This window comes from Malaclemys terrapin, chromosome 5 (genome assembly GCF_027887155.1).
Source record: "Malaclemys terrapin pileata isolate rMalTer1 chromosome 5, rMalTer1.hap1, whole genome shotgun sequence".
Classification (NCBI taxonomy): Eukaryota; Metazoa; Chordata; order Testudines; family Emydidae; genus Malaclemys; species Malaclemys terrapin.
The window spans coordinates 43425855-43714212 of NC_071509.1; the positions used below are offsets into that span (position 1 = coordinate 43425855).

At 42.5% G+C, this 288358-nt stretch overlaps 1 protein-coding gene across 8 annotated transcripts; it reads left to right on the plus strand.

The window, feature by feature from the left end:
* Nucleotides 1-17249: 17249 nt before the first annotated feature.
* TBC1D1 (TBC1 domain family member 1) lies at nucleotides 17250-218576 on the plus strand. Of its 8 annotated transcripts, none has more exons than XM_054029703.1 (22): nucleotides 17250-17597; nucleotides 31934-32436; nucleotides 114300-114833; nucleotides 118017-118106; nucleotides 129109-129213; nucleotides 129758-129890; nucleotides 131763-131854; nucleotides 134660-134770; nucleotides 138821-138949; nucleotides 143161-143241; nucleotides 147286-147560; nucleotides 149224-149382; nucleotides 151561-151680; nucleotides 152900-153039; nucleotides 171186-171371; nucleotides 179565-179726; nucleotides 187871-187945; nucleotides 200647-200891; nucleotides 201461-201620; nucleotides 210593-210762; nucleotides 216154-216324; nucleotides 217685-218576. In XM_054029703.1, exons 2-22 carry the CDS (start codon nucleotides 32020-32022, stop codon nucleotides 217883-217885), a joined length of 3756 nt encoding a protein of 1251 aa, XP_053885678.1. In that variant the 5' UTR covers nucleotides 17250-17597; nucleotides 31934-32019; the 3' UTR covers nucleotides 217886-218576. The 8 variants fall into 8 exon arrangements, with proteins under 8 accessions (XP_053885678.1, XP_053885676.1, XP_053885677.1 ...); XM_054029701.1 differs by having other exon boundaries at nucleotides 17251-17597; nucleotides 187871-188029; XM_054029702.1 differs by having other exon boundaries at nucleotides 17251-17597; nucleotides 147286-147521; nucleotides 187871-188029.
* Nucleotides 218577-288358: the final 69782 nt, after the last annotated feature.

A 288358-nucleotide genomic window follows, 5' to 3' on the forward strand; every position in this document is an offset into this window, starting at 1 on the left:
GGGGATGTCATCAAATTCTTTTGACAACTGCTGTTGAAATGCTTCAGCAATGTATTAATTCTCACCATGCAAGTCAAACCATGCTTGAGCACCTTCATGGTATTTATCCTACCTGACACATTTAAATAGTCGAGTGGACTCCTTGATTTGAGGCTAGATGCATATAATGATACAAATACATTATTAAACTGGAGTTCTTGTGAATCTTAGATGATTGATAAGAGAGTTCTTGGTCATCTTCACCATTCTTGAGCATGGCCACATTGGTTTTGCATGAATACACGTGTTAGCTGGTCAAATCCAAAGCTTGCAAGTTTTATTACTGTCGTCTTTTGTGTGTGCACGTGCCAGGCTCAATACTGGGTTAATTTTTCAACAGTTGCATGCTGGATGCTGAAAAGTGGTGGAGGAGGGGAGCAAAAAAAACCCCACTAAACTAGGTAGCAGACAATAATGCAGGGATGGCCAACCTGTGGCTCCGGAGCCACATGCGGCTTTTCAGAAGTTAACATGTGGCTCCTTGTATAGACACCGACGCCGGGGCTGGAGCTACAGGTGCCAACTTTCCAGTGTGCTGAGGGGTGCTTACTGCTCAACCCCTGGCTCTGCAACAGGTCCTGCCACCACTCCACCCCTTCCCACCCCCTCCCCTAAGCCTGCTCTGCCTTCACTCCTCCCCTGAGCCTGGGGCACACCATGAAAGAGCTGATTGGGAGGGAGGGGGAGGTGCTGATCCGCAGGGTTGCCGGTGGGTGGGAGGCACTGGAAGTGGGGTGGGGGAGCTAATGGGGGGATGCTGACATATTACCGTGGCTCTTTGGCAATGCACATTGGTAAATTCTGGCTCCTTCTCAGGCTCAGGTTGGCCACCCCTGCAACAATGAAATAATTTCCTGGAAATCTACATGGATAACAAAGTTCACTGCTGTGCTTGCAATATCCCATAATATTAACTGTTCTTACTAGAAAAATGTGGTGACGCTAGGTACAAGCACTTTTCACTGTGTTCCTACCCTGTCTATTTTGTTTAAAATTAAATGTATCATCATTTGGGATACCAAAACCTCCTTGTAATATGTAAAGCATTTATATGCTACTCTTCTGCAATGCTGCCACTAAGGAAACTATGATGATTGCAGGAAAACACATGACTATGAACATTTAGGAAGAAATTAATTTAAAATCTCATACATTTATCATGCAGATACTTTGCCTGGAGTTAAAATGGAATACGTTAATAACTATTCTGAACCGTGGATATTGCTGCTAGATAAATTAGAGGTTGGGGTAAAGTTTTGCACCTGTAATTTTACCAAAATAGCATTGTGGCTGATTATTGCACACTATCTGTCTGCATGATCAATGAGGAAAATTTTGGGGTATAATATGCACTAGATGGACTAGACTTCTGTGCTTTATAAGCAATTTCATGCATAATTCAGAGATAAAAATATGAGGTTTTTGAGCATTTTACATATGTTTTCATCTGGTTATCATGTATGAGCTGCATGATGCTTTCACTAATTATTTCAATACATTTTTGAACATATTTCAATCATTTTGTACTATCTTGGACCCAGATCAGGCAATTATTGTGATTCTGCTGATTAAACATTCTTTAATCAGCATAGTGTCAAAATCGGTTGACCGCCAGCTAACTTTGGATGCATGACAGGGTTCTTGGCAGAAAACTTTTTACACAAGATCTCTCAGGTTATTGCCTACATAAAATTGCATAGACTATGTAGTACCCTTTTTCCTGGAACAGAACAACACAATAGTGGGCCTTAGCATATGGCCTGTGAGCCACTCTATGATTGGTTCTCAGTGAACTGTGGGAGAATGTCTGTCCTTTTAGACCCATGGAAGAGGGGAATTATGGGAAGGCATTGGAGGACTGTCAGTATGCAAGTGATTTAGTCTGTCCCCTCATTACAAAGTGGGTGGGTTACCAGCCTGAGTGACAATGGCACCCAAGCCCTAGCTAGCCAGAGTTTAAAGCACTACCAAACTCAGGTGAGAGAGTTGTGTGTGCACATGTGGGGAGTGGCAACACCAGAGTAAGAGCCCAAGTTAACTCTGCAGTGAAGACATACCCTAATCCTGAAGCAACAGCAGACAAGAGGTTGCACAAAAAGAGGAAGGGAACCAAGCATATTTGATGATGTTACTCCTGGGCCCAGTAAAAGAGAGAGACAGAAAAAACACAACCAATCAACCAAAAAACCTACCTTCAAACACTTAACAGGGAAGCAGAAAAACTTACATAATACTTTTTAAAAATATATTTTTACATCAGGATATAAGAAGTGCTGGATCAAAAACGGTCTTTTTTAATTAATCAATTTCTAAAAATGTAATTGGACAGTGGCTTTGTAAGGTTAAATGTTTACCCAAATATTTGAAAGCACTGGAAATTCAGTTAATGTAAGTAACCTGTTTTATAGAGAGGCCTTGAGAAAATCGTGCGGTCTTCTGCATCCATAACAGTTTCATTTTATCAGTGACCACAGACAATGGAACACCTTAATTTTAATTGTATAGTGGTTGTGCCATTTTATGGTTTCCTTTATACTCCTTGCTAGTACATATAAAAAACTTTTTGCTCTTTCATGATTAAACAAATAGCATGCAGAAAAAGTCTTTCCGCACTTGCATTAAAAGACCCATGCTTATGAGATTCTGTGGGGACCTAGTTCAACCTTAACAACTTGAATATTTTCAAGGTTTTGGATATCTTGTAAGTTTTTAACCAAAACTCTCTGAATTTCATGGGTTTTAATTATGTTTTTCAACTCACATTCTTGATAGGTATAGTCAAACCACATCTGTGTGTCCACAATCTTAATTTCACCTTAACAAAAATGTGTGTGTGGCTTAGGTACTTAAGCATGATGATTCTTGCTCACATGCAGAGGTCTGAACTGGTTACCAGAACTAGGGTTGGGAAGGGACTTATGGTTGCTCATTTTTCTTTGGAGTATTGAGCAGGGATCATCTACTAGGATTGGCTGGGCATATTCCACACGACTGATCTTTCTGTAATTACAGTGAGTGGACGTTGCTGAACTGAGGCTCTCATGGTCTTTGGTTTCTGTGTTTCTAAAGGGTAACACATGCAGGAATCTAGAAACTAATGATTTTAGGCCTTGATCCAAAACTCACTGAAGTCATCAGCAGTATCTCTTGACTTCAATGGGCTTTAGATTTGTTTATTTAGATTTAAAATAATAATAAGATGTCCATCCCAGGCTCTTGGCACCCTAACACATAATACAACAAATGAGGTCCTTAGCCCAGTTAGTGTTTTTCCAGATATTTTTCCATGTTTATCCTATTCTGCTATCAACCATTATTATTCCTTCCTTAAATATTTATTTATACATTGGCCTCTCCTCTTTGTTCTATGCCTGCATTAGAAGTTATTTCCAATTTTTAAAACTTAAACCCAAACCTTTACTATTATTTACCCCAGAATTACCAGAAACATTACTTAGGATGCTATCAAAATAACTATCAAAATTCTTAAAAAAAAATAAAATAAAATTCAAGGTGCAGCTATTGGGTTTTGTGCTGCCCCTATGGAAAAGTCCCCAAACCCTTGCTTACTTTCCACTCCTGCTTTTCTCTTTGTGAAGGGCAAAAACGTGTCTTGGCTTCTCTGACTGTCTTGGGATTCCCAAACCATAGGAACCCATATATTTTAAACCACTTAACTTTGCTTTGTTTCTGAAATTGACTTTTGCTAACAGTGTCTGGCTCCATCCTCACCACTTACCCATTTATGCTCCTATATGTTTACTGAAAGTCTTTATTACAATATAAAATAATAGACAGATTCGATTAGGAAAGATGCACTGTATGTTTAGGGATAAATACTAAACTCTGGCCCAGGCACACTGGGTGCAACAGAGTATGTATGTGTGTGTGTGTAAAGGTGCTTCTACTTCTCTGCCAATCCTGAGGGCACTCTGCACTGGGCCAGTTCTGTGGTGCAAGTTAGAGCAACCTGAATGGGATGGTACAGCAGCCAGGGAGTCCTGGCCATACCTCATTTTCCTCAGTCACTGTGGCTGGCAGCTCTACATTACCTGAGGATCCCTGCATAGGGAAAAGTCCTCCAGAGACTAGTTGTAAACTGGTTTCAAGGCAGCTCTGTACTAGCAGAGCAGCATGCTCCTGCTGTAAAGCAGGAGATGATCTTGACTATCTTTCCTTCTGCCACCACTCTAGGTGATCAAGAGTAAGCTATTAGACATAGTATAGTGTATTATTTTTTATGTAAACTAAAATCATGCTTTCAGCAGCTGAGTCATTCTGCAGGAAGTCTCACATGAATTCTCTTTTGTTTTGAAATGCATTATAGTGCTTGAATGATACTAGTGAGAACCCAGAGGAGAGCTACTTATGTCCTCTGAATTAATTTGTTAAAACTGTAAGTAGGCTTGTGAAATGTAAGATGGCTAAATCAGTTTTCTGTCATATGTAAAAGGAACAGATGCATGAGGACAAGAGCCATTCTAGCAAACTACCCACATCCTGTTTCTTGTCAGATGAATAACAGTCAGCATTTGTAGGGCCCACTCAGTGTGAGAATTGCCTAGGAGAGGGGTGGGCAAACTTTGTGGCCCGAGGGCCACATCTGGGTATGGAAATAGTATGGCGGGCCATCAATGCTCGTAAAATTGGGAGTTGGGGTGCGGGAGGGGTGAGGGCTCAGCTGGGGCTGCAGGGTTTGAGAGCAGGTTTTGAGAGATAAGGGGTTGGGGGTGCAGGAGAGTGCTCTGGGCTGGGACTGAGGGGTTTGAGAGCAGGAGGGGTATCAGGGCTGGGACAGGGGGTTAGGGTGTGGGAGGGGATCAGGGGTCCAGGCTCCAGGTGGCACTTACTTCAAGCAGCTCCCAGAAGCAGCGGCATGTCCCCCATCTGGCTTCTACATGTAGGGGCAGCCAGGCAGCTCTGCACGCTGCCCCATCTGCAGGCGCTGCTCCTGCAGCTCCCATTGGCTGCGGTTCCCAACCAATGGGAGCTGCAGGGGCAGTGCTTGGGGCGGGGGTAGTGTGTGGAGCCCCCTGGCTGCCCCTACGCATAGAAGCCAGAGGGGGGACATACCGCTGCTTTCAGGAGCAGTGTGGAGTGGGGCAAGCCCCTGACCCCGCTCCCTGGCTGGAGTGCCAGAGTGGGGCAAGCCCCGGACCCTGCTCCCTGGCGGGAGCTTGAGGACTCAATGAAAATGTCAGGAGGGCCGGATTTGTATATATACACATGTATGATGTATTGCACAACCTAGATTTTGCAAGGGATATATATTAAGAGAATATAGATGTTGACTTATAAAGTTTTACATGCTTTGGCTCCTACCTATATGAGATACCACATCTCTGCCCATGACAGCTGAGGCCAGATCAGGGCTGGCACAACCCATTAGGTGACTTTGGGGGGCGGCGACCACGGCGGTATTTCGGCGGCAGCAGAAAAGCTGGCAGTGCTCCTGGGTCAGATGCTGTGCTTGTCCTAACTTCCCTGTGTGAATGAGGTGGGTAGAGCATTCATATGGGTGGGTAATTATTATTGGTAGAGTGGGTGGAGGAAAAAAAATTGGCATTTCAGTACTGGGGAAGGGAGATGCTTTTTGATGACTTTGACAATTATGATTTGTATAATTATATTTGAAAAGGTGCATGTGCCTAGCAACTTTGTATAGTAAATGCCTTTTGATTAATGCAAGGATTTAAAAGACCCTAAATACAATAAAAGATCTAATTCTGCCTCCTCAGTGATGAAAAATCTGCTGCTTCTTTCCCGAACATCTCTAAAACAGGCCAACATCAGAGGAACAAATCTCTTGTTTAGAGGATTGAGCTAACCGTCACTCAGCCATTGCTTAATTCCAGAGATTTTACTCAACCTTCTCTTACATATTTCGGGGGGAGGAGAAAACAGAACTGAAACTAAAATGAAGAACTGAAGATAAAGAAGAAAAAGAACTCTGAAGGAAAGGTTCAAGACTGATTACTCAGTTCATTTGTCCAATTCTGTGTCCAAGATTTCTGAACAGGTTAGATAAACAAAGGTAAGGGATGGTCTAGGCATACAGGATGGGTGGGATAGACTAGATGACCTTTCCTTCCAGCCCTAGATTTCTATGATCATATATTCCAACAGACATCATTAAACTATAAATCTTCCTCACAGTTGTCTTCATCTCCCATCCCTCAAGTAGTACAGTACAAAATTTGTGTGAGAGATAATAAATCTGAAGTTAGATAACACAGAGATGTTTATTCCCACCATAGACACACAACTGGACAAATGGACTGTCTGAATAACCAGGCTTGAATCTGGAATACATGCGAAGAAAATGAATACTCACCATTGAGATCTATGCTGAAAGTATTGCACTAAATAGGTGCAATATCTAGGAACTGTCTGGCATTTTCTCCAGAAATAATAATTATTAAGACCACCATCAAGAATGTTTGTGATCTGAACTGAGCCCCAGAGCACAAGGAAAATCCTAGTTGGTTTTAGTGAGAGCTGGATCCCAAAATCACTGCAGATGAGCATAATGAGCCTGATCTTTAGAAGTGATGAGCACCTGCAATTCCAGTTAGTCAACAGAAGCTTCAATCGCTCATCGTCTAAGAAAATCAGGCCCCAGGCAAATGAGCTGGTTGACTCACTAATGAGAAAAATGCTGTTGGATTAAGATGAGAAACTGGCAGTGATATATATTTAAAAGCACAATGGGATAGGCTAATGATGGATTGACACCTTTCATTTTGAAATTGGTAGTTTTGTTGATTAGCTGCAACCTAAATATGATTTAAATGTAGATTGAATTACCTTCATTTTAAAAAGAAGAACAGGAGTACTTGTGGCACCTTAGAGACTAACAAATTTATTAGAGCATAAGCTTTCGTGGACTACAGCCCACTTCTTCGGATGCATACCATTTTAAATTTCCTAAAGTAAGTTGGCTAGAAAGAAGTAAATACATTTTATCTTCATTGCAAATTGTGTATCTAGTGTGACAGATACACAATATACTGGTTAAACCTTAGTGAATCAAGCTGAATACCTGTAAGGTCTATTGTATTAAAAATGCAATTGTTCATTATGTGTTATTGTCAGATTGTATGTGTAACTTCTCTAGGAGGAGGTGTTATGCCTATGTAATTCCTCTGGTTACCAACCCCTTGAAGCTTTGCCATGGAGGGGGGACCCATTGTCTGGCTCATTATCTATTAATAATCTCTTCAAATGTTAAGACTGGATTCTCTAGAGACCAGCAGACAAAGAAAGGATGTTGGGATAAATAACATGGTGGTGAACTGATTTTAGGCTTTTGTTCTGATCCAGGGCCCCAGTCCTTAGGGAAGGGTTAGAAGGACTTTGATGGAGTAAGGCCTGATAAGACTGGATGCTATATGAAATCATAGGCAAACTCCTGGGTGGAGTTTTGAAGGTCTGTTCGTGCTAGAACCCATGTTCAAGGGTGTGATCTGTGGTAAGCTTATTAGCATCTGTGCAGGCTTTTTTATTGTTCTTCATGTGCTTTCTCTGTCGTGCTTTTATCATAAGAATAACATAGGCTTGGTTAGGAAGAATTATATGGTAACTTCTAACTGTAGCTACTACAATGTGTATCATTTCTGTGGAGAGAAGCGACGCAGGTCTAGTTAAGCAGTCTGTCTTTTGCTGGGAATAACACAGTGAACTGATGCAGCCTGGAAATACCCTGTGCAGAGCGGGGAGAGAGACACATGTCTCTACCTAAGAGAGGTGACAACTTGAGGTCCAGAAGCTCAAGAGTGGGTATCCTTGCTGCCCCATAGAGGGGCAATATGGCTGCTGCCCTGAACTGTGACTTCTAATACACACTAGCACATATTTAAAATAAATTATTTATTTGAGATATGGAAGGGAACACTTGATGCTGTTGCTGTTCACTGAGCTAACAAGTGCCTATAAAAATGATACTTTTAACATGCACATTAATTGGTCTATAAAACAAAATGACTTGTATTATATATGTATATTGCTTAAACTTGTAATTAATATCCTTTCTAAAGTTACTGTGAATTAAACTTTTCTGCTTGGTAGCTGCTTTTTAAAGTTTTAATATTTCAATCCTTCTGATGTTGATTTCAGTATACAAACAATAACCAGCCCTGAGTGCTGACTGTGGCTCTAGTGCTGCAAAGACTTACAGTGCCTAAATAAAGCACATGTGTGACTAGCCACATTAAAGTCAGTAGGACTATGTACAGTGAGTAAAGTTTACGCATCTGCATAAATCCTTACAGGACAGTGGCCTCTTGAGACTCCATGACCTGAGGCCACCTGCGTCCTATATATAAATAAAACAAATAATTTAATCATATACCAAGAAAAATCACCCAGCAAAAGATCTCCAGCACCAAAACTCTCAACCCACCCTCCAGCCTGCACAGAAGAGTGATGGAAACAGGAGAAGTTAGGCATGAGCATGACTGAACTGACAAAGTTTTCTTTGTTTAGCAAATTTCATTCTTTAAATCGCATTTCCTTGCATTATAAAAGCACACAAATGCAGCCAAAATGCTATATTCTGTAGTTCAGCAGCCCATTGGAAGGAATAATTTTGGTTTCTGGCTATTGGTCTTCAGAAAACGGGGTAAATGAAATCAGGTCACACACTGTCCAGACATTTTGAACAATGGGATGAGCATATTAAGTTATCTGATCACATTCTCAGGCACATCTAAATAAAATATGATCTAGATGATAGCATAACAGTAGCTTCTGAACAAAAGGAAAAGCCTAAAATACAGGTATGTTCACTGGCAAGTCATTTTTAAATGTACTTATGGGGGTGGGTAATAATTTAGAAAACCTAAAATAAGTGCGCAAAAATACAAAAGCAACATGCCTAATATGTGACAACAGCTCAGCTCTTTTATGACTGTTTACTTGTAGTTGTATTATCAGAACTCTCCTTGCCTGTGAAGACAATTATAAACAAATTCTGTTATGTGTTCTTGTTATTTATCACAGTGTATGTTTGCATGATTTATATTTTGCATCATTCAAATTCTGCTTATAGGAGTAGCTGGAACAATATATAAATAGACCCAGAAGAAGAAGAAGATGTCATTAGATAAGAATTTAGTGCAGTGGTTCTCAAACTCTTTTACTGGTGATCACTTTCACATAGCAAGCCTCTGAGTGTGACCCCCCCCTTACAAATTAAAAACACTTTTTAATATATTTAACACCATTATAAATGCTGGAGGCAAAGCAGGGTTTGGGGTGGAGGTTGACAGCTTGCGACTCCCCCATGTAATAAGCTTGTGACTCCCTGAGGGGTCCCAACCCCCACTTTGAGAACCCCTTATTTATCCAAAGCCTACTGATGTCAATCGAAAGTCTCCCATTGACTTCAGTAGGATTAGGATCAGGCCCTTAAACATATATTAAATAAACTTTAATCAAATAAACCAGAAATAGCAATACAAGCTCTTATCTTATAATGAAAATAAGATGATACACCAATAACTGTCTTCTATTCTTTACAGCAAACTGGAAAGGTTCTCAAACTGTGGTTCATGTTCAGGTGGTCCACGGATAGTTCCCTCTAAGATGTGCACCTGGGCAGCTGTGCACGAGAGCATGAAGGGCCACCCACCTAATTAGTGGAGCTGTGCAGGCGCTGCTCCACTAATTAGGTACCTGGACCCTGGAGAAGACCCACATGTAAGGTGAGGTGGTGGCCTTGGGGGGGATAAGGAGTAAGTGGGAGAGGGCAGTGGGGTGAGAAGAGGGGGTGGGGGGATTTGGGACGTGCAGGGCTTCAACAGCCAGAGAAAGAGGCGACTTTCCCCAGCTCCAGGGCTGCGGCTGCCGGGGAGAGATGGCCCTCCTTCCCAGCCTTGGCTCTGTGGCTGCTGTGGCGGGGGAGAGACCCCCCTCCTCCCAGCTCCAGCTCAGGGGCTGCCGCAGTGGGGGAGATTCCCCTCCTTCCCAATCCAAGCTTGGGGCCTGCTGCGGTGGGGGAGAGAGGGCACATCCATCGCATTAGAAAGGCAAGACTACTGATATTAAAATATAAGTTGTGTGCTTTTATTTGTAGAACAAAGACATTTTAATTATTATTAAGGTTTTTTTATATAGCGCTTTTATTCAAAGTGCTTTACAATAGTTAGCGAACGGTACAACAACATTTGGAAAGATCATTAAGTGGTCCGCCGAGACCCTCCGCAATTTTCAAGTCCACAGGGAAAAAAAGTTTGAGAACCACTGCTTTACAGGCATTCTGTGACCAAACGGATACAATGATGTGTTTTTGTAGCATAATGGTGCTATTTAGTATTGTTGTAATGTTTCACTGTACGAGGGTGGATATACTCAAACTTTGTTTGTGAGGTAGATAAATGTGACAGCAATAAGAAAGAGAAAAGAATAGGACGTAAACAGCAAAATCACTTCTGAAGTGTTCTTTTGCTGCAAAGGCAGAATCTGGAAAAATAGTTGCAGCTTCACTGCGCTGCTATTCAGTAGCACTTCCTGTCTCATATGAGTGAGCCATTTGTTCTTCTCTTATCAGCAATAAAACTGATGTTTATAACAATGCTTCTCATTAAAATAATTCAGTCTCACCATTGACTTTTTCTTGTATATAGTTCATAAACACCACATTTTGTTATTGGTTACAGTAGTGTAAGTCCAGTGTAATTCCACTGAAATCAATGGAGTTACTCTAGATTTACACTGTTGCCACTGACAGCAGAATTTGGCCCTGTTTGTTGTGACCTGTGTGTATCTCCGCTATATCTTGCATTCATGTACGTTGTTAAACTGGTGACTACAAGAAAAATAATTACTTTCTAAAGCCACTGCTATTTATTTGTTGATATTGATGAATTTAAATGATTTTAATTAAAAAAATAGAATATTCTGAAATAAAATTGTCATAGCCAGAGTGTAGGGATGTGTTAATTACCTATCACTAATTGTATATTGTTTTCTCATACATACAATTAACTCGGGCTTATTCTGGAAATTTCAATCTGTTTAACCAATCTTGAGTTATTTCTCAATAATAGTACAGTATGCAAATCCCTGTACACTAGTTGTGCAATTTTGTATATCTGTACAGTTATTTCTTAATACAGTGAATTGCAAATTTCTTTACTCTGGGTAATTAGCTGTGTTCTGAGATGATTCAATACTACACTGATACTATACTATGCTGATAAATACAATACAAAAGCCTAGATAGATTGGTTATATTAAATAGATCATCTCTCTCTGCTTATATGGGCTCCTGAATTTAAATGTTCAAGCTGTTTGCCAGTATAAAGATGAATGCTTTTGGTTTTCTCTCACTTTAGCTGTAGCAAAAAACCTTGTATTGAAAGAGAAGGGGGGAAAGTTACCAAAACCAAAGAAAATGGGACTGCTAAAGCACTGCAAATGTAATTGCCATTCAAAGAATTTATTTTGGTCTATAAAACCCTGCATCAGAGCTTGAAAAATTGACAAAACTTCTATTAGCTAGAGGATTAAGCATATGGCCTAGAGGTGATAAGAAAGATAACGGAGGGCCCCCTAAATGAACTCCTGTGCAGACCAAATCTAGCCTCACTGCCATTTCCTGCTGGTGATGAAGAGTGAGCTAGGATTTCTACTTGAGGTGCTGTTCAGTTTATGGCTCCGTCTTTCATATCAGCCTCTGGCTATTAGATATCTGATATATTTGAACTCCTCACCCCCACCTATTGGGAAAAGCAGCTCTCTCTTTCTTTCTAAGTTGAGTGGTTGTCCCTTTTACTCTATCCTTTCTCCAGCCTCCTGGCTGCTTGGGGGGGGGGGGAGGAAAGAGGGAGGGTCCTCAGCTAATTTTGTCTCCTCATCCCCTGTGAGTAGTTCTGGTGTCTGTCAGGGCTGCTGCTCTCTGAAAAGCAGCCATGAAACGGACTAGAATCTTGCTAATTTCACTGTAGGGGCCACAGCACAGGAATTGGAGCTGTCTGACTGCAAAATCTGAGACACACCACTATCATTAAATAATTGTCAGACCCACCCATTGTCTGAGCCCCCTCCAATAATTTTGCACACCTGTGAAAATTTAAATTGATAAACCCCAAAAAAGCTTTACATTTGATATTAATTGAAATTATAAAAAAATTAAATCTCACAAGCCTAAATATGTGTACGAGCCTGTGCATCAAAGTTAGAATTGAGTTCTTAAGTATTGTTACTGTAGTGCTTATGAAAGGTGCCTGATTCATAGTTTACTAGATCACTGAACAGTTACAACAGGTGCAGCAGCAGAAAGTTTCCTATGGCCTTGATCTTGCAAACATGTGCATGCTTAACTTTAAGCAGGTGAGCACTCCCATTGCCTATAAGACTACTCACAGGTTTAAAGTTAAGTACACATGGAAGGGTATGTCTACACTGGCAGAGTTACAGCGCCGCTCAGAGATTGCTGAAGGGAAACCGCTGTTGTGTGTTCACCCTGTCGGCTGCCTGTGCAATAGCATGTTCACGCTTGCTACACTTGCAGTAGTATTCAGAGCGGTGCACTCTGGGCAGCTATCCCGCAGAGCATCTCTTCCTCTTCTGCCGCTAAGATCTGTGGGAAGGTGGAGGGGGATGTGGGGCATCCTGGGTCCTGTCCCAATGCACTGTGATGCATTGCTTTGCATCCCAGCAATCCCTGTGCTTCCATCTGCATTTGGCACCATCTTTCAATGGTTTATGTACTGCGTGCTCTGCCTCTTCGGTCTGCAGGAATAGATCCCGCATTATTGACCAATATGCTGCTTGCTCTCACTAACATGTCACGAGTGGCAGTGGAGTTATTCCTTAAACTACAAAGGCAAGAGGAGCTTGACATTGATCTCACCACGCGTAGCAGCCACGACATGAGATTGCTTGTGGCATTCCTGGAGGTGCTGACCACATTGGAACGCCACTTTTGGGCTCAGGAAACAAGCACCGAGTGGTGGGATCACATCGTCATACATGTCTGGGATGAAAAGCACTGGCTGCAGACCTTTCAGATGAGGAAAGCCACGTTCATGGAACTGTGTGAGCTCACCCCAGCCCTGCAGCGCAAGGACACAAGAATGAGAGCTGCCCTGTCACCGGAGAAGCTTGTGGTGATTGCACTGTGGAAGCTGGCTACTCCAGACTGCTACCAATCAGTCATTAACCAGTTTGGAGTGGGAAAGTCAACCGTTGGACTCATGTTGATGGAAGTGTTCAAGGCCATTAATCACATCCTGCTCCGAAAGACTGTGACTCTGGGCAACATGCGTGACATTGTGGATGGCTTTGCACAAATGGGCTTCTCTAACTGCGGAGGGGTGATAGATGGCGCAAACATTCCAATTCTGGCACCAGACCATCTAACCACCGTGTACATTAATCAGAAGGGATATTTCTCAATGGTTCTCCAGGCGCTTGTGGATCACTGTGGGCGTTTCATGGACATTAACGCAGGCTGGTCTGGAAAGGTGCATGATGCATGCATCTTTCGGAACACTGGCCCGTTCAGGAAGCTGCAAGGAAGGACTTTTTTCCCGGACCAGAAGATCACCATAGGGGAAGTCAAAATGCCCATTGTGATCCTGGGAGACCTTGCCTACTCCTTAATGCTTTAATTCTTTGTGGCTGCTTTCTAATTCTGCGCAGCCATTCAGACAGCGATAACAAAGAGGGAGGCTGGGCTCCCAAGGTCATATCTGTGAAGCTAAAATGCAACATTTTACAGAAGCAGTATTGTTTGCAACACACAAACCACTGATTCAGTGATTTAAAACACAGCCACTGTTCACATACCTGTCACTAACTGGCTAACTCCAGGCAAGTGCACATGAGCCATAAGGCCCCCAAAGTGGTGATTAACTGCAGGGGAAATCAGTGTTCCAGGACCATACTGTACACTGGGCACGTGGCTCTTGGGGATAGCCAGCCCTGTAGGGAGGGACCTTATAATCATTACTGTCCCCACATTTTCCACAGGCTGTGTTCATTATGGAAGATATCTCGCTGCTGAGGGTGAGCAGGTATAGCGAGGTGGTCACCTGCTCCTGCCCTGAAGGGTAAAAGCAGCCCTGGACAGGGCTTCAGCTCTAAAAGCTGGGCTGATTAGGGAAGCAGCCGCAGCTGGGCCTTGCCCCAATCAGGCCTCAGCTGGCACTATATAAGAGGCTGGGAGCTCAACAGTCTCTAGCTGTAGAGGAAGATAGGCCTGGTTGTAGGGAGCTAGAGACAGAGTACCTGAGTGGAGCAGGGCTAGGGAAAGGCTGAGGAGCTCCAGCCTAGAAAGCCCCAGACTGTGGCCTAGCAGAAGGCCAAGGAGTACTGGGGGTTGCAGAGGGCAGCCCAGGGGTAGGCCAAGGCAGCAGGTCCAAACCCAACCTTGCCAGTGATGAGTAGGCTGATGCTGCAGTCTGCCCCAGGGCGTGGGGCTAGATGATGACTGGCTGTAGCCATACACTGAGGCAAGGTGGGGATATTGGGTGGGGGTTCCCTGAGGAGGGGAGACCCTGAGACTGAGGGGTTACTGCTAGGGGGCAGCACCCCAGGTACAAGGGCACTGGGGTCCAGGGAGGGACACAGGGGCCAGAGGACAGGCGGATCACTGGCCTGCAGAAGGTGCTCCAGGATCCTGGAAGAGCAAATTCCCAGAAGAGACCAGCAGGAGGTGCCGCAGGGGTAAGTCTGCTCTTCTACAGCAGGGAATCGAGGGAGGGTCTTTGCCAAGTAGGCAGCTTCTGCCCTGGCCCTTATGTGGCTCATCTGGGTGCAGCAATGGTCTCCTCCCACCCAGTGATGGCAGAGTGGCACAGGAAAGTTACCCTTAATGGGCAAGGAACAAAGCAGCTCTGCCAAAAGATAATAATTACCCATTATCTCCAGGAGAGTTTTGTGGAGATCTCTGAGGCAGATTCCTGTGAAGTGAGGGAGTCCATACCCCATTCCACCATTCAGACTAGGCATGTGGTGGTACATGCATTATACAGACACAAGCCTGCTTTCTGCAATCCTCCTGCCCCCAACAACTCGCTTCAGCGATTCCCAAAATCAAAGCCACTTACCAGAGTCGTCCTCTCCTCTTTGCGCTTCGCCAAGCTCCGACAGCTGTGACTGGCTAGTCTCCTCTGGGGTAGAGAAGAGCTCCTGGCTGCATGCATCTCTGACTTCAGAGTCCTCTGCCTTTGGGTCCCCCTCCAAGATTTCTTCCTCCTGGCTTGGTCCACTCTTGACTGGCCTTTGCAGTGGAGGTGAGGTCGCCACCGAGTATCGCATCCAGCTCTTTGTAGAACCGGCAGCTCATGGGTGCAGCACTGGAGTGGTGGTTTTCCTCCCGCACCTTGTGGTAGGTGTTCTGCAGCTCCTTCACTTTGATCCTGCACTGCAGGGTGTCCCGGTCATGGTCCCTTTCTGTCATGCATTGTGAAATCTGTCCGTAAGTATCATAATTCCTACGGCTGTAGCGCAGCTGGGACTGGACAGCCTCCTCTCCCCAAATGCTGATCAGGTCCAATAGCTCAGCATTGTTCCAAGTGGGGGATTGCCTGGTGCATGGAGCAGGCATCGTCACCTGGAAATCTGTGCTGAGACCACTGGACGCATCACCAAGCAAATAGGAAGGGGACTTTCAAAATTCCCAAGGAATTTAAGGGGTGGGGCTCATGGTTGGTCACCTGAGGGCAGGGTAGAAGAGTTGAAACAGATGACCAGAGAGGTAAGAACAGGCATTGTGGGACACCTCCCGGAGGCCAACTGCAGTGCTGTAATCCATCAAGGTGTCTACACGGCCCAGTGGCGCTGTAGCCCTGGCGCAGAAAGCTGTACACCTCTTCTCAGGGTGTTATTTTTACAGCGCTGCAACTGCACAGTTTCTGCACACTAAGTGGCTTAGCACTGTGTACACCACAGGAGTTACAGTATAGAAACTTGTCAGTGTAGACAAGGCCAAAGTATTTTTCAGAATTGGAGCCTAGGGTGAAAGGAGCACCTTGGCGATTGAAAGGATAGGTTTCAGAGTAGCAGCCGTGTTAGTCTGTATCCGCAAAAAGAACAGGAGTACTTGTGGCACCTTAGAGACTAACAAATTTATTAGAGCATAAGCTTTCGTGGACTACAGCCCACTTCTTCGGATGCATATAGCGTGAAACATATATACACACACACACACAGAGAGCATGAACAGGTGGGAGTTGTCTTACCAACTCTGAGAGGCCAATTAAGTAAGAGAAAAAAACTTTTGAAGTGATAATCAAGATAGTAAGTGTGAGAATACTTACATGGGGAGATAGATTCAATGTTTGTAATGGCTCAGCCAGTCCTTATTCAATCCTGAGTTGATTTCATTCTCCAGGCCCATTCACACCTTAGCCTTTCTGGTAAGGAGGAAATCAAACGGTGCCAACTGTGGCAGTGATTTATGTCACGTGGATAGCTGCACTGGAGAAATGGAATGACAGCAGTAACTTTATTTCAGAGAACAATGTGGTACTTTTAAGGACTTACCTTATAATTAGAGATGGGCCCAAACCAACAAACTGGACCAAAGGAATTGCTAATGTTGGAACTAGAGCTGGTTAACATTTTTGGTTGAAAATATTTTTTTTAATGGCCTTTTATTTAACTTTTTTTTCACAAAAATCTGTAATTCCCCCTCCCCCCAAATTGTTCTGTGTGATACTATTTCTCAATATTCATAGTGCTGCAACTGCTGTAGAAATTTTTTGTTTACCAAAAACCTGGCTGGGGGAAATCAAAAAGTTCTGATAACCATTTAAACACATTTTCTTTGTTTTGTTCATATTTTTTAAAATAAATTTCGGCGGTGGGAGGATTCAAAAATTGGTCTGTTTTGAGCCCTGCAAAATGAAAACGTCAAATTTCAATATTCCCTTCCTCCCTGAAATTGTTTCCTCTTGTTTTCCCCCCCAGCTCTGCCTAAAGTGAATCCAGTGAATGAGCCTCTCCCCTGCTGGGCAACGCTGGGGCTGGTCACCCCTCAGGAGGGCTAGGCGATGCCTAGGCAGCTCCGGCACAGAAGGTCCATGGAGGAAAGGACGAGTTGGGGTTTGTCTGTCGCACACCCCGTCCACCCCAGCACAGACAACCAGGCCGGGAGCCAGGAAGCGGCTTGCACCCAGCAGATCTCCCTGCAGTGCAGCTGTTGCTCGCATGTGACCGGCAGCCCAGGGCTGTCCCTGCTGCACCAGGTTTGCACTTGGTCCCAGTGCCCCGAGGCGGGCTCCTGTTGCTTTCGGATCGTTCGGTACGTGACGGCTTCTCCGAGCGGCGCCTCCCGCCCCCGGCACAGAGTCACACACGCGGGGGGGAAGAGGAGGCGCCCCCCGAGCGCCGGCCCCTCATGCACCGCGCCGACCTGCAGCTGCGCCCCGCAGGCAGGAGGGGGCCCCTCTCTCGGGCCCCAGGAGCAGCGCGTGTCGCAACTCCCCCTCCCCAGCCGGGGCAGCCTCCTCTGGGGAAGAGAGCAGCAGGCGGGCGGCCGCAGTGAGCAGCCACGGCGGGGCCCTCCGGCGCCCCCAGAGACCGGCACGGGGCTCAGGCACCAGCAGGTACATCCAGCGCGCTGCTTGCTGCGCTCGAGGCAACATACAGCAGCCGCCACCTCCTCCCCTACCCTGGGGCTGCATGGCCGCTGTCCCCAGCCCGCTCAGCTCTGGGTTCTTCCCTTCCGCGCCCTAAATACCGTGTGGGGTCGGACTCCTTCTCTAGCGCTCGCAGAGCGGCGCTTCCTTGCGCGCCAGCACATCCTGCTAACTTAGATAAGTCGTTTGAGCGTTTGCAACCCTTCCTGTGGATCGACTTGAGACGGGCCGAGATAGACCCCGAACTTCGGGGCAGTGCTACCGAGAGTGGGATGGGGTGGTTGGGTGGCAGGGTTTAATAGGGAGGTGTGGGTATAAATTGTTCAGTGCACCCTGTCCGTTGTAATACACCTGCCCTCGCCCCCAGCATGGTAAGTACGAAAGTTTTGAATATTTTAAAATCTGGGGCAATTTTATAGTTTGTGTGAAGTAAAATAATTGAAACGACTTTATGGAAATGCCAAAATGAAATGATGTTTAGCCGTTCTGGTGACATCTGCCTGTTCCACTTCCCCCTTGTTTGGGCTGATGGTGGTGTGGATTAAGTCCTCAGATTAGATCCGTGTTCATTGAGGCTCAAAAGCTCTGCCAAAATGACTTTAGTGTCTGGTTTAAATTGAGGCAAGCAGGGAGATAGAGATGCCCTCTCTGCTCTGAACACCCTGAACCTCTATGTTGTTTATGTAAGAGCACCTTCTGTTTTGAAATCGTTTGATAGAGGATCATATTATTTACAGCACTGAAGCACAACAGAATGAGTTCAGGGTAATCTTACATACTGCCTTTGTTCTGGGGTTTTTACACACCAGACAGTTTAGTATCCATTTCCTAGAAAGACTGAAACTGTACAAGAGCTAACAGTGTAAGCAGGCATTTGTACCAATGTGTGATTTTTTTTCATTGCAGAGTGGTCAAAACACCTGAGCCCAATATACTGTCACTGGCAAGATAAAGCTGCACCAGTGCTGGAAAATGGATACTTCATTGCCTGCTGTGGGTGCAACCAGAATATTCTGGTGGTTGTTAGTATAAACTAAACCAACCTTGCCATTTTAAAAAAGTTTGCTTAATTTTTGTGTAGAGTTTATGTTATGGAGTCTGAGCACCTCAAGAGTCCACAATTTCTTTCTCTTTAATCTTCCCTAAAAGGGTCCATATCATTATCTCTACAATCCTTCCTTCAGCTCAGGAGCACAAGACTTAATTCCCTCCAGAACCTGTCAACATTGCTCCATATGTCAGAAAGAACAAGAGTGATCTTTTGAGAGCAACACAGTGCTCTTCTCATAAGGGTGAAGCCAGCCTCTGGTAGTCCAGGGATCTCAGAATGCAAATGTAGATCCCATAAACACAGTTAATAGGACGACAATCCCTTTAATGTTAACATTCATTTAAAAGAAGGGTGTGCAGGAGAGTTATGACGTATGTGTAACTATTTTTAGTGCAGTTCTAAAAGATTGAGACCTTGTGTCTTGCATTTTATTTAGAAAAGAAGCTAATATTGCAGCTCTACAGTAGAAAACCGCTGCAGTACAGATGGAGGGATTTGTGACCCCAGTTAAATCCAGAGATTGAGTGGAACATTACTGTACACAGTGAATAAAATGTACTCTTGCCATGTATTAAAGCACAAATGGCTCTCAGCTGTGGACAATGGTAATAAAGGTATAAGAATGCTCATGAGCTACTTTATAAGTAATATAAAATGGTCAAACTATGAAACTTTCTGTAAGCACTGTACAAAAATACTATTGGCTGAAGTACTATGAGAGGAGGAAAAATGACAAGTCAAAAGGGAAATGGATGCATTCCATGATGTGGCTTCTTCACATGAATTCATAGAATTTAGTCAAATGAAAAATTGGTGCCTCTAGGTGTACATTTTTGTGACATTCATATCTTTGAATAGATAAAGTGAAATGAAGTTGAGGGTATAACATGATTGGCAGCTGCATACTTTTTTCATGCTTCAACATTATAACTTGTCTAGCAAGCTGGCTTGTGTCTATATCCTTTGCAAACAGCAGGTTTTTTCTGACTTTTGGGTGCTGATTGTTAATGCATCTATTAATTTTTTTAGTTTAGATGATATTAAACTGTTTCAGAAGCTTCAATACCCAAAATGTCAGGCAGCAGAGTATTAATTTCTATTGTCAGCAATAGCACATAGCAACAGATGTCAAGAGCAGGAACAGTAAACATTTTTCTTAATTTGCTGATGGTTTCCAGATTTGTTTGTTACACCATTCATTTTGTAATTCATAGCATAATCAAGAGTCTCTTGCCACTTTCCTGAAAATAAGCTTAATTTTTTCTTTACACTCTATTTAACTGTATTTAATTCATCTGAGGCCATAGAACAAAGTGCTAGTTAAAATAGCTCTGACAGTAATTACTTTAGGTATGTTTATTATCAAGGCAAAGGACTTACCCAGGTTTGAAAACAGAGCGAAATGTGTGGCCTGGTCCAAAGCCCACTGAAGTCCATGGAAAGACTCCTTGAAGAGTCAGGATTTTATGAAAGTACATGGTAGCTGAGAAGTTACTTGGGAATTTTATGAGAAGCATTGATTTCTGGAATTGGCCGTGACATTATGCGTATATACTAATTAGGGTTGTAGCAGAAGTGAAGGAATAGATAATAAATTTCTGTGAGTCTGCGGAGTACTGGTTAGTGCAGAGGCAGGATATATTGTGTAAAAGCACCCTTAAGATGTCTGTTGTTGTGGGTTTTTTTTTTTTTTTTTCCTTGTGTAGCTGATCAAATTAAAACTATTTGAAAATTAAAAACACTATCCTATGTCATAGGATGCTTCGTGGGACCGACACAGATACAATAGTAGTGCTTACGTGATATGATCTAAGCAGTTCTGTGTACTTATTTGAATTCTATAACAATGGAACGGATTAAAAACCTAAAATGAAGCTGAAAACAAAAGGATAGCAATTATCAATTTATAACCACCTGCCCCAGAGAACAATCTATTAGTTTTTATGTGACGCAATAGAGGATAGGGGAGAATTGAGTGTGTAATCTTTACCAAAAGGGTGAAAACTTTTACTTAATAAAGTGACACTTCCCGCCACCTGTCATTCACATATCTCAAGCATAGTCTTGTCGTTTATACTTATGTGCTGTAAGGCTGATGTGTTTTAAATGAATCTATCAGGATGGGTGCAGACAACCTGTATCTCGGCAGTCAGATTGAGAGGCAAAGTGGTGCTACTTAACTGTTGTCCACATTCCAGAATTCTGCCCTAGGGTGACCAGATGTCCCGATTTTTATAGGGACAGTCCTGATTTTTGGGTCTTTTTCTCATATAGGCTCTTATTAGCCCCCCACCCCCTGTCCCGATTTTTCACACTTGCTGCCTAGTCACTCTAGTCTGCCCACAGGCAAAAACTCTACCTGGAATCCCAGAGTAGCTTGATGTTTCTGCTAAAATGATCAGCAGTGAAGTATTTTACAATGTTGATGTTTGAATTGTCATTAGGCTTCACAGCCAACGCTTTGTAGAGACAAATGGGGTAAATTTTTGCCTCTTAAGACCAACTGTGCCTCTCTCAGGGTAGCTAAGAGGATACAAGGTAAAAAGGAATCCTTTCTCCAACTCAGTAGTCTGGTGTGGAGTGGTTGCATTGCTGTTCTGCAACTAATCTCCATGGGCTGAGGTGACAGCTGGGGCCTTTGTTCATCCGCTATCTGGGGAGGTAGGCCTCTGGATTTATGTAGTGGTGGAGTCCTGACCACTTCCTTATACTGCCCCGCTACACTGCCAAGTCATGCTAATTCTTCTGTGAGGTCTGTCTTCCTCTGTAGCCAGGAGCTGTGGTGTGTGGCATTTAACTGAGCTATGATCAAGTGTAGTTTCTGTTCTTCTCAGTTTAATTACTTGTCTGCAGGTCCAGCCCTGCATATTCAGAATGTTATTTTTGCAGCCATAAGAGTCAAAGATTTTGGGCCCCAATTCTGGGCTAAACTTGTTGTAGATGCAGCCCAGGGAGAGGGAGTGGGGCACTGCTGTTGCCCCTCCTGGACTCTTGGGCTGCTAGGATCCCGTTTGACCCTGGGCATAAGCTAGTGTATTGACACTGGCTGCTCTGATTTACGCCTTTGCTGCTGTGATTTCCAAGGGACTGTCTGGCAGCCCAGAATGGCTGAAGCACAGAGATTTCCAGCTACATCTTTCATCCCTTCACATTTCCTTCTTTCCCCAGGATGTTCTCCTAGCATGGTCCTGCAGCAGAGACTGTGATGAAGTGTGACATAGGTCCATTACGCTGGCCATCCATTCTCAGGGACTCCCCTTACAATAAGGGTAATCTGTGGTGTGCAGATCTGTCTGGTTAATTGGAGAATGCCGCTACCAGGCTGGTAAGGTTTGCTCTTTCCAGATCTGAGTCTAGACTCAAAGGAGATATTAAAGCCTTAAATGTTGCTGGCCGAGGCAGGAATTGGAGTGAGGCTGAATGAGTTGCTGGGAGCTGCCCAAGGAGTGTGAGTGAGTGCTGACTGGGTGCAAGGAGATCCAGAAAGCACGTGGCAGCAGAACAGTCTGCTTGTCTCAACCCAATGATGTTGGTAACTTGAAGCCTGTAAGGAAAGATTAAGATTTAGGTAAGGGAAAACATGTGTATAGGCCTTTGTTTTATCCCTTTGCTCTGCATAGTGTGTACCTTTTGGGTGAATCAATAAATAGTGCTTTATTTTGAAGTTGTTTTTGGGTCACTTTATTCAGCCACTGTCTCAGACTGCAGAGGAAAAGGTCATACAAATACCATTGGGTCTGTCGAGTTAACAGAGTTGGTAAATAGGGGGCTGCAGCCTAAAGATCCAGTCTAGATTCCAAGGCTGGGCGGGACTATTGTGATCATCTAGTCTGGTCTCCTGTATAACACACACACACACACACACACACACAACTTCCCCAAATAATTCCTAGAGTAGATGTTTTAGAAAAATATTCAATCTTGATTTAAAAATTGTTAATGATGGAGCACTCACCACAACCGTTGAAAGAGGTGTAGATCTGTGTAGTTCCACCTTGAGGGGGTTGAAGAAAGCACATGTTCCCTGAGAGGGCACTCAAGAGGGACTATTAGAGGATGAAAGCATAGCTCACTTTGTAACTGTGACACATATGCTTAACTTTATGCTTGTGACTAGTCCCATTCAAGTTAATAGGACTACCCATAGACCTAAAGTTAAGCATAAAGAACAGATGCATCCGAAGAAGTGGGCTGTAGTCCACGAAAGCTTATGCTCTAATAAATTTGTTAGTCTCTAAGGTGCCACAAGTACTGCTGTTCTTTTTGCGGATACAGACTAACACGGCTGCTACTCTGAAAGTTAAGCATGTACATACGTGTTGGCAGGATCAGTTCCTAAAGCAGAATTTAGCCCTTAGTTTACATTAAATTGACCCCATTGAATTCAGTGGCATTAAACTGCTGTAATATTGTATCCACCAAGCAAAGTATTAACAACTTCAACAGAACTTTATTTACAGTGGAAGTCTCTTTTCCAAGCTGTAGCTGCACACTCTGTAACTCTCTCCCAGCCTCCTGAACTCCTCCCCACCCCTCCTGTTTCCTGTCCTTTCAGACTCCTAACAGCCAGTGCTCCCAGTTCCAATAATCACATGCAGCATCTAAACACCACATGTAATTTAGGGTAGAATCTGTCCTTAAGAACAACAGAAGGAAGTGACACAGAAAGAATTCATATGAGGAAGGGAAGAGGAGGCTGACTACAGGGAGATTGTGAGGCTAGTGAGATTAATGAGATGCATGTTTTAAGGATTGAAATTATGTTCCTTTACTACTTGGGCACTACTAAAATTGAACCCTTAGAATCTGATTTTTCTATTACTGTTCATAATTTTAGTTCCAAAAAGTTAGGTTTTGGTGTGGTTTTTTTTTTGTTTTGTTTTGTTTTTTTTTAAAGAAGGTCCATTTGAAAATAGTATTGGTGTAGACATGGAAAGTGATTCAAGTATTTATTTTTTAAAAAAGCAAGTTGATGTCAAGAATCTCTGAGTTTATATTAAATACACTCCAGCGGTTCAGTACTTATTGAAGTATGACTAAACAGTGAGCTGTTTTATATAGTTAAATCCTTAGATTTAGCATTGAAAATAATATGTTACTCTCTGCTGTAATGTTAGAGATATCTAGTTAGGGATGCAACATTTTCTAATGCTGGAATAAAAGAGAACTGGAGGTTGTGATTGGAGCGGGGCACAATTTTATGAACACAACTTTTTTTTTAAATCAAAAATGACCTTTTTTAAATTGGAAAATTTTCATGAAAATGTTTGATTAAAATTTTTAAAAAATCCTTTTTTCAAGGAAACTGGGAAACGTGGTCTAGATGAACTTACTATAAGGTGGGTGCACAACTAATTGAAAGACCATATTCAGAAGAGTTATCAATGGTTCATTGTCAACTGGGAGGGCATATCTAGTGGGGGCCTACAGGTGTCAGCTGTGGGTCTGGAGCTATTCAATGTTTTCATTAATGACTTGGATAATGGCGTGAAGAGTATGTTTATAAAATTTGCAGATGACACCAAGATGGGAGGAGTTGCAAGCACTTTGAAGGACAGGATTAGAATTCAAAACAACCTTGACAAATTGGCATGAATTCAACGAGATGAAATTCAATAAATACAAATGCATAGTACTTGACATAGGAAGGAAAAATAAAATGCACAACTACAAAATGGTGGTCTAGCCCTGAGCCAGCGCCTTGGCTGGAGCGCTGGAGTGGGGCCGAGCCGTGTGGCCTGGCCCCCAACCCAGCACCCCAGCCGGAGCGCTGGAGCGGGGCCGAGCTGCTGGTGCAGCTCGTGGGCTGGATGCAGCCCACGGGCTTTAGTTTGCCCACCCCTGAGCTAATGCCATAAATAGAGAAGAAGGATAGTCCAGTTGTTAGGGTGCTAACCTGGGAGTGTGGAGACCTTGATTCAAGTTCCTGCTCTGCCACAGCTTTCTTATGACCTTGGCCAAGTCACTCTGGGCTTGTCTTCACTACCGCACTACATCAGTGCTGCTGCATGGATGCAATGGCACTGATATAGCACTTCTGATGATGCGCTATATCGATGGGAGAGCACTTTCCCATCGACACATTTATTCCCCCTCCCTCAATATGGTGGAAGCTATGTTGGTGGGAGATGGAGGCAGAGTTTAGAGTCAATGTAACTTGTTTACAGTAAGTTATATCAACTTAAGCAGTAGCGTAGACAAGCCCTTAGTCTCTCTTTGCTGCAGTTTTCCATCAGTTAAATGGGATAACAACACTTCCCTCCCTCACGGGACTGGTGTGAGGGGGAAAAATACACTAAAGATGTGAGGTTCTCAGATACTGTGGCAGTGGGAGCCATACAAGTACCTAAGATAAAGAGATTAGCTGTTGTTTGATATTTGTGATTAGAAGCAGCAGTGCTATTCATTTATATGTGATTATTCTGTATTTTAGCCTCCGCACAGAGAAGGAGAATATGGATGGAGCGTGGTATCACATACAGAGCCCTGAGTTCATAGTTAGAGTCACAGATTAAATGAGTTTGCTGGTTTTAGTGCATGACACAAAGATAGTCCTCAATTGGTCATAATTTGTGATCAGTTTGTGCTCATGAGACCCACATTTACAGTTGCAGGTCAGGGTAAAAGACTTTTTTGTAAAGAAGTTTGCATAGCACCTGCCTATCACTGTGCCTGGTTCTAGGAAGTGGTGTCTGCCTCTTGCTTTCCTGAGCAGAAAAGGATCACTACGTTTACCCAAAAAAATTGAAAACGGAAAGCAAAGTTTTGATTTATTGTTATGTGAAGATAATGGCTCAAATTCAGTCCTGCTGCACATGTTAACCATATTGATTTCAACTGAGAACAGACTTTACTTAGCCTTGTTATGCTGAGACCATTATACTCGTCCTTAAGTAACAACAAAGTTATAATCAGTGAGCTCGATTTTCATGGTCTTTGCGCTGTGTGCCTGCTGAGCCCTGAACGAATCAAAACCTCCTGGAGAGTTGCTGAATTGTCTTCCATTTTCACTGTTAACAAAAAGTTTCACAATTGCGTCTCAAACAGGGAAGAGAGAACTTCATTTCCCTATTGGGCGTTTGCATCCCTGACAGAAGCCTTTGCAAGAGCACAGCAGTAATAATGTTACAGAGCATTTTGTTGGTTAGACAAATATAGAAGTGCTTTGTTAAACTGAGGTCAACTTCTGTGACTGTGTTTATAAATGAAGAGATTTCTGGACTGTTTCCCTTGCTTTCTGTATATGAAACAAGAGCTGTACATGGAAGATGATTAATATAATTGAAATGAGGCCTACAAATATGTATTTCTTATAGTATTTACATCTGTTAGGGGCCTCCTTAAATGCTTCATGGATCTAGATTGTTTAGGGTTACCATACGTCCGTTTTTTCCCAGACATGTCTGGCTTTTCGGCACTCAAACTCCCGTCCGGGGGGAATTGCCAAAAAGCCGAACATGTCCGGGGAAAATGCTGGCCAGGCACTTCCCCTCCCGCCGCGGCTCTGCTCCTCCCCTGACTCTTCGGCTCTGTTTAAGAGCCGAGCTGCCCAAGCACTATGGGCTTCAGGCAGCCCCCTTGCCTTCAGACCCCAGCCGCCGGCCGGGCACTTCCCCTCCCTGGCTCCGGAGGCATGGGGGCTGCCCGAAGCCGGTAGCGCTCGGGCAGCCCGGCTCTTAAACAGGCCGAAGAGTCGGGGGAGGAGCAGAGCCTCCGGCCACGGCGGTGGGAAATGGTGGGGCCAGGACCCCGTGGAGGGTCCTCCTTTTTTTTAATTTAAGTATGGTAACCCTAAGATTGTTAGCAGATTCAGAGTTCTGGCTCATGGACTGTCTTTGCAGGCCTACACTGTAGGATTCTCTTGCTAAGCTCACCAGCCGTGGAATCATTAATAATAAAGCCAAAAAGGGCATTCATCCACAGTTGGATCCAAAAGTTCCAGAAGAGAAGGCTATAAAAAGGCCCAGCACCTGTATCCATCTTTAAATCTTGTGTTTTTTCTCCCTGCAAACTAGTTACACAACCATGTTTTCCCTTTTGTTGTTTTTGGTAAAGTGGTCGGTTTTTTTTCATTTTGAAAATGTGTTTTACATACAATGTAATATTTCTAATAGTATTATATTCCTGCCCCACTCCCCCAAAATCCCTTGAAAAATGCATCTAATCATTGCAACTACTCACACAGGTGATAGAAACTTTTCAAATTTTTTGATGGGTAAAATGCAAAAATTTTCATGAAAAATTAGTCTAATTCCCCCCCCCCCATTGTTTTGGCCAACTCTATAAATGAAGAAAGACAAATAAATTTACCATAGCTATAATAAAGAAGTACATGATTTAGTATAATAGATTTGCTAAAATAAACTTACAATAAAGATGATTGTTAACAGTATTATAGCTGTCTCTTGAAAAAGAAAATTCATAATAAAGAGTTTTAAAAAAGCTGGTCAAGTTTCTATCTGGATCATTAACATTTCTTTTCAATAAGTCCTGGAACACTGGGGAAGTTCCAGAAGACTGGAACTAAGCTAATGTTGTGTCAATATTTAAAAATGGGATAACCTGGGTGATTATAGGCCTGTCAGCCTGACATTAGCCTTGGCGCAAAAGAAAAAAAAGGGAAATGACTGATAGAGGACTAGATAAGTCTTCACTGTAGAGGATGTGAAGGAGAGTCCCAAACCTGAGCCATTCTTTTTAGCTGACAAATTTGAGTAACTGTCCTAAACTTAGGAGTCAGTAGAGGAGGTTTTGGAACAAATTGCTAACTTAAATAGTAATAAGTCACCATTTATGGATGGTATTCATCTAAGAGTTCTGAAGGAACTCAGATATGCAGAAATACTAATGGTAATCAGTAATCAATTTTTATCACGAATTACTGTGGTATGTAACCTACTGCAGAAATCAGCCTCTGTACCAGATGACTGGAATATCACTAATGTACGGCTGGTTTTTTTTTTTTTTTTTTTTTTAAATAAAAGGATCCAGAGGCAATTCTGGCAATTACAGGCCAGTAAACTTAAGTTCAATACCAGGCAAACTGGTTGAAACTATAGCAAAGGACGGAATTACTAAACATGCAGATAAACACGATGTGTTGGAGAAGAGTCAATATGGCTTTTGTAAAGAGAAATCATGCCTCACCAACCTACTAGAATTATTTGAGGGTATCAACAAGCATGTAGACAAGGGTGATCCAGTCAATATAGTGTACAGGGACTTTCAGAAAGCCTTTGACAAGGGCCCACACCAAAAGCTCTGAAGCAAAGTAAGCAGTCCTGGCATAAGAGAGAAGGTCCTTTCATAGATCAGTAACTGACAAAAAGATAGGAAACAAAGGGTAGGAGTAAGTGGTCAGTTTTCACAGTGGAGAGAGATAATTGGCAGCATCCACTAAGGATCTGTGCTGGTACCGGTACTATTCAACATGTTCATAAATGATCTGGAAAATGGGGTAAATAGTGAGGTAGCAAATTTTGCAAATGATACTAAATTACTCAAGATAGTTAAAGTCCAAAGCTGACACTGAAGAGTTACAAAGGGATTTCACAAAATTGAGTAATCGGGCAACAACATGACAGATGAAATTCAGTGTTAATAAATGTAAAGTAATGCACACTGGAAAAACATAATCCCAACTGTACATTCACAATGATGGGTCTAAATTTCCTGTTATCATTCAAGAAAGAGATCTTGGAGTCAGCATGGCTAGTTCTTTGAAAACATCTGTTCAATATGGCAATCAAAAAAGATAATGTCAGGAAAGATTAGGAAAGGGATAAATATCATAGAGCCACTATATATTCATGGTACACCCACACTTGCTATACTGTGTGCAGTTCTGGTCACCCCATCTCAAAAAAGTGATATTAGAATTGGAAAAGATACACAGAAGGGCTGCAGAATTGAATAGGGGTATGGAACAGCTTTCATATGAGGAGAGATTAAAAAGTCTGGGACTGTTTAGTTTAGAACATAGATGACTAGGGGTGATATGACAGAGGTCTATAAAATGAATGGTATGAAGAAAGTGAATAGGCAGGTGTTATTTACTGTATCACATAACACGAGAACCAGGGGTCACCAATGAAATTCATAGGCAGCAAGTTTAAAATAAACATAAAGTACTTCACACAACACAGTCCATTTGTAGAGCTTGTTGCTGGAGGACGTTGTGAAGGCCAAAAGTATAACTGTTCAAAAAAGAATTAGATAAGTTCATGGAGGATTGGTCCATCAATGGTTATTAGCCAGATAGTCAGGGATGCAACCTCATGCTCTGGGAGTTCCTAGCCACTGACTTCCAGAAACTGGGAGTAGATGACAGAGGGTGGACCACTCAAAAATTGCCTCTTTCTGTTCATTCCCTTTAAAGTGTCTGGCACTGGCCCTTGTTAGAAGACAGGATACTGGGCTAGATGGACCATTGGTTTGACCCAGTATGGCTGTTCTTATGTTCTCTAGATTAAATAATAATTAAAGGAGGATTATATAAATAACATGGTTTTATCGAAAATGGATCTTGTCAAACTAACCTGATATAATTTTTTGATGAGGTTGTAAGTTTGATTGAAAAAGGTAATAGTGTTGTTTGTTACATAGTTAGATTTCTGTGAAGTATTTGAGTTGATACCACATAGCACTTGGATTTAGAAATTAGAAGGATACAAAATTATCACAGCACACATTAAATGGATTAAAAACTGGCTAGCTGATAAGTCTAAAAATCAGAGGGGTAGCCGTGTTAGTCTGGATCTGTAAAAAGCAACAGAGGGTCCTGTGGCACCTTTAAGACTAACAGATGTATTGGAGCATAAGCTTTCGTGGGTGAATGCCCACTTCGTCAGACGCATGTAATGGAAGTTTCCAGAGGCAGGAATAAATATGCAGGCAAGAATCAGTATGGAGATAACAAGGTTAGTTCAATCAGGGAGGGTGAGGTCCTCTGCTAGCAGTTGAGGTGTGAACACCAAGGGAGGAGAAACTGCTTCTGTAGTTGGCTAGCCATTCACAGTCTTTGTTTAATCCTGATCTGATGGTGTCAAATTTGCAAATGAACTGAAGCTCAGCAGTTTCTCTTTGGAGTCTCGTCCTGAAGTTTTTTTGCTGTAAGATGGCTACCTTTACATCTGCTATTGTGTGGCCAGGGAGGTTGAAGTCTTCCCCAACAGGTTTTTGTATATTGCCATTCCTAATATCTGACTTGTGTCCATTTATCCTCTTACGTAGTAACTGTCCAGTTTGGCCAATGTATATAGCAGAGGGGCATTGCTGGCTTATGATGGCATATATAACATTGGTGGATGTGCAGGTGAATGAACCGGTGATGTAGTAGCTGATCTAGTTAGGTCCTATGATGGTGTTGCTGGTATAGATATGTGGGCAGAGTTGGCATTGAGGTTTGTTACATGGATTGGTTCCTGAATTAGAGTTGTTATGGTGTGGTGCATGGTTGCTGGTGAGAATATGCTTAAGGTTGGCGGGTTGTCTGTGGGCGACGACTGGCCTGCCTCCCAAGGTCTGTGAAAGCGAGAGATCATTGTCCAGGATGGGTTGTAGATCACTGACGATGCGTTGGAGAGATTTAAACTGAGGACTGTAGGTGATGGCCAGTGGAGTTCTGTTGGTTTCTTTCTTGGGCTTATCTTGTAATAGGAGGCTTCCGGGTACACTTCTGGCTCTGTTGATTTGTTTCCTTATTTCCTTGTGTGGGTATCGTAGTTTTGAGAATGCTTGGTGAAGATCTTGTAGGTGTTGGTCTCTGTCTGAGGGGTTGGAGATAAAGTGTAAAAATGTCATTTTAAGGGGGAATCATCACTGAGCTGTAGTTTTTCTTGTGAGGTCCTGCTGGGATTGGTTCTTGGCTCTATGCTATTTAGCATTTTTACCAACGATCTGGAAGAAAACATAAAATCATCATTGATAAAGTTTGCAAGTAAAACCAATATTGTGAGAGTGATAAATAATCAAGAGGGCAGGACATTGATAGAGTGCTCTGGGTTACTTGGTAAGATGGGCACAAGCAAATAATATGCATTTCAATATAGACAAATGTAAGGTCATACATTTAGGAACAAAGAATGCACACCAGAATTACAGGATTGGAGAGACTATCCTGGGAAGCAATGACTGAAAAAGACTTTGGGATCATGCTGAATGTGAGCTCCCAGTGCAAAGCTGCGGCCAAAAGGGCTAATGCAATGCTTGGATGTATAAACATGGGAATCTTGAGGAAGTGTAGAGAGGGGTGATATTGCCTCTGTATTTGGCACTGGTGTGACTGCTGCTGGAACACTGTGTCCAGTTCTGGTGCCCACAATTCAAGAAGGATGTTGATAAATTCGAGAGGGCTCAAAGGAAAGTCACAAGAATGACTAAAGGATTGGAAAACATGCCTTATAGTGACAGATCCAAGGAACAATTTACTAGGATTGTGGTAGATTCTCCATCTATGGCAATTTAAAAATCAAGATTGGATGTTTTTCTAATATATATGTTCTAGTTCAACCAGAGCTATTGGATCTGAAGCAGGAATTAATTCAGCGAAGACCTATGGATATACAGAAGTTTAGACTAGATGATTATAAGGGGACTACATGGTCCCTTCTGGTCTTGGAATCTATGTGTATAGTTACACTGCAATGTAAGCCCAGGGTTAGTAGAACTTGAGTTAGCAGACTCTGGGTTTGTTAACACAGGGCTTGAGCATTTCTACCTATTTGTAACTCCAGATTTGGAATTGTTGAACCCTGAGTCCCAACCTGGTGCTCCGGCATCTACACTGCATTATGCGGGCCTGAGTTGAACTATCTAGATCCCAGACTTCCTAGAGCCCTCCCAAAATGCAGCTGCTCTAGCCCTTTGTTTGTGGTGAAATGCGGGAAAATTTGACTGTTCACCAAACTTGACTGTCAAGAGGACAAAGAAAGCCTGTGGAACTGTGGGGGGATACTTTTGTCAGACTCCCAGAGCTCTAGTAGGGTTGTGCCCATACTGCGGAGCAGAAGGGCTTGAACACTGTGTCCCAGCTTGACTCAGGGTCAAATCCTCAAACCATGGGGTCGAAGCTCTGGGTTATCGTGATTTGTATGTAGCTGGAAGGAGGATTAGGCTTGAACCTGAGTTTGAACCCTGGGTTTACACTGCAGTGTAGAAATTCCCTAGGAATATTTCCATTATTGGTGATTATTTTTAAATAGAAAATTCTAAATGACTGTTACTGTAACTGTATAAATATCTTTCCTTTCAGAATTCCACTACTGTGCAATGAAAGGAATCTTCATTCCTGGGAATTGAAACTGGTGGATTATTCCTGGCTTCCTTGATGATTATAAAATGGAGCCCCTATCATTCAAAGTTAAAAAACTTCAAGCACCCACTGATATCTCAGTGGATTTTAGTCTCCAGCTTGTTGGTTCTCTGCCAGTGCATTCTCTAATCACCATGCCAATGCTGCCTTGGATTGTGGCAGAGATTCGGCGGCTCAGTATGCAGTCTTCCATGGAAGAACCTAGCACCAGCCAAATCCGGCTTTATGTTTCACCAGTAAGCCTGCGATGTGAACCAGACACAGGAAAGAGCCAACAGTGGGATCCTTTGATTTGTTCCAGCCTGTTTGAGTATAAGCCACAGCATGTCCTCAAACTGATTCACAATAGCCACGATCCAAGTTACTTTGCTTGTCTGATAAAGGATGGAGCAGTAAATCAGCAAAGTATCTGTTATGTATTCAGAGCTGCTGATCCAACAAAAGTAAGTAAAAAAGCAATTCTCAGAGCTTGATTCGCTCCATGAGATATTAGAAGCTGATTTATAGGGCATGATGTAAATGCACAAGAGAAGTTAATACTGTGTATTTCAAAATGAGGTAGCTTTTCTGATCTTTGGATCTTTTCATTGCAGTCTGAGTTCTTGAAACTCTTTTTACAAAGTAAGACCTCAGTCTTGCAAAGACTTAACACATGGGCTGAACTTTACACACTCTCAGTTTTACTATGTGAAGTTAGGCCCGTGTCAATCTTTGCAGGATCGGGGCTTAGTTTACAATAAGCTAGTGATATGAGCTGAAATCCTGGCCCCGTTGAAGTCCGTGGGAGTTTTTCTATTGATGTCAGCGGGGCTAGGATTTCACCCATAAACTTCCCTGGACCTTCTCTAATCCTACATTATATGAGTAGCTTGTGTTCCCTCTGAGAAGGTTGTAGTGCTAAAAATAGGCATCCAATTCTGCTTTTCTGATCCAAGTGAGTAATCTGCTAAAGCCATATCCTCACACGAATAAGGTGAGTAAAACTGGGCATTAGGTTTCTGCAGCTGACCAGTAATGTTTAGTGGGCAAAGCAGCGGTGCCATTGAGGTATAAGTTGTAGTTATTAATATTGGAGGCAGAGGTCACATTGGTCCAAATTCGTTATGCCTTACTCACGAGAGTAGCCCCACTGAAGCACCTCAGAGGGACTGTTTGCATGTGTACAGCTGATCGGATTGATTTATGTACTTACAGTTACCTGCTCTGGAGCAAGACAGGGTATAACACCAAACTCATGGTGCCTGGCTCAGAGCTGTATACCTGGTTATGGACACAGCTTTAATTAAATTCCCCCAAGATAAAAAGGCAGCTAAGTAAACTAACAGCCAAATAGGACTTAAATCACAAGCACTTAAGTGAGAAAATACTGTCAAATTAAAAATGGCCTACTCAATAAGATATAAGATTTATGCATTTAAGGGTGGGGAGTAGATGTTTTAGGACTTGGCACTGAGTAGAAAGAAGCTGTTAAATATGTACTTATGTACTTCATTGTGTGGGTTGTGGTTTTGTTAGGATCATGGTTAATAAACAACTTTGATCACCTCCAGTACAACTTCTTCTGTAACAGAGTGAAAAGCAAAGTACTATTTCCACTTGCTTGCTCAGACTTCTGGAGCTATTTGAAATAAGAGAGAGGGGGAAGTATAAAGATTTGGGTTTACAGTTTCAACTGTATCCATAGATTTTGGATGTCAGTGTCTGATCATTATTGTTTTAATTTGGAATTGCCTTATCTCTGTTTGTTCTCCTTTACAGCGTCCATTTATTCTGTCTCTGATGCATGTGTGTAACTCCCATTAACATTACTGAAAGTTGTGTATGCTTATCAAAGTGCGTGTGAGAGAGGTATCTATGTATTGAGACAGCAGGGTACCCAGATTGGGAGCACAGCAGTGTCTAGGACGGGGTGGGCAAACTGTTGGGGCTGAGGGCTACATCTGGGTGGGGAAATTGTATGCAGGGCTGGGACAAGGGGTTGGGGTGCAGGAGGGATGCGGAGTGCAAGAAGGGTGCGGGGTGCGGCAGGGGGCTCAGGGCAGGGGGTTGGGGTGCAGCAGGGGTGCGGGATGCGGCAGGGGGCTCAGGGCAGGGAGCTGGCGTGCGAGGTGCAGGCTTCAGGAAGCGCTGCGGCCCCTGGGGGAGGGGAGGGTGGAGGGCTCCGCATGCGCTGCCGTTGCCATGCCTCCAGGTACCTCCCCGAAGCTCCCATTGGCCGGGGTTCCCCATTCCCGGCCAATGGGAGATGCAGGGGCGGTGCCTAGAGGCAATGGCAACGTACAGAGTCCTCTGTCCCCCCGCCTGGGGGCCGCAGGGAAGTGGTGCCGGCCGCTTCTGAGAGGGGGGCAATCCAAAGCCCTGAAGGGCCGGATCCGGCCTGCAGGCCATAGTCTAGGATCATTATTGTTTTAATTTGGAATTGCCTATCTCCATTTTGTTCTCCTATAGAAGAAACAAATATTAGAAGTCTAACTTCTGTGGACTGAGTGATTCAGCAGTCTCTTGCTCCAGTCCATTAGATCTCTTGTCCCAGAGGACTCCTTTCACTGCCTGAAACATTTGCTCTGAGGAATCAAACAGCAGTTTTCCATATTTAGATTGTGTTGGCATGGTCAGCTTCCTCTCTGTTGCTCCTAGGATGGACAAAAAATGTTCTGCATATTTTTTCTATTTGTGCTTGTTATTCAGAAAGAGACACAACAGTCCAAATTCGCTTGTTGACAGAGATGAAGTATTAAAACCTTGTTGTATACGAACACCCCACAGAGCGGGTCTTGAACTTGCACTGGATTCACTATACTTATTTATCAGTCCAGTCTTACTGAATAAAAGTTTAGAAGTTATGATCTCACCTTTGTGAAAAACTCAGGCATAATTTGGCTATGTTGGAGAAATTAAATCTCTCCATTGGGTCAAATATAACTTCTTAATATAGTGGTTGCAGCTATGGTAAACTTAATTACTTATTCTCAGTGTTACTTTTCATTACCCACCCCCCTCAGACTCTCTCCAAAATGTTGTAATAATTAGATAGACATCTGATCTATTTTACAGGACAAGAGGTCTCCACGATTAAAACGTTATAACATACAAGGTTCATAACCACTTGCATCTCTGTGGATGAATCTGGAAAAGGCTATGGCTGATGTAGATGGAATTCACATTAAGACAGGGCTCCTGTGCAAATTAGATTGAAAAACCAGTCTTGAATTGCAACAAAAAATATATGGTTATGAGTTCACAAGCACTACCAAATAGGGTTGCCACCCTTCTGGATTTTACCCAGATAGTCCAGGCTTCTGTGTCCAGGTACTATTTAGGGTTGCCTGGTTTTTGACTGGAAAGTCCGGTTGAAAAGGGGATCTGGCAACCCTAAATGACACCTGAACCAAAAGTCTGGTTACTGCAGGGTGTGGGAGGCACTGGGTCATTGGAAAAAGGCAAATATAGGCCCATCTTTAAAAAAGGAAAGAAGGAGAACCTGGAACTACAGGCTGGTCAGCCTCACCTCAGTCCCTGGAAAAATCATGGAGCAGGTCCTCAAGGTTTTGAAGCCTTTGGAGGAGAGGACGGTGATCAGGAACAATCAACATGGATTCACCAAGGGCAAGTCATGCCTGACCAACCTGATTGCCTTCTATGATGAGATAACTGTGGATATGGGGAAAGCAGTGGGCGTGATATATCTTGACTTTAGCAAAGCTTTTGATACGGTCTCCCACAGTATTCTTGCCAGCCAGTTAAAAAAGTATGAATTGGATGAATGGACTATAACATGGATAGAAAGCTGGCTAGATTGTCAGGCTCAACGGGTAGTGATCAATGGCTCGATGTCTAGCTGGCAGCCGGTATCAAGCGGAGTGTCCCAGGGGTTGGTCCTGGGGCCAGTTTTGTTCAACATCTTTATTAATGATCTGGATGATGGGATAGATTACACCCAAGCAGCAAAAAAAAGCGCCGCTCCCCGAGCCCCCCCGCAGAGCGCTGCGCCCCGCGCTGCCCCCCCGCCGAGCGCCGCGCCGCCGGAGCCCGCCCCCACCGCCGAACCCCCCCCCCCCAGCGCCGCGCCGCCGGAACCCGCCCCCCCCACTGAGCACCGCGCTGCCGGAGCGCGCCCCCCCTCCCCCCCCCCCCCGCCGCCCCTACCAGGTGCCGCCCCAAGCATGTGCTTGGTGCCTGGTGCCTGGAGCCGGCCCTGGGGGAGAGGTAGATACACTGGAGGGGAGGGATGGGGTCCAGAGTGACCTAGACAAATTGGAGGATTGGGCCAAAAGAAATCTGATGAGGTTCAACAAGGACAAGTGCAGAGACCTGCACTTAAGATGGAAGAATCCCATGCACTGCTACAGTCTGGGGACTGACTGGCTGGCTAAGCAGCAGTTCTACAGAAAAGGACCTGGGGATTACAGTGGACAAGAAGCTGGATATGAGTCAGCAGTGTGCCCTTGTTGCCAAGAAGACTAATGGCATATTGGGCTGCCTTAGTAGGAGCATTGCCAGCAAATTGAGGAAAGTGATTATTCCCCTCTATTCGGCACTGGTGAGGCTACATCTGGAGTATTGCATCCAGTTTTGGGATTCCACTACAGAAAGGATGTGGACAAATTCGAGAGAGTCCAGTGTAGGGCAATGAAAATTATCAGGGGATGGGGCACATGACTTGTTTTAGGGTGACCAGATGTCCCGATTTTATCAGGACTGTCCCGATATTTGCTTGTTTGTCCCGCGTCCCGACCAATGTTAGGTCGGGACACTGGACAAACAAGCAAAGGCTCCGGAGCCCAGAAGGGCTCGCACTCCCCCCGTCCTGACTCTGTCCCCTCTTTCCCCCATTGGCGCCCTCCCCAAATCCCCACCTCTTCCCCAAGCACGCCATTCCTCCTCCCTCCACAAGTGCTGGAGGGAGGCCCCGAAGACGCAGGGGGAGCGCGGGGCCGGGGTTAGTGAGAGTCCGGCCTGGTCCCGAGCGCAGGCAGGACTCAGTCAGGCGGTACCTGGAGGGAGAGTAGGGGGGCGGCCTGAGGGGCCAGGCGGCGGCTGTTTTCCCCACCTGGGCAGTGGGACTTGGGAGCAGCTGCTGCTCCAGCTCCTACTGCCGCGGCCGGAGGAAGCGGCCATGGCGCTCAGAAACCCCCCCGAGCCCAGGCCTGTTGCAGGGTCCCAGCAGCATGCACGCTGCGCCCAGCCCCTGGCCAGTCGCGTCTGGGCTGGCTGCCCAGCTGGTGCAATCCCGCAGTGGTCCCGGGGTGGAGGCATCGGCAGCCCAGCCCCGTTCATTCCCTGGCGGGATCCGAGCGGGATGGGGGGGGCTGGGGCCTGCTGCCCCCACTCTGGGACCGCCCGCGGGATTGCATCAGCTGGGCAGCCAGCCCAGACGTGACTGGCCAAGGGCTGGGCGCAGTGTGCGTGCTGCTGGGACCCCGCAGAAGGCCTGGGCTCGGGGTGTTCAGGCCCGGGCGCCAAAGCCGCAGCCGCCGAGCACCATGGCTGCTTCCGGCCGTGGCAGTAGGAGCTGCAGCAGTGGCTGCTCCCGAGCCCTGCTGCCCAGATGGGGAGAACAGCTGCCGCCTGGCCCCGCGAGCCGCCTCCCTACTCTCCCTCCTGGTACCACCCGACTGAGTCCTGCCTGCACTTGGGGCCAGGCCGGACTCTCACTCACCCCGGCCCCGCGCTCCCCCTGCGTCTCCGGGGCCTCCCTCCAGCGCTTGCAGAGGGAGGAGGAAGGGAGGGTTGTTTTTTTGCTCTGCCGCCGTTTTTTTTTTTTTCTCCGTCTTTCCCCCCCATCCCTCCCCCCCCCCCCCCCCCCCCCCCCAAATCCCACCTGTGTCCCGATATTTGACCTGGACGATCTGGTCACCCTACTTGTTTAGTCTGCAGAAGAGAAGAGTGAGGGGGGAATTTGATAGCAGCCTTCAACTACCTGAAGGGGGGTTCCAAAGAGGATGGAGCTCGGCTGTTCTCAGTGGTGGCAGGTGACAGAACAAGGAGCAATGGTCTCAAGTTGCAGTGGGGGAGGTCCAGGTTGGATATTAGGAAACAATATTTCACTAGGAGGGTGGTGAAGCACTGGAATGGGTTACTAGAGAGGTGGTGGAATCTCCATCCTTAGAGGTTTTTAAGGCCCGGCTTGACAAAGCCCTGGCTGGGATGATTTAGCTGGTGTTGGTCCTGCTTTGAGCAGGGGGTTGAACTAGATGACCTCCTGAGGTCTCTTCCAGCCCTAATCTTCTATGATTCTATTAACTTGTGCCAGCCCCTGCTCAGCCAGGGCCACCTTCTACCTACAGGCAGGCTCCTTAAGATGATCGAGTGAGCGATGGGGGCAGGCCCTTGAGGGAAGGGATGGCGCTTTGGGTGCAGAGGTGGGGTGGAGGGGTCTGGGGAAGCGGTGGAGTAGGGGCGGGGTCTTGGGGGTCCAGTTGCTAGCAATTAGAAGGGTGGCAATCCTACTACCAAACCATTCCTGAAACCACGTCACTCTTCTTTATATAGGATAATTTTAAACATTGAATGTAAGGCTGTTGCTGGGCAGTAAATTAAGTATTCTTTAAAAATTCACATAAATGAACAAATACATGTCGACTATATATACCTCACTACCTCTTGCCTTATCCATAATTAATTGGCCAATTGCTTGTGGGCATCAGGGAAGAAGCAAGTCCAAAGGTGGAATTTGAAGGAGGAGAGGGCAATGGACAGAAGAAGGCAGGAAGATGGCTGTGGGAGAAGCAAATAAGAAAGACTAGTATAATTGACAGGGTGAGGAGGGGGCAATGCGGTAAGAGACAGGAGCAGAATTGTGAAGGTCCTTGAAAGTGGTGATAGAAAGCTTGAACTTAGTGCATGGAAATGAGACAGCCAGTGGAGAGTGTTGAAGGGAGAGGGTAGCATAGTCATAACAACAGAGAGTGAGAAAGTATCTCTGCAGAAGTGTTCTGAGTAGACCAGATATCGTTAGCGGAACACTTTTTTTATATGCATACTGAACCAGAATGTAGGCTTGATCACTTGTGAAAGAATATTGTTCCTATTCTGGGGTAAAATATTTTGGTAATGAGATACAGAGCCTTTTGCCTTTGGAGCATTGACTCAAATCCAGACCAGTGGGCATATCCTCCTGTGGGTAAGAAAGGGTGCCCTTGTATTTTGCCTGGATTTAAACCAGAGATTTAGAGGGTAAAAGGTTCTGTATCCTACTATTCCAAGTAATGAACTCTACATAATTCCAAATAATGCCATGATTCTGTGTTTAAGATTTTGTAGCCACACTTCCCTTCTTCTAAAATGCCCTGCCCAAGAAGGAAGCAATGACCCATTGTGATATGGTTTCATCACTCCCTAGGAACTTATAGAATCCCTTCTGTTGAAGCACCATGAGGCTAGGGCTTAGCTGCTCTGGATGGAGTATAGGGGTAAATGGAGGAGAGTATCAGGGAGCATACTATATGTGGCAAACTCCCTTGGGGACCTGGCTCAGAACCATGCAAATGTCTGCACATGCAATCCTTCTGCCCCACACAGTATTATGTTCTGTTCTGCATTTGATCATGCCTTAAGAGGGTTTTTTTGCACAGGTCGGCAGAAGAGTCAAGAGCATCTTTACAGAGGGACAGGGTCAAAGGGCCTAGAACTTCCCATTTCATGCAAATCCCTGAACTCTGTAGGATTTGGAGGCTGAACCACATGATTCATCTATGGTCCCACTCTGAGGAGACCATTAGTTGAAAATTCTGCAAGGTGACACTATTGTAGTTTCCTAAACTCTTTGTCCTCAGACTGAGAGTTAACCACATACATACAATGTGACTCCCAAGCTGCTAGACTAAATGTCACCTCCAGTTGATGACATACATAAAACAAACAAGCTGGTGATTTGAATCTGATTTCTAATGGACAGGGTTCTACAACACACAGTTCATCATCACATGTTGTAACCTTGTTGGCAGTCTCAGCAGAGTGATTGGGTATTGAGTGGGCTTTGTAATTCCTAGAGATATTCCCTCTAGGTCATAGTGTAGACTTGTATGTTGGTACGGTGCCCAGTGGCCCTCATTTTGATGGATCATTCGTTTTGGTCCCAAGGTGGCTTATGTTCCACACAAATGTGATACTTCCTCAGCTTTATTGTTGAAAATTATTTACATCAGAAATGCAGAATTTCTATTTGCCTTTTTTTAAAATACGGTTCCCTCTCTCCCTCCCCCAGTTGGGATTTTATGGATAGAGAAGTATGGTGGACTGAAGTGAAGGTGGGGAAACCTGTACTGCTGTTCTCTAGGGGTAGACGGAGTACTTTAGTGGTTGCTCTTTCTAGTCTGTCACCTTTTTGAGCGTTTAAATCCACTTTGGGGAGAACTGAATGAGAGACAGATAATTACAAGCTGATAGAGCATTGTTACAGGATATTGGTCTCCTACTGCTACATAACTGACAAGATTTTCATAGAAAATAAATGTAGTGGTAAAGCTCTATATTTATTTTCAGTTTAGGAGACATTGATTTTGTACCACATTACAATGATTTTTCTTTGGTATATCAAATCATTGGCTTCATGTAGATGTATTCATTTTACCTGATGGATGTTTTGTATAGCAAATGAAAATTTGATCACTTTACTGTAATTGATCTAATGATGTATGAAGGATGGCTTAGATATAGGATAAATTGGGCATAATTATACTTTTACTTAAACAAGTTTTAGACTTCTGTAAAGCAATTAAGTTCTATGATGATATTCTTGATTTACGTAAGTGTGAGAGAAGAATCAGGCAAAATCTGTGATACAATACATCAAAGACCAACTTATCCAGAAATGTGTTCTTTAGAGCAGAGTTGTGTTTATTTTAAGTGATCAGTGAATCCAACAATCAGATCCAGCAATCTGATTGGCAGTCAGAAATTCCACTTGGCAATGCAGTGATGAAAAATCCTTCTCACCACTCTCTAGGGGTTAGTGAAGTAGCATGTTTGAAGGTTCATTTCTGATAAGATCTGAAGTTTGGCTGTTTATTCAAACCCTCCAAATTTTTTCAGTCTGCAAACCTAGGCTGGACATCTTATGGGAACAGGTATTTCTGTGAGATTTCCAATGTTTCCTGGAGAACCAGGAAAAGCAGAAGCATGCATAAATGAAAGCCGCACAAAAGTTCAGCTTTGGGAAAAGGTTAACTTCAGTTCTTTTATTAGGGGAAAAAATGTTTGCCATTCTTAGAAGGAGCACAAGTTAGGGAAACCCACAAACCACAACAAACTGTAATTCTAACTCCATAGGCAATAGAAAAGCATGCTTGTGTTTATTAGGCATGTTAATCCTTTAATGAAAAACAAGGGATAGAATCATTCACTTTTATTGTGGAGAGAAATGTTACAACTGATTCAAGCAGGCTTCTGATGGGCATCTTTAAAGAAGGCAGATATGTGCACCCCCAAAGTCTTCATTCTGCAGAGAGTGGAAGTGTGCCTGCGAGGTGGTGTCTCAATTGTTCATCTGATGTATCTGTCTGGGATAATGTTAGTTTTCTAGCTACTCTACAGGAGCAGTTCTCAACTAGGGGTCTGAAGCCCCCTGGGGGGGCACAAGCAGGTTTCAGGGGATCTACCAAGCAGGGCTGGCATTAGACTCACTGGGGCCCAGGGTAGAAAGCTGAAGCCCCGCCACCCGGGGCTGAAACGGAAGCCTGAGCAATTTAGCTTTGCAGGGTTGCCCTGCTTGCTAGCCCCTAATGCCTGCCCTGGCTTTTATGTGCAGAAAAACAGTTGTTGTGGCACAGGTAGGCCGTGGAGTTTTTATAGCATGTTGCGGGGTGGCTCAGAAAGAAAGGCTGAGAACCCCTGCTCTACAGCAAGAAGATTTGACTCATTATAGGTGCAGTTTACTCTTTGAGAGGACTCCCACACAATGCCTTCCTCACAGCAGAATCCCTGCAGTACTTCTATGTGGAGAGCCACGGTCAGAGCAACTGTACAGGCTGACCTTTGATTGCCTGAGGGTCTGGTAGGTATGCTCCATGTTGGCTGCAGATATGTTGGCGTGGAAGGGAGAACTGAAGGTGGGTCAGGGAAGAAAAATTATCTTGAATGCTTATGAATCAGTGTCCTAACAGACAAAGCATAAGATGGGGTATTAGTTGGTGTCTGCTACAGACCCACCAATCACATTAGGGAACAGGATGACCGCCTTCTTATGCACCTATCTATAATGCATAGGGAAGAAGCTTCATGATCATGGGTGACTGCAATTGGAGTGACAGAAGCTGGAGATCTCATGCTATGAGTCTTAAAACATTCTCGGAATTTCTAAATATTATAGATGACAATTTCCTAACTCCAAAAGTGTTGTAGCTCACAAGGGGGAATTCCATATTGGACCTTGTCTTGACACATAAAGAGGAACTGATCACAGAACTAAAAACTAATAGTAGCTTAGGTGCAAGTGATCATGACTTGATTACATTTATAATGTGCAAACAAAATAAAATCCAAACCAGTTTTTTACACACACACACACACACACACACACACACACACACACACACACACACACACCTGTAAAATGGCCAGTTTCACAAAGCTTAATACTATTATGAGCCAAATCACCTGGAAGGAAGAACTTAATCAGAAAAATGTGAATGATAATTGGGAATTGTTTAAGACACTTTACTAGGTGCCCAAAAATGTCAGATTTCAGGAAGAAGGCCATGTGAGTTAAAAAAACTGACTCTGTTTAGAGGGAAAGTGGAGGCAGCTATAATTTTTTTTTATATAAAAAGAAATGGAAAAAAGGGGAAGTTGATAGTAATGAATCAAAGAAGCTAGGAATTGTAGAAAATTGATAAGAGAAGCAAAGGGATACAAAAAGAAATCTATGCCCAACAGAGTTAAGGAAAATGATTTTTTAAAGTATATTAGGAACAAAAAGAATCCTAACAATGGTATTAATCCATTACTTGATGACCATGGTGTAATTATCAATAAGAATGCAGAAAATTCAGAAGTGTTCAATAAATATCTGATCTATATTTGCGAAGAAAACAGGTGATGTAGTCATATTGTATGATAACACACTTTCCATTGCATTAATATCTCAGGAGGATGTTAAATAGCAGCTTCTAAAGTTAAATATTTTTAAATCAGTGGGTCCTGATAACTTGCATCCAACAGCATTAAAGGAGCTGACTGAGGATGTTGTCAGACCAAGAATGTTGATTTTCAATATGTCTCGGAACACTGGGGAAGTTCCAGAAGACTGGAAGAAAGCTAATGTGCAATATTTTAAAAGGGTAAACAGGATGACCCTTGTAATTATAGGCCTGTCAGTCTGACATTGATCCCAGGCAAGATAATGGAGCAGCAGATATGGGACTTGATTAATAAAGAATTAAGGGAGGGTAATATAATTAATGCCAATACCCATGGGTTTAATGGAAAATGGATCCTGTCAAACTAACTTGATTTTGTTTTTGATGCAATTACAAGTTTGGTTGATAATGGTAATAGTGTGGACGTAATAGATTTAGACTTCTGTAAGGCATTTGACTTGGTAACACAAGACATTTTGATTAAAAAACTGGAATGATATAAAATAAACATGGCACTCATTAAATGCATTACAAATTGGTTAACTGGCAGGTCTCAAAATGTAATTGTAAAAAGACAATCATCATTGAGTGGATGTGTTTCTGGTAGGGTCCTACAATGATCGATTCTTGGCCCTATGTGTTAGAAACTGAGACAAAGATAATCCGGCCTAGTGCCTGGAGCAGTGGTAGATGGGTCTAGTGGTTGGAGTGGTGACAGTTGGGTGGAGGACAGAGACAGGAGTCAGAGTTGGAATCAGCAGTCAAGAGCAGGGTTGAAACAAGGTAAGAGTAGGGCTGGGAGCGAGGCTGCAGCCAGAACAGGGCTGGAGCAGGTTAAAGGCCTGTGAAGTGTGTCACCACACTGCACTATCATGCAAAGGAGAATTCCAAGCCATGAAGCGACATTGAGCAGGCTGAGCTGCTGTTTCTCCTGTGAGGTTTATATATGTGCCCTGAGAGTCACCAGACAGCTCCTGGCTTGTGGATTGGAGCCTAACACAGGAGTGACTCATCACTGCATGTGGCTTAATCAGGCTCTAGTTCAGGGCTGATTCATCACCTTATAGACCCCCCAATCCCCCTGGGATGCTTTCCAAGCGTCATTGGCTGGCTTATCAGGATGTGATCGATGGAATTCCTGAAGGAGGTCGGGTGCATGTACGTTACTGGCTGGTTCCCATGGTCAGCTGGGATACCCTTCCCAGTCAACGAGGTATATAAATCATCCTTGGAGGAACGTAGAATCCAGGATCTGTCTCACCACATATTCTTCCTGATCCTGAACCATGATGGGGGGATGGATGTGGTTGTGTGCATCCAGGAAAGAAGTTGTCCACATATTTCTTTAACAAGAAAACAGGGAATACTGGATGTATCTTCATAATAAGGGGTAACCGGAGCTTGAAGGTCACTGGGTTAATCTGTTGTTTGGTCTAGAATAGGGTATGCTAATGGTGGTTTAGGTTCCTTGAAGGTTGGGGGGTACCCAAGAGTTGAGTCTGACTGCCATTGGAGGATGGTTTTGTCGGTGGAGGTCAGCATATCATCTGTATTACTTCTTGTCAGAGTTTCAGTGTGATTTTAATTTTTCTTGAATGTGGTGGAGTGTTGAACCAAATCAGAGGCTGCGGCGACATGGGCGGTTGGTGGTACAGATGGGTGGAATCGGGGGTGAAAGCCATAATTGGTATAGAAGGGACTTTGGTGGCTTGATCTGTGATTTAAGTTGTTTGAAGGCAAATCCGGCAAAAGTCAGAACCAGTTGTCTTCATGATGGTTAATAAAACCGCGAAGCTATTGTTCTAGAATTTGCTTTACCCATTCCAACGGTCTGTCTGTCTCTGTCTGGGGTGGGAAGAGGATGAAATGCGAAGGGTGTCTTACAGGAGTTTGAACAGTTCTCTACAAAAATCAGAGACAAATTATGGCCCATGATCGGATGTAATGTTGGTTGGTAATCCATGGAGCTTGAAGATGTGGTCAAAAATGAACCGTCATGTCTGCAGTGGAAATCTTCTGACAAGACATGAAATACGCCCCTTTTGGGGAGAAATGGATGATGGATGGTATAGCTGTGCAGACCTGAGAGTTAGGGAAATTAATGGTGAAGTCCATTGAGATAGATGCCTAGGGTTGGGGTGGGGTTGGAAGCAGGATCAGGGCATCTAGAAGTTGCATGGAGTTCTTTACCTGGCCACATGCCTCACAGTAAGCAGAAGTGGGTCCGTGAGCGACATAAATGTGATCCTTGAACCAGAGTACCTCATTTCTGACCGAGAAGTTTGGGTCAGAATTGGCTGACATTAATGTCACCGCAAGCAGTTCATTGGGCAGTGAAGACTTTGCAAGTGCCAAAAGATCGGTGTTGGCCAGCACATTTACAGAATGGCAGGACTTCAGTATAGGACAGGTTCAGGAAGTTTATCCCCCTTATTTAGGTACTCCCCCCTTGCAGGATAATGCTTCGGATTTGCCATTTTGGGTTCCAGACGGTAGGTCATGAAATCTAGAAAAGAAGAGGGACCAACGTATCTGACGTTGATTAAGAGCTGTGGCAGTTCGGAGATGTAACAAATTTTTATGATCTGTGAACACCTGGCTGGAAAGTATGCACCTTCTAATTGGTGGCACCACTGCTAACATGCAGCCTTGATGGCCAGTAACACTTTATCATAGATTTCATAATTTTGTTCCTTGGGTGTCAATTTCCAGGCGTGGAAGGCACAGCAGTGGAGCTCATTCGAGGGCCCATGTTGCTGTGATAACTCTGTCCCATAACCCTATTGGGTTTCAGTTCATAACGTGCAGGGATATGGTGGTTTATTAAACCTTTTCATCAACATTTTTACAGAAGGCAAAAAAACATGTAGAGTCTGATTCTCCACTCTGTTACACCAACTTTACACAAGTATAACTCTGGGACCTTCGCAGGATCTCAGAGCTTGGGCTGCAGCCCAAATCTGAACATTTACACTGCAATTTTACAGCCCCACAGCTTGAGCCCTGCAAGCCTGAGTTAGCTGACACAGGCCAACTGCAGGTGTTTAATTACTGTGTAGACATACTCTAAGGGGCCACTGAATCTATGCTTGTGCAGAACCAGTGGATAGTTACCCCAGAATAGGGCCTGATCCTACTCATGGCAAAATTTCTGTTGGTTTACTGCTGCTGGATCTGCCTCCTGGTGGACACAGATGGGGGAGCATCTGCATTTATTGTGTGTATTTTAAAAATGGAACACTTATTTCTGAGAGACATGGTAGGTGTAGGGTGACCAGACAGCAAATGTGAAAAATCGGGATGGGGGTGGGGGGGTAATAGGAGCCTATATAAGAAAAAGACCCAAAAATCGGGACTGTCCCTATAAAATCAGGACATCTGGTCACCCTAGGTAGGTGAGGTAATATCTTTTATTGGACCAATTTCTGTTGGTGGAAGGGACAAGCTTTCGAGTAACACAAAGCTCTTCCTCAGGTGACCTGACCTCGAAAGCTTGTCCCTGCCACAACAGAAGTTGATCCAATAGAAGATATTACCTCACCTACTTTGCCTGTCTAAGATCCTGGGGCCAACATGGCTACGATAACATTGCAAACACTTATTCCTGTTATTTTAGTCATCTTTGGTGCACAGAAATTTTTTCCTTTTTTGGCAGGTTTGATTTTTTTTTTAATCTCATAGATTGTCTATGCGGTTACTCTGGCAAATGGCTTTGTAGGAACCCTGTGTTCTAAATGTGCTATGGTACGTGACATTCATACTAACACACGTAACGTTGCATCACATTAAGTACAGCACACTGTGTTGTGAGTTGTAGGTGATCTGACTTGAGTGGGATTATAGGCTGACATACACTGGTTTCAGGTAATCAACACTTAGCTCTCTGCCAGGCTGCACAGAGAGTCTGGGTGAGAGTTGGGCTACATTATTTAGCTATAAAAAGGCCAGCAAAGACCCAATGAACTTCAAAATATTTGTTGTAGGTTTAGCCTCATGATTGAAGATTATTATGTAATTTATTTTTGATATTAGATGCCAAGATAGCAGTGTTCCTAAGCATCTCTTTGTTAGAAGAACTTAAGCAAGGTATTTATATTCATAGAATATCAGGGTTGGAAGGGACCTCCGGAGGTCATCTAGTCCAACCCCTGCTCAAAGCAGGACCAATCCCCAGACAGATTTTTACTCCAGTTCCCTAAATGGCCCCCTCAAGGATTGAACTCATAACCCTGGGTTTAGCAGGCCAATGCTCAAACCACTGAATATTTGTTGGAATAATTTTTAAAGCAATTTGTTTTATATACTATTGTTTCTGATAACTCTATGGGGATTTAACCTGTGAGTCTGACTGCACTCTTGGTTACATCAGTGTAAAACCAGCAAAACTCTGTTGGCTTCAGTGGAGTTACTCCATATTCATTTCAGAGTAACCCGCAGCTGAATCTGGCCCTATTCTTTTTGTTCCTAAATCATCAGCATATACTGGTTTATTCTTGCAGGATTGCTCATAAATTGCAAGCTGCTGCTACTTATTTTTGGTAGCGGAGAGAGAGGGGGAACAAAATTCTGAGGCATTTGTTAAAAAAATGAAAACAAAGCAAAGAAAGAAAAACAAACTAAGAACAATGTGAACTTGTAGGTCAATTTTTTAGGCCTACAATTGTTAACAGAGTGACCCTGGGTTTTAGAGTGTAGAATCCAAACATGGCACTATGTAATGTGACTCCCAGGGTTCAGTAACAAGTTGTCACAGAGTAAACAGGATCCACGCTGGGCCAGCTTTTCCTGAGGCTACTCTGTGCTCGGGAGCTGTACAAAGGAAAGAGTAGGGGATACATGCATGAGTCCCCCCTTTTTCTCAGGGAACTTTCTGCAGCTCTTTCTCTGACTCTTTTTCTGACTGTCCTCAGCTTCCATCACCTTTGTAGGGCTCTTGCAGAAGGAAAAGAGACTAGAACAGGTTCTTGGAGTTCCTGGGTGAAATCCTGCCAAAGTCTGAAAGTATGCATGAGAGGTGGTGCGTTTCATTTGTTTCTCTAGTGCAGGGGTTCTCAGCTTCATTGCACCGTGACCCCCTTCGGACAACAAAAATGACTTCACGACCTCCGGAGTGGGGACCAAAGCCTCAGCCCACCCGTGCCCCACTGCCCCGGATGGGGGGAGCGCCAAAGCCCGAGCTCAAGGGCGTCAGCCCCAGGGAGGGGGCCTGCAACCTGAGCCCCGCCACTCTGGGCTGAAGCCCTCAGGCTTTGGCTTCAGCCCTGGGCAGTGGGGCTCGTGGTTCAGCCTCGGCCCCCAGCAAATCTAATTCAGCCCTGGTGACCCTGTTCAAAGGGGGTCGTGACCCACTTTGGGGTCCCGACCCGCAGTTTGAGAACACCTGCTCTAGTGTATCTGACTGGGGTAATGTTTGTTTTCTAGCTATTCTAGGGCAAGGGGATTTGATGGTGCAGTTCACACATTGAGAAGACCCCTACACAGTGCCCTGCACATAGTAGTATACTTGCAGTACTTCTGTGTGAGGGGAGGTACAGGCAGAGAAGCTGTGCAGGTAGTCAGTGGAAGTTTTGCCATGGGCTTCAGAGGGGCAAGGATTTAATCTCCTATGATTTTTAGGGGGATGGGAGAAGGAGTTGTGTTGTGTAATCTTCCGTCAACAGCCCCGGATTGCCACATGGAGGAAATCTTCAGCCCAATACCATCTTCGTTCCCTGGCTTAGGGCCAAGGAGAATGTTTTAAGCTTTGTGGCTCATTCAGCCTTCCTAGTTGTCAGCTGCAGAGAAACCTGCTCCCATTAGGACACTGGGGAAGCACTGCTCCTCCTGAAGTCTCCCTCCCCCTCGCCCCCAGCTCTGTGGCAGGTATGTGGTATACAAGGAGGTCATTGTGTTGGGTGGCTATATAGGTAGACAGACAGCAAGTGTGAAAAATCGGGACGGGGGTGGTGGGTAATAGGAGCCTATATAAGAAAAAGACCCAAAAATCGGGACTGTCCCTATAAAATCGGGACATCTGGTCACCCTATATATAGGCGTTATGTGACTGAGGTAGAAGGGTCAACAACATTCAGAAGCAATGGATGGCCTGGTGGTGACATGGAGAAGTTCTGGGCCTAAGATTTTGACCCTTAAAAATAAGTACTATCCAGATAGTTAGTATCTGTAATATCACAGTGTGTTTCCATATTGTTACAGTGACCCTCATCTCAGAGCCAAGTTGCTTACATTCATCATAAACTTGGTGTTCTCTCATTCTTATTGTTGAGAATTGAGAAATATATATGAGAAATGCAGAATAGTGGAACTGAGGTTACAAAAAGTGCTTACAAACTTGCTGCTGATTTAACCACTGGCATTTTCCATTGTCGAGTATCAGAGTTTTGGTGCTGCTGGCTTATCAGGACCAGTACATGTCCTGAGACAGGTTAAACAGGTCTATGATTAATATAGTATCTGAGCAACTCACAGTCTATAATGTAGCTATCCTAATAAATGCCCCTGTTTGATAGGGAAGAACTATTATTTCCATTTTACAGATGGGGAACTGAGGTACAGAGAAACTAAGGGCTTGTCTACACTTACATTTTATGGCGCTCTAACTTGCTGGCTCAGGGGTGTGAAAAATCACCCTCCTGAGAGCAGCAAGTCTGAGCACTTTAAAGCGCTAGTGTAGACAGGCTTCGAGCCGTGCTCCCAGCGCTAATCTTCTCGTGGAGGTGGATTACCAGGAGTGCTCTCTCCAAGCGATTGCGCGCGACCACACTCGCACTTCAAAGCGCTGCCGTGGGAGCGTTCCCACAGCAGCGCTTTGAAGTTTCCAGTGTAGACATACCCTAAGCGGTTTGCCTAAAGCCATTCAGGAAGCATCTGTCGGAGTAAGGGATTGAACTTGGATCTTCCGGATCCAAGGGTAATGCCTTAACCACTTGACCATTATTCCTCTCTAGAAGGCAATATTTATCTACCACAATACCAGCCACATTCCCAACAGTCTGTATTTGGTTTCTTTCTCTCACAATATTAGAAGTTGTTTGAGGGCTCAAGAGCTCCTTCAGACAAATTTTTCCTCTCTTAGGTGTTGCAAATCTCTGTGTGCTTTGCTTCTTTCATTCCCCTTACCTCTGGGCATGGAAACCTTGGCATCCTGTGCCAAAAATTTCCCTGAGACTTCCCACGTACAGGTTGTAACAGGTTCAATATACTTGTGCAGTGGTGGTTAGAGCCTACTGACTGTAAAATCACTGTTGGCTTGTGTGACAGGTTGGTTCACAGAACCCCCCCGGGAGCTGCCACCTGATGTGTCAAGACTACCTCTGTTCCTCCTTTCCCTGCCAGATCAGGACTGAGCCAGACACTCCCATCTGCTCCAACAAAGACCTAGGGTCTGAATTACTTGCCCCAAAGCTGCAGGTTACCTGAAAGCAGCTCACAGAAGTGTGCTTGTCTTTAACACTCAGATGCCCGATTCCCAATGGGGTCTAAACCCAAATAAATCCGTTTTACCCTGAATAAAGCTTATGCAGGGCAAACTCATAAATTGTTCGCCCTCTATAACACTGATAGATATGCACAGTTGTTTGCTCCCCCAGGTATTAATACATACTCTGAGTTAATTAATAAGGAAAAAGTGATTTTATTTAATCCAGAAAGTAGGTTTTAAGTGGTTCCAAGTAGTAACAGACAGAACAAAGTAAGTCACCAAGCAAAATAAAATAAAATGGGCAAATCTATGTCTAATCAAACCAAATACAGATAATCTCATCCTCAGAGATGCTTCAGTAAGTTTTTTTTTTTTTCCCCTCAGAGTGGACACCTTTCAGGCCTGGGCACAATTCTTTCCCCTGGTACAGCTCTTTACCACCAGAGCTGGAACGCTAGGGGATTCTTCATGATGGCTCCTCTCTCCTCCTTTGTTCTGTTCCACTCCTTTATATATCTTTTTCATAAGGCGGGAACCCTTTGTCCCTCTGGGTTTCCACCCCCTGCTCACTGGAAAAGCACCAGGTTAAAGATGGATTCCAGTTCAGGTGACCTGATCACATGTCACTGCAAGACTTCATTACCCACTTGCCAGCACACACACATTCAGGAAGACTCACAGGTAAAACACAGCCATCTGCAGACAATTGTTCTGGTTAATGGGAGTCATCAAGATTCCAAACCACCATTAATGGCCCACACTTTGCATAATTACAATAGGCCGTCAGAGTTATATTTCATATTTCTAGTTTCAGATACAAGAGTGGTACATTTATACAAATAGGATGACCACACTCAGTAGATTTAAGCTTTGTAATGATACCTTACAAGAGACCTTTTGCATGAAGCATATTCCAGTTACATTGTATTCACTTATTATCATATTTTTATAAAACCATATAGACTGCATAACGACAGCTTGTTTCAGGAACTTTATTGCATAAGAAGTCATTTATATGTTTTTAATGCTGGAAATGATAATTGCGCCACTGTGCAATGAAATGCAGTTTCCCAATCATATATGGTACTGGGGCAGGGGAGGATGGGTGAAGGAAGCACCCACTACACAGCCTTTTTTACATAGCACTATTGTTCATGGCTGTGTTCTAAGATTCCATATGCTTGAAGTTCAATAAGCAACAGTATGTGATTACAAAAAAAAGAAAAGAAGGTGTCTTGTGTTTCTCTGTTTCTATAAACAGGTGACTGGTAGGCATTTTATGCAAAAGAAGCTGTTGAGTTGATAACAGTCTGACCCAGTGTGGGGCAGTTCCCAAGTGGTGAATACCACATAAACAGCTCGGTGCCACCCACTCACTAGCTCCAGCATTGTGGGGTAGGGGACTGGATACAGAGTGTACGTCCATAGTGCCTCTGTGGGCCAATGATCCCCAGTTGGCAGAATGGCACCTGTGGACAGCTGGGCATAACTTAAAGCAGTTCTATGGTGTAAATCCACCTTTGCCTCTCCGGGCTCCTGTGCTGAGCTCAGCTTGACCAGGCCTGAGAATTGGGATATAGGTGTCTCCAAGACAGGCTTTCACGCTAAGGCAAACTTGAGAAGAAAAAAAGAGAGTATAGAGTAATTTAATTTGGGACATCTGTACATAGAGAGGAGATGAAAATGGGGGTGAAGGGAGAGAATGCTGTTCTAGGGATGCTCCAGTGGGGCTGGGCTCCACAGTTGGGAGCAATTCCTATCTCCCAAAGGGGTTTGATAAATAAATTAACAATGACAGGGACAGTATTAACTTGCACTGCGAAAAGTATCTTCAGATGGAAGAGCACAGGAGGCCCTGCAAAAGTAAATGGCACAGAACTGCATAAATAATGGGAGAGTCACAGGCTTTGGAGTCAGAACCTCCTGCTCTTTGTGTGGGAGGCAAATCTTGTAGACCTAGGCGAATAAATACCAAGGAACCCATGACGTCCAAGTAATGGAGTTTTCTTAACCCTGCCTGGGGAGAATCTGACCCCTAGTCATTTTTCACTCTTGTCCCTACTTCTTTTGGAGATTTGAGGATCTAAATAAATCTCTTACTTAAGTTTCATAATCTGTTTGTAAAAGATGACAATCAGTTTGTACTATGTCTTAGAGATGGTGGTGAACCCACATCTAGACAACTGAATATGTTGCAGTAGAATGGAGTGTGGCAATCTCTTCTTTGCTTTTGTGGTTTTAACCTTATTCCCAAACTTTTTGGTGCTTAATTAAATGCACTACCCTGTTTTTCCTTACTGCATTGTCTCACTGGCACTGGTGTCGGCCGTCTTCTTGCTTTACTGGTAATATTCTGACCAAAAGAAGCAACAGAGGGTCCTGTGGCACCTTTAAGACTAACAGAAGTATTGGAGCATAAGCTTTCGTGGGTGAATGCCCACTTCATCAACTTATGCTCCAATACTTCTGTTAGTCTTAAAGGTGCCACAGGACCCTCTGTTGCTTTTTACAGATTCAGACTAACACAGCTACCCCTCTGATATTTGACCAAAAGAAGTTATCCCTTTGCAACCTATTTTTAAAACTTTAGTCTTTTAGAAGAAAGTTTTGGTGGAGCTGTAGTTTAAGGATAACTTACTTTGGAAAATGAATTTGAACATGCACCTATTCCTTGACTTTAGCAAAGCTTTTGATACGGTCTCCCACAGTATTCTTGCCGCCAAGTTAAAGAAGTATGGGCTGGATGAATGGACTGTAAGGTGGATAGAAAGCTGGCTAGATTGTCGGGCTCAACGGGTAGTGATCAATGGCTCCATGTCTAGTTGGCAGCCGGTTTCAAGCGGAGTGCCCCAAGGGTCGGTCCTGGGGCCGGTTTTGTTTAATATCTTTATTAATGATCTGGAGGATGGTGTGGACTGCACTCTCAGCAAGTTTGCAGATAACACTAAACTAGGAGGCGTGGTAGATACACTAGAGGGTAGGGATCGGATACAGAGGGACCTAGACAAATTAGAGGATTGGGCCGAAAAAAACCTGATGAGGTTCAACAAGGACAAGTGCAGAGTCCTGCACTTAGGACGGAAGAATCCCATGCACTGCTACAGACTAGGGACCGAATGGCTAGGTAGCAGTTCTTCAGAAAAGAACCTAGGGGTCACAGTGGACGAGAAGCTGGATATGAGTCAACAGTGTGCTCTTGTTGCCAAGAAGGCTAACGGCATTTTGGGCTGTATAAGTAGGGGCATTGCCAGCAGATCGAGGAACGTGATCGTTCCCCTTTATTCGACATTGGTGAGGCCTCATCTGGAATACTGTGTCCAGTTTTGGGCCCCACACTACAAGAAGGATGTAGAAAAATTGGAAAGAGTCCAGCGGAGGGCAACAAAAATGATTAGGGGTCTGGAGCACATGACTTATGAGGAGAGGCTGAGGGAACTGGGATTGTTTAGTCTCCAGAAGAGAAGAATGAGGGGGGATTTGATAGCAGCCTTCAACTACCTGAAGGGGGGTTCCAAAGAGGATGGAGCTCGGCTGTTCTCAGTGGTGGCAGACGACAGAACAAGGAGCAATGGTCTCAAGTTGCAGTGGGGGAGGTCCAGGTTGGATATCAGGAAAAACTATTTCACTAGGAGGGTGGTGAAACACTGGAATGCGTTACCTAGGGAGGTGGTGGAGTCTCCTTCCTTGGAGGTTTTTAAGGCCCGGCTTGACAAAGCCCTGGCTGGGATGATTTAGCTGGGAATTGGTCCTGCTTTGAGCAGGGGGTTGGACTAGATGACCTCTTGAGGTCCCTTCCAACTCTGATATTCTATGATTCTATGATAATCAGTTTTAGAACTGTGAAATTTTGAGGGAAGAGACTAAACTGGCCTGATAAAGAGCAGGTTTCCATAAAAATATTCAGTCTTGACTCATACTGTTCAATGTCAGCTTTTATACATCATAAAACACTAATGAAAAATGTAATTTTAGCTAACAGAAAATAGTGTTTAAAAGCAGACATCATAATATTTTTAAAAATAGTTTAAAAGATCAATGTTGGCCAAACACAAATAACAAACTACGTGCCCTATCCCATGGGCAGATCTGCGTAGGCAATCCCTTGTGTCTACACGGACTCAAGGGTCTTCTGGCTTGGATCAGATTGCAGGAGTGGGGCCCGCCGGAACAATTATTTTTTCTAGTGTCTGATACGACCCAATAAAAATAAAATACTTTTCATTTTCTCTTTGATGCTTTACAAGCTTATCTGGAACTTTGTGATTTTAATTCTCTCTGAGACAATTTGATATATGGAGTTAATGTTCATAACTGTGGGATCACAAGGCAGTATGAAGCTATTACAGGTATTTTTATTATTTTTCTGTTTCAAAAATGGATTAGTAGGAAAATCTGTAAGCATGTATTTTTTTAAAAAATGAAAAAAAAAATCCTAATATCAAACGAAATGGACTACCTTCCTGAAACGACTCCAAATCCTCTCTACAATCAGCCCTACTCAAACAAAAGCCTGAGTGAACAGCCAGACCTTAACCTGTGCCCTCAAGGTCAGCAGATTTGGGCTCTGACTGACTAATGAGTTGAACACAAAAGCAAAGCTGAGGAGACATTTTATAAGTGCAGAAACTATTTATTATGAAAATACTTCAGCAGCATGACTTCACTTTGACGTAGAACAGGAGAAGAAGAGTAATAAACCACATAATAAGAATCAATACTTTGCTTTGCCTGGTGAAGGTATGAGAGTCCTATGCTGCTGCTTCTTTGCACTCCATTAATTTCACTCTGCAGATGGGACTTCGGGAAATATTTTCCAAGAGAATGACTTCTGTGGCTGGACAAATATAGGCCACGGGCCAGCAACTGGATCTGCACAGGTGGAGCTCCAGGGTCCAGTCACATGGATCTGAGATTGGGACCATTAGGCCTATTTGGGCTTCATTATCCTAGAACTGGTCATGCCCCTTTGTCCCACCCATGACCTTCACACCCATTGGAGGACCCCACCCCCTGCCATACAGTGGGTTAAGCTGAATCTCTATATGTAGCTGGTTCAATGGCTTTCAGTTTCCAGGGATGTTATGCCATCATTTTTCAAGAGCACTAACGTCACACACAGATAATAAGCAAAACATTATTAAATATTGCAGTTCCTCTTAGTGATGATATCTTGAGTAATCTGTTGAGTTGTGCTGTAGAGCCTGTTATCCAGTACTGTGTACCATGTAATGAAAGACCTTCCTCTATTGTGCTTTCACAAGGAAGCAGAGTTAAAGGTAAAGTTCATAATTCAGTCAGTCCTGGATTTCTGTGTTGAATGTCCCACTCTTTGTGCAGCATGGAGCACAAAAATATGAGTTAAAGTTGGAGGTTAGTATTAGTGGGGCATTCAACACATGAACCTGGGATTAATTAAATTGTGGTGTTTCTTTGCAGTTTACCTTTTAGGCTACTATGTAAATCTTAACCCTAAGATTTTACTGCTGCAAATACTTAACACACATACTTAATGTTATCTGTGTGAATAGTTCCATTAAAGTCAACAGGACTACTTGCATGTATGAATGTCTACAGGATGGAGGTCTCAACCCTCAAACTTAACATTGCAGTCACAATTTTTGTCTTATAATTGGCTTTTTCCATTAACAGTTTAGATGTTTGAGATGCTTTCATATGGATTGGATCAGAGAGAATTATCTTAATTTATGTAATTGATTTTTTTATGTATGTTTCATTACATAATAGAATTTTTTTAACCAAAGAGGCAAAATTTCTTTAAAGATGGAATGGAAAATTTAAAATAGAATGCAATAGAGTATTCAGTAGAGTTTTACTGATTAATTAACATAGTTGGTTTAGCTTTGCTGATGGAAAAAAGAGTCCAGGTTTATGCCTTTAATTAAAAATGCAAATGTCAGTGTAGCATCTGACTCAGAAGTTATAAAACACTAGGGTCTAAAGAAGAGCTTAGCATCATTTGTCATTTTTATCTCTCTGCCGACTACTAAAAGCTGCCATAGTATACCTCTGCCAGTACAAACATCAGCAGCCTTTACAGAGACCTCTAATTGAAATCTAACTCTGAGGCATTTATAAAAGTTGCGTCAAGAACTCAGAGCCTCTTAAATTTGCCCTTCACCAAAATAGCTTCAACCCAATTTCTTATGAGACTGTAGTTTGGTGTTCCCAGCTGAGGTGGGGTGTATTTCAAAATGGCATGACTGTGGATGAAGATTTATTGAAATTAGGCCCTCTGATTTCCTCAGCAGAATTGGAATTTAGAAAAAAAAATAGTTTGTTTATTTCATGAGGCACAGCACAAAATCTTTCCCAGAAACATTTTGCCATGTAGTCAAGGCCTTAGAGAGTTCCTATAATAGCAGAATGTAAATTTCGTTCTTCATATAAGTTTAGACATCCAGGGGATGGCTGATTATTTTTCCCACCTTCACCACAACAGTTTGTAACCTCTTATGATGAAGTGTTCAAGTGCCACTTAGTGGCTATCCAAAGCAAATGAAAGATACTGTGATATTTGTAACACAGCTTTCATGAAGGAGAGTTACTCAGGGTATGTCTACACTACAGGATTACTCTGAATTTACAGAATTTGATTTTTGGCAACTGATTGTATAAAGTGGAGTGCCTGCGGCCACACTAACCGCATTATCGTGCAGTTTATGCTGAACCAGGACCTGAAAAACCAGGCAAGGAGGAGGCGGTGACAGCAGCGCGGCGACGAGAGTGATGAGGACATGGACACAGAATTCTCTCAAACCGCGGGCCCCGATGCTTTGGAGATCATGTTGTTAATGGGGCAGGTTATAGCCGTGGAACGCCGATTCTGGGTCCGGGAAACAAGCACAGACTGGTGGGACCGCACAGTGTTGCAGATCTGGGACAATTCCCAGTGGCTGCAAAACTTTCGCATGCGTAAGGGCACTTTCATGGAACTTTGTGATTTGCTTTCCCCTGCCCTGAAGCATCAGAATTCCAACATGAGAGCAGCCCTTACAGTTGAGAAGTGCATGGTGATAGCCCTGTGGAAGCTTGCAATGCCAGACAGCTACCAGTCAGTTGGGAATCAATTTGGAGTGGGCAAATCTACTGTGGGGGCTGCTGTGATGCAAGTAGCCAAAGCAATCACTGAGCTGCTGTAACTCCCTGCTCTCCATGTGTCAGTATATAATGCCTGCATCTGTAACTTTCACTCTATGCATCTGAAGAAGTGAGGTTTTTACCCACGAAAGCTTATACCCAAATAAATCTGTTAGTCTTTAAGGTGCCACCAGACTCCTTGTTGTTTTTCTACGAAAGGTAGTGACTCTGGGAAATGTGCAGGTCATAGTGGATGGCTTTGCTGCAATGGGATTCCCTAACTGTGGTGGGGCGATAGATGGAACCCATATCCCTATCTTGGCACTGGAGCACCAGGGCAGCCAGTACATAAACTGCAAGAGGTACTTTTCAGTGGTGCTGCAAGCACTGGTGGATCACAAGGGACGTTACACCAACATCAACGTGGGATGGCCGGGAAGGGTTCATGACGCTCGCGTCTTCAGGAACACTAATCTGTTTAAATGGCTGCAGCAAGGGATTTACTTCCCAGACCAGAAAATAACCGTTGGGGATGTTGAAATGCCTATAGTTATCCTTGGGGACCCAGCCTACCCCTTAATGCCATGGCTCATGAAGCCATACACAGGCAGCCTGGGCAGTAGTCAGGAGCTGTTCAACTACAGGCTGAGCAAGTGCAGAATGGTGGTAGAATGTGCATTTGGATGTTTAAAGGGTCGCTGGTGCACGTTATTGACTTGCTCAGACCTCAGCCAAACCAATATTCCCATTATTATTGCTGCTTGCTGTGTGCTCCACAATCTCTGTGAGAGTAAGGGGGAGACCTTTATGGCGGGGTGGGAGGCTGAGGCAAATTGTCTGGCTGCTGATTACGCGCAGCCAGACACCAGAGCGATTAGAAGAGCACACCAGGAAGTGCTGCACATCAGAGAAGTTTTGAAAACCAGTTTCATGACTGGCCAGGCTACGATGGGAAAGTTCTATTTGTTTCTTCTTGATGAAAATCCGCCCCCTTGATTGACTCATTCTCTGTAAGCAACCCACCTTCCCCCTTCGATCACAGCTTGCTTTCAAAGGAAATAAAGTCACTATCGTTTAAAAATCATGTGTTCTTTATTAATTGATTATAAAAAGAGGGAGAGAACTGACAAGGTAACCCGGGTGGTGTTTGGGAGGGGGAAATGAGGGAAGGAAAAGGCCACTAAAAAGTTCAAAATAATGACAGCCTTTTGCTTGGGCTGGGTGGAGTGGGAGGGTGCACAGAGCCTTCCCCCCCCCCCCCGTGTTCTTACACGTTTGGGTGAGGTGGCTATGGAACATGGTGAGGGGGGAGGGCGGTTATACAGGGGCTGCAGCGGCACTCTGTGATCCTGCTGCCGTTCCTGAAACTCCATCAGATGCCGGAGCATGTCTGTTTACTCATGCAGCAGCCCCAGCGTTGCATCCTGCCTCCTCTGATCTTCCTGCCACCACCTCTCCTCTCGAGCGTCTCTCCTCACTTTGGTCCCTCCTGTCCTCACGTTCACTGGCATCTTTCCTGTACTTTGATACCGTGTCCTTCCACTCATTCAGATGAGCTCTTTTATTGTGGGTCGATTCCATGATTTTAGAGAACATTTCGTCTCACGTCCATTTTTTTTGCTGCCTTATCTGAGATAGCCTTCGGGACAGAGGAGGAGAGAGGCTTGAAAAAATTGCAGCTGCGGGAGAGAGGGAAAAAAGGGAGAGAAGTATTTAAAAAGATACATTTTGCAGAACAATGCTTATACTCTTTCATGGTGAACAACACTATTCACATTACATAGCGCAGGTGATTTCGGTACAAGGTCGCATTTTGCATCTTAATATTGAGTGCCTGCAGCTTTGGTGTTAGAGATCACAGACGATGGTCTGGGCAACAGAATTGGGCTTGCATGCGGCCATGGTAAGCCATTGTCTTTCAGCTTCTGTAGCCTTCATAAAAGCAGCGCCCTCCTTTCCCACATACCAAGCAAAGCCTGTTGAGTGCTGCGGCTTTCCTGTTAATGTGCAGCAGCAGAAAGCAAACTAACACCCACCCCCATCCAGTTCTCTGGGATGATCGTTTTACCCCTTCCTCCACCGCGTGGCTGGTATCAGGGAAGATCCCTGCTAGCCAAACGCGAAAAGCTCAGCGCCAATGCCCCCCCCCCCGCTTGGTTAACTTCAGGGAAGGATTTCTTTTCAGCCACAGGCAAACAGCCCAGTAGGAACGGCCACCTCTGTCCCCTTAATTAAATTCCCGTATTTCAACCAGGTTACCATGAACGATATCACTCTCCTGAGGATAACACAGTGAGATAAAGAATGGATGTTGCTTGAATGCCAGCAAACACCGGGACCATACGCTGCCAGTCATGCAATGATAACAGATTACTTGCTACTAGCATGGCATGGTCAAGTGTCCTACCATGGAGGATGGAATAAGGCTGCACTGCCCAGAAACCTTCTGCAAAGGCTTTTAGAGTACCTCCAGGAGAGCTTCATGGAGATGTCCCTGGAGGATTTCCGCTCTATCCCCAGACACATTAACAGACTTTTCCAGTAACTGTACTGGCCGTGAATGCATTCCAAGTCCTCAGGGCAAATTAATCATTAACAAACGCTTGCTTTTAAACCATGTTTTATATTTACCAAGGTACACTCACCAGAGGTCCCTTCCATGGCTTCATGGTCTGGGATACTGCCTTGGGAGGGTACTTCATTCAGGCTGAGAAAAAGATTGTGGCTGTTGGGGAGAACAGAGTGCTGTGTGCTCTCCGCAAGCTCATCCTCCTCTTCCTCCTCCTCTTCCACATCCGCAGAATCCTCAGGCATGGCTGAGATTACTGCCTCCTCCGAATCCACCGTCAGAGGTGGGGTAGGGCAGCACCCTAGAATTGCATGCAGCTCAGTGTAGAAGTGGCATGTCTGCGGCTCTGCCCTGGGCCTTCTGTTTGCTTCTTTGGTTTTCTGGTAGGCTTGTCTGAGCTCCTTAACTTTTACGCGGCACTGTAGTGAGTCCCTATTGTGGCCTCTCTCCATCATGCCCTTGGAGATTTTTTCATATGTTTTGGCATTTCGTCTTTTGGAACGTAGTTCTGCTAGCATGGACTCCTCTCCCCATATAGCGATCAGATCCAGTACCTCCCGTACAGTCCATGCTGGTGCTCTGTGTGGTCACCTGTGCTCTCCACGCTGGGCAAACAGGAAATGAAATTCAAAAGTTCCCGGGGCTTTTTCTGTCTACCTGGCCAGTGCATCCGAGTTCAGATTGCTGTCCAGAGCGGTCACAATGGTGCACTGTGAGATAGCTCCCAGAGGCCAATACTGTCGAATTGCAGCCACACTAATCCTAGTTAGAAATGGCAATGTTGATTTCGGCACTACTCCCCTGATCGGAGAGGAGTACAGAAATTGATTTTAAGAGCCCTTTAGGCTGAAATAAATGGCTTCGTTGTGTGGACGGGTGCAGGGTTAATTCGATTTAATTGCTGCTAAATTCGACCTAAACTCATAGTGTAGACCAGGCCTTTGTTCACTTTCTTACCACCAGAGGAATTTCTTGTCTTTAAGTTTAGAGCCTGATCCGAAACTCTTTGAAGTCAGTGGCAAAATGCAGAATTCAGGTAAAGTGATGCCTCTGGGTTTGAAATACTAGCTTTCTAAGGGACAGCATTTTTCTAGGAAAATTGAGTTTATTTTTATCTGTTAAATAGATAAAACAAGGCATATGCTCAACAGTGATTGGTATCTGGCATCAGTTAATGTTCTGGAATGTCTCTGTTAGTTCCTTCTCCAGGATATCTGGTAGGTGTGAAATCATGTTAACTGTCAGAAACGCTTTAGGCTTGACGTAATACGCCCATATCCAGATACTAGGCTGTGAGGGCCAATTTTTGTCTTCTGGTAATCTGCAGGAGTAACTCAGATTTCAGCATGTAAAGGGGTTGATTCTCTCATTTTCAGAATAGAACAAAAGGAGAGAGACAGTCATAATTTGTTTCATCAGAAAGAAATAACTTTTGACTTGAATATATATTTTTAAATGTAAAAAGCTTTATACATGGAGCAGGCTGCCACATTATTAGGTGGTGATAATTAAGGAACTCCAAAATTTATTTAGATCGTGACTCATTTTATCTAATAATCTTATATTATTTTAATTATATGCCACCAATAATAATTAGCAATAACTATGAGGGTAAATTGATTGAGATCAATGCAATTTAAATCTGCAAATAGGAAAACTTGTTTAAATCATCAGTTTTAATTTTGTTTTGCATTTGTACATTTTAGTCATTTTTCTAAAGAAAGGTTGATTCTCACTAAGTGATGAACATTAAAACATGGTGTCATGGAGTGCACCTGTCACCGCTGGGCAGTTACCTTCTCCTAGTAACTTTGGGGATTTTCTTGAGGTCAATGCCCCCATTTGTGGTTTGCACACCCTTGCTCTCGCTCTCCGTCTGACCCGCAGCCCCTTTCTCAGCCTCAGGAGCTGCCACGTCCTCTTCATGACTCGGCTCTCTCGCTGGGTTGCTCTGTGTTTCCCCCTTCTGGGGGATAGGGGAGGGGTATCACTGTGCAATAATCCAGACACTTCCTCAGTGGCGAGTGGGAGGGACCCGGGCCTGCCCACTACTCTGGGTCCCAACCCAGGGACCCTGTAAATAGCAACCTCTTTCTCTGCCTCTTTAACTTCCTTCAATGCTGCTATGATTCCCTGGGCCACTTCCCCACAGCACCAGCACCTTCTTCACTCTCACCTCAGGGCATTCAGCTACCCAGTCCTAGCAGCCAGTCAGGAACTCGCTCTTGCTCCCCTAGTCCCTGCCAGCAGCTGCTCTGTCCAAGGTACTCCTCATCAGGGACTCACCCTGTTCTGCACTGCAGCTCTTCTTATATGGGCCTGCTGGCCCTGGATTGGCTGCTTCCTGCAGCCCTTCTTTGATTGGCTGCACTCCACACAGCTTCTCTGTGCTGCTTGGCGGACTCACCCCAACTGCTCCTTTCTGGGGCATGGTATTGTAGGACCCCAGGGCTTCCACTCCTGTGTAGGGTGGACACCCTATGACACATGGTATTTGGTAATGAAATATAACTTTTACTCTAAATGTGGTGCTGCTGCTGTTTCTTTTTTGTTTTGTTTTTGTTTGTTTCTGCTAACCAGGAGAATACACTATATCTGTATACATTTATTTAAACAGTTATTTAGCTTAATTTACCTATATTCAGATTTTTAATTTTTATATTTTTGTTAGAAAATGGTGAATGATGCATTTCTTATTTACTAGATGATGATTTTTTACCTGTGATTTGTGTCAAGTTGTATTTGAATGGAAATTCAAATTAAATTAAAATCAGCATTTACAATTTTTTTATTAAACAACGCTACCTTAAAAGTGCTAAATACGTAAGAAAATATATTTATCGAAGTTCATCAAACCATGTTTTGCACTTAACACTAACTGATTTATTAAACAAAGGAAATATTATTTGCAGCTAATAAACTGAACTTATTATTCTGGTCACCATGTCCTTCAATATTTTAGAACTAGTAGATCTCTCCCTCTCACACCTAGTTTTTATTCAGATTGGAAGAAGAAAACAAGCTTTTCTGCTTTTGCAACTCCCAATTGGTTTCTAAGCTTTGAATGAATTCATCATTGAACTGAACTAAAGTAAAACTAAAATTAAGAAGATGCTTCTTCTGCAGGTGCAGAGAGACTTACTGCTGTCAAAAGCTTGTTTAGCACTTCAACAAACTGGGTCCAGGAGCTTAGCAATGCCTTTCACCGGCTTAGTGACTTTCTTTAAAACTTGGCAGCACATACGCTGCTTCATATGTTTTTTGTTTGTGATTTGTGGTTTTTAATAGATTATAATAAATTTAGGCCTTTGCATAGGTTAGCAATTTCACGTTTATTTCAAAATAGGTTTATTTAAATCAAAACAACACTTACATTTGTTAAAAAATGCTTTAAATTTTAAAAAAATATTACATTATTTAAAAAAAATATTTTTATCCATCCTGATAATTGTTGCTTAAATATTGCTGCCAAAATTATCTTTGTTCTTATTAACCTGAGTATGTCATTTCCCTCTTTTGATTCCTACACTGAGTCCTCCATAAATGCTATAAAAGACATTAAGAAAATACAAAAGAATGCCAGTTCATACTTTTAGAAATGATAAAGTATACAGAGATTAAGAAAATTTTTAGACATTAAATGGGTTTCTGTATTCAGTGGCCTCTGACACCATTTTAAATGAGAACTAAACCAATACTCCATCCTGGTGGTAAGTGACACCATGATACCAGACATGTATTTTTTGGGGTGAGACATAAAATCAAAGTATTGTCCATAATATGGGTAATTGTATTATGCTTGCAATTACAGTGGGATCTAGCATTTCTCTGTGTTCCAGCCTAAATTGCCATATAGTATTCTGCTTCAGAGGTGGCTGCATTTCCATGGTAGGTGGGCTGGTTTTTATTTTTAACGCACTTTAGGATTGTTTGAGATGAAAGGCACTGTAATCTCATCCCTGCATCTGTCTCTGCGCAGGTGACCCCTGCCCATGTCCTAAGCCCTGAGGAGTCACAGCACTCTGCATGAACACAGGGGGCTACCCACATGAAGCCAGTGGCAGGATCAGTGCTCAAATTATTATTGAGAAAAAGTATAACTATTTTATTTTATTTGTATTAAACAATCTGCCACATTTAAAATAATATTTTAGGTCTGATCCTGAAAACACTTACACATGGGCTTAACTGTGGTATCCACGCACATACCACTTGCATGTATGAAGTCATACACATGCATCAGTGTTTGCAGAATTGGGGCATTAGTTAAAGGGATGATCTATTATGTAAAACACTTAAAGGAACCCATACTAAATGAATCAGCTTGGATTCATATAATTATAGGACAACAGATCAAGCTAGTTAAGGAGTCCATTGTTCTAACAGGAAAATGAAAGTGCAGTCAGCACATGTGGCAGAAATATGCAGTTGTGTCTTACATTAAAATATGCTAAGGCCTTTGACGTGTTTAAGCTTGATCAAAAACATGGAAGATCACTGGGGACAAATCTCATTGCAACATTTTAACAGTCAGTTTTGTTTTATATTTAATTATTTTGCAATGTACTTTTAGAAAATGTTTCTTCTAGAAAGAATTTGCTAAGAATGAGAAGGTAAAGCATAATTGATGAAATTTTGGAATGTGTACTTTTTAATTAATAACATGTATTAATTGGAATGAAGAAAGGGGATTTTGGGGTGTGATAGTCATTGCTTGAATCTCATTTCTGAGCTTATACCAAATGTTTGTTGCTCTTGCTCTTAGCTAAAGACAGCATGTTGTATACAGCATAAGAGTATAGAGTCCACACTGTTTGTCTAGGTACACTGCAGGGGTTAATAAACTGGAGGAGGAAAAATGAGAAACAGGAGATGAAACATACATACAAGCAAACATTGCTTATTTAATTTCCTATTCCCAGTGTTTTTGAAGTAGAATACAATAAGTAACACCACAGTGCAACATAAAAATCACGGATAATTCTATCAAAAGACAAATACAATTATGTCTCATGCAAAATTATTGCACATATTGCAAGTTGACAGTAATGATTTGAATACAACATTACACAGGAAATGGCATCTCTGGGTATGCTGCAGCTTCTAATCAGATGAAGGCTGGCAGTGAAAAAGAATCACTAAGACTGAGGTTTGATTGGTCAGTATTGCTGAAGGTGCTTTTTAATTGGTTAAGATGCGGTAATTAGCCTATACAAGCCAGTCTGAAAAGAATTAGTTCTGTCCTGCTGAAGTTCTAGTGCTTGTTTTGTGAGAGGACTGGAGCAGTGAGGTCTGTGATATGAGGGCAACATTACAGAAATTAAGATTTCTACAGCTGGATTCTGGAAAAGAACAGGAAAACATGGTATTCATTTTTCCTTGTGTTACCTTTGCTTGCTTTGGTGAAGTTAGCATTCATAAAAGATTCAGTGGGAAATGAGCTATTGATTTCAGTGGGAGCAGGATGGAGCCCTTTCCGGTTAAAAAGAAGTTTTACATCCTGTGGGCCAGTTTCTCAGCAAATATAAGTTGCTTCATTGATTTTAGTGAATCCATGGTGATTTATACCCACTGAGCTCTAGCCCTGACTATGAGTTTTTACTGTTAGCTTCCTTTCCAGTGGAACTTCTATTTTAACTAAAAACAAAAAAAGTTAATAGCTATGTTTTTATTAGAAAATTAGTGTGTTTTGCTATGCTGTGGTTTGGTTTGTTCTGTTCAATAGTGTCATTTTCTTCAATTTATTAGTCAATGGCTGTTGTCTTAGAACACCCAAAATAAAGAGAAATTTCAATAGAACATATGGACTTCTTTTGAAGATTGTGACTCTTTACTCATCAGCATTATGAGGAAATTAAGGACCAATTCAAAATCAGGCATTTAAAAATATCTGCCGAGACATCATGTCTTGTAATTTATGATTATATGTTTCCGGTACCAAATTAGTTGATTTCAGTTTTATGTGTTTGCATGTGTTTAAAAGCAGTATCAATGATCTACTGGAAAACAAAGATTAAATTGATATTATTTCAAGCAATTAGTAAAACGTGTTTTTAATGATAAAAAACTGTATGATTATGGCAAATATACCATGAATGCTGTCATAAGTAGATTTAAAAAGATGCCACATTGTGCAGTACCGGGAGCATAATCTACTTTTAATAGTCTTCTAGAGTATTAAAATCTATCGTCTTGGGCCCCTGTTTCTGCAATGACTTACTCATGTGCTTAAGTGAATGGGACTACTCCCATGCTTAAAATTAATCACACGCATGTCTTTACAGGATCAAAGCCTTAGGCTGTAAAAGTATATGTGCAGAATTGTTTTATTATGTACCATCTATGATTTACCTAATGTGATGTGCCATTTAATGTAAGTAGCTAGTCGTGGTTATTGATTATATAGCACATTGGAAAGCTATCATTGTATAGCTAAGAGTTTTGATTTAGTCAATCAAATGAGATCTCATGTCCACTCCCTGCGTCCTTTGCCTCAACATTACTGGAAAAAGTATTTTCTTATAGTTCTATGAATAAGCTGAAATCCTTATTTAGTGTATATATAATATATATAATATATATAATAAAATAGTTTTCCAGTGTTCAGAAATGCCTCTCTATAAAGGAATGAGATGTCTTCCCAAATCAAGTAGTTTCCTTCTAGCTAAATAATTCCCTTTAACAACATATTTCAAAATGAAGGGAAATTTTATTTTAATCCTTAAGAACTGTGATTCAAATTGAAAGTTGCTCCAATCACGTGTCTGTTTATTCAGAGTTTCAGTGGTTTGCAGTCCTTCCTCTTAAGAATTTTTTTACTCCCTTCCTGAAATGTCCTAAAGCTTTTTTTGGCCAAACTGTTCTCTTTCTTGATGACTAACTATAGTAATCGCCAGGGAACAGTTGAAGACTCCAAGAGAAAGGAAATATAACACTTGGGGAGGGGGAGGGGGAGAGGAAAGGGAGAGAAAAGAGTAGGAACTCAGATGATGTGAATGAAACTCTTTCATTGTAACTTTAGTGTTAGACGTGGTTAATCTGTATTTAATTGTCTTATTCCTAATATCCCATCATCAAAGGAATTCAACCACTAAACATCATTAAATCAATTATATTCCACTGCCACTGGTATGTCTATTTGATTGTTATGCTCTGCTTGAATTAGATGCTGTGAGTGAACATGAACTACAAACATTGAAATTAGATCTTCAGCCTTATTGGAAGTTTCTAAGTTTAAATAATCGTGGGAATTCATTGCTCCGGGAGGTTTGGAGCTGCTGGGTTTTTTGCTTTTTCCAAACCTGAAAGGCTGGTTACTGGTTTTGAATCCCTGTACTGTTGCTGGTCAGCACCCTCTACGGGCAGGCCTGCAGAATTGTATTGATGCTGCTCCCAAGGCTTCTTGCTTCTGTACTCAGAGGCAAAAGTTTCCTAAGCAGCTGAGACCTCCTTTCCTCAGGATTTTTTTGCTGCCTCCTTTTCCCTCCGGCTTGGTCTACGGTAGATGTTTTAAGGAAGGCTGGAGATTGCCAGATGATAGCATGTTTCGCACTGCATGATACCAGCTTCCCCACCCAACCCCTCAGTTTCTACAGCTCTGTTTTGGGGGCTTCTCCTTAGCTGTTTGCCAGTGTCCCTAAGACTCTTGACAGAAGGGCCATAAATCCACCCCTCAAAACCAGCAAAAAGACCTCTTATGCCGATTCCCTGGCACATAGTATTCACCCTAGTCCTTGGCTGATGAAGGAAGTTTTCCTCCCTCTCTGAGCATTCTGAATCAGATGATTAGCACTACCTGTTCCCTAGCAAAGAGGGAGAGGCTTTCATTGAACTCATTCACTGTATTTGAACCTGCAACCCCACTTCCCCCTTCACCTAGAACACACTGAGGGTACATCTACACTACAGGGGGGAGTCGATTTAAGATACGCAAATTCAGCTACGTGAATAGCGTAGCTGAATTCGACGTATCGCAGCCGACTTACCCCGCTGTGAGGACGGCGGCAAAATCGACTTCTGCGGCTTTCTGTCGACGGCGCTTACTCCCACCTCCGCTGGTGGAGTAAGAGCGTCGATTCGGGGATCGATTGTCGCGTCCCAACGGGACGCGATAAATCGATCCCCGAGAGGTCGATTTCTACCCGCCGATTCAGGCGGGTAGTGTAGACCTAGCCTTAGAATGAGGCTGAGAAAAGGCAGATCTGCTTTCCCCTCACTAGTATATTGTTCAGTACTGTGTGGCCAACCCTGACAAAAAGAGGTCCATCTCAGGAAAATTCTTATGACCACCATAGCTAATCTTCCTTCTTACTGTTTTTTAATTTTATAATTTGCTTTTTTTTTTTCTTGACCCAACCAATGCTTTTCTAATGTCTACCGCTGCATTCAGTATTGTATGCTTATCAGCATTGTTCTACTATGCAGCAAATTCTGATAAGGGAAGCAGACTATTTGAATTCCCTCTTATAGAAATGTTACGTTTTGTGTAATTCTTTTTAAGGTACAATAGTAGCCATCCCCCATCAGCACTTAACTAATGTATTTTCACTTAGACAAAGGGCTAACTGGATGACAGTATTTTTGGTCCCTCTCTTTAGTAGGTGGAGGCAGATCTTGTGTGGCTGGATCGTTTAGGTTAGGAAGCCATCTTTGTCTGTGTTTAGTCATTTTCTTTTTCTTGTTCTTGACAACAGATTAGCCCAAATTAAAAACAAAAGAACAAAAAATGGTCTTTTCTCATATATTTTTTGAAGAGCTGGCCCGCAGTTCTAGTTTGACCCAGGTCCTTGGAGGCTGGGTTACACAGGAGAGGAAAGCCTGTCTTTCTCTCTGCCTGCAGTAGCTCCATGTGAATGGTTTTGCTAGTCCCGCTTGGCTTTCTCAAATCCATATACACACCTTTTACCTTCACAGAAGTGAAGTCTCAGATCTGCAGAAGATAAGTGGTGATAACAGATCCACTTAGAGCCCTCCCTTCCCTTGAGGAAGCAGTCACTTAGGTCTGTGTTGGAGCCAGCATGAGAGTTCTGTTAGCTGTGTGTATACAAGAGGGAAGAAGTGCCATGGTTGAAAAGAAGATATTCATATCAGCTCCATATGTGTGGAAGCTCTCTGCAGGACAGCATCACAAGTTCACTTTGGCTATCTGATGCAGTGTCTGAATGCTCCTCTACCAGTCAGCATTCCACAGAAGTAAAAGGGCCACTTGGGGGACCAGGGATGGAGATAACATTTATTTTTTTCCGTATTGCTGAGAAAATCCCAAACTAAGCCCGGTAAGCCAGCCAGTATTTTTTAAAATTAATTTTAATTGATTTTCTTTTTAAAGAAATGGACAATAACAAGTCCAAAATTGAAAATGACTTACAGCAGCTTCTGAATGTTCCCAAATACCTTCTTTTCATGAGATCGCCAATAGAATTATGCAATTTTGCAGCTTGTCAAAGCTGCACAAGTACAAGACAATACTATGCAGAACACATGATTGTGGGGGTTACAGTAATAAAATGGGAGAAGAGAGATGAAGGGGGAGGGAAAAGGAGGGTGTAGGTAGGTGGAATGGAGTTCTGGCATTCTTCAAGCAGTCTCAACATTTTTTTATTCAAGCATGTCAAGAAATGGGGTGCAATTATCAATCAGTGAATTCATGTAAGAAATTTCTTTCAGCCAGCCTTCTTAAGGGAGAGTGACACCATAAGAACTTTTTTTCATTTCCTTTCCCTGTTGCTCTCTGCTGGGGAAAAAAAGTTATACCTGCTTGGGCCAATGGAGGAGAACTTCAAGAAACATATTGAACCATAAAGGTGAAAGTGGGTGTGTTCATAAAAGGAGGGGTGAATAACTGAATGCACCACTAGGGGAAAAATTCCAAAAAGAAATGGATTGAACTAGGCCCTCCTGCTGTAAAGGCACCACTGAGCAAACATCTAGTCTTGGCACCATGACAGCAAAAATCAAATCTGTGGCAGAACTTGGACTTCAACGCCTAATTTTCTGAATCCAAATCCAAAGGCTCCTCAGAGCCCTTTACAAAGCCATGTAAACATTACTATTACAATTCACAGATTTGGAAGCTGATCTAGAGAGTGACGTTAAGTGGCTGGCTCAGGATCATACATCGAGTCAGTTCCAGTCGGGTCTCCTGACCTACAACATCATCTAATGGAAACTGGAAGGATATGAGTATTGTTTGTTTAAAACTGTAACTGCAGCAGGAATCTAGCCAGGAAGGGACAGCTGGGAAAGCTTCTGTATAGATAAAAGATCTACCGTGAAGCATGGAGAGAAAGAGTAGCTTCAGAGACATGTTTATGATCAGTGTTGGAAGAATATGACTTCAACGCTCTCACATAACTGATGGCCAGTCCTGCTATTATGAGCACTAAATAAGTGCTCCTTTCCTCATGCCTCCAATTGCTTTATTTAAAAAAAGCGGACTAAGCCCCAGATTTCTAAAGATATTTAGGTATTGCGGCACTCAGTAATTTTTGAAAATTTGAAATTTAGGCTCCTATATCAGTTAGGTCTTGCAACGCTGAGTGCCACAACATCAAAATACCTTTAGAAATCTGGGCCTAACTTACAAATACACTTAGATTTAAAAGTACATCTAGTGCTCATGAAAGGTGCCAGATTTGAAGCCCTGAAAAGAGATGCCTTTTATTCATCTACAGAACACCTGCATTATGATCAGCGGCAGTGAAAACTTCTCCCTGTTGCCTTGCCAAAATGCCTCTGGAGAGACCACCTTCAGAGAGTAAGCATAGTGCACACTGCATGCATAATTTTATTCTCAGGCTCTTTGCTATGAGAGCCAATTAGTTCAAGTTGGGATAGTGACATTGAATGTGGATGCCTGAAGAACAGACTGAGACCTTCAACCCATTCCATGTTATTACCAGAAGCTTAAAATTCCAAATTATTTTGAAAAACACACGCCTGTTTTCCATTCACCTTTATGAAACTTTGAAATAACTTGCATTTTTATTGTTGTAGGGCTAGAACCTGCAACCCAAACTTTGGACCTGATCCAAAGCCCATTGAAGCCAATAGAAAGATTCCTATTGATTTCAGTGGGCTTTGAATCAGGCCCTCTGTGAGCAAAGGTTGCATGATAGAGCCCTTCCTGCATTTTAGGTGGGAGGTTCACTAAAATAAAACATATCTGAGATAAAGAATAATGTAAAAGTCCATTTCGCCTGACAATGAATCTCTCCTTATTTTTGAAATTGGACAACTTTCTCTGGCTTCATGGACAAACACTGCAATCTAGTGTTTAGAGCAGTGGTTCTCAACCTATTTACCATTTTGAGCCGCCTATGCGCCCCACAATGTATTATGTGGGCCGCATCCAATACTACCTGTATGGCCCTGAGGATGTCATATAGGCTGCAGCTCTGTGCTGATTGGGCCGCAAGAAGCCTATGGGCTGTAGGTTGAGAACCACTGGTTTAGAGCAAAGGACTTTGAATCAGGACTCCGCAGTTCTTTATATGGTTCTTCCACTGACTTAATGTGTGACCTTGAGCAAGTCACTTAACCTTTCAGTAGCTTAATTTACCCATCTGTAAAATGAACATATTTGTGTCAACAGACTTTAAGATCCTCAGCTAAAAGGTGCAAAATGTTTAAATATATTGGTTAATAGGTTTTTTTCCCTCCTTGATGAAGTTGATGACTGTCCATAAGAGTGAGAAATCTAATGGCCCTGTCTAGACTGAGGCATAGTCCAAGCAGTGCTTTGTAAACTCCCTCCTGCAATATCACTAGCTACCATTCTGGGCGTTCAACATCCATGATTGTTATCTCAGTTATGAGCGGGTCACCAAAGGGTGAAAGGCTAGTGACCACTTCTTATTACAATAATCATAATTGCCTCAGTGACTAACAGATGTATTGGAGCATAAGCTTTCGTGGGTGAATGCCCACTTCGTCGGATGCATCCGACGAAGTGGGCATTCACCCACGAAAGCTTATGCTCCAATACATCTGTTAGTTTTAAAGGTGCCACAGGACCCTCTGTTGCTTTTTACAGATACAGACTAACACAGGTACCCCTCTCATAATTGCATCACTGTAATTTTGTATTTCCCCTTGTCTGTCTGTTGTATCCTTCTGTTGTCTCTAATCGTATACTTAGATTGTAAGTTCTTTGGTTCAGAGATTGTCTTTTCACTCAGTGTGAAGTGACCTGATCCCTGATTATGGCCTCTAGGTGCTGCAGCAATATAAATAAATAATAGTGCAGTAATGTACTGTGTTCCATAGCCCAGATTGGGACAGGTTTCTCACATGAGACATTTTCAAAGACTATCCTAGAAGAACTTAAAACTTAAGTCAGACTGTCTGCCAGTGTTGCTTGCCATTTAGTGATGTGGAAATTGATTGAAATGTTGTAGCTACTGTACGAAACAGTGCAGGACCTATGTCTTGATTGCGGCCCTCTCATTCCATTGCTGCTTCACAGAATACTATGCTTTCTTTTACGAGCAAGGCTTGGATATACAGGATGGAGAGTTGTGACACACTGACACAGAGTAAACAAACACATGTATTTGCATGTTACAGACCTTTACACTTTGTTTCTAAGGTTGAGTGCAACCGTTCTTTGATGAATTCAAATTCAGCATAGCCTTTTGATGTCAAATAAGAGACTTAATACCATATTCTACTCCCAGCTGAGTAGTGACTTGAGAGGAGAACTTGCTTCTTAATGTCAGTTGATGTAGGTATGTGTGTATTGATGTAAACGTATATGATTACAGAGACAAGTGGGTGAGGTAATATCTTTTTCACTAACAGAAGTTGGTCCAATACGAGACAAGCATTCAAGCTGTACAGAGCTCTTCTTCAGGTATGTTTACAGACACTCCTAGCATTTTTAACAGAAGGAGCAGTGGTATGGTAGTTGAAGCACATCTGGTTTGGATGGCAAATAACATGTCTTGATCTGCCTGAAATTCACTTTACATTGATTCAAAGGTTATTTTTTGTTCTATTCTCTGTTAATGTCAGCTTGTTTTTTAAACTAGAGAGACTAGTATTTTGGGTTTAATGTCAATAGCTTAGTTAGAAATAACTAAGATTATTTAGGAAACTTGCATTTTTGCCGGTTTAAAAGAGAAGCTTGTTTTTGCTTTCAATTTGTATTTAAAACATTTCTTTGACATTGGCATTTTTCTAGAAAGCTACGTTCACTTTTTTTTTTTTTTTTTTAAACACCGGCTATGAATACTGTCTTTATGCTGAGCTACTTAAAGTTCAGCGCTGGTTGGCAGTATAGTTTGTATTTTTTTTCCTTTAAATCATTGATATGTTATTACAGTGCTGTTAAGCGCAAGCTACCCCATTTCACAACTTCCTGAATAATCCACACAGCAGCACTCTGTTAGTACTTTTCTGTCTCTCCCTTTTCGTCCGAGTAGGTGGAGTCTCTTCTCAAAGCTGCCTGTGGCATATTCCCCTCCTCCCCTTACCCACCCAGCCCTTTCCTTTCTTTCACTGAATCTCTGAGATAGACTGTGTGGAATTGCGAAGTCTCAAAGACCAGTGACCTCATAGTTACTGTAGAGTCTGGGAAGTGAACATGCTTCTTTGCAGCATAAGACGGGCTGCCTAAAAAACTGTTTCTAAAGAAGGCTTTTTCTCCTTTTCACAGTAAATTAGGCTACTGCTTGATGCAAATGTAAGAGGGTTGTTTATTAGACAAAAGCAGGCAAGAAGTGGAAAAAAGAGGCAGTGAAAGTGGCTAAAGTTACAATAGCGTGTGGTGATCTGTGTCTGATCTTGTGAGATGTCACCATTGTTCAGCTGGGTGGCTAAGGTAGGAGGAGTTTTCACTCACTTTCTTATGTATTCTTTTTTAAAAAAGTGTAAGAACTACCAGATTTTTTTTTACACTGTTAAATCACAGAAATGAGGCATGGGGTGAAGAGCCACATTGCACTTTTTAACTGTGTCAAGTAAAATTAGAAAGACTTTTTGTAATATATAGGTATATAAAATTGTGTTGAGATAAACTGAAGTTATGGTTATTGTTGGATGTTGTATCTTACAGCTGATTTTGTGAAATCAGGAAAAGTATAATTAAAACTGTACTGTAAGTCTGGTCTTATAGCTTATTTGAGTGTAGTAGTTCTTGTTCGCTTTGGAAAAGATGTAAGTAATGGCACTCGCACTGTTCTTGTTCAGAATTTTAGCCAGAGGTTCACAGTGAATATGAAACCAATTTTGGATGTAGGCAAATAATGTGCAAGTCACCTAACTTCCCCATGCCTCGGTTTCCCCAAATGCAAAATTGATGCGACACCTTCCTCATGGAAGTGTTACGAGGATACGTTCATGAATGTCTGTGTAATACTTGACCACCTTTGTTAATTTTGTTGAGCTTTTCAGATAAAAGGTTTTGTTTTCTATTCCATCTTGCAAAATATCTTAAAAAAAGAGTCTCTTTAAATTTAAACTCCAGTTATTTTGCAGGGAAGTGTTCCCCTTTATTTGCCAGCCTGGCCTTTATTCTCTGTTTAAGTGGTTATCACACTAGTGGCATGTTGAAAATTACAGTCCCCTCTACTATCACTGGTCTGGTCCTGTCTTGCTCTCACAGCAATATGTCCCCCTGTTTACATATTCTCTGTCTGTTGCATGAACACTCATTTGTTGTGGTTGACCTGGAAATGATATTCTCTGACTTCCATGCGAGCTGTCACAAACATACCCAGTCTTATGGATGATTGTTGCAAAAAAAATGATGATTCTGTTGTGTAAATATTTAATCAATTATCAGACTGGACTAACTGGGATAACTTGTCAGCTGGACAAAGCAGTGGGTCAAAAAGAAGCTAAGGTTGGAATTTTACAAGGCAGTACTTGTAGTACATCGGCTTGGCTAGTTCTCAGTAGTAAGTAGCACTGCTGATAACACTCCTAACTCTGTTTATAAGAATATCTCCTGGCTTTAAAAAAATCTCTAATATTTTTAAGCTGTTTTGTGTTTAATTTTATTCTATTTTTTATGGAAGTTAATCAATATTACTAATTTGGATAGAAAGTGAAACAAAACGGGTGTGTAGAAATTTCTAATTAGGCTGTTAACACAGAAGTGTTCTGGCTGCCAAAACCAGATCAGTAAAAGCCAATTAGGAGGAGTCTACCTGCTGGTAAATACTTATTTACATTTTAAAAACAAACATAAGGTCCTGCCAATCTTTGTAAGCCATCCCAGCTATCTGCTGCTCACCACATCCTGGTCCATTCCAAAATAGGGAGTGGTACAAAGTGACAAAACTGTCCAGAAAACAGAGCCTTCTCTAATTCCACCTCTTAAAAACAAACAAAATGCCTCCCAATAGAGCAGGTGCTTAGTAGCATCTGTTAAGGCTTCAGTCCTGTAAACACCTATGCATGACAGTAACTTTATTCACAGGAACAATCCCTTTGAAGTAACATGTGTTCACAGAATTAGGCCCCTGATTGGGCACTGACGCTGCCTCTGGGTACATCTTCCTTGCAGATTTAACCCAGGCTGTTATTTGGGTGTTGCCCATAACCTGGCTCCCATCCCTAGGCAGCGCATGACTCTTGCATTTGAGGAGGTTGTGCGCAAGTGCAGAAGCTCCCTAGAAGTGGGGGGGCCCACTGGCACCCAGACTGTGACCCCCCCCACCTCCTCCCCCTGAGGCTCTGCCCACACTCCACCCTCTGCTCTGCGGCCCCATTCTCGCTTGGCCTCTTCTCCTGATGCCCCCCTGCCTGCTGCTTGCTCCTCTCTGCCCCCTTTCCTGAGGCTCAACTCACCACTTGCACATTTCCCTCCCCTCCCCCGAACTCTATGCTGCTTGCTCCTTTCTACCCCCTCCTGTCTTAAGGGTGAGGGAAGAGGGTAGAGAGGGGCAAGTCACAGGTGGGGAGGACGTAGGGGGAAGAGGTGGAGTTGAGGGCGGGTAGAGGTGGAGCGAGGGGCCTGGGGCGGGGGGAAAGAGGCGCAGCACGGGCAGGACCATGGGGGAAGAGACAGAGTGGGAGTGGGGCCTTGGGGTGGAGTGTGGGCAGGGCCATGGTCCGAATGCTGGTGGCCACCCCATTTCTCAGGAGCTTTCGGAAGTGGCGCTCCAAAGGCAGCAGGCCAGCATACCTCCAGAGGGAGGTGCGCCACATCCAGCATTTCTTGCTCCGTTTGGAGAGGCTTAGCCTCTCCAAGCCTCTTATACTTGCCACTCACGCTCCCATCAACACACAGTCCTCTTGCCCAAGTTTCGTGGTGCTTTGAACCTGAGCTAGCTGGCCTGCCCTGGGGTATAGGCTAAAGCCTGAGTTAGGCTTTCACATGGGCTGGTAACCCACCCACTTCATAATGAGTAGCAGGCTAAAGCACTTGATTGCTGATAGTCCTCCAGTGCCTTTCCACAATTCCGTCTGTGTGCCCAGAACAACAGACGAGTTCTCCCACAATTCATTGGGAAAGAATCATAGATCAGCTTAGCTTACTGCAGCACAAAGAACCAGTAGCCCATGTGACACAGACCGGAGTGCAGCACTAGTTAGGACACAGTAACTTGGGTGTGGCTTTGCAGTGCCGGCACTGCTGCTCGCATCTGGGCTAGGCTAATCCAGGAGCTCAGACCTGGGTGCCAATCACCCAGGCTACCTGTGGAGTGAAGTCATATCCTTTGTGTGTGTGCTGTGCACCCTTAAACTTGCCAGTAGCCTTAGGTAACTAAATAAAATGATGCCTAAAAATGCTGAATTTTGAAGAGTGATCTCTGTCTATGAAATGTTTCTTCGTATTCTGATACAATCTAGTGCTACCCATTAGAATTCCCCTTGCTAAAGTTCTGCCATGATTTCTATTATAAATATATTTGGATGTTTCTTATAATACGTGTCTCTGAGACAAGATATAGTGATCAAGTTCTTGGCCTAGGCATGAAACTACAAATTGATCTGGCTTAGAGGCAAAGGGTTTATGTTCAGGAAGTCCGGAGGGCAAAGCTGCTATTGTTGTTTGTTTTTAAATATGGGTTTTAAAATAATTTTTTCTTCCTTTTTACGATGTCTTTTTAAATACAAATCACTACAGTATCTATTACCCATTTTCTTAATGTTTTGTTAAACTAGCACTTAATTCCCTACAAACACACACTGCAGAGAACTATGCTTGACTCTGCCTCTCCTTTTCTTGACCCTCAATGAGTGACTTGCATTGCAAATATTTTTACTAGGGCTGTCGATTAACCACGGTTAACTCACACGATTAACTCAAAAAATCAATCGTGATTAATCGCACTGTTAAACAATAGAATACCAATTGAAATTTATTAAATATTTTGGGATGCTTTTCTACATTTTCAAATATATTGATTTCAATTACAACACAGAATACGAAGTGTACAGTGCTCACTTCATATTATTTTTTATTACAAATATTTGAACTGTAAAATGATAAAAGAAATAGTATTTTTCAATTCACCTCATACAAGTACTATAGTGCAATCTCTTTATCATAAAAATAAATCAGAATTTACCAAGACATTTTTCAACTATTTATCTGATAATCTAGTCTCATTTGTTTCTTTGGGCAAAAAAAAGTCGTCATCGTTTGCTTGCAGATATTTAAAATGGAAATGGTCAGTTTAATGGGGCTGTTCCCTGGGGTTCTTCAGGTCTGTATATTTCTTTCATGCTGTGACCTGGTTCATGCCCTCTTTGCTTAGATGTGAATGAATATAGAATATGCACTGAAACCTTTTGGAGTGAAGTTCTTATAAGCATCTGCTTTCAGATCCCGGTCGACCTCCAAATCTAATAACGAACTGATCTCCAGCCAGACTGAATGACTAGCTGAGCTTGCTACTTGATAACTCTTACCAGGGTCTAGCCCAGAGGTGGGCAAACTACGGCCCACGGAACCATCCTGCCCGGCTGCTGAACTCCCGGCTGGGGAGGCTATCCCCGGCCCCTCCCCTACTGTCCCCCCTCCCCTGTAGCCATGCTGGAAGCACTCTGGCCTACCAATCCTGCCCGGCTGCACGGCTTGCGCTCGCCCACCTCACAGGCTTTCCAATAAGCCTGTCCTGCCGCTCTGAATGGCATGGTAAGGGGGCGGGGAGTGGTGGGGTTGGATAAGGGGTTAGGGAGTCCCGGGGGGCAGTCAGGGGACAGGGAGCAGGGGGTGATTGGATAGGGGGTGGGGTCTCGGGGGGCGGTTAGTGGCTGGGAGTCCCGGGAGACGGTCAGAGGATAGGGAGCAGGGGGCGGTTCAATGGGGTGGAGGTTCTGGGGGGGGCAGTCAGGGGATGGGGGGAGTTGGATAGGTGTGGGAGTCCCCGGGGGGCCTGTCAGGGGGCGGGGGTGTGGATAGGAGTCGGGGTAGTCAGGAGACAGGGGGAGGGATTGGATAGGGGGCAGTCCCGGGAGGAGGCGTTCAGGGGACAAGGAGCAGGGGGGATTGGATGGGTTGGGAGCTCTGAGGGGGGCAGCCAGGGGGCGGGAAGTGCGAGGGAGCTGATAGGGAGTGGGGACCAGGCTGTTTGGGGAGGCACAGCCTTCCCTACCTGGCCCTCCATACCATTTCACAACCCCAATCTGGCCCTCAGGCCAAAAAGTTTGCCCACCCCTGGTCTAGCCTCTACAAATCTAAATACAACATTTAGATCCCAGCTCAGTCCTCCTTCCGTTACTCACCCAAGTAGTCCTATTGAAGTCAGTAGTACTACCTGTAAGAACAGGCAAGCACAGTTTTGGGGGCCAAATCAGTGGCAAAACAACTGTTAGGTTCAGTGGGAGCAGACTAGAGTTATTGGCCCCTTAGGTAATACAAGACAATACTACAGAGTGGTTTAAACTTTACATTTGACTATGCAGTTCATCTTTATTTAGTTCTCTAGCTATCAGCTTTATAGTCTGAAATATTAGTTATGTTTTAAGCCACCTTGCTAAGAGGCGCAGGCCTGGTCTATACCTAAAACCTAGGTTGACGTAGCAACATTGCTCAGGGCTGTGAAAAATTTCACGCCTTAAGTCAGTCTAACCCCACTGTAGACTCAGCTAGGTCAACAGAAGAATTCTTCCATTTAACTAGTAACCACCTTTTGAGGGGATGGATTTACTACAGCAACAGAAAAACCCCTTTGGTTGCTATAGTGCTGGTACTGTAGACATACCGCAAATGTGATGAAATGTCTATTTTAGGAATGCACATTAGAGATGAATGTGATCGAGAATACTCAGCCTGCAATTCAGCACTGAATTCCCCAGGCACCAGTGATTTTTGGGAAAACTCAGCCAATGCTGAAATAGCAGTTGAGCAAAAGTAGTAAACAAATATTATTCAGTCCCTAGCCTCTACAGACACCCTCCTTTAGCTTCTGCTTCTTGGACCATCTGCAACAACAGTACGAATTACAAGAAGGGATGTTGGCCATATCAACATTTTGGGGATCATCACCTTTCACCTTCCTCTGCTCCAGCCTCACAAAAAGGCAGGCCATGCAGCCTTTGCCAAATCCAGCATCCATCAGTGTCATTTCATGGATCAGTTCACAGGGTTGCAGGAATGTTGCAGCTCATATTTCTCCTCCTGAGAATCTAAAAGTCGTATTGTCTCTGAGAAGCCTCCGTCTTAAAAAGATGTTGAGCATACATTGATCCCTGTGCCAGCTAGTAAACACTTGCATTCTCAAAAATCAAACACTTATAAAAAGACATCTCAAAGGTTGATGGACTTGGAGCAGTATGTGTGGCACAGGCATTGGCGAGAGGATGTAGGAGGTAAATCTTCAGCAGAGATCCTGTTAACCAAAATACAGCCTGAAGTAAACTTATTTTACCAAGCCAGATGCCCTTAAAACTAGCAAGTTAGAGCTGGAATACTGATGGACCCATAAATGTCAGAGGTATATTATCAAGACAAAAAAAGCTGAGTTCCTTTGCTTTCTTGGCATACAAAGATATGCAAAACCTGTGAGGGGACATGCCCTAAACAGATCTTATCAATTAACTCAGATGCACAGGATAATAATTCAGGGGAGAGAAGCTGTGAAGACTTATGCTTTGTCTACACTGTACTTTCATTGTTAAAACTTTTGTCGCTCAGGGGTGTGAAAAACACCCCCAGCCTACCACACCCCGAACAACAGACAAAAGTTTTAATGATGAAAAGTGCCGGTGTGAACAGCGCTTCTTTGGCAGGAACCGCTCTTCTGTCGATGAAGCTACTGCTCCTCATTGGGGGTGGTTTTATTTTGTTGCCGGGAGACCTTTCTTGCAGCAAGAAATGATTTGCAGCAAGATCTTTCAAAAGCTGTGAAGTTGCTTCCCTAAGAATAGGGCAGAGGTTAATAGGTATCTTTATCTGGTAAGGTATCAAAGGGGTAGCCGTGTTAGTCTGGATCTGTAAAAAGCAACAGAGAGTCCTGTGGCACCTTTAAGACTAACAGATGTATTGGAGCATAAGCTTTCGTGGGTGAATACCCACTTCGTCCCACATGCGTCAGACGAAGTGGGTATTCACCCACGAAAGCTTATGCTCCAATACACCTGTTAGCCTTAAAGGTGCCACAGGACACTCTCTTGCTTTTTATCTGGTAAGGTTTTTGTAACAGACATTCTGCCTAGGTTTCCACCACGTCCTTTTCTGTGTCATGCTACTGAAAGGCTGAGCCAGTATTCTTGGATCCGTTGGCTAGGTGCTCAGATACTGTGGGAATGAGCATGGCCTAAAACCCTATATAGACTAGAATAGAACCCATTCAGTGGAGTTAGAACAAGATCATACACATACCTAGTAAGCATTGATTAGAGTAAATGGAGTTCCTTCAAGGGAAACTTGCAAAGGAGTTACTTTAAATTGGGTTTCTGCCCTCTCTATTGTTGGTTTGAGGTTTTTTTAAGGCCTGAGGAGTTTATTTTTAAATTTGTGGGGGGAAGGTAGACATTATTTATTTTATAACTATTGGGAATATGAAATCTGGTCTTGTGGGGGAAATCTTGGGGATGTTGTAAACTGTGACCAGAATAGAAGAGAGAGAGATTTTGAATCTTTAATAGAGACATCCTCCAAGTATATGATAGGTATTAGAGCTAAATAAATTATACCAAAACCAAACCAATCTGAAAAAAAATCCTTTACCCAGAGTCTATGGTGACTGGAAAACCAGGATAAGTCTAGGTATACTCTATGCTCCCCTATAGCCTTTAATTCGATGTGCTAACTCATGTAAAAACAACAAACTGTCCTGTCTTTACTGGGATTTTACCTTGTTATAGTTAACTTGAGTTAAGAACATACCTTTTTCCTGACGAAGACAAGGTCTTTTTCACTTCCCTGGTCCCACTGCCAGGTCCCAAGAATTGCCAGATTTGGCAGGTTTCGAGCAACCAGGATTCTATACTGCAGATGCCCCAAAAATTCCAGGGGATAGGTAAAGAAAGTGCACACACACATTCAGTAAATATACCACAGAATAGGCAACACCGAGCTAAGTGAACAACCCTTCTCTATCAAATTGATTTTGACTTCGAGGAGCTTTGGCACCAAGAAGTGTTACATTTTGTTAGATTTTAGGAGCTGCCTCTGCACATTTGTTGGATCATTGGTCTGCTGTTATAGCACCAATCAGGTGAGCTCACTGAAGCTGTTGTCATGGAAATGTGGATGGCTCCAACTTCTTTAAATGTTGCATACTTTTCTCTTTTTGTTTCTTTGGGCCTTTCTACAGCCCAAACCACCTAAAATGCAACTAGAGATGCATAGAAAAAAAATCTTGCATTTTTTAAAGTATTATGTGTACAAGCTCTATTTTTAAAGACATATATTGGTAGTTACCAGAGTTTTGACTTGAAAAAAAGACAGGACTTTCACATTTTAATTAACATCTCAGTGGGAATGTATCCTTTCTCAAATGCAGCCACTATGGCTTCATTGTGCGGTCTGCCTGGGTGGTGATTGGGGAATGGGGGCAAAGCATCATCCCCTCCCCCGCCCTTCCTGTTGCTCCTGGCTGCACCACCCTGCCTGTGGAGACAGGTGGGGCACAACGCTGAAGGAGCAAGGTGAGTTCTCGACCTATGGGGAGAGCGCAGTGGGGGTCAGGCTTCAGTCCTGGGGTGCTTGGGCGGTGGGCTCCGGTGGCAGGACTTAGGGAGCCTGGCTGTGCGGACCAGGTCACCAGCCATAGAACTTCGGGTGCCAACACCCAGCTCCAGCCGTGATGTTTTGGGCGCTGCCCCCTAGCTTTGACCATGTGGCGCTCGCCTGTGGCAGGCCCACGGGGCTTCAGGCTCCAATCCCTGGTCACGCAGCAGCAGGCTCTGATCCCTGGTTGTGGCCAAATGGTGACAACCCCTGGCTGCATGATCTGATCCCCAGCCTTGGCCGCTGACCCCAGGCACTAGCCCTGGCCACCAACCCCTAGCTTCCAGCTCTGGATGCCGAACTCTAGCCCCGGCTGTGCGGCAGCAGGCACCAACCCTGGGCTCTGGCGGGTGCTGGTCCTGGGCGTCAATCCCCAACAGTGGTCGCCAACCCCCAGCCATGGTTCCCCAGCCCTGGCCCTGGCTGCCGACCCCTCACTCTGACCTTGCGGCAGAGGCCACTGGTCCTAGGTGCTAGCCCCCCAGCTGCCGCCGTGAGTGTCTACCCAAGCTCTGGCACGTGCTGGCCCTGGGCGCTGAGCCACAGCTCTGGGCACATGGCAGCAGGCTCTGACCTCAGCTCCAGCTGTGCAGCTAGTGCCCCCGACTCTGGCTGTGCAGCTCCTGCCCCCGGGCTCTGGCTGCGGGCACTGATCCCCAGTTGCATGGCTGCTGACCCCCAGCTCTGATCGTGGGGCTCACCACCCACCCCCATCACCCCTGGTCCCCACTCCCTCCCTTGGCCCTGCATCCAAATCCCTCCCCCATTGCCCCTGGATCCCGCTGCCTTCATGGCCCTGCATCCATTGCCCCTGGCCCATTCTGATTCCCCCTCCATCCATCCATCCAGCACTTAATTTGTCCTGGGACTTGCTGCAAAAAGTGATATTAACAAACATGCAAATATCACTTTTCACAGTATTGTTTTTATTATTGAGTCTGCAAAAAAAATAAACCTACATAAGTACATTGCAATGATTTCAATGATTTCAAGTGTCAGTGTGGCCACCAGCCAGAGTTGGTGACCGCACTCTGAGGCCACCAAAAATTTTGTTGTGAGAACCCCAGCTATAGGGTACAGCTAGATGGGGAAGTGCCTGACTCTTTCATTTGATATGTATTCCTAAAACAGAGGTAGTAGGACACACTGTAACAGAATTCAGAAGTGCATTTTTGATGAGAGAATCTATTTTTAAAGAGCCATTGCTGTCTTTTGTTCATGGAGTACAGTGTAGTATATGAAGGTCTGTATTGTGTTTTTATTTGTATTCTTATAATACCTAGAACCCTATTTTGCTAGGGGCTATACAAACACAGAACAAAAAGACAGTCCTTTCCCCAAAGAGCTTACAATCTAAGAAACTGTATATTAAAGATGGCAGAATTGCAATGGGTTTATCTCTGTCTCAAGTTTGGTATTGTAATAGTGGAGTTAATATCTCCCATGCGCAATTAAAAAAAATTCACATCCATTGGCTTGATAGTTGTGGCTTCAAAACTTGACAATGCTTACCATTATGCCATCATTCTTTGGTGTGGGAGACATGTCCTCTCCTTCTGATCACTCTGGCTGACTGTAGACATTCAGGGAGTCTTTCCACTGGCTTGAATGGGCATTGGATCAGTCCATTGGTTCATTTTTGGGGGATTCTACTTTAGCATCAAAGGTCCTATACCACTTTATATCTGCCAGATGAGAGCTTTAATAGCCAGGTCATCACTTTCAAAAGTGATTTTTGGATGCCTTTCTTTTTTGGGTGCTCGACTTAAGGCACTTGGAACCTGATTTTCGAAGATGCTGAGCATTCGAAACTGCATTGAATTTAATGGGATATACAGTTTTTAAGTACAGTAGTCTTAGGAAAAATCGGGAAGGTCGGAATTTAGGGTGGAATTTTCACGGCAGTCTGAGTGAGCTGCCCAACTCCTTCTGAATGTCAATGTGCTCTGGGTGCCTAACTCCCCTAGGTTCCTTTGAAAATTCCAGCCTTCATATTTTACAGAACAAGAAAAATAGCATAAAGGAAAACTTGTGATGTTTTAAGAGACTTGACATGTTCAAAAGGGGGATGTCTCTTAATCTTAAAAAGGGAACAGAGATTGAGAATTTCTTTTGCGCATCAAAGGAGTTGGAGTATTATGTAGATCAAAGGAGGTATCTATGAAGCAAATAGAAACAAATTATGGGAGTTTCAGAGATTTTATAGTCAGAAGTGAAAATTTATTATTTGAAGTTTATGGACAGATGTGTTTCTTTTATTTATCAGTACTCAATAATGTATTCCTCTATCATTCAGTTTATTTGGAGAGACACATTTGGAGGCCCCACTTTCCCCACCTATCCATCAGCTCACTGAACACACACTTAATAGCTCTTTCTATGCCAGTCAGCCCTTTATCCAATGTGGAGACACCTTTAACTCAAAATCCAGTCTCCCTACCAATTATTTTGGTACCAATCACACTTTCCTGGGTTTTTTTTTTGTTTTTGTTTTTTTGGTGTGGTGGGGAGGGTTATTTTTGTTTTGAAGTTTCTTTTCTCTATGGATGTCTTGTGTGAAAGACTCACACAGAAGGAGAAATGATTGCTGTTAAATACAAAAAGTTAAAAGAAAAAAAAATCTATGTTCTAATCTCTCAAGTAGTCCTAGGTGGTATTTGTCACAATAGAAAGTTTTTTTTTTAAAATGGCGACAATTGTAATATTTATGTTGATATTGTCCCTTTAAAACCCCAGCTGATGAGCTAGGTGCCTCTTTACATCTGCACCGCAAATAGGTGTGTGGTAGTGCTATATGCACACATCTTTCCACTCTCTTTTTGCTCTGCAGGATGTTTGCCAAATCATTCCTTTTGTTGATCTGTGGAAAAGAATAAAGCAAGCCAAATCCTTGATGTATGTTTAAGCTGATCACTCAGCTTGTCATATGGGATTTTTAAGACAGTTGCACACTTCAATTGGAAGGAGGGGTGGTGTGGTTTTCTCTCCATCAACAATGTATGGCGGTGGTGGGGGGGAGTGGACTACCCTCTCAGTGAGTGATCTTCAGTAAGGTCCCTCTCCTGAGATAATTTGAGAACCCTGCTTGAGAAGTCTCATAATGTGGACTGGCCATGTCACTGTCATGTACCATCTCCTTGAGAACTTCAGAAATAGCTTACGCTAAATGGAAAAACATCATTAGGGAAGTAATGTATTTTTAACTGTCTTTGCTAATGAAATTTAGTAACTGACAACAAAGAGGGGAGCCGGGACTATGGCTAGCCTCCTCTTTGTGGCCATTGTGCTTAAGTTTTTCTCAGACAGTTGAATAGTTCTCATTCAGGTCACACAATGAAAGATTTAGGTTTAACGGCCCTGCTGAATCACAAGGAAGTCAGTAAGTTTTCTTGGACTCATTTCAAAATGCAAAATATCATTCTTTCTCTGTTGTGTTGGTTAAAATTTCCCTACAGATTCCTTGCATAACAAAACTTTTTGCTTGGAGAGAAGTACTTGTTTCACTAAATGCATTATTTTCTTTCTTCTTGCCTTAATGCATTGTGGATTAATACATTGTACACATCAATAATTTAAAACAGCCCCTCATAAATGCCTAGATATCATAAGTGATGAGCACTTCAGAAAGGCGCATGTAAGTGCATTGTGAAACTAAATTTGCAGACACTCCTGTTTGTTAGGTTATTTTCAGGTCAAAGTAACTTTCAAAAGTTTATCAGTTGGGTGATTATCCTGTAATATTTTAGAAATATTGAATCCTAGACAGCAATCTCTATGAAAAGCATGGATTACTTGTAAAAATAAATTTAAATGAGTGTTTTTAATATTAAAATGCTTGATTAAAGATCAATAACTTGTTACATCATTCTTCTTCCCAAAGAAACATTCTTGTAAAAACATCTGATACATTTTTAACCCTTAAAAATATTGCATTTTATTTAACATCACTAAAAGGCTTACTAGTGCAGTACTATTTACAAAAAGGTGGCTGGTTCTCTTAAGTAAAACCGAAGGGACTTTTCAAGATGGTTTTGCCCTTGTGAAATAATCTGTTTCTCAGTCACTGTGTGATTAACCAGTCCTTTTGGGAGTCTTGTCCTTCTCTGCAGAGACCTGAGGAAGTTCAAATGTGCCACTTAAGTGACCAAGCAGTAAACACTTCCTCATCTGCAGGGGAATTTAAATATTGATAGACAAATAAGATTTGTCTCCTTCTTCTTAAAACTATCTAGCTGCTAGTTTTATTCCTCATTGTGTGGGGAAACTTCCTGTAATTATGTCCCCCTAAATTCTGACCTTCCCAATTTTTCCTAAAAACTGCATATCCCATTGAATTCAAATGCAGTTTTGAATGCTTAGCGTCTCTGAAAATCAGGTTCCAAGTGCTTCAAGTCAAGCACCCAAAAAAGAAAGGCATCCAAAAATCACTTTTGAAAGTGATGATCTAGCTATTAAAGCTCTTATATGGCAGAGATAAAGTGGACCTTTGATGCTAGAGTAGAATCCCCCCAAAATGCACCAATGGACTGATCCAATGTCCATTCAAGCCAATGGAAATACTCCCTGAATGTCTACAGTCAGCCAGAGTGATCAGAAGGAGAGGACATGTCTCCCACACCAAAGAATGTCATAATGGTAAACAAGTTTTGAAGCCACAACTATCATGCCAATGGATGTGAATTTTTTTTTTAATTGCGCATGGGAGATAGTAACCCCACAATTAAAATACCAAACTTGTGACAGAGTTAAACATATTGCAATTCAGCCATTTTAGATAGAAACACAGAATAAAAAAAGTGTGAGAAATACCTGGGAAAATATTAAATGTTCATATCTAACTAAGGTTTAAATTTTAATCTGTTACATGGGCTTAAATCTGGAGTTACACCATTGGCGTTAGTGTACTAAATTTGGATTTACAGCAGTGTAACTGGGAATTGGACCGATGTTGCTGGGTGAGAGAAGAATGGTCTCTGGCTTCCCTACTCCTAGAAACCCATTTGTATATTTCACTTTTTAAAAAGTCAATTTGTGTCCTTGGGCCCTTAATTCTATAATATTTGTTTATGATTTTTAGGGAGGTGATGTGACTTAGGGTAAGTCTTTACTGCGACGGTTCGCTTGAATTACTAGTTAGGTCTGGGCTATACTACAGACTTACATCGGTATAACTGCATCATTCAAATTTTACTTTTTGCTACTACTGTATATCAGACTCTGATTTGTTTCTGTCCTCATCCAGAATAAACACTAACAAACTGCTAGTGTGTATCATCAGGCCCACACAGAGTTATTGTGTGACAGGCTAGTGCGGGGTAGATTCACACCCCAGCTTGCCACAAACTGAATGTTCACCGGAGACGAACCTGTGGTGGGGTAAAAGGAGGAATACAATTCTAGCTTTTACGAAACCGGATTCTGTAAGAAGTGTTACAGAAACATCACCTGGAGAGATGAAAAATAGTTCAGCAATTAACACCTTGTTTAAGCTCCTACAAATGTGTTCAGGGATGTGTAGGACCAAATAAGGCATGGTCCCTGATCCAAGGAATGCATAGTATCCAAGTATGTGATCATGTAAGCCAGGGGTAGGCAACCTATGGCACGTGTGCCGAAGGCACGCGAGCTCATTTTCAGTGGCACTCACACTGCCCGGGTCCTGGCCACTGGTCTGGGGGGCTCTGCATTTTAATTTAATTTTAAATGAAGCTTCTTAAACATTTTAAAAACCTTATTTACTTTATATACAACAATAGTTTAGTTATATATTATAGACTTCTAGAAAGAGACCTTCTAAAATGTTAAAATGTATTACTGGCACGTGAAACCTTAAATTAGACTGAATAAATGAAGGCTCAGCACACCACTTCTGAAAGGTTGCCGACCCCTGATGTAAGCTCTCTCTATATGGTCTATTGGGATGTTTCACAAGAGGAGAGTTTGCAGGATGGTCCCCCAGAGAAGCAGATCAGATGCCCAAAGCACTTTGGACCTGATCCAAAACTCACTGAAGTCAAAGGGAATCTTTCCATTGACATCTATAGGTTTTGGATCAGGCTCTATGTGACTAGGAGATGGCCAGAAGCGTGCAGCAATTTTGGGCATGTGCATTGTATTTATATTTAATATGTTTAGTAGAGTGGTGGGTCTGGTACTTCAGGCTTCATGGAAAGTGTATCTTGAGGGGAGCCTTAAAGGACGAAGGTGAAAGTTGGATCACATCAGTAATGTTATCTATCAATCAAAAGCAACAAAAACCCCACCAGTCTTTCCTATTTTAGTATAACCCAGAGTACAGTTTTGTTCTATTTCTGGTCTTGTTTATAGTGATCAGTAAACACTTATTTAAGACATTGTGTTTTAGAAGGGAAGGGAAACCTTTTGAGTCAGTTTAAGTTTCATGGAGTACTCTCTGCTCACACGACCATGTAGGAAGGGTAGTCTTTGGAATGTAGTTCTCATCAGTTACATGGAAAATTCTCAAGCTCAAGTCAGCAGTAGTATTAAAAGGATTGTGATCTGAGAAAGCATGTACTATATCGGTCTGGTTTATTTGGCAATTTTATTAAGCCGTCATTTATAACAGACTGAAAATTTACAGTTCTCATTATGACTTTATATGGTAACCAACTAAAACAGGAGTATTTGTTGGGTACACAGTACTTATTGAATAGTGGAGTTTATGCTATTGCTGTCTTAGAGCTATTTACATCACTATTTGTGCTATGACAGGCTAAAGTATTCCTTGAATCTGTGATGATGTACTCTCTTTGGCCTTGTCCACAGAAAAGAATTTTAGAAAAATAAGCTATCTTTGCTAACATTGGTGCAGTTCCACCGCAGGCAGCAATGATGGGTGTCAAGAGCTGTTGTAAAGAGCTGCAGAGAGCCATTTGCAATGCACAACAAGAAGTTTTACAAAACTCAGGAACTATGCTACAAATTCTTGAGTGCTAACTAGGTGCTGGCACCTTCGCTAGTAAGTATTTACATAGATACAGATACAGAGCACTCTCGATACTATGGGAACTCTAGCATAGGCAATGCATCAGCAGCTGCTGGCATCTTAATCACATATACCAGTGTAATTAGTTAATCATAAACTTCCCTCCTTTGAAAAGTTCTGGCCACCCACTCCACTTCTCTTTCCATCTTGTGAAGCCAGTATTACTGATCTATAGGTTGGATCCGAGGCCAAGTCAGAATCTTGGAGGGAAGATCAAATTGTGTGAGTAGTTTCCTGAGAACTCATGACAACTACCATCCCTGGAAAACAAAGGATTTCTGCAACAGCAGAGCCCCATGGCAAAAGCCCCTATTTATTGGTCACTGATGGAAATTCAGTTTACATTATGCTTATCAAGGTAAATGAAAATATCTAAGTCCAGATCTTGCCCTTTCCAGCTGGAAGATTCAGGTGGGTGAGTCTCTGCTCTAGGCATTCTGCTGGCTAGGACAGGATTTGATCAGGCTACCCTAGAGGATAAGCTGCTGTTTCAGAAAGCCAGACTTGAGCTGCTGGAGCCATCTACCCAGGGCCGTCCTTAGGCATACACAGCTGCGTAGGGCACCATGAAATTTGGGGCACCAAATTGCCCCAAATTTCATGGTGCCCATGGTAGCTGTGTGCTGCATAAGCAGCAGCACCAGCCCTGGCGACCAGCCCTATCCCTCAGCTGGCCCTCCCTCCAAGGGGCAGGGCCGTCCCTATGGGGGTGTGGGGCCCTGGACAATTCCTTCCGCCCTGCCTCTTACCCTTCCCCCCTGGTCCACACCCGTTCCACTCCTTCCCCCAGCAACCCCGCACTCACCGGCAGCAGCGGGAAGTGGAGCAACCCGGCTCCAGCCCGCTCCACTCTGCCAGCTCCTTGGATCATTGAGCAGGGAGGGAGCAACCTATCATCTCTTGCCTACTCAGCTTTTTGTTAAGTGCCTTGAAAACCTCTAATAAAATGTTACTGTGGATTTGATTGCACTGTTCCAAGCACTTGTGTGTAGAAAAGTAGGACAAACTGGAGGGGGCTCATAAAAGAACAAATAAAAATCATTCAGGAGATGGACGGATTGATTTCTGAAGCAAGATTGAAAGTTGGCTCAAGGATGATTAACGTGGAGGGGACACGAGTCGGCAATATAGAGGGAGGAGAATAATTCATGGTATTATAAGGGGGAATAATTAGGAGTCAAAGGATGAAATTGACAAAAAGAGATTTTCCGCTAAATGTCAGGGAGATCTTTTAGGCTGAGGAATAATCTTGAAAAAGAAGTATGTAGTAGAAAGGAAGGAGCCCTGTTGTTTAAGACACTTAAAATTAGGTTGGAATGTAAATAGTGTCCTGCATTGAAGTTGAAATGGGCTAGGTGACCTAGTTATTTTCTTCTACCTTGATTCTCTGCAAATATCAAATTGTAGGAATTTCTACTTTTGATATTTTTTTGGCCTTGGTAGGAGACTAAAGTGTTGTAGTTTTGAGTAGAATGTTTTGCACTTCATTCTCCAGTTAATCTTGTAGGCATGTGTACTGCTTATATCTGTGAAATAAATCTTCATTATCTTCATGCAGGGGTGAAAGTAAGTCCATTGATTTACCGGTACGCTGGGGCTAGCTCTGGCCCCGGGAAGGGGCGGGGCCTAGGGCGGAAGGGGCGTGGCTGAGGGAGTCAGAGCCAGTCCCAGCCCACCCTGTAAAGTAAGTGGTCCCCCCCCCCCCCCCGGGTAGCAGCAGCAGCCTGTGGCTCTGGGGCTATTTAAAGGGCCTGGGGCTCCCCTGCTTCTATCGCCCCGGCCCTGTAAATAGCCGCGGGAGTCCTGGGGAAGCTGCGGGGCTCCAGCAGCTATTTAAAGGACCGGGGCGGAAGAGGCAGCTGGAGCCCTGGGCCCTTTAAATAGCCCCTAGAGCCTCTGCTACCCCGGGCTCTGGGGGCTATTTAAAGGGCCTGCAGCTCCCCTGCTTCTACCACCCCAGCCCTTTAAATAGCTGCGGGAGCTCTGGGGAAGCTGCGGGGCTCCAGCAGCTATTTAAAGGACTGGGGCGGCAGAGACAGCTGGAGCCCTGGGCCCTTTAAATAGCCCTTTAAATAGCCCCTGGAGCCCCGCGCTACCCCGGGGCTCCAGGGGCTATTTAAAGGTCCCAGGGCTCCCCTGCTTCTATAGCCCCGTCCCTGTAAATAGCTGCCAGAGCGGGACCGGGGAAGTGGCAGGGCTCCCGCGGTTATTTAAAGAACCGGTGCAGCAGAGCCCCAGGCCCTTTAAATTGCCCCCTGGGGAAGCCGGGCTGCCCCGGTACGGCAAACCGGCTCTCGCCAGTACGCCGTACCGGGGCGTACTGGCTTACTTTCACCTCTGTCTTCATGTTATACTTTTTGAAAAAGTAAAATTCTGTTTCCTATTGAGTAGGAAGGTAACAATGCAGAGATTTAAACCCAGTCTCCGGGTTTCACTTTCAGTTTAACTTTCTTTGGAGAAGTTAACAATAAAATATGATAAACCTGCCAATATCACAGGTTTAAATCAGGCAAGCAGAACAAGGCTGTTCAAAATACAGTTACTAATGAATGCTGATATTGTTCAAGAGAAGTGGGAAATACTGTTTGATTTTTCATGCTACATGGTTGTTTGGTATGATTGTATGCTGTGAGGGCTATTGTTTGCTTTGATGTGATTTATTGTGTTTTTCAATCATTGTCAGACTCAGAAAGTCTAAGATAAATGCCTCTTTGTCATTTCCCAAATTTAAATAAATAAAATACAGTACAATGTCTTCTAGCAGTAAATTCCGTGTGTCTCATAAATGATCCCATGTCTTGGCAAAGATTTAATAGTTTGTAGTGAGGGCTCAGTGCTAAAATTCATTACTTTTGCAAAATATACTAAAGGATGCTTACTCTATTAGTAACTAAAATATTGCAATACTTGACTTAGGCCATGTCTACACTTACAAGCTTACAGCTGTGCTGCTGTAAGATCACTCATGTAGCTGTGTTATGCCGACGAGACAGTGCTCTCCCATCGACATAAAAAAACCAGCTCAATGAACAGCGATAGCTATGTCAGGCCTGGTCTACACTACGGGTTTAGGTCGACTTTAGCAGCGTTAAACCGAATTAAGCCTGGACACGTCCACACAACGAGGCCCTTTCTTTCGAATTAAAGGGCCCTTTAAACCGGTTTCTTTACACCACCTCCGACGAGGGGATTAGCGATAAAACCGGCCTTTGCGGGTCGGAATTGGGGTAGTGTGGACGGAATTCGATGTTATTGGCCTCCGGGAGCTATCCCACAGTGCTTCATTGTGACCGCTCTGGACAGCGCTCTCAACTCAGATGCACTGACCAGGTAGACAGGAAAAGACCCGCGAAGGTTTGAATTTCATTTCCTGTTTGCCCAGCGTGGAGAGCACAGGTGACCACGCAGAGCTCATCAGCACAGGTAACCGTGATGGAGTCCTCCCAGGATCGCAAAAGAGCTCCAGCATGGACCGAACGGGAGGTACGAGATCTGCTCGCCATATGGGGAGATGAAGCAGTGATAGCTGAACTCCGTAGCAGTAAAAGAAATGGAAAAGTATTAGAAAAGATCTCCAAGGCCATGAAGGACCGAGGCCATAACAGGGACACACAGCAGTGCCGCGTGAAAATTAAGGAGCTAAGGCAAGCCTACCACAAAGCCAGAGAAGCAAACGGAAGGTCCGGGGCAGAGCCGCAAACTTGCCGCTACTACGCGGAGCTGCATGCGATCCTAGGGGGTGCAGCCACCACTACCCCAACCGTGTGCTATGACTCTCTCACTGGAGAAACACACAGGGAAGACGGTTCGGGGAACGAGGAAGATGACGATGGAGGTACTGTAGGTAGCTCACAGCAGCAAGGAAGCGGAGAAACCGGTTTCCCCAACAGCCAGGATATGTTTGTGACCCTGGACCTGGAACCAGTAACCCCCGAACTCACCCAAGACCCTCAGGGCACACAGGAGACCTCTGGTGAGTGTAACTTTGTAAATATTTGTAAACATTACAAAAAAAAAGCAAGCAAGTCTGTTAACGTGTATGGGGATGGAGCGGAAATCCTCCAGGGACATCTCCAGAAAGCTCTCCTGGTTGAAATGGGGTGATTTTATTAAGGGGGACATTCAGAGGCGCCCGTTCCTGCTCTTCTGACCAGAAATGTTCCCCGCTGTTAACCACGCGGTGGGGGGGAGGGGTGAAGTGATCATCCCAGAGAATCGTGTGTGTGTGTGTGGGGGGGGGTGGTTTACTTGTGTTTGTGCCGCATGTTAACCGGGAAACCGCAGCCCCCTCCTTTTACATTGAAACCCCATTTTAAATGGACAACCCAATTCATCCTTGATATGGGAAATGCGCTGCTGTTTGCAACCTTTCCCGCATGTTAAGAAGGTTAAAAAAGCCAAAACACTGTGGCCTACGATGGCTGCCTGCAAGCCGAAATATGCGACCTTGTAATGAAAGAGTGTACCCATTGTTCCCTAAAATGTGTCTTTTTTAACCACCTCTCCCTTCTCCTCCACCAGCTGCAAATGTTTCTCCTTCGCAGAGGCTCGTGAACATTAGAAAGAGAAAACGTAAGACGAGGGACGAGATGTTCACGGAGCTGCAGATGTCCGCCCAGGCTGATAGAGCACAGCAGAATGCGTGGAGGCAGTCAATGACGGAGATGAGAAAAGCCCAATATGAACGAGAGGAGAGGTGGCGGGCTGAATCGCGGGAAGAACAGAGCAAGTGGCGGGCTGAAGACGATAGGTGGCGTCAGCTTGCAGACAGACGGCAAGAGGCAATGCTCCGTCTGCTGGAGCATCAAAGTGATATGCTCGAGCGTATGGTTGAGTTGCAGGAAAGGCAGCAGGAGCAGAGACCGCCGCTACAGCCCCTGTGTAACCAACAGCCCTCCTCCCCAAGTTCCATAGCCTCCTCACCCAGACGCCCAAGAACACGGTGGGGGGGCCTCCGTCCACCCAGTCACTCCACCCCAGATGATCGCCAAAGCATCAGAAGGCTGGCCTTCAATAAGAGTTAAAGTTTTAAAATGCAGTGTGTCCTTTTCCATCCCTCCTCCCCCACCCATCCCAGGCTACCTTGGCAATTATCCCCCTACCTCTGTAAGGAACTAATAAAGAATGCATGAATGTGAAAAAACAATGACTTTATTGCCTCTGCAAGGGGGAGGGGAGGGTGGGGTGGGGTGGTTGGTTTACAGGGAAGTAGAGTGAACCGGGTCGGGGGGGGGGGGGGTTGGAGGGTTCATCAAGGAGAAACAAACAGAAGTTTCACACAGTAGCCTGGCCAGTCACAAAACTCGTTTTCAAAGCTTCTCTGATGCGAACCGCGCCCTGCTGTGCTCCTCTAACCGCCCTGGTGTCTGGCTGCGCGTAATCAGCGGCCAGGCGAGTTGCCTCAACCTCCCACCCCGCCATAAAGGTCTCCCCCTTACTCTCACAGATATTGTGGAGCGCACAGCAAGCAGCAATAACAATAGGGATATTCTTTTCGCTGAGGTCTGAGCGAGTCAGTAAGCTGCGCCAGCGCGCTTTTAAACGTCCAAATGCACATTCCACCACCATTCGGCACTTGCTCAGCCTGTAGTTGAACAGGTCCTGACTCCTGTCCAGGCTGCCTGTGTACGGCTTCATGAGCCATGGCATTAAGGGGTAGGCTGGGTCCCCAAGGATCACGATAGGCATTTCAACATCCCCAATGGTCACTTTCTGGTCCGGGAAGAAAGTCCCTTCCTCCAGCTTTCGAAACAGAGCAGAGTTCCTGAAGACGCGAGCATCATGTACCTTTCCCGGCCATCCCACGTTGATGTTGGTGAAACGTCCCTTGTGATCCACCAGGGCTTGCAGCAGCATTGAAAAGTACCCCTTGCGGTTTACGTAGTCGGTGGCTTGGTGCTCCGGTGACAAGATAGGGATATGGGTTCCGTCTATGGCCCCGCCACAGTTTGGGAATCCCATTTCAGCAAAACCATCCACTATTGACTGCACGTTGCCCAGAGTCACTACCCTTGCTATCACCAGGTCTTTCATTGCCCTGGCAAATTGGATCACAGCAGCCCCCACCGTAGATTTGCCCACTCCAAATTGATTCCCGACTGACCGGTAGCTGTCTGGCGTTGCAAGCTTCCACAGGGCTATCGCCACTCGCTTCTCAACTGTGAGGGCTGCTCTCATCTTGGTATTCTGGCGCTTCAGGGCAGGGGAAAGCAAGTCACAAAGTTCCATGAAAGTGGCCTTACGCATGCGAAAGTTTCGCAGCCACTGGGAATCGTCCCATACCTGCAGCACGATGCGATCCCACCAGTCTGTGCTTGTTTCCCGGGCCCAGAATCGGCGTTCCACGGTATCAACCTGCCCCAGTGACACCATGATTTCCACATTGCTGGGGCCTGTGCCTTGTGAGAGGTCTATGGCCATGTCAATTTCCTCATCACTCTCGTCGCCGTGCTGCAATCGCCTCCTCGCCTGGTCCGGGTTTCGCCTTGGCATGTTCTGGCTCTGCATATACTCCAGGACAATGCGCGTGGTGTTCATAGTGCTCATAATTGCCGCGGTGATCTGAGCGGGCTCCATGATCCCAGTGCTAGCTATGGCGCCTGGTCAGAAAAAAGGCGCGAAAGTAGTATCTGATGGACCAGGAGAAGGAGGGCGGGAGGGAGGGAGGGAGGGCCAAGTGACGACATGGCGTACAGGTACAGGAACAGGGAGAAACACAAACAACTGTCACACAGAATGGTCCCCCCAAAGATTAAACTGGAAACCCTGGGCTTAGCAGGCCGTTGATTTCACGGAGGAAGGGGAAGCAAATGAACACAGAATAAATCTATTTTTTACATCTTAAGGTGGCAGCCAACGCTGCAGCATGAGTGACAGCCATACCAGTACGATGATGATGGGTACCAATCATAATATACCATCATCTGCCAAAAGGCAAGGGGCTGCTGCTGTGTAGCAATGCAGCCCCATGTCTGCCAGCCCCACGTCCGCCAGCACCCAGCATCGCCCTCGGTCTCTTCTGGGTGCTTAGCAGACAATATTGGGCAATTGGCAGAAAATAGTACATTATGACTGGTAACCGTCATCATCGAGACAGTAGCATGTCTGCCCAGGTGGCCATGATTGACAGCCACTCCAGTACGACGACGACGGGTACCAGTCATAATATACCATCGCCTGGAAGGGGCTGGTGCAATGCAGCCCTACGGCTGCCAGCCCCACGGCTATCACTCATGCTACACCGTCTACTGCCAAAAGGCAGTTAGCAGCTGCTGCTGTGTAGCAATGCAGTCCCACGTCTGCCGGCACCCAGAGGACATATGGTGACGGTGAGCTCAGCTGTGCTGAGCGGGCTCCATGTTGTCTGCACAGGTAACCCAGGTAACCCAGGTAAAAAGGCGCGAATCTATTGTCTGCCGTTGCTGTGACGGGGGAGGGAGGGGCCTGACGACATGTACCCAGAACCGCCCGCGACACTGTTTTGCATCATCCGGGCATTGGGATCTCAACCCAGAATTCAAAGAAAAGGCGTGAACCGCTTCGCGGCTCGAGCTGTGGCGCAAACGTAGTATCTGACGGCCTAGGGGAAGGAGGGAGGGGGGCCGAGTGACGACATGGCGTACAGGCACAGGGAATTAAAATAAAGAACGGTGGCTGTGCATCAGGGAGAGACACAAACAACTGTCACAGACTGGTCCCCCCCAAAGATTAAACTGAAAACCCTGGGTTTAGCAGGCCGTTGATTTGACGGAGGGAGGGGGAAGCAAATGAATACAGAGAAAATCTATTTTTTACATCTTAAGACGACGGTGCAGCGTGACTGATAGCCCTCGGCATCTTTCTGGGTGCTTGGCAGCAAATACGGGGCGGTGTATGACGATGGTCTTCAGGCCTATTGCACGAGCTGCTGCTCAGGGAAGACTCTGCTAATGTGCGATGACCCGACTTGTAATAGGCCGGCTAACAGTCATAATACACCATTTACTGCCAAAAGGCAAGCCCCACGGCTGCCAGCACCCAGATCGCCGATGAAGGCTACCAGTCTACTGCACCGTCTACCGCCAAAAGGCAGTTAGCAGCTGCTGCTGTGTAGCAATGCAGTCCCACGTCTGCCGGCACCAAGAGGATATATGGTGACGGTGAGCTCAGCTGTGCTGAGCGGGCTCCATGTTGTCTGCACAGGTAACCCAGGTAACCCAGATAAAAAGGCGCGAATCTATTGTCTGCCGTTGCTGTGACGGGGGAGGGAGGGGCCTGACGACATGTACCCAGAACCGCCCGCGACACTGTTTTGCATCATCCGGGCATTGGGATCTCAACCCAGAATTCCAAGGGGCGGCGGAGACTGCGGGAACTGTGGGATAGCTGTGGGATAGCTACCCATAGTGCAATGCTCCGGAAGTCGACGCTAGCCTCGTACTGTGGACGCGGTCTGCCGACTAGAGCACCTAGAGCATTTTATTGTGTGGACATACACAATCGGCTGTATACAACCGATTTCAATAAAACCGGCTTCTATAAATTCGAACTAATTTCGTAGTGTAGACATACCCTCAGTGGGAGAGCACACAAGTGCTTATGCCAGCAAAACATGTCACTCAGAGGGGTGTTTTTTTCAGTCCCCTGAGCGACAAAAGTTTTGCCAACATAAGTGCTAGTGTAGACATGGCCTACATCAGAGTATAGCTTCTGTAGAGCTCCTAAACTGCAGGAGTGGAGTTCCTCTGCAGCTACACTCTTGTGGAGCTTATATTCAGCCCTATGGAGCTTTGCTGGGAGAAGGGAAAAAGAAGGGAGCTTGTAGCCAATTAGGTTTTCTGCTAAATGTCAAATGACAAATCCCTTGTGTTTTATTTAGCGCTTTAACTGAATAATGGGGAAGTAAACACCCTTTTAAAAGTAATTAAAATAATCTGTCATATATAATAGTCAGCTATTGACTAGTAAAACTGCAATTAATCAAAATGCTTTTTTGTCCAAAGGTCTAATCATGTTTCAGCTTCAGGTCTGGTCTACATTACAGAGATAGGTCGATGCAATGCAGCTTACGTCATCCTAACTATGGAAGTGTCTACACTTAAATTTTGCTCTTGCTGACATGACATAACCCTGTTATGCCAACTTAATAACTCAGTGTCAGTGTAGATATTATGATGTTTATGTTGACTGCTACTGGCTTTTGGGAGCCGGCCCAAAATGCCACACACTGACAGTACAACCGATACAAGTGCTCCTGGTGAGGACATGCTCTGCCAACACAAGGAGTAAAGTGTAGACTCTCACAAGCCATGTAATTACTGAAGTGGCTCTATGCCAACGTAAATTAGGTCGGCTTAATTTTGTAGCGTAGACTAGGGATGTAAAAGATTGATCGGTTAACTGGTAAACATAGAGCGGGTCCTGCAGCGGCGCCCGTCCGGCACGGTTCCATCAGCAGCCCCTGGCCAGAGTGGACCCAGCTGTGCCAGTGTGCGGCCGGAGCAGCAGCATGCAGCTGGAGCGGCCCCAGCCACGCCAGCCAGATAGGCCCCAGACGTCTAAACGGTTAACGGTTTAAATGACATTTTTTAATCATTTGAACAATTAACGTTTTAAATGGTATTTACATCCCTAGTGTAGATATGGCCTTAGTCTCCAGGAATTTAGAAGTGCTGCATTACAAGATTTGCACCTGGAGACGCTTTATTATTCTAGGTGAGGTCTTATAGCCACATAGGCCCTAATTCCGCAAAATAATTAAATCATTTGCTTCACTTTAATTACAAGTAGCTCCATGACTACACATGTTCATAAAACGAAGCACATGCTGAAGTGCATTTCTGAATTAGTGCCATAAGAAGGGACTGTTACCACTGTACTCAGGCTTGGTCTGCACTAGGAATTTGTCTTGGTATAGCTACGTCACTTAGAGGTGCGTAAAATCCACATCCCTGAGTGACGTAATTATGCCGACTTAACCTCCGGTGTGAACAGCTATGTCGGTAGGAGGACTTCTCTTGTTGACATAGCTACTGCCTCTCGGGGAGGTGGAGTTACTACGTCAACACGAGAAGCTCTCCCATCAGTGTAGGTACCATCTTCACTGAGCGCTACAGTGGCGCTGTAAGAGTCGACAAGCCGTCAATGTTGTGATGCATTTGTCTGGCATCGAAAATCATATTGGCATTTTTGCAGTCTTGTGGCATTAAAGTGTTTATGTATTACACAGTTCATCTTCAGCGGAATACATTACCCTGCTACTTATGTCTTGTTAGATAAATAGTCTTTTTTTAGTCAGCATATATTTACCAAAAGGCAGCTGTTGCATTCAGCTGTTACGGATCATTCTTAATTAAAATAGTTTATCACTCTTTTTCTTGGACCTGCTGAAGACATGGGACTTTTTAATGTGTGTCTTTGAAGACCCCAGGGGATAACTTTTGGTGGGAAAAAAATGAAAGGGTTGATTTCTTGCCTCTCGAGGAGAAAGTCAGCTCTGGGAGGAGCAGCTTCTTGCTTTTCAAAATACCATAAATTATGGAATAAAACAAACAGCCATAAAATGACTAATTTTTCTCATGATTCAGTTCAGGATGTAGAAGTGCTAGTTGTCTTAATCTAGTAAACTAATAAAAACAAATATTAAGAAGCTGTAGGTGCTGGTTTGTCTCTCACTAGATTAACCAACAATATAAAGACAAGGGGTTGCTTACAATTTCTTAATTTTATAGTTTGCATGTATATTTCACCTTTCTATATCTGCTTCCATTCGATGTCCATTTAATCATAACAGAAATAATCCAGGCAGCACACTTAAATAAATGTACAGTTTGTCTTGGACTGTTGCGTTAGTGAATTCATGAATCCTTTAAGCATACAATATTTAGATACCACATGCACAGCATCTAAAATATAAACATTTGTTCTCCTGCTTTAGTTATATCTTCTGTTTCCCAAAACAGTCCTCATAGTGTGTGGGGGTGGGAGGGGGAGGAGAAGGAAGAAGCAGGGAGCTTGCTTGATAAAGCACTGCCCCATTTGGTGAAGTTACACCTTTATTTGCACTGTTGCGCAATACTTTGTCTTGTGGCTTTGGGAACCAATTTTTTATCCTCAGTAGCTGTTTATCTGATTTACAAAAAGAATCTGTATCCACTAATTATATATTTAAATAGAGAAAGTGAACCAGAGAAGACTTAAGAATACAAGTATTCCGGGAACCAAAAATTGTGCATGTGAAATTATATATGTATATAACAGGCTTCCCTTATTTGTGCCCACAAATTGTTGTGGGTTTCATTTTGTGGACACAGTGGTTATGTGCACAAATAAAAGGATGCTGGCATCTAACTTTCTAATTATACCTGCAAATCAGGTAAGCCTCTGTCCTCATTTTCACCCACAGTTCTTTGCAAGCAGCATATTGGGAATGCAAGAAGAGACAGAAGCTCTTTTTAACAATCAGGTCCTTTAAATGCGATTTGATTTAGATAAGATATTGATGAGAAGGGCTCTGGGACTCGAGAGAAACTTGTCACTCCATGGTGAATATTCTAATTTATACAGAACAATATGAGCATGGTATAACCCAGGCAATTAAAAGACATGGTCCAAAGTTATTTACGAACTAGATGACATACACCATGACATAGGTTGAAATGATGACAGGCAAGGCGGGAGGAACAAGGGAAATGTTTAGGGTGCAAAGTTCATGCAATTACTAGATCCTGTACAGTATGTGTCATGATAAATGTGACTGTAAAAACAGCACTTTCTTATTTAACATTTTATCTCATCATCATGATAGCTTGTTGCTCCAAAACTGCAGCCAAGATTGTGGTGTCACTTATGTTGAATAGTTCCTCGCAGGTACAGGATTTTGACATAGGGCACTGCATCAGGCAGTGTTCAATTGTTTGTCTACTCTAAGCTGTTCACATTGACATTTGGAATCATTCCTCAGCTACACTTGGTCATATTGTCACCAATTCCAGGTCATGCCTGATATTAGTATTTCTGCTTAAGGTCAGCGCCTGGGAGAAGGAGTTCTGAAGGAGCCAGGTTTGCCAAAATCATTGGAATTTCCTGCCATTTCGTTACTCTGTAGACTTTCCCAGTGGTATTTGGGGGTAAGGGATTTTCACAGTCAAAGATGTCTCTAGGCTTAATCTCTTGGATGGTGGAATCCAAGAGTGGATGTCTTGAATCCTGCACTTGTTTTTGTGCCTTCTTTCTACTGAAGGCATCTCGCCTCACTGGTGGTGGTGCAATCCCTATGAGACAATACAGCGGCAGTGTGGGAATCTATTTCAAAGTCCCTGTGATGATCTTACAGGATTGTTTGAGATCAGTATCAATTTTGTATGCCTGCCTCAAGTGTGATCATACTGGGGGACAGTACTCTGCAACTGAATAACAGAGAGATACTGGTTGCTCAGAGTGTTTTGCAGTCAGTTTGCCATTTTGTAATGGCCAATTTTTGGAGTTCACAGTTCCTGGAGTTCACTTGCTTTTTCAGCTTCTTGATGTGCTCTTTGAATGTCTGGATTCAGCCTAACATGACCCCAAGATACTCCAGATGTTCATATGCTCAAGGATTGTACCATCCCACAATATCTGGAGCTTTTCCTTGGCCTGAAAGTTTTTCAGGCGGAAGGTGCACACTTGTCTTGCTAGGGGTGGCAGTCAGAAACTGTGTGCAATAGTTTTCTCCAAGAATGTTCGGGGAGCCAGTTAGAATGTGCTCAGTGTCCTCAGATCTTTCCTGTTTGGTGGTAACATAATGATAATCTACATAAATGAATCTTTGCATGTTGGGGAATTCCAGCTGGTCATTTGTGTAGACGTTAAGTAATAAGGGTGCTAGCACTGAGTCTTGGGGAAAGCCATTCTGATGAGTTCGCTATCGACTTTTCTGACCATTCATCTCAACAAAGAAACATTGACTAGCAAGCAGGGAGGAGATGACTTGGACCATCTTCCTATTTCTCAAAATTCTTGCCAGTTACAGTAGAAGTGAATGATAGTTCATGGTGTCATAAGCAGCTGACAGATCAACAAATGCAATCCCTGTAATTTTGCAGGTTATGAAGCCATCTTTGATGTATTGAGTTAGGTTTGCAACTTGGCCACAGCATGAATGTCCTGGGTGGAAACCGGCTTGGTCATCAGTCGGCTGCCCTTCCATTATTAGCATTATTCCATCCACTATCATCTGCTCATATAGCTTGTAGGTTCAGGAGAGTAAGGATATTGGATTGTACCTCTTTGCAGAATTGGTGTCTTTATGGAGTTTGAGTAGTGGAGCCACTTGGGCCTGTCTTCGCAGCCTGGCTATCTGCATTGTCTCTAGGAGAGAGCTGAGGAAGTCAAGTAGCCACTTCTATGCTCTCATCCCAAAGTGTAGTAATAGTTCATTAGGTATACCATTAAGTCAAGCTGCCTTTCCACACTTCAAGGTTTCTGTAACTATTGTCAGCTTCTCAATATTGAGTTGCTGACTGGGGACTTTTGCTGTCTCTGAGCAGTGAGCAGAAACTTCTACTTGATTTTGTTTTGTTTTGTGCTTTGCTTTGTGGGCTGTTTACTATTTAAGATGAGTTGGTGTGTGACTTGATGGGAGAGATTGCAAGGATGTGCTTTGGTGGTTGTCCATCCGGGTTCAGATACTGAATAGTCACCCCCTTCCCTTCCCTTCCTTCCTTTTTTTTTTTTTTTTTTTTTTTGCTATTGTGGCTGAGGTTTATTGTTTCAATCAGCTCCCTCCAGCGGTCACACTGCTCCTGTCGGATCTCTCTCATAAACATTTTCCCAAGCTCAATGGTTTTTTCACCAAATGGATCTGAGTCAAACCGTTTTGAATATTGTTGGCTTGTTTGTTCTGAAAGCCCAGGTACATATAGTGTACATACAGGGTATGTCTACACAACAAAAAAACCCAATACAAAACCATCGCAGTATTTCAGAGTCCCGGGTCTATGGACTCAGACTTATGCTGTGGTGCTTTAAAAAAAAAAAAAAAAAAACCCTCCCCTCCGCCCCCCCGGCTTCAGAGCCCAGGCGTGCTAGCCTGAACCCGAACGTCTACATATTTTTAGCACCGTAGCACAACGTCTGTGAGCCCAAGTCTGTAGACCCAGGCTCTGATACTCACTGTTGCAGGGGGGTTTTGTTTTTTTGCTATGTAGACATACCCATAGTGTTCATATATGCTATTTGTTCCCTTTATGTATGTTCAAGTCATCTGTTTATTTTACTAGCAAACAGCCTTAACAATTGTATTCCACTATCTCAACTCCAAAAAGATTAAGGAAGGAAAATGTCAAAAGATGGAGTTATTATGTGAAGACTACTTGAAAAGTAACTCAAAAAGCACAGTATCATTTGAAAATGTCGTACCTATGTGGTGGTGGTTGTTTGTTTATTTTATTTATGATTACAACTACAGGGTTAGAGTGGAGGCCTCCAAAATGTAAAATCAGTTTTGACCAGCACAGCTACTCTACATCCTTACTTGCCCCTTTGCTTATGGTGATCTGCATAACAGAGGTGTCAGGACTGAGATCCCCACTTTGAACTTTAGGGTACAAATGTAGGGGCCTGCGTGAAAAACTTCTAAGCTTAACTACCAGCTTAGCTCTGGTTCGGCTGCCACCATCAATGGATTCCCTCCCTGGGAAGCCTTGAAAAACCCTCACCAAATCCCTGGTGAAAACAAATCCAAAACCCCTTGGATCTTAAAACAAGGAGAAATTAACCATTCCCCTCCTTCCTCCCACCAACTCCTGGTGAATCAGTTCCCACCCCCCCCCCCTGGGATCTACAACAGGGAGAAATTAACCATCCCCCCTCCTTCCTCCCACCAACTCCTGGTGAATCAAGATCCAAAACCCCTTTGGATCTAAAACAAGGAAAAATCAATCAGGTTCTTAAAAAGAAGGTTTTTAATTAAAGAAAAAGGTAAAAATCATCTCTGTAAAATCAGTATGGAAATTAACCTTACAGGGTAATCAAACTTAAAGAGCTCAGAGGACTCCCCTCTAGTCTCAGGTTCAAAGTACAGCAAACAAAGAAACACTCTAGTAAAAGGTACATTTACAAGTTGAGAAAAACAAAGGAAAACTAACACGCCTTGCCTGGCTATTTACTTACAAGTTTGAAATAGGAGAGGCTTGTTTAGAAAGATGTGGAGAACCTGGATTGATGTCTGGTCCCTCTCAGTCCCCGAGAACGAACACACTCCCAAACAAAGAACACACACAAAAGCCTTCCCCCCCCAAGATTTGAAAGTATCTTGTCCCCTTATTGGTCCTTTAGGTCAGATGCCAGCCAGGTTACCTGAGCTTCTTAACCCTTTACAGGGAAAAGGATTTTGGAGTCTCTGGCCAGGAGGGATTTATAGTACTGTACACAGGACAGCTATTACCCTTCCCTTTATAGTTATGACAAGAGGTGACTGCCAAGGTTGGAAAAGCAACATGACCTGGCTGGCCCTGGTAACATTTCAAAATCAGGTGTTTCATCAAGAATTAGATCATAGATGGCCAAAATGGTTATTGGCTACTGATCTTGAATTAAGTAGCATGAACTGTAGAATAGAGTCCCTCCTCCTTGCTTTTAAGATAGCATACTACACAAGGCAGTGGCTCTGATACTAAATGTCCCTCCTCCTTGCTTTTAAGGTAGCATACTACACAAGGCCAGTGGCTCTGATACTAAATGTCAAATGCCTAGTCTATATCTGGGAAATACTCTGCTCCATAGTTTTCTCCATGCCCAGCTCTGCAGGGATTAAGGGACCAGATCCCCCAGTACCAGTCTTTTATCCTTAGTCTTCAGAGTCCTCTGCCTGTGGCAGTACCACACATCCCTCTTGTCCACCACATTGTGTCACTGGCATAGTTGCCAGAGCTGCATACTTGTCTAGCAGAGACTGTGAATGCCGTCAGTAGAGACAATGAATTCAGATAAATAACGATGACAAAGTAGGATTAAAATAACCCTGAAATCCCTGACCCCCAAAATGGGCTCCCTTCCCATCTACAGCTGCAACCACAGCTAGAGTAGGGTGCTGCTCCACATCTCTAGTTGTGTATTGCGGAGAAGGGGGAGAGTGAGGCAACAATAAGCTCCCATATACATGTAGCTAAACCTCTTGTCTCTCACCACTGCAGAAGGGATGATGCACCAGACCCCCAAGAAGGGACACCAAGGAACAAGTCCCCAGGAGAATATCCAACCCCATGTGGAAACCTCATTCAGCAACAGATCATCCCACCAAACATTATTACTTGATTTCAAAATCTTGCCAGAACAATTAAACATCAGTTCAGTTATCAACACAGCTTCATCATTCCCACAGCTGCCACAATCTTATAGCCCCTACTTAGTCTGTTTCTAAATCCCATAATTACACCAATTTAATTCAGTAGTAATCTCCATCTTGTAACTTGTCAAGCTAGAAGAGAGTTTTCATCACAGTGCTGAAGAAGCCAGGGAACTTGCCACAGAATTTAGGTCCACCTGGCTAGGCATTTGCAGTGGCCGTGTTTACAATTAGCTTGATCATGCAGTTCTTGGACAAAATTCTCATTGTACTTGATGGTAACTTTTCCAGCAAAAGGACGGCATAAGAACAGCCATACTGGGTCAGACCAAAGGTCCATCGAGCCCAATATCCTGTCTACTGACAGTGGCCAATGCCAGGTGCCCCAGAGGGAGTGAACCTAACAGGTAATGATCAAGTGATCTCTCTCCTGCCATCCATCTCCACCCTCTAACAAACAGAGGCTAGGGACACCATTCCTTACCCATCCTGGCTAATAGCCATTAATGGACTTAACCTTCATGAATTTATCTAGTTCTCTTTTAAACCCTGTTATAGTCCTAGCCTTCACAACCTCCTCAGGCAAGGAGTTCCACAGGTTGACTGTGCGCTGTGTGAAGAAGAACTCCTTTTTATTTGTTTTAAACCTGCTGCCCATTAATTTCATTTGGTGGCCCCTAGTTCTTATATTATGGGAATAAGTAAATAACTTTTCCTTATTCACTTTCTCCACACCACTCATGATTTTATATACCTTTATCATATCCTCCCTTAGCCTCCTCTTTTCCAAGCTGAAAAGTCCTAGCCTTTGTAATCTCTCCTCATATGGACCCATTCCAAACCCCTAATCATTTTAGTTGCCCTTTTCTGAATTTTTTCTAATGCCAGTGTATCTTTTTTGAGATGAGGAGACCACATCTGTACGCAGTATTCAAGATGTGGGCGTACCATGGATTTATATAAGGGCAATAAGCTATTCTCTGTCTTATTCTCTGTCCCTTTTTTAATGATTCCTAACATCCTGTTTGTATGCCTGTCAGTCAGGCATGACTTACTTTAATAATTCTTAGCAATTATAACATTTCAACTTGAAAGTACTTCACAATTTTTAAACTAGTTAATCTTTACCGTACCTCAGTGAGGCAGCTAAGCATTATTCTCATTTTACAATTGGTGAAACTGAGACAGAGTGGTGTAGTGATTTCTCCTTCCCAGGGAGCACAGAGGGAGTTGGGGCCAGAGCAAACATTAAAATTTATGAATTACTGGTTCCTAGACCTCTATGTAAACCTGTACATGAAGGTCTGGTGTACTACTGAAGTCTAATAGTAAAAATATTTTTAAACAATTTCATCCAGCCCCAGAGGACCTTTGGGAAACAGTTGTGGGTTTTTCCCCCTCTCTCTTTCTCCCCTGTCTCATCCCCCTAACAAATTAAGGAAAATGTTTGAATGCACAGCCAAGTGCAGATTTATCACTTCTACTCAATGTCAGTATTAAATATTAGAACCATGCTGCATCAGTTTGGCTGATCAGCCTGGTGGTGTGCACATGTATTGAAGAAATGGTTGCAATTATGCCACTGAAGTAATGTTCTAGGTTGACCATTAGAATCTAATGTAGGTTGCAAGTGGCAGTACTTCTCCCTTTTTTTGCTCTTTGGATGCCCTTTAGGTGTCGAGCTTAGGTACACATTTCATGTTCTTACACAACAAAGGAGGAAATACTCTTAAATAGACACAGCATTGAAGCCCAGCTGCTATTTATAAATGATGTAATACCAGGAAATTCAAGCCCAAGGCAAAATAAAAACTATCCCTCCCTTTTAAGGCCCATTGTGTATCTTTTTGAATGTGAAGTTTAACTGTTTTAAAGTAAACCTAGGATTTTAGGTTTGTCTTGTTTGTTTGTTAAATTATAGCTGCATAGAGGACCCGGTTTGCTATAGAACAGCAGTCTAATGAAGGTCCGAAGGGTATCTGAGGGATATAAACACTGAAGAAAACAAATTCAGTAACAATGCATTAGCAGTTGGTCACAGGCCTATCTACACTCGGAATTTTCCCCTACTACACCTTTTGGAGTAGCTGTGCTGGTGCAAACTCCTAGCTTGGAGGGATAAAACTGCTGTTTCACTGATTTGGGGTAAGCTCCATTTAGTGGCTATTTTTGCATTGCAGATGTTAGCATTTTCCAGGAAATCTCCCTCTATTGCATCACCACCACCACAGTCCTGGTAATGGTAGCAATGATGAGAATGGGAATGTAGCTCAGCTGTCAGTGTCTTTTGCCTATTGTGTCATCTAACTTGCTCAGAGCATGTCTGGATAACATGGTAATATGAATACTTGTAATTGGTCTACTCTGGCACTCCCATTGGTGGAGCTGTACTGGTGATGGAACAAGGGAAGATTTCCTAGAAAACACTCATGCAGACATAGCCTGAAATGTGGCTATGTATAACCAAATTATATGTGTAATTGACAAACTACATAAGTTATGTGGCTAGATGAAAGGTCTTTTTCCTTACAATTCACAAATCTGAATCGGAAGTTGCCAAACCTCATCTAATTCCCAGTTTCTCTTCAATTCCAGGAATATCACTTTGCACTTAAGTAGCAGCTTTCAGGAGAGTATCTCAAAGTACTTTACTTTACAAGCACTGCGTCCTAAGGATCTGGTGTATTGGCTCTGCAATGGGTAGAGAGGGTGTGAGAGGAAGCTATTGTGCTGGAGTAACAGTCCATAGATGGTCACCTAAAACTTGGCACACGCAACCTTATGTCTACTCTCAGTAGTGTCTCTGGACAGGGCCAGAATTATGAAGGGTGCAGAAATGGCTTAAAGTCCCCCACAGACGTTTTCTTCTTCCAGTCTAGAAAGGGAAGAACACGCGGTCTGGCCTATTAAATAATAAGCCTCACAACATCCTTGGAGGTAACAAGAACTATCATCTCCGTTTTACATACGTTAAAACCAAGGCACAGAGCTAGGGTTACCATATTTCAGCAAGCAAAAAAGAGGACGGGAGGAGCCCCGCCCTAGCCCCGCCCACTTCCCGCCCCCCCAGAACCCCCAACCCTCCCCCCGTTCCTTGTCCCCTGACTGCCCCCTCCTGGGACCCCTGCCCCTAACTGCCCCCCAGGACTCCACTCCCTATCTAAGCCTCCCTGCCTCTTGTCCCCTGACTGCCCCAACCCTTATCCACACCCCCACCCCCAGACAGACCCCTGGGACTCCCACGCCCCATCCAACCACTCCCCACCCCCTGACAGCCCCCCCCGAACTCCCAACCCATCTAAACCTCTCTGCTCCCTGTCCCCTGACTGCTCCGATCCCTCTCCCCACTCCTGCCCCCTGACAGCCCCCCCCAGAACTCCCAGCTCCCCACCCCCCTGCTCCTTGTCCCCTGACTGCCCCTTCCTGGGACCCCTGCTCCTAACTGCCCTCCAGAACCCCACCCCTAAGCCTCCCTGTTCCTTGTCCCCTAACTGCCCCCTCCTAAGACCCCCCCCAACTGCCCCCCAGGACCCTACCCCCTACCTGTACCCTGACTGCCCAAAACTTTTTCCACCCCCCCCCAAAAGCCCCCCCCCCGTTTCTTGACTGCCCCCTCCAGAACCTTCCTGCCCCCGGTCCCCCTTACCCTGCTGCTCAGAACAGGGTGTTGGGCTCTGTGCGAGCCGAGCCGGACACGTGGCTGCGCTCCCCAGCACAACAAAACCCGGTCCCTGGCCCTGCACAACAAAACCCGGTCCCTGGCCCTGCACAGTGCTGCCGGACCGGGTTGCAGGAGAGGCCAACTCAGAATGCAGGGCGGCTCCGGCTCCTCTACAGCTGCTCAGGAGTCCAGCCCGGGATTTTTCTGCAGCCCTCCCAGCCGCTCGCTCTGCCAGGGGAGGGGGAAATCCCGGACATTGTGAGTGCTTTACAAATTCCCCCCGGACGCTATTTTTAGCGCGAAAAGGAGGACATGTCCGGGTAAATCCGGACGAATGGTAACCCTACACAGAGCTGTCTAGGCCCAAGGCTGCTCAGCTAATTAGTGGTGTAGCTGGGAATAGAATTTTGAAGTCCTGACCCATTGTCTGTTCCTCTATGTATGATTTAACTGATGATTCATGCATCATGCTCAAGGGTGAAGTAATGTTTCCTGACTGATTGTTGTTATTTGTCATATTCATTGTTTTAATCCTCTGACTAATGCTTTTTGCCATACTTCCTTATCTATATATAAAAAAAAACAAAAAAAACAAAACAGTGCTGAGTTTCTGAACTCTTGAAGGTAAAACCTTTCAATTGTTTCTGCATAGTCCTGTTGTACTTCAACTGTTTTTTAAAAAAAATGGATATGTTTATTAAAAGCAGAGGTGACCTCCAGAAGGGTTCTCTGGAGTTGAAGCATACCTCACCATCTCAGTACTTGTCTGGGGAGATGGTTCTCCTGGTTTGATGTTTTAGAATGCTATTCCAGACCTCCTGCTGCAGCATCAGCAATCAAATTTTCATGAACACAATCATTCTGAAAGTGGGTTTAATCCTAAATTTCTTCTTTCACTAGATGAGATCCATTTCTGTAGAAAATTATGTATTCATTGGTCTTTTGTCAAAATCATTCTGGATTGTTAAATATCTGGCAGTATTCTCCGCTGGATGAATACACTATGGCACCAGGTTTGTGTTTGTTCTACAGCCTTTGTTGCTGATATAATATAATCCCTTACTCCAATCAAAGGCTGCGAAAGAACACAAAGTAGTGTGACATAACCAAGTATGGTACACACACTGTAAATATGAGCCTAGCAGACCATTGGAAGAAGACTTGCATGTACTATTCAGACAGCAGAAGCGATTTTGATTCAGTTCATGTTAATTAATATTGATTCAGTTCATGTTAATTAATTAAAATATTGGCCTCTGATAGTAGTTGGGCTTTTTTTTATAATTTATAATTTCTGTGGATCATAACTGAGTATTTCCTAACATGGATTCCCTGAAAATGGTGGAATGTTTAAATTAATTTAGATAGGACTCCCACTGTGTGGAATTATAGAAATATATGACAAAAGGAATTATTTTTTCTTTCAAACAAAATTACTTTCTGTCAAAAACATTTTGGTTTAATGGTAGAATGTGCTACTATGAAGGTTATAACAAGTGTGCAAGATATGCCATTAATCTACCAATAACATTAATGCTTGGCATTCCTGATTGTTTTGTGGCTACTGTTATATTCTAGAATGTTATTTGTCTTTCCTTTTTGAGTTTGAACTTGATACTAACACTGGGGTGTGAGTTGTAGAGGCCAGGGTGGATGAAAATTGAGGATTTTTAAAAAATAAATTATTAAATAGAGATTTTTTTTTTTTTTTAATGGAGATATCCTATCTCCCAGAACTGGAAGGGACCTTGAACGGTCATCGAGTCCAGCCCCCTGCCTTCACTAGCAGGACCAAGCACTGATTTTGCCCCAGATCCCTAAGTGGCCCCTTCAAGGATTGAATTTACAACCCTGGATTTAGCAGGCCAATGCTCAAACCACTGAGCTATGCCTCCCCATTTTAAAATATAAACCTATTTAAAATTAAATTTGAAATTGGCAGCCTATGTCAAGACCCAAACTGATGATAATCTATTAAAATCATTTACATTAAATACAAAAAATAATAGTAAGCAGTACATATTTGCTGCTAAGTTTTAAAGAAAGTCAAACCACTGAACTGGTGGAAGTTGCTGGCTAAGCACCTGAAGTTTGTTGAAGGGTTAAACCAACTTTTGACAGCAGTAGTCTCTTTTGCAGGGGCAGAGAGAATATTTTCTTCATTTCATCTTATTCAAGTAGATCATAGAGTCTTAGAGTTTAAGGCTAGAAGGAACCACTAGATCATCTAGTCTGACTTCCTGTATACCACAGGTCACCCACACTCTCCAGCACCTGCACACTAAATCCAGCAACTGAAATGAAACCAAAGTATTATACAGTTATGTGCCACCGACAGAAAATAGGAAAGACTGAGGTACACCAGAGCTTGAGGTCCCCTTAATGACAGGGAAAGGATTACATGAGATATACCCAGATAATCCTGGCATGTGACCCACACCCACATGCTGCGGGGGAAGGCGAGAAATCCCCAAGGTCACTGTCAATCTGACCTGTGGATATATTCCTTCCTGACCCCACATATGGCAATCAGGTAAACCTTGAGCATGTGAGCAAGAACCAGCCAGCCAAGCACTTGAGCAAGAGAAACTCGGTGCCACCTCAGAGCTCTGGCCTTCTCCATCTACAATCATGTCCATCCCTGATGCTTCAAGGAAGGAATTATTTTTTTTAAAGAAGAACCCTCCCAGAATACATTGGGGCAGGCAGGTGGAGAGGGGCGGGGGCAATCCCTTCCTGACTCCTGCTGAAACACTGAAGCATGAGCTTTGGGTAACATATGAAAAACTAGAAGTGAGCCCCTTGAGCCCAGCCCCCTACCATCATAAGCAACACCATCATACAATTGCACTCATAAATTTCCCCTTCTCTCGTAAAACTAATTTAAGTTGTTTGCCCCCATAATGTCTATTGGGAGGCTGTTTCCGAACCCACCTTCTGATTGTTAGAAACTTTCTAATTTCCAGCCTGAATATGTTCATGGCCAGTTTATATCCATTTGTTCTTGTGCCAACACCATCCTTTAGTTTAAACTCTCTCTAGAATTACCCCATTAATATATTTATGGAGAGCAATCATATCCCCTCTCAACCTTCTTTTTGCTAGACTAAACATGACAAGCTCTTCCAGTATCCTCTCATAAGATAGGCCTTCCATTCCCCAATCATCCTGGTAGCTCTTCTCTGCATCTGTTCTAGTTTAAATTAATCTTTCTTGAATATGGGTGACCAGATTTGTACACAATATTCCAAATGAAGTCTTACCAGTGCCTTGAACAATGGCATTAATATTTCTATATCTCTACTAGAAATGCCTCGCCTAATACATTCTTGGATCACATTTGCCCTTTTCACAGCCCCAGCTCATTGGTGGCTCATAGTTATCCTGTAATTGACCCACACACTCAGGTCTCTGTTGCTTCCAACTAAGGAGCCCCAGGTTGCAGCAGAAATGTTTAGTGCATGATCTTGCACTTAGTACTGTTGAATTTCATCCCATTCCTGTCATTCCAGTCTTCAAGTTCATCCAGATCTTCCTGTATAATGTTCCGATCCTCCTCTGTATTGATCATACCTCCAAACTTGGTATCCTCAGCAAATTTCATTTGCACGCTCCGACTTAGCACACTAGTTCACTTCAATGACTATTTCATTCAATGTTTAGAAACCAGTTGGGAGCTGAAAAAGCAGGAAAGTTTGTTTTTTCTCTTTCAATCTATGAATGAAAAATAGCTGTGGCAGGATGAGACCTACTAGTTCTACAATTTTCAATGACATGGTGAACAGAAACAGTCAATGCAATTCATTAACTATTGATGATATTTCCTTTTTTAATAAATCAGTTTTAAATGCAAAACATTTTAATAAACTTTTCTTCTTATGTATCCAGCACATTTAAAGTAGTTTTATTTAACTAATACATAGATTTTAAATGCTGGTTTTTGCACATTTTTTATTCATTCGATTTCCAGCCAAACGTAGCTTGACACAAATCAGAAGTATAAAATGAATCATCTAGTACAGTGGAATTCCTGGACTCTTGTGGGGTCCACCATAGGTTATTCAGTAGTCTGTCCCTTGAGCCAGGGCTAGAACACACAAACGGTGTTCTGACATTTTTACTGCATAGAGGACATCATTTTATTCTCCGCACAGCATGGTGAATGATGCATTTCTTAACATAATAAAAATGTAAAAATTGAGGATCTGATAAACCTAAATTAAGCTATATAATTGCTTAAATAAATATATTTAAATATACTTTATTCTCCTAGTTAGCAAAAAGAAGCACCAAATGTAGTCCAAAAGCTATAATTAGTTGCAAATCAACATGTTTTAATGGTTACCAACCGATGAGAATCAACCTTTCTTCAGGAAAATAACTAATTTATTACAAATTTACATACAAATGCAGACATAATTAAAATTGATTATTTAAATCAAGATTTTCTGCTTGCTGATTTAAATCATGATTAAAATTTGTGATTTAAATTGTTTTGATTTAAATCAGTCCAGAGGCTTTCTTGGAAATCCTCAGCACCTTGACAGATCAGGTCCACTGATTGTGTATTAATGATAATGATCTCTTGTTAGGCAAGCAAATGAAGGGAGGAGGGATAGCTCAGTGGTTTGATCATTGGCCTTCTAAACCCAGGGTTGTGAGTTCAATCCTTGAGGGGGCCACTTAGGAATCGGGGGCAAAATCAGTACTTGGTCCTGCTAGTGATGGCAGGGGGCTGGACTTGATGACCTTTCGGGGTCCCTTCCAGTTCTATGAGATAGGTGTATATCCATATATTAACCAGTTTTCGTCCTCCTCGCAAGGTTTTCTATCGAACAGTATCTAACTGCTAATGCACATATTGTTTGAGATAAATTCACGATGTCTCCAGGTGGTCTCTCAGAAAAGGTGGCACCCAAAATTAGTGGCCACTTGGAAATTGGAAATGGAAATTTGACATAAGGAGTCTCCTTTTAGCATTCCAATGTCTTAGGCATAAAGAACCATTTGTTGATACTGTTTTTTTCTCTTTCTCGTAGGTACCTGAGATTATTGGCTCCATTCGACAGGCTGGAAAAATTGCTCGCCAAGAAGAGTTCCAGAATAATCCATCTGAAGTTGAAGACCCTTTTTCCAAAAAGTTTGAGGTGTTGTTCTGTGGACGAGTGACAGTAGCACACAAAAATGCGCCCCCAGCATTAATAGATGAATGTATAGAAAAATTTAACCATGTTAGTTGTACCAAAAAATTGGAATTTAATTCATTGTCCCAACAACGTGAAACTGCCAATAATTCTGGAGGATTATCATTCAGTGATAAATTGCGATCTGTTTTCCAACCCTTGGTCGGTGAAGAAGAAGAGAAAAGACCAATTAGGAAATCTTATTCTCAGCCTGGGCTGCGTTCCTTTTCTTTTAAAAGGGACTTGCAAGATGGGAGTTGCAGGAGTAACAGTTTTGCCAGCTCTTTTGATGAAACTGAGACTTCGCTGAACCTAAAACGTCAACTTGGCTATGGACACAACGTTGTGCAGCCAACAGATATTGCAGGAAACCGGACTATGTTGTTCACGGTAAAACAAATTGCAACTTTGCAAGCATTTTATGTCTCTTAAACACTGGATAGGAAATGCAAAAGAAATGTCCTACAAAGATGGGAGTTCCTCCTTGAATAACTTCCTGCAGTTATTGGAGCTTGTTACACATAAAATTTTATATATTTCTTTGTAGAGTTTTATCATTCAGTGTAAAAATCTGTTTTACGTTGTCAAAGTATATTAAGTGAAACAGTTTAAAACAGCACCACGTAAAACATTGAGCTTCAAAAGGACAGTGTTGAGAAACTATTAGGAAATATTATTGATAATTATCTGATGTAAAGGCTGGAACTAACTTTTATTATTTCTGTGAGATAGAGATATATATCTCTATCTCTATCTCACAGAAATAATAAAAGTTAGATATATATATTGTGTGTGTATTATGCTAAATAATTACAGCAGAAATAACTTTATAGGTGAGAGATGCTGCCCGTTTAGAGCACAGAATCTTTGGAACTTGGCTGCAGGCAAGCACTCACTTTGTGTCCCATAACAAGCAGTTTAGTTAAGGTGCTCTTGCAGTTTAACTGCACCTACTCCCAGTAGTAATCGGTGTGTATGTGTAACTGTGGGCTGCTATTGTGGGTAGTTCTGAGCATACTGACGTTGAGGTTGGCACCAGGTTGACCTCTCTGTATCCAAAATTCACCTAGCCAGCTACACCCCTACTATTGTTTGTCAGGATTTGAAGAGTGTATAGGTTAGTTTTGCTTCATTTTCCTGCTATATTGCAAATACATTCATGTTTACTATATTTTGTACAACACTGGTTAATTAGAGGCAGTATAGTAGACAATAGTTTGGCTGGTTATCTTGAGCTCATCTCTTGGGTACATTAAGTACTTGTGTGTGTTTCTTTTGGCTGGCTATTCCTGGAGATGGAGGTGGCGAGAGAAGGGATGGTGGTTCTGTGCTTTTTAGTACAAAGTTTTTTAAATACAGTGCAATACTTTTAAAATTTAGGCCTGGGCTACACTACAGAGTTAGGTCGATTCCAGGCAGACCTAACTATGTAAGTATCTACACTAACATTTTGCTCTCGCCGATGTAACTGCCTCGCTACGCTGACTTAATAATGCCATGTTCACAAGAGGCATAAAGTCAGTGTAGACACTGTGCTGCTTACATCAACTGTTACTGGCTGTCGGAAGCCACCCCACAATGCCCCATGCTGACAGTACAATCAGTATAAATGCTCTTGATGAGGACACGTGCTGCTGACACAATGAATAAAGCGTAGACACACACAAGCAATGTAATTACTGCGGAGACTGTATGCCGATGTTTTACAGATGTGAAAACTGAAAATTTTGACTCGAACCTCTGTGTGCTTCAGACTTGAATGTATAGAGTTAGCCACCCAAAAAAGTGGCGTGACTTTCAGGTGTGGCTTCTTTCTGAGCTTTTAACTTTGGATACTTTTGACTGTGGCATCCTAGTCTCCTAATATTTCACAAAAGGTGCTTCTTTAATACGCAAAGTTGGATTTCTTGTATGGCACATCTGGTTGGAACGCCTCTCAGGAGCAGGAAGTGAAATGACTTGGTCAGGGACTGCAGTATCCACCATCCCATAGCTGATCACAGTGCTGGAATTCATTGGTTAGCCAACTAATATTGATCAATCTTGAATTAACATTGTTCAGATGTTGAACTACCCTTTATTTGAGTGCAGTGGTTATTGTTGTGGTTTTCTATGAAATGTATAGTAGAGGCTGAGTATTTGGCACATTAGATGTTATGAAAAACATGTAGACTAGGATGCTTGCCAGTTCCCTTAATCTGGCTGGCACAATCATTTGTTTTAATAAACCATCTTGGGAGATTGCTATCCTGGCCAGTCCCCTAGGTACAGTGACCCACTCCTCTGACAGTTGCAACTGCATGGGGTAGAAGTGGGAGCTAGCTGCCTGCCACAGGAATAGGCAGCCAGCAAAAAACAGAGGAGAGGTCTGCTGAGCGGCAAGGAGATGAATGGCCTCCCCGCAAGTAAAAGCTGAAAGGTCAGCCCTGGGGGACAGCAAAGGAAAACAAGCCATGGGGACAAGGAGATGGTGGGAAGTTTTATGGAGGGTCAAGAATGAATCCATGCGGAAATGCTTAGAACAAACAAAAGAAGGAGGCCCAACTCTCCTCCCCTACATTCTTGGATGAGTCTTTCCAATAAGCTAGGTGTCTGGGACACACTGGATGGTTTAAGGTACATTCTGGGAATTGTAGGTGGCTGTAGTTTTTTGGGTTACTTTGGTTTTTTGTGTACGTGTATGGGGATTCCACCTTTCTAAGAGGAAAACATCCTAAAATTCACCAGGCTGCAGATACAATCTTCTGACAATTAGGAAGAAGCCCGCAGAGACTTGGCAACAATTTTGCAATTTAAACATTATATATTGGCCCATGTCCAGTCTCATGAAAAATCCTGAACAGCTGTTTCACCTTAAAATTAGTGCCTGTCTGGGAAAAAGTTTCCTGTTCAAACCTGGTAGTGCTTCTCGGCAGCTACAGGGTTACTGCTACAAAACTGGTCTACAGCTAAATGTACATCAAAATGTACTCCAGTCACCTCATTTTTATATCTTGAGATACATTGCCTTTAAATTAAGTACTGTGTACATCTAACAACACTTTTAAAAAAATATAAGTGGGAGTTCAGTCAGCTTCCAGGCCTGCCTTTTGATTTCACTGCAGTTTCATCACATTACTTTGATTAAATTGACATGTGCTAAGGTTGTAGGAAAACTGTTCTTTTGTAGAATCATAGAACCATAGGGTTAAAAGGGATCGCAAGTGTCATCTAGTCTAACCCCCTGCCAAGATGCAGGATTTGCTGTAAGTATAGTTTTGCTATTGTCTGGTTAAATGCAGGTCCTTTAATTTTTCCTTTGCCTCGTAAACAGAACAAAATTCCAATTCAGTATTTTACAATGCTATAAATTTAATAGTAAGTGCAGGTCCAACCTTGCGTCATTTTTTTCTCTCTCATGCAAAATGTGGAGTGTGTTGTATTATTGTAATTTAAATCTACATTGAGTCAAAGTATGGAGTGGAATGCATTTTGAGATTTCTCATACACAAGGAACATTTCTTAGTTGGAACAAATTTGACATAGTGTTTCTTGAAGCTAAATGTAATCCTCTTTTTATTTAACTGTTTTTAGATTGGGCAGTCTGCAGTTTATCTCATCAGTCCTGACACGAAAAAAGTAGCACTTGAGAAAAGTTTCAAGGAAATATCCTTTTGCTCTCAGGTAAACTGATAATGCATTAATTTTTGTGGTGGTTCTGCCATTCATGAATACTCATTGATTCTCCCCTCCCCATTCGTTCCAAGTGGATCCCCACATGTCATGGGTGAGTAGACCCCTTGGCAGTCTGTAATTTTGTAAGGCCTTCATTTCTTGTTTAATGTTTAGCCTTGTAATATCTGAGGTCAAGACTCTCTTCTCTGTGCAATAAAAAAATAAGTGGACCGAATATCTTGTCAAGTTCTGCTTTCAGATTCCAGAAGACATGGTTCACTGTTGTGCAAATTCAGGGTTCCCTCGGCTGTATGTGTGTTGTGCAGTGCGTTATCAGTCACTGAAATAGACTGTGTAAACAGTACTTCAGAGTTAATTGAACAGTCTTCATAAATAACAGTCAAACTCAGGTTACTTTTATTTTGTAGACCACACAGATATATACAGTTATTGCACTCAGCTCATAGTAAGGGGGTACAAAGATACACTACCCCAATAGGAGCTTGTGAAGGCAGATGCTATGCCTCCAGGGTTATAGAGAGAAGATGGAGGTTGTTTACTGTAGTGCAGTGATCCCCAAACTTTTGGGGGTCGCGCCACCCCTTACTCCAGTCTGTGCACCTCCGAGACCGGGAGTGGCTGCAGCTCTGGGGGCGGGGAGGTGTGCGGCCAAGGGAAGGGGGGGTGAGGCTGGGGCCACAGCTGGGGGTGGGTCTGGGCCGAGGCTGGGGGTGGAGGCCAGAACAGAGCCAAGGCTGGGGACTGGGCCAGGCACGGGGCTGGGAGCTGGGGATGCAGCTGGAGGCAAGACCAAAGCACAGCTAGGGCGGGGAGGGGCTGGGTGGCGCTCCCTCCCCATCCCCTGTAGAGGCTGGCCTGAGCCCCGCCATGCCCCCTGGATGTTCCTCCATGCCCCCCTGGGGGGGCACGTCCCACAGTTTGGGGACCTCTGCTGTAGTGCAGCTGATTCCACCTCTGTATAGAATCAGCTTTACTGGCCATCACAGAAGAGCACATCACTGTGGCCCTGCCTCTTTTGAAGAGACTAGTGTGAATTCAGAGAAGACTTTGCACTCAGGAGAGCATGTTTGATACTATATGTTTGTACTGTCACAGAGTCTAGGAGCCCAGTCATGGAGCAGGACCCCATTGCACTAGGCGCTGTACATACACAGAACAAAAAGACGGTCTCTGCCCCAAATAGCTTACAATCTAAATATCAGACAAGAGAGGACCGATGGAATAAAAAACCAGACAGGTTCACAAAGAAATAATGAGATAACACTGGTCAGCATGATTGACAGTGCTATCAGCAGTGCTTAATTTGTGCCAGGGCCAAGCCACGGCACCTCTAGCTTGGCAGTTCATAGTCCCGGCACGTCGGGGCTTGCCGCAACAGTTATGAAAGTAAAAAAAATTGCTTGAGCCCTGGCATGTCTTTCATTACAAATTAAGCACTGAATATCAGCACAGCAGCTGCTTGACCATTGTCAAAACTTTTTGCAGGCATCACAGCAAAGGGCGTTTTAAGGAGACACTTGAAGGAGGACAGTGAGGTAGTTTTGTGCACGTTTACAGGGAACTCCCATGTGTGAAGGGCAGCTGGGGAGGAGAAATCCAAAGGTGTTTGTTTTAAAATTTAACAAATGAGTGACACAGGCTGGCATCATTGACAGGGGAGAAGCAAGACCTCTCAACCATGTATGAGAGATGGAGGGTGGAGTGGGGATAGGCCATAAAGGGCTTTGAAAGTGAAGACAAATAGTTAATTCATTATGATGGAGAAGGAGAGCTAGTGGAGAGATGCAAAAAGAGGGTGAGATGGTTTAAAGTGACAAATGAGGAAAATGACTACCATTGTGCCTGGGCCAGTGTGGGCATGCAAAAGGGGGCTCCTTGCGCCCTCTCCTCTACTTTCCTTGCACACCTGTTATGTGCGCTAATTATAAAAATAACAGTGTTAATATAACTAATTGACACTGTGTTGATTAAAAAGCCATTAAAGAAAACTTCTCTGATCACAGGAGAACCTGAACCCTGACCTCCTCTCAGGCCACTTTTTTGGCCAGAATCCTGAGTCATTAGATAGACTTCAAGGTCATTAAACTCTGGCTCTCTCAAACCAGCAAAAGAAGTGAATTCCTGACTTAAGGGTCCCTTCAGGCCAGCATTACTGGCTAGGTGATTTGTCAGTTAGGGATACTGGACATATACAGCTTCTCTTCATCTCACTAGGAGAGGGGAGGGAGCAGATCACTCCACTCTCACATCCATGTGTGGCTAGCCACAGAGCAGTATCACAGTTTCCTTGGAGCCATAGGCGTAGTTTGACTTCTGTATTTCGGGGAGTACCTTCAGTCAGGCCAATGGGGCTGTGCATGGGGTGGAGGCAGCAAATTCCACACCTGCCCGAGGCTTGCAGTTTGGGAAGACAATGCCCGTCCTGCCTTCTCCCCAAACTGTGCTAATGCTTGGAGCCTGTTGGCACCGACTTCTGACTCTGCTGTTAGTGCTGGGACATGGCTGCCACTATGATACAAGGCAGGAGGGTAAGGTTGCCTGTCTCAGTTGCTCTGTCTGCTGTGTTCTTGTTCTTAGAAGCAATTTGGGATAGTTAAACAAGCACATGCTCTCAAAGTGGAATCCTGATTACTTTAATGCTCTGCCTTGCTCGCAAGTATTATTAGTCTTGTGAATGTGGCAGAGTTTTTAGTGATGCAAGACTCTTATCGATCCAGTCCTGATCCAGCCAAGCACGTAAGCCTGTGTTTAACCTTGAGGTCCCCTTGAATTGATGGGAATACATGGGTGCTTAACCTAAGCAGATGCTTTGTGCTTTGCTGGTTAGGTGATGAGAGGCTTGGGAGGCCTTATGTTTCACTGCCCTTACCACTCAAAACCAAAGATATAGGGTGACTGCATTTGGGGTTATGAACAAGGTGAAAGTTGTGAATTTGTTAGTGGATTGCTCTGCAGAATATTTGGCATGTTAATAGTTTTACAGTCCATGTTAGTGGGTTGATGTATGTTTGGGGAGCTTTAAGAAAACAAGCTGGGGTACGTTCTAGCTCAGGGGCGGGCAAACTTTTTGGCCTGAGGGCCGCATCAGGTTTCGTAAATTGTATGGAGGGCTGGTTAGGGGAGGGGGTCGTGGCCCAGCCCCCACCTCCTATCTGGCTCCCTCCCTCCCCCGGGACTCCTGCCCCATTCCTTCCCCCCCCCGTTCCCTGACTGTCCCTCTGGGACCCCTGCCCCATCCACACACACCCGCTCTCTCTCCCCGACTGCCCCCGGATCCCCGCCGCCCCATCCAGCCCCTCCTCTCATTCCTGACAGACCCCTGGGACCCCTGCCCCATCCAACCACCCCTTCTCCCTGCCCCCTGCCCCCCCATCCACCCTCCTTCCTAACTGCCCCCCGGGACCCCTGCCCCCATTCAACAACCCGTTCCCCCCCGACCACCACCCACATCCCTGCCCCCTGACCACCACCCCAAACTCACCTGCTCTCTATCCAACCCCCCCTGCTCTGTGCCCCCTTACCGTGCTGCCTGGAGCACTAGTGGCTGGCGACACTACAGCCACGCTGCCCGGCTCGAGCCGGGCCACGCCGCCGCCACCACCACACAAGGGTCAGGCCGGGCTCTGCAGCTGCGCTGCCCCAGGAGCTCTCAGCCCTGCCACCCAGAGCATTGCGCCGGCGGCGGAGTGAGTGAGCTGAAGCGGCGGGGGCGGGGAATAGCAGAGCTCGAGGGCCAGCCATGATGGTCTCGCGGGCTGTAGTTTGCCCACCCCTGTTCTAGCTACTTGGTGAAGGGACATATGCTGTGCTTGTTGCATTAGTCAGCAATTCTTTTTGAAAAACTAGGGCATTTTTTAAAGTGTTTGTAATGAAGTGAAGGACACCACCTACTGAAGGAGGACTGCTGGTGCCACCTTAGCATGTTTCTGAAGTTTGTTTCTCTGTAAAGATGGAGATCAAATAGTGTTCCTTCTTTACACCAGAAAATTATTATATATTGAAAATGACTTGTGGTATTGTTCCATCTGAAGCATGGTTAGGGATATGTCTGCTAAAATAATTCTGAGAATGTCAGGAGAGACCTGCTCCAACAGTCCATCAAGAAATGGAACTGATTCTCTTTTAAAATAAATAAACAAGATGTGTCCCATAACCATAAAATAGCTTTAAGACCAATCTAGAAATTGAAGAGTACTGTGGCCTCTGAATCCAACAGTCTTCGCTATAAACTGTCTACCCAAATTTGAAGATAATAACATAGGAACATAGGAGTCCCTATATCACTGTTTTTTGTAATTCATCAAGTTCCGAAAACTGGTTCCAGGAGCAGAAAAATACTTGATTCTTCTGAGAGACTTGTCTGTGGAGGGGAGGAGAGGGTTATAAAGGATTCCTTCATGCTAATCTACTTATGCTTTAACATATTCCAAAGAATACAGACCAATTCCAAAGCAAATCCTATTTAGCAGATTATTCAGAATCAGTATAGAATTTCCATTTTCTCAGATCTAAGAACTCACTCAGACTCATGAAGAGATTTTACAAGAATAAAATTTCATGAAGTGTGCAACATTCTGAGTAACGAACAGAAAAATTTTATGAGTTTCATCTTAATCTTGCTAATGCTGGTATACAGTGGGAGTAAACCCTCTTGAAGTCAATGGAGTTGCAAATATATATAAGGGAGGTCAAAATCAAGCCGCCTTATATTTTCTGGAACTGACTTTCAGATATTATAACTGGATTCTGCAGTATACACCGTAAGAGAGCTAGCCTGGGCATTTACAAGAAATTAGAATTTAAGAAACTGAGGCCTCTAGATCATTTAATTATCTTTCTAATTAATATCTTCTGTTGAAATATTAATGCCAAATGTTTGCCTTTGTCATAATACTTTTTCCAAGTGGTATGAGTATGCAATCATCATATTATGAGAAGTTGGATATCTACATGTATATTAAGGCCTTGTCTACACTACGAGAGTAGTTCGATTTTACTTAAATCGAATTTTTGGAATCGATATTGCAAAGTCGAACGTGTGTGTCCACACTAAGGACAGTAATTCGACTTTGTGAGTCCACACTAACGGGGAAAGCGTCGACATTGGAAGTGGTGCACTGTGGTCAGCTATCCCACAGTTCCCGGAGTCCCCGCTGCCCATTGGAATTCTGGGTGGAGCCGCAAATGCCTTCTGGGTAAAAAAAATGTGTCCAGGGTGCTTTTGGGTAACTGTCGTCATCCGTCCATCACTCCCGCCCTCCCTCCCTGAAAGCGCCGGCGGGAAATCAGTTCGCGCACTTTTCTAGTCAGTGACAGCGCGGACGCCACAGCACTGCGAGCATGGAGCCTGCTGCAACCATCACTGCAGTTGTGGCCGCTCTCAACGCCTCGCAACTTATCATACACCTTTCCCTGAGGCAGATGCAGAAAAGTCAGGCGAGGAGGCTACGTCAACGCGGTGATGGCCTGAAGTCTGAGAGTAGCACAGACCTCTCAGAAAGCAGGGGACCCAGCGCCGAGAACATCACGGTGGCAATGGGTCATGTTGATGCCGTGGAAAGGAGATTCTGGGCACGGGAAACAAGCACTGAGTGGTGGGACCGCATAGTGCTGCAGGTCTGGGATGAATCCCAGTGGCTGCGAAACTTTCGCATGCGGAAGGGAACTTTCCTGGAACTTTGTGAGTTGCTGTCCCCTGCCCTGAAGCGCAATGACACCCGGATGCGAGCAGCCCTGACTGTCCAGAAGCGAGTGGCCATAGCCCTGTGGAAGCTTGCAACGCCAGACAGCTACCGGTCAGTCACGAACCAGTTTGGGGTGGGCAAATCTACCGTGGGGGTTGTTGTGATGCAAGTAGCCAAGGCAATCGTTGATGTACTGCTGCCAAAGGTAGTCACCCTGGGAAACGTGGAGGCGATCATAGATGGCTTCGCAGCGATGGGATTCCCAAACTGCGGTGGGGCCATATATGGAACTCACATCCCTATCCTGGCACCGGAACACCAGGCCAGCCAGTACATTAACAGAAAGGGCTACTTTTCCATGGTGCTGCAAGCACTGGTGGACCACAGGGGACGTTTTACCAACATCTACGTGGGATGGCCGGGCAAGGTTCATGACGCTCGTGTTTTCAGGAACTCTGGTCTGTTTAGACGGCTGCAGCAAGGTATTTACTTCCCGGCCCACAAAATAACTCTTGGGGATGTGGAGATGCCTATAGTCATCCTCGGGGACCCAGCCTACCCGCTAATGCCCTGGCTCATGAAGCCCTATACTGGCGCCCTGGACACTGAAAAAGAACTCTTCAACTACCGGCTGAGCAAGTGCAGAATGGTGGTGGAGTGTGCTTTTGGCCGTCTCAAGGGGAGATGGAGAAGCTTACTGACTCGCTGTGATCTCAGCGAAACCAATATCCCCATTGTTATTGCAGCTTGCTGTGTGCTCCACAATCTCTGTGAGAGCAAGGGGGAGACCTTTATGGCGGGGTGGGAGGTTGAGGAAAATAGCCTGGCTGCTGATTACTCACAGCCAGACAGCCGGGCGATTAGAAGAGACCAGCGGGAAGCGCTGTGCATCCGGAAGGCTTTGAAAGCAAAGTTCCTGAGTGAGCAGGGTAACCTGTGACTTTAAAGTTTGTGTATTGAGAAGCTAAACCTGCCCCCGTTTCTTTACCCAGTTAATGTTGACTATCCTATCCAGTTACATACCCCCTTCACCCCACTTCCAACACACGTTTCAAAATAAAAATAGTTCTACTTTGTTAAAGCACACCGTTTTCTTTAATACTGTATTCGCGGGAATTTTTTAAAACTGGGACGCAGACTGTGGTGCGGAGCGGGTGTACTGTAGTGGCGCGAATGCAGCTTCTAAACTCAAGGATTGACAGGCTCCGCTGCGGTGGGATGGTTGTTTCAACGGAGCCTGTCACCCCTCCTGATAGGGACTGTGTGTATGGGGGGGTCTATGTGACTTTGTGGCAGGGGGAGGACGGTTACAGATCCCCTGCTGTGTGGCTCTGTGATCCTGCCTAAGGACCGCCGCTTAAGATCTGTAACTGCCCTCCCCTGCCACAAAGTCACAGAGCAACCCACCCCCCACCACATAACATGAAAACAACCTCCCAGACTAACCAGGGTAACTAGTCACTGCATCACTGCACTATGTATGTGCCCTGCTGCTGTGCCTGCCCCCGACTATATACCCTGCCAAAGGTGACTGTCCTGTCGAATTACCAACCCCCTATCCCCCCCTCCTCCAAAAGAACATGATGGAAACAGTAGTTAACAGAAACGTATTTTTTATTATCAACCAAACATGGAACTGGGAAAGTGAAACTTGGACGGGGGCTTGTGTCAGGCGGGAAGGAAAGAACTTGTCAAATTTTGGGGAATGAGAGCCTTCTGCTGCTCGAGCTCTCTGCAGGGGTGGAGTGAGAGTTAGCAGGGACTCTGCCGCCTCTCCTTCTGTGCACTTTGGGTGAGGGGAGTATGGGACTTGGTGGCGGGGGAGGGCGGTTAGAGATGGACTGCAGCGGGGCTCTGTCCTCCTGCCTCCGTTCCTGCAGAACATCCACAAGGCGCCGGAGCGTGTCCATTTGCTCCCTCATTAGTCCAAGCAGGGTTTGAGTCGCCTGCTGGTCTTCCTGACGCCACCTCTCCTCCCGATCCATGTTGGCTTGGTGCATTCGGGTCAAGTTCTCCCGCCACTGGGTCTGCTGTGCTGCCTGGGCTCTGGAGCAGGCTATAAGCTCCGAGAACATGTCCTCCCGTGTCCTCTTCTTCTTATGCCTAATCCGCGCTAGCCTCTGGGAGTGTGATGACAGGCTAGGTTGTGAGACAGTCGCAGATGGGGCTGTGGGAATGGGAAAAAGGGAGTGAATTCCTCAGAAAGATAAATGTAGTTGTGAACAAAGAACATAGTCTTTCTCTGTTAACAAGACCATGCACAGCACCTATCACATGCGCACTCAGCACAAGGTCGAATTCTCGGCCTTCGCATTCAGTGCCTGGGGTCTTCTACAGCACATTTGAGAAGCCTCTCAGGAGAACGGAATTTCTGTTGCAGGCAGACATGGTAAGCCGTAGACTTGTGGCAGCTTAAAACTTTAATATTAGCAATGGCCTCATTTCACATTGAAATCAATGTCGGTCCCTGCTGCCAGCAATTCGGCAAGCAGGAAGTCTGCTCCTGTCCCACACCCTCGCGGCTGTCCCCGGGAACGATCCTTTTTGGCTGCCCCTCTCCCGCCTCCACCGCGTGGCTGCAAACCAGCGGTTACAGTTCTGTAAAGGAACGGCAAAGCAGTCCCAACACTAACATTCCCCTACCTCATTCAAAGCAGGTCATCATGAGCGACATCACCCTCATGAGGATCTCTGACAGCGAGAAAGAGAGAATGCTCCGGGAAAGCCTGCAAAGACCAGGGCCGTATGCCGCCATGCTGTGCAGAGCAATGATTCCAGAGTACTTGATAGTCTCGTGGCGTGGCAACGTGTCCTACTACGGAGGACCCAATAAGGCCGCTCTCCCCAAGAACCTAATGCAGCGGATTTCCAATTACCTCCAGGAGAGCTTCCTCGAGATGTCACAGGAGGATTTCTGCTCCATCCCCGGACATATAGACCGCATTTTACTGTAGCTGCTGTAGCAGTGACTAACCAGTAGAGCGGCTTGGGCAGGACAATCATGCAAAACCGGACATTGCTAGATTTTTTTTCAATAGTTGCACTGCCCATGACTGAACCGTTAAGCTAATCAAACTAATCATGAGAAACCCATTTTTTAAATTGTTAATATTCCTGTTCTGTTACAAATAAATGTTTAGATTTTTACAACACTTACTGGCTGATCCTTCCCCAGATTCTGTGTCCGGGGTAACGGCTGGGGAGGGTTGGTAGGGGATCTCTGTAAGGGTGATGAAGAGATCCTGGCTGTCGGGGAAATCAGCGTTGTGAGCGCTGTCGACTGCCTCGTCCTCCTCATCTCCTTCCTCATCTTCCCCGTCCGCTAACATGTCCGAGGATCCAGCCGTGGACACTATCCCATCCTCAGAGTCCACGGTCACTGGTGGGGTAGTGGTGGCGGCCGCACCGAGGATGGAATGCAGTGCCTCGTAGAAACGGGATGTCTGGGGATGGGATCCGGAGCGTCCGTTTGCCTCTTTGGTCTTCTGGTAGCCTTGTCTCAGCTCCTTGATTTTCACGCGGCACTGCGTTACATCCCGGCTGTATCCTCTCTCTGCCATGTCTTTAGAGATCTTCTCGTAGATCTTTGCATTCCGTCTTTTGGATCGCAGCTCGGAAAGCACGGACTCATCGCCCCACACAGCGATGAGATCCAAGACTTCCCGATCAGTCCATGCTGGGGCCCTCTTTCTATTCTGAGATTGCACGGCCATCACTGCTGGAGAGCTCTGCATCGTTGCCAGTGCTGCTGAGCTCGCCACGATGTCCAGACAGGAAATGAGATTCAAACTGGCCAGACAGGAAAAGGAATTCAAATTCAAATTTTCCCGGGGCTTTTCCTGTGTGGCAGTTCAGAGCATCCGAGCTCGTACTGCTGTCCAGAGCGTCAACAGAGTGGTGCACTGTGGGATAGCTCCCGGAGCTATTAGCGTCGATTTCCATCCACACCTAGCCTAATTCGACATGGCCATGTCGAATTTAGCGCTACTCCCCTCGTCGGGGAGGAGTACAGAAGTCGAATTAAAGAGACCTCTATGTCGAACTAAATACCTTCGCGGTGTGGACGGGTGCAGGGTTAATTCGATGTAACGGCGCTAACTTCGACATAAACGCCTAGTGTAGACCAGGCCTAAGTTATTTTTCTTTATTCAGTTGGAGCTTGATGGAAGGTTATTAATATTTATAGCAAGGAGATTGTGCTGTTCACATTACTTTAGGATGACTGGCCTTGCTCTGCTACATATACCTGCTCTCGTTTTTGGTACTCCTGGCCAATATGTGTCCAAAAATATTCATGTTTTATGATTTTGGTATCCTCATAATACAGTGACAATCTTGAGTATTCAACATTGATAGGGAATACCAGAGAAATGTCTTGTTTGCTAATATCCAGATTAGTTATAACTGACTGAAACTCAGGTTTTTCTTGTGAATCTGCTCCTGGTTTTTGGTTTAATAAATCAAATGCCTCTTTTCTACTATCCTTAATGGAAGGTTGACTTTAATATGCAAAACCCACTTGTGGCATAACACTTACATGAAATTGACCAACTAATAACACTTAGGTAGAGATACAGATAAATTTGTATTTATGAAATAAAATAAATTGCACAAAATGTGATTATATTTCTCTCTTGCAGCCTTTGTACACTGCTTATCAGAAGCTCTGATTTTGCAAAGCCTTTTGTGCATGATGAATTTTGTACACCGAAAGTAGCTGCACTGAATTCAGCTGAACTATTCAAATCGAGTAAAGTTAAGCACATAAATCCTTTCAGTATTGGGGCCATCACATTGTGGGTACTGCCAGAATAATGTAATATGAGTTTTGTTTCCGATTCTTGGGCCTGATTTTACAACCTTTCTTCTTTCTGAGATATATGTACTGACAATAGTAGTACAATTGAGTAGTAAGTACTATTGAATTTGAGGAAGAGTCACTGAATTAAGTCCCTAGAGTGGATGCAATGTCTTTGGAGAAGTTTTAACATTTACTGCTGTACATTGGAGATCAAACTTAATCTGGTCTGGTCATGTGGTCATGCACTTGTCTGTCCATGCAGGTTCTTCCCCAACAGATCCATTACAGTTTGTTACATTTGTAAATGAGTATTTATGATTTAAATATGTTTAAAAGATCCTTTAATGGGCTAGATGGTTTTTATATGGATGGAATGAGATATTTGGTTTACCATGATGCTGTAATGCTATTGGACATCTGTCTAATGTATTGGTGTGATAATTACATGTATGAAATCATCTTGTAAACATGACTGACTCTTTTGTTACTACTTCTTTTGTGCCAGGGTATTAGACATGTGGATCACTTTGGATTCATCTGTAGAGAGTCTTCAGGAAACGGTGGCTGCTACTTTGTCTGCTACGTGTTTCAGTGCACAGATGAAGCCCTGGTAAGAGATGCTAATTAAAGGCCTGATATCATAAGGTGCTAAGTTTTTGTTGCTGTTTGCTCTCAACTTCCATTGCATTTATAAAAATTTAATTGTTCTTAAGATAGAAAACTGTTAAGAAACTGAATTTTTGTTGAAGGCAGAGGTTAAAATATGTATCCTATTCAAAATAAATATAACCTCTACACTGGCATATCTGGAGTGGTCAGAGGCCATGGAGCACTTCATACTTCACCAAGCATTAAGTCAAGTTGTATATCGTGGGGTGGTTTTTTTGTTTTGTTTTTAAAAGTAGAACTCCCATTAAAATGAATGGAGAGGTCTGATTACATTCAGTAGGTATATCAATTTTGAAAGCCAAACCCATAATCAGAAGGTCAGTATCTCAGGGGATTCCCTGATCATTATCCTAACATAATCCCAAAACAATGAAGGTATCCTTTTTAAAGAGACTGACTTTGGTGGGTTGAAAACAACACCAACTTAGTGTAGCAGAAATCACTTTTAATTCATTAGCCTTGATTTCCTCTCTTGTTCTCGTTAGGTTGATGAAATCATGATGACTTTGAAACAGGCTTTCACTGTAGCTGCTGTGCAACAAACCTCCAAAGCTCAGCTCCAACTTTGCGAAGGATGCCCTATGCAATTCCTGCATAAACTCTGTGAAAAGATTGAAGGTAAGAAGTATTAAGCAATGTTGACAATGAAACCTCTTGAAAATGTATTCTATCTAACTTACTTACCAGAGCAATATTTGTATGTGTGAACATTGATCTAAAGGAATACACAATTTTTAAACCGAGGACTGTATTCACTTTGGACACTTGAAGCTTGGTCAGTTAATTAAGAAATAACTTCAATACAGTATAAGATCAGAGTACTAGTGTCAAGAATGATCAAATAAAAGCTAAATTGATTCATACTGTGTATTTACTTAATTTTTAAAAAGAAATAAAAGTTAAATATAATTGCATTGAAAATTACTTGGTTCTTGAATTTATAAACAATAAAAAAATTGGAAATAATTTTTAAATGAACTTTTAAGGAATATACTGCCCTAGCTGAGAACTGCATGTCCTGTTAATGTACTGAGTTAGATAGAAGGGGTGTTCTGCTTCAGACTTGATCTCAAACGGTGGATTCTTTTAATGTGTTTGACCTGTACTTCTGGTAGGAAACAAAGTAATTGCAGCTTACATTCATTGTACAGAAAGTGGCAAAGACATGAAGTCAGGAACATTTTGCATTTCAGCAAGTTTCACAGCTAAGAATTTAGCCATTTAGGGCAGGGCTGGTGTGAATGAGGGACAGCAGTAGCTGTCAGATCAATGAAAAGCCACAGTATCTTGTTGGACCAAGACATATCTTGTATTAATCTGTAGGAACAGGAGAATTTACAGAACTACACTACCTGTACTTTTTCTTGGCCTTCAGCTAGCTATGATTCTGAGAGCACTAAAAGGATAATTGAGTCTGATTGAATATTATTGCCCACCTCCAGCTTGATGGGGAAGTATATACACCCCACAATCAGATGCTTAACAAGTACAGAAACCTGTTGGTGCTAAAAAAAATCTAGAAAAGGAATTTAATCAAGGATAAGAAAAAGAAGAACTAATGAGAGCCACAGGATTGTATGCTTTTAAATATCAGTAAACGAATTCAGCAAAAGAAAAAAGCCGGAGAATACAGTATTTCATGTACCTTGGCAAAACTCTTGAAGAGGCCAAATTATAAACCAAGGCATATAAATGAGAAAATAGTTAATAGAAAATATATTTAAAAAAAAAACCAAACTCCCAAAACCTATACTGCATAAAACCTCAATAAGGAGTCTGTTGATAAGCCACAGCAGAATCTAGGTTCATTCTGTGTTACATGATCATGCAATCTTCTAGGTCAGCTAAGAAGCCTAATCCTGCACTTTATTCCAGCAAAACTCCTTGCTGCAAAAGATTGCATTTCCTCATTTCATATGCATTATAAAGTTCATATTTACAGACTGATGTAAGTAATTATATAAAACAGGAGTAGGCAACCTATGGCACGTGTGCTTGAAGGCAGCATGCGAGTTGATTTTCAGTGGCACTCACACTGCCCAGGTCCTGGCCACCAGTCTGGGAGGCTCTGCATTTTAATTTAATTTTAAATGAAGTTTCTTAAACTTTTTAAAAACCTTATTTACATTACATACAGCAATAGTACAACAATAGTTTAGTTATATATTATAGACTTATAGAAAGAGACCTTCTAAAAACGTTAAAATGTATTACTGGCACGCGAAACTGTAAATTAGAGTGTATAAATGAAGACTTGGCACACCACTTCTGAAAGGTTGCCGACCCCGATATAAAACAAAGTACACTTTTTAAAAATTTGTGTACTACAGCGCCCATCTGCTAAAACTAATGCTGATAACTCATTTAAATAGCAATGCTTATACCTCTTATTTAAACTTCTGTGCATATCATATGATTAGTGTATTGTATCAGTTTAAAGCTTGCTTATTACAATACTTGTCCATTTTATCTTGGTTCATCGCTTATTAGGACTACATCCTTCTAAAACTAAACTAGAACTCCAGAAGCATCTCACAACACTAAATAACCAGGAGCAGGCTGCTCTTTTTGAGCAGGTTCAGGTAATGTGTGTTTTTTGTTTGTGTGTTTTTGTTTTTAAATTAAAAGTTATATTGCTGTGGTCTTTATTTACAATCTGTGTCCAGCATGAAAGCTTTTATTTTCATGAGAATTGTTCTTCAGCTTCTTACGGTATTCAGTGACAATCTGGAAATCGCCATTTGTTTTAAATTCTGGGTCATTCACTATTGTTTCTAGGGCTGATCAGATCTTTAGACTAAACTGTTTTTCTGATGGAAAACTAGATTTTTGACTAATGAAATTTTTACAAAAAGTGTCTGTAGAGAATTTTACTTTTCATGAAAAAACCAAGTGCCAGAACATTCAATTTGGAGATGTGAAACATTGTTTTGACACTTATGATCAAAACAAAACGTTCCTGAATTGATACTTCATTTCAGCTTGGTTTGTTATTCAACCTGAATCTAAATTAGGACTGTCAAGCGATTAAAAAAATTAATTGTGATTAATAATGCAGTTAATCACGTTGTTAAACAATAATAGAATATAATTTATTTAAATATTTTTGGATGTTTTCTACATTTTCAAATATATTGATTTCAATTACAACACAGAATACAAGTGCACAGTTTCAGAGTGGTAGCTGTTTTAGTCTGTATCAGCAAAAACAACGAGGAGTCCTTGTGGCACCTTAGAGACTAACAAATTTATTTGGGCATAAGCTTTCATGGGCTAGAGCCCACTTCGTCAGATGAATGAAGTGAAAAATGCAGGAGCAGGTAAAATACATGAAAGGATAGGGGTTGCTTTTCCAAGTGTGAGGTCAGTCTAGCGAGATAAATCAATTAACAGCAGGATACCAAGGGAGGAAAAATAACTTTTGAAGTGGTAAGAGAGTGGCCCGTTACAGACAGTTGACAAGAAGGTGTGAGTAACAGTAGGGAGAAATTAGTATTGGGGAAATCAAGTGTAGGTTTTGTAATGACCCAACCATTCCCAGTCTTTATTCAGGGCTAATCTGATGGTATCCAGTTTGCAAATTAATTCCAGTTCTGCAGCTTCACATTGGAGTCTGTTTTTGAAGTTAAAGAATTGCCACTTTTAGGTCTGTTATTGAGTGACCAGAGAGAATGAAGTGTTCTCCTACTGGTTTTTGAATGTTATGATTCCTTATGTCAGATTTGTGTCCATTTATTCTTTTGCGTAGAGACTGTCCGGTTTGGCCAATGTACATGGCAGAAGGGCATTGCTGGCACATGATGGCATATATCACATTGGTAGATGTGCAGGTGAACAAGCTCTGGATGTAGATGTTCATGATGTAGTTAGATCCTATGATGGTGTCCCTTGAATAGATATGTGGACAGAGTACAGTGCTCACTTTATATTCATTTTTATTACAAATATTTGCACTATAAAAAACAAAAGAAATAGTATTTTCCAGTTCACCTAATACAAATACTGTAATACAATCTCTTTATCATGAAAGTTAAATTTACAAATGTAGAATTATGTAAAAAAATAAAATAATACTCCATTCAAAAATAAAACAATGTAAAACTTTAGAGCCTACAAGTCCACTCAGTCCTACTTGTTGTTCACCCAGTCACTCAAACAAGTTTGGTTACAGTTTGCAGGAGATAATGCTGCCCACTTCTTGTTTACAATATCACCTGAAAGTAAGCACAGGCATTTGCATGACATTGTAGCCGGTATTGCAAGATATTTACGTACCAGATGCACTAAAGATTCATATGTCCCTTCATGCTTCAGCCACCATTCCAGAGGACATGCATCCATGCTGATGACCGATTATGCCCGATAACAATCCAAAGCAGTGTGGACTGACACATGTTCATTTTCACCATCTGAGTCAGATACCACCAACAGAAGGTTGATTTTCTTTTTTGGTGGTTCTGGTTTTGTAGTTTCTGCATCAGAGTGTTTCTCTTTTAAGACTTTTGAAAGCATGCTCCACACCTCATCCTTCTCAGATTTTGGAAGGCACTTCACATTCTTAAACGTTGGGTCAAGTGCTGTAGCTATCTTTAGAAATCTGATATTGGAACCTTTTTTGCGTTTTGTGAAATCTGCAGAGAAAGTGTTCTTAAATCAAACAAGATGTGCTGGGTCATCATCCGAGACTGCTATAACACAAAACAACATTTAGCTAAATTGGCAGGTATACTTGCAATTAATTAATGTAATTAACTGTAATGATTTTTTCTAAATGTTTTGAATATTTTTGTGCAAAATATAACAGTTGCATTGGGTATTTATTTCTAATTTAAACTACTTCAAAACTTTAGGATTAAAAGCTAATAGCAGGATTTAAAATATAAGTTTAATTTTTGAAGTACCTGCCATGTTCTGCTGAGATGCTTGTTACAAATATGAAGTTTTATATAATGAAAATTGGATCCATAGTAAAACGGTCAGATAACTGAGAGAAATATTACATATGCACTACAGAGGTAAAACTATAATTTTATTTTGGAATCATATTGATAAATGATATTTATACTAAGAATTGTTCTAGCTATGACAATGTTATGCTTTCTAAAATATGCTTCAAGTGACTTTCAGCAGCTGATATCTACTGTTAGTCACAGCACTGTGTGGTATTTGTGAAATATCATTAAAATATTTATCTGGCTGTGTTGCTGCATTGCTTGAATCACTGGTGTCCTCTAGTGGAATTATACAGCAGCATCAACTAGATTAAACTATTCAGTGTGCATTAACTACACACTGGCAATCACAAAAGTTAAAATAGAGGGGAATAATTTTAAAGCTACTATATGAATGCAACTCTTATTTTTTCGTGTGTCTGCTTTTTTAAAAAGAAATTAAGACCAAGAAATGATCAGAAAGAGAATGAGTTGATTATCGCTATTCTAAGAAACATGTATGAAGAAAAACAGAAGGATCATGTTCACATTGGGGAAGCAAAGCAGGTATGTGAGCCTTCATTTAAAAAAGTCTTTTTCCTTTCCTACTTACTTCTCAATGGTGAATTTCCATCTTTGTATTTAATGTAAAATTAACACTGAACTGAAAGCCCACTTTGCTCTTTCCTGGTGGGATATTTATTATTTAACATGTTTATTATAGCAGGACCTAAGAACCAACCGAGAGTGGGGTCCCATTGGGCCAGGCACTGTGCAAACACAGTACAAAGACAGGCCTTGCCCCAAAGGGCTTACAATCTAAATAAACAAGACAGACACAGGGTTTGGGGAGAGGGGTAGAACACAGAAGCAGAGTGAACAATGGGTTGGCAGCAAATGTCATTTTAGTCCCATGATTTTTTGGGGGGTGAGTTTACCTAGGAGTGGATATTCTAAATGGAAAGAAAGTGAAGTGGAGGGGACAGGGCAGAGAAAGCCAGGGGAAGGAGGGGTAGGTGTGCAGTGAAGCTGAAGTGGAATCACTGAGGGAGGGAGAGCTGGAGGGTTGGAGCAACAGCCACTCAGCAGTGGGAAGAGAAAGTCCAGTCAGAATATACTTGTATCCCATGTGCTAATAGCAAGAGAGGAAAGGATATAAACCCTTATGCTTTGGGGCATAAGAAAGCCACTAGTTGCACTTTCCGCTATGGAGTCTCTTGCACCTTCCTCTGAAGCATCTGGTACTGGCTGGTACCAGTCTACCTGGACCACTGGTCTTTGCAGCTAGTCTGTTCTGATCTTCTCAATACAGTGGATATAGAAAACATTCATATGAAAATACTACATTCTGTCACAGTTACTAATTACAGCTGAAGCATATATGTGTCATTTCAAAAAAACTCAGCTCTCATTTTCTGGCTCCCTGTCAGTCCCAGTCGAGTTCAATGGTGAATCAAGCCCACTGGAATTTATCCTGAGGAAGGACTGCTGGGGTTGCCCGGTAATATGGGGGATATTTCTTTGTGTGGAAATATCATTGAGGCTGATGCAAACAGAGGTTGTTGTTAAACATTGCTGCAGAACTGACAGAGGAGACAGTGTTCTTCACTTGAGAAAGGAAGGACAAAACTACTGTTCAGTCTTTAAGGCTTTGTCTACACTAGCACTTTTGTCAATCGGGTGTGAAAACAACACCCCCCGACTGACAAAAGTTTCACTGACAAAAGCACTGGTGTGGACTGTGCTATGTCGGCGGGAGACGCTTTTCTCCTGACATAACTACCGCCGCTCATTAGGAGTGGTTTAATTATGCGGCAGAAGACCTCTTTCCTGCCAGCATAGAGCGGCTACACAGGAGATCTTACAGCTGTACCGCTCTAAGGTCCATAGTGTAGACATAGCCAAAAAATTTGAAGGAGCTGGGAGGTAACCAACCTTACATGCAATATGGCTAGAAAAGAATGTGGGCAGATTGTCCTTCAAATGCAGGTATTGTGACCAGGTATCTCCCCCGTCTCGCCAGATTTAGCTCTTCCCCCTCTGGCAGTGGCAAGGCCTGGGGTAAATCAGCCCCGCTCTGGACAGTGTTTGTCTTCCCTCTGTGTTTACTTGTCAGTATTTTCAATGTAGGCCTCAGGGCAGGCCCAAGGTGGGTCTCCTCCACCAAGCAAAAGGAAAAAAGATGACTGACAAACATTTCCCTACCCCCTCGCTGCTGCGGGGTGTGTGTTGTCATGTTGTTGGACCCGGGGTGTCAGTCCTTCCCTTAAACAGACACTTAGGCTTCTCCAGGGTGAGAGGCTGCTTTCCTTTCCATAGGGGAAATAACTAAACCTATCTCCCTACTGCCACTAGCCTTGCAGCAGCTTGCCTCTCCTCCCTCTCTCTCACCAGAGGAGGGGTTTAAAAAGATCTCAGGCATGGATGAGATTTTAAAAAGAGACTAGTGATTTTGAATGTCTCAGTTTTGGGGTGCCCAACTTGAAATATCTTAAAGGCGCCTGATTTTATAGAAAAGGCTGAGCACCACCCCTCTGAAAACCAGTCCCCTTTAAGGTTACTCAATCTGGGCACCCCAAAACCGAGGCACCCAAAACCTTAGTCACTTTTGAAAATCTTGGTCAACATTTCTTTCAATATCTACCAATAGCAGGAAATGTACTATAATGCCTGCTCCAGGCAGTCTCCTCCTGCTTGCTAGGTACACAGTGAACACACTGGAGGGTCAGATTCATTGAATCCTACCTGCTGTGGCCTCGAACTCTGCTCCCTCTAAGTATTCAGATTTAAAGCATGAAGTAATTGGAGAGGCATCACCCACTTTTTTGTGACTAGCTCTGTGTTTATTTTAATCTCTTATCCTTTTATTGCTTATTGGTTAATTATTAGCATTGCCGAGAAAACAGGAAGAAAGCTTCACATTCTTGTTTTCTGATTTACTGTTTTTGTCAACTCTCCAGTCATTTACGTGTCTGTCCAGATATGTGTGGACTTAGAAAGAGCAGTGTGGGCTGAGGTAGGACAGGAGGAAATAGTGTTTGGGGTTTTTTGTTAACAGATGTGAAATATTTTCATTTGAGATTAGTGCCAATTATTTTTATCAAACAGTTTCATGTTCAAAATAGTTGGAAAGTGGGTGTTTAAGGAAGAAGATGATATCTTACTATAAAAACTGTGTGTGATTTTAATGCTGCTGAGACATGCTGTAGTCTTTTTCAGCTCCTGAAGCCAAAAAATAATAATCTGACGCTTTTGAAGATGCCAAAGTTCTAGCAGCAAACTTGATTTGCCTCTCACCCAACCATTCTTCTTAGTAGAAAATGTCATATCTACTTTGATCTTTTATCTTCAAAGCTGTGGAACAGTAAATACCTTTGGACTTCATCTCTCAGAGATGAATAACCCAAACACCCTGAATTTTTTTGCCTTCTCTCCTGCATTGCTACTCTCACTCGCTTTCTGGGTGAGGAATCCTACTCAAGTTCTCTGTTAAATTGGAAGAATTTAAATTTAAACAGCTGCAAGAGATTTCATAGAACATTAATATTTTTGAACCAAAAAGTCTTTTCAAAATAAGTGTTTTTCACCAGAAAACTGCAAGGACTTACTATGTAGGGTTGAGGAGTGTTGAGTTAGAGGGGAAAGATTGAATTCTTTGTTTGGGGGATTGGAAATAGGATGTAGTGTCATTTTGTTGGAACTGTCAACAGCCTGGATTGGTAATGACCAAAACTTACTGCTGTCTGCGAGCCGTTCACTTGTCCATGTGATATCAACTGGTCTAATGCATTCAAATCTCTGATACTGTTACCACTGGGTATATCTGGCACTAATGTTGGGAGCCTCAAGAGAAAAGTTCAAGGTTTAATGGACACAGAGAATTACTCTTTGTTCCACATAGTTGATAAGACTAGGTTAGGTTTGAGGCACAACATTTATCCCTCATTTCCCACTTCTGCGGTCCCATTCTGTGTTCAGTTTCCAGAGCTGTCCAACTTTCACAAGCACTAAAATTGAGCTTAAACTTTTAACTAAAAAAAAAAAAAAAAAAAAAATCAGCTATGAGTTGATTGTCATCCATAATGTGGAAGTGTTCCTAGTGTTGATATATATATATATAGCGTTCGAAGGAATGGAGTTGGAGGAGTGGTATAAGTTCTTGCAGCTAACTCACTCAAAGTCCTAGGAGACGATTGCCGTGAAAAATAAAATAAATTGGTCAAGTCTAATCTGAGGTGTTAAGATAAATAATTCCCCATGACATCCTGAATCTATTCTTCTTGTACTTACAGATGATATAATTGTGCTCTGCCATTGAGGTAAACATGTGAAGAGACATATTTTTGTTATGAAAAACAATATTCCTGGTGCTCACTTACTTCACTTAACAAATAAATGTCATTTGGAAAAGAGATTCCTAGATCTAGTAGTAGGTTAATTCAATAAGCTTCAGCGCTGTTATGTCAGTAGAAACACAGTGCATGAGAGGATTCAGAGCTTAGTATAGCTTTGGTTTAGAAAAGCTTGGAAATGTGCTACTAAGATGTCAAAAATCTTTCAGTGAGTTTTTGTTCTGTACAACCCTGTATTTTACACCTGCTTTCTTAAATATTATAGGCTTCACAGCCTTGTGGAGAGACTACTGGAAATGAGATGCCAAGCAGTGCTTCCAGGTTCAGACTAGATATGTTGAAGAGCAAAGCTAAACGGTCACTAACAGAATCATTAGAAAGTATCTTGTCACGGGTAGGTATCGTCTTTGTATTGACTTTTTTTGAGTGATAGACACACAGTCTACATCTACTTTTGTTTCCTTCCAGGAAAAATTGAACAATTATTAAAGAGAGTTCTAGAAATACTTAGGTGAACTTGGGCTTTGTAATGAAAATCATACCTTTCTAAGACTGAAGAAAAGAACAAATTAGTGGATAAAGAAGCAGTAAATATTCTTATGTGGACTTTTCAAAAACATCACAGGAGGCTGTAAAGGAAGCTAAGAAGTTATGGCATTAGCAGTAAAATTCTCTCATGGATTTAGAAACTGGTTAAGAGAAGTAGAAAAATCTGTTCAATTTTTAACATAAGGAAATTAATAGTGGGCTGACCAAGGACCTTTAATAGGGCAGATTTTTAAAATAATATTTATTAATGACATAGGAGGAGGGGGGTGTACGATGTGGTGGCAAAAATCTGTAGATACCACAGAATTATTTCTAAGTAGGCCTAGAGAAGATTAGTATGAACTTCAGAAGGAGCTTACAGAGATAGTTATTTGGGCAATATGATGGAGAATGAAATTCACTGTAAACAAGTGGCAGGTGATAAACGTTGGAAGGAACTCTTTGAACTTTTACTGATGGTCTCTCAATTACACCTCTACCTTGATATAATGCTGTCTTTGGGAGCCAAAAAAATCTTACTGCGTTATAAGTAAAACCGCGTTATACTGAACTTGCTTTGATCCACCGGACTGCGCAGCCCCGCCCTCCCAGAGCACTGCTTTACTGCGTTGTATCCGAATTCGTGTTATATCGGGTCGCATTATATCGAGGTAGAGGTGTACCTGTAAACACACTGGACAAAGATTCACATATCATGGTCAGATGATTGGCAATATTTGCTCAATACACCGCGGCAGTGAAAAAAACAAATAAGATATCAGGTTGTATTAGGATAAGAATAGAGAAAAATACTGAAAAGATTATAATGCCACCACTTAAACCTGTGGAATCCCTTTTGTCTGGATACTGTTATTTTGGTCTCTAAAAGGATATAATACAAAGTAGAAAATGTCCAGAAAATGGTCTGACAAGAATGATTAGGGTTGCAAAGATTTCTATATGAAATGAGATTGAACATCCAGGGCCGTTTAGTTTGGAGAGGTGATGGATAAAAGTTGACAAGATAAATTTTACAAAACAATGAATGGTAGAGAAGATTTATCATGGAGTGCCATTTATCCTTTCTCATAATACAAGGGCAAGATGATATTCAGTTAAATTAAGGGCAGGTCTACTCTAGAAATGTTTTGCCAATTTAGCTATCCCTGTATACTGCACTGGCTAAGTACTCCTAGCATGGATGCAGTTCATACTAGCAAAATTGCACTTTTACCAGTGTAGCTTATTACAGCTACCCACCCTGAAGCAAACTAAGGTCTCCTAGCAAAATCCCAGTATTGCTAGGATAACTATGTCTACACTGGAAATTTTTTGCTTACAAATCACACTTCATCACTTCCCCGACCAACATAGCTATCCCAGCAAAAGTTTATCATATAGACTGGCCTAGGATGATAAAAGAAATGTGCCCTTACATAGCATATGATAACATCTGAAGAGCTCTGCCATAAAATCCTCTTGTGGACATTGCTATATCGGTGTAAAAGTGCCTGACTGGCATAAGCTATATTGGTGTAAGTACAAGTTGTGGACAGATATGTTGCACCAATATGATAATAGAGTGGAAAGTGCACTTATAAAATTTGCAGATGACCCCGAGCAGGGAGGGGTTGCAGGCACTTTGGAGGACAGGTTTAGAATTCAAAGCGACCTTGACAAATTGGTCTGAATTCAGCAAGATGAAATTCAGTAAAAGTGCGAACTACTACACTGGGGAATGAAAAATTAAATGCACAACTACAAAATGGGGAATAACTGGCTAAGTGATGGTACTGTTCAAAAGTATCTAGGTGTTATAGTGGATCACAAATGGAATGTGTGTCAACAATGTGATGCAGTTGCAAAAAAGACTAATATTATTTTGGGGTGTATTAATGGGAAAGTCATATGTAAGCCACAGGAGGCAATTGTCCCACTCTACTTGGCACTGGTGAGGCCTCAACTGGAGTACTGTGTCCAGTTCTGGGTACTACATGTTAGGAAATGTGTGGACAAATTGGACAGAGTCCAGAGGAGAGCGACAAAAATGATAAAAGGTTTAGAAAACCTGACCTATGAGGAAAGGTTAAAAAAACTGGGCATGTTTAATCTTGAGAAAAGATGACTGAGGGGAGAACCTGATAACCATCTTCAAATATGTTAAGAGCCATTATAAAGAGGATGGTGATCAATTGTTCTCCGTGTCCACAGAAGGTAGGACAAGAAATAATGGGCTTAATCTGCAGCAAGGGAGATTTAAGTTAGATAATAGGGAAAACTTTCAAATTGTCAGGGTAGTTAAGCTCTGAAATAGGCTTCCAAAGGAGATTGTGGAATCCCTTTTGTTGGAGGTTTTTAAGAACAGGTTGGACATACACCTGTCAGGGATGGTCTAGGTTTACTTGGTTCACAACCAACTCAGGTGTGCATTCCATATTAAAATGTATCTGAATCCCCTGAGCAATGGTATGATCATAAACCACATCCTTGGATATGAGACTACCACCCCACACTGGAAACGCTATGGGCTATCATTAAACCAGTGGTTGTCAACCTTTCAGAAGTGGTGTGCCGAGTCTTCATTTATTCACTCTAATTTAAGGTTTCGCGTGACAGTAATACATTTTAACATTTTTAGAAGGTCTCTTTCTATAAGTCTATAATATATAACTAAACCATTGTTGTATGTAAAGTAAATAAAGTTTTTAAAATGTTTAAGAAGCTTCATTTAAAATTAAATTAAAATGCAGAGCCCCCCGGACCTGTGGCCAAGACCTGGGCAGTGTGAGTGCCACTGAAAATCAGCTCGCGTGCCACCTTTGACACGTGTGCCATAGGTTGCCTACCCCTGTATTAAACAATAACCCATACTCAATGGGTTCCACCAGGGCTGGCTCCAGCTTTTTTGCCACCCCAAGCGGCAAAGCGGGAGGGGGGAGGATAAATAAATAAATAAAATAAAGCCGATCGGCGGCACTTCGGCGGCAGCTCAATCGTACCACTCCATTCTTCGGCAGCAATTCAGTGGTGGGGCCTTCCCTACTGCAGAAGACCCGGACATGCCGCCCCAGGCACCTGCTTCCTTCGCTGGTGCCTGGAGCTGGCCCTGGGTTCCACATCCTGAAAGAAATCTTTTCCAAATTCTCTCTTCATGCCTTCAAACAACGCCCCCTCCAACCTTGTCAAACTTGGTCCTGCTTTAGTGCAGGGTACTGAACTTGATGGCTTCTTGAGGTCCCTTCCAGCCCCGAATTTCTATGATTCTATGAATATAACTGCATCTACATTAGGGCTGTTATTGGCATAGCTATGTCAGTAAAAAAATCACACCCCTGATCAATATAACTATATTGATAAACCTTAAGCATAGACAGTCCTGAAGCAAAAAGTTTAGTAAGATTCAGAAAAAGAATATGGTAATGATGATGTCAAGGATTACTCTATTGCAGCTGGAATAAAATTTCATACAGGACTTTAACCTTTGTGCTTCAGAACATAAGCCAACTATTAGCTGCTTGTGGTCAAGAGCATGTTTGCTCCATAGAAATACAGCTGCATAGCTACCCATTATCAGGTTTCTATGCATTCCTCTGGGTAACCTAATAGGGCTGCAGTCCAAGAGATTGTACCAAACTCTAGATGTAGTCTTCAGTCCTCTGTACTAATCAATTCCTATCTTTGCATTATGATGGAGATAGCCTAATGTGAAAATTCATTTTATGGTCTGAGGGAGGTGCTGTAATAATAGTTGTAATTCAGTCTCAAGCACATGATTATTCAAACCCTTTCCACATATATATTTTGTAGGATATGATGCTGCCAACAGCAATCCTGGCTGAAAAAAATAATAATTTGACCTGCATGAGTGTATTAATTGCTAGGGTCCTTAAAATATTTGTGGCCTTCCTGAAGGAAGCACCTGTTTCTTGTGAAGAGGCAGGTTATTCTTAGGCATTTCAGGAAATTGAATTTGATACTGGCAGAATCAGTGATTTAACAATTCCAGCAAGGATGTTCTGTTGGAATGCAATTTTTTGTGTTCTAATTCTGATTGCTTCATATACTTTATTTCTAAAGGGTAGTAAAGCCAGAGGTTCACTAGAAAGTTCTGGAAGTGTGGATTTGGACAGCTCCAGTACATTAGGCAGCACAAGTAAAGTAAGTAATCACCATAATGATTGAATAAATTGAGAATCTTCTGATAACTTTTTTTGTAAAATTATTTACAATCATGTGATGTATAGGTGTAATCAGTCTATTTTAATGTCTTATATTTGTTATTTTTTCATGAATTCATGAATAAAAAATCCGATTGATTGTGTGGGAAGAAAAACAAAACACCAGACATGAAAAATGTAGCTATACGAGTAATATGATAGTTTGCTGCTAAGAATGTGGGGTTTTTTTTCCTACCAAGGGGAGCTCTGTTCTTGCATGCTGGCCCAGAGGGCAGATCCTTAATCCCATGCAGAGCCACATAGAAGTCAACCGTGCTTTGCCCATGATATCAGCTTGCAACATCAGGGCCTAAATTCTGCCTTCTGCTCACCCCATTGCTGCAAGCAACTTAAGAAATGTGTGTAAACAACTCAGGTGTGCACTCCACATTAAAATGCATCTGAATCCCCTGATCATAAACCACATCCCTGGATATGAGACTACCACCCCACACTGGAACCCCTATGGGCTATCATTAAACAATAACAACCCATACTCAATGGATTCCACATCCTGAAAGAAATCTTTTCCAAACCCTCTCTTCATGCCTTCAAACAACGCCCCCTCCAACCTTGTCAAGCTAATCGTCAGAAGCAAGTTCTCCACTGACCAGGATCCACCAACTCAAAGCAGCACCAGACCCTGCCGTAACAGCAGATGCAAAACCTGCGGACATGTTTCCACTGCTACAATGATCAGTGCCCCTCACGACACACCTTTTAAGATCCATGAGTCCTACACATTGCTATCACAGTTTGTGGTGTACCTCATCCAGTGCATTAAATGCCCCGATAATCACTATATGGGTGAAACCACATAATTACTAATGGCAAGTCTACAAGAGCAATGGCAAGTACTTTTCTACTGGCGTAGTTAATCCACCTCCCCGAGAGGCAGTAGCTATGTCAATGGGAGAAGCTTTCCCACCGACATAGTGCTGTCTACATTGGGAGGTTAGGTCGGCATAACTACATTGCTCATGGGAAAAGAAGAACAGGAGTACTTGTGGCACCTTAGAGACTAACAAATTTATTAGAGCATAAGCTTTCGTGGACTGCAGCCCACTTCTTCGGATGCATATAGAATGGAACATATATTGAGGAGATATATATACACACATATAGAGAGCATAAACAGGTGGGAGTTGTCTTACCAACTCTGAGAGGCCAATTAATTAAGAGAAAAAAAACTTTTGAAGTGATAATCAAGCTAACCCAGCACAGACAGTTTGATAAGAAGTGTGAGAATACTTACAAGGGGAGATAGATTCAATGTTTGTAATGGCTCAGCCATTCCCAGTCCTTATTCAAACCGGAGTTGATTGTGTCTAGTTTGCATATCAATTCCAGCTCAGCAGTCTCTCCTTGGAGTCTGTTTTTGAAGTTTTTCTGTTGTAATATAGCCACCCGCAGGTCTGTCATTGAATGACCAGACAGGTTAAAGTGTTCTCCCACTGGTTTTTGATTATCACTTCAAAAGTTTTTTTTCTCTTAATTAATTGGCCTCTCAGAGTTGGTAAGACAACTCCCACCTGTTTATGCTCTCTGTATGTGTGTATATATATCTCCTCAATATATGTTCCATTCTATATGCATCCGAAGAAGTGGGCTGTAGTCCACGAAAGCTTATGCTCTAATAAATTTGTTAGTCTCTAAGGTGCCACAAGTACTCCTGTTCTTCTTTTTGCGGATACAGACTAACACAGCTGCTACTCTGAAACCTGTCATTGCTCATGGGGGGTATGAATTTTTCACACCCCCTGAGCAACATAGTGAAGACCAGACCTAAGCTCTTGAATGAACTCACAGAGAAAAATCAGAAAAGACAAAAATACTGTATCACCCTTAGGCGAACACTTTTCACAAAAAGAACAGGAGTACTTGTGGCACTTTAGAGACTAACAAAGGCGCCACAAGTACTCCTGTTCTTTTTGCGGATACAGACTAACACGGCTGCTACTCTGAAACTTTTCACAAAACAAACACTCCACATCTGATCTTTCAGTCCTTTTCCTTAAAGGAAACCTGCACAACACCTTCAAAACATGAGCCTGGGAGCTTAAATTCATAACTTTGCTAGACACTAAAAATCATTATTTAAATAAAGACAGTGGGTTTATGGTTTATTACAACAAACTGAAACCCTCTTTTTTTTTGTCCTGTGACTGCAGGGGTGGTAAAGTGCCACTTCACATTGAATGGTCTCTCATAATGTGCTAATTACTTGTGCTAAACAATCTGCTCCACCTTGTTTAGCTGTGACACTCAAAGGCTATGTCTACACCACACTTTCATCAGTAAAACTTTTGTCGGTCGGTGATGTGAAAAAAACACCCCTCTGACTGACAAAAGTTTTACCAAAGTGCCGGAGTGGACAGTGCTTTGCCCGCCAACAGAGCTACCGCTCCTCTTTGGTGGTGGTTTTATTTTACCAGCAGGAGAACTCTCTCCTGCTGACAAAGAGCAGCTACACCGCATATCTTACAGTGACATAGCGGTCTCTGTAAGATGTGCATTGTAGACATAGCCTAAGTACCTTTCCCAGACCTGAAGAAGAGCTCTGTGTACCACGAAATCTTCTCTCTTTCACCAGCTGAAATTTGTCCAGTGAAAGATATTATCTCTCACCTTGTCTCTCTAATAAAGAAACAGCAATTTTGAGTTAACATGTTGAGAGATCATAATGGAATTTCTTATCCTGGCAGCTTCTCCAACAGATGGGAACTGATATCTCCATGTCACTTTCTCTTTTTCAGAAATTTTAGGCTGTCTTTAGGCATTTTGATTATAAATTATTTCTTTCCTGGTGCTAAGAAAAGGGTTAGTGGGCCCAACTTGGGCAATTATTCATTCTCTGAGATTGCAACAATGAATGTAAATGATGCGTCAGCTTCAGGATTGTTGATTCCAATGTGGTGATTAGTTAACATCACTGAAAGTAAACACAACTTTTTGGATTTCAGTGGGAGTTGTACATTCATAAGGACTATAGAATTAAACTTTGAAATGTAAAGAATTTATATATTGATGGTATGGTTTGAGATTCTAGTAAAATAATTTAATATGAAGCAGAGAGGAAGGATGGTCTTGTGGTATGGCCACTGACCAGTCAGGAGACTAAGGTCAGTTGCTGGTTCTGTCATAAGCTTCCTATGTGACCTTGAATAAGTCCTGACTTGAGTGGGCCACAGTTCCACTCCTAGTGTGCCTGTGCCTCAGTTCTCCATTACAGGTTTGTTGTGAAGATAAAGTCATTATTTGTGAGGCGCTAAGATACAATGGGCATAGGGTCAATATGAGTACCTAGATAGACTCATGCATCTGCATTTGTAATCATGAGTGATTTTTTTTAAAGAAAAAGATCCAATAAAAAGTGCAGTTTTATGTTAAATCTTCAATGTAAATGGATTCTGTGTAGTCTGAAATGCTTCCTTTTACATTTCAGTTTTCATGACAATAACATACCATGTATTCATTTGCCCCTTTCTTGTCTCAGGTTTTCCTGTTCAGAGTGTTGAGGATAACTACTATTCAGCCTTTTTTCCCTGTATAAAGCATAAATATAATAGCATGTATCTGCCTTGCTGATTAGAAATGAAACGTTAAAGGTTAGGTCATTGTGTGAGATACCATGGCCTAAATGTTCAAACTATAGTGTCTAAAGTTAGGTATCTAAAGAAGAGTTGCCGGACTTGGAGAGTTGTTGAGCTTCCACCAGCATATTGGGAGATGCAGTTTCTCAACACTATTTGAAAATCTTAGCCACTCTTACTTGGGTGCCTGAGTTTAGGCAGGAAAGCTTGTAAGTGTTGGACTGTATTTATTTTCAGGAAATGTTCAGCTGGGACTAAAAGTTTAGAAATAAATGTCTTTGTAGGAGGAAGGAGATTTGTTTATTGTGTCAAAAAATAGGCCTGGGATAGAGAACCTCAAATTATTATTTATAAATCATATTTTACATGGGTAAATATTTTTATATTGCTAGGAACCATCTTTGTGTGAAAAAGAAGGCCCACTTCCAGAGACTCCTGCCAAGACCAATGGATCTGTGGGAGATGTCTCCAGTGACCCAGTTAGTCACCCCATCGAGCAGCCTGATAAATTACCTCAGCAAGGCTTTCGCCGGCGAGCAAACACATTGAGTCACTTGCCTATCGAATACCAGGAATCTTTGGAACCAGTTGAAACATCACCATCTGTTCCACAAAGGAAACTTATGAGGTATCATTCAGTGAGCACAGAGACTCCTCACAGGCGAAAGTAAGACTCATTTTAAAAGCAGGATATTGTTTGATAGATATTTGGGGCAAATTATGGGATGTTCATTGCATATCAGGTATGTTCATTTAGCAAAAGAGAAACGTAATGCTTAGTGTTAGAGCAGTGTGTCATCCGCTTAAAACACGTTATATTCTCTGCTCATTTGGTATTGTTCAAGGAGGGAGACGAAACCTGAAACTTGCAATTCCACAGTAAGTGTCAGAAAGCCATTTTACTACACAAGCATGATATAAGTGGATGATGAGAGATTAGTTTGCCTGTGCAACTAATGTGAAATAGTTCTTGCTGGGTGTATCTGAAAGCAGTCTAAATAATAGCTGGTTCTTGTGGTGCCTCTCTATTTCATATTTATGAAGAGGAATCCTGTTTAAAAAATGAAAAAATTCTCTAATCGGTGTCAGAGGAGAGACCCTTGTCCAGTTTTAACCAGCCAGTGCAATAAAAGCAATTCTTGATTAAGCTGCAAAGTTTCACTAACAAAAATAAATTTTTAATAGTCTTCTTGCTAATACTCTTCAGATGTCCTCCTTTAAGGGCTTGCTTATACATTTGTGAAATCTCACTAAGCTTTATGGGACTTCCCCTCCACCACCCCTCACCCTCCCTCTCTCTCTGGCTTTTTCCAGTTACTGTGGAAACATTCTTGTCTGTAGACTTCTGTTTCTCTGCCAAAACTGCTGGTTTACACAAGTTAGACAGTAGTAAATCTGTCTCTGTGCTGGCTCACTTTTCCTGCAGAAGGCAGAGTGGTAAAGGTAAATGCTTGAGATAGATGATGACAGTGAAAAAAGAGAATTTTGTTATTTAAAAGGAAACATAACCCGAGTTGCCTTTTTGTCTCTTCTTTGAACCTTTTTGTTCCTTAAATGCTAAATGGCTTTTGTGGTGCAATTTAGCACTTGTTGGTTTAACTTTACAGGTGCCTCCTTAAAACTTTCTACTTGCTTCTGCTTTCTCAGTTCATTCCTGTTTTACTGTGGGACTATAGCTAAACGTTGAATATATGTTTAATTTCCTTTGCCATTCCTGTTTTGGTCCCATCCTAGGATGTCAGTGGGAACAGCTGAGAGCACTTAATCCTCAAAGGATTGGGCCCTTAGTGGTATACTACGGCAAGCTAATAAAAGCAATAAGTACACGATGTTGGGAAAATGGAGCTCTCAGAAAAATTTGTAGGATAAAATTTTCAAAAGAGCCCAAGGGATTTAGGCCCAAATCCCAATAACTTTCAATGAGATTTAGATTAGTAAATTACTTAGATTCCTTTGAAAAATCTTACCCCTGGTTTAGAGGTAGTTTCCACAGTGCATGTAGACGCCATCCTGCAAGATGCTGAGCATTTTGGCCCCAATCCAGCGAAGCACTTGAACGTGTATAAATTTAGGCATGTGCTTAAGTACCCTGCTGAATCAGGGCCTGTAAGCAAACGCTTCTGTAGTTTGCTGGATTAGGTTACAGTGCTCAGTGCCTTACAGATAGAGCTGTAAATCAGAAATTTATGTAATTGTTATCTGGCAGTAGTAGGACATTTTAAAATGAGGCTAGATAAGCAATCTCATTTCATTTTTCTCTGTTTCTGAGATTTGTTCTCTCTCTCTTTCTTACCTCATCCCTCCCACATGGCTGGAATCCCACTGTTCAGTTTGAGCACATCTGTTGGCGAGTCTGAAAGCTGTTCTGGTCAATCTTCAGCTCCCTCTCCTCTAGCTCGTCTTAATCCCTCGGCCTCTTCACCCACTTTTTTAAAATATCTAAAGCATAATTCAAGCAGAGAACAATGTGGGCATGTTGCACAAAAGAGGTGAGATAGCAGCTGTATATAGTTTTGGGAGTGTTTGTTTTATTGTACCATAAACACACACCACTGCATTATCCTCACTCACTATGTGCACAATGACTGAATAATAATAATTAATAATAAATAATAATTATTAATACAATCCTACCAGAGGGGATGTGTTTACATGAAGGGAAAATAAACTCCTCTCCTAACGTTTTGTAGTAGTGCATTTTATCATAGGGCACTTGATCTAATTTTTCATTTTGACTGAATGAAATTACTTCAGGTGCTCTCACACACAGATGATATGTTGGGGTCAGTTGCTCTTGTGATGAATCAGAAAGCAGTGCTGGTTAAACTGTGCCTGAGGCTTCGATGTCAAGGACTCTCTCACTCTCTCTGTTTCGCCAGAATTTTTCAGTTTCACTCTCTGCCTTGTTCAAAGTAATACTGATACTGGTCCCTGCTCCTTTGTGGTTGAAAAGGGGAGAGGGAGAAAGTGACTTGCTAAGAGTTGGAAATTTGACCAGGTGAAAAGGGTAATAAAAGTCTGACTTGTGGAGAGTTATTCAGTACCATACAATATCAGGGTTGGAAGGGACCTCAGGAGGTCATCTTGTCCAACCCCGTGCTCAAAGCAGAACCAATCCCCAAATGGCCCCTTCAAGATTAAACTCACAATCCTGGGTTTAGCAGGCCAATGCTCAAACCACTGAGCTATCACTCCCCCAATATCAAGTGATAGTTTGATATTCTTGTCCTTATAGCCAAAGCATTTGTGGAGAGGAAAATTACAGACAGGGCTATTCACTCTGCCTTTTCACCTTATGGTGAGAAGACCCCTGCTCCCTAAAACTAGAGATGGGTGAAATTTTTTGGATGAATAATTTATTCACCAACAATGCAATTTTAATCAACCTGAAACTGTTTGTGACTTTGATGTGAATTCACCAAATAGTTTCAGTCAAAACATTTTTTCTTTTGGGACTAGGCACCATTCACAAAACAGAAAGAGATGGGGAAGAGGTGTTGCCATGGCCTCCCTTTATAACTTTTATCACAGTGGCTAGGGCCCGCACTTCGAATGTGGGAGACCAGGGTTCAATTCCCCCTTTTGCCTGTTGTGGAAAAGAGATTTGTTCTTGTGTCTCCAACATTGCAGAAGAGCATCCTAGCCATTGGGTTATGGGATATTCTGGTGTGGGGGATCTCAATCTCATGCTGAATCTGTCCCATTGTGTATAAATAATTCATCATTGGAGTAGGGTCATGAACTTGGATCTCCTACCTTCCCAGCGAGCGTTCTAACCATCAGGCTATAGAATAATTCTTTCTAGCTCAATGACTATTCAAGTGTTTCATACAAAGTGGAACAGCTTCAACAAGAGAGACTTACAGAGGCCCATACAGAATAACCCACCCCAAGTAGCGTATTTTGGTATGATATCTTAGTTCTTAGCAATGTTACCTTTTAGTTACCACACACCAGATGACTTTATCAGCTTCCATTCCAGTCAGAAATTGTCATTAACTCAGCTGCTTTTGTTAAACCACTACCCATTAATGTTCCTCTGAGTGCCGTAGGAGCTTCATGTAGGTAGTTTAGGAGACAAAGGTTGGGAACAAGAGTTATATTTGCTGAAATGCTTCTAGTGAGATTTGATTGGTGCTTCTACCTGTCACACAAGAGTAACAAACCCAAACAATCAGATGCTGAAAATTCTACTGTTGTGTGGAAGTTACTATGTTAGTAGGCACTTTTGCATAGTCAGCTTATTCAGTTGCTGCCCTCCCTCCCCATTCCAGTTACAGAAGTGTCAACTTTTTTCTACCCCCACCCCTCCAAAAATGTAGGACACTGGAACATGTACCTACCAATTTTAGCAGTTGTTTGGCTATAGAATAGCCATGAATTCTTACAGGATTAAATAAATATAGTTGAAACATGGGTGATGAATCCTTGAGCATAGCAGATAATTAATTTATTAAAGTATATGAATACTGTTCATAAAAAGTTAGGTGACCCAAATATGATTTCAGAGTAGAACTTGTCACACAATTTTAGTTTTTACTTTATTTTCCTTGGTATTCATGCCTAAAAGTATTTTTGTTTTGAAGCTTGCACTGTGTATTTTTTTTTTATTCTGCATATTTACACTTCCTCATTCTAAACTGCACTTTTCCCAACTGCACTCTCAGCATCTCCTACCGTATTGCCCTACGGAAAAAGCTTCATTCTTCCTCCTCTGTGCCAAATTTCTTAAAATTTCTGGCTCCTGTAGATGAAAATAACACCTCTGACTTTAGGAGCGCAAAAAGGTAGGGTTCTGTCTTTAAGCCTGGAGGTAAAACTGTATCATTCAAAGGATTCTTTGTTTTAATTTTTAGAGCACTTTATGCATTTGTAGAAATTAATAATTTATCATTCACTTGCATGTAATAGATGAAGTAAGCTAAATGAGGATCCCATCAAAGGTCGGGAGGTTACCATGGTTTCTGTTCTATAATGACTATGGATCTGCTGTCCATTTCTGAACCCAGATGTTGTGATAATACAACTTTAATTCCCACTATCTGACTACTCCTGCCCAAAGGGGCATATCCATATTACCAGTTCACCATTAAGAAAATACAGGATACATCCCACACTACATCAATGTTCTCAGGCTGGAATGAGCCTGTTGAAATGGTTACTGGCCTAGAAAATCAGTTACTACCAGTGCTCTTTGAAGCTTATTTGTCCCCTTCAGCATTCAACACAAATTCCCACAACACTCTCAATCCATGGTAGCTAAAAAGAAAAATAAGGAATGATTTGAGTTCCTAGAAGAGGTAATAGTGGGATTTTTAAATGTTCATTATTTAATTCTGAATTTTAACAAAACGCTCTTTATGAAGCCTATCAATTAGACCAAAGGAATAGAAGCCTGGTTTCTGGGTACTATTTTTAGCTGTGTGACTGATTTTTATAGTGTGACTTGGAGAAAGAGGTTAAGTGACTATGTTACTTATTTTATGTATATGAAAAAGGAGTATGATATGCACCTAATTCACAGGGAGTTGAGAGTTTTAACTGATGTTAATAGAGCTCCTTGAGATCCACTAATTAAAGGCATTAGAGAAATGAAAAGTGCTGTTAACAAATAATGTAAAAGTTTGTTAGTGTGTATATGCACTGTTTTCACCGTTCTGTATGTACACCTGCTACACATTGTGTGTATTTAGGTATTATCACAAAATAAATTGTAAAATATTGACAATAAGTTCATTAAATCTTGGAAAGCAAACTCTGCACAAAGCCATATGCCCAATCACTAACTTGAGTGATACATATGACCTTGTGCAGACCTGCAGCAATGGGGTGAATTTCACCCATTTAACACATGGATGCTGACCCAGCATGTGTGGGGGACACAGCCTTCCTTCCTTGATAGCTTTGGTTTTTATGTCCCCTGAAACCTAACACTTCAATGTCATTAGACGACTCTTGTGTCTGTCATAACTTATTCATAAGCCTTTTTGTACTCTGTAATTTTAGTGACTATGAGTCTAAACAAAGCCAGCTGGATGTTGGCAATGACACCCCTGTAAGGACTCGCCGGCATTCATGGAGACAACAGATATTCCTTCGAGTGGCAACTCCACAGAAAGGATGTGATTCTCCCAGCCGACATGATGGTAAGATCCATATCTGGCTGCACACAAGCAGCCCTAAATGACCGCTGAAGTACTAATCTCCTGTACCTATGTTTGCTAAGTAGGGTGGTGACAATTTAAACAGCTTGAGGAGAACTACCTGTATTAATTTTTGGTTGCTATTTAATCAGCTGCCAGGTGGCTCATTTCCATTGTCCGTTTCCCACCCTCTTTTGTGTCATAGCATAGCTTACTCAGCTATGGAGCTTTTATTTTTCAACTCTAGGTTATATCTACAATAGTATCTGTGACTGCATTACACCAGCTAGCTAAAGAAAAGTGGGGGCAGAGGATGGGGCATACCTTGTTATACCTATTTCCTTTAATTAATTCTGTGAAAATAATTGTTTTCTCATTGATGCCTTTTAGTACAGAGTGAGGATCACTATGTATCATCAAAAGAAACTACAGTATTGCTATATATTGGCGTATTGGCCATAGAACTGAGCTCTCAAAGGCAAAATTCACATCTACCTGGTGCAAAGGGATTAGGGTGACCAGATGTCCCGATTTTATAGGGACAGTCCCGATTTTTGGAGCTTTTTCCTACATAGGCACCTATTACCCCCCACCCCCTGTTCCGATTTTTCACACTTGCTGTCTGGTCACCCTAAAAGGGATGTAACATTTCTGATCACAGTGGAGTTGTATCTGCTTAAAACTGGTCTGAATTTAGTTCTAACTATGTACCCTCAGTCCATAACATTTGCCTTCTTTAAACCTTCATACTAAATAGTGATTTCTTATCTCCCTCCTCTTAATTTTTTCCTTTAATTCCTTTAAGGAATCTCAATCGATTGACTTTTTAAAAAAATAGCTGTAGGAAGGGATGAAAATAAAAAACTCTCCCAGAGAGTAGCTAGTGAATTTTTGCCTACCTCTAATTAGGTGGTGTTCATTTCTGTGAATTTCTTAAACCATTTTTAGAAATCTTATAGGGAGTTTACATAAGGCACACCAAGAACAATGAAAAGGGAGTCTTGTCCCCCAAGGCTTTTATTATTTTGGACTAAAAGTTGAACAAAAAAAAATGAAACTGAAGACCATTGTCCATAGAGTCAGGATTTCTGACTGCCAAATGTTAATGCAACATGCAAGAGCAAGAGGAGCCCACAAATAGCATAAAGGGGTTTATATACCTCCTTTGTAATTTTACAGATTTGCTGTATGGTTTTTCTCTAAAGCATCACCCCAAAGCTCACTACTTTCAGTTCCAAGTGCAAAGCACAATTCTTCAACCTGGCCTTCTGTAATAAAACCTAGTGCTTCATAACAAACAAAGACAAATCCTTACACCTTTTTCCCTGCTGGAAAGAGCAGAGGAATGGGAAAGTCACCGTACATGACAGATACCAGTCACACCACTTAATTCATCGCTCACAAGTGCTCATGGTGAGGGCACAGTATAAGAACTTGAATAGAATAGGGATATAGAGTGCTGCTTAACTTGAGTTATGCAGTGAATCTGCTAAGTTTTGCAAGTTTGATGTCCTTGACAAAAATAGTCTTACACGTGATTTCAAAGTTTCTCTTTTTAAAAAAGAAATACCACCTAGATTGCCTATTCTGGCTCTTCCTCTGGGGATTGGCTGTGCACTGCAGCTGCAAGATACTGTCTTAACAATCTACAGCTGGATAAACATTGTAGCTGCAGAAATAAGGGAAGCTAAGATGTGAGCAGTAAGTATTAATTAGGGGATCTATTTACATGAGTTGGTCACTTTTCTCCCTTTTCTGTGTAAATATATGTGAATTTCTTTCTCTTCCCTCATGTATATATCTATTTATGAATAGAAACCAGAGTGTTAAACTCATTCACTATAGCTTACTATTCACTTTTTCTACTTTGAATTTCTTACTAATGTAAGATATTTACCTTTTGTGCATCTCTCTCTCCCAAGGGTTTATCATGATGGACAGTTAAGACTAGCTTAGTATATACACAACTGCTCTACTTTATCTTGGCTTCTTTTCAAAGAACTTGTTAACTTCAGCAATTGGTTGAAATATAGTAAAGAACAGAATTATAAGATACAAAGATAAACATGATATGTTGGGAAAGAGTCAACATGGCTTTGGTAAAGGGAAGTCATGCCTCACCAGTCTGCTAGAATTCTTTGAAGATGTCAACAAGCATATGGACAAGAGTGATCCAATTGATACAGTGTACTTGGATTTTCAGAAAGCCTTTGAAAAGGGCAAACACCAAAGGCTCTTACGTAAAGTAAGCAGTACTCCTGGGGGAATTCTGCACCACTGTGCAATGCAGAATTTTGCAGAAATTAATGGTTTTTGCACAGAATTTCCTTTCCCCCACAGAAACAGACTGCAGTGCTGCTGTCACCACTAGGGGGCAGCTGGGTTCTGGGAGGGAGTGGGTTAATGTCTTTGCTGGGGGAGCCGCAGCTGCATTTGGGGAGGGAGGGGAGCTGGTGTCTGTGCTGGGGCGGGGGGGGCCCACGGCTAGGCTTGGGGGGAAGGAGGTTTGGGTGTATTGGCTGCGGGGGGCCCTGTGGGTGGACTCTGGGGGAGGGGTTGGTGGTGGCTGCCCCCTCTCCCCCCCAGCTGGGCTCTTGGATGGGGATGGGTGCAGAGAAACAGGAATTGGGTTGGTCATAGGTGTTTCTTTAACACTCTTCTCCTGAGGGAATTCTTGTGTGTGTCTGTGTTGTTAGAGACATACTTGCTGACAGGTGTTTTGAAATAGGGTGACCAGACAGCAAATGTGTAAAATCAGGACGGGGTGGGGGGTAATAGGAGCCAATATAAGAAAAAGACCCAAAAATCGGGACATCTGGTCACCCTAGTTTTGAAATAAACAAAATAATTGAAATTGGCGTGATTATGTAGTATTATTTTGACAAATAAAATTTGCAGAATTTTACAATATTGTATGCAAAACTTTTAATTTTTTGATGCAGAATTTTTAATTTTTGACGAAGAATTCCCCAGGAGTAAATCAGTCATTGGATAGGAAGGAACGTCCCCTCATGAATCAGTAATTGAGTACAAGATAACTCATAAAGATTAGGAGTAATGGATAGTTTTTACAGTGGAGAGAGGTAAATAGTGGTGTCCCCAAAGGATCTGTACTGGCTCCTATGCTGTTCAACATATTCATAAATCATCTGGAAAAAAGGGTAAACAGCCGGGTGGCAAAGTTTGCAGACAGTAACAAATTACTTAAGATAGTTAAGTCCAACACTGACTGCGAAGAGTTACAAAGGGATCTCACAAAACTGAGTCTCTGGGCAACGAAATGACAGATGAAATTCAGTGTTGATAAATGCAGAGTAATGCACAATGGAAAACATAATCCCAACTCTAAATACAAAACGAGGGGTATAAATTAGCTTTTACTACTCAAGAAAGAGATCTTGGAGTCCTTGTAGATAGTTCTCTGAAAACATCTGCTCAATCTGCAGCTGCAGTCAAAAAAGTTAAGAGTGTTAGGAACCATTAGGAAAGGGATAGCTAATAAGACAGAAAATATCATAATGCCACTATATAAATGCATAGCACACCCCCATCTTGAATATTATGTGCAGTTCTGGTCACCCCATCTCTAAAAAAGATGTATTAGAATTGGAAAAAGTACAGGGAAGGGCAATAAAAATGATTAGGGGTATTAAACTGCTTCCAAATGAGGAGAGATTAAAAAAGCCTGGGACTCCTCAGTTTAGAAAAGAGACAAATGAGAAAGGGACCTGATAGAGGTCTATAAAATCATGAGTGATATGGAGAAAGTGAATAAGGAAAAATATTTATCACTTCACATAATACAAGAACCAGGGGTCACCCAATGAAATGAATAGGCAGCTGATTTAAAACAAAGAAAAGGAAGTATTTCTTCACACAGCACACAATGCACTGTGGAACTTGTTGCCAGGGGATGTTGTGAAGGCCAAAAGTATAACTGGGTTTAAAAAAGAATTAGATAAGTTCATTTGAGGATAGGTCCATCAATGGCTATTAGCCAAGATGGTCAGGGATGCAACCCCATGCTCTGGGTGTCCCTAAACCTCTGATTGCCAGAAGCTAGGACTGGATGATGGGGTGAATCACTCGATATTTACCCTGTTCTGTTCATTCCCTCTGAAGCATCTGGCGCCAGCCACTTGTCGGAAGACAGGATACTGGGCTTGATGGACCATTGGTCCAACCCACTGTGGCCATTCTTACGTTCTTATAATATTTTGCACAATTCCTACCAGGATAGTTTTCATGCAATAATGGGGTAATAAACTTTCATGCTTCAGGCTGTAAATTGATTGCAGCTGTTCTGTGACAATGCATTTGATAGGATGCATTCATGGGATGTGGCCAACGGAAAGGTACAGTAGCTGGAATGCTTCTGCACTCTAGGAATAGCTAGTTGCCTTAACAGCCTCATAATCTGGTGTAGTGGAAAAGACAAGCTTGCCCAGACCTGAGAATCAGGTCAGTAGAATTTCAAAAGGATGAAACCAACCATCTTCTATAAAAATTACTCTTAAACATATAGTGTGTAAAAGGTCCTTCCTATAGAAGTTCTAAATCAGCCTGAAGAACTGAATAGAGCACTTTATACTTGCTTTTGTACCAGCTATATGTGGTTTTAAAAAATATTATGGAAAAGACTGAGTTCTCTATTAAACTTCATAGGATAAATTGGGTGTGGGTGTAAATGTCACAAACCATGGAACCTTTCAAGCTTTACATCTCTAGATCAAAAAATAAAAATAGGCAGATCTAGATTGGAGTGACACTTATTTGAGTAGTTTTGTACAAGCAAATGACCCAGTGAAAGACTTGTTAAAATGAATGTTCTGTTGGCTGCTGCTAGATATACTGCCTTGTTAAGTACCTAATAGAACTATAGTAAATAATAATTAACATAAAGTAAGAAGAACTATTGTTCACAATCACAAGAACAGTCCTGGTGTGTTAGTCTTGTGAAAAATGTGTCCATGAAGCCCTCTTTAATATCCTTTCTTTTTTGGTCATCCAGTCTGAGCAGGAAGGAACATTGCCATGTGACTATTCCCTAGTCACACACCAAAAACAGTCTAAGACATAGTTTGTGGACACAGTCTTTGTAAAGTGTTACAACAGTTTCAAAAAACAAATTAATACAAAAACAAATGTTTTATTATTATTATTATTATATTATTTTGTTTAATAAGAGAGCAAAATACAGTTGAATAAATTTACTGTGAATAGCTGTAATCGTATGAACACTAGGTGGTGGTGTTTCTCATGCTAGAACTGTTGAGAATTCATATTAAATTTGTATGTTACTGTTTTGTTTTCTCTGTCTTTCTGGTGTTGTGTTCCCAGTGGAAAATGTAGCTTCTGATCTTAGTCCTTTTGTGCATTATGACTTGCTACAGTATTTCTTCTGAGAGCAGAATAATCTGGTTCTTCATTAAATTCTAATCTTTTGCTGTTTCTAGGGAATGACTATATCCTCAAAAGAAAAATCACAAACAATCCTTTGAAAATGTTCAAAAACTTTTAGAATTCCTGGATTTGTAAGCTATGCTTCTCTGAGCCCCAACTTGCAGTCAGATTCACACAGACTGTTCTTGCACTTGTATGGAGCCTCATTGATTGTGCTCAGAAACTGTAAGTGCAAGGGTCTGCTCCTCTGGATCTAATTGCAGGTGTGGGAGCATTAATTTGTTAGTTAGCCCTCTTTCTTAAATGGCTGAAAAGATTAAATCTGGTGCTGCAGTATATTTTCATAGTTTTATTTCCGGTTTCAATTCTTGATTTAGTACATAATTTTTCAGAATTTATCATAATGGCTACATATTCAAACACTACATCAAAAATTCTTAGTAGAGATTAACATAAAAATAAAATATCAGGTTTAAATAGACGTGTATATAATCTCCTGGAATAAATGGTGGGGAAACAATCCATTTTTTGTACTGAAAGTATCATGCTGGCAGCTGTGAGTGGTGTTTTAGTAATAGGAGGGTTAATAAGGTTTTTATGACAGCTCTGTCAGTTTCAGATTCGAGAATGAGTAATGATCTGTTTTGGGATGGGCATTATAGTAGGATATAATATAAGAATCGAACCATAATTTCTGAGAATGAGAAATTCAGTACTGCTTAGCAGTACTCAGAATTTCAGAGAAGGCTTTCAGATGAAACAAAGAGACTACTTTTCCAAATAATTATATCGCACTTGGATATCTGACTCCCTGCGTGTAAGAATTACTTCAATTTTTTCAAAAAATACAAAAAAAAGAAGCATATTAGAAATAAAATCTTTTCATCCGGTTTCCACCTCTGGCAAACTGTAGTCATGCTTGAAATAGACTATATTATAGCATTAATATTACAGCATATTGGTGAACAGCAGGTCCTAAAAAATACTTCAGCTTTATAGTGCTAGAAAAGTCTTGGGGGAATCCTGTTCTCCAAGCTTGCCAGTTTATTTGGTAAGTGGATAAACAAAGACTATTTCAGTTTTATCATTTATGCAAAAAAACATAAAACATTAGCAACTATTTGTAAAAATACTCATAAATTCATTTAGCAACAGTGCATAATGGCAAATACTTATGGATTGTATTTTATTTCTCTTATTTGATGCACATAACTCAGAAAATGTATACAATTTGAGTCAGTGAATTATTTACTTGAAACTTTCTTCCACCACTGTTTTAACAACCCTTGTTTTCCTGCAGAGAGAACTATTATAGTTTGTTTCTTGGGTTACAATATTTAGAAATCCTAGTTTAAATATGTAGAATGAGGTTTTACTATTACTTAACTATAAGAAGGCTTATCATCTTATGTTTTGTAGCATTATTTACCATTAAACCTTCCTCAAAGAAAATTTCTTCTCTACCTTAGTCTTACTCAAAATCTGTTTTGGGATATATCTATGCTTAAAATACTACAGCAGCACATCTGCTCAACTGCAGCGCTTCAGTTTAGATGCTACCTACACCGACAGGAGCGATTCTCCTATCAGCATAGGTAGTCCCCAAGAAGCGGTAGCTAGGTCAATGGAAGAATTCTTCCATCCACATAGCACTGTCTATGTGGGGACTTAGGTCGGCTTAACTAGGGTATGGATTTTTCACAACTCTGAGCAACATGGTTATGGTGACCTAATTTTCTAGTGTAGACCAGGTCTTACAGTGCTACAGCTGGGCCCCTGGGGAAGAAACTTCTAAGGCCCATTTCATTCTACGTTTCCTAATTATAATACTTTATTTAGAGAACATGAAGTATATGTAACTGTTTTGTTCAGCTTTGAACTCGGTGGAAAATATTGCAACTCCGCAGAAGGCTAATCAGAGAGGTTTATTTTCTAGATCCCACTCTTATGATAATTAGTTGCTCCAGGCATGAGTCGAGGGTTAGCAGGCCTCCTGCAGACACACCCTCTGCCTCGTGCCTTAAATTTGATGGGTCCAATTCATTAACATACTTTGGAATGTATCTCCTCTTTTGGAGCCCATGTAGTGTATTGTCTTTTCAAAGGAGACAGATCTTTTTGAAATAGCTTTAGTCTCGAAACTCAGAATAGTTAAGCTGAGAGCTGACATTGGAACAAAAGAGTTTAGAGTTTGAAATATCTACTCTCACAAAAAGTTTGAGAGACAAGGTAGACGAGGTAATATCTTTTATTGGACCAACTTCTGTTGCTGACACAGAGAAGCTTTTGAGCTTATAGACAGCTCTTCTTCGGTTTTCTTCCCTTCAGACACATACTTGTTGATCGCTTTCATGTGCCCACATTGACCTGCTGGGCAGGATTATGGGTGTAGACTTTGCCACTTGTAATCCACTGGGATCTGACAGCTGGTGTGCCCATTGAAATGCCTGGGTTTTAATTTGTGAAGTCTTAAATCACCTCATTTGCTTATGTTATTTGTAAGCAGAATATAGTATTGCTTTGGCAGAATATAGCAAGTTCTTGGCTAAAAAACAAACAAAAAAAACCAAAACAATTTCCCAGTGCTGATATTTAAACATCTATCTTAAAATATACAGTTTTTCAAAAGCTCCTAATTTAGCTATTCAGTTGTCTTCCTCCTCCGCCCTTAGAACAGTGTATGAGACTAAAGGAATTTGTTACTTAATGTGGTTCCAGTTTTTGACTCTACTGGAAGCAAAAGGACTCTGACTATTTTAGCTATATGTGCTTTATAGCATCCGTTGAAGACTTAAAAACTCCAGACATGTATGTAAAATAATGCAAAATGCTGTACTTGTACATCTACAATTATAGCAGTAGATGCAGTTCCTCTTTGATTTTGTATTACTAGCTGAATAGCATGCAGCATTGCCTCATATTGTGATCATGTATGAAATAAACTGTTGAAATACATGCATGCAAACGTTCGGGAAGAGTTAAGGTTATTGTGAAATCCACTTCTTTGTGCAATTTAAAATGAGGGGTTGCAAAGAATTTCTTATTTTAAAAAAATTAATTATTTTGAAGTGGGAGAAGTGCAGCAAGAGAAAGTATGAATATTCTAGTGCACAAAAGGGAAAACTCCTTGGAATTGTCCTCTCCGAGTTCAGACCAAGGCATATCTTGCTTAGTTTATAAACTCTGAAAAGGTCACATGTCCACGGGGATATGGCTGTAAGATAGCAATTCTTTTTTTCTGGTTTTGTTTTCATGGACACCCCAGAGGGCAAGTTTGATAGGAGCAGGAATCAAAACGTCAGATTATAGAGCCTTGTAGCAATTCTGTAGTCTGTAACAGGCTTACCAGTGTAACACTTAACATTCTAAGTTAAATTTCCTCCCCCTAATATTCTTTAAAACAAATAACAACAAAATCCTCTTTTCTACCTAAAATGTTGTGGTCTCTAACTGGATACACATCTTATTCTGGATATTTGAAGTTAATTGAACTATGTGCTTCTGAGATAATTTTTTAAAATAGGCTTTTTGGTAAAATCATATTTAAAAAATGACATTGTGTGACCAAGAAACTACTGGCGAATACAACAACTGTTCTCATTGTAAACTAGTATAGGGAACTCATTTTATCTTTTGAAAAAAGGTTGAAGGCAAAATTTTAGTTACTTGTTATGAAAGTATGAAGCTCTGTGAGGTCCCAGCGATGTTTTCTATTTGTCTCTTCTCTTGAAGCTTATAAAGTCCAGTAGCATAGGTTGCAAATTCTGTTACTCTAACAGATAAATATTGTTTGACTTAATTTGTATCACTTTCAGTCACCAGTTTCCTTAAACTTTTCTCATGTGCTCTGTGATGATATTGTACTGTAGTGCTTTCTTTGTAATATTTTGTGGCCTATTGTATTGTGTGTCTCATCTTTGTGCATAAGTTTGTTTAGTCTTCTCAGGGCAGGAGCTTGTTAATGCATATAATGAATTAACTCCACCCACATCAAGCTCAAGGGATTGGTCTGGATATAGGAGGGCGGAGCTGCTGCACAGATTCCATTCCAGCCTGTAGGCAGACAATTGTGCAGGGGGCGTAGTCTATTGGGTAAGAGTAAACACCGATATTTGGCCTGCTCCCAGCATGTCCTTTCACAGGCAGTAGGATATGTGACTAGCACAGAAATCCTTTCCATGACAAGTATGAAGTGCACCAGTACTTTTGCACTTCAGTGCCATCCCCAGCTCACACCTGTGCAGGGCAATTAGTAATGAAGAGGACTGGCAGAAGGCCCATGAATCTCTCCATGTGTGCGTCATTGGCGATCACAGGCTAGTGATGTATATTCTGTAGAAGTATGATTATGAGAGCTAGTGGGGGGGGGGAATCAAAACTCTTTTTTTTTTTTAATGAAAAATGAATCGGTTTTGGGCAACTTAGAAATTCTCATGAAAATGTCCACCTTTGTTGAAAAACTGAAAATTTTCATGGAAATTTTCTGTGGAACTAAGAGAAATTCCATGGAAAATGTAGACAAAAATATTCTTTTTTATGTAAAACAAAATACAGTTTTTGGACCAGATGCAATAATTATAAAGCTGAAGTTCCTACCTCAGAATATAGAATCATAGGACCGGAAGGGACCTTGAGAGGTCATCTAGTCCAGTCCCCTACATTCATGGCAGAACTAAGTATTATCTAGACCATCCCTGACAGGTGTTTGTCCAACCTGCTCTTAAAAATCCCCAATGACACAGATTCCATAACCTCCTTAGGCAATTTATTCCAGTGCTTAAACTCTCTGACAGTTAGGAAGTTTTTCCTAATGTCCAACCTAAACCGCCCTTGTTGCAATTTAAGCACATTGCTTCTTGGCCTATCCTCAGAGGTTAAGGAGAATAATTTTTCTTCCTCCTTGTAACAACCTTTTATGTACTTGAAAACTGTTATCATGTCCCCGCTCAGTCTTCTGTTCTCCAGACTAAACAAACCTAATGTTTTCAATCTTCCCTCATAGGTCATGTTTGCTAGATCTTTAATCATTTTTGTTTCTCTTCTCTGGACTTTCTCTAGTTTGTCCTTATCTTTCTTGAAATATGGTGTCCAGAACTGGAGACAATACTCCAGCTGAGGCCTAATCAGTGAGGAGTAGAGCGGAAGAATTACTTCTCGTGTCTTGCTTATAACACTCCTGCTAAAACATCCCAGAATGATGTTTGCTTTTTTTGCAGTAGTGTTTGTTACCCTGCTGATTTATATTTAGCTTGTGATCCCCTAGGACCCCTAGATCCCTTTCTGCAGTACTCCTTCCTATGCAGTGATTTCCCATTTTACATATGTGCAACTGATTGTTTTGTCCTAAGTGGTGTACTTTGCATTTGTCCTTTTTGAATTTCATCCTATTTACTTCAGACCATTTCTCTAGTTTGTCCAGATCATTTTGAATTTTAATCCTATCCTCCAAAACACTTGCAACTCCTCCCAGCTTGGTATTGTCCGCAAACTTTATACGTGTACTCTCTATGCTGTTATCTAATCATTGATGAAGATATTGAACAAAACCGGACCCAGAACTGATTTCTGCAGGACCCCACTCGTTATGTCCTTCCAGCTTGACTGTGAACCACTGATAACTACTCTCTGAGAACCAGTTATGCACCCACCTTATAGTAGTTCCATCTAGATTGTACTTCTCTAGTTTGTTTATGAGAAGGTCATGCAAGACAGTATCAAAAGACTTACTAAAGTCAAGATATATCACATCTACCGCTTCCTCTCTATCTACAATGCTTGCTATCTGTCAAAGAAAGCTATTAGGTTGGTTTGACATGATTTGTTCTTGAGAAATCCATGCTGACTGTTACTTATCACTTATTACTTATTTTCTTCTAGGTGTTTGCAAATTGATTGTTTAATTATTTGCTCCATTATATTTCCGGGTACTGAAGATAAGCTGACTGCTCTGTAATTCCCTGGGTTGTCCTTATTTCCCTTTTTATAGGTGGGCACTATGTTTGCCCTTTTCAGGCCCTCTGGAATCTCTCCTGTCTTCCATGACTTTTTAGAGATAATCACTAATGGCTCAGATACCGCCTCAGTCAACTCCTTGAGTATTCTAGGATGTATTTCATCAGGCCCTGCTGACTTGAAGACATCTTACTTGCCTAAGTAATTTTTAACTTGTTCTTTCCCTATTTAGCCTCTGAGCCTACCTCATTTCCACTGGCATTCCCTATGTTAGCCATCCAATTGCTACTAACCTTTTTGGTGAAAATTGAAACAAAAAAGTAATTCAATACTTCTGCCATTTCCACATTTTCCGTTATTGTTTTTCCCCCTTCATTGAGTAAGGGCCCTTACCCTATCCTTGGTCTTCCTCTTGCTTCTACTGTATTTGTTGAATGTTTTCTTGTTACCCTTTATATTTCTAGCTAGTTTAATCTAGTTTTGTGGCTTGGCCTTTCTAATTTTATCCCTACATACTTGTGTTGTTTGTTTATATTGATCCTTTGTAATTTGACTTATTTTCCACTTTTTGTAGGATTCTTTTTTGAGTTTCAGCTCACTGAAGACTTCCTGATTAAGCCAGAGTAGTCTCTTGCCATACTTGGTATCTTTCTTACACAGTGGGATAGTTTGCTTTTGTGCCCTTAAAAAAACTGCCAACTCTCTTGAACTGTTTTCCCCTTAGACTAGCTTCCCTTGGGATCTTACCTACCAACTCCCTGAGTCTGCTCAAGTCTGTCTTCTTGAAATCCATTGTCTTTATTTTGCTGTTCTCCCTCCTACCGTTCCTTAGAATCATGAACTCTACCATTTCATGATCACTTTCACCCAACCTGCCTTCCACTTTCAAATTCTCAGCCAGTTCCACCCTATTTGTCAAAATCAAATCTAGAACAGCCTCTCCCCAGTAGCTGTTTCCACCTTCTGAACTAAAAAATTGTCTCCAGCCAGGAAATATGAACCAGGAAAGCATTTTATGAATTTAAATTAGAGTTTTATATCTAATTTTCCTAGGGAGGGCTATTTTTCATTCACAGTGCATTAAAGTTATATGGGTTAGATGCAAAGCAGGGTCAACACAATCCTATAAGGTTGGCAAGTGAACAGGAAAGCTGATTCCTTCAGTTTCTACTAATAGTATGCTTTGATATTCAAGTTGTGCCGCAGTGCACTTGCTATCCTTTTATAGGTCTTGAAAGTTGCACATTGTTTAACCTTTTGCACATGACAGTTGGATTCACTGGAATGTGCACTTCTAATTACTTTCAAATGAATTATTCTCCCTTTTATCTCTCCTTTTTGTCTTCCTTCAAAACATTTGTAAGAAAGATTGAAATGTTCAAATTTTTTTTAAATAGTCCTTTGACTCCTGTTCTGATTCTGGAAGCCGTACTGCATGGCCATCATTGATACAGTTGTATGTTCATGAATACTGGTAAGGGCTGAATTGTCAAGTGTCTGTTTCCTTTTTGATACAGCTTCCCAAGGGAGAGAAGGTAAATTAGTGTATTAAACTCTGTCTGAGAAGACTAAGATGTCTGTTTAATGTCTGGTAACAATAAGAAGAAAAAAACACAAGAGGAGCCGACAATTGTAAGGGGAAAACTGAGCTAGGATACATTCTTGGTGGGATTAGAGGTAGGGTTGGTCACCATGATAATTTATTTTATAATTTCCATAATCTCCATTTTATGGATCCCTCTTTTATAGCCTTAAGTGACATGGTTTAAGTTTTCCTGTCTGAAGATAACCAGGATCAGTTTAGGCAAAAATGACACAAAATTTTCTCCCTTCCTGCAGTTTAAAATTATTGGCTGAACTGGAAGCAAAAACTGTCATGTTGACTAGTTAATATCCCACACTGATGCATGTTGGTATGATGAAGTTTTTTATTGGAGAATTCACAAGAGCTAAAATTGTTTAAATAACACGTGCAGTGAACTAAAAGATGCTCCGTCATAGGTTTTCCCTAAAACTGAAGAAGATCAATATGCTCATATTTTCACTGAGAGGGGAGGATGTACAGATGAAAAATAGGAAGATTGGAATTCTGATCACATTCTCTGGGTGTATTTACTTCTAACATTATGGAAGAGTTAGAAAGGCTGGTTTGCGTGTGTCCAATCAGTTTTGCCTTGTGTTTGACAACCTCTGTTCTGGAACCAGGCAACCTCAAACTGACCTGGCTCTTCCCTTGGGATAGGGTGTGCAGCCATTCTGTTTGGCTGAAGGGAGAAGTCCCATGGCCTTATAGTTGGAACTTGGGATAAAGACATGTATATTTTCAACCACAACTATGCATGGGAGACATGAAACTTGGGTGGGGAAATGAGTTATTTTCCCTCTAGATACTGTATGCATCTAAGGCTAATGAGTCCATCAGTGTAGCGATATAAAATGGCTACACATCAGTGGATGGGTGAAATTAAATCTGTATATATAGAGTTAACAGACTAAATTAATTACTCATGTTGTCGCAGGAATTACCCAAAAAAAATAAAAAATAAAAGCTTAAGTACTTATTTTGGTAAGGAACAATATTGTTCAATGTTTCGGTAAAAATAAAGAATAATTTCTCTTATAGTCTCATGAATTTTTTTTCTGTGACTAATTTAAGAGTTCTGCTGTAATTAATTTTTTAAGTGGGCTATCTGCATGCTTGACTTACTGCAAAAGGTACTTAAGTACACAATCATAAGTGAAAAATTTGGTGAAAGGTAAAGGTTATGACGTGACAGAAAAGCTAGAAGCTAGAACAAACACTTCTTGAATGTTGTTCTGTTTGCATTAGTTGTAGGGGTTCGTGACTACATTACTGAATATTTACATTGGGAACTGGTATTAATCCCACTGTATCATGAACTGTATTGGTGCTGTGTTTATACAGTTAAGGTTTGTGTGTTTTCTATGTCAAGCCTAGTTTAGCTATTTTTTTATATACTAATTTTGATTATTTTAAAATTTCTGAGACATACTAGCTTTCAGTTGCTAGCATATGCTTCTGTAATTAATTGAAGTGTCCTGTTTATAAAGCTTTAGTTAGCGGGCCATTGGATAAGTATGTGGTTTTAATGTCTTTATAGTTTTGAGAAATAATGGGCCAGTCTCTGGCCTCTCTTACAGATCCTATGAGTCACTCCAGTGGTGCAAAAGAGCTGAAAGCTGCCCTAAACTGGCAGCTGGTGAAATTTTGCCTGGCAAAGCCATTTCTCTGCCAACTCCACTCCCTCTGGGGTAAGGAGTGTGTTGGGTAGGAGAGGTGCTACAGCACTCCTTTGCTGGCATAAGTGCTGCCGTAGGGTGATACAAGCCAGTATAAATTAGAGAACAGCCCTGAGGTATCCAGATAAAGGTGCTGTGAAAGTGGTATACCTTTGGGCTTCCCATTTCACCTCCAGGTAGTACTAACTTGAGCAGCATACAACTAGATTTGAGGATAAAGCTAATGATTATGCTCGAATCCCTCTCCTTGACCTGGTCTATGTCTTCACTCCACCAACAGGTCCCTCATGAAAACATAATTCTTCTATGAGGCCTATGTTATTGTCAGGTTTCTAAGGGAGAATTCTGCACATCACCAAAAATCTCTGCCTTAGTTCCCTTCTTGGAGGTCTCAGCCAAATGGTCAAGGACTGACTGCATGTGCCTGAACTATAGTTTCAACCCTATAAGTTAAATTCCTCTAGGTCAGAGTTGAGAGACACCGGCAGGGAGGTATTAGAGAATCTGGTCCATCTACTGCTTGTACTATGTCTGTTCTTTGGTAAATTAATTTATTTCAGTCTGGAGTATTAGCTGGGAGGAAGAGAAGGAAAGATGAAAATGTACAATGTACGGTCAGCCTGTGGAACTCCTTGCCAGAGGATGTTGTGAAGGCCAAGGCTAGAACAAGATTCAAAAAAGAACTAGATAAATTCATGGAGGATAGGTCCATCAATGGCCATTAGCCAGGATGGACAGGAATGGTGTCCCTAGCCTCTGTTTGCCAGAAGCTGGGAATGGGTGATAGGGGATGGATCACTTGATGATTACCTGTTTTGTTCATTCCCTCTGGGGCACCTGGCATTGGCCACTGTCGGAAGACATGATACTGGGCTAGATGGACCTTTCGGTCTGATCCAGTAGGGCCATTCTTATGTTTTTATGTTACCAAGCCTATTTTTAAAAGGGGAGGGAGGGAGAAGTGTGTTTTGTATCCGTGGTGTCTATGGAATTGATACTGGGCTGTTTATAATTTTGCCTGGATGGAGTCCCATATTTTATTTGCACAAATGTAAAATATGTCAAATAATAATAAACAAACAGCTAGCATCCTGAACTGTCTGGCCTATTAATTAGTGCATCTGATCTCATGAAAATTTGTGGTGTATCGATTAGAATTTCTAATGGATCAGAAAGATGAGCTGTGTGTAGCTAGAACCCTGCACCTACACAGAGTCACTGGGGCTGCCTGTGGTCTGCTCACATAGAGCTCACTGAAGAAACAGGATTATATGGTATAAGTACAATATTCAGACTATGAGATAAAATAGTTCTTAACCACTGCAGAATGGTATTCAGCGCTATTTCCAACAGACAGGAAATACTGGGAACAGAAAGATATTGTCAGTAATAAAATGCTGGAATTGAAATTTCATAAGGTGGAAATCAGGCCCATATTTCTCCAGTTTTGCTTCCTCTGAAGTCAGTGTCTGAAAACTCCCATTGATACAAATGGCTAGGGTTACCATATTTCAGCGAGCAAAAAAGAGGACGGGAGAAGCCCCGCCCCTGCCCCTCCCACTTCCCGCCCCCCCTGACCTCCCAACCCTCCCCCCGTTCCTTGTCCCCTGACTACCCCCTCCTGGGACCCCTGCCCCTAACTGCCCCCCAGGACTATCTAAGCCTCCCTGCCTCTTGTCCCCTGACTGCCCCAACCTTTATCCACACCCCCACCCCCAGACAGACCCCTGGGACTCCCACGCCCCATCCAACCACTCCCCACCCCCTGACAGCCCCCCCCAGAACTCCCAACCCATCTAAACCCCTCTGCTCCCTGTCCCGACTGCTCCGATCCCTCTCCCCACTCCTGCCCCCTGACAGCTCCCCCCCAGAACTCCCAACCCATCTAAACCCCTCTGCTCCCTGTCCCCTGACTGCTCCGATCCCTCTCCGCACTCCTGCCCCCTGACAGCTCCCCCCCAGAACTCCCAGCCCCCTACCCCCCCGCTCCTTGTCCCCTGACTGCCCCCTCCTGGGACCCCTGCTCCTAACTTCCCTCCAGAACCCCACCCCCTACCTAAGACTCCCTGTTCCTTGTCCCCTAACTGCCCCCTCCTAAGACCCCCCCCCCAACTGCCCACCAGGACCCTACCCCCTACCTGTACCCTGACTGCCCAAAACTTTCTCCACTCCCCCCAAAAAGCCCCCTCCCGTTTCTTGACTGCCCCCTCCAGAACCTCCCTGCCCCTTCTCCTGCCCCCCTTACCCTGCTGCTCAGAACAGGGTGTTGGGCTCTGTGCGAGCCGGACACGTGGCTAAGCTCCCCAGCACAACAAAACCCGGTCCCTGGCCCTGCACAACAAAACCCGGTCCCTGGCCCGGACCGGGTTGCAGGGGAGAGCTGCCCTTGTATCAGCACAAAGTGCTCTCGCTCCCGTTTTGCTACGCTGCATGGCAGTAACCGCTCTCAGTTGCAAAAGGGGAGGGCTGCACTTTGTGCTGAGACACTTGCTCAGAATGCAGGGCGGAGCTCCTCTCCAGCTGCTCCGGAGTCCAGCCCGGGACTTTCCTGCAGCCCTCCCAGCCGCTCCGGGGGAGGGGGGAAATCCCGGACATTGTGAGTGCTTTACAAATTCCCCCCGGACGCTATTTTTAGCACAAAAAGGAGGACATGTCTGGGTAAATCCGGACGAATGGTAACCCTACAAATGGCCAATATCAGCACCTGGATTAAACATGTTTAGATTGGATGGTATTCAAACTGGATGAGAGAGAGACACCTGAAGAAAGAATAAAGATGGGTTAAGAGTGTGGAGACTTTAAATTCACATTTGATAACAACCTGGCCTAAAGACATGGATTTCTCACCCCTTTGCCTCTCCCCACCTTCCCCTGCAAGAGACAGTAACTTCAAGGAGTGGAAAGAAGCCAGAGCTTTAATGACAGATCTCAGTCAAACCTAAGACAGTAATTTTTGTCATGAAGAAAGTGAAAATGTACCTGCCAGGATTTCTTTTTAATTGATCTGATGTTAAGGAAAGAGAGCCTGAATAGATAGAAGGTATAGATATGGGCACAATGCAAGTGCATGTCCAATTAAGCATGAAATTTCCAGTTTTAGGTTTCCAATACAAATGCATTGTTTAAATAATGTAGCCCTATCCTGGTAACATAAGAGAGATTTACAAAAGGCATTCTCTTGACACAAGTGTCCAAAATTCTGTACATATGCGAGAGCAAATATAGCTCTGTGTGCAGTTCAGAAATTCTAATATCTACACCAGTACTTCCAATAGTTAAGCACCTGCACACACAAATATTAACACTTGCATCTGCAAAATCCATTGGTTCCACTTGCACTTGGATAGGTGTTTAGACTATTGAGACTGCTTATGCATGGGTTAAAGTGCACACAAGTGTTTGCGCTTGCAAAGTTTAGATGCATACATAGTACATTTTTTACATGTGCACAAGTGGCAGCAGGCCTTTGAAAAAGTGCCCTTTTATTTGACTATGAAACCTAAATGGGTAATGCTCATTTCTGTCTCTTAAAGATTACTCTGAATTGGGAGATCTTCCACCCAGGTCCCCGTTAGAACCAGTTTGTGAAGATGGCCCCTTTGGGCCAGTGAAAGAAGACAGGAAACGGACAACTCGGGAGCTTCGAGAACTGTGGCAGAAAGCCATTCTTCAACAGATACTGCTCCTCAGAATGGAAAAAGAAAATCAAAAGTTGCAAGGTTAGTAAAAATTTTGATTAGATCCTATGGAGAACAAATTGTGTTCTTGGTTTGTATTGAAGCTTTCGCAGTGAATGGGATCAGGTCTTAACAAAATGTTTTAGAAGCAATATAGATAAGTCAATCTAGCACTGGCTCTCCCAATCCTCTTTATTTATGTATGGTGTTTCCTTCTTTCCTTCATTTACTCTTAATCTTTTACCTATGGCTTATTTACTTTATCTTAATTGCCACTTTATTGTTGGCATTTCATTGGATATTTTTAGACTGGTGCCTGGAAGTGCTGATAAGAAGCTCAGTGCTGTCCTTCTGAACTGCCTCTTTAGTATATTCTGATGCACAGGTGATTGTTTAAATATTGGTCATTCACTAAATCCCATTAGCCGTTCAGGGAGTTAAACAGAGTCCTCAAGGAGTTGGCCTTGTACTTTAATCTATGGGTGAAATACTGATCAGCATGGTGCTGACAATTATGCGCACATTATGTAGACACTTAGTAACATAATAGGAACTGTGTAATATAATGTTAACTGTGCGTTTTGTGTAGGAAGATCAGAAAACAGTTATAAGGTATTAGAAATGAAGATAGAGTAGTAATACTTAAGTGCTTTTCATCCTAGTAGAGTTTCTCCCTTCTGCTTAATTGTTTTTAATCTTTTTATTTTGTCATTTTTAATGTACATGAAATTTCCATACAAATATTAACAAATCTTATGCATAACCTGGTTTTGTTACCTTTTTCATAGACCTATTTGTGTATAGTCAACCTCTTGTACAAATTCCAAAAGACTGCAACATCTACTTGATCCTGATGCAAAGGGGTCTGTCATTTTTCCATTAAAAGGGTTCCCTATACTTTTCTCCATGATGCTAATGTTGGGGGGGCCTGTCCTTTTCCAAAAGTGAGATATGTTATATCTGTCTGCTAGCAGTGTAATTGTGTTATCAGTGGGTCCTTCCCTGAGTCAGTAACCTCCTTTGGACTGTAACCTAAAAGAATCATTATTGGTTCTGTGGGTAACCTAACTTTAGTTATTTTGAAATTTTTATTTGTTGTTTATCCTCTAGAACACTGTTAACTTAGGGAATTCCCACCATATATGCAGAAAGGTCACTATTCCCTCACATCTCCAGCACTTATGACTCCCTTTTTAATGTGTATTTTCTTTAATTTAAATAGACTGAGGTACCACTATTAAAGTATTTTGAAAATGTCTTTAATGGTTACTTAAATAGATGAGGTTTCTGGCCTTCCTATTCATTTCTTTCCCTATTCTACATGTCCTCCATTTTACAGAAAGCCCAAGATTAAACTTTGTTTGTTGGCTTGGCCATGCCTCTCTGATTTGAGGTGAGATGAGAGGGAGTCCAAAGACCATTTGGGATTTGAAGGAGGAGGACCTCTTAGCCCTGTCAAAGACACTAATGGTGAGAGTGGCCATGATAATCCTCTGAAGACTTCTGAGGGAGGGAGCACCTGGCACCAAGATTGTGTGTGAGGGTGGACACCCCTCCTTCCCCCCACCCTCAGATAAATCTCTGAGTAAGATGTGTGGAGAGGAAGGGTTGTCTATCAAGGCGGACAAATGTATAGAAAGAGGCCTAGGGTTGTAGGAGCTGCAGTAGTCCTGAATGGAATCCTCTCTCAAAGCTGAGCTAAAGCTCTTGGGAGACAGTGAAACCTGGGTCCAGGTTTCTGTGGTACCTTGAAATCTGAATGGATGATTGAGCTATATGATGTGCACTGTGTTGTATTTCCTTAAGCATCTACTTGTGTTTCTGTACTTGCCTTACCTTTTTTAGAAAGAATCTACATCATTCCATTATTAGCCCTTCTTGTTTTAAGGATCAGGTTGTTGACATTAAAATCAGGTTGACTTAATTTGGTGTCTCACTACAAAGTCAAAATATTGAGACCTAGGGTAAAATTTTCAAAAGTGCCTAAGTCCCATTTTCAGTCTTGACTTGGGGGCAGATTTTTCAAAGGTATATTTAGCACCTAACTCCCATTGACTTTCAGTGGGAGTTAGGCACCTAAGTGCAATTTGTGCCCTTGAAAAATCAGCCCAAGTCACTTCTGAAAATGGGACTTAACTTACGTACCTAAGTCACTTTTAACAATGTTATCCGTTGTCCTAGATAGCTGTGGTGGAGTGGTCATTGACTGAGTGATTGCTGATGGATTGGAGTTTAATGGGAGTGGGGTTAAGGAACTACAAAGCTTGTCCCAACTGTGAAAGTGTCAAGTCTAGCCTGGGAGCTTGGCTTAGGCAAACTCCTGCTCCAATTTCTGAAGTCAGCCTGTAACTGAAGTTAGCTTGGAAGCCTGGCTCAGGCAAAGGCCTGCCCAACACAAAAGATTTGCACCAGTCTTGAAAGACCTAGCCTAGCCTGGGAGTTTAGTCTTGAAAGATTAGCCCAACCCAGGGAAGGTTGGTTTAGGCAGAGGTCCGTGCCAGTCCTGAAAGATTTTGTGTAATGTGGAAGCTCAACTCAGGCAGAGATTACTAAAACTTCCAGTTGGAACTTTAGCTGGTAGCTGTATTATGCAGTTGCTGTGGGAATTTCTGAACATGTGGGAACCTAAGGTTTTTTCTGTTCTTAGGGGACTTAACATTAAAAAGTATATTTTTCCTCTTTTTTTTTTAAATACTCTGATGATTTATTTCTTGCGTCTTCCACTTTCAAAGTGAAACCCACATGAAACCCACGGGTAACATGTTAAATCACTGTGTGACACTTATATCTATGAAAAGTACGAAAATAAGCTTAGTCAGATGTTGATCACCTCTCTGTCCAGAGAAAATAGACACTAATTACTAAACAACCACAAATACACTAAAAATAGGTATGTCTGAAACTTGTCAATAAATGAAAGAAACAAGTCTTGGGTGTGTGCTATGAATTTCAAAGAAACAGGAGCACATGCATCTTGGAATTGCTTTTTCTTCTTCCTTGCAGGCAGATACATTTCAAGAAGTGTTCTGAGTTGCTCTTATATAAAGGAACCAGCCCGTGACACATGTTTTGAAAAGCAGATGAGAACATGCTTTAGCAGGCTTGGCAGCCACATATTCTGGGGTTTTCATCTTTGGGAACGAACAGTAAATATTTTAATATGCAATAATGTTTCAATAAGCACAGAATGCGTTCATTTTGACTACTATAAATTAAGCAGTAAAAGTGCTAACATTAAATGTGCAGTATAATATTCATTACTTACCATCTTTAGCTCCTGATACATTATTGCACATTTAAATATTTACTGTTGCTGTCCAGGTGTTCTCACTTACTAAGGGTATATCCTACCCTCAGTCTTTGCATACCACTACCATTGACTTTCATGAGCATTCTGTATGTTGAACAACAAGGTAAAATTATGCTTCCAAATGTTCAAGTACCCGATAATACTGTTAATTGCAAAAGATAAACAAAAAGTGACTAACAGCGAGTTTGCCCATCAGCTCTAATGCAAGCTGCCACTGCGGTGCTTATTTTAAAATTATCTTCAGGTAGGAAAACCAGGGGCCTCCTGGTTGTTGTTGTTTTTTTATATGATATTCTTTTTGACTTGAAGAAGATGTGAACAAGTTGGCTCCTCTGTTGAATGGACTTGCATTTATTTAGAGATATAGAGTTTCTTTCTAAGCTGACACATAACTATAATGCCCATTGGTGCTGTAATTCTTTTAATTCAATGTTTAAGCATAGAGCAATTTGTAGTAAAAAAGATGTTGGAACATCAGGGTGTAACTTATGACATGTCCTAACAAGAACGTGTAGATAAATCACACTTCAATAGACGTGTAAGCACAATATGTCTGAATTCGTTTAGCCCGAGAGTGCCTAATTCTTGTCCTACAGAAAGATCAACATGTATAATACCCTATTCTAATTTTGCTATAGTAGTTTGGCTCATCTCTAATTACATATTGCATATTTGTTGACCATAACAGTACGGTGAGTCTAAACACTGATCTGAAAGGAGTAGTCCTGGCTAACATAGCAACAGACAATTTTTTTCCCTTCAGTCTGGAGCTCCCTCCCTTTGGTAGGTAGATGTGCAGACCTACGGGAGAATAAATCACATTATTTGTATGTTATTCTCTGCACAAACCTCCTGTGTCACTAGCACTGCTCACGTTCACTGCAAAAGTCTCATCATTTGAAGAAGGGACATCTCTAGACTGCAGAAATTGAAGAGTGAGGTCACAGGAGGTTAGATTCTTTGAAGCCTTGCTTTCAGCGGTACTGAAGGTAAACAGCCATGATGGCAGTGTGAAGAGGAGGAAAGAGAAGAAGAGAAGTTAAGGAGTTAGACTTTTTTTTTAATTTGCAGCCAACCATTACAAAAATAAAGGTGCATTGCTTTCTTTTAATCTTTAGGGTTTCTTTTTGTATCCTAGTTTCACTAACTCCTCTCATGGCTTCTCACCAAAAGTCCCCATGTAGATGTGTCCTTTGTTTTGTGGTTGTAATTCCATTCCTGGGCCAACTTTATATGACCCTGGGCAGGCCCTCTCTGAGGTCCAGAGGGGCCCAGGCCACTTCCAGCTTTTGAGGACCCTAGCCAAAGTTTAAAAAAAAAAAAAAAAAGACAACACACGAAAACAAAGTAAGGCATCAAAAAAAGAGTGAGACATAATTTGAATATTTTTTTATTTAACAAATGCTTTTCTGGTCCGATAGGGATGCATATAAAAACAAGTTGTGAAACTTATCAAATGCCAAAGAATTAACAAATGTCTAAATTTGAGGCCCCCTTTGAGCTTGAGACCCAGGCCAAATGGCCCTCCTACTCCTCCTCCCCGCACATTCCTTTCTTCGGAATCAAATCTCTGGTATATTAAAAGAAAATTCTGGATAAAATTTATGTTTGGGTTTTTTAACCATACCTTTGGCATAGCAGGATGGATATGTGGAACAGACATGCCAAACCCGCAAAAAAAAAAAAAAAAAAAATGCAGAAATCAGGCTTGTTTTTGGCTTACTTGACTTGTGAGTTGCTTGTTGGCTAGTTTTTGGCTTGTTGCTTGTTGCTCCCGGCAAGCAGGAACAAGGGGGAGAGAGAGAGTCAGGGGTGCACAGAGGGCCTACCACAGTCCCAGACTGCATGCTGGGGGGATCTAGTCACATAGAATGTTGGGGTTCTTAGGGATTGGCTTGTTTTGGCCTTGTTTTGAAATGAGATTAGCTTGATTTTTGGCTTATTGTGAAAGACAGGGTGCTTATTTACCACGTGAAAGTTGGCAACTGTGATTTGGAAACAGACAAACACGAAAAAAGCGACCTCTTACAAGCATTTTAAATAATAATTTCTAGTTAGAATGCATCATTTCAAATCCTAAAACAAATCAATCTTAAGGACTTTTGAGTATGAAAACATAGAGGTTCTTTATCAGAAAATTTAGGGTAACAGACAGAGATTAGAAGCATATAGTAAACTATACCACTAATTTTCATGTTAGTTCTTCTCATAATTGCAGTCAGTTATCTTGAAGATTAATGTTAAGCAATTTCATATTTGACATCATCAAAGGTTTGGGCAGGTCACTTGGAGCTATCTCCCTAAAGACATGACTGCATCTTTAGTGGCTTAAATACACCTCTACCTCGATATAACGCTGTCCTTGGGAGCCAAAAAATCTTACCGTGTTATAGGTGAAACCACGTTATATTGAACTTGCTTTGATCCACCGGAGTGCGCAGCCCCCCCCCCCCCCCCCGGAGCACTGCTTTACCGCTTTATATCCAAATTCGTGTTATATCGGGTCGCGTTATATTGAGGTAGAGGTGTATTTAAGCCCCTAAAGATGCAGTCAGGTACCCAGTGAGGTTTACAGATGTACATAAGCAGGTTAGGCACCTAACTCAATGGGAGTTAAGCGCCTAACCCGATTAGGTGTTTTTGTAAGGTACCTGTCTGCATCTTTAGGCACATGCCTTTGTAAATCTAATCTGTGATGTCCCTGTGACTCAGTTTATCCAGCTAGAAAATGGTGGTCATTATAATGATATCCAGTAAGGGTGAAGCATTTTTGTTTTTAATTTTGTAAATTCCTACGTAGTTAACTTGGGAGGAGGAAAAACCACATAGTTGAAACAGAAGTGGGAATTCAGTCTTGTGCCATATGAGTGTAACTGTTTAGTTTGCGTAATCTTCCCTACACAGTCTGAATTCAGTATTCAGTGCTGCAATCTATGCTTCTAAGGCCAGATAGCATTCTAGAAGAGTATATCATACTAGTGTGGGATGTGAAACAAAACAGCTGGATTCACTGGTTACTTTTGCTTGCCTGAGCCCCAGTAAAGTAAGTTATAAGATGGGCTCGCTTGCCCTGGAAAACACTGCCGTGATTAAAGTCTCTACTGATGCCTTTAACTTACTTTCTAGGAAACCTGTTACCTCAAAATGGATTTATAAACAAAACAAATTTTTAAATACATTTCAAGGATTTAGGTTATTCAGATTAATGAAATGTCATAAAAGGCCTACAAATTGATTCATTGGGAAACTAAACAGCCCTGATCCTGCAAAAACTCATAATTTAACTCACTCAAGTAATTCCACTGAGTTGTTCACGTGCATAAAAGCTGGCAGGATCAGGGCCTGAATTGTTATATAATTTAAAGGTGAAAATTTTCTAACTATATCCAATTTACCATTCTTTTCTGACAAATTGAAAAATAGCACTTGCTTCATATGACCCACAAAAATCAGTGCTTTAAAAACTTCAGTGGCAGTAGTTATATAACAAACTATACCCAGAGCTGTAATGACACAGTCAATAGTGCTGTTACACAAAGTATTTTGGCATGATCAGAGATTCTGTAAATTAATTTCTTTTTTAAGTATTGTTCTCAATATACTGACTACAGCAAATGGGAGAGAGGAAAAACCAGCAAGGAAAACAAGACTTAAATTTGTATAAACAGCTTTAACAATTGAGAGTTAAACTATTAAAAAATTACTTTGTCCTTTTTAACTTAGATTGTCTCAACACAGTAATAAATAGGAGTGTTGTTTTGATGAAGTATTATGGTATTAAATCATCAAAGTGACAGTAGTCTTATGATGTATGGTAATATGTCCTCAGAATGTCGGTACACTGTAATGCATTACAGTAATGCATCGTCACAGCAACAAGGTATTCTGCATATATCACACAAACATCATTAGAGAGATGGAAACTTTATGACACTACTTTTTAAACATGGTTTCAACACAGGAGAGCTGCTTGGGATTTAATATGAGTTAATTTTTTAAAAACTTTAAATCCTCATTCCTCTTTGGGAATGCCTGCACAGCAATCAAAAGTCTGCAGCTGGCCTGTGCCAGCTGACTCAGGCTAACGGACTGTTTAATTGCAATGTAAACATTCAGGCTCGGGCTACAGCCCAGGCACTAGGATCCTGCTGACACCACAGTTAGCCCGAGCCCCACAAGCCAGAGCGGGTGTCTATAGTGTAGACATACCCTTTATCTCCTCTTGTCTCTCTCTCATTTCTAGGGTCTCCCCAAGCCTCCACATGCTCAAAATAGTGCTTCTGCTCACTTTCCCACATGTGCAAAGACTCTGACCATATCACCAACATCCTCCAACAAAATCAACTGACTCCCTGATCCCTTCAAAATCCTGTTAAAAAATGCTATCCCTAAAATTCTCGGTAGACTTGCCACAGACTTTTATTATGGCATGTACTCTGTTGTAACTATGTTGTACTCCTAATAAATAGCAGTACTCCTCGATAATTCTGAATCGAAAGGGAGAGTAGCTTACCAAGGGGCAGACTACATTACTTTTATATCTTATATTCAGTTTTGGTCTTGTTTACACTAAATCCTTTTTGTGAAGAGGAAAAAGTTAGACAATTTTGATATCGTGCCTATTTCATTAACCATCTTCAATGTCTTTTTCAGTTTTAAAGATTTTACTAGTTGTGAGGCTCTTCATCTGAGCTGCCATGCAGAATGTATCTTAACAGAATGGCTTCCAACAGAACGGCACAACTAGAACAGTTTAAAACAAAAAAGCATCCTGAAGTTCTTACAGTGCTTGTCAAAAGTTCTACATCTTCAGTTATGTAGACAGGCATCAGCGTGGATGTTTGCATGATAAGGCCCTGTGTAAGTGAATCTGTTTGATAGTATTGTACAGTCTTAACTGGTACACTGTTAATATCATTTCTTAGCTTCTGAAAACAATTTGCTGAACAGGCGTCTGAAACTTGATTATGAAGAAATCACTCCGTGCTTGAAAGATGTAACTTTGGTTTGGGAAAAAATGCTGAGTACACCAGGAAGGTCAAAGACAAAAATTGACATGGAAACAATACATTCTGCTGTTGGGCGAGGTAAGCATAGCCTATATTTTTGAAATGGTGGAATTCATGTACAACTTAATGTTAGAAGTCACTCTAATTGCTTTTCTCTACCAATATCAGTTCTCTCTTATCACCTTATTAAATGGGGGTGTTCACAGTGGTCTAAATAAACAATTGTCACTGTTCAAATTGATACATTTGAGGTCCACTGACCCTTAGCTACACATGTGCCGCCCCCATTGATTTTAAACCATGGTTGCAACCATGGAGCTGAGTATAAAGTATGTGACATTCACTTGTAATAAACTTCATCCTAAAGGGAAAAGAGATTTGGACAGCAAAATTGTTGAGCCTGTCTATCTATCCACTGTTAGATAGGCAAGTGACACCAGACCAGTTGATTTATAATTCCAAAATACCAGTGTGAGGCTTCAAGTTTCTAACTTAATTCCTGACCGTGAACAAAATGTCCTTTAAATTGATTTTAGAAAGAAACTCCACCAAAAAAGAAAAAAACGGGGAGGAAAACATGAGCTGAATGGCCAAAAAAAAAAAAAAAAAAAAAAAGGCAGAATTTAACAAACATATATTATACAACAAATCCTAATTCAAAATGAGTTTTTTCTAGTAACTTTTTACTGTTATACTAAATATATTTATCTGCTTGCTTCAACCAGTATGAGTCTTAGTCAATAATAGAATCTAAATACAAAATATCTTCAATTGTGGAAATGCTGGACTAAATACCTTGTTTATGTGGATGTTGCAGTGTGCACAGCTATAATTGATATGGGAATAATTTATCAACTATTTACCCTGAAGGGGATTTAATTGATCTATAATGGTGTATACAGTAGCAATAGATTTATACTGTTGGCCAAAGTCTACTGTCAATTACCTGTGGCACCTTAGAGACTAACAAATTTATTAGAGCATAAGCTTTCGTGGACTACAGCCCACTTCTTCGGATGCATATAGAATGGAACATATAATGAGGAGATATATATACACACATACAGAGAGCATAAACAGGTGGGAGTTGTCTTACTAACTCTGAGAGGCCAATTAATTAAGAGAAAAAAAAAAAAAAAAAAACTTTTGAAGTGATAATCAAGCTAGCCGAGTACAGACAGTGTGATAAGAAGTGTGAGAGTACTTACAAGGGGAGATAGTCAACGTTTGTAATGGCTCAGCCATTCCCAGTCCTTATTCAAACCGGAGTTAATTGTGTCTAGTTTGCATATCAATTCTAGCTCTGCAGTCTCTCTTTGGAGTCTGTTTTTGAAGTTTTTCTGTTGTAATATAGCCACCCGCAGGTCTGTCACTGAATGACCAGACAGGTTAAAGTGTTCTCCCACTGGTTTTTGAGTATTTTGATTCCTGATGTCAGATTTGTGTCCATTAATTCTTTTGCGTAGAGACTGTCCGGTTTGGCCAATGTACATGGCAGAGGGGCATTGCTGGCACATGATGGCATAGATCACATTGGTAGATGTGCAGGTGAACGAGCCCCTGATGGTATGGCTGATGTGATTAGGTCCTATGATGATGTCACTTGAATAGATATGTGGACAGAGTTGGCATCGGGGTTTGTTACAAGGATAGGTTCCTGGGTTAGTGGTTTTGTTCAGTGATGTGTGGTTGCTGGTGAGTATTTGCTTTAGGTTGGGGGGTTGTCTGTAAGCGAGGACAGGTCTGTCTCCCAAGATCTGTGAGAGTAAAGGATCATCTTTCAGGATAGGTTGTAGATCTCTGATGATGCGCTGGAGAGGCTTTAGTTGGGGGCTGAAGGTGACAGCTAGTGGTGTTCTGTTATTTTCTTTGTTGGGCCTGTCTTGTAAGAGGTGACTTCTGGGTACTCGTCTGGCTCTGTCAATCTGTTTTTTCACTTCAGCAGGTGGGTATTGTAGTTTTAAGAATGCTTGATAGAGATCTTGTAGGTGCTTGTCTCTATCCGAGGGATTGGAGCAAATGCGGTTATATCTTAGAGCTTGGCTGTAGACAATGGATCGTGTGGTGTGTCCTGGATGGAAGCTGGAGGCATGTAGGTAAGTGTAGCGGTCAGTAGGTTTCCGGTATAGGGTGGTATTGATGTGACCATCGCTTATTAGCACAGTAGTGTCCAGGAAATGGACCGCTTGTGTGGATTGATCTAGGCTGAGGTTGATGGTGGGATGGAAATTATTGAAATCATGGTGAAATTCCTCAAGGGCTTCTTTTCCATGGGTCCAGATGATGAAGATGTCATCAATGTAGCGCAAGTAGAGTAGGGGCGTTAGGGGACGAGAGCTAAGGAAGTGTTGTTCTAAGTCAGCCATAAAAATGTTGGCATATTGTGGGGCCATGCGGGTACCCATAGCAGTGCCGCTGACTTGAAGGTATATATTGTCCCCAAATGTGAAATAGTTGTGGGTGAGGACAAAATCACAAAGTTCAGCCACCAGGTTAGCTGTGACATTATCAGGGATACTGTTCCTGATAGCTTGTAGTCCATCTTTGTGTGGAATATTGGTGTAGAGGGCTTCTACGTCCATAGTGGCCAGGATGGTTTTTTCTGGAAGATCACCGATGGATTGTAGTTTCCTCAGGAAGTCAGTGGTGTCTCGAAGATAGCTGGGAGTGCTGGTAGCGTAGGGTCTTAGGACAGAGTCTACATAACCAGACAAGCCTGATGTTAGGGTGCCAATGCCTGAGATGATGGGGCGTCCAGGATATCCAGGTTTATGGATCTTGGGTAGCAAATAGAATACCCCTGGTCGGGGTTCTAGGCATGTGTCTGTACGGATTTGTTCCTGTGCTTTGTCAGGGAGTTTTTTTAGCAGATGGTGTAGTTTCTTTAGGTAATCTTCAGTGGGATCAGAGGATAATGGCCTGTAGAATGTGGTGTTAGAGAGCTGTCTAGCAGCCTCCTGGTCATATTCCAATTTATTCATGATGACGACAGCACCTCCTTTGTCAGCCTTTTTGATTATGATGTCAGGGTTGTTTCTGAGGCTGTAGATGGCGTTGTGTTCAGCATGGCTGAGGTTATGTGGCAAGTGATGTTGCTTTTCCACAATTTCAGCCTTTGCACGTCGACGGAAGCAATCTATGTAGAAATCCAGTCTGTTGTTTCGACCGTCCGGAGGAGTCCATGCAGAATCCTTTTTTTTGTAGTGCTGGTAGGGAGGATTCTGTGGGTTAGTATGCTGTTCAGAGGTATGTTGGAAATATTCTTTGAGTCGGAGACGTCGAAAGTAGGATTCTAGGTCACCGCAGAACTGTATCATATTCATGGGTCTGGAGGGACAAAAGGAGAGGCCCCGAGATAGGACAGACTCTTCTGCTGGGCTAAGAGTATAGCTGGAAAGATTAACAATATTGCTGGGTGGGTTAAGGGAGCTACTGTTGTGGCTGCTTGTGGCATGTAGCAGTTTAGATAGTAATTGAAATTGTGGAAAAGCAACATCACTTGCCACATAACCTCAGCCATGCTGAACACAACGCCATCTACAGCCTCAGAAACAACCCTGACATCATAATCAAAAAGGCTGACAAAGGAGGTGCTGTCGTCATCATGAATAAATTGGAATATGACCAGGAGGCTGCTAGACAGCTCTCTAACACCACATTCTACAGGCCATTATCCTCTGATCCCACTGAAGATTACCTAAAGAAACTACACCATCTGCTAAAAAAACTCCCTGACAAAGCACAGGAACAAATCCGTACAGACACATGCCTAGAACCCCGACCAGGGGTATTCTATTTGCTACCCAAGATCCATAAACCTGGATATCCTGGACGCCCCATCATCTCAGGCATTGGCACCCTAACATCAGGCTTGTCTGGTTATGTAGACTCTGTCCTAAGACCCTACGCTACCAGCACTCCCAGCTATCTTCGAGACACCACTGACTTCCTGAGGAAACTACAATCCATCGGTGATCTTCCAGAAAACACCATCCTGGCCACTATGGACGTAGAAGCCCTCTACACCAATATTCCACACAAAGATGGACTACAAGCTATCAGGAACAGTATCCCTGATAATGTCACAGCTAACCTGGTGGCTGAACTTTGTGATTTTGTCCTCACCCACAACTATTTCACATTTGGGGACAATATATACCTTCAAGTCAGCGGCACTGCTATGGGTACCCGCATGGCCCCACAATATGCCAACATTTTTATGGCTGACTTAGAACAACGCTTCCTTAGCTCTCGTCCCCTAACGCCCCTACTCTACTTGCGCTACATTGATGACATCTTCATCATCTGGACCCATGGAAAAGAAGCCCTTGAGGAATTTCACCATGATTTCAATAATTTCCATCCCACCATCAACCTCAGCCTAGATCAATCCACACAAGCGGTCCATTTCCTGGACACTACTGTGCTAATAAGCGATGGTCACATCAATACCACCCTATACCGGAAACCTACTGACCGCTACACTTACCTACATGCCTCCAGCTTCCATCCAGGACACACCACACGATCCATTGTCTACAGCCAAGCTCTAAGATATAACCGCATTTGCTCCAATCCCTCGGATAGAGACAAGCACCTACAAGATCTCTATCAAGCATTCTTAAAACTACAATACCCACCTGCTGAAGTGAAAAAACAGATTGACAGAGCCAGACGAGTACCCAGAAGTCACCTCTTACAAGACAGGCCCAACAAAGAAAATAACAGAACACCACTAGCTGTCACCTTCAGCCCCCAACTAAAGCCTCTCCAGCGCATCATCAGAGATCTACAACCTATCCTGAAAGATGATCCTTTACTCTCACAGATCTTGGGAGACAGACCTGTCCTCGCTTACAGACAACCCCCCAACCTAAAGCAAATACTCACCAGCAACCACACATCACTGAACAAAACCACTAACCCAGGAACCTATCCTTGTAACAAACCCCGATGCCAACTCTGTCCACATATCTATTCAAGTGACATCATCATAGGACCTAATCACATCAGCCATACCATCAGGGGCTCGTTCACCTGCACATCTACCAATGTGATCTGTGCCAGCAATGCCCCTCTGCCATGTACATTGGCCAAACCGGACAGTCTCTACGCAAAAGAATTAATGGACACAAATCTGACATCAGGAATCAAAATACTCAAAAACCAGTGGGAGAACACTTTAACCTGTCTGGTCATTCAGTGACAGACCTGCGGGTGGCTATATTACAACAGAAAAACTTCAAAAACAGACTCCAAAGAGAGACTGCAGAGCTAGAATTGATATGCAAACTAGACACAATTAACTCCGGTTTGAATAAGGACTGGGAATGGCTGAGCCATTACAAACGTTGACTATCTCCCCTTGTAAGTACTCTCACACTTCTTATCACACTGTCTGTACTCGGCTAGCTTGATTATCACTTCAAAAGTTTTTTTTTTTTTTTTTTTTCTCTTAATTAATTGGCCTCTCAGAGTTAGTAAGACAACTCCCACCTGTTTATGCTCTCTGTATGTGTGTATATATATCTCCTCATTATATGTTCCATTCTATATGCATCCGAAGAAGTGGGCTGTAGTCCACGAAAGCTTATGCTCTAATAAATTTGTTAGTCTCTAAGGTGCCACAAGTACTCCTGTTCTTCTTTTTGCGGATACAGACTAACACGGCTGTTACTCTGAAACTTGTCAATTACCTATTCACCCAATTGAAGCTAATGGAATTGCAGGAGCGTAACTGAGAACAGAATCTGGTTCCTTCAGTGACTCCAAAAGCCTGTTTACACCATTTGATGTGTTTTTATTCAGTAACCAAGTTAAAAACACTGAAAGTAGTTTGTGAAAATACTCCCTTTATACATTGTGCTGTGGTTTTGCTTCAGATATCAGTTTTGCTCTTAACTTGTTCCTACTGAAGTTTCATTATAAAGTAATGATCTGAAGATAACGATGGTCTATTAAAAATACATATCAGAAAAATACTTATTCATTTTAGTTTTTATGTAAGGAAGTACTGTAAAATTGTTCTTGTATATATTTCTTCTAGAGCTAGGCCAATAACAGATTTTTTCAGTTCATGGGCAATTCTGAAAAGTTAAGGAAAATTTTGTTTTGTTTAACAAAACATCTTTGATTTCAACCTTTCAATGTTTTTTTTTTAATTTAAAATAAAATTAGAAGAAATTTCAAAACACAAAGCTGTTTTGAATAAAAATAATTTTTCTCACAAATATCAAAAATGAAACATTTATGTTTTTCACCCAGTTGAAACAATTGAGTGAAACTGACAAAAGTTGTTTTAGTGTAGCAGAATCTGCATTCCTCTCCCTCCCTCCCAAAAAAAAAGAAAAAAGAAAAAAGTTTTGGTCTGACTTCACTCAGCCCGTATTTGATAATTGAGTTAATTTTGACCTCCTGTATTGACCTCTTCCTATGTTTTAAATATTTACCAAAAGAAACAATAAAAACCACAACTCCATAGATTACTCTAAAACTGAACCCTTGATTCCAACACATTTAAGATTAGATTGGAATATCCTTATTTACATTGAGTAGAATCTTATGCTTTGAGTAGTCCTATTGACTTCTTAGTGTAAAGTACAATTACGCATGTTGAATAGTAACAGAGCCTAACCCAGTATAATTAGGGCCCTACCAAATTCACAGCCATGAAAAACACGTCACAGACCATGAAATCTGGTCTTTTGCCCTATACTATACAGATTACACAGGGGGGACCAGTTTTTCTCAAATTGAGGGTCCTGACCTAAAAAGGAGTTGCAGGGAGTTCGCAAGGTTATTTTAGGGGGGAATTGCGGTATTGCCACCCTTACTTCTGCACTGCCTTCAGAGCTGGGTAGAGCCAGAGAGCAGCGGCTGTTGGCCAGATGCCCAGCTCTGAAGGCAGTGCCCCACCAGCAGTAGCACAGAAGTAAGGGTGGTAATAGCATACCATGTCATCCTTAATTCTGCGCTGCTGCTGGCGGCAGCTCTGCCTTCAGAGCTGGGATCCCAGCCAGCAGCCACTGTTCTCCAGCTGCCCAGCTCTGAAAGCAACTCTTTGTGAGCTGAAAGCCAACAGCAGCACAGAAGTAAGTATAGCGGTTCCGCAACCCACCCTACAATAACCGTGTGGCCCCCCCACAACTCTTTTTTGGGTCAGGACCCCTACAATTATAATACATGAAATTTCAGATTTAAATAGCTGAAATCATGAAACTTATGATTTTTAAAATCCTATGACCATGAAATTGACCAAAATGGACCGTGAATTTGGTAGGGCCCTAGTTATGATAATACTTTGCACTTCTCTGTCTACAGATTTCAGTGCATTGCAAGTAATTATGAATTAAGCCTCCCATCACCTATGTGATTTGGGAAAGTAGCATTATCTCCTCTTCCAGATGGGGAAAGTGAGGCTTTAAAACATGGTGACACAGCAAGCCTGTAGCAGAAGTAGGAATAGGACACATGTCTCCTAACTGTCAGGCCTGTGTTTTAATCTCTAGATGATGTCTGAATTGCACATGCTGGGTGCTTACGGTGTGCATGAATCCTAGTGCACTGTACCTTGTGCCAACCAGAAGGACAACAGTGCAGTTTGTGGTATTAGAAAGTAATCTATATCAATTCCATCAAAAAGCTTTAAGTTGTGTACTTCAGCTTGGAAAGCTGTGGAGAAGACTAGTAACTTCACAGTTTGACAGTCTTAGGTTGCTTAGAGGCCTATGTGGCTGGTACTTGCGTAAGGAAGCTGGTACAGCAGCTGTTTGTTAATGGTGCTTTTCTCTCAAAATGGATGCATAATGCTAATTTCAGCTTTATGCAGCTGCCAGGCCAACCCCATGACCAGTGTGCGCCTCCCCTGTTAGGATTTTTATGCTTTGGCAGGTGGGGGAAAGAGAGTACATTTTGCAAACCAGATCAACCTGAATTCCAACTAGGTAGGCGTGCTGCATAGCCAGCTTCTATAGTCTTTCGCAGGGTGTATAACTTGGAATGTTACAGATAATTTCTGTTAGATAGATCTCCCAAGCCTCACTCCTGCTAATACAGTAGAACCTCAGAGTTATGAACACCTCAGGAATGGAGGTTGTTCGTAACTCTGGGGTTCAGAACTCTCAGGTTCTACTGGACTGTTTACTTGAGACATATTTTAACTCGTGTGATTAGAAGAGTAATGTATTTCCCACTCACCCTTATTTTTTCCCCTTTCTTGCAAGGAGTACCACGTCATCACAGGGGCGAGATCTGGAAGTTTTTAGCAGAACAATACCATCTTAAACATCAGTTTCCAAGTAAGCAGCAGCCAAAGGACACTCCCTACAAAGAACTCTTAAAACAATTAACTTCCCAGCAACATGCAATACTTATCGACCTTGGTAAGTCTACAGCAGTATTGTGAAATGAGAACTAAAGTTTCACAACCTTTGGAGCTGGAGAATTCTAACAAAGAAAATCACTAGTAAAAATGTTTCTTGGGTTAATAACAGATTATGGGTGAGAAGTGATTTTAATCTGATATAACTGACAATAATTACTTCACATTATTAGCAAATCATTAAATCCATATTTCAAATACAGAAATGTTCTACAATCTCCTCTCAAAGGTGCCACCAGACTCCTTGTTGTTTTCACTTTGGTATATGTGATTAATGCAGCTATACTTCAGATATTGACAGGGAGCTGCTAATGTCAATGGGACAGAAACTGTCAGGGAATCAAATCTGTTTGTAAGAGTTGAGGCTTGTTTAAAAATAGGTGTTTTATCTTGGTAAAACAACTCTCTCTGACGCAAGTTCAAATATCTTGCAAGATATTTATTGAGTCTCACTCCGTTTCTCCTCTAAAATACTATGTGTCATGCTGTCTGGAGTGGCTCACGACCAGAATGCCAAATGCCTCCGGGCAGACTGTCAAAAAGCAAGGTAGACACCCTCCCACACGGGGTATGTTCTATCATTAGATTTCACCAACCCAGAACCAAATGTGAACTCCCAAAGTAATACAATAGTCTTATAGTGGAGTCACAGACAGCTTCCTTCGACACTCCAGGCTATCTTGCCACCCAGGCAAGCTGGACTATGTGATAAATGGTCACTTACACCAAAAATTACAAAATATTCAGTTTACACTGACTCCCAAGAGACCAGTCACTCACCCAGGTCAGTTTGCACATAGATCTCACACCAAAGACAACGCTATAGAAGTTACTTCCATAGTAAACTAACCAAAGATTTATTAGCTAAGAAAAAGGAATGAGAGTTATTGAGAGGTTAAAGCAGGTAAAAATATATGTACATGTGAGTCACGGTCTGTAATTTCAAAAGCAGCAGAGATGTTGTACTCTGACCGTTTCCTAACAGTCTTTAAGGGCTACCCAGAGTAACTCTGGAGATCTCAAACTTCTTGTTCAGTTATTCTGCTCTGTTAGAATCCAGACCAGTGGTTCTCAACTTATCTATCGTGGCCCACAATGTGTTACCTGGGCCGCAGGGACCTAGTGGCATGACAGCGGCAGCCCTGCCCCTGACCCCCGCTGTGCAGGGCCAGCCAGCTGCCCACATGCCCAGCCCGCTGGGCACCAGACTCCTGTGGCATGCTTGCCCTGGAGCTTGAGGGGCCGGGCGGCTGCACCTGACCCCATGGGGCCAGCCGGAAGCCCCAGACACCCCCTAAGCAGCTGCCCCGGAGCTCACAGAGCCAGGCTGCAGTCCTGAACCCCACCGTGCTGGGTAACTGGGAACCTGGACCCCACCCCTGGACCCGCAGCTGTGTGCTAATTGGCCCACTAGTTGAGAACCACTGATCTGGACACTCCAGATATGAAGGATTTTTCCTTGTGTCCGATGTATAGCTTATTCTCATAGAAACCAAACTGACAGTCCCCACACAGGTCCCTTCTTCATGTGGAGGGTGAATGCGCTTAAAGACTTTGATCTTTGATTCCATACAATGGCTCATTTGCATTTAATTAACAGAATTTAACATTTTCTTGTCAGACCACCATCATTTTCATTACACAATGTTTTTTTCCTGTTTGATGAGTTACATAGTTACAGAGAAAAGAACCGGAGTACTTGTGGCACCTTAGAGACTAACAAATTTATAACATAACTTATGCATCTGAAGAAGTGGGCTGTAGTCCACGAAAGCTTATGCTCTAATAAATTTGTTAGTCTCTAAGGTGCCACAAGTACTCCTGTTCTTTTTGCGGATACAGACTAACACGGCTGCTACTCTGAAAATAGTTACAGAGGTTTACAATGCAAATGATTGCTTTCGCTTTACAACATGGGATATTCCATAGCTCAGTGGTCACAGTATCCAGCTAAGAAGTAGGCGACCCCAGTTCAAATCCCTTTTAACCAGGGGAGGGAATAGCTCAGTGGTTTGAGCACTGACCTGCTAAACCCAGGGTTGTGAGTTCAATCCTCGAGGGGGCCACTTAGGGCTCTGCGGCAAAAATCAGTACTTGGTCCTGCTAGTGAAGGCAGGGGGCTGGACTCGATGACCTTTTGAGGTCCCTTACAGTTCTATGAGATAGGTATATCTCCATATAGCTGAGTGAGAACAATACCATGCAGCATCCTACAAGCATTTCAGAAAACACTAAACACATTCTTATCAACATAACATCTAACATTTATTTTGATAATGCTGACACACAGGTAAGGAAGACTGGTTTCCAGCTATGAATTTGTAAGTGTTCAGTGAGGCCTGAGGCCTTGGCATGAGCTGGCATCTGGTCTGCCAGCGTCACACTATGGTCAAGGTTTTTAAAAAGAGGAGCCTAGATTAGGTTCTTAAATTCATATCTAGGCACCTGAACAAGCAGCCTGACTTTCAAAGGTGGTGAGCACTCAGCAGTTGCCCTTGGGCTTCATAGGGAGCTATTGAATGTTCAGCACCCTTGTTAGTCAAGCCAGTTACTATGGATTTAGGAGTCTTAACCTTAGGCAAACATTTTAGAAAATCTTTGTCTGTACTCACCTTCCATTTCATTCTTGTATCTCATTTAAAGCTTGTCAGGGTGTTCATAATATCAGGATGAAATACAAGATACTAAGACTAAATTGTGTGAAACTGTTGTTTTAGGGTGGGGTTAAGGAGGAGTGATTTGAGCTTATTTTATTAAGAGTGAGAGGGAGTTAAAGGTGACAGTCCTTGGCCACCCAAAAGACATTATTTCATACATATCAGTTCATTTTCCTTTTCCTTTTCTCGGTCCTTGTCAGCATTATTTCTCTCTCTCAAATTGCCAAAATATAACAGTTCCTCCCCAAAACACAAAAGAGGACTAAGCTCAAAAGACTTTGAATCCTAAAAGCATGTGTTCTTTAAGATGTGGATCCCTATTGAACACTATTATGTCGGCGCATTGCCAAGACTGACCTCTTAAGAGCTGTGACCAGCAGCGATGCTCTTCTCCAACCAGCATACCAGCCATGTTCACTCATGTGTCGGCCATTTTGTTTCACAAACTTTGTTAGGCTGCTTTCTTGTCCTCTCCTGGTATATTCTATTGCAGTCTTTCTCCTCTTTCAACGGTAGTTCCCTACCAACTCCAGCCTCTCCTCCCCACTGGCACTATATACCTTCCACCCAAAAGAGATTTGTTTTTTCTGTTCCGAGATATGTTTCCCTTGACTGTTCCTATCTTCCATGATCCCAGCCACAGGCTTATCCTTACCATTGGCTGTCTTTCCTCATTGGAACCCAGATATCTTGGGGCATCTACTACACTTGGAGGAATTCTGTGCCACTTTGCATGCACAGAATTCATGTCCCCTACAGACTACTTTCCCCTCCCACCGCAGAAAATATGTTCTGCCAGGAAGGTGCTGCAATTACATCTTTCGCCCTTCAGGGGATGCTGTGGCACCAGAAGAGAGGGCAGCCAGCTAAGCCAACTGTGGAGAGGAAGGGGGAGAGGCTGCCTTACTCACAGCTCCTTGCCCCGGGGCCAAGTAAAGATGTACGGGATATAAGGGGGATGGATAGAGCAGGGCATGAGGAGCTGCTGGGGGGGGGGTCACGTAGACTAGTGGAGGGGCTAGTGGTGGGAACAGATGGGGTGGGGTCACAGGAGCTAGTGGGGTGACAGCATTGAACTAGGGGCTAAATGGGAGTGGGGGTGCAAGGCCACATGGGGCTGCGGGGACCAGGGGGTGCAGGGACATATGGGGACAGGAGAGGATGGTGGGCTGAGTGGGGGTGCAGGGACAATTGGGGCTGGAGGGAGACGGGTTGGCTATGTGGGGATGCAGGGACACGTGAGGATGGGGGGAGGAGCGGTGGCTGAGTAGGGATGCAGGGACATACAAGGACAGATGTGCTTGACTAAATGGGAGAGGCTAGGGGTCAGCCAGGGTCTGCACGGGGGAGGCTCCCCAACTCCCTAACAGTCCCTCCCCCACAAAAAACTCTCTGTTGCATACTTTTCCCATTCGCACCCAACAACTTTCCAAGATCACACCCAGGCTCCTTCTCATCAATTACGTCCCTCAGCTCCTCTGTTACCCCCCACCCCCTTCTTCCCCCAGCCTTTGCACTGCTTTTGAGGGGTGCAGGAAATACGTTTCTGTATTGTAGTTTAAATTAATTTGCATTCAGAGTTCAGTATTACTATGCCTAGTAAGGAATCTGTTTGTCAAAAAACATTTCCTGAATCTTTTTTGTTGTCTGTATTGTTACAGGAATACTTGCTGATAGATATTCGAAAATAAATTACAATATAATCAGGCCAGTTTCAATTATTTTGATATTATTTTAACAAATAAAATATGCAGAATTTTGAAATATTGTGCACAGAATTTTTTGGCATGGAATTCCCCCAGGAGTAATCTGCTAGGGGCTGAAGGGCAATTAAAATTTTGCCTACATAGCCATAATTACTTGGTGTGTTGTGGCTTGTAGCCCTGTTGAAAACATATTAGAATTCAAATAAATATTCTCCTTTTTCCTCCTAGATATTGTTTTAATGCAGTATACAGTCTCAAACACAAACATTTAATCTATTTTTCTAAGAAGACTCCAACTATTCCTTGGTTGTAATCCCTGATTAACTCTAAGACTAATGAACATGCATTGAATTCTACAATAATAAATGAATAAACTGGTCCTGTATTTCAGAGTACTATGGAAGGAGAATGTGGTTTATGGTTTGGTTTTTTTCACGTGTCCATGAAAGAATAATCTTTAGGATCGATTACTAAAAATTGTAATGAAACTGTTGTCATTTATGGAAGGCATGAATTGTAAATAGCTAACCAACTGTCATTTGGTTAATTGGTTAAAACTTGAGGGAAAATAGGTACAACTTTTTGCTTTAATCTAAATGACTAATACACGTTGTGCATTTTAGATGACGTTTGGTAATCCTAAAGAGGTAGCACATAGCTAACCTAGTGGACCTCATATTTATTATTATTATTATTAGTCCAATAAAGAATTTTTTTAGAATAGTAATTTAGCTGAGAGCAATAGGGGCTAAACTGCTGCATTAAACCTCAGCTCCATGTTAGGGAGATGCACTCACCACTCCAGCAAGAGCACCTGCGAGGCACTGTGCCTCATACAAGGTCGATGCTTTCAGGAGTGGCAAGAAAGCATGGCTGCTGAAGAGGGTGTAACATTTTCTCCGTCTGCCCCTATCTAATATCACTGGCTGGTGTGGAATAGGTTGGCCATGGCCTGATTCTTCATATAGAAGTTGTCATCGATACAGTATACAGTCTTTGCCCTCTCTGAGAGGTTGGGCACAACTGAGCCTTCAGATTCTGACCCTGCAATTGGATCTTTTTATTTTTATTTTTTTGCATCAGCACAGAGCCGTATTCAACCCCTTGTGGGATTGGGGCCCTAGGTTGGTTTCCCCAGTAACCAAGTATTATGGTAAAATTGTGTTTGAGACTAATAAAATCAGTAAACTTTGGCAATAATATGCATGTGGGAAGACAAACTACAATTCTTTGTATAGAGAGTATAACTGAATGAACTATACTTTAAACCTAGAATCAGGCCATTTTAAATGTACTACAGACTTTCACCAGAAGTAGTTGGGTATGAGGAGGTTTTACATCCTTTCCTGAAATACAGTAGAACCTCAGAGTTATGAACACCTCGGGAATGGAGGTTATTTGTAACTCTGAAAAAAACGTCATGGTTCTTCCAAACGTTTGCAACCAAACATTGACTTAATACAGCTTTGAACTTTACTAGGTAGAAGAAAAATGCTGCTTTCCCTTTATTTTTTAGCAGTTTAGGTTTAACACAGCACTGTACTGTATTTTCTTTTTTTTTTTTTTTGGTGGGGGGGGTCTTTGCTGCTGCCTGATTGCATATTTCTGGTTCCAAATGAAGTGTTTGGTTGACTGATCAGTTTGTAACTCTGGTGTTCATAACTCTGAGGTTCTAAGAGATTATCTTAGTGGTTAGGGTTGTACCTGAACAACTCCATGTGTAGACAAGTTCTTACTTGTGAGGAACAGAGGTAAATTCCTTCAGCAGAGGCAGGTGAGCTTACACAGGTACCAAGCTGTGAGGGAATTAGCTAGGATTAGTTAAAGTGACACACATGTTGTATGGTAGAGAAGAATGTTTCCTCTCCCCTCTAGTTGGTGGATGGCCACACTTGCATCTACTACAAAGAGCTTAGCATTCTTCGGAAAAGTGGAGAGAGATGGTTAATTACTAATAAAGGAGAGGGAATCTGACTAAATATTTTTTGTTATATTACAAAGCTGTTTGGTTTATGGCTGATAGTAAAAAGCCAAAAGCACATTAAAATGAGGACATTTTTGTGCAGGGTTTTTGGCTGACGTAGATTTGATCATGATATTACTTCTACGGCTGCCAACCAACTGCTTGCAATTCACATTATGAGTATTTAAATATTTGTGTTACCCAGTGCCACTGCTCTGTCACAGCCAGTGCTGAGGATTATTAGCCTATTGCATTCCTACATTTAGCAGCACAAAAAATAAGAAAAAAGAAAAAGAATATAGAGCACTTCCGGTTGTACAGTTTGTTGGCTGAGCAGTGGCCATTGATCTGCCTTTAATAACTTTTAAGAATGGTCCCAATGTGACACTTCCCAGCGGTACCTAGTGTTGTGAGGCACCACCTGTCCTTAGCATCAGGAAGCCTTGGCTGTGCCTGCCCTGGTCAGCTCCCCATCTTCACCGGCCACAGGCAACACACAAGCACTCTACTCTATACCTCGCAGGACCCACTGCACATAGGCGGCAAGTTATATGGGCACGTGGTGCCCGTGCTCCACCAATATTCAGGAACGTGGGCCTGGCTCCACTAATGTTTGGGCTGTCCATAGGATAGACTGGGGCAACTGCCCGGGGCCCTGTGTGTTGGGGGACCCCATGCTTCAGGGGGATTTGGGGTCCAGGGCAGCCTGAGAGATAGCGGGGGGCTTGGCACCGGCAGCAGGGAGCGGCCTGGCCCCAGCCTGCTCTCTCTCTTCCCCGCCTCTTCCTGCCCCTGCTTCGCCCCCTCATGCCCCCATTCCATCCCTTCCCCCACAAGTCCCCACCCCCGCCACACCTCTTTCCAGCTTCCGCCCTCTCCTAACACATGTTCTAGACTGAGCCTAGAGTTAATTAACAAGATACGCTCATGTCTAACCAAGTATTGCTGATCCAAAATCCTTGCAGTGCTTTATAGCAGGTAGGCTATGACCCTTCTTCCATGAGGCAGCCATGCTATCAGTTGCCTTCTAGGTGAAGGTGTTTCTTTGAACTCCAAGATGTACCACACCAATCCTTTGTCTGGATTCATTAACAGGGCAGCTCCCTACTGTTTATTTGGTCCTGTAGATCAGTGGTTCTCAACCAGGGGTACACAGAGGTCTTCCAGGGGATACATCATCTTATCTAGATATTTGCCTAATTCTACAAGTTACATAAAAAGCACTATTGAAGTCAGTACAAACTCAAATTTCATACAATGACGTGTTTATACAGCTTTATATATTATACACTGACATGTACGTACAATATTTATATTCCAATTTTATTTTATAATTATATGGTAAAAATGAGAAAGTAAGCAATTTTTCAGTAATAGTGTGCTGTGACACTAGTATTTTTCTGTCTGATTTTGTAAGCAAGTAGACCTCTACCCCGATATAACACGACCTATATATCACACGAATTCGGATATACCGCGGTAAAGCAGAGCGCCGGAGGGGCGGGGCTGCGCACTCCGGCGGATCAAAGCAAGTTCGCTAGAACATAAGATTTTTTTGGCTCCCGAGGACAGCGTTGTATCGGGGTAGAGGTGTAGTTTTTCAGTGAGGTGAAACTTGGGGTATGCAAAACAAATCAGACTCCTGAAAGAGGTACAATAGCCTGGAAAGGTTGAGACCCTCTGCTGTAGATTTCCTCTCCTGTAAATTTTGCAATCTCTCAATTTGCACCTGGATCAGTTTGCAAAATAGCATACACTGAGATACATACAATACACAAATGGCCAGAAAGGGAGATAGGTGTATGCAGTGTTGTAGCCACGTCAGCACCAGGATATTAGAGAAACAAAGTGGTTGTGGTAATATTGGACCAACTATATGTGTCAGTTACGTCCTGCCTGACAGGAACATTTCCAAGGTATGTCACCTCTCGGTGACCTGACTTAACTCTAAGATCTTAAGAGCATAATTTTCAGTATAGATACCCAACTCTTTAAGGATTATCTATATGTACATCTCACAATGATTGTGTCGACCAGTGAGCAACTGACTCTTCGTAGAGACCTCACGTGCCACCTTTGGTGAACTATTATGCAGATATCCAACCCAGGGGATCCCTCTAAAACCCTGTACAATCCCTGTTTCCTCTGCCAGTTGGCACCAAGGGGTACCTGGGTCATGCCCCAGTGTGACACAGATAGGCTAAGAATAGAGAAGGGAATATAGGCTTCAGTGATCTTATTTGAAATCAACTCTAGCTAGTCAGTTCCACAGTATGAAGGTGGGTTTTTTTGGGAGGGGGGTTGGCTAGCCTTTCCTGTAGTTAGTCAATAGTGCATAGGATGTCTCACCAGCGGACTTTTGGGGCTTGATGGTTCAGTAGTCTACAGGTCTTTTGCCCTATGCTAATAAAAGTGTGTGCGCACACACTCTCTCTTCATGGTCTCAGTTATGTGCTCAGATATATAAAACAAATGCATGTCCTGGCAAAAGTAGTAATTGTGCGCTTTTGCATAAATTCAGTCGTTAACGTTTTCAAGCTGTATGAGAAAGCTGTATCTGAAAGATGGACCAAGCCCTAAAACTTTAGTAAGATGAACCAAGAAAACTAAATACTCCTAAGGAGAGAGGTAAAAAAAATGTTGTGAACAGGCAAGCAGCAACAGCTGGACAGGTAGTTACAGAGAATTTGCATGTTTCAACTAGCATTTCTCTAGGCTATCAGATATTTTTATCTGAAATAGATCTTCAAGAATTCTTGTGTAAGAATGCATAGGTGTGTGGTGGAACCTGTGTTCTGAGGACAAGAGCGATTTTCTCAACATGTAGCTTAACATTTTTATTAAAGCTAATGTTTAAAAAATTATATAATACATAGGTTGAGAAAAGAGTGTCTGTACATCTGGGTATAGTGCTTAGATTATCCACAAATACAGAGTTTGTTTTTCAAGGCATATGATACATAAAGTACATAATCAGCAATAACCCAAATTTAGGTGAATAGATTTAATGATACAGTTTAGATACACCTCTACGCCGATAGAACATGATCCGATATAACACGAATTTGGATATAACGCGGTAAAGCAGTTCTGGGAGGGTGGGGCTGCGCACTCCGGCGGATCAAAGCAAGTTCGATATAACGTGGTTTCACCTATAACGTAGTAAGATTTTTTGGCTCCCGAGGACAGCGTTATATCGGGGTAGAGGTATATTAGAATCTGAATACTCGGGTACATCACTCATGAAAAGTTGTACAGAGAATTGGTTGTGGAAAGCAAAATATATCAATAAGTGGAGATTGTCCCTCAGTAATTGAGAATTAGGTTGGTTGTCCCTGAGGAAAGTATTTGTTACTTTCCTGACTGTGCTTCTCATCAGCACTCCAGCTCATCCCTCCTGGTATTGCTGGGCCATGGCTCTTGCCATTCTCTGCCCACATGCAGTAGCAGCCCACTGGAAGATGCCGGCCTTTTCTCCCTCCCTGTGTTGCAGCTGGCAATGTGAGTAGTTCATGCCCCCACTCCTGAGCAGGTGCACAGCCAGGCTCATAGTTAAGACTAATGAGCAGCACAAGAAGTGCCAATGAATTCACGGAATTGAAAGGTAAAGCTAACTATGAGTAAGGGTGTCGGAATCTGACCTTGTCAGAGCTGGAATAGCGAAGAAAGACAAATCCTTGTTGATGTTAACCTTGCCTAAGAAAACAAGGTTCAAAAGGATGTGAATTGTATTAAACAATGCCCAGTGTGCTGCTAGGCACTGAAGACTCTGCATTGACAGCACAGCTGCCATGAATCAATATAATACAGTTCAGCTGGAGCATCCTGTTAAAATAAATAAAATAAAAATAAATTAATGGAGATATCCCATCTCCTAGATCTGGAGGGGACCTTGAAAGGTCATCGAGTCCAGCCCCCTGCCTTCATTAGCAAGTACTGATTTTGCCCCAGATCCCTAGGTGGCCCCCTCAAGGACTGAACTCACAACCCTGGGTTTAGCAGGCTAATGCTCAAACCACTGAGCTATTCCTCCCCCCGTTGTGATTATGGATTAGTAGAAATATTTAAATATTTGTCTCTCATTCTGAAGTCACACTGAATTGTACAGTGGTACAGCCATTGTTATCAGAACCATCAGATGATCACTGTCTACTTGAAATGTATTTGTATTGGTATTGCGGTAATGATTAGGATCCCATTGTGCTAGGCACTGTATAAACATGGAACAAAAAATCAGTCCCTGCCCCAAGGAGCTTAGACTCTGCTCAATTAAAAAAATGTAGAATCATGTACTGCACCTGCCTCAGTTTCTCTGCCATTTTTTTAAATTGTTTTTTTAATCACATTTTCCTGTTTTGGGGTTTTAAAAAACATCTTTTCCCTCTTGTTCTGTGAAGAATCGATACAAACTGAGGGGCCAATCCTGCAAAGACTTGCACATGAGCATCTCTGCTCACCTTAGAGCCACGAGGTTCATTTGATGTAGGTCCTGATCCTCCAAAGTCTTAACTGACTAGTCGAGGGGGATAATCTGAGATTGTCTCACATGTGGATTTGACAGCACTTTGTGTATGAACAAAATAAACTAAAAATTAGAGGATTTTTTTGGTCTCATCTTTCAGTTACAGAACTCTTAGGAGTTTGTTGTAGCTTCAGTACATTTTAAAAAAAAATCAGTCTACTTAACTTTAAGATGACTTATATTTTGCCTTTCATGGGACTTGATTCAAAGCCTATTGAAGTCAATGGGAGACTTCTGACCCAAAATGCACGAGTGAATGTGGAACAAATAACTGGATTTACATTCACTTTTTTCTCCTGCTGAGCTTGTTGGCTTGTGGCTTTTTGGCGCTACAGTGTAGGGATGTGCCATGTTCAGAGGTAAATGCCTGCAGTATTCTTGCTGCTCCCAAACTTACCAACTTCAAGCATTCAAAAATCACAAGATTAGCTTAAAAATCAGTAGTTTTCAAAAATAAATGTAGGGTTTTTTATTATTTACCTTTTAGTATCTGAGCCTTTAAGGGTGCATTTAGATCACATTTTAAAGCTTTTTCTCTGCAGTTATGAGGGCCACAAACTTTTTTGTTTTAAGGAAAAGCTGATTTTCATCTAATTACAGGACTCCAGCAGCAACTAGAGCTTTAAGAAATACACCAAATAGTGAGATTAGCAACATTGCTTCCAGCCCACTCACTCCTTTTTCAGGACCCCTTTGTACTGGATATTTTCCAGACCCCAATTTATACCTTCTCCCTGAATGACTTGTGCCAGAGGGGCCTTGCTGCTGACAGAGAGAGGCTACACGGGTCTCTCGTCAGAATGTATTAGAATAACTTCTAGCTTAGGCAAAGAAGTCCCTGCAGAAAAATGCAAGCTGCTCTTTCGCTTGGGAAGCTAATCACACTGCCTCTGCAGAGCTCAATTCCTTAACAGCCTTGGCAGCCATGAGACCAGACTCAGAAATAATCAAATGCAGGTTTTTCACTTGGTAGCTCAGAGCACTAGCCAGAATGCAGGAAGAACCAGCCCCAGGCTTTGTCTTTTTGCAAAAAGAGCCCTGATGCTATCTGCCAGCACACCTCCAGCAGGAGCAATACAGCAACATTCCAGAAGCTGAAGGGTGGGGTGATATTTAACAAGCGGGCAACTACAAAAGACACTTCACTTGCCCTGGAACAAAAGAAGTATTAAAACTTCCTCTGAATTCAGATAACTTGTTGGGGGGAAATCTCATGGTTGTTTTTTATTCTTCCAAAAAGGTAAATGTTCTGTTTCTGAAACACCTGCTAATATTCTGTGAACATTAGACCTTCAATGTGATCATTTACATACTGATAGGAATCTGTAGGGAAAGTTCAATAAAATGGCTCTGTTTGCTAAAAAACCTGATTTTTATTGATAATTGAGTAGAGGGGGGAAGTGGTGGTCCTGTTTGCTTTAGGTTTAGAGGATCAGATTCTTATCATTGCATCACTGTAAATATGAAGTTTACACCACTGACTTCAATTTATGATTGAGAAACTGAGATCAGAATCTGGCCCAGATAGCTGAACATTGGTCTAAGACTTCTTTATTTGGACCCCAGCAGTTGTCCATAAGCCATGTCTTTTTTTAAATTACAAAAATATATATTTCTAAGGTACAAAAGCTCTCCTTGCCTTATATAATAAATTCAACAATGTCAGCATTGAAAGTTGACTTTAAAAGATTGTTTGTTTAACTTGGTAACCTAGCAAGCTTGTTTTGTTTTGTTTAAAGTTCGAATTGCTAACCTCAGTTGTTTTCACAGGACGCACCTTTCCAACACATCCTTATTTCTCAGCACAACTGGGAGCTGGGCAGCTGTCACTCTACAATATTTTGAAGGCCTATTCTCTTCTGGACCCGGAAGTAGGGTATTGCCAGGGCCTTAGTTTTGTAGCAGGAGTTCTGCTGCTTCATATGACTGAAGAAGATGCTTTTAAGATGTTGAAGTTTCTTATGTTTGACATGGGCCTAAGGAAACAGTATCGTCCCGACATGACTATTTTACAGGTATTTGTATTTATGCCTCTGTAAAAAGGATGCTGCTAATAATAGCAATATAAATTGTTAGTGATGTGATTGTCAGATTCTGCTTTTTGACTCCACTGCAGAATCACTAAAGAGGAGAAGGGGCGCTATAAAGAGGATTAGATCTTAAAGAGATTTATGTTTCAGTTTGAGAGAGGCCATTGGGAAATTATGAAAAACACACACAACTCTGTTGCTTAAGACTAATTTACATTCAAGTAGCCCTTGTATGAAAGTGTCTTCAGATAGCCCTGCATAGTTTGCTATTGTAGGGAGAAAATACAGGGAACCCTGAAACAGGGAGCATTACCTCTGCCAGCTTAGGGGTGAGAGGGATGGTTAATGTGGGCAATCATGAAGTGCTACCCACTGAGTCACTGAAAAGGCTCCAGGTTACTTTAGTTTCTTATAAGTGTGTTTGAACATTAATTGGTAGATATTTTTCACTCCTTCTTTCTCATGAGAAAGTGTAGCATGAGCTTTGTTCTTATAACTTCCAGCTAGTCTGTTATTCTTAGTCAGTTCTTCATTTCTCTTTCTCTTCTTTGCAGATCCAGATGTATCAACTTTCCAGACTTCTTCACGATTACCATAGAGATCTCTACAATCACTTGGAGGAGCATGAGATTGGCCCTAGTCTCTATGCTGCTCCCTGGTTTCTGACCATGTTTGCCTCTCAGTTTCCCCTGGGATTTGTTGCCAGAGTGTTCGGTAACTCTTCATAAAAATACCTTTCTGGTCTTCTTGAAATTGTGTTTGCATTGCTACAGGTTCCAGCCTGTTTCATACACCTAGACAATATTTATCCTATTTTTGATTAATAGTCCCTTCCACTGATGTATTGTGTAGTGACAAAAGTCAACTTATAGGAAGTGAAGTGTGGAGTTTATAGCAAAATGCTGTTCAGAGACAGTAGAAGGTTGGAACTGACTGTCTTGTCTCTTCACCTCTATTGTTAATTTTTTTCTCTTTGGATTTCCTCCTTCTTCTCATTTCAGCTGAGTGCTATAATACTTCCCAATTACTGAGCCTTCCTGTGTTCATTAAGTTGGAAATCCCACTTCAGCAATGTCCCAGGCTTTCCCTTCACAAAGGAATGCTGGCATTACTGCAGTGAGGCTATACCAACATTGTTCTGTGCTGTATAATCATGCTAACTTTAGCCTACTTTGCTCCTGAAGTATTCAGTGTGGATCTAATCTTTTCATTTAACATCTGGTCGGACACTTTCTGAGATTTTACACTGTTCTGCTTGCCTGACTCCAGACCCATCATTGCCCATTCTCTTGCAGGCATTACATCTGTTGTTGATGTAACTATTCCTTATATATTTTCAAGGTTCACCAGTATTCCATATGCACTAATCCTCTCATATCTTATTTCTGGTGTCCCTTTGTTATAATAGTAACTGTTAGATTTTTGTCCGTCCCTTCAATTTAGCTTGCATAAATGAACTCATAGAGCCTGTTCCCTCTCATCCCCTTTTACTGACATCACAGAGTTCTGCGTACAACTGGTGAGTAGGTCTCTCTGTCTTTCTCTTTACACCTTCGGGCAAGCCTACACTACCGTGTTACATCGGTGCTGCAGCACATCTGGTGAAGATGCACTATGCCGATGGGCGAGCGCTTTCCCATCGGCATAATTACTCCACCTCCGCAAGGGGTGGAAGCTATGTCAATGGGAGAGAGTCTCCCAACAACCTAGTGTGGTATGGACACTGTTTTAAGTCGATGTAACTTACACCGCTCAGGAGGGTGTTGTTTTCACACCCCTGAATGAGGTAAGTTATATCGACTTAAGTGGTAGTGTAGATCTGTTGACTTTCTGTACGTTGCTTCCACCCTGACTTCAACATTCTGAATCCTGGATCAATCTCTTCGATCCTTTGTGTTAGAACTTGTGGTCCATCTCTTTCATCAGCATTTTCTCTTTCCAATATCTCCCAATGAATATGGGGCTAGATATTCTAGGAGCTATATGCCTAACATTTTATTATTAGGTGAACAAGACCAGTATTGTCACACAGTGGTCTAGGAATACAATACAATACATACTCAAGAGGGGCACGAAACCAGGCAATTGGTGTCCCATGACTAAATCAGTATACCCATAAATGGGTGGCTCAACTAACTATACATACATATTGAAATAAAAAGTGTGTTTTTGCCTGGATCACTGTAGTGGAGCCATGCTTAGATGAATGACTTGCCTCACTAAGAACAAATTCAGTGGCCAAAAGTTAATAAGACACAACAAGAATGACTTATTTCAACCAAATTGGTTGCTTGCTTAGGGCAGTGGTTCTCACCAAGGGTACGTGTACCCCTGGGGTACATCAACTCATCTAGATATTTGCCTAGTTTTACAACAGGCTACATAAAAATCACTAGTGAAGTCAGTGCAAACTAAAATTTCATACAGACAATGGCTTGTTTATACTGCTATATATACTGTACACTGATATGGAAATACAATATTTATATTCCAGTTGATCTATTTAGTAATTATATGGTAAAAGTGAGAAAGTCAGCAATTTTTCAGTAAGAGTGTGCTATGACACTTGTATGTTTATGTCTGATTTTGTAAGCTAGTAGTTTTTAAGTGAGGTAAAACTTGGGGGTATGCAAGACAGATCAGACTCCTGAAAGGGGTACAGTAGTCTGGAGAGCGACTGGCTTAGGCAGTAGGCAGGAGCTGATGCATGTAAGATTCAAGGAGACAGTATAGCACAGAGGTGCTATATATCCTAGAAATACATTAGCTTCACGGCACAAAGAAACACATCGAGAGAAACATACAATCAAGCATTGTTTTCAGAGCATAGGAATTGTTGTAAAATCAGTGGTCCACATACTCCAGTATGCTTGCGTCCAAAATTGTCTGGGCCAGCTGCTTCTGAAAGTGGTGCAAAAAACCTTTCAGTCACAGTTATGGAACAACTTCTCCACAGGGAAAGTTTCTTCCTAAATAACATTTAGTTAGTTAGAGATTGGGTGATGCCCTGAAGAATAACCCTGGCTATTTTAATTCTGGCTATTGAGTAAAATTTTCAGAAGCACCTAAGTCCCAACATGGTTTAGGCCGCTGTATCACCTTTTTGAAAATTGTTACCCATTGTCTGCATCCATGTAAATGTCCAGTTCTTTAAAAAAAAAAAAAAATCCTATTAAGAACTTGGCCTCAATAATATCATATGGCAATGAGTTCCGTATACTAACTTCATGTTACGTGAAAAGGTATTTATGTCCCTTTATCAGTTTTAAATGTTCTGCTTTTCTATTTCATTGAATGTTCCCATGATCTTATTCTTATGAGAATGAGCACTTCTATTTACCAGTCTACCTTCTCTATGCCCTTCATCATTCATATATCTTTAGCATGTCCTCTCATTTGTCTCCTCTCTTCCCAATCTTTTAAAGCTTTCTTTATATGGAAGTTGTTTCTGTGTCTCTAATCACTCTCATTTCCTATCTTGGTAAATAGATTCGAGGGATCAAGCATACACGGTGCAATGATTTACTCATGCATTAAAATGACCACTTTCCTAACCTTTTTAATCAGTCTCTTTTTCAATACAAAAGCAAATAATAAATATATGTTTCAAGGAGAATAGTCCTGTTCCTATTTAAGTCAATGCAAAATATGGAATTGGAAGATACCATGGTGATAAGGATGGAATAGATTATATAGATAAAATCTATATTTGCTGCATTTTTTGATAAACAGCTAGTTATGGTGAGCACAACACCTAATCAAGGAACAAGGTTGTGTTCTAAACAGGTTAGCCTCACAATAATCAATGTCTAACTGACAATAATTCTGTTCAGGAAAGGAATGAAAATGAAAGTGTCATGCACTGAGTTTATAATCAGCATTCCTCTTTTCAATCATCCATGATTAACTGTATTATCAATTATCATGTTTCAGTATGCTCCTGTGTGAACTGCTTGACTGCAGATATACAAAAGACACATGCTTTTAGTTTATACCCAGCCTAATACATTTGTGACTCCTCAATATATAGATTTGCATATCATGTATTTTGCTTTTAATTTGCCACTGGAAGATTATAGAGCTTTAAAAAGCAAAGAATTTACAGTGGAATAAAAGGTTGAGATAAGTAAATGATGTATGTGGAACTAGGGTCTTGTCACAGCAGAAGAGAATGTGAGACTAAAACCACCTCCTAAAAATCATTGTTGTTTCCCAGAAGCAAAAGTCCAGCGTTGAAAGTCTCACAATATTTGGTGGCTTTCTTTAAACAGCAACTCCTGGAAGCATATGATTAGGTGAGAATCTTGAACTGAAACCTTTATAAAATGAAAGTTTCTCACCCTCAGCCATACCAAAGGCTCAGAAACCTGAAGAAAGATAGAAACCTCAAACTTCTTTTTTAATTGTCACGATTTTAAGCCAATCTTATGATTTTTGAATGGTTGGAGTTGGCAATACTGCACATAGTGCTGGGAACCAGGTAATTCCTACACAACTGGTCACTCAGTTTTGCACAACCTGACAGGTTTTGGTTTTATCACTCATTTATTAGATTCCTAGGGAGGAAGAAAAAAAAGTTGAATTCTAGTGTCTCAATGCAGACTAACCAGACAAACTGATTTACCTGCCAACTTTTGACTGTGCAGCCCATTCAATGGAAAGCTACTTACCCTACAGGAAAGTTCTTTGAGAGGTGTTGTCCATATGCACTTTCCATTATAGGTGCATGGGCACCTCATTCTCTTGAGTCTGGAATCTTTGGCCAGCAGTATCCAGACAGTGTGCGTGCACCCTGAGTTCTCATGCTCTGCATCGAGGGCATATAAGAACAGAGTGCACCAGTGCTCCTCAGTTTCCTCTCAACTGCAGCATCTCAAGGATAAGGACCCTAAAGGTGAGGGGTGGTGGGTAAGTTGTGGAATGTGCATGTAGACAACACATCTCGAAGAACTCCTGTTACTGTACAGGTAAATAACTTCCCATTCTCCTTCGCATGGTTGTCCATATGCACATTCCAGTATTGCTTACTCCCAGGCAGTAACCTCAGAGTGTCCGCTTTGACCACTTCATTCTGAAAGCTATTAAAAATATCAAAACTATTAACTACTCAGTAGAAATTAGCTGGCAGTCGCACAGACTGCAAGCTCCCTCTCAAAGCCAGAAGCACTGAGGAGCACTGATGCACTCTGCCCTTACATGCCCTTGATGCAGAGCATGAGGATTCTCAGGGCGCATGCACACTGCCTGGTCCTACTGGGTAAAGACTAGGGTGCATGCCAGGATACTGCTGGCTAAAGACTCTGGACTGAAGTGCATGAGGCACATGTGCACCAATAGTGGACAGGCCATTGACTCCTGCAACCCAATTGCTATGTAATAATGTAGTAGTTAAAGGTGCAATGCGTTTAGACTACCTTAGAGCCCACTGTCTTCCGAAGGCTATACTCCAGTGTATTAAAGCCATAGGTTATAAAGAAGTTCTGGCGTTACAAAGCTGTGTTATGCTAGAAAGTAGCAAAATTGCCTTTTTCCTTTTTTCTCCATCTGTCCAAACTTTCAACACTTCAGAATAGAAGGTCATGTGAGGGTACTGCAAAACAAAGGTTCTCTAAAACCTCCTATTTACTTAGTGGTGGAGGAGACTTGGAAGAACAACATTTATTCTGTTCCAAGATTGTAGATAACTTGATTTTAAATCCTGATGTCTGCCAGTCATGCTGACGTTAATTTGGATGCCTACATTGCATTGTCGCTGGCTTGCAGCCCACTTACAGCAAGCCTTAGGGATGGATAAGCTCCTAAAACAAATGGGCCTTTGTTCACTGCTCACTATTTTATATACGAGTGAGGGATTTCAGAAGTATATAATCAATCCAGCTCATACCTTAATACTGAATAGGTCACTTTGAGTTAATCTGCATCTTTTTTAGGGGCAGGTGTTGGGTCATGTAGATGTATTATTCTCTGCTTAATTAGGTTCTGCTTTGTACTTCATCTTTCTTGATTCTTGCTTAGTGTTCGCTATATTAATATTAAATACTGTAGATTTCCTTAAAGAGCAATGTCCTGTATTTTTGAAGTTTATCTCAGTGGTTTGAGCATTGGCCTGCTAAACCCAGGGTTGTGAGCTCAATCCTTGAGGGGGCCATTTAGGGAACTGGGGTGGGTGGGGGGAACCGTCTGGGGATTTGCCCTGCTTTGAGCAGGGGGTTGGACTAGATGATCTCCTGAGGTCCCTTCCAACCCTGATATTCTATGATTTCTATAGACATATGAAGACAGATGCTCACTTTCCATTACATCTTTCAGAGCAGCCCTACCTCTTATAGAATGTACTGAATTGGAACTGGAGCTGTTTGCACTGTTTTTAGGATGACTGGAGCAGAAATATAAGATTTATTATCAGTTATTGCATGTGCTTTATGCTCTTTCTGTCCCTCTGTGAGAGCGAGATGAATACAGGAAAGGAGTGAAATGAGTTATGACTTCAGGGTAAAGTCAAGGAACTGTAGGGGGAAACTTTCATTCTGATCCAAGCTTCTAAGGGGAGAATATTTGTACAGAGAAATGTAGTCAGCAAGTGTTTTCTTATGTTCTTTGCTGCACTGGAGAGACTTGTGGTTTTGACATCAGCATTTTCCCTCATTGCTCAGTTTCTTCTTCTATTTGATCATGAAGTCCTAATGTGTTTGGCATCAGCCTATTACCATATAAATTATTGTGATGCTACCAGTTCAGCAGCATGACTTCATTTGCAGGTTCAAGTAGAAGGAAGAGAGATAGAAAGCCTTTGTATAAACACAGATATATTTGGTAATTAGCAAACCTGAACTGAAAACAAAAATCCACTTACCCTCCATATGGTTTCCTTCTCTCCTTAATAACTTTTTGTAATATACTGGATACTTCCTCCTGTATGAAAGTCGCTCTTTAAAACCCAGAGCAGATTTTGAGGTCTAGTAGCAAGAGAGTCTATGGAGGAAAAGAGCTTTTTGTATCTCCCCTGGCCAGATGGATTGTGAGCGGTATCGTTGGCTGCTGCAGGGTTGCGCTCATGTATTTCCTGTCTCTGTAAAGACCTGTGCTAGATTGTAGGCTGTTTGTAAAGGAAAAAGGAAGAGATGGAAAGGAAGTTAACGCTGAAAGGTAGCTAGATACTGTGGCTGCACTGTGCTGAATGTGTACCAGGATGCTATCTTTATGGGGCCACCTGCAGCATTAATACACAGCCTACAGTAGTGAGATATCAAGATACACTACAAATGTGATTACTAGTGTGGCTTGTTAGGATATTAATATGTTTATCAGATACTTATATTAAAAAGCAAATAAACCAGATGCTGTTAGAAAACTGATTTATTTAACTCAAGTCCCATATGCAGTGTGGTATGTTTTTCCTAATGCAGTTTTCCACTTCCCTACAGTAGGTAAGAAATAGGGCTGAAGAAAGATTACACTCAGTCCTTATAATTAAAGTGTAGGTACCTATTGATTTATTAAAGTTCTTTAATTTATAATCCCATTCAAGCTCAGAACTGACAGCTGAACAAAAAATTCTGCTGCTTCCATTTACTTTCTCATAGAGTTCTCATGACCCCCTTCAAAAAACATAACACATACAAGAAGAAGTAACACTGTCCAATTTCACTGCATTGCCTAGCTTATACATAGCTTAAATATGTACTGGATGTCTTGGGTGATAACTCACCAACCAGTACGGTGACCAGATGTCCCGATTTTATAGGGACAGTTCCGATTTTTGGGTCTTTTTCTTATATAGGCTCCTATTACTCCCCACCCCCGTCCTGATTTTTCACATTTGCTGTCTGGTCACCCTACCAACCAGGGCAATTGATCTAGCTAGTGAAATACACTATTGTCACTTAAATAATTGAATAATAATGGTCCTGATGTATTGTGACGGGTTCCCCCTGGGGTGCCACCTGGAACTGGGGGTACCACTGAGCCCACCTGACCCACCAGCCTGGGCTCCCTTTACACTATATTGCTGTGACAGGCTCTCAATCTCCCTCCAGCACACGTACAGGTAGGGACACACCCAGCTGCAGTTACACAGAGATGCTGAGATCAGCTCTTCAAGGGAAGGCTCAGCTAAGGCACCTCCCAGTTCCTAAGGCACGCACTCACCTCTGGAGTGTAAACCCAAAATTGTACCGTCTTGTGTTGCACAGGGAACTGTACAGTATAAGCTCATGAAATTAGCCCCCTCCCTCAATGTGGAAAGGAATATACACAGCTTTCTGCCCCAACTAATAACTCCTGCACACACTGGTTTTAGACCAAACAAAAACAAGTTTATTAACTATAAAAGATAGATTCTAAGTTATTATACGGATAGCAAACAGATCAAAGCAGATTACCTAGCAAATAAAACAAAAACGCAATCTAAGCTTAATATACTAAAGAAATTGGATATGAGTAGCAAATTCTCATCCTAAATGATGATTTAAGCTGGCTGGGGGCTCTTAAGGGCATGCTTCACTTGCTTGCAGCTTAAAACCCCAGGTATTCCTTTCACAGACTAGAAATCCCTCTAGCCTGGGTTCAGCCCTTCTCCCCCAGTTCAGTCCTTTTTTCTCAGGTGTTTCGAAGCATCTGCTTTGGGTGGGGAGTCAGTGAAGAGCCACGTGATGTCACTCCCCTTAAATAGCTTTTGCATATGGCAAGAACTCTTTGTCTCCAACTTTAGTTCCCATGCCTTTCAGTGGAAACACACTGGTATTCCAAGATGGAGTCCAGTACCAGGTGACTTGGTCACATGTCCCTGTAGGGTCATAACAGCCATGAGTCAGAGGCTGTTTATAGCATCCTCAGGAAAGCTCCCTGGTGGGAGATTAGCATCTTCTAAGACCTAATGGCCCTTCCCAGCCAGCCATCTAGACTGATTGCCTTCTGCCTACTGGGCATTCCCGAGGTGTAAACACATTTGTAATAGGTGCATAGGCAATATTCCTAACTTCAGATACCAAAATGATACACGCATACAAATAGGATAATCATATTCAGTGAATCATAACCTTTTCTATGATATCTTAGATGACCCCTCGTGCATAAAATACATCATAGTTATGCCATAATCATATCATAAAAATATTGCTATGAAGAATATGGGGCATAATGCCACATGTATATTAATGCTTTAGAAAAAATCACAGCCCACTGCACAACGCATGCATGTGTGGACACACGCACATTCACTCTCTCTTACATGTGGCTATTTGTACACTATTTCGACAGAACAGGAGAAGGAACTCCTTTACATAGCATTGCTCAGTTCATGCCCTTGAAGCATATGACTTAGCTAGCATAGCTGAAAATACAGTTCCTACATAAAATATATGTATATATGATCCTTTCAAAAATCCCACACACTGTGTGTCCTATTGACTTCCTGTGATGCAGATTCCATGGATTAAAGAAATGTTTCTTTTTCAGTGTAAAACTTTTACAAAAGTTCCGTTTCCCCTCTCAGTGTAAGGTACTATTAAAAAAAAATTGTTTAACTAGAAAACACAATTACAAAAATGCCTGATTGGTGAATATTTCTAGCCTCTTGATCTCTATAGTATATAAAGGTGTTATACTTTGGAAATTTTACTGTTGTATTATTCTTATCAAAAGATGTGCTTGTTTTATATACTTTTGGTTTTTCTTTGTTTTCACAGATATGCTCTTTCTTCAGGGATCAGAGGTTATATTTAAAGTGGCTTTAAGCCTGTTGGGAAGTCACAAACCCTTGATTCTGCAACATGAGAACTTAGAAACCATAGTGGATTTTATTAAAAACACTCTCCCAAACCTGGGCTTGGTACAGATGGAAAAGACCATTAATCAAGTATGAGACAATCTGAACATTTACCTATTATCAAGAGAAATGATGTATTTATTAGCAGAAGTTAGGAGCAGTAGTATTCTTTTGTAAAATCACAGTGGAGAAAAGTGCTTGTGGTATTCGTAGTTGAGAATAGGTTACTAGTTGTAGTTTGGAATATGTTAAAGAAGCTTTCGAACCATATTACTTATACAGTACCTGGACATCCTTACATATTAGTTAGTCATCATTAATTACATTAATTACATTTACAGTTCTGATTTTTACTAAGTGTATTTAATTGATTTTCATTTTGTTGGCAATAATACTGTATCCTAGAAACAGTGCATTCTACAGGTTAGGCAATAAGGTGGGTTGAATGACTACTAGGCTTATCCATTTCCAGAGTCTGATTCTCTACATCTAATTTCAGAAGAAAAAAATAGTTTTACAAGAGCCTCGTGCAAATTAACTTTTCTTACCCACGCCATAGACTTCTCTTTGTTGATGATGTCTGCTCTGCCAAGTTGTATGATGCAAGTTTGTTAATACGTAGCAAAATGCTGTGGAACATCAAACTTCCAGGCAGAGGAGATGGGATGGTGCAGTCTCCTGCATTCAGTCATAGTACTGGGAAACATTGAGTCATCCCTCAAGATGGCAGTTATTCCATTGGGGAGGGAAATGATGAAACACTACTGTGATTAAAACGTGGTTCTAACGGATGCACAGTGTAATCTCATTTATCCAAATCTCTTCCTTGTCCCTCAGTGTGAGGTACATGCTACAGAGGGCATCTATCTCATGCTGGGACAAGGAAGGGATTGGGATAATGCGGAGGTCTGGATAACAGAAAAAAGACCCACAGTCAGCATTGCGAAGAGGAGGACAAGACCCCGGGTGCAGAGGAGGCCACCCTGCTGCTGAATGGCTCCTGTGGCAGCCAGGGAGACCTCTGCAGCCTCGCTGTCACAGGAGTGAGGGAGCAGGGTCATGACAGCAGAGCTGCAGAGTTCTCCCTGCACTGCTGCAGGACCAGTGACACCTGATCCCAGAAGATGCCGGGGGATGGTAGGGTGGCTGTGGTTCTGGCAGGATAGAGCAGAGACCACTCCCCCTAGCCTGGACTGCAAGGAGGAGGACCTGGTGGCCACCCCACTGCTGAACGGCTCCTGCCCTGTCAATTATCCGAAATCCCGATTATCTGTCGCCCAGGATGTTTGGATAATCGGGAGTATACTGTATTTGTGGGTCTGTAAAGAACATGGATAACCCGTGTTTGCAGTGGTCTGCATACAGACCCTATTACCCTGAAAATGACCTGGCCATGACAACTGATTCACAGTGAGGGGAAATACAGACAGCAAGTATTGCTATTTTATTATCTGCATTGCTGTAGTGCCTAAATGCCCTAATCATGGACCAGGATCTCCTTGTGCCAGGTGCTGTACAAACACAGAACAGAAATGTGGTGACTTTTTCCCCTTTCCTTTCCCCAAAGCATGGTGAGGTTCACTCTGCAGTTGGAGCTGCATTTGCCTGTCCACAGATAGGCTTGGGGGTGAAAGTGAGAGTGGGCTTCAAACCAGAAGGATCCATGGTAAAAGCACTACAACCCTGCAGAATGGCCTTGGGGGAATGGTTTTCCATTTGCTTGCAGCAATGCTCCTCTAAAACAAACAGGCTCATTAAACTAGCTAAGGATTTTTCCCAACAGTTAATATCAGAGGAAGGTGGGCAAAATTAGAGGAGATTAGTGTCTAAGGGGGAAGGACATTAACAGTGTTGGTACTCTCCGGAGGGGTAGATTATGTACAGTGCACAAAAGCCAGAGTGCAGGGTTGTACAGAGAGACCTATGCCTAGGTGAGCTGAGGGAAACTGCTAGGTCTGAGCAGAAGCGACGGGGTATTTTGCCCCAAGTTCAAACTGCTCTAGTTTCAGAGCAGGCAGGTAAAATGACCTGAGGACTGAATAGCTGCTTTCCTTTGATAAGGACTGCTGCTAGAGAGAGCAGCTGATTGATCGCAGATTCTACAAGGCTACAAGGCAACTCCGTATCCTCCCACCTCCCCCAACTGGAGCCTGTGGCTTCTATGCCATAACTTGCCCTAAGTTTGTTAGCTTTTTAGGTGAAATTTTTGATTTGCCTAATGTTCTGTCCTTTTGGAGTTGATGCTTTGGTTATGACAGCAGGGACTTCCCTCCCCCCTCTGAGTGCAAAGGAGTTTGGAAGACAGCAGTCATGACAAAACTAACAGTTTGCTTTGCTGAATTGCATAGGTTGATTCTGAAAGTCACAACTGTGTATTTTCTACTGAATCTTTCATTTTCATAGAAAATGGAAATCCCATACATGCAAATGAAAAATAGGAAGAATAGTAAGCGGCCAATGAGGCTCCCTCAGGAGCTCTTTAATGACCTGAAAATCAAAAAGAAATCTTACAAAAAGTGGAAATGTGGACAAATTGCTACAGATGAGTACAAAAGATAGCAAAAGCATATAAGGACAAAATCAGAAAGGCTAAGGCACAACATGAGTTATACCTTGCAAGGACATAAAAAGCAATAAGAAGAGGTTCCATAAATACATTGGGAGCAAGGAAAAGCTGAAGGAAAGTGTAGGTCCTCTACTTAGTGGGGAAGGAGAGCTAATGAATGCCATCAAGAAAGCTGAGTTGTTCAATTCCTATTTTTCTTCAGTCTTTACTAAAAAGGTAAATTGTGACCAGATTCTTAACACAATTAATGTTAACAAAGGGGAAGGAACACAAGCCAAAATAGGGAAAGAAAAAGTTAAAGAATATTTAGATAAGTTAGATGTATACATCTAACAGCAGAGGCTGATGAAATTCACCCTAGAGTACTTAACAAACTAGCCAATTCAATCTCAGAACCATTAGCGATTATCTTCAAGATCTCATGGGTGATGGGTGAGGTCCCAGAGGACTGAAGAAGGGCAAACATAGTAACTTCCCTTTTTTAAAGGGAACAAAGACGTACCAGGGAATTCTAGACCAGACAACCAACCATAGATACATGGAAAGATACTGGAACAAGTTATTAAACAATCAATTTGTAAACATCTAGAGGATAATAGGATAATAAGTAATAGCCAACATGTATTTGTCAAGAACAATTCATGCCAACCCAACCTCACATCATTCTTTGACAGGGTTACTAGTCTAGTGGATCAGGGGAAACTGTAGATGTGATATATCTTGATTTTAGTAAGGTTTTTACAGACCCACATGACATTCTCATAAGCAAACTAGGAGAAGTTGTCTAGATGAAATTACTGTAAAATGGGTTGAAAGACCATATTCAAATAGTAGTTATCAATGGTTCACTGTCAAACTGGGAGGCTATATCTAGTGGGTCCAGCATAGATCTGGCCTTGACCCGATACTATTCAATATTTTCATTAATGACTTGGATAATGGAGTGGAGAGTACACTTATAAAATTTGCAGATAACACCAAGCTGGGAGGGGTTGCAAGCACTAGGGAGGATAGGATTAGAATTCAAAATCACCTTGATAAATTGTAGAATTGGTCTGAAATCAACAAGATGAGATTCAATAAAGTATTACATTTAGGGAGGAAAAATCAAATGCACAACTATAAAATGGGGAATAACTGCCTGGGCAGCAGTACTGATCAAAAGGATCTGGGGGTTATAGTGGGTCACAAATTGAATATGAGTCAACAGTGTGATGCACCTTCTAAAAAGGTTAATATAATTCTGAGGTATGTTAACAGGAGTGTCATATGTAAGACATGGGAGGTACTTGTCCTGCTCCACTCAGCACTGGTGAGGCCTCAGTTGGAGTACTGTGTCCAGTTCTGGGTGCCACGCTTTAGGAAAGATGTGGACAAATTGGAGAGAGTCCAGAGGAGAGCAGCAAAAATGTTAAAAGTTTTAAAACCTGACCTGTAAATTTAAAAAAAACCTGGTTTGTTTAGTCTTGGGAAAAGAAGGGGGGGGGGGGCGAGGGAGACCTATAACAATCTTCAAATATGTTAAGGGCTGCTATTAAGAAAATGGTGTCAGGGATAATCTATGTATTCTCGGTCCTGTTTCTTGAGGTCCCCTCTAATCTTATGTTTCTGTGATTTACTTGTACCTAAACTATGTTTGAGATCCAGTCTTTAATGTTCAGAAGCCCAAACATTTACACTCATGCTGCAGTAAAACTATTAGGGATCATTTTTATAGTGTGAGTAATAAACAGGTAATATGAATTTTAAGATTGTTACAGTCATTTTATTATATAGCTGATATCTTCTTAAATTATATCCCTCCTGTAGCAATGAAAACTTTACCCCTTGTGTCCCAAAGCAAAGGAGGGAAACGGGCAATATTTCTCATTACTTCAATGAATATCTCAGATGGGAATTGACTTTTGAATCCTTTCCAAGAGAAACATGATACAAGAAATTAAAATAAGGAACAATGATTAACTTCCGTACTTGGGGTATTTTCCTATTGTATCTTTATTGAGTGACTCAAGTTTAGTTTTCCATTCGTTTCTGTGATTTGACATTTGTGTCATTCTCATTTCATCTTTTCATTGCATTCTGTAAGGTACTTCAGGGGCCTTAGAGTAATACGGTCTACCACTTAGCTTTCCTGGAAAATTGGAAAGCAGATATACTAAGACCACAAGCAGGGGGGAGAACATTACAGTATTTCTTTCCTCTGGCTCTCTCTCAATGTACTTTGCTTTATTTGTCTGCCTTTAAAGTATAAGGTCTCTTGAGCAGGGTGTGGCTCAATATTTGTCTTGATACAGTCTGAGGGTACTGTCAATGATTAACAGCTAGTGATTAAAAATAGAATTCTGCTCCAACATGGTTTAATGTTTCCTCTATTAAATTTTTTGAAGTAATGATAGAATTTTAATATTTTTTCAGACACTAAAAATGTTATTATATAACAAGATCAGAAATAAGTGAAGTAGTTTGCACACAGTACTTTTCATGTGAAGCTTTTACTGTGCTATATGAAGGTAGACAGGTATTATCCACATTTTACATGTGTGGTGGCTGAGGCACAAAGGGGTTTGAGCTACAGTTTTCAAAAGTGACACCTAAATTTGGGTACCTCCATTTTTGGATGCCCAACTTGACTTAAGTTTGGTATCTAAAAATGGAAACACCTAAAACGGTGGCCACTTTTTGGAAACTTTGGTGTAAGTGACCTCTCAAAGTCATACAACAAGTTAATGTCAGAATTTGAAATGAACTCATGTCTGACTCCCGTGCGTGTCCTCTACCCATTGGACATCACTGCCTCAAGACTATGGGACATAAGCTAGAAAAGTACTCTACACCCTAAAAATAAACCAACAGAATTTTTATGCATTTGATTCTCTTGATCTTCATAACATCTAATACCGATATGTATATAACAGGTGTTTGAAATGGATATCGCCAAGCAGTTGCAAGCTTACGAAGTTGAATATCACGTGCTTCAGGATGAGTTGATAGATTCGTCTCTCAATGACAATCAGAGAATGGATAAGTTGGAAAAGGCAAACACTAGTTTGAGAAAACAGAACTTTGATCTACTGGAGGAGTTGCAGGTACTGTTTATATTTCCAGCTAACGAGCCATTGAACCATTGTTTGTACATATTTTCAGAAGAGACCATTGTATAGAGGAGACGTGGGCCAGATTTGATCCAGGTTAAGGCATAACTGAAATTACTGACTTCAGTATTTCCTATTTACAGTTGGTACCAGGTGGACTTACCAGTATTTAAAACCTTTTAAGTTTTTCTGGAGCAGAGGTTCCCGAATGTAGGGCTTACTGGTGGCCTGTGGAAAGCTGGCTGGGGTCACATGATGCTGGCTCACTTCAGTTAATGTAATTTAGCAGCTGGAGAAGACAGCTGAAGATACATTAATGCAGTCTTAACATCATTTTCGCATTTAAGCAATTGCTGTAGTCAGGCAGTCACAAATGGGAGAGATGTCTCTGAGATGCATTCTCTATTAAGGGGTGATCCTTGTTATGAGAAAGTTTGAGAACCCATGATCCAGGATGATGAGAAAGACGTGAAATAGTACATCTTGGATGTCCAGAATCTGCCCTCAGTCCATTCAATCTGCAGTTGTGTCAGTGGCTGCTTCAAAACTTGCCCTCTGAGGGATGAGAGACGCAAGGCAGGTCTTCAGAGATGGTACAGTTGGTCTCTGAAGGAGCTGATCCACTCTGAACTCCTCAGGGCTCCTTCTTTCTGTCTGATTTGCAAAGAAACATGTTAATACAACTTCTGAGTACATGGGTAGTTTAAAGGGAATATGGGGGTAAGAGATGGGCTCTATATTTAGATTTTCAAGCTTCTTGGATCAAAAACAAAAACTTGGAAGTTAGATGACAGAGTAGGTAAGATGGAATACAGGCCTTTGGATGCTTATTCAAATCCTACTCAGCTTGGTTTGTTCCCTCAATCGTTGGCAGACACATTTTTTCCTTCTGAGTCATGAACGTTTCTGCATCTTGATACCTATGGAGTGTAGTTTTGTAGTGAGTAGAGCCCTGGATTAATAGTGATGCTATCTTTAATTAAAAGGTGGCAGCTAATAATTATAAAGATCTATTAGCTAATTATTTGTAGATTTAACTTTTAATCTGCTCTTTGGTATATTCTAGGTTTACTCATACTAGAGCCTAAACAATAAAGATTAGAGAGAGAAAGAGAAAAAAATGGATTGTTGTCTGTAGACAATGCTATTTATAAGTAATACTAGGTTTGTGGAAGTAGCGGTACTTACGCTTTAATTCAGTGTGTGTTTTCTACATAATTAGAAAATCTGTTACAAACATGACATATCTCAGTAGGACTTTTTAAAAGTCTGAAGGACTGAGGAGAACTCCGTCTGTAAGGTCCACTGGTTTCACAGTTTTTTAGGAAATTCTTGTTTTCTTTTTCCCCTTAAGGTGGCAAATGGAAAGATCCAAAACCTAGAAGCTACAGTAGAATTTTTACTGAACAACGAGAGCAAATTGAAGCAATCCATTCTCACTTTAGAGCTGGAGAGGAAAGCTTTGCTGCAGACAGTGGAAGATCTACGCACGCAGACAGGCAGCCCAGGTGGAAAACATCTACTTACTAGGCAAGAGTGCATGGATGCCAACTGACAGCTGCAATTGTAATGGAGCAGACAAGTTCCACAAAGAGAAAGGGAAGAACTGTTTTTTACTGTCATCATTGGGATTTGACACTGTCTTCTTAGCATTGTCCATGCCTTACTGTAGCCGAGTGAGGGAATGGGAGTGTCTGCAAAAATATGAGAAGCACGTTTCTCAGGGAGGAGACTCTTGCTTGTTAACTTATAGAATTCTTGTAAACTATAAAATATGCAGTATAATGATGGGCAGGAATAAATAACTAAATAACATATGTACACTCCAGATACAATGTACTGTAAATATCTGCGGTCATGGACTCTTCCATAAGTGCTTCTAAACCTAAGTGCTTCATATTGGTTACGTGTGCTCCTTTTTCTATTAGAAAACTCCACGTTTAATAGGTGTTCTGTAAAAGGCTGGAGAATTACATCAGTGAAGTTTTTGAACTGACTCCGTCTTTTTGGGACTACAAAGTATTAGCATTCATGGATAGATTTGTGATCATACTCGATAGATTCTGAGTGTAATTCTCCTGTGGCTTGGCTGGGTTCCACTAATCATGTTGTTAAGGCCTCTGATAACTGCTTTGTGTGCTTAAAGGTGTTAACTTAGTGGACCCTGGAGAGCTGGACTTGGTTGTACGTAACTATAATTGTGAAGCATTTTGCCATCAGTCTTTATAAAACATACTGTTTTAATACGTTTTGTTTTGACATCCATTGTTTTAGTACTGTTGATTGACATGATCTGATAAATGTACCATTGAAGGTAACTGCATTTTACTTTTTCAACAGAACACACTGACATTGTCATGGCGGAGTCTGTCACTCTCACAGCATTGTAGTGGATTTATCATCCTGCCTAAAGGCGTCATTTTATTTATTTCTGATCTGCTGTGTGATGTCAGACAGCCTCTTTCGGGGAACTGAATGCCTGCTGATTTTTAGTTTAGTTTGGTACTCGGTGCCCATCCACCCTTTGGAGAAGAACAATATTTAAGACTCTTTCTCTGAAATGGTGGAGGCACTTCAAAGCTTGATTTTGTGCCAGACATACTTACACTGCTTTATAAAGGATATTGGGCTAAAGTATGAATTAGGACCATGGCCTATTTACAATGCCTCTTTTGAGGAAGATTACACATTTTAAAAAGCTCACTTTTCTGGAAAATACAATGAAAGTAGTTTTCCGGCCAGTTAAAGCACCACTGTTTCAACTACAGGTGCAATAATATCCAAGGAGATCCAGTTAACTTGGTGTTTAATTAGACCAAATAGTATCACAAATTTGTTCTTCCCCAAACTCAGTGTTACAGGTATCAACTTGTTGCTATAGTGGAGATTAGTATTTCAGATGTGAGTTTCCTAAATTGTCAATTTCTTATTCTTAAAATTTTAGGGCACATTTATTTCTCTAATCCACAATGTGGTGGAAGATCTTTTACTTCATGCATGTTTCTCTATGGTACATTCTGCTTACAGCTGTAATGTGCACTCTGGTGCGAATCCAATACTAGCATGTGGATTAAAGTGGAGAATTTGCTCTTTAATTTCCAAATTACAGATTGATTCCTGTAATTTCTTAGATGTGGCTGGTTCTCCAAATCCACATTGTTTGCTTAGAGTCTAAATTCCATACAAGCCAGACATTACAAATCTGTTTACCTCTTGTGTTGGTTTTTTTTTTTGAATTGAGAAACCATACAGAAGCTCACACTTCACATTTTAAAATCTCTTTACATCGTACCCTTTTACAGTTTGAAGGCTAAGTTATGTTGCATTTGGACATCTAGGGGCCATTACTCATACACTGGCTTTTTACATTAAAAGAACAACAGAGAAAAGTTAGTGATCCAAGCCAAAATTTGTTTGCATGTTTTGTTGCATCTAAGAACAAAAACAAAGTTTTCTGTGTGATAGTTCTGAAGCTAATATGTTAAGAGTTTCCCTGAGATCACAGTATCATTTTTAAATAGTTATTAATGAAAACTGATGGACATCAAACTTTTTTAGGCACACTAAGAACCCCAGTTGTGAACTTGGACCTGCGTCTGTATCTCTTGGCTCAGGATGTATATTTTTGGTATGACTCAAGTTGTGCAGTAATTTGGCTCATGTTCTGCTTCTCTCCCAGTGTAAGTGGAGGAAAGCCTCTGGCCCAACGACTTTTTCAAGAATTTATTTTCCTTCAGACAATATAATGCTGAGTTGAAAGGGGGCTAGAACAACTGTTCCCAGAGGAGAGTGTGGTTAGTAGGTAGGCATCCATTTTCAGTCTCAAGTGTCCACGTGTTTGTGAGTTTGATTTTGCCAAGAAGCAGAGCTTTCCAGGGTGAAACCTGTCCATGTACAAATGCACCAGATTTTGCTAAAGTGGCAAATAGCATACCTGACTGACACACTGAGGCCCAGACCATCCCCAGCACAGGATCTGAGCATTAATGGGACAACTGCATTAGGATCTCCCTTGCTTACATGGAATCAGATGAGCGTGCTGTTTCTGTGGGATCATTTTCCTGCCTCTTCTGCCCTGTGCCACTAGATCTCAAGGGGGGGCAGGAAGGAAGAACATGGAGTAAAGGAGGTGACCTGCTCCAAGTCACCAACCCTTGCAAAGCCCAGGCGTTTCCATGCAGAAATGAGAGAGAAGTAATACAGCTTGGTGCTGTATGACACCCCTGACACACACCTTCAGGTCCCCTCTGCTTCTGGGGACTCTACCAATAGCAGTATAGTTCTGTGTTGCTAGGTGGAGAGGATCCTGAACTATCCCTACAGGCTGGTTGCTGTATCAGAACAGAAGGCGTCTCCCTTACCTGTAGTTAAGAGATACTAGCGAGTTAGAAACCCATAAATCCATGTCCTAGCCTCCAAAAGGGAAAACTCCTCCCTCCCGAGGGAACAGTCTGAGGAAAGCTGCAAGTTGAAGCTCACAGAATTTTCTCCCCCTTGCCTCTCCCACAGGTGATTAGTCTCTTCCCCCTCCCCCCCCACTCCGATGGTGCACAGAAAAGGGGGAGGAAAAAGAAAGGGGGAAAAAGAGAGCGACTTCCGAGGATTCCCCAGGAGATGGTCCCAAGAGTTCATTTCCATGCACAACTTGCGCCTTACGGGATGCTCTGCTGTGCTCGTTCTGTGACTAATATAAGGGTGCTGATGACGCACACTAGCGTACCAGCTCAGAGATGCACTGTGAACAGGAGAGGGTGTCAGCTAGTGCAGAAGAGAGACTTGGCCTGTAATGTGGCTAATCATGCCGTCTGTGACAAGAAAGAATCTGCTCCACTAGTGCTTTGAAGTCAACAGTGCCCCGTGGACTGCGGAGCTGGTCTGGCAGGTGGAATGCCACCCTGCAATAGCAGGCTTTCTTTTCCTTGTCCAGCATCTGAGAACATGCCGCTGCCCTCATTGCTGGCTCGTTGGCATGTCAATACCTTGGCCCATTTATTTTTAAGAGATCATTATATAGAACCTGAGAATAATGACACCGCGCCCATCATCTGAGGAGGTCGATGCACTTTACAAAGGTGGGTAAGCATTATGATTCCCCTTTAATACAGAGTGAGGAAGTGAGTCAAAAAGGAGTTGAGAGACTTGTCACAGGTTGCACAATGTGTTAGTGGTAGCTGGCACTAAAATCCAGGTCTTCTGAGTCCCAGACCTGCGCTCTCAAACACTAAATAATTCTGCCCCTCGTTGGTTACTGCAAAATCTTTGGCTTTCTCTGATGTTACTGTATCAGAGGGGTAGCTGTGTTAGTCTGGATCTGTAAAAAGCAACAGAGAGCCCTGTGGCACCTTTAAGACTAACAGATGTATTGGAGCATAAGCTTTCATGGGTGAATGCCCACTTCGTCGGATGCATGTAATGGAAATTTCCAGAGGCAGGTATAAATATGCTGGCAAGAATCAGTCTGGAGATAACGAGGTTAGTTCAATCAGGGAGGGTGGGGTCCTCTGCTAGCAGTTGAAGTGTGATGTTACTATGGTCTTCAGAGCCATGACATTTTCTTTTCACTTTCAATTCCCCTTTTTCCTCCCCCTCCCCCCTCCAAAATGAGAGTGCTTCCTCACGCTTTCAAAGGAGGTGGATAAACCTTAGGCCAGATTCTGTACTGCAACTCTCAGGAGAGACAACACGGGAAGGCAGAGGGGATCGATGGTGGCTTCAGCCTAACTTTGTGGCTCTCAGATTCTAGCACTAATTAGAGCAGTGTCCTGGGGCTGTTCTGACTACTAACAGCTTCCTCAGACTTTCTAATCCGCTATTCTGCAGCCCAGAATGTCCAGAGGGGACAGAGCTGGAGCAGTGTAAAAAGCAGAGCATGGGCAGAGCACGGGCTGGCTTGATCCAATGACTGTAATTACACTCTTCTCCCATTGATCTCACACCCACACACCCTCAGAGCCTGATGGGCAAGTGTAGTTCAGCTGGGAAGCTTGGCTCATGGAAAAGAATGGGAGCCTGAGGCACCATGAATGTATTTTCATATTGGAGGTTTTGGGTCTTTGGTTTTTCAACACAAATTGAAATTTTCCATGGAAACCTAACACTTCACATTAAGCATTTCATTTAGTCAAAACCCAATTTTCTGTCCAAAACCAGGTTTGATCAAAAATTTCTGACCCACCCTACTTAATATGCTACATTAATGTATGTGTCCCCGTCTCTGAGATGCATGTAGATATTACGGAATTGCTGGAGCAATTTTTTAAAAAAATTCTGCCCTCTTACAATTGCAGAATTTGAATATTGAACTAAAGCTTTATTTGTTTACTGTAGTGAAAATTAAGCTCTGTTTGTTTCAACAGTGCTTGCTGTATGGGGGGCGTCTTGTGTTGGGCTGTGGGACTCATTTGAAAATGGGTGTATTGGCAAAAAGTGTATACCTTTATTTGGGTGGTTTGGCCACTTTCCCTTTCTTGGAGCAGATTAATATTTGCTAAATTGGTTCCCTTTCCCAAGCTATTGAGAGGTGAAGTAAAGAAGCCTTTGGAAATGCACAGCAACAAGAGTCTTGGACCTAAAAGACCTGGGAAGTGTGCTGTGTATTCCTGAGTGCTATCTACTGGTATTTTATCAACTAATTCTTAACAGATGTACAGACATCTCTTTTATAGAGCACTCCTATAACACAGACAAGGTGGTCTGGTGTCAGGGGGCAGAGATGCGATGGGCAGCAAATCCGTTTGGCCTGAGGGTGAGAGTTTCTGTCTGTTTTTGCTAGTCATTAGGAATCAATTGTTAGGTCTGGGCTAGAGAGCAGGGATGAGAGCAAGTTCCACAAAAGGACAGAATTTCGTAGAATCCTATTTCTCTCATTGGTCAGAGGAAAGAATGGGGTAGAAGTGTGAGTTCCTTTGGGCAGGGGAGAGCATCTGGGGAGGTTGGGGCCCTACAATGATTTGCGTATTGTATTTGAATATTAATGAGAACCCAGCATGGGCATTCTTTTATGTTGCGTTCAAATAAACATCCATTAATTAATAGAAATTCTGTAGCTGGCTCGCGGGAGAAGAATAAGCCACATTTTGACTTTATATGCATACACCTTTCCCATTCTTTTCAGTGCACGTATCATGGCTATTTGAAGACAATTTCACCCTTATTATGGAATAAGAACAACAAATCTGTCAAGTTTTAAGGCTATCCAGTAATGGTCTCCACATTCAACCTTAACAATTACACATTTCTCCCCTTGAATTTAAGAAACTTAAGACCATTCCTGCGAGCCTTACATATGTGAGCAGTCTCTGGGCAGTACAGGTCTGTCGCATCTTACGCACATTTAACATGCGCGATTTCAACTTTACGCGGTCAGCAAAACCAACAATTTTAATACTGTATCTGTAGTGCGGGCGATTTCGCCCGCCGTTGAACTCAATGGGGTTTTGGCTATACGCGGTTTTCGCTTTACGCGTTAACCGCGGAACGGAACCCCCGCGTAAGATGAGACAGACCTGTATCATTGCGAGTGACAGGAGTGAAGCTTTGCATGATCATATCCTGAACTTTATTCCTGGTTTCTAGCTGTGTAAATGATTTCCATATATATTTTGTGTGTATACAACATATAAATGATTTGTATTTTTATATCAGTGAACTTAAGTTTGCACATTGCAGTTTTTACCCAGTAAATTTAATTTTTGAATGTTAACCTCTTCTGGTCTTGTTTTATCAAATTACTGTAGTGATAGTGTGTGTGAATATGGATGTTTCCATTACACTCATTTCCACCTGTATATTTTTTTCTATAGTAAGCACATTCTGCATGGAGGTTAGTGTGCTATAACTGAATATACAGCTGATTAACAAAATGAAAATAAAGCACTGGAATATTTATATAACTTAAAATTGAAATCTATTTGATGGGCTTCTATTGCATAGGGCAAAACCAATTGCTAGGTTTGAAAGACTCAAGCGCCATCCAAGTCAATGACGTATGGAACTGTCTTCCACAATGATCAGTCTGATGCATTCACACCCAGATTGGATACGTGTATTACTAACTTTTTACACTCCTCTTCTGTCAGTACAGACGAGCATGTATTACACGATAATGTGACCATTAAACTGCATGCTTTAATTTTAAAAGAACAAAATGCTCAATGGCTGAAATCCTGGCCTCATTGCAGTCAGTGAGAGTTTTGCCACTGACTGCAGCGGGACCAGGATTTCACTCAGTCTGTATATGAAAACATAAGATCTTTATATCCCACATCTCCTCTGCACACCCCTTACTGAATACAGAAGGCATGGAAGACCAGAGCAGAGAAAAATATTTTCCTAAATCTAATGGATTTAACATTTTAAATCACGTCATTACCAGCTGAAGGAATTCCTGTTTTTTCTAGACACATCTGATCTTTCTTGCTGATTCCTTCCAGCTGCTGTTTCTCTCCATCCTGTACAGAAGTCCATCCCATGTCACTCCCAGATCCCATTTCCTTTCTCTCCAAAACTCAAACTTCCCTGCCAATATGTCTGGAGTTGAAACATTTTACAATTAGGTTGCATCTGTACTAAAAGGGTGAGGGTATGACGGAATGGATCATACCAGCATCATAGCCTCCATTTTCCCATCGAATGTTTCCAAGTTGCCAGCTAATTGGAGTGTTGATGGGGTGAATGGGGATTCTGAGGGCTGAGCATCTGGGTGAATGTTTCTCCTTTGCCAATATGGTTCCATGAGTTTTGGTTATGTAGTTGGAAGGTACTTGCAGGAATCTGAAGGCAACTGTAATATTCTACGTTTTCATTTAAGACTTATAATGGAACAAATGTGGGGAGCTGGTGAATAGACTGATGGCTATAAGACACTTAAAAAGGAATTTAGAAAATCTAACACATATATGAGCCAGGCTTTAATGATATCAATAGTATTTTCTGTTCCCTGTTTAGCAACCAAAAAAAACCCCAAAACAATACCCCACAGTTCTTTTAGCAGGACAGTTCCCTGCCCCCTATGGATAGACTTGAACTGCATTATATACTATTATGCTGTGTGCTAGAAGTATGAGAGGGGAGCAAGGAACCATATGCTAAATATTATGTTTGCTCAGTCTTTCGGCCTGAGTATAGGCAGATGGTGCCTTCCTTTTCATGGAAATGGTTTTGACAATTTTCTCTCTCAAATCCAAAAATCTTTTCCTGTACATGATCTGATTACTATAATTAATCTTGATATTTTACTAGTTTTTTTCCCCCTCTTGCAAGTCACCTATTTTTAGAAGAGTGTTTTTACTTGTGTGCACATAACTTTCATTTAAAGTATAATGCAACTGAGGGAGACACTAGAGTGACCTGTAACAGCTGAGCAGTTTTTTATGGGTATTTCCCTATATACACAAAGACTGCAATGGAGGTATCTCAGATACCATTGTGTGGCACCTGTACCTAAACGGTGACTTCCTAATGGTGACCAGAGCTGATTGAATACTATTTGTTCCATGATATTTGGCTAATATCCCTATTTCTTAATTGAAAAATCATTGTACCCTGTTTGATAAGTTCTAATAGTGACTGCTGCAGTGTCATTTTTTCCCCTCCCCCCAAAATACTCTGAGTGTCTAGCACCTTGTAGCATTAGGGATGTAGTTAGTCAGTGCGAGAGTGTTGCGAAAAACCATCTAGCAATTACACAGTACAGCACTGCCGGCAAACCTCTGTCCTAAGATTTTTTTTTTTTTCCAAATTTAAACATAGTAACACCAGAAGAATGGCCCAGTGGTTAGTGTGCTGACTTGGAACTCAGGTGGTAGAGGTTCAATTCCCTGCTCCCCCACATAGTTTCTGTGACTTTGGGCATGCCACTTAATTCCAGATCCTCAGAAGTATTTAAGCACCTAACTCCATGGGTGTTAGGTGCCTAAAAACTTTCAGGTATGTCTACACGGCAAAGAAAAACCTGCAGCTGGCCCATGCCAGATGGCTTGGGCTGCAGGGCTGTTTCATTGCTGTGTGGACTTCTGGGTTTGGGCTAAAGCCTGTGGCCTCCCACCTCACAGGGTGCTCCAGCCCGAGCCCAGAAGTGCACACAGCAATGAAACAGCCCCACAGCCTGAGCCTGAGCCAGCTGGCACGGGCCAGCCACGGGTGTCTAGTTGCTATGTACACATACCCTTTGGAGGGCTTTAGTCTCTCTCTGCCTTCATCCTCCATCTGTTTAGAGATATTGGGATTTACATCCTTCCCTTACCAGGAGTGTCGCAAGAATAAATATGTTAAAGACTGTGAAATGATATAATGCCATGGTGATGTGGCCATGTAAGTACCTAGATAGAATTGATTACCCAGTAAATATGATGACCACATGCTTTGAATACAGGAGGCCAAACCTTCCTTAGGTCGATCTACTGGGTGTAGAGTTTCACTTATGAGCACAGACACCCTGTGATGTGGAATAGTCTTTCTTTAATAGAGCTTCACTAAAATGAATGTGGGAGGACAAAGAATGGGCAATAAAACTAACTGATTCTGGTAGAACCCGGACACCTCCTTTGAAAGGCGAATGTGATGGTTACCCCTCCTTAGTTTTATATAACCTAACACAGGGTGGATCGTTTGCTGATGAATGATATTGCCAGAAAATATTCATTTCACCTGAATAGTCTGAGGCTGCAAGGTCCAGTCCCTCAAAACAGGCCTTTTCAGGTTAACCAAAAGCAAGTCAACAAATATTTCATAACTAGGGAGACTCTTCTGGCCTCTTTATATAAATGGCTTAAAGGGGATTACTCTTTTAACGAACTGGACACCACTGAAGTTGTCACGATTGTAGTTTATATATGAAAAGCAAGACAGAATGGGCTATTCTTATAGAGAATAGATGGGGACAATAAAATTGTGATTATAAGGAAGGCATAGGGATGTTCTGGGTGTTTTAGGGATGTTCCCTTTCCCCCAATCAGTAATGTAAAACTATATGCATTGTTTGGAAACCACAAAGAGGTTTTGGGAAACTTTGATCTGATATTTCTAAAAGGGAATGTTTCTCTAGCAGGAGGTGGTGAGAGAGAATGAGAGGTGGAATCCTAAATCTGCTCTGGAATTGGATCCAGGTCCCAGGAAGGAAAACAGTCTGATATTACATGATCATATCAGCCCCCAGGTATCATTTTGATAAAACGACTATTTCCCTCAGAAGTGACTATGACAATTCTTTAATCTCTCTCCTTGCTTTAACATGATGTGCTAGAATAACTGATTTAAAATGTGACTGAGTAAGTTGCTTTTCTTCCGACTAAAAGTGGAATGTGGCCATTACCCAACTGTGGCTTTCTCTTCTTCCAAGATGGCAAGTTTCCAATTAAAAGATTATTTGTAAGTAAATTTGCTCAGGGTGACCCTTGGGAGGAGAGAGCCTGCTCGCTACTCCTTGATACATCTTGTTCCTCAGAAAGTGCTTGTTCCTGACTAGTTAACTAGGAATTAGGAAGTTGTCCTCTGTTTCCAGAAACAGCATGGTTTGTCCTGTTTTCGCAGATTTATTTGCAAAATCTATTGCAGAATGTATAGGCGTATTACTACTCCCGCCTGGAGTCTGTTTCTACATTTCCAGCACTGGATTTCCTCTGCTTCAGGATGTTTTCCCTGTCAATACTGGCTTCTGCAGTATGAAAGGTTTTGGAATGGAAGTGTAGCCTTGGTCCCTTCACAGCTGCATTTCTTGCCAGTGTTAGTTGGAAAGAGCAGAGGAGCCTGGAAAGTTGAGTAGTTGTTGAGTTCTGTGTTCTCAGTCAAGCCAGAGATACTTGAAATGACTACCACTAGGTGTCGTGGCTTTCAACTGAGGAAAATAGTTTGTTTCTGTAGGGCACCTCATCCCAAGCCAAACCATCAGAGAGGCCAGTCCCACTGAGTGTGATCCATATCTGCTGACTAATCTTTGACCTGCTACACACCTTATGCTAAGTATTTTTGGTGAGGAATCCAGAATAGTGATTTCAGTGTTTGGAGTTGAAGCAATATACAGATAAAAAAGAATATGGGACCCTACAAATGGCTACAGTGCAAAGAAATTAGAAATATTATAGTGAGCAATAATAATAATGCATTTTGAGTGGACTCCATACAGGAAAAATGAGCCATCAGAGAGGTAATAAGTATTATGCTACTTTTTTCAGAAGGTGTAAATATTTGGGTACTTTTTAGACGTTGGGAGAAGTGGACTGAGCTTGATGGCAAAGGAGCATAAGCAATGTACCTTCAGGCCCATCGTCTCAGAGACACGATTTTGTGCTTAGTTAGGTACATCCAAGGCCTACAAAATTGACTGTGCCAGCTCAACAAAATGTGCAACTTTATTTGCAGCCAGCGGAATGCATGCAGGATGGCCTAAGTGTGTTCATGGCTTCTCAAGCCAGTGAGTAAGTGCACTGTCCAATTCTAAGCAGTGAAGAAGCCCTACCAAGAACCAATTACAGTAACTGAGCCTTGGTGTCGTGAAGGTTTGTGACTGTTGCAAGAGAGAGAGGGAAAAGTGGTCTGCGTAATAGGAAAACCTCTTCAAACTGCATCTGAGATATCAGTGGGGGCGCAATACTTCAGACAACCAGGCCATTCATTATTTAATTTTGGTTTCTAAATAGTAACAAGCAGCAGTTCAGTGCCGTGGGACAGACAGAAATAAATATAGTTAGTCCATTGCACTGCCCTACAACTCGAAGGTCCTCACCAGAATCGTATCACTAAGCTATCCGCAGTTAACATCAAACCTTGCCACAGTCTCCTCTTTAAATGCCTGAAAAAAGATGAAGGTACTTAAATATGGATTTAATTTTTAGGCACCTGAGTTCAACAGTGTGGCCATAAAATCTTTGTAATCATTAGGTTGCTAAACTAGATCAATAGGGTCAGATCACTGCTTTAATTCACTGACTTTGTTGGGGGGGCTGGGAAAAGGAAGGTGGGGTATTGAAGTGGGAGCCCCAGCGGAAACTGCAGCTGACTCACTCAGGGTTCCTATTGGAGCTTAAGGGAGCCCATGGTGGTGCCACATATCCCCTCTCCTTTGTAAAGCTGAACCATGCATATCTCACGTCAGTTCTGTTGGCAAGTGTAGAAGGTAGGATGGTAAGGCATACTTGCATCTGCATTCCAATTGTGGTAGACATTGCATGGGGGAAGGAGGAAGTTCCATAAAACTTCTTTCTCACGGAATCTGTCCCATGGTGAACAAAACTGTTGGCGTGTCTTATCCTCAGAACATCTTTAGGTAGCTTATTTAATTACTGTTCATTATTTCTATTCTACCAATGCAACATTATAGATCCTCTCCTTTAGAAGGTGCATTATGAAATGGATGCCTCTTTCAAACCATGTACATTAGTTTCAGAAAGAAGAGAATGTCTATTTTCCTTCCACCAGATGTTTACAAGACATTATTAAACTGCCTCAGAATGGGGCAGCCCTGACTGCAGATTCTGGGCTAACTAAGAGCTTAGTGTTAATGGGTTCATATAAATTATTAATCACCAGGCATTTGCTTATGCCTTGAAAGGCAGTAAATCTTGTTTCCCCTTTTTTATGGCTTCATGCCTCACCCAAAGGGGAAAAAAAATTCCATTGTCAGCCTTTACTTAAAAAAGAAGTAGGAAGTTCAATGGTTATAGGACATTTTAGAATAAAAGCATGCATGAAAGAAGGAGGAAATGAGAGTTTAAGAAGTAAAGAGCTGACAACAGGGATTTATCCAAAACCTCTGGGTGACTTGTAGGTTTTAGCAAACCCATCCAGAGCCCAGCAAGTGCCATGAAATGTCTCTGCACTGTGGACTACATGGGTGACTTCGGAAAAAAAAGATGAAGCCATAGTGTTTTGATTCCATAAGGAAGGTTGTTGTAGACTTTCCATTAAAAGCCCATTCTCAATTCCCCTCCCATCATCCATCATCTCTCATAAACCAAAGATGGGACACAAAGACCCAAGATGAGTCTTCTGTGAGCTGTGTTGCCTACCACTTAGCCTAATGGCATTAAGATGTAACAGCCATAGTAGTTGAATACTGAGGTACTTGCTGGAGTATCCATAGAGTTTAAGGCTAGAAGGGACCATTAGATCATCTAGTTTAGCCTTGTGTGTATTGCAGGATATTAAATTTCACACAGTTTCCCCTGTATGGTGCCCAGTAGCTTGTGATTGGCTAGAGCATATCATCCAGAACAGCACAGAGTCTTGACTGGAAGACATGAAGAGATGGAGAACCCACCAGTTCCCTTGGGAATCACCCTCACTGTTTAAAATTATGCCTTGTTTGTAATTTGAGTTTGTCTGGCTTCAGCTTCCAGCCATTGGTTCTTGTTATGCCATTCTCCAGTAGATTAAAGAGCCTTTCAGTGCCAAGTATTTTCTCCCCAGTGAAGGTACTTATTCATCCTAATCAAGGCACCGCTGAGTCTTCTTTTTGATACACTAGATAAATTGAGCTCTGTAAGTCTCACTGTAAGGCATTTTCTCCAGCTATCAAGTAATTTGTGACTTTTCTGCACTTATATTTTTTAGAATTATTTTATGTTTATCAGGAAGGGAAGGAAGTAGCTTTTAAAAAAAAGACCCCTTTTGGCAGAGCCCCCTCTTCTTGTTTCATTTTATCTCCTCTTTATTGCTTAATATTAGGGACCCAGTCTTGTTTCCAGAGAGAGTTTTATAATTAATTTCAACAGGGGCATGATCTGGCCCTTACTTTTTTCCATATTAGATGGGCAGTCTGCCGGGGGGAGGGAGAGAGCAGCTTTTTTTTCCCCTCGTGCATTTATTCCCCCTAAAGTTTAGACCTAGGCCTATGATTCTCCAAAGCAGATAAGCAGTTTTTCTCTGACCGAAGTAGGTATGAGAGGCACTTAGTTCTACTCAGTGTGGTGCAGGTTAAATGTAATTTACACTTTGTATCACTCGGGCAGAGCAGAGACACGAATGGCCAGCAGAGACTCCCCCTCTGAGATGAGAGCTCCCTACTGGTGTAACTGTGCCACTACTCGGTCCTGTGCTATCACCCTGCTCCCACTCTGCACCCTCCCAGCATAGAGCTGCATTGGTGGAAGAAAAAAGTGGAGAGAAGAGATGTATCAGCCCAGAGCTCTTCTATGCCTAACCTCTACTGGCATAGGAAGTACACCTTTAATGGAACCTACCCCTGTGGCTTAATTTAGAGCAGTTGCGGGGCTGCTCTGTTGATGGAGCTAATGCACACTGGCCCTGAGAATCAGGGAGCCGTAACTACCTCATAGACTCATAGACTCATAGACATTAAGGTCAGAAGGGACCATTATGATCATCTGGTCTGACCCCCTGCATGCTGCAGGCCGCAAGACCCTTCCCTGGACTCTACCGTTGAAGTCCCCAATCCTGTGTTTTAGTGACTTCAATCGGCTGAGACCCTCCTGCTAGTGATCCCTGCCCCATGCTGCGGAGGAAGGCGAAAAACCTCCAGAGGCTCAGCCAATCTACCCTGGAGGAAAATTCCTTCCCGACCCCAAATATGGCGATCAGTAATACCCCGAGCATATAGGCAAGAGTCTCTAGCCTGACCCTTGTTGGCCATTATGCTGTTCATGTACCATTGCTTGGTTTTCCTTGGCTACTATGTTTTATCATTAAACCATTCCCTCCATAAACTTATCCAACTTAATCTTAAAACCAGACAGGTCCGTCGCCCCCACCGTTTCCCTCGGAAGGCCGTTCCAATATTTCACCCCTCTGATGGTCAGAAACCTTCGTCTAATTTCAAGCCTAAACTTCCCCCCGGCCAGTTTGTATCCATTCGTTCTCGTGTCCACATTAGTACTAAACTGGAATAATTCCGATCCCTCCCTTGTATTAACCCCTCTGATATATTTAAAGATAGCAATCATATCCCCCCTCAGCCTTCGCTTTGTCAGACTAAACAACCCAAGCTCCTCTAATCTCTTTTCATACGACAGGTTTTCCATTCCTCTGATCATCTTAGTCGCCCTTCTCTGCACCCGTTCCAGTTTGAGTTCATCTTTTTTAAACATTGGAGACTAGAACTGCACACAGTACTCCAAATGAGGTCTCACCAGCGCCTTATACAACGGAAGCAGGACCTCCCTATCTCTACTAGATATACCTCGCCTAATACATCCCAAGACCGCATTGGCTTTTTTCACCGCCACGTCACATTGCCGACTCATAGTCATCCTGCGGTCCACAAGGACCCCTAGGTCCTTCTCCTCTTCCGTTACTTCTAACCAATGCGTCCCCATCTTGTAACTAAAATTGTTATTATTCGTCCCCAAGTGCATCACCTTACACTTTTTACTATTAAATTTCATCCTATTTCTGATACTCCAATTCACAAGCTCATTCAAGTCTCCCTGCAGAGTATCCCTATCCTCCTCCGAGTTTGCAACTCCTCCCACCTTCGTATCATCCGCAAACTTTATCAGCCCACTCTTGCAATCGGTCCCGAGGTCAGTTATAAATAGATTAAATAAGATGGGTCCCAAAACCGAACCTTGAGGCACTCCACTAGTAACCTCCCTCCAACCCGACAATTCACCCTTTAATACGACCCGCTGCATTCTCCCCATTAACCAGTTCCCTATCCACCTCTGGATTTTCATATCGATCCCCATGTTTTTCATTTTAACCAATAGTTCCTCATGGGGTACTGTATCAAACACTTTACTGAAATCCAGGTATATTAGGTCCACCGCATTTCCCTTATCTAATAAGTCCGTTACTTTCTCAAAGAAGGAGATCAGATTCGTTTGGCACGATCTGCCCTTCGTAAAACCATGCTGTAATTTATCGCATTTGCCATTAACTTCAAGGTCCTCAACTAGTTTCTCTTTCAGAATCTTCTCCAGCACCTTGCACACTACTGATGTTAAACTAACAGGCCTATAGTTACCCGGGTCACTTTTTTTCCCTTTCTTGAAAATAGGAACCACATTGGCTATTCTCCAGTCTAACGGGACTACCCCCGAGTTTACAGATTCATTAAATATAGTCGCTAATGGGCCTGCTATTTCCCGCGCCAATTCCTTCAATATTCTCGGATGAAGATCGTCCGGTCCACCCGACTTAGTCCCATTAAGGCGTTCTAGTTTTGTTTCTACCTCGGATGCGGTAATCCCCCATCCCGTATGCCCCTCTGTAACGGTGCTAGTATCCCTAATACCTTCATTGGCCTCATTAAACACCGATGCAAAATATTCATTGAGATATTGCGCCATGCCTAGATTATCTTTAATCTCCTCTCCGGCTATAGTCTTCAGCGGTCCCACTTCTTCTTTCTTTGCTTTCTTCCTATTTATATGGCTGTAAAACCTCTTACTATTACTTTTAATTCCCCTCGCTAAGTCCAACTCTTCCCGGCCTTTGGCCTTTCTCACTCTATCTCTACATTCTCTGACTTCACTAAGGTAAGTTTCCTTACTGATCCCTCCCCTCTTCCACTCTTTGTACGCTTTCTGTTTTTTCCTAATCGCCCCTTTCAGCCGGTCGCTCATCCAGCTCGGTCTAAGTCTCTTGCTTAGTAATCTTTTTCCCTTTTTGGGGATACAGGCCTCTGACAGCTCTTGCATCTTTAACTTGAAGTAATCCCAGGCTTCTTCTGCCTTTAGGTCCCTTAATACGTTTGCCCAATCCACTTCCCTTACCAGTCCCCTTAATTTGTTAAAATTGGCCTTTTTAAAATTATAAACCCTAGTCTTTGACTTAATTCTGGTACTCTTTCCATTTAGTTTAAAGCGAATTAGCTCATGATCACTGGAGCCCAAGTTGTCCCCCACTACCACTTCCTCAACAAGGTCCTCACTACTTACCAGAATCAAATCTAAAATGGCCTCCCCCCTCGTCGGCTCAGCTACCACTTGATAAAGGAATTGATCCGCAAGCACATCTAGGAACATCTGAGCCCTATTATTGCTACTAGCGTTTGTTCCCCAATCTATATCCGGGAAGTTAAAGTCCCCCATAATTACACAGTTTCTATTAGTATTTACCTCCCTTAATACATTAAACAATTCCTTATCCATATCCTGGGTCGATCCCGGCGGTCTATAGCACACCCCAAGCACTATCCCCGGAGCGGCTCTAGTAGTACTTTTACCCAGCTTGAGTATCGCCCAGACGGACTCTGTGTTATCTATTCCATCCACTATTATTTCTTTACAGCTTATTTCACTATTGACATACAATGCCACCCCCCCACCTTTACCTTTATCCCGGTCTTTCCTAAACAGTGCATACCCCTCCATACCTGCGTTCCAGTCGTGACCGCCATTCCACCACGTTTCAGTTATTCCTACGATATCCGGTTTCAATTCTCGGACCAAGAGCTCCAATTCCTCCATTTTATTACCTAGGCTTCTCGCATTGGTGTACAAACAGCCTAATGTATGTCGTTTAGCCTGTCTCCCATTACTAGCACTGTATGTTGCGGGCCTCTTTGTGTTCGTCCCCCCTGTCCCTCCTATGTCCAATCTCATCTCCCCGGCTATGTCTCCTCTTATTACACTCAGCTTTTCAATACCGGAAACTGGCGTGGAGATTAACTGTGCATCTCCCAACCATCTCCCCAAACTTCCTAGTTTAAAGCTCTTTTGATAAGATGAGCCAGCCTCCCTCCCAGAAGTCTATTTCCTTCCCTACTCAGGTGAAGCCCATCCCGCGAGAACAGGTGTCTGTCCCCGAAAGCCTCCCAGTGGCCATACATCCCAAAGCCCTCCTTATAGCACCACTCCCTTAGCCAACTATTTATCCTCACAATCCTATCAGCCCTTTGCTGCCCTTCCCTCGGAACAGGCAGAATCCCACTAAAGATAACCTGAGCCTCTGTCTCCTTGAGAGTCTTCCCCAGCCTGGCATAATCTCCCTTGATTCTCTCTAACGAGAACCTGACATGCCCTCCCACCATCCACACACTCTCTTGCACTAAGTACCAAATCTGTCACTGACATCTGAATGCCTCACAAAATGGTAAACTGTTCACAGAGAGGGGTATTTTTCTCTGTTTAATACTGTTTCCTTGCTAAATTCATAGGTTTTAAGGCCATAAGGAACCATTATGACATAGTCTGACTTCCTGCATAACACAGGCCATAAAACCCCAGCCAGTAATTCTTTCATCAAGTCCATAATTTCTGGTTGAACTAGAGCAAATCTATCCAATCTATAGGGATGGATTCTGACCCCATACACTGCTCCAAAGAGCTTACAATCTCATTTGAGAAAAGATGCAACAAGAGTATGACAGACAAAAGAAGGGATGGGAGGACATGGGTAACAAAAATAAGATCACTGTTAAATAGGTAACTTTTGCGCAATTTGAAGGTTCCTGATTGTTCTGAATTTCCCAACTGACCCCAAACAAACCATAGCTTCCTATGCCAGTACCAAGAAATCAACTGGCCCTGAAAAAATGTTTTATAGAGAACTGGTAAACAAGACATATGTTAATGAGGAAAATGTAGATAGGGCAGGGTGAAGGAGAAGGAAGTGAAACTCCTGTAGCTAGCACTACTTTGTTAATAGACCAATCAACTGTAACAGATGTTACATCAGTTGAAACCACTACAGTCTTCATCCTCACTGGTACCAACCTTCCTATAAATGGAAAAATCATTTTTAAAGGACAACAAGGGGGTTGGTCATGCCCAATTATTGAGGCATCAGGAGCAACTCCCTAGTTAAGGCTGTGTTCTGATTTATACTTAAACCATTGCTAAAAAAAAAATCCTTTACTGATTGACTTAGTCTCCAAATTTGATATGTATTTAGAAGTCAGCTGAATTGTTCTTAAAGTGGTGAATAGGCCTTGAGTTTCAAAATGGGTATCTAAAGATAGGCTCTTAAGGCCACATATAGGCAGCTAAACATTCAAAAGTGCTGAGCTCCCAGCAGCTTCTACTAACCCCTTTAAGTAGTTAAATGTGGCATTAGGAGCGTAACGTCACACATGCATTTCTGAAAATCTTGGCACTTGGATTCATATTTTGGATTGGAATATCTTTGTGACTTTGGGCAAGTCACTTAACTTTTCTGTGCTTTAGTTTTCCCATTGCAAACTAGGGATATACTCACTGTTTGTACATCTTTGAGAGATTTGGATGGAGGAACGTCTTAGATGGGGACAGTATCTCGTTGTTTATTTAAGGAATACTCTTTAACAGTGAATCGAGTTCTCCACTAGATGGCGATGTTGTTTCAGACAACTTGTGTTTAAAGATGTTTTCCCTGGCCAAGAAACAAACTCCTAAAGGTGGTGGTAGTTATGAGAAGAGCTGGACAGGAAGTCATTTTTTCCCCATTACAGTGTCTCTCTCTCTCTCTCACACACACACACACACACACACACACACACACACTCTCTCTCTCTCTCTCTCTCTCTCTCTCTCTATATATATATATTTTGTGACAATTTCCATTTAATAAACATTTTTTGTTGAAAAGATATTTTATAGAAAATTTGACCAGCGCTGATAAGTTTCAAGAGAATCCTAACGCATGAGCAACTATTGGGGTGGGGAGAACCTTTGGGAAAGACTAGTATAATACCTTATACAATTATACTACTTATCTCAGGTATTACTATAGTATCTGAGAACTTCAAAATCTTTGGTGCCTTGATCCCTACCTCACAGGGATGTTGTAAGAAGGTACTATTATCCCCATTTTACAGAGGAGGAAATGAAGTACAGAAAGACTAAATCACTTACTGATGGTCAGACAGGTAGTTCAAGACAGAACTAGGACTTGAACTCAGGTCTCCTGCATCCCATGCTAGCATCCTAACCACTGACTTCACTTCATAATCTGTGTTTGGAATGCTTCAATATAGATACACCTCTACCCCGATATAACGCCACCTGATATAACACGAATTCAGATATAATGCAGTAAAGCTGCGCTCCGGGGGGGCGGGGCTGCGCACTGCGGTGGATCAAAGCAAGTTCAATATAACGCGGTTTCACCTATAACATGGTAAGATTTTTTGGCTCCCGAGGACGGCGTTATATCGAGGTAGAGGTGTATATAGTAGGAAAGGTCAAAACTAAATACCTTTGCATTTCTACCTGTACTAGCTCCATACAGATATACTCTTAATATTTACGTTACCTGTGTGCCAGGAACAAAAGAGGGAATGGACTGATTGTAGCAGGGCCGGATTAACTCTCCTGTGAGCCATGGGCTATTAGATTTTGTGGGGCCCTTTATCCTAATTTAAAACAAAATGATCACAATTGTGGCATCGAGGCTACTAATGCTATACTAAACTTGCCTTTTAATTAACGTAAAGCCATTCTGTGATTACATTTCAGTCTTAAAACATGTAGAATATAGTTAAGTTAATTCACAATAGCCTACTTCTTACCTTAGAACAGCTGTTATATTAGTTTCTTTCTGGGAGGGAGATTGGGTGCAGGAGGGGGCTCCAGGCTGGGGCAAAGTGTTGGGGTGCAGGAGAGGTGAGGGGTGTGGGCTCTGGGAAGGAGTTTGGGTGCAGAAGGGGATTCTGACCTGGAGCAGGTGGTTGGGGTGCGAGGTTCACGCTCCAGTCGGGAGGCGCTTACCACAGGCAGCTCCCAGCCAGCTGGGCTCAGGCAGGCTGCCTGCCTACCATGGCCCCATTCTGCTCCAAGAAGCAGTCATCTCTGTGCGCCTCTGGAGGGAGGGGGACAGTGTGTCTCCGTGTGCTGCCCGCACCCGGTGCCCCTACAGCTCCCATTGGCCAGTTCTTGACCAATGGGAGCTGCGGGGACGGTGCTGGGTGTGTGTGTTTGTGTGCTATGCGAGCTTTGATATGCAGTTTGATCATGGCATGGATAACAAAGCCAACCCTTTCTTTAAATCAAAGTGATGAGTGATTTTCTCACAGTAGAAGGTGCTGCATTAACCACTGGCCACCACTAGTCTATCGTCAGAGTAGTGACACAATGGGGTGCTGTCAGCCCCGCCCACAGTCCACCCCCGCTCCTCCCAGGCTCCGAACCCACTCTGCCCCAGGTCCTGCCCTCTCCCCGCTCAGCCCCCACCACACCCTTCCTCAACCTCCAGCCCCCTGCTGGCTTGCTGCATCCCTCCTCAGTCCCCCACCCACCGCTCACCTCCTCACCTTGCCTGCTCGCTTCTTCACCCTCCCTGCCCGCCACTCGCCTCTTCACCCACCTGCCACTCACCCCTATGGCACCAACTTTCCCTCTGCTGGGTGGGTGTTCGTCCACCCCCCGCCTCTTCCCGCCCAAGCACCCGCCTTCGCTCCGCCCCCATTCCACCCCTTTCCCCAAGTCCCCGCCCCTGCCCTGTCTCCTCTCCACCTCCTCCCCTGAGCGCGCTGCATCCCTGCTCTTCCCCCCTCGCTCCTGGAAAGCACTAAGTGCTGCCAAACAGGTGTTAGGCAGCGGGAAGCACTGGAGGAGGCGAGGAGGGGGTAGCTTGGCTGAAATTTTTCCCTCCCGCTCGCCTCCTTATCTGAATATCGGGACAAATGGCATCCCGATCGTACATTGATCAGGACACGGGCTAAAGGGACATCTGGTCACCCCAAGAAAGGCTGAGTGGTACCAGAATGAGACACGATGCAGTGAGGTAACAAATGCCTATTGATGGGAAACCTGGACTTTTTGGTAAAGATAATAAATATTTAATTATAAACTAAGATATTTATTGGTGCCTTGACAGTTTTGAAGCCTTCATCGCACTCATAACCCTGCTGTTAGTTCATACTTTCTGAAATCTTTGCAGGTCCCCTGTAAGTACCATGTACCATAAACACATCTGTATCATGCAACTGTGGCGCTATCTTTAGTTATCTAGTACAGAACAGTCCTGAATCCTCTCTTACTCACTGTTCTACAGTGTCATAGTTACATACATCTATTTCAGGTCTTTATATCTCAAACAAGACATGCAATTATAATGTGTAAGCATGCTTTAAGTTATAATCATGCTAAACCCTGCAGTTTTGCACAAACAAACCCACCACTACAGGGGTATTGCTTAAGTAAGGAAGGAGCAAATTCAAATAGTAGGACTGGGTGCCTGAAGATTAAAGAACAAGTTAATCTCAGGAGAAGCTTGTGTTCAGAGTGATGTTGGTCTTGTTTTAAAAGAGTAGAGTTACATGATTCTTGGAGACCTTGGCTCATAGTCTGATCTCAATCTCACTGGTGTAACTGAGATCAGAATCTAGCCCTCTGTCAAACAGCTGTTTTAATATGAGCAATTAAAAAATAACCTTTTCATTATCATCAGTAGTAAGTCCATCACTAGCCTCCATTGGTGTAAGAATTCATCTCTTCGTATTGTGGTTTATCTGCACCCAGACTGCGACTAGCTCTTGTGAACAAGGTGTTCTTGTTCAGGGAAAACACTGAGCAGCCAACCTCTAAAAACAAAAACAAGGCAGGTGTGTCACCCACACCCAGAGCCTCTCCCTTGGCTTTATTAAACCACATGAAATTGAAAGCATGCTGAATGATAAGTCATATGTGGGTGTTACAGTCACTTCTTTCTCTAGCATGCTTGACTGCAGAGCCAGTACAGTCAATTTGGTGGATTTCATATACAAAGCATGGGAAGTGTGGGAAACCACCCCCTTTATCTCAGTTTGCGTCTATTTCCATGTACCAGCTCTATCAGTATAGATTCAAAAATCAGAGGAGTTACTCTGGATTTACATTGACATATGTGCGAGTAGAATTTGACTCCAACAATTTCACTTGCTCTGCTGTTTATGGGGGAAAGAGGGACAATAGATGGCCTGCCTTATGTCACTTTTCCCTTGCACATGACTATTTTGGACACAAATGGGCTCATTGGTAGCATACCAGTGCATATGATTCATGTCACGTTGATTTTATCCCCTAGATTTGTATTTTTAAAAAAAAGTTAGCTCTAGCTAGCCAGAAGATTCTTGATGGGAACACTTTTCTGTCAGAAAGTCCAGTTTTGTCTAAGATTAACTTTTTGTATGCATGTGTCTATTTGAGACATTTTCAAAAGGAAAGTCAATGTTATCATTTCATTTTGACTGTTATATTGTATTCTAATGTTAATATATAATATCCATTAATATTATGTTTTGACATTACAAAAATGTAATGTTTTACTGTTTCCGAATCAAGATGTTTTGGAATTTCCTGCCTGTAAGGAATTTTGAAATTCCAGCTTTTTGTTCTAGTTCAGAACAAAAACAAATTTTGAGTAGTGGGCATTTTGTGTAAAATTCCATTTTACAACCAGCTCTACTTAGCTCTTACATAGCACTTTTTCTCTGTAAATCTCAAAGTACTTTACAAAGATGGTAGATATTTTTATCCCCACTTCACAGGCAGAGAAATGGAAGCACAGCAAGATGAATTGATTTGCTCAGGGGCACCCTGGAGGCTAGAGACAAAGCTAGGAATGGTAGCCGGGTGTCCTCGGTCCTGATCCAATGACCTAGCCACTGGGCCACACTGCCTTTCATAAAAATAAATACAGAATATTAGCTAACATGCAGAACACTACTAATCAGTCGCATGGCGCAAAGGAACAGGAGTATTACCATGTGTGAAAGAGACATTTTCAGCAACAGGCAATGAATGTAATTAAATATTAGGGTTCTCCCACAACATCCCCCCCCTCCCCCGCAAGAAAATGTACACTGGATTTATGCATGCATGCAACCTAGATCCTTATATACTCTCATACAAGCCTTTTACAATTAAATACTGGAATTCCATATTAGTCTCACTCAAGTGATGAATAGCAAATGCCAGATAGCATCCTTTGTTCTCAGAAAAACTGAGCTGAAACTAAATTATTGCCTAGTCCAAACCACTGACAGCATTTCAGCCATGTCACATATACATTTTGAACAGAGAACTGTAACAATCTACTGCCCAAATAAATACAGAATTTAGTTGTGTGTGTGATGGATAGTACAAGAAGGGGGAATGTAATGAAACAGGAGGGTAAATGAAAAAGTGCATAATGCAAGAGCATGGTTAATCATTTACTTTAAATCTTAACCCTTAAATAGCAGAAATATTTACATGTTCTTCAGACAGAGTGCCATAAAAATAAAATGACCCAGGTTCATATTATTGACAGCTTTGAATGGGAGTAAAGTACAGTGGGTGGTTTACTTTAGCAAAAGGCTACTAACTTCCATTGCTCCGAATGAATGTGTCTCGATAGACAGAGACCCTGAAATGGGTATTTTCACAAAACACACAAAAGTGGAAAACACACAGTAAGTGCCAACTATTTGTAACACAAATATAGAAGTGAAATAACTTCTGCAAGATGCTACAGGCAACATTATGGAAACTAGAGATCACACTGCCTAAATCTGAACATTCAGAGTCCAAATTAGCAAGCTGATCCTCTGATTGTCTGAAAAACCTGATTGGCTGAAGATTCTAAAAGATAAAATTTCCCTGTGAAGTAATTCACACCCAACTGCATGTCTACTGACAAACACTGGAGCAACCATATTTTCTTCAGTCCTTAGAGTGTTTCAGGATTAAGAACTGCAAACAAAAAAAATGTTGTGGCCATCCCAAAAACTCCTCCTCCCACCTCACACCTTTTTATTGTAGCTAACCGACTATTTTGGGAGCATAACAATCTAACAAACACAGAGAGAACTTCAGCATTTAAGGAATCAAGTGATAAGACAGCAAAAGTCTATGCAAAGTTGCCTTAACAGGGGCCTTGTCTAACCCTGCTCTGAATACAAGAGCACTAGTGATTAGTTATGATCCCATACAGGCTAGCGTAGATGCAGCCTGGGGGATTCCAATGCAGGGCTGAATATTGTAATAGTTTCTGTTCTGGCTGGGTCTGTATGTGGTATATCCACACCCAACCCTAAGGGTGTGACTTCTCTCAGTGAGAAAGGACCCCGTCTCAGTAAGTAACTCTGAGAGGAAGTTGAAGGGGGTGTGCACTTCCTGCCCTGGGAAGGAAGGGAAGCTGTTTTTACCAGCAGCACGAGGAACGCTGCCCTTGTACCCTCACCCAGTAACAAATACATGTTGTTCTGTGAAACTGAATTCACACCGGCAGCATTATTGCAGGGATTTGGCCGGGCTGTGCTAATCCAACAATAAGGAGACTTGCAAGGTCACACAGCAGTATGAGCCTAGCTCTGAGATTGTGCTGAGTTACTCAGCAAAAGGGAGTGTTGCAGCCCCAAAGTGGCAGACTTTTGTAAGACTGGACATGTTGATAGCAAGAGGCTGATAAGGATTTGATTAGATGATGTGGTTGCCTGAGATAGCAGGGGTCTAGACTCGGTGACCCAGGAGGTCTCTTCAGTCCTTTGTACTTATGGGAAGTCATAAAGGTACATATTGTCCATCTCTGCCACACAGTGAGGAGGGAAGCAGAGCCAATGGGACACCTGCCTAGAAGGAAATGGTATCTATGTAGAAGTATCCTCCTCCGAGCATAGCTGCTGCTAGCCCCACAGAAACTGTGCAATGCTGGGGAGAGGGGTGAAAGGGACATGGTAAAGGAAGAGAGAGTAGTGTGTGGAGAATATCCTGACTGCAGCATGTTCCCTTTTCAGGAACAAGTACGTTAAAAATGCAAAATGCACTGCTGCATGAGCAACAATGCCTCGCCTTCTGCAGCTTTACCCAGCTGTGGACGGGAGGTATCATGGAGGAGGGGCTGGCTTGGTGGTGCCAGACAGATAAGAGTTGTGGTGTGAGCACTTGAGAGGACATTGGGGAGTGTGAGGAAAAGGGGGAGATCTGCTATGAATGGCTGGATTCCAGCAGATCTTTGCCTTCCACTGGAATAGCCAGTTCTCCCTCTCTGCCACCAACCACACCTTCCTCAGGACACAACACAGTGGAGTGACCGCACAGAACTCACAGCCTAGGGAGAGGGTGGGGCTATCTTTGCGCGCGCACACACACACACACCCCTCCCCCCCATCCTGGGCTGCTCCTGGTGTATCTGAGACAGACCCTACCATTCTAGCACTCTTTTTCATGGCCAGAAGTAGTGTTGCAAAGCTCCTTTGCTTAGAGGCCAACAGAAAATAATAAAACAGCCAAATCTTCAGCCCACATAGTGTCAGTGATTAGCCCTGTTCTTTGCAGGAAAGCACCAGCTACATAAACTGTGCCAATGCCAACCCCCCATTCCTGAGCTTCAAGCTCACCACCTAGAGACTAGCACAGCCTCCCCCTACCCAGAGCCTCAAGCAGGCTGTAGCATTTGTTTGGCTTCTGTTATAAGCCAAACACCACAATGCAGCCTGTCTGCTCTGCCGGGCTTCCCCCTTTTAAATTCCCTTCTCAAGCTTAACAAGATGCAGCAGAGTGAGACTCCTTAAGCCTCAGGCTGCTGATTAACCCTTTCCAGACAGGGACCTGGCCTATCTAGGGATATGGCTGCACTTCAGAGTGGGGGTGTAATTCCCAGCTTGAGAAGACATACTCCTGCTAGCTCTGAGCGAGCTACTGTGCTAAAAGTAGAGTGTCTTGGATGGGTATGTATTCGGGACAGTTAGCCCAATAGCCACAGCAGTGAAACCCTATTTTTAGAGTGCTAGTGTTGGTGTGTCTCCTCGAGCTTGCATTTACACCTTGTAGCACTGGTGTAGAGGTACCCTAAGTTACAACAGCCTCCAAGGGCTGCCACATGGACTGTAGTGCTGCACAGAATCTCCATAGCACTGCATGCTGCTGTCCTGCCCCTGGCAAAGCTCTGCCTCTGGCAAAGCCCAGAAGGAAGCCTTAAGTCTTGTCTCCCTCTGTTTCTGCACCAAGGAAATCCTCCCCACAAGTTTGTGTGCCACTCTGGCACCTTTACCTGGACACAGTATTCTAGCAGTGGTCACCCCAGTGCCAAATACAGAGGTAAAATAACCTCTCTGCTCCTATTCGAGATTCCCCTTCCAGTCTGCCACATCAGTCAGTTTACTGCTATTGTCCCATAGATACCTGTAATGTAAAGACTACCTTTCCTGAGCCAGGAAGAGTCATGAGAGAACTCCATGACAGCTAGGGATGAGTGACGCTCAGAAGATTCAGTAGCTGTGTTTGGATAAGTCATAAAAAAGTTTGTGCTCTTATCCAAAGCAGTTGAGGATGTTAGCTCAATTTTTTGATGCACAGTTTGGGCTGGAAACATTAGAACAGCTGCCTTTTTTGTGGTATGTTGGTACTTCCAGTCTCAGCCAAACCCAGGAAGTGCAGGCTTATGTAGAAGTGTTTTCTTTTTTAAATTTAACTTATTTTGATGTCCACACTTTGGTTTGACTTTAGTGTAATATGGGCGTGGCTCTTACTTTGATCCAAATCAGTTTACAAATCCTTAATTACTACACGGTAAAAGTTTTGGTTATGGCACCAGCAGTCAAGACTTGCATTGTTCATTTTGTGCATTATGTCAGTACATTTGGACATGGATCTCATATGTTCAATACATCTTGGTAGTGATTCCTGACTCTGGAAGTCAGAATTTCATTAATGGCCAGAAGAAAGTTCCCAACCTGTCCAGTGCCAGTGAATTGTGTGACAATACTTGTGTATGTATTTGATGAATAATTAGTTCTGCAAAGAGCCTCTGGCCTGCATTCTAACCCACATGACTAATAGGGATCTCTTAAAGAGATCTAGAGAGAAGGAGGGGAGAGGAATGAGTTGTCTACTCTAGATCGCTATTGCTAGGCTGATGCACAATTAGCATTCCATGCCCAGAAGTTTCTGGCATTGGGTGTGGTGATTTAGGCATCCTCAATAGATTTCCTGTAGCTGGATTAATAGATTCCATTGAAAGCAAGTAGTCAGGGCAGCTGCTTTGCAATAAGACATGTGACCTGCATGGGTAGGGAGAAGCTCAACCATGGCATCAGAAAGCAGGCTCATTTCCCCTAACTCTGAAGCATTTTGCATCATGGTTTTTCATTTATATAGGTAATACTGATTGGCTGGTTAATTAGTTAGCTGATTAGCTAATTGAGTAATGCCACAGTCCACCAGAGAAGGAGAAAGAATCTGGATTCCAACTGAAGATTTTTGTAAGCAAGAAGAGGGAAGATATTGCGCTGTTTTTGACTCAGCAGACTGTATAGAGTTGATGAACAAAGACTGACACAGATGAACTCAATTTCAACTTTTGAAACTGAACTACTTCTTGCAGTGTTTCTGTGGGTACTGATTGGTTTAGATTTAATTTTTCTTTTGTTTATATTTATGTATCTCTGAAGATTATGTGGATTATGATGTAGCCTTGTTAGTAGAAATTATGACTATTTTTTTAGCATTATAAGATTATATAAGGTGGGTACTTAAGAATGAAGTTAATTCCTTTTGTTCTTTTTGGACTTGATTGTGAGGAGATTGACTCTGTGCAATCCTTGCTGAAAATCCTCAATGACTGAATTTTGTGCTTTACTATATGAGTTGTGTTGGAGCATTAGGAGTGGAGAGGTGAAGTAAATGCTAGCCAAAGGTTACACAATTACTTCAGGAGCTCCTCCACACAAAGCGCAAGTGTGGACTCTGCATTATGCCTTTGGATGGTGCAGACTGCTCATCCTGCCGTGTCTAGCCAGCTCTGTGAGCTGGTGTGGAAGGTGGGAGAACTGGTATTGCTCAGTCTCCTTGTTTGTACCGTGAGGTGCTAGGAAGGAACCAGGGGCGGCTCTATGTGTTTTGCTGCCCCAATTACGGCAGGCAGGCGGCTTTCAGCGGTGTGCTTGCGGGTCATGCGGATTCGGCGGCATGCCTGTGGGAGATCCACCGGTGCTGCGCCATCGGTGTCCCCGCCGCCAAATTGCCACCGAAGCCATGGGACCGGTGGACTTCCTCCAAGCATGCTGCCGAAAGCCGCCTGCCTGCTGCCCTCACAGCGACCGGCACGCCGTCCCCCGCGGCTTGCTGCCCCAGACACGCTCTTGCTGCGCTGGTGCCTGGAGCCGCCCCTGGAAGGAACAGTCCTGATACTCCAATAAGCACAGAGTGTGCTATTTGCTGTATCCCATTCATAGCAAGTGCAAAGAGTGGGGTAAGACTCCTTGTACCATCCCCCACAAGCAGCATCTGTACTATGGAGAGGAAGAATATAGCCCATAATTTAAAATCAGTCTTGCTGTTATCACTTCTTCTGTCCCACCAAAGTTGTGTAAGGAAAGGAAGGACCAGGTGGCTTCTTGGGGCATGTCTCTGGGGCAGATTCAGATGAAGAGGGAAGGAAGGGGTGGCTGAGCTGGGCACCTGGTCCTGGGTAGGGTGTGGGAGAAGTAGAAGGTTCAGCAGTAAAAGAGTGAGAGAAAAAGGTAGCAGAGACAGGCTCTGTACAGAGGGAAGAGAGCTTTGTTCTGGGGGCAGCATAAGAAACATCTGCATTGTCTTTGCACAACCAATAACATTGGGCATCAGCAGCCCCTGATAGTTTCTTCGGTGAAGAGAGAATGCTTGTGTTTATTATATTTGTGCTAGCATTGCTGTCCTCTCTAAACTGCTGGCTCCTGGTCACTTAGCTAATAGTTTACACTAAAAGAGAATGCATACAAGGCTTGTTTAGCTGAAGTACACTGCAGTATGTTTACAAATCCCAAATTAGTGGAGACACATTTGTGCTTGGATTAGGATGACCAGATAGCAAGTTTGAAAAATCAGGACAAAGGGTGATGAGTAATAGGTACCTATATAAGAAAAAGTCCCAAATATCAGGACTGTCCCTATACAATTGGCACATCTGGTCACCCTAGCTTGGATACACAAAGTGATCTAGGTGTTGCTGCACTCAGTGTCGCAATGCCTAGAAAATCACAGGAACCACACTGCAATCCACAAAGCCAGAGTTAAGCACCATGGCTCCCTATACAATGAATGGGGAGAGACAGGGGCCTTCGACTGTGATCCACAAATGCCAGCATGCTAGGCAGGGGGTTCCACAGTGGAGGAGCTTCAACAGGAGAAAGTGAGGGAGCCTCACATCAGAATATCCCCATACCTCGGTGGTCACAGTACATGACTGAGATGTGGGAGTCCTGTGTTCAAATCCTTTCTCTCCTCTTCCTGAGTGGAGAGTTGAAGCTGGGTCTCCCATATCCCAGGTGACTGCTCTAACCATTGGGATAAAAACTATACTGTGGGTGGCAACAGCACCACCATCTCTTCCTTTTCCTGTGATGGCCAGATTCTGAATGGAACCTGCTCTGGTAGGCAGTCTCTCAGCATGCCTACCAGCTCAAAACCCGCACGCAAATGCCTTTCTTACCCTAGTTTGTGGGTCACTATGGGGCTTAGGCAGGAGATAGGCATCTGGATGTACAGCAGTGCATGTGCACCTCGGTAACTTTTATCCTGGAAACGTAGGCGCTGAGTGAGTTTAGGTGCCTGCAGGGTTCAGTCAGAGTCTTGTGGATTGCAGGGGAGCCTAAACATGGGACTTCAGTGTCTTAACCCAAGAAATTAGCATATTATTACATAGCACCGCTGAGTTTTCACTATTTATTTCATGATCCAATAAGAACATTTTGGCATTATTGAGGGACCCAATCCTACCAGGTGTTCATTGGCCTGCTGCCAAATAGGGGATGACCATCCTCCTCATCAGCTGGAGATAATAAAAGTTGAGGATGCTTGCTTGATAGGAAAACTACTTCAATGAATACCACACATACCTACTTGCCAGACAGCCAATACAGGCACTGAGAGATAATGATAGTTCCTTGGCTGTCACTGGCTGAGGTGCCTCACACATGTCTTTGTGGAAGTTCCTCTGTGACATGGTAGACAGGATGTCTTCTCATATTCTGGCTTCATACAGTATTGCTCACTTGTTTAGACTCCAGTCTCCACCCAAATGCCAGGATGTCTTTCTAAAATGGTGGATGCAATATATATTGTGACTCTTTAATATTGAGACAACCTAACCAATAAACCTACAAAATTACTGCCAGATAGTTTATATTAACAAACTGAAACTATAATAGTTTCTAGGGGCAGCCACTGATTAGCAGCTAGTTGAGCTAAGCCCCATCAATACTTTGTACAAAGATTCAAAGAGGTTTGTTTATATTTTTTCTATTGTCTGCTCATCTTAATTCCTTTGGAGAGACATCAATTTGGCGAGGGTTGATACTGCACTAACCCTCCACCAATTTGGCAAGGGTAGATACTGCACTAACCCTCCACCAATTTGGCAAGGGTAGATACTGCACTAACCCTCCGAAGTCCTTTCTCAGCAAGTACAACAGCAGCCAGTCACCCGCCAGGACAAGCACACATGTAACACACCCACTTCTCCCATTTCACTATGACTGTGTAAGGGAAGGAAGGTACAACTGGTTAGGGGGTTTGTGTTGTGGAGCAGAGTCAAGTGGGGAGGGACAAAATGGGTGGCTGAGATGGACACCTGGATTCAGGTTAGTTATGGGAGTGAAGGAGGCAGTGGAAGTATGTTCTGCAGGGCATGACAAAGGAGAGGGAAGGCGGTAGCAGGAAATGCCTTTCTGCACTGGGAAAAGGGTAGGGAAGAGCCAGAGTATGTCTTTTCTCCACAGATTATTTCAGTTATGAGAAGTCACTGATCGTTTCTTTAGTGAAGAGAAAACAGTTGTTTATATTTCCGCTTAAGCTCCAAATTATTTGCTCCTGGTCATCTAATTGCTAGTGTATAGTTCAGCTAGCTTTTGGGGGCAAACGTAGCAGAATGTTGTGTGGAGATTTATCTATAGAAAAAATGCCCTCCAGCACGTTTACACCCCCCTAATTAAGGACTTGGTGCAAATAGATTAGAATCTTAATGCGGTAGCCTAGTTGAGTTTTCAGTATTCATTTTATTTTTTTAAACAATCAGGGCCAGAAGCTCAGGGGCTGAGGATTTTGAGGGAAGTAGGGCCTTTAGCCTTTCCCCTCTAGCTACCACATGGACAGGAGATGCCCCCTCCCACAAACCTCCCAGGGTGAAAGGCCCCTTCTTCCCCAGGCGGAAGAGTAGGAGCACTAGGAGAGACCCCTTCACTAGTCCTGGAGCTCAGAGTCCCCCAGACGTGATTAGTAACAGACTCCAGGTGTGATTGTGTCTGCAGCAAAGGACTGTTTATTGCCCTGAGGGAAGTGAGGGGAAGAGATTTTTAGTATGGAGGGACTGGAAGGGGAAATCAAGGGGGCTGTTGGAAGAGGGTTTTTACTGAGCAGGGGTAAAAGAAAACACTACAAACAGTGGAACAGCCAGGTTATGTGCATGCCATAACTGTGTGACTACATCATTGTGTCATTAATACTTATTCTCACAGGTGCTGACTTTTCAAAGTGCCGGGGGGGGGGGGGGTGTTCAACCCCACCTCCACCCCAGGTCCTGCCCCCACTCCACCTCTTCCCCCAAGGCCCCACTTCTTCCTGCCCCCACTCCACCCCCTCCTCCCAAGTGCTCCACGTCCTCGCTCCTCCGCCCTGCCCCCCTTCCCCCAGCCTCTTGCATGCTGCGAAACAGCTGTTTGTGACAGGCAGGAAGCGCTGATCTGTGGGGGGTGGGTGGGGAAGCTGATGGAGGGCTGCCGGTGGGTGCTCAGCACCCACCATTTCCCCCCAGTGGGTGCAGGGGCCGCTCTATGTTTTTTGCTGCCACAAGCACGGCAGTCAGGCAGCCTTCGGTGGCATGCCTGTGGGCAGTCCGCTGCTTAAGCAGATTCGGCGGCGTTTCTGCGGGTGATCTGCCGGTCTCGCGCCTTCGCTGTACCCGCTGCCGAATTGCCGCCAAAGCCGTGGGACCGGTGGACCTCCCGCAGGCATGCCACCGAAGGCTGCCTCACTGCCGCCCTTACGATGACCGGCAGGCCGCCCCCCGCAGCTTGCCGCCCCACGCACACGCTGTGCTGGTGCCTGGAGCCGCCCCTGAGTGAGTGCTCCAGCCCCGGAGCACCCCCCAAAGTTGGCGCTTATGCTTGTCCTGCCTCAGCCCTTCCCCTTTCTGTTTTATTATTCTTGTGTTTCATTCAAAAGCTTAACTGTAAACTCTTCAGGAAGAGACTCTGGCCCAGAGCCTCAAAGGCATCCACTGTGCGCCTAAAAAACTTTGAGGATCTGGGTCTCTGGCTTTTTCTTTGTACTCTGAAGCATCAAGCACAGTTCTGGGTGCTGCAAAAATAAATGAATCCAACTGGAAGAGCAGATTCGCTGGTTAAATTACTGGATGGATGAGTGAATGGGATTTTCAGAAGCACTCATGACTGACCTAACTCTGCTCCCATTGAAGCGAATGGGAGTTTTACTATCGACTTCAAAGGAACGAGAGTTAGAAAAGTGTGTTTGAAAACCTGAGAAGGTTTAACAGGAATGAAGAGGTTTCTGTGTTTTGTTTTGGCCCCTCACACTAGATTCTCAGTTCAGCACATACTTTTCGAATGGTGGATCATTGTACTGTACATTTGTAATAGTTTTGCCAGTTTAGATTGAGAGAAAACAGTGAATGAGGTAATATCTTTTATTGGACCAGCTTCTGTTGGTGAAAGAGACAAGCTTTTGAGCTTACACAGAGCTCTTCTTGACATTATTCTGCAGTCACTACCAATTTAAAAGTGTACTGCATGCTTAGTCTTTAGGGGGATGTTGGGTGGGATTGGAACAGGAAGCAAAGACTATTTTGACCTGATGAACCAGATCAGCTGGATACGTTTCAGTAGGGAGGGTGTATCCATGCAGGTTGCTATACAATCCTAAAGTAAATGCCTGAAGTCATACACTTTGTCATTTAGTTCCTGACCTGAGGCCAGATGCCTTCCAGTGAACTAATGCATTTCAAACACACCATTTATGATTTGTTTGAACATCAAACTGGCAAAGGAAACTGGATAATTGTATTACCGGGTCATGCCATTCTGATCAATTTTGTCCATTTTGCTTTAACGTTATTGGCCAAATTCGGCTCTCAGTTCCCCTTATGTGAATTAAGATGTCCCTTAGGGTCATTGCAGTTATTCTCTTGTTTTGTATCTCTTTCAATATAAGAATACATTTGTCCAGAAAATGACTGGGCTTGATTCTTTTGAGGGGTAAATGAACTCAATGGTGTTATGCTGGTGTAAAATGAGTGTAAGTCAGAAGAGAATCAGGCCCAATGTTTCCATTCTAAATGTTAAAAAGACTAAATCCTGTTTCAGATGAAGTCCATGGCTAAGCTTCCATGGACTTGAAAAGGACCAAGATTTAAACCAAAGTGAGTCTGTATGGATAAATTTAAATATATGCAATTTGACATTAAAACATCTTAACAGTCTGGATGATTCATCTGGTGAAGTTTCTCCAGGGGTTTGAAAGAGTCTCCATTCAGTCTATCTGTTTCAACTTCTGGTTAGCCAAGAGTTCAAGGCATCAGTAACATCCATTTCTACTCTCATCTGAGCAGTATTCCTATGGAGCAGGGGCTGGATGCTTGAAAGGATTTAGGTGTTGTGACACTGAGCGTCATACTGCCTAACTGTTAGGCTGCTAAAAATATCACAGGAACAGCATGGAGCTGCTCAAAGCCTGAGTTAGCCTCTTAGGCTCCCATGGTATGAATGGGGAGAGAGAGACGCTTTACCAAACGGTGCTCGGAAGAAAACCAAGTGAGGTTCCATTGGCCAGATGGTCAATGGTATGTAGGTGACTAACTGCCATTGATGTCAATGGAAGTCAGAAGTAAATACCTGTGAGGATGTGTTCACTCCAGCCCGGAGACTTGGCAAGGCCCACACACAGCAGCCTTGACTGACATGCACATGACAGCCTCTCCACCTCTGAATGTCAAGGAGAGCAATAGACCCACTGAAAGTCAGCTCTAATGTAATCAGACAGACACATACAGAACCTCCTAAAAACTGCTATCTTAAAACATGAAATCGCAAGGACACCAACTAAGCAGACACCCGCTCCTCTCAAAAAACACCATTTCACTTGACTGCCAAGCAGCTCCACTGCTCCAGTACTCTAGATACACAGACAACTGACTGTACATGTGGTGAGTTTAAAAATCCTTCCAAATCACTGGAGAAACATGTAGCCTCAGACACAAGGAGGAAGGCAAAGTAACCAAGGTGTGAACAAGGGAAACTCCATACACACATACCTACTGCCTTATCCCTTTTCCACAGGCTCAGCAACCTGGCAGATCCGGCCAAGGCACATTCTAGCAGAAGTCACACTCAGTCACATTCCAGGGAACATCAGAAAAGCCCTGCACCTTCTGGCAGCAGAGGACCCATGGGTCTATGCATTAGAGCAGTTTAAGATAATGGTCTTCCCTGATCTGATCTTCATAGGGAGGGGTGCTGTCTCCTATCATGGCAGCTGTAATAAGGCTGTTCGCCCTCTAGGACTAGTTGCTGCCCCAGAGGACCTGGTGATCCAAATGTCTGTCACAGTGCCAGCTGGCCACTGCAAAAATCCACCATCAACTCATTCCTATGCTGAAACACACACTCTGGGACCACATGGCAGCCTCAGGCTGGCAGGGAAGACAGTACAGATGGCCCCTGCCCACTCTCCAAAACAACACCCCCTACCAGGTACCCCTGCCACCCTGGCCCGTGCACCCCAAACACTGCCCCTCCCACAATACATAGCTCCCACAGAACACCACAATAGGACGCCCAGCACCATAATACTCACCAGTGCTGTGGACAGAATGAGCAGGGGAAGAACAGGAGTCATACACCTGGACACAGCATCAACAGCTGCCCCAGAACAGGCACAGCCCACCCCCTTCCACGGGACCCAGCTGGGGAACCCCACCACTCCATCAGGGCCATACACAACCATAGGAAGAGATAAGTATGAATGTGGGGAGACACAAATCTGTGTCAGGGAAAGGGGTCCCCTGACATCCTGATCCTCAACAAAGAGCAATCCTTTGCTTCAAAACTCCCAGGCATGGGTAGTCCTCCCTCTTCCCTCCCGCCTGCTGTCAGAATGTCTTGCATTACTCTACAACTGGGCTCAGTGCCAGCTGTTGGTTGCTGTGCAACCCAGCGCCCAGCTCCAGGTCAGGCTGGCGTGCTGCCAGTCTGTAGAGCGAGAGATGCAGCCAAACAAGGTAGGAGTTCAGCAACTACTTAACTGCCTATGGCAGAGAGAGATGCTTAGTAGCACACAAGCGGCTGGACCTGGGCATTACACAGTTGCTCTGTGCTGAGAAAGGATCAGGTTTCAGCAGCACACACAAGCATGGGCTCAGGAAGTCACTGTACAGTACCACTTTTGACCACTTAATAAAGCTGAAGCCTGGGTCCTAACTGGTCTGTACCCCAGCACCAACACGAAAAGTCCCAGGTCCCAGAGCAAGGGAGCAGCCACGGGGCACAAGGGTGGAGGTGGTGGCATGCTCAGTGTAGGCCTACTTTCACTGAGCCTGAAACTGAAACCATTAACAACTTTATGGCAGCCCATGCTGAGGAACTCACCCATGCCTGGCCTCAGGAATGGAGCTCCACTGATAGTGACAGGCATTGGAGGCAGCTCCTGGGTCAATGCCCTGGGAGGTCACAGGGACTGGAGGACATTAAGAAGAAGGGGAGGCTTATTTGGAAGCAGGCTAAGGTTGCCTTGCAGGTGATTGCTAGGTGAAGGGGAGGTCCAGTATGGGGAAAGCCTGGGTGTCCCAGCTCCCCAAACATCTGAGAGTGGCAATGGTCACCCTCTCTGTCCTGGCAGTGCTGGAGATTGGGTAGCTGGACACCATGTGGATCACTCACTGGCCATGCCATAAGTAACAGAAGTAGGACAGATTCAAGAAAACATTGGAAAGCACTTTATGGGTCATCAGTTACAGAAGGCAGCTGGCTGGGTAAGGTACTTACACCACTGCAAAGGCACGAGCCACAATGACCAAGCAGGAAGGTTCTGTTTCCCTTCATCCTCTGCTCTAGCCCCCTCCAACCCACCTCCCCCTTCCCTGTTCCAGGAGAGCAGGTCAATGAAAGTATCTGTTTTATGCATTACACAATGTGAATCCAGAGGAGGCCCTCAAGGTTGGCACTCTCGGGTGTCTGGTGATGGTGTTCACCTCTGATCGGCAAGTGTAAATAATAGTGGCATTTGAGATGTGCATTGTTGATGACCATCATTTTCATGGCATCCATTCAATGCCTGGAGATGTAGACATGCGCCTTGTGCTGGGGTTTTCTGATAGTAACATACGTGCCATCCACCAGCCACAGCATGTGTAGGAAGGCTGCAGTAAGGGGAAAATCTAGCATATTTCACCTTTGGGTGGCTGGGTCGGAAAGGAGCTGATTGTATTCTCCCCTGTGGTTGATGGTGGCCTCCAGAAACCTCCAGGTGTCGTAGTACCTTGAAGGCCAGGGTCGAGGTGATGTTGACGGTCTGGGCAGTGACTTGTTGAAAGGATCCCGAGGACAGTGAGGCCAGGGCTATGCTGATCCGCATGGAGATGAAAGATGCATGGCTCCTGTGTGTGGTGATGGTGAGACTGTTATGCAGCATGTTGCATTGGTGTGGCACTGTGTCTGGGTCCAAATGGTAGCACTGCATACATGTCCCCCATAAAAGGCCCAGGAAGTTGCAGCATAGCCAGCTGCCATCAGGCTTGGACTGGGGCTCAAGGTGGGGCACCTCTGCCTCTGCTCCCTGTCTTGCTGCTGCTGCTGCTGGAGACAGTGCTGCAGCATGAATGTGCTGTTGCTCATCATTGGTGTAGGTCTGGTTGGCCCTTCTCTGCCAAGCAGCCATTCCCCCTCCCTCACCCTCTTCCACCTACAGTTGTCCTTCCCCCCTTTCTAGCTTAATCCAAGTTGTCCGTCTCCCTCCCTAGGATCCCCTCTCTGCTTCCCTGCTCTATCGGTGGTTCCCCTTCTCCTCCTTAGCTGTTTACCCCAGCTGTCCTTAACCTCTGCTTTGTCCACCTACATACTAACCCAATCCTCATTCCCATCTGCACCCTACATCTAGCTCTATCTAGTCTGCTGGGTCCCCGAATTGCTGTCTCTCACTCTCTGTTTCATTGGCTCAGGCTAGACACCTCTCTCTCACTCACCTTATACTTCTCTGTGGCCCCTATGTGGCGTCTATGTATGGACTGGGGGGCTGTGTACTCATCGGTGCCCTTCATTCTGCCCCGTGGTGGTGGGGAGAAATCAGGTGTTAGGTGTGGTCTGCATACGCTTACTAGATCAGGCCCTGCAGACATGATAGGTGTGTGGACGTCTATCCCCAGGTGTTTTGAGCATTACTCTGGGGCTGAGGGATGAGAGAGGCACCCAGACTCCTGGAGTAAGATAGCAGTGCATGTGCCCATGAGTGGGTGCTAAGATACGGAGGGCACTTTACCAGTGACAATTTATGTGCTTAGGGAACTTTAACCATGAAAGCCTAGTCTAGGCACTGACTGTGTTCAGTCGCCTACAGCGTTCGGGGGGAGGTTTTGGGCATCACTGTGGAGCCAAAAGTGGCACTTAGGTGCCTAAACTGAGCTCCTAATTCCTTTTGAGCATCCAGCCCCAGATGTTAATCTTCAGCCATTAAGTAACTTACTGATGTTGGGTTTTGTGAGTAAAGTGATATGTTTCTTGCTGGGTTCAATTAATCATCTTTTATCGTACCATTTGGCCTCTGGTGCAATGGTTTTGTCTGCTACATATTACTGACTTGTACACCTCAGGGAAAATGACTGATTTTTACATGGGTTTTAAGATAAAGAAAGACCACTATGGTCATTTAGTCTGACCTCCTGCATAATACAGGCCATAGAATTTCACCCAGTAATTTCTGTACGAGTCCTCATAACTTCTGGATAAATCTTATAGAAAGCCATTCAGTTTGAAACGTCGAATGATGGAGATTGCATTACAAGCCTTAATAAGTTGTCGCAATTGTTAATTGCCCTCACCGTTAAGCCTTTGTTCCGTATTTCCAGTTTGAATATGTCTGCAGTTTGGCGGCCACTGGATCTTTGTCTGCTTGAGTAAATCTCTCTCCTATCAGAAATCTTCTTCCTATGTAGCTACTTATAGAACATGAACAAGTCACATCTTACCCTTTGATCATCTTAATGGCCTGAACTTCTTAAGTCTCTCACCATAGGGCATTTTTCAAGACTTCAAATCATTTTTATGGCTCTTTTTTCTTTTTTGGACCTGTTCTAATTGTCAGTTTCCTTTTTCACTGAACTGTACTGGGATCTGTTACCTTTTGACGAAACACAAATAAGGTTGTTGAGGGCCTTCAGGATTCCCCTCTTCAGGGTATTTTCAAACAGAATAAACTTATTAGGACATGTTTGGATGTTTAAATGAGAACTTTAACTTACGTTTATGTAGGTTTCCCACTAGGGTTGCCAACTTTCTAATCACACAAAACTGAACACCCCTGCCCCGCACCTTCTCCAAGGCCCTGCTTATGCCCCACCCATTTTTCCCTGCCCGCTCACTCCATTCCCTCTCCCTCCATCACTCACTCTTCTCCTCCCTCACTCACTTTCACTGGATTAGGGTATGGGGTTGAGGTGCAGGAGGGGATTCTGGGCTGGGGCAGGGGTTGGAGTGCAGGGGGGGGGTGAGGGCTCCAGCTGGGGATGGGGCCAAGGATGAGGGGTTTGGGGTGCAGGAGGGTGCTCCAGGCTGGGCTTTGGGGTTGGGGTAAAGGGGGGGGTGAGGGCTCCAGCTGGGGATGGGACCAGGGATAAGGGGTTTGGGGCACAGAAGGAGATTCCGGGCTGGGGCAGGGGGTTGGGTTGTGGGAGGAGTGCAAGGTCCCGTCAGCGCTTACTGCGTCTCCGAGGAAGTGGCCGCCAGGTCCCTGTGGCCTCTAGGCACATGGGCGGCCAGGGAGGCTATGCACGGTGCCTTCGCGCCTGCAGGCGCTGCCCCTCCACAGCTCCCATTGGTCGCATTTTCTGGGAGCTGTGGAGCTGGCACTTGGGGTAGGGGCAATGGGTGGAGCCTCCCTGTCCCTGGCTGCCCCAGAACCTAGGGGCCGCAGGGACCTGGCAGCCGCTTCCAGGAGCCACATGGAGCTAGGGCAGGTAGTCAGCCTGCCTCAGCCCCGGCTCCCGGTGCGCCACCGACCGGACTTTTAACAGTCCAGTCGGTGGTGCTGACTGGAGCCACCAGGGTCCCTTTTTGACCTGGCGTTCGGTTGAAAACTATACGCCTAGCAACCCTATTTCCCACTGGTTTCCACTTTGGTCCTGTGTATGAGTCTGTGACAGAGTACCGAGTGCCAGTTGCTGACCCCACACTCTGATCACTTAAGCAATAATTAGCTCCATCACAAAAGACTTGGTGGAGGAGGAGAGTACTTAATTGCCTAAGAAGACTGGGGATTAATAAAATGAGGAGCTAATTATCTCACCAGCCGGGGAGGCTAGTTAAAAGCACAGGAAGGAAGTGTTGGGGCTGGCTAAGAGAGCCCATGGGAAGCTGAGTCTCTGGTTGGAGAGACTTTTCCTGGAGAAAGGGCTGAAGGACACTGTAGTTAAAAGGGCGCCACAGTGACTGTGATGGGGACCTGATAGTGCTAATATTAATAAAACACTGAGTCTCTGTATGGTCCCTGATTTCTAACAAGACTGAGTGAACACACTGAGATTTCATATGATTTGGCACTGATGGGAGCAAATCAGTTGTACGCTCCCCACCCCTGAATTAGATGTGCACAGAGAAAAACTTTTACTGTTGTCACTTCATTAATTGCTACTGTTACCTCTGGTCATATCTGATCAATTTCTATCTGATTGAGGGAGTTTCTGTTGCTATATCTGAAGCCTTTAGGTGATATACATTTTAGAAACAACTTTGCCTTGACTTCATATATTTGAAGCATCTTTACCATAAAGCGTGAAGTCACTGTTCATTATGACCTTCATGAATATTGTGTCAAATACTGTTCTCAGTTCTCAGTTGAGACTGTGTTAATCTATGGTAACTCCAGTGAAGCTAATAGTCACTCTGAATGTACGCAGGAATGAGAGCAGAATTTAGCCAATGGTGTTATAGGTGATTGTATACTGCATTCTGTGGTCATAATGAACTATAGTGGTACAAGCTAAAATGATAGTATTTTAATCACCGCAAGACTGTATTACTTGAAGCACATTGTAGGAATAGGATAATTTTTAATCTAACTCTAGTAGATTACAACTGGGCAAAATACCTCCTGTTGAGTTTTCAAAAACGTTTGCAAATTTGGAAATATTTTACAAAATTCTATAAAATTTCTCTTACATTTTGGGCAATATTTATTGCTCTGTTTGCAAACAAAACAAAACAAAAAAAATTTGAAAAAGCCATTTCTACTCAAAGTCACACTTGTGAACTTTAAGAGTTAGAGATTATGATGGTACTTGACAAATGTTATATGGAGTAGAAGTGAGCTCCGGGCTGGGAGCTAGGAGGTCTTGAGTTTTGTTCCATGACTGCTGTTGATTTGCTTTAATAATACTTCCCACTCATATTGAATTTTACAAACATTTACCTATATCTTCCAATACTCCTGTGAATTAATCAAATATTATTGCCCCTCTTTTAATGACAAGTAAATTAGCTTTTAATTTAACATTCAGAGCAAGTCAGAGGCAGGATTGGAATATAGGTTTCCTGACTCCCAGATTCTTGCTTAATCCACTAGATTATAGTCACCATCATGCAAATCAAACTTTCAGTGTCTCAGTTTTCAGATCTGTAAAGTGGGAGCTTGAGTATTTTAAACATCAGTTTTCAATAATCCATACTAAAAGCATTAACACGACAAGTAATAGTTAAGAAGAAAACATACAAGCTAAAAAGCCAACGCTTCCACTAAACAATGATCTAGATCTCAGTCACCTGATGTTGATTTTTTACAAAAAAATGAATTAACCTTAAATTGATTTATAAAATAATTACCACTGTGATGCAACCACAGTTATGTGACAAATTACAAGTAGAAATAAGCCTTTGATAACATTCCTTACTATAGACACAGGGTTTGCTCACTAAGAAGGATAAGATAACTAAAAGAAGATAGACTTGAAATATGAAGTGTTTAAATGCTGTCCTTCCTGTTCTCTTACTTTGCACATTGTTCAGTTTCACAAAATAATAACTGTCATTGGGATTATTTTCTATTGTTTGATGAAGAAGCACCATTCTTGAATAATTTGACTCATCCCCATGCAGTAGTAGATTATAATCTCTGTCACTCTTTTCTATAGTATGTATGATTTATGAAGATCATTTACAAACTATTTCCTATCACCAGTGATCTGATTTGTGCATCTAGCTACAGCAAAGCTGCCTTATAGAAAGGTAGGATTACTGCTAGAAAATACATAGACAGTGCCTCCACATTCAACATTTGGTGGCAGGGGAGATACAGATATTAATATAGTACAGAATGTTTTTTTTCTTTTTGCAAGAATGGAAAAAGAAGTGGAAGAAAGAGATGCTTAGGTGGAGTCATTGAGGTGCAAGACATTCAAGAGGGCATGTGACAGGGTGTACTTGGTCCTTCATGGCCGCCTGCTGGAGGTCCTGTGGTCCTACTAAACCCCGCCCCAGGAAGGAGCAGTGAATGAGGGTCCTCCAGACCTCCCTAGGGAAAGCAGCCAATTACAGCCCATCAGGCTAAAATAAAAGACATTGCAGGGCCCTAGCAGGTCAGTTCTTGGCTACGACCAGAGGGTGAGGAAGGGTGCTCCTCGCTGGCCAAAGGTGCTTAACTGGTTGTATTTACAGAACCTGGGAGAGAGAGGACCTGAGAACTCTAATCCAAAGGTAATGGGTGAAGGTAAAGGGAGCACGTGGGAAGAGGCACAGGGAATGTGGCAGCAATTAATTAAAGGGAGCAGTAGATAGCTGCTGAGTAGAGGGCCCCTGGGTTGGAACTTGGAGTAAAGGGTGGGCCTGGGTTCCCCCCCACTGGAAAAGTGGCATAAGCCCTGAAAAGAGGACCAGGCTTGTTTAGAAGTCTGAGCAAAGGGCTGGATTTAAAGGGTCAAAAGACAGGGCTGAAGTCCCTGGTGAGGGCAGAGAGTTTGGCCCATTCTTTGCTACCCTGGAAGTGGGTCCATTTTTGACTGTGGGACTTGGCTGGAGGGTTGACTACTGAAGACTCCCTCCCCCAGCAAGGCTGGCATCCTACAAGGGTGCCAGGAGTGGGGAGCGGGGGAGTTTGCACTACCACACCTAGCAACTAGGAGGCACTCAAGATGTGAGTGCCCTGTCACAGGGCCACTCAGCAAACAAGTTTAGATGTGATATTAACCTACTGATTCTTGATCAGTGAGTGGCATTGTACAACACATATGATGAGCTGGTTGTTATGAATTTGATGTGTAAAAGGCACAAGTCTGAGTGTATTATGGGGTGTTGGCTAAGAAACAGAGTGAGAAGTGCACCAGGTATGGACATATGGGAATGTGGTATTCTGCGGGCCAAATTCTCATCTGCTACATAGTTGCAATCCCAGTGGAGTAGATGGGACTACATTGGTGTCCCTCAGGGTACGTCTTCACTACCCGCCGTATTGGCGGGTAGCGATCAATTTATTGGGGATCGATATATTGCATCTCGCTAAGACGTGATATATCAATCCCCGAACGCGCGCCCCATCAACTCCGGAACTCCACCGGAGCGAGCGGCGGTAGCGGAGTCAACGGGCGAGCCGCGGCTGTCGATCCCGCACCGTGTGGACCCCAGGTAAGTCGATCTAAGATACTTCGACTTCAGCTACGTTATTCACGTAGCTGAAGTTGTATCTTAGATCAATCCCCCCCCCCCAGTGTAGACCAGCCCTCAGAAGAGTACTTAGCTCTGTATGTGTGCATGTCTGACAGCACTTGTGCCTGGGATATATGGGGAATGCCCAGTTTTATGTTACATTCTCTTCTATTTATTTATTTAGTTAGCTACTGTAGGCTAGGATGCTGAATGCCATAGGATGTGCAATATTTAGTCAGAGTTTCTTGGGATCTTTGTTCCTAAATAAACAACTCATATAAAACAAAGAGAAAGGAAAAACTACTTTTTGTAAGGGGGGAATAGGAAAAAATAGGGAAGGAGCATTAGGAAAAATACTCCTTTGATACTGAGATCCTTTCAGTGTTTGGGTGAGTTTTACATAATCCATTAGGAACTTGGAAGAGAAGAAAAGGGGAAACGAAAGAGGAATGGGCTGTTGATCTATTAACCATGTGCTCATGCTTCCTATTTCAGCCACTCTGTGGCCTCTGGTTGTGGTTACTATTGTTGGGCATAGACTGAGCTGTACTAGCAGCCACTTCAAAAAATGAAACCTGAAGTTGACCCAGCTACTGACCCTGGCATTTAGGAAGGTTAATTCTACTTTTAAACAAACAGGTGTAGCCTAGTGAACTTAGCAAAACCTGTGGTGCTCACATACTTGAGTTCTAATCCTGTCTCTAGCACCAATTAACTTTGTGGTCTTGAACCTTCACTTCTCCTACCCCAAAGGGGAGCATAAGGGTTAATTTGTGAATGCGTTGGATATAATTAATACATATTAATAACAGAGCTCATGAGGACTGAGAAAACAAGTGGAGACAGTTTGCTAAGGGTTTAAGGCCTGCCTCTGGAAGTGATGTCCATGGTCTGGTTGGACTGACAAAGTGTGTGGTGTTCTGCCAGCTACTGTACGTTAAGGCAACATGGAAATAGACATCTGAGGCACCTGAAAGAGCCATTCCATACCATAGACTTGTTTTTGGCTGCCCCATCAGCCCTCAAAAGGGATGGGACTGGGAAAGCCTGTCCTCAGATGGAGTACTAATAGATAAGGCTGTTCTTTAGAGAACTCAGGCAGGTAAAGAAGAGAGAGAGTTCAGCCTCTTTCCAGAGGCTTTCTTTCAGAGAGGAAGGGTGCTGCAGTGCTTAAAGCTTAGACTGGGATTCCGGAGGCCCCCAGTCAATTCCCTGCTCCATGACATATTATCTGTGTAAACCTTGGGCAAGTCAGTGATTTCAATGGGAGATACATACTGCAATCCTGTCAACCCAACAGGAGAGGCAGAAACTCCCTGAGAATATGGGGGCAGAGGGACAGAATGGGGAGTGAGCGGAGAGACTGAGACTTGGAAGAGGGTAGCTGGACCCATGCTGGAAAAGAGGGTCCTGGATGTTCCCACCTGCTCCTTGGCCCTGTGGAGGCTGCTATAGCTCCTGTCGGTCCTGCTCTCGCCTCCGCAGCCCCTTCCCTGGTCGTGTGTGAGTTGCAGGTGCAGAACCCCCCCACACAATATTTCCATTGAGGGGGAGTTAGCCCTCCCTGGCCTCCTGATTCTGCCACCCATGCAACCCAGCCCATACCATTCACAACTCAATCTCTGCATGCCCTCATGGCTCGCCTCAACTCAACCTTCACCTATTCAACTCATATCCATTGGGCAATAGGCCTGGCTGCCATGATATTAATGTAATGCTAATGGGCAAGCAGGACTGAGGTGATACACAGGTCGTATACTCACTAAGTATCTGAAGAATGTGTGAAGAGACCCTGGACAGTGCAAGATGATACTACAAAGTTTATGAAGAAAGTGTAACCAGCCCATCTTGGCTGGAGAAATTGAGAGATTTTGGGTGTGGAAAATGGAAATTAATTCTAATGAAATTCCAAAAACCATGAAAGAAGTCAGTTGATGGATCCAACATGAGGACCATCTTCCTGGTCAATCCTCTGGCTATTGGTGGAGGTTAATTATCTTCAGTTGAAGACAAAGTAGCACATACATGGAGCTTTGAACACTGTGCAATAATACCTTGCCGATCATCCTCTTGGTTATACAGTCAAGCATATAATTTCTATATTGTTTCATTTAAAGGTATAGCAAAGAAAATTCCATTAAGATGAAGCACTCTGCTTCAGTTGATGTTTGCAGTATTGCCACTTTGCCACAAATCAGTCAGGACAATTTCTACACACGTACTTGGTTTAAAAAGAGGCTTTATATGACACTAATAGCTAATGCATATATTCATTACTGATTCTCTTACAGGAAGTCCAAAATAAGCAAATTTAAGAAGGTAATAAAATACAGTTCACATGAAGCGCTAAAATTATATTAAAAAAAGGAATAGTGGATTGGAGACTTTTCACTTCTTGGGAAACTCAAATGAGCAGTTCAGCAGCCAGCATTATCGATTACGAGCATTTATTTTAATAAAATCTCTGAGTCAATAAATGTCAAATGATTATCAAAATGAGATAAATAGTACCTAAATAATATCATTAGGTGCTTTGGAAATCTGTAGATCATCACTCATGTTCTGTTCTATCTAGGTTCCTTACATTGCCAGTAGATTTTAGAGAAACTACTGGATTCAAGAATTACTGTGGCAACTACTCTGGGAAAAAAATACTGTAGAGGAAGCACTTCCTAGAAATTCCCAGTCTTCTCCTGGTTTTAACTTATGACCTTTGTCTTATTTGAAAAAGCTCAAAACAATTATGAGCCAAATCAACTGGGAGGAAGAACTTAATCAGAAAATTGTGAATAACTGGGAAGTGTTTAAAGACACTTTCCTACATGCCAGAAAAGCCACAATCAAGTAAGATGGCCATATTGATTTTAAAAAACTGACCTGGTTCACAGGGAAAGTGAAGGCAACTTAAAAAAAATAAAATAGAAGAAAGGGGAATTTGATAGTAATTAGTAAGGAGAAATCTATAGCCAGCAGAGTAAAGGACCGGAAGGGACCTCAAGAGGTCTTCTAATCTAGTCCCCTGCATTCAAGGCAGGACTAAGTATTATTTAGACCATCCCTGGCAGGTGTTTGTCTAACCTGCTCTTAAAAATCTCCAGTGATGAAGATTCCACAACCTCTCCAGGCAATTTATTCCAGAATGATGTTTGCTTTATTTATTTATTTATTTGCAACAGTGTTACACTGTTGACTCATATTTATGACTATGATCCCTAGATCCCTTTCCGCAGTACTCCTTCCTAGGCAGACATTTCCCATTTTTTAGGTGTGCAACTCATTGTTTTGTCCTAAGTGGAGTACTTTACATTTGTCTTTATTAATTTTCATCCTATTTACTTCAGACCATTTCTCCAGTTTGTCCAAATAATTTTGAATTTAGTCCTATCCTCCAAAGCACTTGCAACCCCTCCCAGCGTGGTATTGTCTGCAAACTTTATAAGTGTACTTTCTATGCCATTATCTAAATCATAGATGAAGATATTGAACAGAACTGGACCCAGAACTGATCCCTGCAGAACCCCACTTGATATGCCCTTCCAGCTTGATGTGAACCCCTTAATAACTACTCTTTGCGAATGTTTTTCCAACTAGTTATGCACTCACCTTATAGTAGCTCCATCTAGGTTGTATTTTGCTAGTTTGTTTATGAGAAGGTCATGCGAGACAGTATCAGAAGACTTATTAAAGTCAAGATATACCACATCTACTGCTTCCCTCCCATCCACAAGGCTTGTTACCTTGTCAAAGAAAGCTATGAGGTTGGTTTGACAGGATTTGTTCTTCACAAATTCATGGTGATTTTTACTTATCACCTTATTATCTTCTAGGTCAGGGGTTCTCAAACTTCATTGCATCGTGACCCCCTTCTGACAACAAAAATTACTACAGAACCACAGGAGGGGGGGATTGAAGCCTGAGTCCACCTGAGTTCCACTGCCCCAGGTTGGGGGGCCAATGCCCAAGCCCCGCTGCGCCTGGCCAGGGGGCCAAATTCAAAGCCCAAAGGCTTCAGCCCCTGCAGGGGCCCTGTAACTTGAGCCCTGCCACCCAGGCGGTGGGGCTTGGGCTTCAGCCCCAGACCCCACAAGTCTAAGCCAGCCCTGGTGACCCCATTAAAATGGGGTCGTGATCCACTTTGGCGTCCTGACCCACAGTTTGAGAACCCTGTTCTAGGTGTTTGCAAATTGATTGCTTAATTATTTGCTCCACTATCTTTCCGGGTACAGAAGTTAAGCTGACTGGTCTGTAATTCCCTGGGTTGCCCTTATTCCCATTTTTACAGATTGGCACTACATTGCCCTTTTCTAGTCCTCTGGAATCTCACCCACCTTCCATGACTTTTTAAAGATAATTGCTAATGGCTCAGCTATCTCCTCAGTCAGTTCCCTGAGTATTCTAGGATGTATTTCATCAGGCCCTGGTGACTTGAAAATATGTAACTTGTCTAAGTAATTTTTAACTTTGTTCTTTCCCCGTTTTAACTTCTGATCCTACCTTATTTTCACTGGCATTCATTAAGTTAGACAACCAATTGCTACTACATTTCTTTGGTGAAAACGGAAACAAAAATGTCATTTAGCACTTCTGACATTTCTACATTTTGGGTTATTGTTTTTCTCCCCTAATTTAATAATGGGCCTACCCTGTCTTTGGTCTTCCTCTTCCTTCTAATGTACTTGCAGAATGTTTTCTTGTTACCCTTTATGTCTCTAGCTAGTTTAATTTCGTTTTGTGCTTTGGCCTTTCTAATTTTGTCCCTACATACTTGTGTTATTTGTTTATATTCATCCTTTGTAATTTGACTTATTTTCCACTTTTTGTAAGACTTACTTTTTTTTGTTTTGCGTTTCAGATCATTGAAGATCTCCTGGTGTTCAGCTTATTAATGATAAGGAAGGTTCAGATAGGAAATGAGGAGTAAACTTTTAACAGTGAGAGTAACTAATCATTCGAACAACTGTCCAAGGGTTGTGGTGGATTCTCCATCAGTGGATGGCCTAACATCAAGATTGAATGTTTTTCCAAAAGCTATGCTTTAGGAATTATTTTGGGGAAGTTCTATGGCCTGTGTTATACAGGAGGTCAGACCACATGATTACAGTAGTCCCTTCTTGCCTTGGAATCTATTATCTTTTATATTCCTCAACTGGATAAGAATTGTGATAACATTATTGTGTGCAGGTAGAGGTAAGTTTGTTTTTTGTTTGTTGTTTGTTTATACTATTTCTGCACATTCCCACACCACATCTCAGGAAACTAGTGAGTAGCTGAGGGTTCTGTGGAGAATGGCTTTAAATAATTTATCTTCATGGGATAAGAAATGTACTTTGGCCATGAAGCCTGGAATAGTTTAGTCAAACCAGATATAATTGAAATGACTTGCTTGTGTATTTGTTTATGACCTCTGGTTCAATACATGGCTATAACGTAATTAGTTTAATATTAATGGGCACATAATCTTATCAGAGAGGCCAAAGATTTGAATAGGGATGGAGATTAGAACTACATTTTCACCCTTAGAGGTGGTGCATTCAGGTCGGACTGAGGTTTATTGGTGGGATTACGTGGGGGAATTTGTTCTGCTATTGTCTGTGCTTTGGAGAGGGAGAAACTATCAGCTTCTAAGGTTACCAGTCAGAGATTGGTGAACTAGTTTAGGTACAGTAAGTGCAAAATCTTTGTACATCTTTGGAACTATGCTGAGTCTGATCTTTACTGCAGTCAGGGAAAGTTTTTAGTTAATTCTTCCTCTGTCCCTCATTTGTTGATAGTGGAATCTAGCCTATTGTTGTTATACTTTTTGCCATCCCTTTATACTGAGTGTGTACAGCATTTCAAAGAAGCTAAAGTCTTGTGTGCTCTGGAAACTTCCTAGGTGCATTGTTCACGCTGGATGTTCTAGTTAGCAGACAACATTCCATAGTGCAACCATCACACCCTTTTCCTCTAACACCATTGGCTTTTGCTGGGAAGAGGGCTGAGCTCCTTCCACTGAAAAGTTTTGTGGATGAATTGGAGCTATGAGGATTGAATCACACAAATTAGAATTAGAAAAGGATTATTAAATTGTCTAGTCCATCCCCCTTTCAGGACAGTCCCATCTGTATCTTCCCTCCCCCTCATGAAAAGTGGTATGTATGAAAGGAGAGCTATCCATAAAATGTAGGGCTGGAAGGGAACCTCAAGATGTCCTGTGCAGAGGAAGGACCAAGTAAGCCTAGACCATACCTGACAGGTGTTTGTCTAACCTTTTTCTTACACCTCCAATGATGGGGATTCCACATCCTTCCTTGGAAACCTATTCCAGTGGCTCAACTATCCTCATAGATTTTAGGAAAGACTTTCTAACTAACCTAAATGTCCCTTGCTGCAGATTAAGCCCATTACTTTTTGTCCCATCTTCAGCAGACATGGAGAACAACTGATTATCCTCTTTATAACAGCTCTTCATGTATTTGAAAACTATCATGTCCCCGCACCCCCTGTCTTCTTTTCTCAAGACAGAACATGTCCAGTTTTCTTTTTGTTTTTAAAATTTTCCTCAGAGGTTAGGTTTTCTAAACCTTTTATCATTTTTGTTGCTCTCCTTGGACTCTCTCCAGTTTGTCCACATCTTTCCTACAGTATAGTATGGCACCCAGAATTGGACACAGTACTCCAGCTGAGGCCTCGTCAGTTCCAGGTAAGGTGGGACAACTACTTCCTGTGTCTTACATACAACAATCCTGTTAACACACCCCAGAATATTAGTATTTTTTTGCAATTTCATCACATGTTGACTCATTCAATTTGCCAGATCCTTTTCAGCAGTACTGCCACCAGTTTGGTGATGGTAGTACAGCTGAAAAAGATTTGGGGGTTGTAGTGGATCACAAATTTGAATATGAGCTGACAGTGTGGTGATAACCAATTATGCAAGTGACTCATGCGGAAGTTTGGCTCAGGACCTGCATCTCCTGGAGCAATAAGGAGACTAGGAGATACCTGTTGGTTCCCAAACTTCCCATGAATGCTGCTGTTGCCAGAGTGAAGAAGGAAGCCTGTGTACAGCAAAAGCAGAGTGGTGGTGGGGAGGGCATTGAGGAGAGTTCTGTCTTAAGTTCAGATGACTTGGATAAACATTCCATTGCTTGGATGCTTATGTAAACCAGAACCCTCGAGAGATTCAGATTTTATCCCTCTCTGCGGTTTATCTGGACCCATTTCTGAGCACCAAATTTCCTTTGTACAACTGACTTTTTCTTTTAAGGAGTTAAAATGAAGTAACAAGGTAAGACTGCTCCAGATGTGAGCCATGGAAAGGTTAGATGCTGGAGGTAGAGCAGAGATCCAAAACATGGTGCCACAGAAGCTGTTTCCCTATTTTAGATATTTTTCCTTTCTGAAATACTCATGGTAAGTGACTTTTAAGCAGCTGGAGTCCAATGGCTTGAGGTTCTAAAGCACACCTCAATTTGTTTTAACTTGTTCTTTTGGCTGTCCATGGCGATTAGTCTGTTTACAAATTGTGCGTTTTAATAAAGAGGATCTTGCCATCTTAACTGATTGGCAGTTGTGCTCTATGACTATGAATGGGAGCAGGGGCCTGCAGTAACTGTCCTTGTCCTATTACTGCTCACTTCATATGGGAATGGAGCTCAGTAAGGTAATCTGTAAAAAGCATTTTATTTTTTTAACAAACTGAAGAATTCATCAATGAAATCACTGACATTTCCTTCAGCAGAAGAATCCATTTGTGTTGGCAACCTTTGTGGATAGGTTAAAAGTGAGAAGATTTGGGGAGAGGAGGAGGCTTTTTTTTTTTCTTTACAATTTCTAAGAGAAATTAATTTGTCAACTTGCTTTGGATCCCATTGACACCATGTTTTGTGATTTATACAGTGAAATCTGTTAACAGCCACTAAAGAAATTAATATTTTTCAGGCCACTATAACAGGTGGCTGCATAATGTAGTGTCATTAATATTCTCCCAGCTTCTGAACATTATAGACTTAAAGTGTGGGTTGATTCATCATTTGGCTTTCAACAGGGTTGAAATTCACTCCCTGTGCAAAGGATCAGCCCTAGGCCTAGGAGTCTTTAAGGCCTCAATCGAGTGAGATTTGAAGTAGTTTGTGATAGGCCTTGTACTTACTCCCTCTGCATGGGTGGCAAATTTCACCCTGGGAGAGAAGTAAGCAGATACAGATCCAGGAAACCCTATTCTTGGTTTATTTCCCTGACAAGTTTGTTATAGTATTTTATGGACACCCCCCTCCCCCCCCGCCCGCCTCTTTCAGTACACAGGATGACTGTTTTCCAGAGTGAGTCCTTGTTGGATGCATTGCAGAAAGAGATAAGGGTTGGGATTCAAGAGGGGTTTAAAAGAGAAGGACATAGTGTCAGGGAGGCTATTCCAGGTGTAAGGAGCAGCACGGGGAGGCTTTGCAATCCAAAGACCCCAAGAAGGAACGTGAGGCCCTTCTTCCACGTTCCACATCAATACAGAAAATTAAGATCAAAGGGGCTCTTTACCCTTAAACTCAAAGGGAGGTTTCTCTTGTGCATTTGAAGACCGCAATTTACTTTGCTTTTCAATTAAATTTAATTAGCTATTGTTGAAACTTAAGCATTCTGTCTGACTGTAAGCAAGCAAATGAGTCTAAATCTCTTCTTGCCTTGTCTTGTGGCTACTGGTGTGGCTTTGGTTTAGCAAACTGAAAAGCCTACACATGTCACATTGCCACTTGTTTTCAAGACAGATTAAAGTATAGTTAGATAAAAGAAACACCAAGGGGCACTAATTCCTTGGGTGACTGCAGACAAATCCAGGCAGGCCTCTGATTCAAGCTGTGTAGTGCCTGCTTCTCCACCCCAATCAGAAACTTCAGGTTTCTGTAACCAGTGCAGGGTTCACCATTGATAGAGGTGTATTTTGCGGCACTTCATATACTGTTGTAATAAGTACTTCATTAGATGCCATAAGTGGTTGCTCTAGGTGTTTTGCTTTCAGGATTTTTGCACTGGACAGCAGAAACAAACAAATGGCTGTGCTGTCTCTTTACAGGCCCTAACTTGAAAAAACAGACTGCATGAAAGCAATTACCTGTGGCTTCATTCACTAGTAGAGGAAAAGCATCTGATATTTAGGAATTAAAAATATATTGCCTAGTTCTCAGCACACTGCTTTTTTTCCAGCTTCCTTGGCTAAAACGTGACAAAATTCGGTTGACCCATAAATATTTGCCTGCAGAGCAAATAAGTTTGGTTAGTTGCAGTTTTCCCAAGGATTCCTGCAGAATGGAAAAGGGAGCCAACTGAGAGGGAGATTCTTGGGTTTTCCCTTTACCTTTGGGAGAGTCCCCAAACTCTTAGCCTAAGAGGAAAACCTGTAGGCAAGATTGACTGTCTTCATGGCCTGATATATGTTGTGTCTGTTTGACTTGTGACACCCAGTAATATTGTATGCCATGAGCAGAACTGAGCAAATAATCCACAACAAATGCAGCTAGTTGGAAAATTTCTTCCACGATGACTTCTAAGCAAAAATGAAAATCAAATTTTGTGAATACCTCAACCCATTTTGTTACCAGATCTAGCAAAAAAAAAAAAAAAAAAATTCTGCAATTTTTGTCTCACTTTGTGTTTCTAGAAAAACTGTGGATAGAAGACAGTCATGGCAAGCTTATTCCTAATTTGGAATGATCCAGCAGCAATTATTTTGATTTTTTTTTTATTAAAGGCCAGCTATTTGAAATTTGAGATGTGGTGTTTTGTTGTGTCTGGGAAAACAAATCACGTTATGCTGTTTTCTGTTCACTGATTGAATTCTTCCAGGGAAGTATCTGGTGTAAATGCTTATGAAAAGCAAACTTAAAATTCACTTTCAGCACGTATTCAAGTGTATAAGTGTAAATACAAAACGGACACAAATACCAGTCAAGCAAATTCAGACAAATATTGGTGTATATCTAATTTTGAACGATTTAGCCAGTTCTCATCATAAATGTGGGACACTCTGTAAATGGGAATAGGGAAGGACTAAATTTTCTCCTTTGCTCTGTTGGCTGTTGTCAATACTCAATCTGTCTTCCAAAGTCTTTAAAACATGATTTGAGGACTTCAGTAACTCAGCCAGAGATTAGGGGTCTATTACAGGAGTGGGTGGGTAAGGTTCTGTGGCCTGCAATGTGCAGGAGGTCAGACTAGATAATCATGATAGTACCTTCTGATCTTAAAGTTTGAGTCAAAGTATTATGCAGAGAGATTTTTTTTTCTTTTTTTTTTTTGGTTGTGCAGCAATTGAACTGCCAAGGAATATTTTTTTTTTTGAATCCCTGAATGTATCTCCAAATATTTATATGATCTAGCAAGAGTAGGATGAACACTCATTCATCTTAAAGCTATAGCCCTACCAATGACTGGAGGGATTGATGAGCCACTCCAGTCGGTTTGAACTGTCCATATGCTTGGGGCAGAACATTTAAAAGCATTTCAGTTTTCACATGCTTCAATTGGCCCGTAAGACATATGAACCCCATATGTTTTTAATGCTGACTTTGGGTAGAAGAAAATCTAAATGTACTGTATGCTACCTAAGCTCTGTGTAAGCTTTGAAGTCATTGTATAGCCCATGAAAAATCCTAGAATCATAGGCCTGAAAGGGACCTCGAGAAGTCACCTTGTCCAGTCCCCAGCATTCATGGCAGGACTAAGTATTATCTAGACTGGTGATTCTCAACCCACGGCCTGCTTGCGGTCCAATCAACACACAGCTGTGGCTCATGTGACATCCTCAGGGCCATACAGGTAGTATATATATAGTGTGTGGATGCACACACATAACACACACAGAGCTGTATTTGCTCTCTGTAAATAGGTTGAGAATCACTGATGTAGACCATTCCTGACAGGTGTTTGTTTAACCTGCTCTTAAAATCTCCAATGATGGAGATTCCACAACCTCCCTTGGGAATTTATTCCAGAGCTTAACTACTCCGACAGTTAGGAAGTTTTTCCTAATGTCCAACCTAAACCGCCCTTGCTGCAATTTAAGCCCGTGGCTTCTTGGCCTATCCTCAAAGGCTAAATAGAATAATTTTTCTCCCTCCTTCTTGTAACAACCGTTTATGTACTTGAAAACTGTTGTTATGTCTCCCCTCAGTCGTCTCTTCTCCAGACTAAACAAATCCAATTTTTTCAATCTTCCCTCACAGGTCATGTTTTCTAGACCTTTAATCATTTTTGCTGCTCTTCTCTGGACTTTCTCCAATTTGTCCACATCTTTCCTGAAATGTGGTGCCCAGAACTGGACACAATACTCCAGTTGAAGCCTAATCAGCATGGAGTAGAGCGAAAGCATTACTTCTCGTGTCTTGCTTACAACACTCCTGCTAATACATCCCAGAATGATTTTTTTTTGTGTGGGTGTTTTTTATTTTTTTGGCAATAGTGTGACACTGAATCATATTTAGCTTGTGGTCCACTATTACCCCCCACTATTACCTTTCCTTAATACTCCTTCCTAGGCAGTCATTTCCCACTGGGTATGTGTGTAACTGATTTGTTCCTTCCTAAGAGGAGTTCTTTGCATTTGTTCATATTGAATTTCATCCTATTTACTTCAGACCATTTACCAGTTTGTCAGATCATTTTGAATTTTAATCCTGTCCTCCAAAGCACTTGCAACCCCTCCCAGCTTGGTATTGTCCACAAATTTTATAAGTGTACTCTCTATGCCATTATGTAAATCATTGATGAAGATATTGAACAGAACTGATCCCTGCGGGACCCCACTCAATATGCCTTTCCAGTTCGATTGTGATCCACTGATAACTATGCTCTGGGAACGGTTTTCCAACCAGTTATGCACCCACCTTATAATATCTCCATCTGCCCTCTTCAGAAAGGGGATACAATGAAGGGGATATTTTGGAAAAGCCAAAATCTGATCTCAATGAAGATTTTTATGTCCCTGCAATGGATTATGGGCTACAAATTGAAACTCTCCTGTGTGCTCAGTAATTGCTTTCTAATTTCTAGTTCTGGTGATGTCACAATATGATTCCTATAATAGTTTCTATTTTCAGTGTCACTATTTTTATCATGTATACAGATTGCTTTTGTGCACAGGGCATACTTAGCAATCAACATTACCTACTCTTCCCTTCAGATATACAAGTCAAAGGTCAATGACCAGATGGCTTCAAGATTAATTCCAGGCCTCACTTCTTACGAACTTTCTTCCTGCCTTTCACCAATCCCCTCATCTCTATAATATGAACCAAATTCTGCCCTCTAATAGGTTTGCTTCCCAGTGACCTCAATTATAATACCTAGGTCTTATATAGTGCTTTTCATCAGTAGATCAAATGGCTCACAAAGGAAATCAGTATCATTAGCCCCATTTTACAGATGGAGAAACAGGCATCAAGAGGGGAAATGATTTGCCCAAGATCACCCAGCAGGCCCATGGCAAAGCTGGGAATAGAACCCAGTCTGCTGAGTCCCAGTCCAATGCTCTATCCTCTAAGCAAGACTGCCTCCCAGTAGCAAGTATGTACCTGAAGGTAGAAATTGTTCCAAAGCCTAGGCAGGGACTGTCTTTTTGTGTCTGTATAGCTCTTAGCAAATGAGGTCCTGGTCCATGACTGGGGTGTGTAGGTGCTATGGTAATACAATACAAAACTGATGGAATAAAGTTTAAAATTTTAAAATTGGAATAAAATCTGCATATTTTACAGGTATCTCTTGACTTCCTATTAAATTTGGTTTTAGTCCTTATCACCTCTGATTAAATCCATACTAAGCTCATATTCAGCTTACTATGTACCACAACACCCCAAATCTTTTTCAGAGTCATTGCTTCCTCCATCCTACAAGTATTCTTTGTGCTGAGATATATATACACTTACACTGAGCTGTATTAAAACATAATACAGCACCTACCTTGCCAAGTGATCCAGATCGCTCTATCAGTCATGTGTCCTCTTCCTTATTTACCACTCTCCCAATGTTTGTGTTATTGGCAGACTTTATCAATGATGATTCTGTTTTCTTTCAAGTCATTGATTTTTAAAAGGGGCAAAATAACCTATCGGTTAGCCAACTTCTAATCCATTTATTGTATGCTATGTTAATTTTATATAATTTTGTTTAATCAAAATGTCATCAGTCATTTGACTTGTTATCAAACAGAAGTCTGTCTATTACATCAACACTATTACCTTTATCAACCAAACGTGTAATCTCATTTAAAAAAAAAAAGTTAGTTTGACTGTTTCTGTTTTCCATAAACCCATGATGATTGGCATTAATTATATCAATGCTCTATTGAGTCCCATATCAGTCATTCCATTATCTTGCCTGGGCTCCATTACAGACTGACAAGTGTAAATTACCAGGTCACCCCGTTTACCCTTTTAAATATTGGCACAACAGTCGCTTTCTTCCAGTTTCCTAAAATGAAACTAGTGTTCCAAGACTTATTGAAATGAGCATTGTCTGTCACTCCGCAACCAGCTCTCTTAAAACTCTTAGATACAAGCTCTCTGGGTCTGCTGACTTACAAAAGGCTAACTTTAGTAGCTGTTGGTTCACGTCCTCCTGAGATACTAGTGGAATAGAAAGTGTTGTTATACGTTATGACTACATCTGGGGAATTTCCCAAATAGCGAATAGAAATATTTATTGAACACTTGATGCCTCATCTGCATTATTAATAATTTTACCATTTCCATCTTGTGATGGACCAATACCATTGTTATGATTCTTTTTGTTCTGAATATACTTTAAAAAACTACTTCTCTTTGTTCTTAACTCTGCTGTCCCTAGATTTCTCTGTCCCTTTGCTTCGCTTATACATTTTCTACAATTCCTAGCTTCTGATTTAATATTCATTACTATCAACTTCCTATTTCTTCCACTTGTTATATATGATTTTATTTATCAATTATAGATGCCTTCAATTCTCTTCTAAACCAGGTCAGTTTTTTAACCAATAGGGCCTTCTTCCTTGACTGCGGAATGCTGGTGGTTTTTTGGACTTCTAGTCAAGTGTTATTAAACAATACCCAATTATTTACATTCTTCTGATTAAATTCTTCCTTCCACTGATTTGACTCATAATTGTTTTCAGCTTTGTGAAATTAGTCCTTTTAAAAGAGGTGTATGTGTGTGTATTTGTGTATACACACAAATTGTTTCTCTCTTCTTCGTTTTATGAGACTACAGATTAAGGGTTTTAAGAATAAGATTTTATTCAGGCAAAATTCCCCTCCACTTTCTTGGGATTCTAGCCTAAGTGTGGATTTGAGAGTTGGGCCCTATTTTGATGGTGTTTATAATATGGTATCAACAGGAGTCTGAGGGCATGACTGATAAATCAAGTACTTTCCCAATATGTACAGTACCACTGAGTACAATACCTAAGGAAACGCAGCTACTTGTTGACATTCTGTACACTGCATAGCACAGAAAGCACAAAGGGTAATGAAAGATTATTGTAGCATGAGTTGACTTTGAGTAATCTCCAGATGTTTAGATTATAGAATAAAACATTCTTTTATAAAAATGACCTTATAATATACTATGTTTAATCTACTGATGCCACAAATCATGTTTGATTTGATATACGCAGTTGCATTAGGCCTGGTCAAAAATTACCATCACAACTCTTTTTTGATAAAGTGGGTTTTCAACACCAAAGTTTTTCACCAAGAAATCTTTCCACAGGATATTGACTTTACAGGTTTTTGGTGTGTTGAAAAGTTTTTGGTTTTCAGATAAGATGTGAAAAGTTTAAATTCAGACATACTGATGCAGTGTCTCATGGGAGTTGTAGTTCATGTCCCTCATGTCTCTCTTACAGTTTGGGTTCCCCAGTTGGACTACATCTTCCTTGTTGCATTATGGCCAAGGACATCTATGATGCACTGCGGTGGCTCAGCCAGAGGGGAAACTATTATGCACCCGGGAGATATAGTCTGGCCAGGGAGCCTGTTCTACAAAGGAGAATGGGAACATAGCATACCCAAATTACAACTTCCATGAGCCAGCACCATAGCATTCCCAAATGGTCATTTTCAGTTTTCAGCCAACTCCTTGGTTTGGGGCCAAAAATTTTTGATTTTAGATTATTTGCCAACAGTCAAAATTGTCCATGGAAAATTTCAAAACATTAAATTTTCAGCAGAAAATTTTCTGACCAGCTGTAGAGTGAACTCTTGTAACATAAAAACACTTGTTTTTCTAAAAGACAAACATCAAATCAGTTCGCCATTACAGTACTTTGCTTTACCGGTCAGATATGTAAGTAAACCTGGCTAGAAAATGAAAAGCCATTCAATAGTAATTATGGGATGTATTTGCAAAAAAACAAATATCAGAAACTTAAAATTTAGGAAGACAGGATAACAGCACTAACTTAAGAGGATGTGTGGAAAGCACTGTGACATTCATGCCCTCAGATCAAATTGTACATTATTCAGCTTTCTTTAAAAAAACCTACTGCAATACAGCCTACTCTGTATGGACATGTCTAGGTCAATGGAGTTACATGAAAATGCACTTGGCCCATGTGTTTACATAAACATTTTCATTTTATGACACTTAATTTCTTTGATAAATTGGTCTTTAGGTTGGATAGGTTAGTAGATTCCCTTTTTCCATCTGGGAGGGCTTTGTAGACATTTGTCCCTGTTACCACCTTTAATAAAATAATGGCATGTACTATACTCGCTGCATGCGTCAGACAATTGCTTAAATCACTTTTGTCTTACCTCATGACAGTGATTAAGCTGAATGCAGGATCTGTTCCAGCCTTCATTCGCAAGAAAATGCTTCTGAAGGAAAGAAGTCTTCTTGATACACCAACCAAACTGTGATGCCTTGCTTGGTGTACTCAGAATTGTGAGCCCCTGTTTCACTCTTCTCAGCCTCAGCGTGGCTGGTACTAAGCTATTGTACCACCGTTACCTTGATGACCCACCGACTTGTCTGCCTTGCTTGCCAACTGTTCAGGACACTGTTAGCCCAAACCTTGCCTTGCAGGTAACAATCAGTGAACCCCAGTTCCTGGGCTCCCCAGAGATACCTCTCTGCAGTGTCCAGTCCCTCTCATGGGATGCTCACAAACACGACGAAATTCGCTGCCTCTAAAGAGACAGCGCACACATCAGTCTGTTTGGCTAGCTGAAGACTCGCTCTCCAGTTTAATACACAGCTCCCAGATGGCTTTGTAAAATAAGAGTAAGTTTATTAACAAAGAATAGAGATTTAAGTGATACTAAGCAAGAGTAAAGGAGACAGGTCTGATTACAAGCAAAACAAAACATACTTTCTAGTGACTAAAATTTAATTTCAGCAAGTTACTCTTTTTTTTTTTTTATTTGTTTTTGTTTTGTTTGTTTAAGTAGGTTTCTCATTGACATTGTCTCAAGAAACTCTTACCTTCCAGGCAAAGAGGATTCAGCTTTCAAAGGATGCTGTACCCTATCATTCCCCTCAATGATGAATAACTAAAATGTCCCCTCCCCCTTTGAATTACCCAAAGGGTGTGTCTGTTTCAAGAGCCAAGAAAGTTTCCTGGGGTGTAGATTCTGTTCCCCGGTGTGATTAAGTGGTTTTCTCCCCCACTCATTTAACTTGATGGCTTTGTTCACCTTACCTGTTAATGTATTTACTTTGTCCTCTGGCTTACAATGCTTGACCCAGACAGGTGAATCCACAGTCCCTTGTCAAGCCAAACTTGTTTAACAAGTCTGCCCCCCAAACATATTTTATGAACATATCTCCAGCATGCATGCATAACTCTCTACAGATCGTGTATACATGCATCACACAATATTCATGACCAGCATGTTGCCAGTTTACATATGATACCTGACATGACACCTTTGAGTTATATATTATGACAACAGCCTGGCAATGAGTGGGAGTTACAATATGGGGGGTGACCTTCTGCCAGTTGTCATTGGCTCGCAGGGTCACAAAACAATCCTATTTCAACTTCCAACACAACTTTCTTCAATTCCGGCATTATTCCCAGATTTAGTAACGCACATACATTGATTGGCAATACTTAAAATGTGCTAAAAGCCATCCAAGAAGCCTGAAAAGTGGCATCAGACTCTGGGATCATACACTAATCCACTAATCTTTTTGAACACTCTTTTATTTGGACAATCTTCAGTTATTAAGTTTGACACATATTACAAAACTGATTATTACTGTGTAGTCAGCTAATCCTCAATTTGAGGAAGGATTGGTTTTTCTACTTTATTAAAAACCTGTCTACATAAGAACTAAAGCTCTTTATTTCTAAGAAATGTACGATGTACTGTGTTTCAGTGTTATTACAGATCTGATATTAAAAGATGTATAGACTTACAAAACTAAATACTGCATACTCTGGGCCCAAACACAAAAAACAACCAGTGATTTTAGCAGAAGCAGGATCAACCTCTCTGTTTTAACATTAATATGGTTTGGTTAAAAATGATTGTTTCATAAAAAGAATGAAATATAAACAATTATATTAACATATTAGAATTAGACCTGAAATCTCAGGGTAAGAAGTTCTGATTTAAGAATGGCAGAGAAGCTTTATTTTGATACACATATGCCTAAAAGACTGAACTATACGAAAATATAGGAGCAACTGAGGCCTGGGCTAGCCTTTCTTTCATTTAATTAACAACTTCATAGGCTGTGGGTTTAGAGCTTGTGAAAGGTGCTTGATCTGAAAGGACCAAGAATGAAGAACTCCCTTCATCTAGGTATTGCATAAGCAGGATCAGTCCAAGAGTTTCATTGAATGAACATCTTTAGAAATAAGAGACTAGCTTAATCATACCAATTCAGCTGTTGGTCTGTTTGCCAATAAAGGTACCAATTCATGTCTAGGGTGACGGTTGTTCTTGTGACCTGTATACTTGCCCCCTGGGAACCAGATTGAAATAATGTATCAACTCACTTCATGTAGACCACCTAACAGCAATGCAAAAATAAGATTAGTCACTCAGGCCCAGATCCTCAAAGGTACTTAAGCTCCTAACTCCCATTCATGTCAATTGAAGTTAGATACCTAAATACCTTTGAGGCCCTGATTCAGTAAAGCATTTAAGTATGTGCTTAAGTCCCATTGGAGACTTTTAAACACGTGCTTAAAGTTAAGCACATTCTTAAATGCTTTACTGAACAGGGGATTCACTCCTGATCTGGAGCGGATCTGTACCGGTGGCCGAGGAGTGATCGATCAGTTCTGCGGGAGCCTTGTTTCAGAGGCACTGCAGTGCTCCATGAAAGCATGTTTATTCCCCGATGAACACTGCATCCAGGCAAAATATACTTCTGCCATTCTGAAAGGCTGTTTTGTTTTGCTAGGTTGGATGCAACTTGACAGCTGGCCCGAGAACAGGGGAAGCACTTGGATTAAATGGACAACGATTGGCAAAGAAGCAAGGAGTTTTGAGACACAAAGAATCAGGAATAACCCAAATAACACCCCTATCCTTAGCACAAATAGAGAGTCTGGGTTTTACTGTGTGTCTGACATGAAATGCTTGATGATCTGGAATCCCTGATTTTAGTCACAACAAAGTGTTGTCTATAGAAATTATTAGCTTGTTCTGTTTTGTTGTAGTCTATTAGTGAAATGGATAGCACCCTCCAGGCACAAATTGCTGTCCTCACTTTGGTCATAAAACATTACAATTGAAACTTCAAAGGTGTTAGGCAAGTATCCAGCATTGGATCCACCTTTTTGTTAGGAACAATCTCTTTACCAACTTTCCCTACCTCTACTTGCAATGGCCCAGATTTTTAAAAGTAGTTAGGTATTGCTGCACTCAGCATCACAACGCCTAACTGATTTAAAAGCCTAAATCTCATTTTCAAAAGGGATTTAGGAGTCAAAACCCCACTGACACTGAGCACAGCAATGCCTAAATATCTTTAAAAATACCTTATGAGATAAGCTTTCCCCACCCTGAATTGCACCACTAATTAAAGTTGTTGGCTAAATACATCCCATACTGCTGCTTAGATTGACCTAATTTGTGCTTGGCAGAATCAGTCAGGAAAGTCAGTCAGTGAAGAATAAGATACTGTGTGTTGCTGTAAACAACTCAATACAACACATATATCTAGGGAGTGAGAAATATGACATATATGTATTATTTTTTATTCTGAAGGTAGACAATATGTAAAAATGATGCCTAACTGTTGTTAATCTTGCAATGCTTCCTGAGGAAAAATAAAAATCAGGTTTAGGTATACACATTCTACAGGACTTGCTGTGTGTACAGTGGGATATCTGTAGGGGCCGGGGGAAGCTAAATAACTTGCTATTTATCAGCTACAGTACATCATCACATTACAATTTACCCTGAGCTAGGGATAGTATGTAGTTGATCTACCACAAAAGCAGTCTCCAAAACAGGGTGCAAGTGAACTGCGTTGGAGCTTTGCTTAGTACAGTATGTGTCATCCAGGGCTAATGACTAAGGCTATGATTTGGTCACAGAGGTTGCAGAAGTCACGGAATCTGTGACTTCCAGTGACCTCCGTGACTTCAGCCTGCGATGGTTGGGAGATGCAGGATCCCCTGCCACCCGAGGGGAGAGGGAGCTGCAGGGTACCCCTGTTGCCTCTGGCGGCCCCCAGCACTCCAATCCACCACAAGCAGCGGGGGAACCCCATAGTTCCCAGCCGCCACGGGGTGACCCCGGAGCTGCAGGCAGCGGGGAAACCCCACAGCCCCCAGCTGCTGCAGGCAGCTCCTAGCGCCTGCGCAGCTGCCCCACTTTAGGTGGGTCTGCGGACCCACAGATCCTCATTTTGTCACTGATATTTTTAGTAAAAGTCATGGACTGGTCACGGTTTCCATGAATTTTTCTTTTTTGCCCGTGATCTATCTGTGACTTTTATTAAAAATATCCATGACAAACTCTTAGCCTTAATGACAGTCTAATTCTGTGGCAATCAAGGCCCTGATCTCTGCATCCACACAGAATGCCACTGAAGGCTAGCCTGTACAGATCCAATTACATGATTGCAACCTAAATTTCAACTATATTATTTGCACATTACACTATACTATATGCATCTTTATCACCTCCAGACCAGATTTATTGCAATACACGATCCGTGGGGCTACATCTGAAGATCACTTGGAAACTTCAGTTAGAGCAGAATGTGATTGCCAACTTTTCTAGTGCTTCTCACATGAAGCATATTACACCTGTGCTCTGTAGACTCTGTTAGCTTCAAGTTTGATCCCGGCACTGCTCAAAGCCTTTTATCGTATAACTTATGTCCTTTGTTAGATTCAGCTGCCAGGTTAGAACATAAGGTGGGGGGGGGGGGGGAGGGGAAAGGTTGTGCCTAAATGGAAAGTAAATATCAGTTGGCAAACAAAGCTTGAAATTGTCAACCTTCAAGGTATGCAACAAAACCCTGCCTATGTGCTTGGGCTTTTCTTGTGGAGGGTCTCAATTTTTTTTTAGTGGTGTAGGTAGGGCTGTTGATTAATCACAATTAACTCACATGATTAACTCAAAAAAATTAATAGTGAGTGATCATAGTTTTAATCGCACTGTTAAGCAATAGAAATGTATTAAATATTTTGAAATACATATTTGAAATATTTTCATACATATCATATTCTGTGTTGTAATGGAAATCAAAGTGGATATTATTTTTTATTACAAATATTTGCACTGTAAAAATGATAAACAAAAGAAATAGTATTTTTTAATTCGCCTCCTACAAGTACTGTAGTGCAATCTCTTTGTCATAAAGTGCAATTTACAAATGTAGATTTTTTTTGTTACATAACTGCACTCAAAAACAAAATGTAAAACTTTAGCACCTACAAGTCCATTCAGTCCTACTTCTTGTTTAGCCAATTGCTAAGACAAACAAGTTTGTTTACATTTACAGGAGATAATGTTGCCCTCTTTTTATTTACAATGTCACCAGAAAGTGAGAACAGGTATTTGCATGGCACTTTTGTAGCTGACATTGCAAGATATTTACCTGCCAGATATGCTAAACATTTGTATGCCCCTTCATATTTCAGCTACCATTCCAGAGGACATGCATCCATGCTGATGACACTCGTTAAAAAAATAATGCATTAACTAAATTTGTGACTGAACTCCTTGAGGGAGAATTGGATGTCCCCTGCTCTGTTTTACCCACATTCTGCCATATATTTCATGTTAAAGCAGTCTCGGATGATGACCCAGTACTGCAGTTTCACTACAGATTTGACAAAACACAAAGAAGGTACCAATGTGAGATTTCTAAAGATAGCTACAGCACTCAACTCAAGGATTAAGAATCTGAAATGCCTTCCAAAATCCCAGAGGGACAAGGTGTGGAGCATGTTTTCAGAAGTCTTAAAAGAGCATCATTCCAATGCAGAAACTACAGAACCTGAACCACCAAAAAAGAAAATCAACCTTCTGCTGGTGACATCTGACTCAGATGATGAAAATTAACATGCATCGGTCTGCGCTGCTTTAGATTGTTATCGATCAGAACCTGTCATCACCATGGACACATGTCCTCTGGAATGGTGGTTGAAGCATGAAGGGACATATGAATCTTTAGGACATCTGGCACATAAATATCTGCAATGCCGGCTACATCAGAGCCATGACAATTCCTGTTCTCACTTTCAGGTGACATTGTAGACAAGAAGTGGGCAGCATTAGCTTCTGCAAATGTAAACAAACTTATTTGTCTGAGCAATTGGCTGAACAAGAAGTAGGACTGCGTGGACTAGCAGGTTCTAAAATTTTACATTGTTTTATATTTGAATGCAGTTTTGTGTGCGCATAATTCTACATTTGTAAGTTTAACTTTCATGATAAAGCGATTGCACTGCAGTACTTGTATTAGGTGAATTCAAAATACTATTTCTTTTGTTTTTTACAGCGCAAATGCTTGTAATCAAAAATAAATATAAAGTGAGCACTGTACACTTTGTATTCTGTGTTGTAATTGAAATCAATATATTTGAAAATGTAGAAAACATCCAAAAATATTTAAATAAATGGTATTCTATTATTGTTTAACAGTGCGACTAATCACAATTAATTTTTTTAATCACTTGACAGCCCTAGTTGTAGGGTGTTTTAGTGGTTTTATTGATGCTGTGTCAGCTTACCATAAGTTCTATTTTGTACTGTGGTTTTCGAGCATTGTGCCTAGAGTTTTATGATGGGTGTACCTTATAAGTAAAAAAGAAAAAAGTGACTTAGTTTACTGATACATTTTCCTTCCAAAATATAAATTGGTCTAGCTTTTAGAGATTGAGGAACATGTACCATTGATATAGCTAGTGGAATTCGTAACCCCAAGGAATATTCCTCTTATGACTTAATTCTCCAGTTCATGCAACAAATAATAATAAAGCCACTAAGTCAGAAACAATGTCATATGGGAATTTACCTCACAAAAGGAAGCTTTTAAAAAAATATGCATCTCCCATGGGCCTATAAATCCTGGATGTGGCTCTGAGTCCCAAATCCCTCCATCTCTCCCATATTTTGTGAGCTTGACAAAGATATTAGTCAAGTGGCATATTATTATTTCTTCAGTGCTAGTTTCAGCTGATCCCCTAGGATTTTCCTTCCCATGCTCCAAGTGCTGCACTAGCCCTGCATGCCCTGAAGCACACTTGTTTTCCAGGTCAAAACATTGCCAGGTAGCTGGCCATTGAAGAAGGAGGCAGTGAAGGAAAGCTGTGCACAGACAGCACATTATCTGAGGAAGTCAGAAAATTATTTTAGCGGTTCAGTGATTGTTCAAGCTGTGTAACTGGATTCTGGTCTCTTGTATCAAGCATTTCATTTTTCGGATATTTAATAAAAATAGGCTTCATTTCATTTCACCCTCATTTCACTTTGTTACTTTTGTTATTTGTTTAATGACTTGCTGACTCATTATTGGGCTATAAAGGAAAATCACAATGATATATTTATCAGACCTGAGACCTAGAGTACATATTCTTAGTGGGTACATGAAATTCTAGAACTAAAATAATAGTACTTTAAACTCTTAGTTCAGCTCTGTCCAGCCTTTCTGCTGGATACACAACAGGGCAACTCTTGTTTTGAGTTCATAGTTACACAGCTCAGGTAGAATTACAGTACTCAGGGTGCAGGAAAGAGAGATATACTCTTATTCTCCAGTCAAACAGGAGAGAATGAGATAACTTCTCCATGTCTGGATAGTTTAACTCAGATTCTCCAGTAGGCATAACTAATCAACTGCATGTACATAGCAACTCTACTTTTCTTTATAATTCTGCCAGGTATAGTAAAATGTAGAATGACAACGTTTGCCTTCCACAGCCAAATTACTTTCTGGTCATTCTTAATATTTCAATAGATTTTTCCACCCTGATTGGGTTCCCAGAGGACTCTCAATTTTCCCCTTAATAGCTAGGGAATAATGCCACACTGTTTTTCTGCCCTTGAGTAAATGCCAAGATGATGTCAGATGAAGGCTAAGTGTTTTTGAATGCCAAAAGTTCTCATTTTCCCTGCCTACCTGATGCCTTACCTTCCAGTCACAGATAACTGTCATCTGCCTGTCAACATGTGGGGACAGGTAGGAGTTCTTCCCCTCCCAAACAGCCTCCTGTTCAGTGTCCCATTAGCTTTGTCAACCTTTCAGTCTGTCTGGGAGGGATGGATGAATCATATATTGTTACTTCTTTATTATTTCAACCCACTACTCTAACAGCAGAGCTATAGAGTCAGAAATGGGGCAAGGGGGGTGGCGCTGGAGGGTAGGGGAGAGAGCCCAGCACAACTAGACCTCTGATTGCCCCTTCTGGGCACCACTGTCCAGTTGTGGATCACATTAAGAGCCCAGCAGCAGGCAGGGCAAGTGGTTGGAGAACAGGTATTTGAGATCCTCCGTGCTTACCAGCTCATGGATACAAGAGTGGAAACCCTCCATGAAGTGCTTTGAGAGATGGCCTGTTTTCAGTTAGTGCCTTACAAGTTGGCCAGTTGAAACCTTCATAGCACTTCTTCAGTAAACCACTCTGCCATCCCTATCAGAGGTACTGGGCCTGCCTCTGGCAACTGCAGAGGGCCAAGGTTCTGTGTCGAAATCTGGAAAAGATGTTCTAAAATGTCAGGTAGTTGGGGTAAAACTGAGGCATTCCTAATGCTGAACAAACTGGAGAAAGCATGTGCCTGGCCTTTTTTCATCTCCACAGTATTTTCCATCACCTTGAAACAAATTCATCTGGGTTCATGATGGTTCCACTTTAAATAAAACAAAGCTGTAGGTATTCCCCTTTTATGCAGCTGAAATGCCAAGGGAATCAATGCTGAACTGTCACAATCTCACTCATGACAAATACCAGGGAAGTCAATGGGACTGTTAATGGAGTGCAAGGTATAACTCAATGATGGGCAGAATCTGGCCTTTCATTACTTGTTAATCAGTTTAACGGTTTAGAAGGTATTTATTTACTGATGTTTTGGTCACAGTTGGCAAGAAAAGCAATATGAACAAGTGATATTATGCAAACATGGTACAAGGCAGTTGCAATCTCTAGAAAAGTTAGGACTTAATGGTGATGGCTTGCACAATGGGCAAAACTATTTTCAGAAGCTTTTGTTCCATTGTTAGATGAAGTGGGTACTGTAGTGATAACTGGACCTACAAATTTACCCTCACTGAGCTTAACTATTTAAATAAAATGTATGAAAGTTCATAAGATGGCACAATAACCTGTAATAACAAATTTTGATTGGGAAAAGATACAAAAGGGAGACGGACTGGATTAGCCTAAACAGAAAGGCCAAGTGATAAAACTCAAGGATTGTATTACGATCATGCTTGGTAAACAAGAAAATCGTGGAACCAAAAATCAAATCAAAACTGGGCCAAATTAGTGGACAAAATGAGGGAATGGGCTGTTCTGCCCACCATTCCTTTTGTGGACCCATAAAGAGACTTTGGGGAGAAAAATTTTCTATTAGAGCAAGATTCATCTTCATTACTACCACCCCTACAGTCTCCTGGGACCCCAGACCTTCATCATCCTGACCAGACAGGGCCAGAAAGAGTGAGCCAGATGACATTGCCACCAGTACTGGTGCTCCAGATGATTCCAAAAATGCCACCTGGGATAAAACTGAACTGGATTTTAACTGGATTTTACATTCTAGCCCATCTCAACTAGCTTCTTCTTTTCCCCCCAAAAGGACAGTCATGATCTTTGATACTATCTAAGAGACTGTCAGACAAGGGGATTTTTCCTTCTAAAAACTCTCTCCAGCTAAAGGGAACACGGGATGTTTTAAATAAGGCTTTCATTTTAACTCTTCATTGTAAATGCTTTAACTTTGTGTTGCTGTAATAAAAGGATTTTTAATGGTGTGTTTGCCATTGTACTTAGCAGGCTGAGGTCTCTAAATACCAAATCCTGAACTTTGTTTCCAACTGTTTAGTGTTGGATGGTGACTGGGTTATGTTAACATCTTTGGCCCATATATTCCATCTAAATTCATACAACAGTACATACCTGTCCCCCTTCTAGGAAACTGTATACAGTGATCCAGTGTAACTGATTAGCTAACAGCAACCTACTCTACTTCCTACTCTTGGAAGCCCAGAAATTCTACGTTTTCATCTTAGACCAACAGTAAGAAGCAGGTCGGACTCTCAGGGCCAAAGCTTTAGCTGGTGTAAATCATTGTCAATGGAATTATGCTGATTTACACCAACAAAGGCTCTGGCACACAGCTACGTTATTTTAGGGCCATATCCTGCAAACAATATGTATAAACTTACTCCCATGAGTAGCCCCAAGTTAAACACGTGCATGTTCACAGGATTGTGTACTCAGAGAATGTAGAAAATGTAATCTTCTACAAGACTCATGGATTTATAGGTGTTAATGCGAGGAGTGACTTTTATAATCTGCTAGTCTGACCACCTCCATACACAGGCAATAGAATTTCACCCTTTTTATTCAGCAGTTTGTTCAGAAAGCTCAATAACTAGAGATCAGGTTCACCCAATAGTTATCTTGTATAACTGTTTCTTTGTATAATACAACTGTATGTATAATTACCATGAGAAATTACAGCAAGAAGATCACAAAACACAGCCCATATTTTGAATACAATATCCTCCAACCCATAAGTAACCCTCAAGGCACTGTAAACCTTCTAAAGCATGAAATAAAGCTATTTTATTAAATGAGAATAATTATGGAGCATTGATCTGCCCTTTCAATCAAATGGAACAGCCAGAAAAACAGTTTGAGTCCACCAATCACCTGATAGGGTTTTGAGGCTGACCAAAGGGGTCACCTGACAAAGGGGAATTAAAGTCTATTAAAGGTATGGGTCTACTCAGAATAGGCTCCGTCTTTCTCACTCTCTGACCAGAAGAGGAAGAGAAACTGTGCTGAAGGAATGAGGTCCAGGAGCGAGATGTCTCAAATCCCAAAGCAAGCTCAAGAGTGTTGAGGAATCTGAGGCAGGGAATGGTATGCAATTATTTCTTATGTTTGTGTATATTTTGTGTTGTCTAAAGAGTGATTTTACTTAGAAATCCTTTGCCGGATCTATCTATTTGCTTCAGCTATCATATGTCCCTGAAGGGGTAAACCATAAATCAGAGTACCCACAAAGGTGGAGCTCCTGAAAAGGGTATGCTTAAGCTACAGGGCTGACTGGGGGAGGGGTGAGCACCAGTCCTGAGGGCTTAGGGCAGGTGGGCTATGGAGTCCCAGTTAGGTTAAGGGATTCCAGATGAAAAGTCTGCACCCAGGAAATGTGCCAGAAAGGCTGATGTCAGAGACCATGCTGGAGCCTACTCAGACCAAGGGGAGTTTACAAAAAGCACGCTGGCCCGAAGTGTGTGTTTAGGCACAGCAGCCTGGTGAGTGTTCAGCGGGGGGGCCTGACTAGGGCTGGGGCAACTACCCATTGTATTCAAACTAAAAAACTGAATGTTGAGGAGACTGAAAATCCCACTCTTAAATTACGGTTGACCTTTGAGTCTATTACTTGTGGCATAGTTTTTTACTTACATTGACCCTTTCATTTCAAAGGATCCTGCGGCACTTGGTGAGTTTTGGGCCCCGTCTTGCAAACACTCGATTATGGGAATAGTCCAATAGAAGGCAGTAGGACCACTCACTAAATAAACTTTGGTGCTTAAGTGTTTGCAAGATCTGGCCCTTTGGAACAAAAAGTGTGTGTGCACCTGATTTTGAAAAATGCGAATGTCTGTCTTCCCATTAAAATATCGCTGGACTATTTTTCAAACTACGCAGCAACACTGCATAACAGGTTTGGGCAGGAAGTGAGGAGGAATACTGTATCCAACAGAGAT

Excerpts from the sequence above, each read along its gene's own strand:
- TBC1D1 (XM_054029701.1), top strand. The coding sequence starts at position 32,020 with ATGGAGCCCCTATCATTCAAAGTTAAAAAACTTCAAGCACCCACTGAT. Across the intron at positions 129,214-129,757 it reads AGTGCACAGATGAAGCCCTG|GTTGATGAAATCATGATGAC; the intron begins GTAAGAGATGCT and ends TGTTCTCGTTAG. Across the intron at positions 129,891-131,762 it reads ACTCTGTGAAAAGATTGAAG|GACTACATCCTTCTAAAACT; the intron begins GTAAGAAGTATT and ends ATCGCTTATTAG.